Source organism: Episyrphus balteatus, chromosome 1 (assembly GCF_945859705.1).
Source record: "Episyrphus balteatus chromosome 1, idEpiBalt1.1, whole genome shotgun sequence".
NCBI lineage: Eukaryota > Metazoa > Arthropoda > Insecta > Diptera > Syrphidae > Episyrphus > Episyrphus balteatus.
Genome location: NC_079134.1, coordinates 51456866 through 51722567, shown reverse-complemented (window position 1 = coordinate 51722567; position 265702 = coordinate 51456866). Strand labels below are relative to the sequence as shown.

The following is a 265702-nucleotide window of genomic DNA, read 5'->3' as shown; positions in this document are numbered from 1 at the left end:
TTTCGAAATGCGTCTTTGGTGTTTCCACCTTGGAATTTTTAAGTCACTCAATCAGCGCTGAAGGAATTTCTCCTTCAAAGGATCGCGTTGAAGCAATCTTAAACTTCCAAACTCCCAACTCAGTCAAGCAAATTCAACGTTTCGTAGGGATGATTAACTATTATCATCGCTTCATTCCTAAACTTGCTCAAACAATCGCTCCTCTTCACGAATATTTAGCTTTGCTTACAAAAAACAAAAAGTCAAAAAAAGTTTTTTCTTGGCCCGAAAACCTCAACTCCGTTTTCAACAACGCAAAAGATGCACTTGCAAAAGTCACACTTTTAGCGCACCCCATCCACGACGGAATTTTTAGCATCACCACTGATGCATCCGACATAGCCGTTGGCGCAGTTCTTCAACAACAGATTTCACAATCATGGCAACCTTTATCGTTTTTCTCTAAAAAACTTAAGGATTCAGAAAAAAAATATTCAGCTTTCGATCGAGAATTATTAGCTGTGTATTTAGCAATCAAGCATTTTCGATTTTTCGTCGAAGGACGAGATTTCACGGTTTTCACAGACCATAAACCACTTTCATACGCACTCACAAGCAAAACGGAACGAAGTCCGAGACAAACACGTCATCTTGACTTCATTTCTCAATTTACTTCTGATATCCAACACATAAAGGGCAAAGAAAATGTCGTCGCCGATGCCCTTTCTCGCATTGAAGAAATCGCCGCCAAGAAAAGTCACGAAATCGATTTAGAAACGATCGCAAAACTTCAATCCACAGATAAAGAACTAAAAGAACTTCTTAATAATGAGAACTCAAAGAAAACTTCAAAATTTTCGTTGAAAGAGTTCAAATTTCCCAACGTAAATATTTACTGCGAAACTTCAACCAACAAAAATCGTCCATTCATTCCATCTGATTTACGCTTTAATGTTTTCAACATCCTTCATGGAATTTCCCATCCAAGTATTCGCGCAACTCGAAAACTAATTTCCGAACGATATTTCTGGCCAAGTATGAACAAAAATATCAACACTTGGGCCAAATCGTGCATAGGATGCCAAAAGTCAAAAGTTCAGCGACACACTAAATCAGAATATGGTAGATTTGAAGTTCCAACTGGTCGATTCGATCACATTCACTTAGACTTGGTAGGACCTCTTCCTCAATCTAACGGTTTTTCATATATTCTGACGGCCGTTGACAGATTTACGCGTTGGCCAGAAGCCTATCCTCTCGTGGATATAACAGCTAACAGTGTAGCAAAAGCATTTGTAGAAAACTTCATCTCCCGTTTTGGTACTCCTTTAAAAATCACTACGGACCAGGGAAGCCAATTCGAATCAAAGCTTTTCAGTGAACTTTCTAGACTTTTAGGCATACACAAGATCCACACAACGCCATATCACCCGCAAGCTAATGGAATGGTTGAGCGTTTTCATCGGCAACTCAAGTGTTCATTAAAGGCTAGGTGCAATACCATCAATTGGAGTTCAGAACTTCCAATAATCCTGTTAGGAATTCGATGTGCAGTCAAAGAAGACTTAAATTCTTCTGCAGCAGAAATGGTCTATGGACAAAATCTAAGATTACCTGGAGAAATTTTCGTTGGTAACGAAAATAAGCAAACCTCTCCAGACACTTTAATCGAAAAACTTCGCAACACAATGAAAAATCTCATCCCAACAGAAACTCGACAACCAAATCAAGAAATTTTCATACCAAAGCAATTAGACGCGTGTAAACAAGTTTTTGTTAGAATTGACAAAGTTAAAACAGGTCTTATGCCTTCATACGAAGGACCATATAACGTCATTCGACGCCTAAGAAAACATTTTGTAGTTCAAATAAAAAACAAAAATGTATCGATTTCCATCGATCGCCTTAAACCAGCGCATTGCATCTAATTTTACAAACAAAATAAATCAAAGTTTTATTTAATTTAAAAGACTTTTAAATCTCGAAGACGGAGACTCGATTGGAGGAGGGTGATGTGGTGGATATAATATAAAATAAACATTATATAAAATAAAATAAACATTTTATAAAATAAAATAAAACATTTTATAATACTCCAAAATAAAATCGCATCGCGATTTTAAATCGTTTACGCGAACGCAACCGCATACTTCTGTTTCAAACTTAAAGTTTCATTTTCTGAACGCTCACCAAAACAACTTAACGAAAACAAAAAAACAACTGTCAAACTTTTGTCTGTCATTCATTCATTCGCTTTCCATTTCATCACTCATGCAGTTCATACTTCAATTTTCAATTAAATTATAAAAACTATTAAATTGTGTGCTGGTGCAATATTGCTCCCAACCTAACTTAAATTATATTGTTAAAGTATTATTAAGAATAAGTAAAATAAAAATCTTAAAAACTAAAAAGTGTTTCGTCGTCAAAAAAGAAAAAAGAATAGCAATACAAATACGTGCTATAATCTCCGTGCTGGAAATATTTTATAAGTAATACGATTATGAAGATAAACGTTGCGGATTTTTATACATACCATGAAAATTAGCTTCTTGTGAAACACTTCTCCAGAAACGTCTTGTCACTCCTGCCTAACCAACTACACTGGCGTGTTCGAATAAAATTTTTTTAAATCAAAAGAAATTTATTTTATTTTGTTAGTTTATTTTATTTTATTTTATTTTATTTTATTTTATTTTATTTTATTTTATTTTATTTTATTTTATTTTATTTTATTTTATTTTATTTTATTTTATTTTATTTTATTTTATTTTATTTTATTTTATTTTATTTTATTTTATTTTATTTTATTTTATTTTATTTTATTTTATTTTATTTTATTTTATTTTATTTTATTTTATTTTATTTTATTTTATTTTATTTTATTTTATTTTATTTTATTTTATTTTATTTTATTTTATTTTATTTTATTTTATTTTATTTTATTTTATTTTATTTTATTTTATTTTATTTTATTTTATTTTATTTTATTTTATTTTATTTTATTTTATTTTATTTTATTTTATTTTATTTTATTTTATTTTATTTTATTTTATTTTATTTTATTTTATTTTATTTTATTTTATTTTATTTTATTTTATTTTATTTTATTTTATTTTATTTTATTTTATTTTATTTTATTTTATTTTATTTTATTTTATTTTATTTTATTTTATTTTATTTTATTTTATTTTATTTTATTTTATTTTATTTTATTTTATTTTATTTTATTTTATTTTATTTTATTTTATTTTATTTTATTTTATTTTATTTTAATTTATTTTATTTTATTTTATTTTATTTTATTTTATTTTATTTTATTTTATTTTATTTTATTTTATTTTATTTTTTTTTAGTTTACTTTTTCGCGTTGTCCAAACTGGTGCTTTCTACGGCTTTTAACCGGTTGACCACGAAATTTCCTTCGGTTTTTTAACGGTTTTTTTTTTAATAATAAGCGCGCACTAAAGGGATTGATATGGTGAACACAGTAGACATACCGATGAACATTAGTTTTGAAGTTCTGAGTTTTGATATGGGATGGAAAAACAGAGGTTGGTAACGCATTCCACATTCGTGTAGTGCGGCTGAAGAAAGCATCTCTGTATTTGACGGTTGGAATCTAGGATAAACTGATGAGCATTCCTTGAAGCGCAAGTATTACGGTTGAATTGTTTCAGGGGAGGAATGCATCTAGGTATTTCATCGGAGCACTGCTTATAAAAATAACGATAGAACAACGTGAGACATAGTATTGGTAATTGATCTATCACCTATTATTTGTATAGCTCTAATTTATATTCTATCCAAGAAACTCAACGAAGTTATTGGAGCACCTGTCCAGATGTGGGAGTTGTACCTACTCAAGTTAATGTGGAGTTGGCAGCGAACTGCCTCGCAAGTAGGTTAGCTTTCTCAGGAGAGCTTACAAAAGGAGTGTCATTCAAGACAAGCGTAGGGAGTATTTCGTAGGTATGTTTTTTATAAATCGTATTTTATGCCTTAATTCTTGGTAATGTAAACATTTGGTTCTTCAAGGCGTTGCTGGCCTTTCTAGCTTGTTTGAACTTTTGGCTACATCGAAAGCTTACCTCTTTAACCCAAATAACTTCTTTGCAGCTCGAATCAAACCATGGATTCTTTTTCGGTTTGATTGTTTTAATACTGTTCGCGATAAAAATTCTCATTCCAGAGAGAATTAAATTTGTGATCCTAACGTTTTAATATCCTTAAAATTCGTTTCTGAAAAGCTTGAAGAAGCGTGTTCACTAACATAGGGCATAACTACACCTGTCCACAACGGAAATTCCCTACTAATGCGGATAAGATTATTGCCAAACTCCGGAGTGTAAAAAGCATTAATTTCACATCCTTCTGCAACTACTGTCTGAACACTTAAACTGTTTATGAAACAACAAATACCTTCCTCATTTAGATTTGCTAAATCGTCGGAAAGGTATTGAGGTGGCTATCTATATTAATATGCCGAAAGGCTATACATACACAATTGAAGTTTTTGATAAACTTCTCCAACTGTCATGTTTTCGCTTTTATTTTTGGATAATTTTAATTTAACTTTTGAATCAGTGAACGACTGAAAGGCCATGACACATGTCAGTTCGAGAATTTCTTCGAAGTTATCTTCATAGACATCTCAGGAAAAAAATTTATAATCAAGTGTTGTTGAACATATTTCCAACATTTCCATCGATATGCTAGATGCATTAAATGTGCGACATCAATTCGCAAATACGTTTCAATGAATAAGTTTGATCCATTCGAAAAAAAACCTTGTCCTATAATGGATTTGAAACAGAACATACATATTAAGAGACATACTATTGAATGCTATTGCACAAGCTCGCTAGAGCTCACGAGAATAATCAACCGAGATCTCTTTTGGTTTTCTATTATTTGTTCGTTTCAGAAACCTACTTAGGCACAGAGTAATGGTTTGGGTGTCCTGCGCTTCTGTAAGCATTTGGTAAACCGATTGAATGCATTTGTCAAAATTAATAACAATGCAATACAAGAAAATATGGGCTGATTTTGTCCCCTTGGGTCTGGTTAATTTTTGAACTAAGCTTCCTGTTGCATCGATGCTTATTTTTGAAACTTCGGAGACACTTCATGTTAATGGTGGTGATCGAGTTATCATTGGTTTTTATTTATAAAGGGATTTATTTCCCGATTTCCCAGAATTCCTAGAGCCTCCGAAGAGGTTTGATATTGCAGTAAATCTGAATTGTTTCTTGAGGTAATATTCGATTTATTTTACTCATTCCATTTTTTTTGTATACGTCATTCTAAGTATACCTCGGGTATATTCTTGTCCCCTACCCTACCCGCAGGAGTCGTGTGTATTGAACTTTCTCAGAAGACAGGACGGAACACATATCGGAGACTTGAACCCCACCAAGTGCTGACACCAGCTCTTCTTTGCTCCATTTTTGTTGAACTCTAAGCTTTTACAAAAAAATTAATGATTTTGTTTATTAATCTAAATATTGCTAAATTTTACCTGGGAATTAAAATTAAACACGCTGCAATGTGTTTGCCTTTTTCATGTCTGTTATAAAGCCTATAAAACCTGTTTTGTTCCTGGAAGATATTATTATTTCATTTCCAATTTTCAGTCCTTTTAAATATTGTATGGACTCTTAGAAAAATTCCAATATCTCGTATTTGTTTTGGGTACATAACCCTTTTTGGCACCCAAAACCAAATTTGGAATTTTGTTGAGGCAATCGAAAATATTATTGATTTTCTTAATAAACTTAATCGTTGCATCGCAGTCTTCGAATCCTTGTACTTTTGAATGCAAAAGGTATTCAAGAGCATTCATTGCGCTCTCGCTGAGTGTTTCTGCAGCTAATTTCACATTCATAATTATTTTTGAATGCCAATTCATATGCCTTTTGTCAATTTTATTGACAAATTGGAGTTCCTATTCCTCCTGATAGGCAACTAATCTTTCCAAATATTTCCATTTGATTTCTTTGCGTTCTACATCCGTGAAAACTCGTTTTGTACCCCAAGTGTTTCTCACTAGCTTAGGGCAGTTGCACGCATCAAGGAATATTGGTACAAACTTATCATTTTCTGGGTTCTGGAACCAAATGGGGAGTATATATATATGATAATTTCCATATCTGTAGTTTCGACAACAGGATGTGTGTTTAGCAAATACCTGAAGTATTTAGGAACCATTTTCCGGAATCAGGTTTTTCTTTTAAAGTCCAGGACAAGAATTTTGAGCGATTTAATTTAATTTTGGTTTCTATTAACATTTCGCTTCATAACCTTTGACATAAAATAAAACAATCGTTATTGTTCATCATTTAAATAATTTTCTAACCTTTAACATATTTTCTTTTTTTTTATTTAAATCTCTGTAGGTAGCTCATTTTTGTTCCTTGATGTCCTAGGACTGGCATCGTTTATATTGAATCGCTTTCGCTTTTTTCTAGGTTGGGCACTGTAAGAGAAATTTATTAAAATGTGTTTAAACATTTTATTGCACATATTACCCTTCAATGACAATGTTTCTGGTCGGAGTAGCTTCGCGATTAGATGAAACGTTAAGTCCTGAACAGGATGGTTCTTCAAAATCACTAAATAATTAAAACGGATTTAGTTAAGTATTCTGAAATAACATGAACAAAATACAGTATTTAAATCAATATACTGTCCATTTAAAGACATAATTGCCTTAATCCACTCTTCATCAAATTTACCACCATGGAACAATCTATATAGGTATTTTTGTTTACACAAGCCCCCTCCAAATTCTGAAATGGTTGTTTATGTTTGTTTGAGTAAGTGCCTTACATTGTATATGTATTCTTATAGTACTCTCATGGAGTATATTTTATGTTTGAACCTTATGCAGAAAATTGAAGTGCAGATCTACCAAAAGATGTCGCTAAAGTATTTTCATGGATTGATAGTACTATAGAAATATATATACAATGGTTGAAAGTTGGGATCGTTTTTGTTAGGATTTTAGTGCAATTCAGAATTCTTACCGTTAAATTTTGCAAAGCTTCTTATGCAATCAAACCGTATTTTATTGTCTTCGGTACCTATATTTATTTTTTTTTCAAAAATAATATTTTTCTCAAAGATATTGGAAATACAATTTTTTATATCTCAAAATCTTAGTGGTCAACATTAAACATCAATAAAAATTTCATAGAAAATTAGTTTTTAAGGCTTTCACGTCCTGCATTCACTTGCCGGAAGTAAAAACAGGATTTTTCATATAAAAAATAAATAAACACAAATTTTCTCGAACTGTTGTTTGTTTATTTCTCTTTGAACACTTTGAACAATTTTTGTTCGTTTTTTTTTTGCTCTGAAAACCCCTGTTTGGTTGAATTAAAATTGTATTTTTCGATCTAACTTCAACTTTGGAAACTTTTATACTTTTTGGAGAACTACAATTACAGGGCAAGTTTTTAAAAAACTGTTAACAGCCAAGTGTTTTATTTTCACAAAAAAAGCTTTTGTTTGTATTTCTAGAGGTTTAGACAGCTTATTCGCTTGGATTATTTTACTATCATGCGCATGTCGAAGTTTGTCCTAGAATGCTGTGTATGTGTATTGCACAATTTGTGCATCGACGCAGGTGATCCGTGGGAAGATATGAATTCAGAAGAAAACAGTGAAGAACAGATATGAATTCAGAAGAAAACAGTGAAGAACAGGACACCCACGAAGAAAGTATTTTAAACGTTGATGAAAACGTTTTGGATGCTATGACGGCCAAGCGAAAAGGAACAGAATCGCTGAATCAATATAAAAATATAAATCTTGCTGCATTTAGTTCAAATTTAAAATTTGTTAAAAGATAAAAACGATTTTGAATTATTGTTGATTTATTTTAAATTAAATGGACATTCTTTCAGTCTTACAAAAATTAACATTAAATAACATTGAATACATAAAATAAATAAAAATTAACAAACATGATAAAAATAGAAATTGATAAATAAATATTGATTTAATTATATTAAAATAAACAGTTTCAGTCCTTTCATTTGTAATTTCCAGCTTTGCTGCTCGATACCTCTCTTTATTTCTTTCCTGTTCTTCGGCTTTTTTGTCTTTCATTTCAATATATTGATGAAACAACTCGGTTTGGTGGTCTACCACTCTCTGATGTGACAATGCCGCTTTAGGAGGCCTACGTTGACGTGTTTCTGTTTCACAAGGTGATGTTACAGGTGATCTGTGTGCTAGCCTTGAAGTCCCTGAGGCCATTGACAATGGTGTCACAGATCCCTTCAAGCAAAGGAGTCCGACCTCGGTCTGAATCGGCTCCGAAGTGAGTCCGACCTCGACTACGAAATGGGTCCCACGGTGGCTCAAATTAGTATGGAAATTATAATCACCGCGGAGCCGATTGCATATGTATTGGTGTGGTGAAAATCTCCATTCCGAGAAAACGGAGCCGAAGTCGGAATGAATGACGTCCGGCATTTTGACATCGATCGATACTCGAGTATCGAATATATTTGACAATTTCTAACCAAAAAAAAAACTCGGTTAGTTAATTATATTTTGTAAAGCTCTTCCTGCTTATAATACTGGCCAGTATTTGTGCAACATGTTTTTAGACAGCCTGCCGACGTTTCCTGAGGTCGAACCCCACATGCGGAAAAGCCATAATGTCTAACATAGAATGGGAGGGTTGTGATCTCACCCGGGATCATGACTATCATCGGTAATGGAGAAGAAGATTGTCTATTGAAACCGTTTTAATAAAATAACAAGTTTTAAAACGGTTTTAATATGGCCCGATTAAAATTAATTGCATTCTCATGCATTAGAATAAAGTAAAAGAGAAATAAATAAAATTAAAAAAAAAATAAAAATATACTCACAATACTTTTTTTGAGAGATGAGAATGATAATTTTTTTAATTTTGTATATACAACAGGACGACTTAGATTTTGTTTTTGTTTGGGAAACGAATCCTCCATCGTAAAAACTTTCCCCGCTGACAAACCCGTATCAATACAAATTGAATCGTCCTGACTGCATGATGTCGTACACATCGTCATCGTACACAGTTTCTTCCCTAAGAGCCCCACTGGTGTTGTTGTTGTCTACTTCCTTTGTCCTTTTTGTCACACCTTTGTAACGGGTTTCCTTCCACCTGTTTGCCGCAGATTATCACACCGAACTTGAGTTCGGCTATATACAAGAGTTTTTTTTGTTTTAAACTTCTTCAATGGGCCCACTGCGTTCATCAATTTAGCGTAAACGTGCAGCATGAACCTCGTTTGTTCTTCATTCCATTTAAACAGTTGCACATTTGCATAACTTTCCGTTTAAATGTTTTCGTTTGAGGATGGGTCCGTTGCTTTTTTCACAGTATCTGATGCGGGTTCTTGTACGGTATCTTCCACGGTTTCTTGTATAGGACTATCAACCTGGTTTGATGTACCTTATTTGAATTAAAATAATGTAATAACAAATTAGGAAATGAAACTTCAAGTGTATACCTTAATCAACCCCTGTTGGTTCACGAATAGTATTGGGCACAACTTCCGAAAATCCGTAGAAACGGCAACATCAGCAAGTAGGACTTGGAACATCTTCCCTGTTGAAAAATATAATAGTTTTTATTTTATTTTATTGTCAATAAATTTGAATAAAAGGTACCTACCTACTAACATATTTTATTTTTCATTAAAACATAATTGCTTTCTCCCAAAACTCCATATTTGAGGATTTATTAATATTTTAATTCGGTTTAAAATAATATTTAATTTACTTTTTTTTTTTAATTATTTTAGAGCTGAGCCAGAGAGCCGGTTTTTTCCGCCGAAAATATTTGTTTTGATAATTATTTGGCGTCTATCAAGCACACAAAATCAAGGAGCACTTTTTAAAAAATTGTTGTAACTAGGTCTTAAACAGAAATAAACTAAAACTACAAAATTAAATTTTTAATTCTTTCCCATTTTTGACTAAAGCAAAAACCACATTTTTTAGAGGCTTTACCTGGTGCAGGTTTTCCTAAATATCATTAAATATGTATACGAGTTTTCTGGCAACCTTGTTTTCTTCATAAGAATAAATTTATAAAACACTATGTTTATAATACATTTATCGAAGAAAATGGGCGCCAAAGTCAGAAAAAAATAATTCCCTTTAAAATTTAATATCTGAGCAATACAAAAATAGATATAAACATTTTTTAAATGCAGTTACAAAGAATAGCATTTCTTTTAAAAATCAAGACATTCATAAAGTTTCTATCATAAGTATTAACAAAGTTATTAACATTAAGCGTTTTTTTCTAAATCATCGCTAAAGGGTATCAACTTTGGAGTCTCCATACATAAAATAAATAAAAAAATAATTATTTTTAATGTTTCTTATTATTAATATGTAACAAAAGCTGCATTTCGAAATTGTCGTCCTTAAGTTGGCATCTATTTGGGGTCAGGGCAAGCTTAGCAATGCTTAACAATCTCTCAACTGCCGCACTGCTTGGAAGGGCCGCATTGTACCTCATGAAAATATTTTTTATGGCTCCGAATTGTTTGCTCTCGAATATTTTTAGGCTTCTGCTCTGTCGTAGTTGAAGTCGTTGAGAATTTTCATTTTCAAATTTGAAGAAATTTCCACGTCTTTTTCGTCTGAGTCCCAAAATGATGTTCCCGTCGCTGACTCATTTTGAGAACCAGAATTAGTTGTCTCAGAGGAGCGGTGAATGTTGATTTTTGATATAAGCAGATCTTCTACTGCTCAAGCCTTATTTGAGAAGTGTTTCCTTATAAACTCGACCTTAAATTGTGGATGGACTGCTGCTGCCACTAGGAAACCAAAATTGTTCATCACATCCGAAAATCTGAAATGAAAATTAGACAAAATTATAAGAAAAGTCATGAATCGTATACTAAAAGTTTTTAAAGATGATATTTAACTTTTGTCCAACGAATTGCTTAAGAAAGTTGTTAATTCGCCGCAAATACCAGTATGGTTTCGTTGTAATTTTGCGAATTTATCCTTAACTTTGCATAATACGGGTATCAGGGATCCGATGAAAATATTTTCCTCTCCTTGCAAAATATCAACTGCGAATACAATAGGCTGAAATATCTAATTGGGAACATAATTATTAATATATTGTAAAGAAAGAAAAAAAATGTATTTTTTTTAAGTTTGTATACTTACGTCATACAAATTTGCTAGGAAAGCAATCTCTTCTTCGGAAAAGTTATCTACTTCAATATTTTCACACATCACTTTGAATTCGTTGAATTTCGTTTTCAAGCCTAAGTTCATACCCTGGAAGCCTCATTTTTAATGTATATATTTTTCACAAAAACTGATTAACTTGTTTTCAAAGGCACTAACGGCCATATTATTCACTAGTTTAAAAAATACATCTGGATGTAAAGAAATTGAAATGTCAAAAATAAATCCAAATCCATGATATTGACTATCACACAGAGAAAAAAATAGTAATTTTTAATTATTTTCATAGTTAAAATCGGGATAAATATTTTGGATTTGGATTTATTTTTGACATTTGACAATTTTACATGCAGATGTATTTTTTAAACTAGTGAATAATATGGCCGTAAGAGTTGACTGATTGTCATTGTTAAAAAAAAATGTTTATATAGAATTTTTTGAAATTCTTATCTGTAGCTGTAAAAATTAATCAGCTCCCGTCTTTGAAATATTACCGTTAGAAAATCCTGCTACGGACTACTTCGGACCTTATTCTTTTATATAAGGAAAATTGTTAGAAGATATTTAGTAACGGTTTCTATAAGAATTGTTTTCCTTCTTTCAAGAACTGTTTAAATCTTTCCGATACATTTTTTACTGCCCGAGATATCTTCAGTTGTTTGGCATATTATATCTACCATAGAAATTATAACGTCATTATCTCCTTTATGATAATATGAAGCCAAAGCCATTGGGTGCGTTCACGTACCGATCCAAGGGTATCCGGATACCTTTGTGTTGTTGTAATCCCATATAAAATCTCAGCTGATCGATCAGCTGTGTTGACAAGCAAAAAAATCCAAAGGTATCCTAAAAATTTCTGGATTCTCGTGTATCTTATGGGAGATTTGATGAACAGCTGATTCGTGTTCACAAACGTATCGGATACTTAGGTATCTTGGATAGGGTATCTGTGCGTACGTGAACGCACCCATTTACTTCATTTTAAGATATCTCGGGCAATATCAAAGATATCGGAAAGATTTAAAATGTTCTTGAAAGAAGGAAAATAGTTCTTATAGAAACCGTTACTAAATATCTTCTAACAATTTTCCTTATATTAAAGAATAAGGTCCGAAGTAGTAAAAAAAAACGTTTTTTTGCATTTTCTATTGCTTATGTATTGCAATAAAATTTGAAGAGATAGCGTTTTACTTACCTTTGTTTGCTGGAATTTTGCTTTATTTTATAAATTTAATTGAAACGTTTGAATTTTATTTTTTTATTCCTTGAGTGTCAACTGTCTATCAAATTTTAACTCCATACTTCAGTGTTGACACTTCTTGTCAGTCGAAATGAGATAATTTGTAGTGAAAACACTTCTTTGGTCATTTGCTTAATTACCTCATTTGGTTTGTAGTGAAAACAGGCTATTATTACAATTTTGTTGTGCTGATTTTGTATGAACATTTTTTTTTTCGCTTCAGCTGCTGATTGTGAATCTTTTTGTTTTAACTATTGTGAATTTTGTTTGTGCCTGATTCATGAATTGGCTATTTTATCATTTTCACCAACCACTACCGAATTATGTGGCGTTGTAAGCACTACAAAGAAAAAGTGACCACAATCAGCTGGTTGATGACAGATGTCAAAAAATGAATGTGCAATTTTTTCGTAAACAAAATAGAAATAGAAGGCAAACCAACTAAAATACCGGCGATAATTTATATTCCAAATAAATATTATTATTCAATAATTCATTGTATTTCCATTTTTATAATATTATATCGAAATGCCACACGGACATTCTCACAATCATGGAGACGAATGTGGTCACGAAGCAAGCGATATTGACCATGCTCTCGAAATGGGCATTCAATACAGTTTGTATCAAAAGATCGATCTAGACAATCTAGAATGTTTAAATGAGGAGACTGAAGACAGTGGCAAAAAGGTCTTCAAGCCATACGAAAAGAGGCTTGATTTTAGTGAGGTAAAAATGGTCTAATTGGTTTATCAATAGAATAACTTAAGTTGGAACTTTTACAGTTTGTTGTTAGCGATGCCGATGAAGAACTTCTTTTCAATATTCCCTTCACGGGGAATATTAAACTCAAAGGAATTATTATAGTTGGCGCAAATGATAATTCACATCCTAACAAAGTTAGATTGTAAGTATTTAAAGTGAATACCTACAATATTTATATTTTAAATAAATTAATGCATTATTTTTTTATAATAAGATTTAAGAATCGTGAAAAAATGTCATTCAGCGACGCAGAAATGAAAGCTGATCAAGAATTTGATTTGACTCGAGATCCAAGAGGAGAAATTGAGTATTCACCAAAGTATTAAACAAACAAAATTGTTAATTTCTCTATTTGCTAAAAATTTATTTGAAATTATTTCAGAGTTGTTACTTTTTCATCGGTTCATCATTTATCTTTACATTTTCCATCGAATTTTGGAGCTGACAACACTCGCATTTACTACATTGGTAAGAAAACTATAAAGTATTCATACTAAGGGCAAATTTATTGAGATTCCATTAAATTTTGAAATATATCGTTTTAGTTAACGGCGTTGTTAAACTATTTACTTTTACTGGCTGAATACAATGGTGTAGCTGTGGCTGAAGCTTGTAGTACTGTCAAAATTTTACTGAGGGAAATAACAACAAATGTTGGCGGCAGATGAGCAAAAAGTTGAGAATTCTTCAACTTGCGCTACAAGCTATAACCACAGCTACACCATTGTATTCAGGGGGTTAAGTATACATCATTAAAAATTCATTTAGTTCACTATTCTTTAGTTGAAGTCCTTACTTTTAATGGAAACATCAAATTTAAAACTCTGTTAAAAATATCCTAGATATTTTTTATTTTTTTTTAATAATCTGTCAAAAGCTACGATTTTATCAAATCAAATATATTTGAATTTTAAGATTTGAAGGAAAAACATAAAAACTATGGCCCGTAAGTATTTTGCAGCTGAAAATGCCATGCGAAAATCCACGAGAGTAACGATATACCTACCAGTGGTAACCAAATATTGCTACAACTGAACCCATTCTTCTTGGTTCACTGAAATTTTTTATTTTTTTTTATTTTTTCCAGGGGTGTAAAATAACAACATCAATTTAGGAAGGTGTTATCTGCATTCATCAAGCGTCATTATCTTAAAAGTTAGCTTTAGATCTATGTATTTTCGAAATCTCTCTCATTTCCAAACAAAAAGTTGTAAGCCAAAAACTTTAAACAACGATTACTCAAAACTAAAAATTTGGCACTTAACCCCTTCTTCTTTTCATGGCTTCAATTGCAATGTTTTGAGATAGCTACTTATATTATGCAGTATCTCAAACCTGATTAGTTTTGAAGTGGAGAATATAATCTAGTAGATCTAGTACTATAGTAGGGGAGCCCGAGATGCTAAATTTGCAGTTACTCAAGCGCCATGGGGACCTATTGGATTGCGAAGATTAAGTTCTAAAACGAAAAAGAGTATATGGAAGTTTTCCATTTAAGTGGGGATAAGAGCTTATAAACACGTTAAGAAAATGTAAAAAAAAAACTGCCACATTGAAATACTCGAGCGCGTCAGATATTAATAGGGTATACTCGCATTGACTTTGTGATAACCGATAAATATTAATCTGACGATAAGACAGTGGTGGGTGGCTACAAAAAGCGGTAGAAGAAATAAAAAAAAAAAGTTATTCGAGCGTGTCAGTTTTTGAGAGGGTACGTTCAGTGAACTCCTAATAGTGTTCAATTTGAATAACTGACGATTTGGACGATTTTGGAAAAAAAATTGTTAACTTAAGTTACTCGAGCGCGTCAGATTTTTCTACTGTAGGTTCAGCTCGATGTCGGAGTCACCCTAAATGATAATCTGACAATTATGTTAAGGTGTATTGCTAATCTGACAATTTAAAAAAAAATTAGACAGTTTTTGAATAAAACAATATTTTTCGTTTCTTCTGGTTATTACCTACTGGATGTAATACAAAATTTACATTATATACATATTATATACAAAGGTCAATCAATAATAATAATAATTTAATATTCATAATAACTGGATTCGTCTTCCAGGTTGGTTTCCACTTGTTCAAGTTTGTCGTCATCTCGTGTTTCTCTAAGCAAAAATGGTTATGATACTAACTTGATAATCTTTCTTTCGTCTGATATTATATTATTAAAAAGTAAACGTACCTAAAGTCATAAGTTATACTCGTCTGGTCTATAACGAAAAAAAAAAAATACCCCAAATCTAAGAACATTACGTAATGACCATCAGACGATCAGAGCTTCTATATTTATTAAAGATGGGGCTTTTGCTATAAAGTTAAGAATGTCACGTTATACCTCGATACAAAAATTTGAGTGTTGGACCGGACTGGATATTCTCCGATAGTAAATTCCATATAAAACGTCTTTTGGGGCTTATTCCCTTTGACACGTTATTTTTTATCCAATTTAATGAATTCTTTAGATTTTTTAAGTCAATCCGAGTGTAAGACAAAAAAAATTAAGATATTTCGACAAAAACGTTTAAAACTCAGCAACACGAACCAAAAAATTGTATTTTTTTTTTTACTGTACGTTCATGCTTTATCGATAATTTTGGCTATATTGCCCCATGAAAACCGTCAGATTATATGTTTTTCGTGTTCCTGATAAAATTCCCTTCAGAATAAAAAAAAGTTAATCGCGCTCGAGTATTTCGAGGTGACGTTTTTTTTTTACAACTTCGTGCCTCTCCCATTTTCTTATGCCACGCTCAAATTGTCAGATTATTGAAATATACACTTTTCTAGATGTACTTCACCTACCATTTCTTAATCTGACGCGCTCGAGTATTTCCGAGGATCGATATTTTTTTACTAATCTGACGGGCTGCCCACAACGCAGACCACTGTATCAAGCTTTTATATTTGGTAGGAGTACATTACTGAGTACAAGCTTTCTCCCCATATGATTTTCTGACGCGCTCGAGTAACGCGCGAAATCCCTTCCTGGGCTCCCCTACTACTATATGTGCTCTTTGCGCTCTGCGAAGTAAAAGGGAAGTGCATTAATTTCTTTGAATTTTGTGCTTATAAAAATTCTTAATTTAAGTGTTGTCTATTTAACCCTCACCAGCATAGATAACAAATTCTTGCAAGCTGCAGTAATTTTAAATATAACTTATAAACGGAATAAATACATATATATAATACACCTGCACAAATATTTTAGTCTGGACTTTTATTCATAATTGTGTTGTTAATTTTAGATCATTTGACATTTTTCAAATAAAATAATAATTAAACAATAAAGAAATGACGTTTGACAATAATGGAGTCGAATTTGGCTTTTTTGTCTTATAGGACTTTTAAATTTAATGCTCAATTAGTTAATGAAGTCAAACTTCAAAAAATGCTGAAAAATGACTGAATTTATTAAATTTGTTTTTAATTTTAAAATACCCTTTATTAATGACGCTTTTCAATTTAATGGAGAGTCAATAAATTGGCCATAAGTAAATTAAGCGAGGTAACACTTTCGTTTTATATAGTAAGCTTAGTTTAGTTAAGGGTAAAAGCTTGTATAGCGTCTTACGCACTAAGTCAAAAAGGACCAATTGTGCCTTTGTAATACTACGAACTTTAACTGGAAAAGATATTCACCGTAAGAGTTAAACCATTTAGAGTTCTGACAAAGCGAAAGAGGCTTTTTACGATCATGAGCTTTAAAATTTGTTAAAGTAGTCACAAGTATTGCGTTTGTAGGAAATCAAAATTTTTTCTTCTTCTACATCCACACAACTCCTGCATAAACATTTCTTCTATCTACCAATAGCTCCAGTTATGAGATCTGTTAACAGTAACAGTTCGATGTTTCAGTGGTATCTCGGTTTACCATAAGTTTACAAGTAGCGATGTGTACACCAATGTTTGCCTTGTCGGCAAGATATGTAATGTATGTATATGTATTGCGCAAGAGTGACGATCTAAAGTTTAGACTTGCGATAGAATTTGAGGGGCTTGATTTCAGGTATTTAAGGGCAGAGAAAATGGGGAATCGATATTGAACATCACGTTTTTTTATCCAGGATTATACTTCTTTTATAACCAGTATTTCTGCTTTGAATACGCTACAATAGTTTAAGAGGTGGAAGTAAAATGTATTTTTTTTTCGAAAATTGTTCTTATTTTTAAATTTACGATTTCTTAGACCCATTTGCTCGAGCAAAATTTTACATTCGAAGCTCTACTTTATGTAGCGGTTGTTTACCTTTTGTGACAGTTTACATTCAAAAGTTCAATGTTCAACTTAAATGTGTATTATGTGTGTTATCTGTGTATGTATTCTTTGTGTTACAAGAAATTAAACAATTTTTCATAACAAATTTTATGGTTTTTAACCTTAAAGTGGGCACAACGCCAAAACCATTAATTCGCAAAATTGTAGTTTTGAGAACAACGGCTTCAAAGTTTTGGAAACTCATGCAAACTTGTGGAAACTTGTGCAACGGACATTGATAGTTAGGCTTCTAGGAATCAGTTGGAGGATTGGGGTCGATGCAGTGAATAGAGGGACCGATAACAAGGTGAATGACGCATTGAAGTGGAAATGTCCAAAAATGCAGATTCGCGGTTATGACTTTGTGCCGACGATATATCAGAGAAATAAAACACTAATAATTCAATATCTTTTATTTTTTTATTATTAGAAACATTATTCGTTTTCTAGGACATTCACCTGTCGAAAAAAAACTTAACTTTAGATAAAAACTGAGAAATAAAATAAAAAAAAGAACTAAACTTCACTTTGGTTAAAAGTTCTTTTCCATCAAGTCTGAGAAGAATTTTGCGAAGGAATGCTCAAGAAAATACTTTAAATTCAATTTCGTAAGCAAAAATTTAAGCAAATTCTTTGATCCAATGGCCAAAAGCCTGCCCAAATAATCACTTGAGAAAAATCTAAACTTGAGTGATGACTAAGAACTAAATCAAAAAATTTTTTTCGAAATTTTTATATAAAACGTTTAAATTTAATTCAAGAGTACTTCTATTTAGTACATCATGCGTCTCAGTTGTCGATTTTTTTAATTACAAAAAGAAATCATGAATGTACGAGAATATTTAACATTATTTTATTTTTCTTTACAATATATTTTCTTTTTAGCCTAAAGCATTTTTAATAATGATAGAAAAGTGAATAAATACCATGCAAAACATTTTTGTTTGTCAAGCTCTTCAGAATAGGCAGAAATTCCCATTTTCATCAGTTCATCGTGAACTTTGTTCTCTGAAGTTCTTTTTTCTGTTTTGAGAATAAAATACATATAATCAGAAAGATCAAATTTTTGTTCAAAGGTGGGTGATTCAATAAAGGCAGTCGTCGTAAAATGGCATCCCAAAAACTTAAAGCCATGATTTTCCCGGAGATAAATATCTCCAAATGACTCTCTGCTTAATTCAAAAATACAATGCTTATTATACAGTATTGTTATTTGAAGGAAAGAGTCCCCGTCATCAATGGACATCCCTTCAAAATAATCGTCCTGGTTTTCTCCTTGTCTAGTATGAATATCCAAACAATATGAGGTAAAACAAACGTCCATGGCTTCTTTAATCCCTTCGAAGCTCGAATGTAGCTTCATTCACATATAGGAACCGAAAATTTAAACTGAGATAGTATTTGGAAAACATTTTCATATTTTGTGAGTTTTTTTTCCTTATTTTTAATTTTTTTAATTTATGTTTTCAAGTTAAAATATGCTAGAAATGTTGTTAATGTTATTAATTTTTTTCTTTATGTTATCAGTATACATTACGTTTCTATCATTTACACTTTTTTGTTTTCAGGACTACGTGGTGAATTCAGCGAAGCACATTTCCACGGTGTCACCATATGCACCTATGAATCCGCACCAAATGCTGCTGATCATAAAAACAAACTTTATGATTCCGTCAGCAAACAGATTGAGTAAACGAGGAATAAATAATAATAAAATAAAAACGAAACAAAACTTTAAATAGTTCTTAAAACTTTTGTAATATAAATTTATAACTTTATTTCAAATTAAAAAGCAATTAACAAAAAAAAAATCTTTTGTATTTTACAAAAATAAAACTCGAAATATTATTAGTTATTGTAAGTACGTAAGTGTTAATTTCGAAACGTATTTATTCCTAATTTTTTCTTTCAAGGACTGGCGAAGTATAAAAATTTACATCAACAACATCTTACACCTAACTAAATACCATTTGATAAGAATTTCACAAGCAACAGCGTAAACGTTATTTATGACTCACTTCAAATTTGTTTGGTCAGACTCTTAATTTATTTTTAACACCAGGATTTAGTACCTATCAATACAACTAATGTAAGGTTTATTACAAACCTGAAGATAATTTTAAAATTATGCTTTTTTTGTTGAAAAAGTATGTATAGAGTTTATCCAATTATCTTAACCCTGATTGTATTTTTTTTTTCTATTTTGCAGAAAAAAATACAAGTTCTTATAGAAAACAACACTTAAAGTTCATTCCAATTTCGAATGAAGGTTAATCTTTCATAACATCTCTTTCAAAGTATGATGTCTACTTAATTACAAACAACCACATTCGCATTCAAGTCTATCAGAATCACCTATATGAGAACCATACATGAATCCAACACACGTGCAAAGTCGATCGTTATATTTGCATTCGAATCCAAAAGTTATTACGTTAGTAAGAAGAAGGTATTCAATTCGTATTGTGATGATGATGAAGAAGAAGTTGATGGAGTTTGGTTTATTAGCTGCGTTGAAAAATGGAAAAATGTTCAATGCTTGGGTTTTCCTTATAGATCATGATGTGCAAACAGCAAACACTGGGTCGTTACGCTTCAAAAACGTTTCTCCAATACTACAACTCTATTCACTTTTCCTCTTTACAGTTTGTATTGTATTATAGTTTAGTATAAGTATTTTTAAACTGAAACGTTATGGTGATTAAATACCATATACCTATATGGATTTTGAGTAGTTTTTCCTTCTTCATATGATTATATGAGGAAAAGAAGAATATGGTAGAAGGAGGGCTTGCTTCTTTTTTGAGACACGTCTTCATCCACCTGTGAAATCACAGAGACATCGTCTTGGAAAAAACAATTTTTTTTATTTAACAATTCAGTAACTTTCTTATGTGGTTTAAACGTTAAGGTTTTTCAGTCTTTTGCGTAAGTTCTACAAGTACGGATGTTTTTCTGTTAAAAATATTGTTGGTTTCTTTTTTTTTTTGTTGTTTTATGTTGTAATTTCCTTTTATATGTGTTAATATATTGCTTTTATTTTTTCTATGCACAGTGAATGAATATTTTAAAGAAATCGAAAGTGAAGAAAACTGACCTTCAATAAATGAAAAAGAAAAGTTTTTTAATTTAAATAAATAATTTGTGTTAAATTTAGCAAATTAAACTGTGGCGATTAAATTTTAAACAAATAACAAGGTTACACCAAGATTAAAAGAACAACTTTATGAAATAACATTATATTATATTGGATATTCTGCAAACAAATAAGGATAATTCTGATGTACCCTACATGGATTTGTAGTGAAATATAAAAAGACGTTACACAACAAACTCGTAAATATTACTCATTTTACAAAAATTTTTAACTGTAGATAAATAATAGATATACATTTGGTAATTTGTGATTGAAAAAAATAGTATCTATTTTTAAGATGTGTACTTTTATTAAAAAAGAAACAAATACAAAATATTTTGGCCAACACCATTTTGTTTTCGTTAAAAAATGGGTACCCAAAGTTTTTTGAACAAAAAAGCCTTTTTCGCTTAGAAAAACTATTGAAAAATGAGTTTGAAAATTTTCACTTTTTACTTAAAATAAAAACTTATGTTTTTTTTAGTATTATTTTATTTTATCTACGCTTAAAATTTAACTAAATTAAAATTCGGTTGCTTTTTGTAAGTATTTATTAATACATTTATATGTAAATCAGTTTAGAGCATAAATTTACGATTGAGACGGTTCAGGTTCAAATACGTTGCGAACTAAAAAGAAAGTCGTTCCAATTTAGGCAATTTTATTGGAAATTTGAATTTAAACTCAGTGCTTAGCTAAATTTCCGTTCAGGAAATGAAGTTGAATAAATATCTAGTCCCTAACGCATTCAAAATGGCTTTATGAAACATAATCAAAAAGGTGAATTTGAGATAATAATAATTGAAATTGCTTATCTATATAGCAATCCATAAGAATAACTTTAAAATTGAAATTGAAGTTTTGAATTGAAATTTATTTTAATAGAAACAAACGATTGACTGAAAAAAAAAGTATATCGCTTAATGAACACAAGAGAATCAATGATATATTCATGTTAACTACCAATGGACATGGACGTTGTGATGTGTGGATTTGCAATGTATGAAAATGGTTAGATGATGGAATTACGTAATTTTCAGTGGATGTTATTAGATTTCATTGTGTAAAGATAAAATTAACTAAAATTAGATGAACTGAAAGCAAAAGTTCCTCAAATAATCTTGAAGTCTGGTCTAAATCACCGACACAAAGAGTTCCACCTCAATACATTCATCCTTATTGCGATTTACCACTATAAATTAATGATAGTTGATTAATATTAAATGTTCATATCTCACAAAAGTTTTGGAAACAGAGAATGATGCTCCGTTATTAATTGAAGTGTAAATAAAAAATCACATTAAAAATTTTACCAGTTTTTCCATAAATTAGATTTTGAAACACCAAATTTCAGTATCAATCTATTAAGTTTATTGATAGTTCATAATTGCAATACGGGTGGCTATTAGAACTATGGAGGAATACAAAATTGTCCACTTTGGATGATAAAATGTCTGTCTGAGTTGAAATCGTTGAAATTATGTTCTCATACAATTTTCAAACAATTTTCATTGAAAATAATTTTGGATATAAATATTTACTTGCCATCGGCAACTTTTTTTGCGTTATTGGTGATCCTGATCTCACAGACCTGGGTATGACAAAATTCTGTATGTCAAAATACTGTATGAACAAAATACTGGGGTCAAATTACTGCATACGTTCGTTAATCAATGGTTGCTATGTGTCCCTATCGTCTTCTAATAATTAAATAGAGACAGAAATAGTCAAAACGTTAACGTATGATCGTAATCGTGTGCCGTAATTCGACCCCAGACTTGCAAAATTCTGTTGTGTAAAATTCTGTACGGCAAAATTTTGTATTTTCAATACAGTATCTTTCAAGAAATTTCCTTTGATAAAAAAAAACACATATTACTTGTTTTGAATATAATTGTGTTGTTTTTATTGACATTAAAGGTGTAAAAAATTTGGAACCAAGCTTCAAAATGGAAATTTTCTTTATTTTCGGATTGAATTAATTATCTTATTAAAGTTGTTCATATTGTTTTCTTATATATTCTTATAAAGATAGAATTAATAACTTAATTAAGAAATAAAAGATAAATCGATTTTCACCAAATATTTTTTAATGCGGTTCCAAACTTTTGGCGGTGGGTGTAAGTATAATTAATTAATGACATCAAATTGTGTTTTTTATAAAAAAGATAAAAGAAGAAGACAAATTGAAAAGAGAAAATAAGAAAGAATAAACAAAACATTAATAAAATACATTTATAAAAATTAAAATTTACCAAACAAGACGAGAGAATTCAGTAAATAGTTTAAGAGGGAAAATTAAGTGAACGAAAAAGAATTAAATGCGTGTAGTTTTGTTTTCTCTCTCCCCTTTTCCCGGGGCTCCTAATAAGGTACCTATATTAATGAGCATAAGAAGTTTGCCTCTTTATTTAGTTGATCTTTAAGAAAAACATAACAAAACCGATATTAAATAAATCTGTAGGTATTTCAAAACTCTGTAAAAATTCTGTAAAAATATATCGTTTTGATAACCTTTTTACATTATCAAAACGATATTTTTACAGAATTTTGAGTTCCGGAATTTTAAAATACAGTATTTTGACCAACCAGAATTTTGCTATACTGAATTTTGACTTTCAGAATTTTGCTGGTACATCATTTTGCACTTACAAAATTTTGACATTCAGTTTTTTAGCATGCAGTATTTTGAATACAGAATTTTGCAATATACAGAATTTCGACCCCAACCCGTTTTCAACTGAAGATTATTTGAAACGTGTTAATAAAATTTAATTGAGAATAAAATAATGTGATTTAATCAGGATTTCATTTCAATATCAAAATTCATAAATTGCTTAGGGCATTTCAAATAATTATTAGATTAAAAAACTGTTTTCGCAAACAGTATGCCACCATTAACCGGTCAATAAAGTAAAATGGTCAATAAAGGTTATGGCTCTAGAAAAGAGGAAATTATAATTTGTTTGGCCTTACACTAACGGTAATATAAATTTTGCCATAAATCCATTACGATACGAACGAGACGAAGGTCGTAGTTTTCTAATCAATACCACACAATTAGGGTTCGCCAAATCGTTCAACTTTCGCAAGTCATAATAGGGACCCAAAAGTTATATGTTTTTTACCTGCGATATAGGTACTATAGGGCAAGTTTAGGATTCGTAAAAAAATTCGAACTCGAGATAACAATTTTACATGACATTACGATGATGGAGAATGCCAAAAAAGTGGGTCCGGCAATTCTGTCTGTCTGTCTGTATGTCTGTGTGTCTGTCTCTATCTGGAGCTGCAGCCTAAACGAGTGAAGTGATTTTCTTGAAACTTGGTAGTTATCAGTTTTTGGTGATTCTCTAGAGGAGAAATTGAAATTTTTTTTTTATGACCAAAACTAACGGTACCTGCCATGTAACGGAAATAGAAAAGTTAATTTTTTTCAAAAACGGCTCTAACGATTTTGATTAAATTTTTTGTGTGTAGTACTACACATAATAGCCAACTTTTTAAATAAAAAAAATATTTTTTGTACCGTTATTAACGGTACCTGTCATAGAACGGTTTTTTTCGTTTCTGAATATCTCGTACAACATTAACCCGATTTAAATGAAAATTTTTATACAAAAGTGTGTAAGTAAAGATAATATTAAAATTTTAGAAAATTTTCAAAAAACGCATTTTTGGTTTTTTAAAAAATATTTCAAAATTTTTTTTTGAAAAATCAATTTTTTGAAAACGAATCAATGAAAAATTTTGAAATTTAGTTTTTAGGTGTAAATTAATTATTTCTTCAAAATGGCATATCAACTTTTTTTTGAAAAATGCTAAAAAATTTTTATATATAAAAAATTATTTTTTTAAAAAACGGCTCCTACAATTTTCGAAAATTTTTTTCTAAAAATACCTTTTTATACAAGAAATAAAATGGCATATTTGTTATTTTTTTTAAGATAATATAAAAACAGATTTAATTTTTTTATACTACTTATGAAATTTCTTCAAAATATCAAATTTTAAATTTTATGAATGAAAAGCTTTAACATTATAGTTACTTTAAGCATAAGAGCAAGTACGTGCGACCCCAGTCGTGCAATTTATTTTTATTGCATTATGTACCTTAGAGTAAAACTTATTTTCTCTTATTAACGGCCAATTTAATTAGTTACCTATATTGGAACACCGAAGATTATTTATTAATAGGAAAAAACAGTGAGTTCTTCTATATGAATTGATACCAGTTCGTTATTTTATGGGCTTATTTTCCAGTATATCGTTCTATCATTTTTCATAAGCCAATGATAAAGAAGTAAAACGCGTGCACATGAGTACACACATATTGACATAACTTGAATTTGCAGTACTATCTATTACTTGGAATGTTTAATATTGGAGTTTTAGGTCGATGAAGAAAATAATTTTTTTTTTCTATACTTAAAACTCAATAATAAAACAAATTAAGATTTTACTATAAGCCAAATATCCATTCAATATTTTTTTATTTCAATATAAAAACGTAACAGTTTTACATTTTAAAATAAAAAAACAGGGTTATTTTCACCTATTTCAAAACCTACTTCTTAAGCACCCTAACGCTTAAGATACTATGATGATGATATCAAACATAATTTTTTTTATTAATTATCTTTGTGTATAAAATTTTATGTCAGTTTTAAAACGAGAGTTTAACGTCCCATGTATAATATGTTTTGATAAATAATTAAGTATAATCGACCTACTTCTTTAACAAAATCTGATTTTAATCAGATTTTGTTTTAATTTACTCCTATGCACATGTTAAAAATTAATTCCGAAATTAAGTTCCTTATGAAAAATTGTGTGTACCTAGTTTTATATACATAGTACCAACATGAATATGAGCTCAACGATAATAATATAGACAATCTCTTCCGCGACAGTTATCTAGTAAAGTTATGGCTCTACGAACACGCGACTTATATAGAAAGGTTACCACAGTCTATGTGAAAAGTTAATTTTTATATAAAATTAAAAAAAAAAATATTTTTTTTTTTTCACAACAAACTACAAAAACACTTTTGAAGCTCTTTCTTTATTTAAATAAGATAAAATAACTTCAAAGCTTTACCACTTTCACTATTCTATAACGAAATTCTCAGCCAGAATACAAAAAAAGGATAAGCTTTGCCTGTTGCTTTTAAGGAAATGAAGCCAAACTCGGGCCTAGGATTATGTCTATTGATTTGAAGATTTAAAAAAAAAGTGTAAAAATTGTTATTTTAATAATCTTATATCTTGAGTTCTATGGGGTTGTATTTAACGTCCCGTTTCGGTGCAAAAAAAAACAGACAAAAATTTGAATTCAATATTAGGGGGCATGCACCTGTTACCACTGCGTTCTCAAATTTTGATTTCACCTCCAAAGCAAAAAAAAAAAAAACAGCCAGCTGTATACAATAGATCTTAATGCTGCATTTTCAGTACAACACGTAAAAATTGGCAAACAAAAAAAGATGGCTTGTTCTTATATAGCTTCGTATGGTGGTTTAATTTGTTGTAATATAAGTCAATTTATTTTAATAGATTGGAAAGAATGCAACAATTTGGAACTGATGCCACAAATTGAAGTATTTAAAAGTTGTTATAAATCTTAAAATCGAACCCCTTTTATCGATATAATGTATGAATTAGTTTAGAATTATTTTCAATAAAAAACACAGCTTTTTTTTTAATTCAATATTTATTTATGAATATATTAGAATTTTAGAATAATAATAATAAAACAACAAACTTTCTGATAAAGCATTCACCAAATCTATTTTAACGTCGACTACAAGAAATTCACTTACTTGGTTTTGTCAAAGTACTCACTAAATTAAAAAATTCTTCCATTTAAATAAATCAAAGGAAACTAATATTTAAATAAATTCAATATAGTTTTAGTTCAAACATCTTCACTGTTTAAGAGTCTTTTTGGTTTGCTTCAAAGTAAAATCACGTTGGAAAAATTTGTACATCGGTATGTGAACCTATAGTTTGGAAGAAAACAACATCTATCAAACCAATTTGAAACCTATTTGGTTGGAACGAATTGGATGTCACTATGAACATGTCTGTCAAATAGTTAGTGCCAAGTAAGCATGACTTTGGTTCATTTTCAGGGACGCATGTTTAATGAAAATTGATGTTCGTAAGTCTCTTGTAAAAGTACATGTTAATATATCAAAGGGAGAGCGTTAAACGAAGCGTCACTTTTTGGCAAGTTATCTGCATATTTCATTAGTTATTGAGTTTTTGCACGCTACAAAATTGATAAATTTTAAATTTTGTATCTTGCTTTGATTTAATACATATAACATGTTAAAAGTGTTTATGTTTTAACATGTATTCTACCGAATATATTACTTAATATATATTTTATGGAATATACCTACCGTACCTTGTCGTTATGACATCAAAAGTTAATAGTTTTTATGTTTAATGAGCTTAAACTACATAATTTTGTTTCACCATACATTTTTTTGCTCTTATTCCCCGTCAACAAAATATTATTATTATTTTTTTGCATACAATTTGTATTCTATTAATATTTCTACTACAAAGAATTGTTAAGTGTTCACCAAAACGAAAGAGTTGAGGAACAAACCTCAAAAAAACGGTATTTAAGTACCTACTAATAATAACGGTATTTTTCTTATTTTATATCCAAAACAGCAAATAAAATTTTTATTTAATGAAAAAAATTATGCTAATGGGTCATTGTTTTTCAAATAAACTCATTTATGATAAAGATTTCAAGCAAACATATATTCATTATGCACATGGATCCTGTCAGTTTCTTCGATATTTGTATACCAGTTTTACCTATGCTTGTACTACTGAAACATATCTACTATAGATAGTAATTAATACTTGTGTAGCTAATAGTTTTTACAATGTTTAATGTCATTAGCTAAAGCGTTTTCTTATAAACCCACATAATTGTAAAATTTTGAAGTAAGCTTTTATTTAATCGATGCGACTTAACTTGAAATGACTGGTTCTGTTTGACGGAAATCGAAAGAAATCCAAGAAATCTTTCGTCACTGTTTATAGTAAGTCAGAGGCGTAGGTCCAAGGGCAGAACACATTTTTTGTTCTCTTATTCGTGTAAGACATCAGAAGAAAATCTTTTAAACTTCTATTCATAGTTGAAAACCAAAAGCTTCTAAGAGGTTTGGTTGCTGAGTTGTTTGCATCCTTAAATTTTTTTCCTTACATTCGGAGCGAGATTTCTGCGGAAATAAAATCTGAAACAAGTTAGGCAAACAAATCTAAAACAAATATCATAAAAATCGGCCCAATCGTTTTTGAGTTATAAACGTTGTAACTTATGTCGAATTCCTTTGAACCAATCGCAGTCGCTACTAAAGTCGATACTTTTTGGCTGTATAGGATATTAAAAAAGGTAGCGATCTCTTTTTGTGAATGTATTTGTGTCCAAGTGACCGATGAAAAACAACAGAATTTACAAAACTTCATAGTAAGAATAAAACGGCCTAAAAATTTGTTTATTTTGTTCATTAAGAGCCAATTTTTCAATCTTCTAATAAACAGTCAGTTAACTGTTCGACGAATAAAGTTATTAGGCTCATAAACAATCAGATAATAACATTGAATTTTTCAATCAAGAATAATTTATTCCACAGAATAACAAAATAAAATTGTCAAATTCAAAAATATTTAAAATTAAACGTCATTTTTGTTTATGATTGTTTTTGTTTTCTTGTTTTCCACTGTATTTTTTTCAAAATTCTTTCAAAACAGCTTTGACAACTGACACAATATTTTATTTGAGATTATTCCTTAGAATAATTTTTATTCGTCTCTGAAAGAAGCAGATAGTTTTATTCTTAGGAATATGCTATATCTGCTTGTTGAAAAATTGATTTTTTCTCTATCCTTAGGAATAAGTACTAACTGACTGTTTAACTGACCATTGAAAAATTGGCCCTAAAAATAATTTATATTTCACAAATAAACAAAAATTGGCGGTGGTTCTTCATTTCTTTACAAAATTTTATTTGGTTTGACGTTTTGCATTTGACAAAATTGTAGTGTGTGTGAAAATCTGTGTAAATCCGTTTCAAAAAAGAGATTTAAAAAGGATCGATTCCTTGGGAAAAAGTAGCTAATTTTTTTTCATTGGAATTCATTTAAGGATAAAGTAGCGACTGCATGTCGACTGCAGATCGAATTTTCGGTTCATTGGAATTCGACATTAATCAACTATGTATTAGATAATGTTATTAAATGCTTAAATGAAATGAAATTAAGCTTGGTATTCGAATTTAATCGATCTGATTTTCCACTTCGGCCAACCTATTCAACATTTTAAAGAGAAAAGAACAACAAAGCTAGTTTTTTAAACATATCCGTTCACTATGGTGTATGCGTAACATTTTTTAAATACAATTTAGATTTCAGTTTTTGAGTTATGTAAGATTTCGGGAACTCTTTGTTGGGTGTATTAGATTCAAGACTTAACTTCAGTACTTGATACAGCAAATTTAAAAATTGGTGGATTGGTAAAACAAAAAAAAAAACACGGTAACAGTCTTAGGTCATGCAAGAATTAATATTTTTAAGAGTTAGACAAATGTCATTCCTGTACAATACAAAAAATGGGCTTCCTATTGTTTTATGTAGCATTTGTTCTTCAGTTCGAATGAAACATCGTTAATTACCCCCTAAAAAAATATTCATTTTCCTGATCGCTATATAACCGGCCATTTCTGTGAAGACAAATTTTGAATCGTAATCCCTTAAGAGGTTTTGTCTCAAAAAAAATTGCATGTAAAACGCAAACACTTTGTAAATTCGAAAGCACTGGAAGTAAATATCTACTGGAATAAGGTATCTATTGGAAGTTGGTATACTGGAAGTAGATAAAAAAGTTTTTACGATTGAGAAAAATACTATCATGATTTTTCTTTTCCTTTTACTCGTATCTCAATAATTTGCATACATATCTTATCCATTTTTGTAGCTTCGATTCTAAAATGTACATTTTTATTTCTAGAAACTATGTTTCCTCTGAACTGCATCACACCCAATTATGAAAAAACAAAACACCACTGAGCCTTGTATTGGTGACAAGGCAAAAAGTTCCCTCATCAGCACACTACTCATATGTCTATTGATCCAAAATGTTTCTTCAAGCATTTGTCCATCTTCAGAAGAAATTCTTCCATGCCGATGTACCGTTCAAGAAAAAGAAATACATATATGGTAAGTTAACTTATAACCCAGCAATATAAATTATAAAGATATTGATAGTCTTTTCCATTCCTAGGTGTTCACATAGCAGCTTACCACAAATTCTAAGCAGTATCAAAGCAATCGAAACATACATCAAGACTCCAATAGATGAACTTGTTTTGGAAAACAATCAACTCCCAGCACTGCCAGGACGATTTTTTGGCTCATTACAAATAGTTCGTTTAATGCTTCGTCACAATGGTGTAGAACGTGTTTCTAGTGGATGGCTTAATGAGTTAGAAAATAGTCTTGTTGAGGTCTTTATAGTTGAACCACGACTACGTAGCATCCCAGGAGAAAGTCTAAATGGTTTAATAAATCTCATAGCCATAACAATTCAAAGTAATGAGCTTAAATACTTGCCTGATTTTTCAGGACTCCTCAGTCTTATGTACTTAAATGTTCAGACTAAAGTCCTAACCGAGTTACAACCGCAAATATTTCGTCATTTGCCAAAATTACAACACATTCACATAAACGGTGGACCCAATCTTAATCGATTACAGCCGGGACTATTTAAAGACCTTGTTTCTGTGAAGACAATTGATTTGGCAAAGAATGGAATCAATTGGATACATCTTCAAGGGTTATATCGATTGCCGAATCTTATAAGCCTAAAGTTATCTCACAATGACGTAAGTGATGTAACTATGGTAAGTCGGTTGATCAAAGGTCTTGGAAGTCTCAAAAATCTGCGATTAGACCACAACATTGTGAATATTCTTTCAGAAAATTCATTCGTCGATCTACCGAGCTTGACCGAATTATACCTCAATGACAATCAAATTACTGAAATTAAATATGGTGCTTTCTATAGAACACCGAATCTTAAAAGAGTCTACTTGCACAATAATCATATAAAGAAAATCCACCCAGAGTCATTTTTGCAGAAATCCGGAACTGGCATTGAGAACCTTTTTATCTATCATAACGAGATTGAACGCGTTGATGAACTAAGATCTCTTCTAGACTCTTTACCGACTCTGAAATTCCTAGATATAAGCAATAATAACCTGGAAAGTATTCCATTTGGTGAGCTGAGAGGACATGGAACACTAGAACAACTACATTTAAACAACAATAATATTCGATCTATTGGAAGAGATGCTTTTATGGCAATGCCAGCTTTGAGAGAGCTTCGATTAAGGAATAACAGCCTTTCGGAAAATTTACCAAGACCGTTTTGGAATCTTCCCGGACTTATGGGTCTCGATTTATCACAAAATCTTTTAGAGATCATTGATTCATCACTTCTTGATGGTCTTCCATCCTTACGAAGACTAGATTTGAGTGAAAACCGTCTAAGCAAGATTAACCCAGACGCTTTTGAAAATAATCCATTGCTAGAAACACTCAATATTTCGTCCAATGGAATTTCATATGTACATCCTGATACATTTCGCAATCTAAATAGACTTTTTGAAGTCGACGCTAGCATCAATCGAATGACCGAATTCATTGCCGGTCTTCCAAATATTGTAGAAAGAATTTCCATTAGGAATAATATAATCTCCAGTCTCCATCCAACAATTGGGAAATTACCAAATTTACGAATGTTGGATTTGAGTCAGAATAAAATCGAACACATTCCAAGGAGAACATTTCAAATGACCACTGAGTTGCGAGTTCTAAGCCTTGCAGACAATAATCTTCGTAGTCTAGATGGGAGTACCTTCGAAGGCGGGGAACGTATCGAGCTATTGAATTTGCAAAATAATGATTTAACAGAAATCGAGGATTACACATTTTCTCTGATGCATAATTTGAGAAATTTGAATTTGAATGGCAATAAATTAGAGGCAATTTCAGATAATATGTTTGGCAATAATACAAAATTAGAGCAGTTAAATTTGGCATTGAATGTTATTTGGAATGTATCGAACAGTGCATTTGAGCATCAGAATTCATTGGAATATTTGGATTTATCGGGTAATAGATTGAGTGGTATGTCGGTGACGTTGGCCCGACTAAAGAGCATACGTGATGTTGATTTGAGCTACAATAACATTGCCCAACTACGAACTGATGTTTTGTCAGCTTGGAAAAATGTCGAAGAAATACGTCTTTCTAATAATCTTATAACATCAATTCCAAGTGGAACGTTTCAAAATCTGCCAAAGCTGCAATATCTTGATTTATCAAGCAATGAAATAAGTTCTTTTGAAACAGGTGCAGCGAAGAATCTGCGAGAACTTCAAGAACTTGTATTGGCTGATAATAAAATAGTCGATTTGAAACATCGAGTTTTTGAAAATCTACCCAATTTATTGGCATTGCATTTGCAACATAATCTGCTAAGATTTATTGCTCCAGATAGTTTTTTTGAATCGCCTTCGATAGTGTTTTTGAATTTGTCAAATAATAATTTTTATTCAATGGATAATGTAGGATTGCATAATATGAAAAATCTTGAAGTGCTTGATTTGTCTAACAATGCAATAAGGAGTGTTTCTACATTGCCATTGCGATCATTAAGCTGGCTTGTGGAACTCAAAATGGACAATAATCAGATATGTAAAGTACAGGTAAGTTTGAACAAGAGAGAACAAAAATTTACCGTTAAAAAAACTATCTAGTTTTTTTGAAAAAAAAATTGTTTTAAACCGAAAATCTGTTAAAATTTTTCCTAGAAAAAATCTATTTTTTACTGGGCTTTGGGCTATGTTTGGTATAAACATGATAACACCATTCAAAAAAGTCATTAATGGACTACTTCCTTGATAATTTTTGCCTATATTTTACTATTTTTACCATTAAAACTGAATACTGATCGTATATTTTAATGAAAAATTGGTGTTATAATGTCTAAGGAGTAAGGAACTATTATTATTATTCAACAATTTATACAAAAGTCTTTTTGAAGCTTTAAAATACCTACCTAAATCAAGAACAAAATTTTCAAAAATATATTTTCGAAAAATTATTTTTTTTTTGGAATTGTTGGTGGTTTAAGTGAAAAAGTATCGTTAGTTTTTTTAAAGTCTTTTTTAAAAAAAGCAATTTTTAAAAATGATTTCCTATAAAACAAATCAAATTGCATCCTTTTTTTAAGGAGTTCAAACGTTTTTAAGAATTTTGATTTTATGTTTTTTTCTGATTTTAAAAATAGCGCATAAGCTTTTTTTGAAAAAAAGTTATAAGAATTTTATACAAAAAAATTTTTTTTAAATTGCTCCAAAGATTTAATATTTTTTTTCTAAAAATTATTTTGACGTGATAACGTCTTATAAATAGATGAACCAGGGCAGCATCCACGAAAAAGTGACGCCATTTTCTCCCGTTCCACTTGAAATTTTTAGCAGTGCAAACATTTCAATTAAAAATTAAAAATAATTTAGAGATACAAAAATCTTCTATAGTTTATTTAAATGATTTTAACCTAAAGTTGAATAAAACTGAAGGATTTTTAAAAACTCTGTAATTTAATAGGGTAAATAGGAGTTACACAAAATTGAAAAAGTAGCTATTTTCTAAACGCGACGTTGTAGAAAGTTGAATTTTTTTTAATCGATAGATAAATTTATTGTAATAGTATTGGCTGGAAAAAGTATTAAAAAAAATTTAAAAAAAAATCAAAACCAAGTTATAATTGTTTTTTAAAACTAAAACATGAGGCAGACCTTCGAAAAAGTAGAGATTATAGGTAGGGGAAATTTTTTGTGACAATTTTAAAAACGTCGTTCGAAAGATAATAAAAAAAAATTCAGGGCTCGAACTACGGCATACGTTCGTTAACGTTTTGAATATTGCTCTCTCTATTTCATCAGAAGAAAATGATAGAGACATAAAGCGTCCATACGTTAACGAACGTATGCCGTAGTTCGACCCCATTTTTTTTTAAGACTGAATTTTTAAAAAACACCTACTTTTTTTTGTAGTCTATAACCGTGCGCATGCATGCGCAAGAAATTGATATTTTAAAATTATTTTTGACCGAATAACGAATAGAATAACGTTTTCTTATTTTTATCAGTATAAATGAAATTTATACTTGGATAGATAATAGACAGGAATATATCTGTGCAAAATTTCAATCATAATTTTGAGATAACGGTAAAATAATATTGTATATTTTAACACATTCTTTCTTTTGATCTAGAGCAGGTACAAATTTAATTTAATGAGCATGCTGATAATATTTTCACTTTCACTTGGTATATCACACATAACGGTACATTTACTACAAGCTACACAGTGTTAAATTAAAAATCTTCAGAAATACCTCAAACACCTGTGGAGATCTGTTGCCCATGAAAAAAATTTAATAATGGTTTATTCTTTAGAAGAAATATTTGGCTTTTTAATGGTATATTTTTATTTGTAAGTTTTTCAAAAAAAAAATTAATATAATGAGAAAAGAAAAAAAAGTAATTTTTGTTTTAGCTTTTTCTTGTAAATTTTGATTGTTTGAAATAAATAAACGCTTCAATTGACTCATTTTAAACAAAAGCACATAACTCTGTTTTCTTACGACGTTATCACGTAAATTCATCGTCCGTAAACCGTCTTTACAGACAACCACTTTTTTTTATATTTTTATTTCATATTTCTGCGTTCTCATAATTTTAATGATGTACTCTTAAAAAATCCTAAAAACCCTTTTCATTTATTCTCACCATGATTTATATTTTTAAATCTCAAATGTATGCCTAAACAATTTCTTTTTATATACTTTTTTTTCAGGGATATCCGTTTGAAGTAATGCCAAGGCTAAGAGTTTTGTCGCTTCGAAATAATAATTTCAGGACATTATATGAGAAAACATTTTCAACTCTTCGTGGGAACATAGCAATACTTGACCTTGATGGTAATTTTAAAATATTTAATCACTTTCAACTTCTTAATCTATTTCTGGATATTTAGGAAACCCAATGGTATGTTCCTGTACAGTACAATGGCTAAGTGCATGGTTAGAAGAGACAGGTTTTCCATATCCCGGTCCAACATGTCAAGATGGCCAACTTTTACGAAACTTACGAACTGAGAAAATGAATTGCACCGATGATCAAAGATCTTCAAACTATCTGCCTCTATACAACGAACATGGTGATGTATTCATGGGAGAAGGTCGAAATGAGTTTAGGGATGAATGTGATGCCCTGGGAGTTGAAGTTGAAAATTACACTAGACCACTGCACACTGATAGTGACTATTTTTATGATCAATTTGTTGATTATCCAGCATTTAATAATACACTTTATAGTGGTACTAATAATACCTCTTCTAATCCGAAACCCTTATCGGTGAATCTTAATAACGTTGCTCCAGCTTTAACTCACAATAATCCGAATATTCATGGAAATATTGATTTGACTAAAACTTTGTTGAATACCAGTATTCTAAACAGATATCCACTGATACAACAACCACAGTCGCCGTTTACCTTCTTTGGCTATCCGATTCCTGCATTAGGGATGGGTGGATTTTTGGGATCTAATTCACGCCGAGATCATGGCTACACAAAACTAGAATCAACCAGAGGCAAGGTTCGAATGCTTAAAGATCCCTCTAGCAGTGAACTTGAGAAATATCTTGCACAAAAGACACAATACCATGGGATCACATCTCGCAGTCGGGGGGCTGCCGAGCCTGGATCTGAAGAATCGGGAAGCAATGAAAATCCTAACGTTTTTAAGACGTCACTCACTGAACCGCATGTTCAAAAAGGTGGTTTTAAACCCATTATGCCAGAGCATTTCGGTGGGTTCATTCCCATGACACCAACTTCAACCAAACAAAGTACCAAAATTTACTTTGAACCAGATGAAACGGATGTAATGCCAGTAAATAACACAAGTGACACAAGTTCAGAATCGTTTATTTCCCTAGAAGAACCAACAACAACATTAAAACCTTTGCCATCCTACACGTATTATGTTACTGAAGAAGAGGCTCCAACGACAACTTCTAAGCCGGAATTACATTCATTTGAAAGGAAATTTGTAACCACATCAGAAGCACCAATAAGAGTAAGACCAGCGAAAGATTCATTTGAAAGGAAGTCATTTATCACAGAGAGTTCAATACAAATAAACTCGGAGTCAGAAGAAATTCTCCTTGAAACAACCACTACCAAGACAATTCTTTTGATACCTCCTGAAGAAGAATTGCAAATTCCATCATACAAGGGTCTCTCATCAAGGGAATCATCATCTGCTTCTATTAGTACAGAAAGGCATGATTCAAATTCAATAGAACACATAACTCCGAGAATTTTAAGCGGAAGACCATCGATTACAAAAGTTTTCACAGCTCAAACTCTTCAACAATACTTGCCTTCAACTGAAGAATATTCAAATTTAGATTTAATCGATAAAAAATCAAAGTATGAAGCTGATGTTCCTGTAACAGCTCCATATAATAGAGAGTCAAATATTGCAAGGAAAGACGGAATGGATTGGTATTATAAAACCTATAAAAATCGAAATCGTCTTGAACGACATGAGAGATTAGAAAACTCTTTTTATAATAAAAGTTCTATAGTTTGTACATCAAGTCTTTTAATGATTATATTAAATTATTTGTTATATTTAAATTAAAATTGAAAATAAATCTACGGCGAATATTTATGATAAGCTGATTAAAAAACTTTAAAATAATTTTTATGGACTTTATAATTTTGTTCTTTCTTTTATGGTCTAGGCTATGGCGTGTTGGGTTGGTTTTGTGTTTTCTGTGTTTATGACATAATATATCTAACATTTATAGCTTAAACTTGATTTTTTTTTAAGAAGTTGAATCAAAATCATAAGATGCGTTGTTAAAATACGTAATAATTGTAGTAATAGCATTACTTGGAATTTTGCAATAGTCATTGTCAGACATTCGAAAATAGTACGCATATCTATAAAATTGCAAACTTAAATCCACTCCCAAAATTTGCTGTTGGCTCTTTGACCATAGCATGGATCTTTGTAGTTTTTTTTACTGAAAGTTACATATAGCATTTAAAGAAACCGAGAAAGATAAATTTAGTAGATGGAAGTGTACTAAATACATATTTTATTTGATAAAACTATATATAGATAATGTACACAAGAAGCCTTAATTACAATGACCTAAAACGTGAAAAAGTGGGAAATTTACAAACGTACAAATTTTGTATTTTTTTCTAGTGCTATTTGTTTTTGTAGACACAGAAAACTATCTTGTATACACAGAGAAAAATATAGGTAGTCATTTTTAACTAATTTTTAACTATTTTCATAGTTAGAATCGGGATAACTATTTAAAATAGTTAAAATCGAAGTTTTTTCCAAATTAACTATTAAATAGTCAAATTTAACTATTAAAATATGTAGTTATTTGTGACTATCAGCCCTATTCTGGTATTCACGTGAATCTCAGATCCGATTCACTTTAACTCTACCTTGCCATTCTACTATCCATCGGGTAAACCGCATTATCATACCTCTATTTGACGTCCACGTGAACGTCAACTTAAAAAACAGGCGACGAAGTAAATTGAGAAAAAAAAGTGGCATTTTGCTTAAATTTAACGATGGTGAATTAATTTTTACAACCAAAATTGACAGATCCGCAACATTTTTTATGGGGATTGCAAATTTATGGAGAAAGTTCATTCACGTGAATAGTGGAATACCGAACAACATTACCGATATTACCGACGTGAATTTGGATTCCCCCCTATGAAAAACAGAATGGCAATTGGTGAATATTTAGAGATTATTCCTCCCGATGGATAGCAGAATAAGGCTGTATTTAAGTAGTCAGATGAAGGGAGGAGCTATGGGGCTATATACTGTTCATTACTGTAGTTCAAATCACTTTAAAATAATATGCAAATATTATCAGGGGAAATTATATAGAAAAAACACTAAAAATCAAAAAATGTTTATTAAATAGTTTTTTTTTATTGAAAATCGTTTTTTATATAATGGCCCAAAAGTAATAATGGTTCAAACGAAATATGCTGATAGGCCAAAGAGCTCGCAGAATATGGCAGCTTGGATACACTTCCTGTTCATAATTATTGATTTTTGTTTCACTGAAAAATTAGTTAATAAATTTGAACAATTAATAAATTATTTAATTATTTAATTTCTTACCTTTATTTGGAGCAATATCCTGATAAAATTGTATTATTTGACACTGGTTTTCATCGAAAATAGAGACTTTTGTATAAAAAATAAATAAACGAACAACAGGTTTAATTCTTTTTAAAGAAAAGTCTCCATTTTTGTACCCAGACGACTTGAAACTTGTACTCGCACTGGCACGGTAAAAGAAAGATTAAAATGAAAAAAAAATTATGTGTGCAATTCACACGTGGTAGAAGTTAAAAAATCATTTTTCTTGCAAAAAAAAAAAAAATAGAAAAAATCTACCTTTTTTATTCTATCACCTTTAAATCTATATTTTTTATTTGACAACCTATATATATTTTATATCATCTGAATGCTTTTTGTTTCAGCTCAAAATATTTATATCGACCATGTCTATACTATCTATCTATCTACAAAAAGAGCTAAATTTTTTTGAGCCAAATCACTTTTCATCTAAAAAGCAAAAAAAATCAATTTTTTTTCTCTTCTAAGACCATTAAATATATTTTTTTGAATTACAACCAATGAAAAATTTTATATCATCTGAAAGCTTATTTCACCTTTTATATGACGTATCAATCATATTTCTACCATGCCTACAAAAAAAGTAAGAATTTTTTAAAGCCAACTATGCCGAAATTTCAAACTGAGTATACGGTTCTTCCTACACTGACTAAATGGCTGGTCATTGGCAACAGATCTCCACAGGTGTTTTTATTTTTTGTTTGAGGTATTTTTCAAGTTTTTCAATTTTAAATTGTGTAACTTGTAACTGTTATGTGTGATACATCAAATGCAAGGTAATATTAATAACATGCGTATTAAAGTCAAATAAAATGTTTTTGTGCTCTAGATCAAAATATAGGTATAACGTGTTTTGAAATGAAATTAATTGAAATTTTGCACAGTTATAGTTTGTTTAATTACAGTATAAATTTCATTTGTATACCTTTTAAAACAAGAAAGTTATAAAATAATCAATTTATTTTTCCTGTCGCTTTTTCGTTTCATCTTGTTTCAAATCACTACGATACTAAAGAAGTTTTCACTTAAAAAAAAGTACTACTGGCAATGCTCTTGCTCTTAAAGCTTACAGCTAAAAGCTCACATCAGCTGGGTTTTGTGTTGCAACTGCAGCTGTCATCGATGGAATACGTCAACGAACATATTATGCAGTTTGTTTTGGTTTTTGTTTTTGATTAAAAAATAAAGTTAAAGTTATTTCAAAACAAAATTGAGTTTAAAAATTCCATTTTAATCAATTTTAAAACAAAGCACAATTTAACGTAGCATTAAAATGGATGCTAGAACAGTTATGGTCGTTGGATCCATGATAGTTACCGCTGTCTTAACTATGGCCTATTTTTTAAATTCATCGAGTCGTAGATATATTACCAACAATCCAAATGCAGCAAAAGATGATTTCAATGTTTATCAGTAAGAGGACAAAGTTTAATTTCAACAAACAAAACATAATAAATGCACATGTTCACTCATGAATTTTATTCAGAGATTCAACCTGTCCGATCTGCCTTGAACCGATGAATGTGGATAATGCATTATCCTGTGCTCTATTAAATTGTGGCCATTGTCTTCATCGGAGTTGCTTGCGAGACATGGACAACTCAAGAAATGCCAATATAACAAATAAGTGCCCAATTTGCCGAACGCCCATTCGCTCAACCTAAAATGCCTACAAAAAAAATGTTATTAAAATTTTGTTGACCTTCAGATGTATCTCATTAGTATAGAATAGATCAATAGAGTATATTTTTTGATTATAATATTTATTTAGTTTTATTTATATCGTCAGTAATGTTTCGTCATTTTTATTTTTATTTATTATTACATATTTTGCGATATCTAAAGGACAATGGTAATTTTTGTATGGGAGCTGGCCCTGGGACCAATAACGATGAGTCATATGTCATTGGAAAGGTATTTTTGCGTAGATCAATTGTTTTTATGGCGCCAAGACTCAATTCGCTGTGGGAAAAAAGTTATAGCCATAAATGTAGAACAGGGTTAAAATAGCTTAATAGACGGAGAGACGACCGTCGAGCGACTTAGCTCATACGGATAGAGGGTAAAATTGGTGTCAAATGAAAGATAAGTTGATAGAGAAAATGAAAAAATAGGGTTACCGTTTTTAAAATGGGAACTTCCCATTTAAAAAGAAAAAATGGTATATTACATATCTTTGTAGTATAATCAAATAAGAACATTTTTGAAATGCCAAATGAAAGCTAAAATAGTGAAAAAATTAATAAAATAATATAAGGAATGTTGGCCTACAAATATGGCAACCCTATTAAAATTAGCGAAAAAAAAAACACATCAAAAGAGCTTTTTTATTTAAAATATTATGTACAAACCTTTGGGATATTCTCTTCTATCTTAAACCTGTCGGGTGCGACCTCTAAAATATGAGCAAGTACTCGGCAACCCTACATGAATGCTAAGAAACACAGAAAAACAATTTTTTTTTTACAAAAATGTATGGAATTTGATAGAGTTAAAGTTCAAAACATTACATATGATATTACACATTTTGGCCAGTAAAAATAATATTTTTAGTATTTCTAAGCATTTGCGTAGGGTTGCCGAGTACTTGCCCGTATTTTTGACAGCAAAAGATGAGAGCAGAGTTTAGCTTTTTAGTCCATATAAAAATTGTACTCTGTTGTTCCAAAAAGATTATTTTATTTGTTTTTTTTTTTTTTTTTTCTTTTAAAATAGGGTTGCCACATAGAACTTCCCATTTTAAAAGTTTTAACCCTATTTTTGTCATTTTCTCCATCAACTTATCTTCCATTTGACACCTGTTTTGCCCTCTATCCGTATAAGCTAAGTCGTTCGACGGTCGCCTATACGTCTTTTAAACTATTTTTACCCTGTTCTACATTTATAGCTATAACTTTTTTCCCACAGCGAATTGAGTCTTGGCGCCATATAAACAATTTCCGATGACATATAACACATCGTTATTGGTCTCAGGGCCAAAATTACCATTGTCCTTTGTAGTAAACAAATTTCTTTGACTCACTTTGGTCAATTCCTCATCTGCAGTTTTTATACAGACATAAGAGTTGTCCAACGAAGGAGTGTTCCCACCAAGGCACTTCCAACAAATGACGGTAGCGGAAGAATTCTTTTTTAGAATCAACGGTAGCGTCACCAGTTCCAGTAAGGCCGAACTACTTGGTGAACACCTTATACGAGCTACTCAGACATATTCAGAGCACAGGTCTATAAGGAGCGGCTTAGCCAACCTCTCGTCCGCAAACGGACGGATTTACTGATGACGACCCTAGCAAACGAAAAGATTGGAGAAGGAGATACAACAACGAGCTTAACGGGTTGTACAAGGACGCTAACCTAGCCAAGAGAGTGAAGGTGCAGCGCCTGAGATGGCTAGGTCACGTGGAGCGCATGGACAACAATGCTCCGGCCCCGAAAGTTTTCGACTCCAACCCAGAGGGACGGCGCAGTAGAGGAAGACCTCGTCTGAGGTGGCGCAACCAAGTGGAAGGGGACCTCAATCCAATTGGCGTGCGCAACTGGAAGCAGCGAGCTAAGGATAGAGCTGGCTGGCGAAGCTTGTGGGTTGAGGCCCAAATCCACAGAGGATTGTAGCCGCCTTACGGCGCTGGTCACCCTAAGTAAGTAAGTAAGAGTTGTCCAAAAACACCTGAGATTTATTTGACTATAGAACATATTTATTAGATCTTCTTGGTTTAAAGCAAATGTACAGAATATAATTCAATACAACGTGGAACGTTATGCTCCTCACGAGTCACGAATGCTTAGTTATCCTAATAAATACACTGCGATTCACTTGAATAAAGGCAGACATTTTAGAAAAGAAAAAAGCGATTGGAGGTTTGGTAAAGTAACTTACCAGATTCAAGGTTTTGGTATTTCTAAAAGAAATTTATGAGAAACAATATTGCAAAAACAAAAACCCAAAACAGTAACCGTGTGGCTACAAGTTGCGTTTTTTGCAACTCTTCACAAAACACAGTGATTCACTAGAATAAAGGCAGGTTATCAAATCGAGTAAAAATGATGAAAAACCGTGTATCAAACTGGTTTTAGTTTTAGAAAAGTGAAGCGTTATGGACCAATATGGACCAAGAGCTGTTATTATTAACCACGAAAAAGGAGAAAATCGAAGTTTGCACTGGAAATCCATTTTCACAGTGCAAAATCACGGACGAAAGTGGAGAAATTACATAAAATGCTTGGTAACATCTTAAAAAGAAAGAAATCATAGTTTTCCATAACATTTAAATTCGATGAGTATGAAGGCTAGTCCAATGAACTTTCATCTTGATCCAATATGCATCAGTTTTATTTCTATTGCGATGTGATTTCGGGCATTTTAGTTGATTGTTGCACATTATAAAAAGTATTGTTTCCTATTACACTTTTTAGCGACCTTTGTTGGTGATGCAAAAATGTACCTCCTTTCGAAATCTAAGAAATAGGACTAATATCGTTCTGAAACATTTTATATGGTTTGTTTTCCATCCAAAAACCACTCACCACCCCATTTTTATTTTTTTTTCAAATGCAACCGTAAATAATGAACTTTTTATTTTACCCTATTTGACCATAATAGTGTTCGTATTCTGCATTCTGAGGCTTTTTAAATATTGTACACATTTATAACTTCAGTGAAGGTACAAATCATCACACTAACATCAAATAAAGACCACTTTTCGTTTGATTTTAGCGCCAACGTTTATGGAACGTGGAGCTAGTTTTTGAATTATTTTTCTCTTGGCTCTTTGTCTAGGTGCCCTATGCTTTACTTTTACATTAAACTAGTGATTTAGGTTAGTTTCAAAATATTCTCATACAAATTTAGTGTATTTGCCAACACCATTCACGACTGTGCATAGTAGAAGTGCATTTTTAATTTAGCTTCTATTTTTGCATTTTCTATGGTACCTAATGGTAGGTCCTAGCGCAGATTTTGTTAAAATACACAAATTATTACAAAGTTTCACTTTTCTATACTAAAACTAATTTTGTCCATGTTTTTTTTATCATTTTTACAAAATTTAAAAGCCTGTCTTTATTCTAGTGACGCAAAAAAAAAAAAAAAACACAGTGTTTTGTGACGACATGCGAAAAAATGGGAAGAGATACAAAATAATTGTTAGTTTTTGGCATATGAAACTCACATTAAAAATAAAAAAAATTTAGTTATGTGGATTTCCATTTGAAACTTAGATTTTTGTAGCAAATCCAATGATCTCTTTCTCTTGTGGCAAATAGATATTGCCAAATGATTTATTTGTTTTTGTAACTGTGTGCGAGCAATTGTTCCATATAAAGCCTAGTACGCTGCTGAAGCGAAACGAAATTTTCCATACAAAATTTCGTTAACGAAATCTTGAACGGAAAATTTCGATTTGCTTTTCGTTTTCACTACGCAGCTCTAGCGAAAAATTCGAGAGTTTTCACTCCTTTGTCACTTACTTTTTATTTTTCTGTGCATTTTTCTTGAGTCTAAAAGAGCAGTGTTGACGATTTTTTCACTTATAATTCATTCATTTCTTGCTTTAAAAATTATTATCTTTTGATTTTTCTCGATTTTAAATTAATTTTGAGTTTTATTATTTTGACTTTGACAGAATACTCGATGATATTTTTTCGTTGGCATTTTCGTTGTCGACTTTGAAGACTTGAAAATTTTTCGTTTCGTATCAGCAGTGTACTAGGCTTTATTGAAATCGTGGTACTTTTTTTTCAGGATTCGTAGTACGAATTATTATTATTAAAGAGATCAGTGATGGAAATCGACATGACATACTAGCATCTCCCAGTATTTTCGACAAGAGATACAAAATAATTGCTAGTTTATCTTTTTGGCAAATAAAACTCATATTAAAAATAAAATTAAATAAAATTATTTTGTGTACAAATAATTCTTTTATTCTCAACAGAACGCACTCATTTTTAAATATCGAAATAGAAGCAGTTTCCCAATTTAATTTAAATTTTCATTTCCCACAAAAGTTTTGTTTCTGATCTTTTGTCAAAAAATACAGGGAAATACTGGTATTTCAAATTCTTTTTGCCAAAACAGAACAATTTTATTTTTGTGATCCGAGAACCGAGATCTCAGAAAATTTTTGGAATCTGGGGTGACATTCGGGGTGAGATTCTGTATGGCGAAAACGAACAAATGTTTTCGTGTGTGCAAAAGGTTTGATTCATACAACTTGAAAAACGAAAGAATTTGTTCTGAATCTGTCGAAAATTTTCTTTCGTTTTTCAAAAACGAACGATCGTTTTTTATAGAATGTACCCCCTGTATCGCAAAAGCGAACAAACGTTTTCGCGTGTGCGAAAGATTTACTTCATGGCCTGGGGCCACATTCTGTAAAAAACGAAAGCAATCTTTCGTTTTTCAAAAACGAAAGAAATTGTGCGATAGCTGCAGTTCACATTCTGTATCACTTTTCGTTTTTTTTATTCTCTTCGCAAATGTGTCAAAAAAAGTATTATTTGATTGTGTATGTAAGTCTTCCTAGGTATGAGAACTTTGTTGAAATCGATAAGAAATCGATAACAAAACTAAAATATTGTAATATTTTATTCCGGGTTCACAATAAAACTTATTTCGTTTATTTTAACTTCCACTTATCTTTCCGTTCAAATAAGAACACACTTTATTTCAAATCAATTTACTTTTATTATTCGCTCAAACAAACACACTTTTCAATCACTTTATTTACTACTAACAATTTCCAACACTTTATTTCACTTTGTACTGTACTCTTTCACATTCAAGATTAAACTGTATCCGGTCGGTGTCCACGCTGCCCTTTTATACCTGAAATTCGGAATTCGAGAATGTCTTCGAAGGTTCTCGTCTTTGCTTCTCGAAGCTTCCTTTCCAAGAGGGGGCGCTTCATACTTCCAGTCCAGTGGGATATTTTGGGATATTCAGCAGTCGAGGGAATTTCTTTGGATGCGTTCAGAGGGTAGTTTCTTAATTACTAAAGGTCCGTTCACATTTCTACCTTTACTGTAGCAGGTAGTGTGTTCAGACTTTTATCTTAAAAGTAGTTCGGTAATTCATCGTTACATTGCCCCCCTCTTAGGATTGTTCGTCCCGAACAACTCCATTGCTACTTTCACCATTATAACGATGTAAACGGTCACAATGAACTACCTTTAATTTGCCTCTTACCCCTCTCTGTATACGGTAAACCACGTCGTTGATTCTGGTTATTACTGTGTAAGGGCCTTCCCAGTTTTGTTGTAGCTTTGGTGATAGTCCCTTTTGTCGGTGGGGATTGTAAAACCACACAAGTTCTCCTTCTTGAAACCCTGTTGCTGTCGCTCGCGCGTCATATCTTGTTTTCATCCTGTCACTAGACGCTTTTATATTTGTCCTTGTCCGTTGGTGAATGTCAGCCAGTGTTTCTTTCAGGTTATCAACATACTCATCTATTTCCTGTGGCTCATTTGGAACACATCCGAATTTTATCTCACTTGGCAGCCGTATTGTAGAACCAAAAAGGACTTCCGATGGTGTATGTCCAGTGGAACTATGTGTTGCACTTCTATAAGCCATCAAGAATAATGGAATATGTCGATCCCAGTCTCGTTGATTATCGTTGACTACTTTTGACAGGTGTTCTTTAAGTGTCCTGTTAAATCGCTCAACCATCCCATCAGATTGTGGATGAAGCGGTGTTGTTCGCGTCTTCTTGATGCCAAGGAGTGAGCAAACCTCTTGAAAAATCTTAGATTCGAAGTTCCTTCCTTGGTCGGAATGAAGTTCCATGGGTACTCCGAACCTGCTCACCCAATGAAAGACAATCTTATCCACAACTGTTTTGGTTTCCTGGTTTGGGATGGCAAATGCCTCAGGCCACTTGCTGAAGTAATCCATCACTACGAGGATATACCGGTTTCCTTTGTTGGTTTCGGGAAAAGGACCTGCCACGTCTATTGCAATCCTCTCAAAAGGTGTGCCCACATTGTACTGATGCATCTTGCTTTGCATTTTTCTAGCTGGTCCTTTGCTAGCTGCACAAGTATCACATTTTCGGCACCACTTTTCAACGTCTTCTCTCATACGTAACCAGTAGAATTGCTGGCGTACCTTTTCCAGCGTCTTGTTGATGCCTAAATGGCCTCCAGAAGTTCCCTCGTGCATCTCTCGGAGAACATCATTAACCTTTGACTGAGGTACGATTAGTTGCATTACATAAGATTTACCATCTGCGGATTCCCACTTACGCCTGAGTAACCCTTCTTGCACATGAAGTGAGTCCCATTGTGCCCAATATGCTTTGAGATTGGGGCTTCGGTCGGAGATGTCGGCCCATTCTGGTTTCTCTTCATGTTCCTTCCATGCAAGGATGGGTTCGATGTCCGAATCTTCCTGTTGGGCCATCCTGAGTTCTTCATTACTCCAGCCGCAAATGGGATCAGCTCTCGTTCTTCTTACAGCGACAACTTCCTTTTCCTCTAGCCGTGTGCAATGCTTGCAGTCTTGCTTGCACGGGCGCCGAGATAATGCGTCTGCATTTGAATGTAGCTTTCCTCTTCGATGTTGAATCTGACATTGATACGTCTGGAGTATCTCGATCCATCTTGCTACTTGACCCTCTGGATTTTTGAAGTTCAAAAGCCAATTTAGTGCACCATGATCTGTGCGAAGAAGGAACTTCTGTCCATAGATGTACTTATGGAAGTGCTTTGTTGCCAATACCAGAGCTAGAAGTTCCCTTCTGGTCACGCAATAGTTTCTTTCTTGTTTCGAGAGTACCTTGCTGAAATAGGCAACGACCTTTTCTTCTCCGTCATGAACTTGCGATAAAACAGCACCAACTCCAACATTACTTGCATCTGCGTCAATGATGAATTGTTTGCCTGGAGTCGGATAGGCCAACACAGGAGCTTCACATAACCGTAGCTTCAGTTCCTGAAAGCTTTTCTCACACTCACCTGACCATTTAAAGGGTTTACCCTTCTCCGTAAGCTGGTGCAAGCTTTTGGCGATTCTCGCAAAATCCTTCACGAACCGTCGATAGTACGTTGCCAGACCGAGGAAACTCCGAAGTTGATGCTTGTCCTGAGGGGTTGGCCAATTCTTCACAGTGTCAACTTTTTCTGGATCAGTCATTACTCCTTGGGATGAGATGATATGCCCCAAATATTTAACCTCGGTCTTGAAAAGTGCACATTTCTTTGGATTTAACTTAAGATGTGCTTCTCGTAGCCTCTGGAATACAGCCTTTAGGTTTTCACAATGGTCATCAAATGTTTTCCCGTAAACGATGACATCATCCAAATAGACTAGGCAAGATTTCCAGGTTAATCCATTTAAAACGCACTCCATTAAGCGCTCAAAAGTAGCTGGGGCATTACATAGCCCAAACGGCATGACATTGAACTGCCACAGACCATTTCCTGTGGAGAAAGCCGTCTTTTCTCGATCTTCTGGATGGATTTCTACCTGCCAGTAGCCACTCTTCAAATCCAAAGTCGAAAACCATTGTGCTCCTTCCATTGCATCTAGAGTATCGCTGATTCTTGGCAGTGGGTAGCTGTCTTTCTTCGTCACATCATTCAGCCTGCGGTAGTCGACACAAAATCGAGTGCTTCCATCCTTCTTTTTGACGAGAACTACCGGTGATGCCCAAGGGCTTTTGGAATTTTCGATCAGCCCGTCTTTCTTCATTGTCGATATCATTTCTTCAACTTCACTTTGTTTGGCCAAGGGGAGACGTCTTGCTGGTTGACGAATCGGCCTAGCGTCTCCTGTATCGATTCGATGCTGCACCAGTTGTGTTCGGCCGTATTGCCCGCTGGGTGAAGAGAAGATATCAGCATATTCATGAAGAAGCCTTCCAGCAACATTAAGCTGATGTTGACTCAAGTTGTCTGATTTGAGAATTTGAGTCTTTAGTTTCTCAGAGTTCATAGTCATCTGGGTGTCCATCTCGTTGATCTTAGTTATTGCGGACACAGATTCACATTGCCCAACAACTTCTCCTTTCTTAAGCTTGATTGGGTACGGTTTGATGTTAAGTATCCGTACAGGTACCATGTTGTTCTTTGGTGCCACAAGAGTCTTCCCGATGATGATGTTTTCGGAACTTTGCTCAACTTCTGGTTCGACCATGAGGTATCGATGGTTTCCACAGTTCCCCTTTAACTTCGTCCACACAAAAACTTCTGAAGAAGGAGGCAGGCACATGTCTTCTTTGATGACAGTTCTAATTGTTGTTGAGTTTTCGCTGCCATAGACCATTGGAATCTCTACATTTCTGTATTTCAGGACTTGATTACCGATATCCAAAATGATTCCATGCTCCTTCATAAAGTCGATTCCAATGATGCACTCGTCACATATATCTGCCACCAAAAACACATGTAAAAACTTTAGTTCTGCTATACGGATCTCAAGACGAACTTCTCCGTACACTCTTGCTGCTTCTCCTGTGGCGGTCTTCAGACGATAGCTGTTGATGTTATGTAGCCACGTCATCTTTACCAAGTCTCTTCGTACAATAGAGGCGGTGGCACCGGTGTCAATTGTAGCCACGTGTTGGTTATTGTTTATGGTTGCCTCTACTGTCAGACTTTTGTTGTCTCGTTTAGTTTGTGAGACTTGAATTGTGGTTCTGGGGCCATCGATACCAGAAACCAGCTTCTGCCCCTCGAAGTTGGTTCTTACAAGTTGAGGATGAGTGTTGGTTGTATCGCTTACCTGTTGTTGGGCAATATTCCTGTTTCCACAGTGCTGGCAAGCACTTCTTCTTGGTGGCAATCTGCACTGCCGCTGGAGATGTCCTGTCTTGTTACAGTTCCAGCATCGAGCAGCTCCGTCTCGCTGGTTTCTTTGGAATGCGAGTTTTTGACAAGAGCATTCCTCCACTGTAACTTCTCTTACCCGATGAACGCCTTGAGAAGCCTGTTCTGCTGCTTCCATAGTGAGTGCAAACGCTAATGCTTCAGGAAGGGAACGTTTTCCAGCTGTTCGAATTGCTCGCTGAAGATTTATATCAGATACAGCACGTACAAAGGCTTCTGTCGCAAACTGATTGATAATGTCGTCTCCTGCTGTCGGATATGCCAGATGAGCTAACCTTTCAATATCTGCTTGGAGTTGTTGCAGAGTTTCTCCTCTTTTCTGGACTCTTGTATTGAGTTGGACGCGGAAGACTTCCTGCATATGGCCATCTCCAAAGCGTTTTTCAATGACCTGGACAAGAGCGTTAAAGTTACCATTCTTTTCTGGTGGTAAAGTTTGTAACAACTCAGCAGCAGGACCTCTAAGAGCAAGAGTCAGCGCTATACATTTGTCTTCGTCATCCCAGCCATTTGTTGTGGCAGCTGCCTCAAACTGTTTCTTGTAGATCGACCAAGAACTTTGTCCATCAAAGGTTGGTGGATGCATTTCCTTCTTCTTTGAATACTCACCAGAACTTTCTCGGGCCTTAATTTTTCGAACCTTGTCCAACTCTTTAGTAATGTCTTGGAATTTCTCTTCGAACTTTGTGTGCATTGCCAACAGCTTTTCTTTGTTTTCTTCAACACGCTCGTCAAGAGCAGTGAACTTCTTCTCGAAATCACCAAGCTTTCCCTCTAAAAGATTTTTCTGTTCTTCTAGAAGATTCTTTTGCTCATCGCGATGTTCTTCTAGATGTTTCTCCATTTTTTCGAGAAGATTCTGTTGTTCACTCTTTTGCTCGGTACGTTGTTTCTCAATTTTTTCGAGAAGATTCTGTTGTTCACTCTTTTGCTCTGTTCGTTGTTGTTCCATTTGTTCTCTTTGTTCATTGCGTTGTGTCTCAATTTGTTCAAGAAGATTTTTCTGTTCATCCTTTTGTTCTTTACGTTGCTGTTCCATTTGATCTTTCTGTTCTTCAAATTTTGCAAGGAGAACAGCCATCATGGATGACATATCGGAACTAGTACTTACTCGTTCTTCTACCATTTCAACTTCGAATTGAAATGTATCCAAATCTTCGTTTTTCTGGGTTAAATAATCCTGCAGGCGAATAATGAGGTCATTTTTCGATCCAGCAGTAGGAAGACCTCGTTTAGTTAATTCCGCCTTCAGCTCAGTCAAACTTAACTGATTCAATGTCTTACCCATTTTAACTTTTCAAAACGCGAGCACTTTTACTTATTTCAAAATGTTTTACACTTTGTTTATTGTTAAAACACACGCGCACTTTTTATTTTATTCGCGAAATTATCTGATTCGCACAAATAAATAAGTTTTATTCCACTTTTCTGACACCAATGTAATATTTTATTCCGGGTTCACAATAAAACTTATTTCGTTTATTTTAACTTCCACTTATCTTTCCGTTCAAATAAGAACACACTTTATTTCAAATCAATTTACTTTTATTATTCGCTCAAACAAACACACTTTTCAATCACTTTATTTACTACTAACAATTTCCAACACTTTATTTCACTTTGTACTGTACTCTTTCACATTCAAGATTAAACTGTATCCGGTCGGTGTCCACGCTGCCCTTTTATACCTGAAATTCGGAATTCGAGAATGTCTTCGAAGGTTCTCGTCTTTGCTTCTCGAAGCTTCCTTTCCAAGAGGGGGCGCTTCATACTTCCAGTCCAGTGGGATATTTTGGGATATTCAGCAGTCGAGGGAATTTCTTTGGATGCGTTCAGAGGGTAGTTTCTTAATTACTAAAGGTCCGTTCACATTTCTACCTTTACTGTAGCAGGTAGTGTGTTCAGACTTTTATCTTAAAAGTAGTTCGGTAATTCATCGTTACAATATTTTGTAGAAAATCGAAAAGATGTACACGATTTAAGGCCAATAATAAAGATCTACGTAGCTAAAAAGTTCATTATAAAAATATTGTTGACTGATTACTAAGTAAATAAATCTTGCAATTATGAATTTTTGAATTATGTCAATAAAATAAATTCAAAAGTCCCATGCCTATCCCATCAAACTTTCAAATTTCATTTTGACTTTTAAAAATTTTACATTTGTGTTTATATTTTTGATGAATTAGTTGTCATTTTTTTGTATGTAATTTCGTCCAAATGTAAGTATTTATACCAATTTATCTCTGGAAAATGTAATTTGTCTATAATTTGTCTTTTGAACTAAAGGACTTCATTCACAACAACAAGAAACAAAAAATTGCATGCAATGATACATATACATTATACATACATATGTAAATGCCGGAGCTGTTGCGGAGGTCGACACAATTTAAACCGCAGTAATATCTGCCGTGAAGTCTCGGGAACAACTGCAACATATTTACATTATTAACAAAATGAAGAGACGTTATACAATTTACACTGCAACCAAAAATAGGATTAAGGACGCGCTCGAATAAAGCGGAGACCCCCAAAAATTCAAAAAGTGTTTACATTTATGTATACAATTTTTATCCGGATGTTTGGACAGTCTGCAATAAAAGTTAAAAATTTGTGATATAAAATATTTTTGCTTTATTTGGAATATTTTTAAAGCAATTTTGAATAATAAACCTCAGAAACGATGAGAAACGTCAGCCAATACCCTTTCGTTTATTTTCTTTCGCACGCGCGAACGATTTTTTTTCGTTTTTCAAGTTACATGAAGCAAATCGTTCGCACAAACGAAAACGTTTGTTCGTTTTCGTCATACAGAATGTCCCCCCTGAAGTAAATCTTTCGCACACGCGAAAACGTTTGTTCAATTATGCGATACAGAATGTCACCCCTGGATACTTTTGGACACCAAATCGATAATGACATCATTTTAAGCCTAGTACGCTGATGATGCGAAAAGAAAAATTCCATACAAAAATGACGCAACGAAATCTTAAACGAAAAATTTCGTTTTCGAATCATTCAGGCCATGTCCATCCGATAAGTTGTATAGTGTGAATCCATCTACTATCACAATGCTGGCAGTGCCTCTTTCCGCTGCTTTCAGATAAATGACATCTCTGTAGCTGTACCTAACCTACCTGTACCTTTGCAGCTGTGCCACTGCAACAAACCTATTATTTTGTAAAAGAATAAACAACTAAGAAGTTGAGATTCGAAAGTGCGTTAAATTAAATTTATAAGAAAAAAAAACTAAACACTAATAAAATGTCTGGAAAAACGATGATTGTTGTGATCGCTTCAATAATTGGTGGAGCTTTAGCTGTCGCTAATTATATATTCGAACAACGAAGATATTTAACAAACAATCCTAATGCAACTGGAAATGATTTCCATGTGTATCAGTAAGAACATAAATTTATTTATGCTATAAAACATGATTAAAATTTATTAATTTTATTTAGAGACCTTAGAACCTGCCCTGTTTGCATTGAAGACATGGATGTAGAAAATGCATCATCTTGTACTGTACTAAATTGTGGACATTATCTTCATCGAAGTTGCTTGCTAGAAATGGACCAATCAAGAGGATTGTTTGAAACAAATAAGTGTCCTGTTTGTCGAACACCAATTAAATTTAGTTAATTATTATTTATATCTAATGTTCAAAATGTACCTACTTAACTACTTTTTTGTATAAATAAGTAACTAGCAAGGGCTAGTTCTAAGAATGTGTTTCGCCATTCGGCGGATTAAGTCTGAGATTCTTGACTCAAATTATTTCACCGATTTGGGTTGGATTGGCGGAGCCAACTGGCTCTTGCAGTTTAATGATTGTCGTTATTTATCTTTTTTTATAAAATGTAGATTAATTTTTAAGAATAAAAATGTTAAGAATTTTTGAAATTATGCATTTTTAATTGCAGCTTATAGTTGGTTATCAATTTGAAAGTTGAATATTTTTAGTAATTTTGTTAAAAATTGCAATAAATACCAATATACCTATATTTTTGTATCATGAACAAAATGTGACATTTTGGAAATGGGGGAATTCCCGAAAACAGATGTGTACAGCAAATCTTTATACGGGTATTCCCTGAATCAAAGAGGGTGGTTCACAAATAACATCCCTAAAATTTACTTGTGAGGTTATGATGTGTTTACACGTAAAATGAGTTGGACATGATTGAAGGAAAATTACACTCCGTGTCACTTGAATAGAATCTGTAAGATTATTCCTCTCGACAAAGGAAATTTAGGAAATTTTAATTTTTTGCTAGATTAGTTTATATTCGCTATTTTCGTTTCGCTTCAGCTCCGTTAAACCCCAAAATCTCAATACTTCAAATTATAGCTTAAAAAAATAGCTTAAAATTATTGCATAAGGAGTACAGCTATCGAGTCGGTTTAAGATTTATTTCGTTGAAAAATATCTACATATATTTAATATTTGGCAAGTATAAGCCTCCTACATATAATAGCCAAGGTTCTGGAGCCAGTCTAAAACCATGAAAAATAAGTAAAATTACCAATTTTTTGTTTTGTTTTTTTTTTTTTTTGAAGAGAATTTTTTTATTTGGGAAATTTTCAAAAATTGTTTTTAATTCAGGGATAATTATTACGTAATTTTCAATATTTATTGAAAAATGACTATTCTTAAGCTTTAAAATGCCGTTAAACAAAAAGATATCTTCAATAGATGCAAAACTATAGCAACATGAAAATGACGTTTTCCTAAAGTTCGAATGCGGGTAGTGGGGAAACCACGCAACTCGACTAATCTTCATATGGCGTTTTTTTTTAAGCTCTGAGGAAATCTCTGAGCGATCAGAAAAGAGCTCCGAGCAGATTATATTCGGGCTCTCAGATTTTTAATGTGAATTTCCATTTGCCTTAAAAAATCAATTATTTTTAATCATTTTTGATCTTCTGTCAAAAATACTGGGAAATACTGGTATCTTAAATTCTATTTGCAAAAAAATCATTTTTTATTGATCTGAGATCAAATTTTCTAGATCTCGATTTCTAAAGAAATTTACACCTATTTGCACACGCACTTTCACTTGAGTTCTATCAATCGCATCGTCAAGATTGATGTCTTCAGGCTAAGGGAAAATGACATAGCATCAGTCCTTATATTCAGAATTTGATTTTGTGTTAATTTAGCCTACTCACATAAATTGCAAAACTCGCGATATTTGGCCCTCGGAAAACATATAAAGCCGCGACATAAAGCTGCCAGACTTTTGTATTCGTTATTAAAACGCATAAGGCTATAAAACTGCATACTCACATTTTGGTTATACCTCCACTCCAAAAATTTGCTGTGGGCTCTTAAGGATAAAAACTACACTCAGGAGCAAAAAAACGGAATCAAATAAATTATTATTATTAAAAACAAAAACTGCAATGGATAAAACAAAATTTCTTCAAGTCTCATGGTATCATTTAAAAGCTTTAATTTTTTACTTTGAATTGTTGGTAAAAACATAAGTTTAAATGTTAAATTTTCTTGATACTTTCTGCTTCAATTTCATTCTTTTTTTCCTTACGTTACTATTGAAGTTATCTGCCAATAAATTGCACTTTTTTTAAATGTTTAATTTTCCAGATACTCTCTTGGCATTTTTAATTGGCAATCCGGAATTGTTCTTCGATTCGGAATCCCAATTGAACAGGGGTGAGATTCTGTATGGCGAAAACGAACAAACGTTTTCGTGTGTGCGAAAGGTTTGATTCATACAACTTGAAAAACGAAAGAATTTGTTCTGTATCTGTCGCAAATTTTCTTTCGTTTTTCAAAAACGAACGATCGTTTTCGTTTCGTTTTTTATAGAATGTACCCCCAGTTTTTGTTTATTCCGAAGAATCTGAAGTTTGGTGTAAATGTATTGGTTATATAAATTATAACGGTTTCTATAAGAACTATTTTCCTTCTTTCAAGATCTTTTTAAATCTTTTCGATATCTTCTTTATTGTTCGAGATATCGTCAGTTTTTTGGCTTATTGTAATGCATCAAACAGATATTACATTTTCATCTACATTTTGATAAAAACACACTTAATTCATTTTAAGATATCTCGGGCAGTAAAAAAGATATTGCAAAGATTTAAACAGTTCCTGAAAAAAGAAAAATAGTTCTTATAGAAACCATAACATCAAAAGTGGTAAAAAAAAACGGTTTTTTGCATTTTCTAACGGTAATATAAATATTTGAGTTCACCACACAAAAAACCTTCAGAAAAGTATATTTTGGTTCATGTGGGGAAATCTTGTTAACTTCAAAATAAGTCAAAAAACTAATAACGTTAAATTTTGAAAATTAGTGAACGTTAAATTTTGAAATTAGCGAATGCAAGTGGTTGAAAGGAATTCGACATCAGAAACTTTTGAACTTCATAAAGAATGGACAATTTAAATTTAGAGCTGCAATTTATTTTCTCTACATCTTTTGTAAGCTCGTGTTCAAAATTCTATGGATTAAAAAAAAAAAAAAAAGAAAAAATGCACACATTAATTTTATTGTTATGTTTAACGCATATTGTTTTTTTTTTTTAATTACTTTTCATAAAAGGTTCTTGGTACATAATTCTTCGATAATATTTAATTTTATATATTTGATCATTCTATGTAATACAATTAAAACATTTTATTTTATTTTATTTTTTTAATTTATTTACAAAATATTATTTTCACATTTATAAATTTAATTTTATTTTTATTTGTTAATTCAAATTATAATAATTAATAAAAATACCTTCATATATATATATATAATAGAAAAGAAAATTTAACACAAATATATAAATACTGATAAAGACCTCCGCGATCCATAAATAATTTGTATTTTGAATGTGAAACACATTTTTGAAAAATGATTTAAAAAAAAAGAAATAACTAAATTATTTACATATAAAATCGAAATAAAAACATAAAAAAAAATATAATCATAATAAAAAAAAAAAAACAAAGCCACTTTTCCTTATTAATATATATGTATGTAGTATATATATATTTCTATAAAGGTATGTATGTATATATTTAATATAATGTATTTATCGTTGATGTATTTATTATTCAATATTTTCACGGAGGTTTATTTTGTTTTCTTATATATAACTCGGTTTTTATTTAATGTTTTTTTTTTAATTTTATTTTTTTCTTCAGAGTAACATTATACAAACAATTCGATAACCTATAATAGACTATATATTATTATTTGATGTACATACAAACAAGATTATTAACATAACAAATATAGAATAAAAAGGCTTTAACAGTAATTTTGGTTTATTTTGTTTTTTCTTTTTTTTTTCAATGTAATTTATAATTGTTTCTTTTTTTTTTTAAATAATAAAAAATAAAACTATTCAAATATATATATAAACATTAATTTATTTGTGAGATATTTATTGAAGCCTTTTATATCGACCACTCTGTTTGGATGTGAGATTAGGGCTTCCAAGACACAATGCCAATACACAAACTCTATCTTAAGCTTGATATATCCAATGTATTCTGCCTTAAAATCCGTGTGGTATTATATGACAGATAACCTAAAGGTTTTTATTTTGTGGCGAAATCAATTTTCTGATAAAATAGCCGCCCCCACACTAAAAAAACACTAAATTCTCAGAAGTAAAGAGTTCTTGAAAACAGAAAAAAAACAAGAGCTTTGTTTTGTGGTGTGTGCCAAATCCTGTTTGTGCTTTGTCATCAATTCGCTAGGAATGCAGCAAGTACCTAAGTAACTCCTCACTTAAGACTTTTAGATAGATACATTTATGTGTAAAAAGAAAAACTTCTTTCACAATAATTTGGTATAAAGGTTTAGACAACTATTACGACTTGCGAATCGCAAGAAAAATTTGGCGAATCAAAGTAATTGGGTCTATACAAGCGATTCGACGTTTTAAAAATGATATTGGCTCATCGTTTTACTTTATTTTGACTGCATTACGAGCCGAACGTCAAAGTTTTCTAATCCGCCACATGAGTGCTTGCAAAATCATTCGACTTGATTAGAACGTATGAATATTGAGTCTAAAGGGGCCTTTAAAAACAAATAAATTTTGCTTATATCCAAAACGTATCTCGTTTTAGTTTCTCAGTTACAAGCTTTGCTTTTCCATAAGCGAATTTGTTTTTTTTTTTTTTAAGATATTTGATTCTGTCATATTTCATAACATCTTTGAAAAGTCTAATTTTCCTTGACCTTTATTATTGAATGTTTTAAAAGCAAAAGCTTAACAATATTTATGGACGGCCGATAAATCCCACAATAATAACTATGACCAGCTTATAAAGTTGATCCTATCGCAGAAGTGCAAAACATACAAATACATAATATATTAGTATAATTTTTTTTAATAATTAATTATATTAAAAAAAAAAAAACTATTCATAAAATTTAGAAAGCAACAACAATTACTGAAGAAAAATAGATATTTTATAATACAGAAAACAATTATCATCTGGAAAATAAAGCTCCACAAAATTGGGCCAATATTAAAGTTTTCACTCTTGCGTTTTTTATTTTTTTTAAATAAACAAATATATTATTATTGTTTCTTTTGTAATAAGAGGTATAAAGTATGAAATAACTTAACAACGCAAGATTTACATTTAAAAATATAATTCGTTTTGTTTTTATCTTATTATTTTTCTTTTCATTTCTTTAAATTTATTTCGATAACAACAACAAATAAAAGTTATAAACAAAAAAAATTTCAACAAGATTTATATTAAATAAACAAGAAAAAAAAAATTAAAATTAATTAATTAGGAATTAAAAAAAAAAAATAATAATCAGTCCATTGTTGGTTTGTTGTTTTTTTTTTTCTTATATACTCCAAACACTTATTCTGTTTTTGTATGCATATAAATATATATAGCATGTGTTACACAACATTATACATTAAAAATTAACATTTTTGTATATATAGCAAAAACAAATTTGAAACAAAAATATACATTTATGCGCGCAAACATTATTTTATATTGATTTTTTCACATTTAGATACTAGAGTAAATGTTTTTGTTTTTTTTTTTATATTTTTTTTGTGTTTGTTTGTGTATAGTAATTTGTATATTTTATGTTATGTGACAAATATTATTTATATATTAACTTCCAATTTAATGAAATAATAATTTTTTTTAAATTTTATTTTATGTGTTTTGTTAAAAGATAATTCGTTATTCCCACAAAAACAAAAAAAAACGTTTAAAAAAAAAATAAAAAACAATAAAAATGCTGGGAATTTTTTGCATAGTTGATTTTGTTTTTTTTTTTTTTTTTTTTCAAAGCATTCACCTCTCATTGTTTCAGAGGAGTGCCATTTTGATTTGCTCTTTTGCTTATTTCATAAATATGTTCTGAAGTTTCTTTCGTTTTTATTAATTTCATTTTATTTTTAAGCACCGACAAAGCCATAGACTTCTAGAACTCGTATTTCAAAATCACCTGTGGGACACAATGGTGGATTGTTGAAAGTTTTACAACTGTCTGTTTTGCCAAAGCGAATATTTTCATCCATCCAAATAGCTTGACCTTCACTGTAATATAAAAATGAGAAAAAAATATTAATAAAAATATACACATGTTATGGATTTTCAATATTCACAATTAAACTAAGTGAGCTAAGTTTTATGAAATCTATTGAAATCTGTGGGCATTAGGGTTTGATACGAATATCTTCTTAACGGTTAAAGCAATCAATTTAATGCCAGGGACTTTTTTTTAGAACGTTTAAGCCTTTACAAGAATACATCTTGCTAATTTGATAATAATGAATTTTCAGTGAATTAGAAAATTTTGAAAAGTAAAAAATGTTTTTATAATTTTTTTAAACTTTGACCTCGAATATCTTTCAAATGGTTAGATTAATAAAAAAAGTTAATAAGACCTTTTTTGTACAGCGTTCAATTTCCTACAGGAATATGTAAAGAAATTTGCTAAAAAACCGATTTATAAAAAAACAATATTTTTTTTAGTAGAAGATTGATGAAAAAATGGAAAATTCCGAAGCAGAGGACCTTCCCATTAATATAAAGAGCTCATATTCGGAGCATATATATTTCGAAGCATAAAATCAAAAAAAAAATCGATTTTTTGACCCACCCTAATACATATATTAGTTTTTTCGGTAACGTCTGTAAAGATTTCGATTATATTTTCAGGGTTTGTTCTTCTAGGCGAGTAAGCAAATTTGGGAGTACTTTTATAATAATCCCCCTAGTGTCACGCCCATTTTACTTTGTTGCAGTAAGTTATTAATGATACATTACGACGCACATAGGAGACGCTTGTGAGAAGAAAAACTAAAAAAAATAGTATGAAATTTAATACACCCAAAATGTGAAAAAATTAAGTATCTAAAATATTAGACCTTCTAGAATGGAACCATTGTAATTTTAAGGCTTAGTGAATCCAAATGCATTAATATCAATAACAAAATTTCTGGAAAATGTTAACAACCAGTTAAAATTAAACGTAGGACGTATGAGTGATTTTTCTAAAAGTGAAAATTTCACTCGCAAATTATTTTGTTAATCGCAAAAAATCGCACCCAATTTTTTGATATTAAATTTAAAGAATAGTCAAAGTTATCATAAATCTATGTATCAAAGCAGAATAGGAGGGAATACTATAACAAAACACTTAGACTTAAAAAAAAAAGTAATACAAATATCTATATGTGGCCGACTCTTTTCCCACTGTCATTTACTCTAACGAAAAAAATTTAATATTTCCATAACTACTCTTTAATTATTATTCAATACCTGCAATTGTATTTTTCATATGAAAATTTAATGTTTAAAAACACACTTGCTCACAATCAATCTCTAAATATACTCACCAAATCAGCAAAAATTACAAAAAAAAATCCAGAAAATAAACAGCTGACTTTGAACTTGTTTTGACACACCAAACACTTTACCACAAAAAAAAAGAAGTGCATCATATGATCCCATGTATATTTAGCATCCGCTTTGTAAAAACTTTGATTCAAAATTTTGATTTTTAGAAAATCGACTTTTGTCCAGCTTTTCCACCAGAATACTCCTATGTGCGACGGTGCTCAACGGTTGGGATTGTATCAGTAATGGACCTGTATCCTATCATTTTAAAAGCTCTATTTTGAATTCTGTCCAAATAACTCAAGTGAGTCTTAGGAGCACCTGCCCAGATACGGGAGTTATACTCGAGCTTTGGACGAATATAATATGCTTTATAAATTGTAGCCCCATGAGAAGGGGTGAAATATTTCTTACATCTCCGGAGGAAATCTAAGCATTTCGCAGAGTTTTTGGCCACATCTAATATGTGCTCATTCCACAGGAGGTGGTTTGTAATGGACATACCTAGAATCGAAAGCTGATCAGTTTCCTCGATGTAAGTACCACTCACGGATAGTGGCAAAGGGGGAAGGTTTCGTTTTAACGATAGTTAGCAGCATTGTGTTTTAGAAGCATTAAATTCTACGCGGTGGAATAAGACCCCATTGGACAATGCATTCGAGATCAGAATTTAATGTGCCTATCATATTTTGCCGCTGATGTTCCACACACGAAGGACAGGGGTGTGAATCCTCAAACGAATATGAGAAGCTGAGGGTACTATCGTCAGCGAAACAATTAAGTGGATTAGAAGTTTCAGAAAGCAGATCATTAATGAAAATGAGGAAGAGAGTCGGAGACAACGGAGCCCTGGGGCACACCAGCGGTTATATTATGGGTTTCAGACTTGAATCCATCCAATACAACTTGAATTGAACGGTTCGAAAGGTAATTTCTAATCCAATGAAGAAGAGATTTATCAATGCAAGCATTTTCGATAAGAGAGCTTGATGCCAAACTTTATCAAATGCCAAACTTTATCCAGCGCAATAATCTTACTTTCTCCAAAACGATGTAAAGATCACTGATAAAGACCATCAAATCACCAGTGGACCTATTGCTACGAAAGCCATACTGCCATACTGGTCATTAAGAAGCTTCCGTAATGGAAGTAATTTTAAAAAATCCGCTCACTTTTCTTGCATATTGATCTTTTTTTACACACATTAAACACCCAACTGGTACCATCAATAAAAATACGTTTGTAGTTCATTGAAGTTGTTCCAGTCATTGAAGCATCCATCTGGTAATATGAATACACCATTACAATAGTTACACTTAATGTCACGGCTTGATACTTTATAACATGATTTGAAAGAAGTGAGGACTCGAATTCACAACTGAATTTCTTAACAACATTTCGTGTGAGGCCTGAATTTTCCGTGACTGTGCACAAATCTCAAAGACCAAATTTTGAAATCGTTCAAGTCTACTTGATTTCTTTTTATGTATGTGATGTTGTATATTGTATTGTATGTGGCATTTTCAAGTGTAAAATTGGGATTAAAAAACAATCCGTAAGTGGAAGAGTTGCAATTAGATGAAAAGAAAGTATGTATGGTAGTCTGAAATAGAACCCATAACAACTTCGATTTAGTTAATATACCATGAAGGATATTGGAACCCACTATTACCCATAATCCACTTAAACGTTTAAAGGCTAAACAACAATTCTGTACTTACCCTCCACCAATTGTGATCATTTTTGCATCAGCCGCCATAAACAGTTCCGATGAATGTCCCAATCCTTTATCACCTTCGATGCCAACCCAAGGATATTTTGCCCTCTCTGGATAAAGGGAAAATAAAAAGGTTTCACCTGTGCCAAAGTAGGCCTGTCTTTGGCCTTTGTCGTCTTTGACATTACGCTCAAACCATCTTGAAGAGCAATAGGCTCCAAAAACCTTAGCAGAAAATAAATTTTGTTGTTATTTCATTAAAATAAAAAAAAAAATAGTAAAAAACTTACCTCATTATTGCACGTTTTGATCATCATTAAAGTCGGTTCATGTTGCTCCACCCGAACATAGAATGTTGTCAATGAGCAACCATGCTCTTCGGTTGTATACAGCAGTACGGGTTGGTACATTGTTATCCTAACTGGCAGCCATGACCAGAGTGTAAAGAGCTGTGCACAAATTATAATATCGCATATTAGTCACAAAATATTATTAATTATAAAAAAAAAAAATCAAATCAAAAACAATAATTCTTAGTAGAAAAAAATACAACATTTAAAAATTATTTTAAATCGAAAAATATTTTTAGAAATTAAAAAACTTATTAATGAATAACATAAAAAATAAAATTGGAAAAAAGATATCGAAGCAGAACACAAAAAAGGTTCAACTGAATAAAATAGAAAATTATAAAATATGAAAATACTACATTATGATTCACATAATAACTACACAGATTGTGGAATGATAAGCTTTAAAAAACATGGATATATTGAGGAATACAAAATTTTAAAGGAAATATTGGGTGTACAGTGGATAGATATAAATAAAAGAATCTATAAATTATTAAAAATGTTTTTTTTTTTCTGTTTTGTTTTTACGTGGTTTGTTGTATAGATTAAAGTATAATGCGTACGACTTCTGTGCTTGCTTAAACGTGGCGTATTTGTAGCGAAGATCAGTTTTTTTTTGTTGTTGCTGGAATCATATTTCTAATATTAAATATTTTTAATAAGTAATAACCTTGAATTGCTTTTTTAACTTTTCTATGACTACTTAAACATTAACAGAGTCTTATATAGAATCTGGGGAACTATCAGAGCTGGGGATGTTCGTCATAAACGGTAGTAGCGAATGCAAAAGTGAAATATTACTTTAAAGACACTAACAAGACAGAGTTCTGGATAATAAATTATGTTAGAAAACACAACAGGCTATATGGGCGAAATCGACTTAGTTAGAAAACTGAGAATACAGCGGATAAGATGGCTGGGACATGTGGAGCGAATGAACACCGACACAGCAGCCCGTCAAATTTTCGTATCCAACCCCAATGGACAACGTGGAAGAGAAAAACCTCACCTTAGGTGGCGTGGTCAATTGGAGAACAACCTCAAACAACTTAATATGCGCAACTAGGGACAGCTATCTATGGACTGAATTGGCTGAAGAGGTTTGTCCGTTAATGACGATATCTATCCTGGACAGTGAGCGCCAGGAAATCAGGATTTCGAGTAAAATGTTTGTCTAAGAATCACAGAGTGGAATGGAAACCTAAAAAAAAGTAGAAATTAGACTGAACTATAAGAAAGTGTTGGCGAAGAGCACACTTGATCGCTAGTTTTAAAGAAAATAGTTTGAAATTTACTTCAGCATATCAAAGGTCAATTATGAATATTTTATATAATACATATCGGGATATCATTAAGAATGTAGTAGGAACCACTGAAGGTAACCAAAATAATAACTGGAAAAGGTGAAAAGATGTACAAAGTACATATATAAAGATAAATGATTAGCAAAACAAGGAAAGTAAAGAAACGATATACATTAATAAATGATGTAGAAGGAAAAGAAGATGCGCAGAGAAAAACAAACGTTAGCGATCAAGAGATCCCAATTGGGTTTTAAAAGGAGGATATCAAATATGGTTCTTAAAACAGGAACCTAGAACAAAACACTAATAAGAATTTATGAAATTAGCAGGTGACCAGAAGTTTATATATGAATTTAACAAGTGATAAATGGCATAGATTCAATAAAGATTCATCTAACGAAAACGGTTAAAAATTCCTTACGGGGAAGAAGATGCGTTCACTTTAAAACAATTCTTATCCCGCTTTAAAGTTGTGTGTTAGAAGATGAGCAGAAAAGGTGAGTTCATAGTTTTTTCTTTGTAATAGAAAATTTCTTTAGCAGTTATAAATTTTTATGTGCGGATAGTACGACCAAATACAATAACCATTTCTATAAGCTGTACAAAAATCTTACATTGAGCGAATGGACAAAAATGTTTCTGACTGAATCTTTTAATTTCAACCCCCAGATTCAAGGCGAAATAATAGACAAAGTCATGGAAAAAGCCAGAGCGCTTGGTTAAGACGACCTCAACCAACACTCTAGAGATTGTTTCTCAGAAAGATACCTTTCATTAATCTGGAACTCAATAAATAAATAGAGACTATAGTGTCTCTTCCTTCAAATGCATTTTTTGAGGAATTACATTTTTGAACTATTGTCTTATGACAAAAGAAGTAAATTTAATAACTAAATATTCCGTCTTAGTGAGGTTCCCGTCGGAGCGGACATTTGTCCGATTTCGCACGAATCGGAGAGTTTTTAGCTGTCCTCGAAGTATTATTCGTACGAAATCGGAAAGATACCTCGCTATGGCCGATTACTATTTCAATGTTCCAGTTATTGAAATCTACATTTTTAGAGGTTTCACAAGGTTAGAAGAGGTGATGCCACTCAATATCATCTCACTTGTAGTCTAACACATATCTTCATTACTAAATTAAGTTAATTAAGCATTCATTATATTGGAATAATTCAAAATTAGTAACAAAAGCTTTATCAAGTAGTATTCGTGTATTGACTGCTTTTCTAACATTATTTTTATTCTAAATTACTTAAATTTTATTTTTCAATAATTAATTTCACTTATTCTTATCATCTATGTAAATGCAATCCTACTTTAATTTATTATTATTGACAACGTCTTTGCTTAGATTTAAAAATTTTGATTTCTATTCGTTACCATTAAATGTGAATCATTCGTTAATCGTTTCCATTGTAGCGTCTGAAGATCATCTCTAGTCAAAATATTCTTTTGGTTTTTTTGAAATAAAGTTTGAAAGTTTTGTTTTTTTATTTAATAATAATAAATTTACTGAGAAAAAAGTTTTCTTTTTTTTTAATAAAATATATTGAGTTAAGATAAATCAAAACACTTCAAAGTTCAAATATTAAGCTGGGGTTATTTTTTTAAAGCAAAAACTGTTAAGTCTAAACAGTGGCAAAGTTTATTTTAAAAAATCTCATTTGGAATGCAAGCGAAGTCAATAAATTTTTTTTTTTGTTTAGGAGTATTTTGTTTGTGTTGAAAGCATGTTATAAAGTGTTTTTCTTTCGATTCTCTACATACTTAGAAGACATTTATTTTAAACTAAGAACATTAAAAAAAATTTAAAACATATAGAATTAAAGTTCAAATAAATAAGTTCAAATAATAATAAATCTAATGATTTTAACCGAGCTATATAGAACAGATTTCTCGGAAACCGCTCTGGCGATTTCCATAAAATGTTCAGGGTTTGTTCCTGTAGGCGAGTAAAAAATTTGGAAAGTACCTACTTTAAGAAAAATCCGCCTCCTGTCATAACTAATTTTCTCATAAATTAGTTTTTTTTCGGAAAGGGCTATAAAGATTTAAAGGAAATTGTCAGAGTTTGTTCTTTTAAAGAATAAAAAGATGGAAGTAATTTTAGAAAAATCCACCCACTTTGCCTACATATTCTACTTTTTATATTTTTCGTCATCAGCACCAGTTCTTATGTTAAGAATGTTAATTTTAGTGAATTATCCTATAGCTGATGATACCCGGGTAACCGGTTACCCGGGTAGTACCCGGGTACTCGAGATAATCGGGTAATGCCCGGGTACCCGGGTACTACGCGATTACCCGACTACCCGATTAACCGGGTATAATTTGTCACTGAATTTATCGGAATTGCTTCCTACTTTTACCAAATATTTTTCCACGACTAGTAAAATGGTTTTGAAAAAGTGATAAAGATAGTAATATAATTATTTTTACTTGTATTTTCGGTTACCCGGTTACCCGGGCACCCGGGTAATTTCGCTTACCCGGGTACCCGGTTACCCGGGTAATAGCCATTTTACCCGCGTACCCGGGTACTCGGGTAATTTACTACCCGGGTACAAGCTACCCGGGTAACCGAGTACCCGGGAAGCATAATGCCCGGGTCGAATCATCAGCCCTAAATTATCCTCCAAATTTGACTTTTAGTCTATTAATTAGACTGCTAAGTTTCGATAATGAACAAAAAATGGAAATCTAGGAAAACTGTTAATTTTCTAAAAATTCATCCTCTAAACATACATTAATAGGTACACTGTTTTCATTGATATTTGAACCCATATTCAAATCAATGGCAACATTGATGAGATTCAAATGATATTACTCTATTCGCTTTAGCGCTCTGATGTGATTCAATTTTAAAATATGCATGTAAATTGTAATGAAGAATTACAAAAGCAATTCTTCTGACATACACCACTGTTATTTGCCAATAACATTTCCATTTCCTCCCAAACAAAAAAAGACACAGTTCAAACCTGTACCTCACGTGAACTTTTCTTATAGAATAAGAACTGGATACTCATTCCGTAATTTTCAAAACGATCGATGATCAAGAAAACTCCGTAACTCCATTAATATCGTCTCGTCTGTTATAGTGAAATTGCATACTTTTAAGTACTAATTGGGCTATTATTTAAGTTACGGAAATTAACGCCATTGTCGAAACTATATCGTTTGTCGATAATCGAGTAACAAAATAACCCCCTGGTAAAAAAACAATCATTTTATCGGTTTAACTTATAAACCAGCTAAGACATCGTGGTACTTTTAGTCTTAAAAGACAAAGTTGGAGTAAAAATTAAAACTCCTGAGCTACCAACATAAAACTTAATTAACTCCCTCAAACTTTTCTGGCACTTGTCTAGACTGATGTCAGCGAAAGTCGTTTGGTTGATTATGTGTCGATGAAAAAACGAGAACCATTGTAGAATATCGTTCTAGAAACCATAAAATCTAATTATTTGTTGTTAACTTATTGATCTTCATTAAGAGAATTTACCTCATCTCAGCCTTTGTTTTTCATTTTAAAACTATTTGGCTTTGGTATCTCCTTTTAAGTTATTTCCTTTGCTACTGACGCTAATATGAAAGGTAACCAATACCCCTTGCGGTCGAATTATCAAAAAACACCTTCATTTGATTCAATCTTTAGATATAACTGGTTCGAAGACTGATTTGATTTGATGTTCATATTCATTCATCTAACAAATTAATCGTTTCTAGTAAAAGTTATTTCTTCAAGTTAGAACAAAAAAAAAATCAAATTGTCTAGTTCTTGAACTCAAGAAACTTTATAGTAATTCAACTAAAAATAAAGAAAATAAAGCTTAAAAAGACATTTAACAATTATAAAAATACACACATCGCGTACTTAAAGGTTTGGCGAAACATTTTAAGCAAAACTTGTTTGTAAAAAAAAATTAAAATTATAAAAATGCTTTTTAAAAGATATTTGTTCACATTAATATTGATAACAAAATTAATAGATATCATAAAAAATGTGTGTAGAGGGTTTTGTTTTGTTGTGTGTTGTAAAAGATTAAAAAATCTATATGACTCAACTACTATTACAAACACAATATCTTATTATTATTTGAAGGATATCAAATTAGTTTATTAAAAAAATGAAAAAAAAAACGAGAAAAAAATTAATATAGTAGGTATTTTCCTTTAGACATACTTTTTTTTCAAAAATAATACAAAAAAAATCTGGTGCGAGAGATAGATAGGTATAAAATCACATAACTATCGATTTACGGAACATTCTCTAAAAACAGTACACTTACATCTTCACCACTGGCTATTCGACTTTTTAATGACTGAACCGGATAAACGCCCATAGCGAGCACCCTATGACCAGGAGATTGTTCGCCCTTATTTTTTTTTTATTGTTTTTTTTTTTATATTTTATATTATTTTGATTGATTTCATATTCAAATTATAATTGTATTATATATTTTTGTTTTGTTTATGAAAGGAAACAAAGGGTGATGGGAAGGATTGGTAAATACAAAATAAAAAGAAAAACATCGATACAAATGCATTAATAAACACATTGAAAACGTGATGGGTTGTGGTTAACAAATTAACAATTCAGTATTTTTTTTTTGGGATTGATGTTGAAGTTGAATTTCATATATTTAACAACAAAGTGTCAAACAAATAACGTAAATAATTTATTTTGCAATTTTTTTGTTTTTTGTTTATATTTTTAGTTAAGTTAGTGTTCAACGAAGTCAACATATATTTATAATTCAATACGAGCAATCAGCGGCAGTAGTAGCAGTAGTAGTAGTAGTAGTAGTAGTAGTAGAAGTAGTAGTAACAGAATGCAGCAAGATGAGAAAAAAAGAAAAAAAAAATTAAAAAAACAAGACAAAAATGTCTTTACTTTCATTTTCCAAATAAAATTATTTTTTTTTGTTTTTTTTCATTCTCTCAATTTTGTGACAAATGATTCGAAATTTATTTATGACGATTCGAAGTCAACTGTCGGTCTATTAAAGAGAATGTTATAATAACACAATTAGATAATTGGAATATTAAAATTTTTGTATTTTTTTTTTTGTATTTTGTAAACATTCTACCTAAACCATAATAATAAATATAATTAATAATCAATGAAAATTCGCTAAAATTTGCCAATTATAAAATAAAAAAAGCCCTTAATTTTGCATAACACACATTTGTTATTTCTCAGCATAATAATTAATATTATTTTTTTTTTGCATTGCGGTATATAAAAATAACGAAACAACATTTTTGCCGCTTGCATGAGACATTCTCATAAAAAAATTAAACAAACATTTCAACAAAAAAAAAAGTAAATATTCAAAAATTATTATTGAAAAAAAAAATATAAACAAAATGACAAACAATTATAAAGAAAAAAGTTTAACTTATAACGATAATTCAAAACCAAACAGCAAAAAGAGAAAAAAAAAAACTAGAAAATTTAAAATGTATTAAGCCCCATACCAGATTGCGACAGGTCTCGGAATGCACCCTCTGGAATGTTATTGACACATTTCAAAATATGAATGAGTTTTTGTTTTTTTAAGTGAATTATTTTTTTTAACTTAAAACTAATTATTTGTTGAGATAAAAGTTTAATTATGAAAGATAGATAAGAAAAAAGTCTTTAAGAGCTTCTATTACCTTTAAGCCATAGCCATTTAAATTAAATTTTTTTATTAAGTTCTTAATTTTTAATTAATTTGTACTCATTTATTAATGAATTTTAGATTTAATAAGTAAGAATTAAAGTATTTGATGTCGAATGTTTATTTTAATTAAAACAAAAAAATAAAAATAAATTTAAGATAAAATCAAAGAAATAAAAGTTGAGCTTTAATTATATTTTTAATCAAATGAAAACTGTTGAAATTTACTTGTTATAAATTACTTTGTTAAAATTAATATAGCTTTCATTTCGTTTTAAGTTTTTAGATTTTATAAAAATAAATGTTCATTCCTAATTCTGATTTCAAATGAAATACTATTCTTTTTAATTCTCCGAAGAGATCTAAAATAACTTCCATTATTTCAATAGGTTATGGGCCCAGGCCACCTAATTGCATTTTGGATAAGAATTAAAAAAGATTTTTGTTTTATTTGAAAATTCTGAATTTGAAAAATTTTTCAACGGTTATTAAGAAATGGCCGCCGGAGTACCGATTCCATTGGTAGAAAAATTGAGAGGAAGAGAGAATTATGATAACTGGAGCTTTGCAGTGAAAACTTTTCTGGAGCATGAAGAGCTTTGGAATTGCGTTCTTGGTACTGAAACCGACGCCAAGAAACTAAACAAGGCGAAATCAAAAATTATTTTATTGGTGGATCCAGTAAATTATGTGCACATCAGGAGTGCAAAAACTGCAAAAGAAGTCTGGGATGCTTTGGAAAAAGCATTTTTGGACTCTGGTCTAAGTCGAAAGGTTGGACTGTTAAGAACGTTAATTACAACAACGTTAGAGAAATCTGCATCTGTGGAGGAGTATGTCGACAAAATAGTCTCTACAGCTCACAAACTTCGGGGAATTGGAATGGATATTTCCGAACTTTGGGTTGGAACTCTTTTACTGGCAGGCTTACCAGAAAAGTTTACTCCAATGATAATGGGATTAGAAAGTTCTGGTTTGGAAATAACTGGAGATTCTGTGAAGACGAAATTACTTCAAGACGTTGAATATGACAAAATTTCGAATGACGCCAATTCAGCTTTGTTTGGTGGGACGAAAAACAAGAACTCAAAATTGAAGCGTAGTACCAAATCCGTTCGTTGTTTTTCTTGCAACAAATTTGGTCACTACTCAAGAGATTGTCCTAAAGGAAAATGCCATTCAAATTCGGTTTTGTGCACTTCATTTGCTGCCAAAAGCTTTAATCGAAATGAGTGGTACATCGATTCTGGTGCGTCGTCACATATGACTTCAAATGACGAAGATCTTGAAAACGTTAGGGCTCCGTCAAGAAATCAAGTTATAATTGCCAATAACACTCATCTTGAAGTCAAAGCAATGGGCGATTTATCAATGAACCTGGTCATTGGAAAGCAAATTCGAACAGTTGTTGTCAAAGACGTGTTGTTTGTTCCAGAACTTTGTACTAACTTGTTGTCTGTAAGTCAGATGATATCAAACGGCAACACAGTAAAGTTTAGTTCCGATGGTTGTGATATCTTTAACAACAGAGGTGATGTCATAGGAAGAGCAAACCGAGAAGGTAATATGTACCGGCTTAACCTTCAACCTGAAGAAGCCAGCTTTATGTCATCAACCGAAAATAGTTTTGACTTGTGGCATCGTCGTATGGGACACATAAACGAAGACAGTCTGAAAAGATTACGAGACCTGGCGAGCGGAATAGAGTTTTCTGATAAGGTGGAACAAAAATGCATTGTGTGTATCAAGGGCAAACAATCAAGACTTCCATTTAAAACTTCTACAAACCGTTCAACAACTGTCCTGAATATCATCCATTCAGATTTATGTGGGCCTATGTCAACAAACTCTCTCGGAGGTGCAAGATATTTCCTCACGTTCGTAGATGACCTGTCCAAGTATGTCTTTGTTTATTTCCTCAAGTCAAAAGATGAAGTTTTCGAAAAATTTAAGAACTTCATGGCTTTTGTGGAGAATCAAACAGGAAAGACAATAAAAATTCTGCGAACAGACAATGGCCGTGAATTTTGCAACAAAGAAATGAGAAAATGTTTGGAAGGCAAAGGGATAAGACATCAAACGACAACCCCTTACACACCGGAACAGAATGGCGTCGCTGAACGGATGAATCGAACAATTGTAGAGCGTGCTAGGTGCTTATTGTTCGATGCGTCATTGCCAAAAGCATTGTGGGCCGAAGCCGTTTCAACATCTGTTTATCTGATAAATAGATCTCCCAATCGAAGCCTTCCAAACAAGACTCCTTTTGAATTGTGGTCAGGTGCTAAACCAGATATGAGCCATATTAGAGTATTTGGTTCTCAAGCAATGACACATATTCCAAAAGAAAAAAGAAAGAAGTTTGATTCGAAGAGTGAAGAACTAGTTTTTGTGGGATATTGTGAAGATACGAAGGGTTACAGGTTACTTCGAATGGGCACCAAAACGATCGTTAAGTCTCGAGATGTCATCTTTATTGAAAATAGAAAAGAACGTCAAGGTAAATATCTAACTAACCAACATATTGTTTTGCTCCCAGATCCGGAAGTTTTAACAACAGAAGAAGGTAATGAATCAGAAAAAAACATTGAAGAGTTATCTTCAGGGAGTGAAATGTTTTTTGGTTTTCCCGAATTTCCCCTGGAAAGTACTAATGAAGATATGAACTTGAATACCTCCGATTCTACTAACGAAGATCAAGAAATGAACTTAAATACCTCCGATTCTTTCGAAGATTGCTCCGATTCTTTTGAAGGTCCGTTAGATGAAGTTCGAAGATCTACACGTGTTAGAAAAGAAACTGTTTTCTATCCGAACCCCGTTACCTACATGTCAGCAGATGCACAATCTTTCGATGATCCGAATAGTGTTCGTGAACTTGAAGAAAGATCTGATGCTGAGGTTTGGAAACAAGCAATGAAAGAAGAGTATAATGCCCTAATCAACAACAAAACTTGGATCTTATGCGATCTCCCAGATAATAAAAAGGCATTGAATTGCAAGTGGGTGTTTAAGTCGAAGAGAAATGTCAAAGGTGATATTGAACGTTACAAGGCTCGACTTGTCATAAAAGGCTGTTCTCAGAAACTGGGAATAGATTATGAAGAAACTTTTTCTCCAGTAGTGCGGTATGGCACGATACGATATCTTCTCAGTTTGGCAGCAAAATATGACCTGGAAATAACACAGATGGATGCAGTTACAGCTTTTTTGCAAGGCGATTTAAAAGATGAAATTTATATGATCCAACCAGAAGGTTTTGCAAAGGGAAATAAAGTTTGTAAATTGAAAAAATCTTTATACGGACTAAAACAAGCTAGCCGTATATGGAATCAAAAGCTTGACAAGGGACTTAAAGAAATTGGGCTAAAGAGATCTGAAGTGGATCAATGTGTATACTACAAGATTGATGAATCAAGAAGAATATACGTTGCAATCTATGTGGATGACTTGATCATTTTTAGTAATGATAAGAAATTGGAAACTGCTTTAAGAACAGCTCTTTTAGAAAAATTTCATATGAAAGATATTGGTAAGGCAAAGTTTGTCTTAGGTATGCGTATAACACAAGAAAAAGGAAAAGTCACACTTGACCAAGAACAGCACATCCATGATATGCTTACAAAATTCAACATGGTGGATTGCAATGCCGTCTCTACTCCTATGGATCCTGGTCAGAAGCTTGTTAAATGTGATACAAACGATGAGCAGTTGACAAACGTTCCTTATCGAGAAGCCGTAGGCAGTTTGTTATATATATCACAAGTCTCAAGACCCGATATATCCTTTGCAATCAACAATGTTAGTCGATTTTGCAATAACCCGACGAAATCACATTGGGAAGCAGTTAAACGGATATTTCGATATCTGAAAGGCACAATGGATTTCAAACTGATTTACAAGCAAGATTTAAAATCTACTATTCAAGGGTTTTGCGATGCAGATTGGGCTTCAGATGTGAATGACAGACGTTCAGTAAGTGGAAATCTGTTTTTAGACCAAAGTGGTGCTATAACTTGGGCCACAAGAAGACAACCTACCGTTGCTCTTTCTACGACCGAAGCCGAATATATGTCGCTTAGTAATGGAACTCAAGAAGCTCTGTGGTTCAAACAACTGAAGGAGGAACTTGACGAAAAAGTGCTATCCCCTATAATTTTATATTGCGATAACAAAAGTGCTCTCAGTCTAGCATCTGCAAACACTTTTCATGCTAGAACCAAGCACATAGATGTTCGACATCATTTCATTCGTCAACATATTGAAGACCAATCAATTAAATTACTTCATGTTTCATCACAAGAAATGAAAGCAGATGCTCTCACAAAAGCCGTCACTAAAGACAGTATAAACAAATTTTTAGAAGCTGTAGGTCTTGGCAAGCATTAATTTTAGTGGGAGTGTTGAAATTTACTTGTTATAAATTACTTTGTTAAAATTAATATAGCTTTCATTTCGTTTTAAGTTTTTAGATTTTATAAAAATAAATGTTCATTCCTAATTCTGATTTCAAATGAAATACTATTCTTTTTAATTCTCCGAAGAGATCTAAAATAACTTCCATTATTTCAATAAAAACAAAAGTATTATACTCTTGAATTTAATTACAAAAATAAAAAAAAAAAGATAAATAAAATGAAACTAAAACCAATTTCGAAATAAATTGAAGCTGTGTTCAAGCATATTTGAAGCTCGTATAAGTTTTATTAGTTTATTCAACGTTATTTTTATGTTTAAAGTTGAAGCTGTAGCAAATAATAAATTGATTTTTTTTCATTATCAGGATCTGAGAAGTAATTGAAATATGTGTAATTGGGATTACTTTAGTACTTTTAACTAGTTGTTATTCTTTTGGTTGGGAATTGTAGCAATGGATAGGAATAGATTGGGATCATTTTGGAGTCCCACTTCTAAGACTCGAGTGTTAAATGAAAAGAAAAAGTAACACTGTTATCTTAAATTATGGACAACATTTGACGGGAATACTTAAAAGAAAAGGATGATTTTTCGTTTTTCAATTTGATCACAAATTTATCAAGAAAACATACAAATCAACAAAAACCTCCAATAAGTTCAAGAACAAGAAGTAAAAGAAGTTTTTTTTTCTGGAAAGTCAGTTGTCGCTTACGATAATATCGCGGAAAGATATCGTTATAACCTATTTCGACGTTTCTTAGCTTTCTAGAAAGGTTTAAGGAGTTCTGCCTTTCCCATTGATGAAACTTATCCTTCTGAGTTTCGCCTCATGTAGCAGATCACATGCTGACGAATTTAATATCAAATTAAGAATGAGAGGTCACTTCTTGACTCCGATGCTACTTCAGCTTTCTCCAACTATGAAGAATATTTTCTATAAAAGTTAAACATCCTGAGGATTAATGAAAAGCGACGGATGGGGAAGGAATTTTATTATTATACTCGTAATTCTAGTACTAATCTGGGAAGGTACATCGAAGCATATGGTGCTAAAAACCAGAATTCGAATGCCTCGTTATCATTATCTCGTATCAATAGACTACTTATAAAACAAAAAATCATAATTTTTATCCTTCTATACATATCGATGAAAAGGGGCAATTAAAAAGACAAGAAGAAGAAAATCTTATTCTATTTGTGGTGATTTCACTCAAAATTACTAATTTCAATTCCTTTGTCTAAAGATGGTACTGAATTGAAGAAAAGTGATATAATAATTGAAAAGCTTCAACAACAAAAATAATAGTTTTTAAAAATAAATAAATACTTATTGAATTAATACTAAAAATAAATAAAAAAATACAAATTTAGATTGCATCTCTTTACATTAGAGATTTTTGATACAAATTCAAAGCTCAAATAAATTGAAATAAAAAATATATAATTATATTTTTGCACACATGTAAATGGCACTTAAAAGTAATCGTAACTCTTAATTTATAGTATTGTTTATATATATATAAAAAAAATAGTAAAAACCTACTTATTATAAAACATTTAAAGCAAAACAAATTTACATATTTGATTTGTTAAAAAAAAAGTGATTTCTCTCATATCTCTGTTCCTAAAGATTGATTTAATCTATAACTTGTCTGCTTTTTAAAGATTTTATTTTTTTCTTGTCATACTTTACTTATTAAATTATTATAAATTTTAATAACAAACAAAAATATGGTATATTTATAGCTTACCTCTCGTATGGTCAATGTATGTGACATCATTTGAATGTTGACTTGCGATTGACTCGTTGGTAAATTATCACTGGAACGCGATCGAACTAATTGCTTTGAACCGCTTAGAACTGATCTACTTTTTAGTAACATTTCAGTCTTAATAAATATCCTAGATATATATGTGGAACTAGAAGGAGATAATATAAAGATTGTTATTGTAAATGATTTAAAAGGAATAAAAAAAGAAAAAGAACTAAAGAATATACGTACAGTTTTAGTCGAAAATATGAGTTGTTAATATGTTAGATACAGTTAATTCTGGTAAACTGGTAGAGCAAGGGAATCAGGAATTGTTTATTAGATTCATAAGCAGTAAATAAAAAACATTAACAGAGATTTTATTGAATGACAGTTCCGATTATATAGTTTTTTACTTGTGATAGGAGTGTTGCTTAACATTTTTGCAGGAAATTCCAAATTCATTTTTCTTAAATAATGCAGGACAAGACGATTATCGAGAAGACCAACAATATGAACATCTATTTCTTTAGTATCAAAATCACAGGAGCTGATTTGAGTAAAACATATAAGTGAATACATATGTTTACTATTGCTTGAAGTGCTCCGCTAGTGTATTTCAACGGAAGGTAGTTGCAATCAGAGCGGCATGTAGCTGGGTCCACACTAGGTTGATTAACACGTTCAACATACGTTCCAAATCGACATACTGAACAGTTAAACATTTCAAAATTATTCTAACTGATGCATATAGGACTTATCAGAGCCTACACATCAATTGACCAATTTTTAAAAGCTTTAACTATTCATTATATTGATTTGGAACGCATGTTGAACGTGTTGATCAACCTAGTGTCGATCCAACTTTAAAGTAAATGCAGAGCTTATAAACATAGCTATTTTAAATGATAGCCAGGCGACTATTTAGACCATAAAGTCGGCAACGACGCGACGTTCTCTAAATTGTTCCAAGAATTTTGAGATGAAATCGTCGCGTCAGTTTTAATTCCACTCACAATAATCACTCTCATATGGGTTCCACAGTGGTGTTGAAGGTAATAAAGGAACTGATGAATTGCTCAAATAAGGATCGACACTAATTCAAATCGATGGTGTCGATTGCCTACAAAACTCTCAACATTATTCTGTTTTGCAGGACATAGCTAGGATTTTAGCAAGTTGTACCTACAAACTTCCCGTCGAATTTGTAAAAACCAATAAGAAAAAGAAACAAGTGTTCACTTTCATTGTCACAGATTCTGATCCCGACGAAATTATAATAAATTGTTATACGAGCTATGGTGTCAAAACGGGGCTATCAAATTCAATGAGTCGGCTTATTAATAGCTCTAAAAGTGTAGCTGAAATAAAGGTTGACTCTACTTCTGCTTTATAATACTGACTTTAGTTTTGACAGTACCACAAGATGTAGTTATAGCTACATACGTCATTCTATTCCTCTAGCGTTATCCAGAATTAAATGCATCTTTGAAATACAATTGCGATTAAAAAAGGAAAATGTCTGTAAATGAAAATTTATGTATGTACGTATTATACTTGTTCTTAAATTCAAAATAAAAAATTAAATTAAAAAAATAAACTAACCTTAGCCCCCTAATACTAAACGCTGATTGTAACAGCTTCGCTGGTGAGACTGGTAATTTTTTGCAAAATTTGATAAGCGCATTACCAATGTCATTTTTAATATTATCTGGACTCCATTCATTGTTCGAAGTGCATTCCTTTTGGAATAAATTGAGTATGACCAGAGAGATGCGATAGAACACCTTAATGCCCTCATGAAAGAAACAGTCCATAACACGTACTAAATGCTGAAATGGTAAACCAGCTAATATCCACCAGCACCAGTCCATGAAAACTCTTTCTAATTTTTGACCGGGACACATTCGTTGCAAATACGAGACGGAGGTTTTCTAACAAAAAAATAATTATTATTACTTAATTTCTTTATTTAATTGTATATTTGAAAAAAAAAGCTTACTGCATGTTTTTTGGCAATTTGCATCACTGTTTTCCAAGTGACTTCGTGTAGTAATTTTGTCTGATTGATGAACACCTTTTCTTTGCATGCAACTAAACTTGCAAGACAGTGATAGGCTTCTTCCTCTGAAAAAAATAATAAAAAAATAAAATAGATGAAAATAAAATAAGCTAATGAATAAACATTAAGTTGCTTATGTTAGGAATTTTATTTAGGGAAATTGAAAAGTTTAATTTATAAATAGTATTGTGTCTATTGTCTTCATAAAAAATTATTTTTGTGACTTTGTATTATTTAAATAAATAACAATTTTTGTCGTGGGCTTTGTGATATATTTTGAGCTATGCGATTGCGGAATTAGTTCTGGCTAAAAAAGGTCAAAAATGATAAGGTTGTCACTTTTTTTTGTCAATTATTCGCAGAAAGCCTTGAAAAATTGTATATTTTTTTTATTTAAGGCGGTGGAGGCTGGGAATCGAGACCAGACCAGATGTGACCTGTAAGGATTCCAACCAAAAGGCACATTTATTGTAGCTTAAGTATAATATCATTTTCGGTTTTAGAAAAAGTCGGCAAAAAATTCCTTGAAACCCTATAGATTGCAAGTGCTGACCATGTGTCAGCAGTTTTCAACAAACTTTTTACTGTCTACATTTTTCATGTTTCAGTGGCATAATTACTCAAGATACAGTTTGGCTCAATTCAAGTGTTGATCCGTATGTAAGCCAGTTCACTCCCTCTTTCATTTCCCTGTCTATTACGGTATCCAAGGATCAAAAGTGATATACAGAGCTCCCTTTCTGGTAAATCTGTTAGTGCTACTAGGTTAAAATCAATGTATGGGAGAATGTTGTCTGTTTGAATGTTATTCTAAGTGAAGTTCTATCGTTTTGTGACCGTTATGGCCCTCCTCCCAATTTTTACACCCTTTTAATCGATTAGCACTTTTGGCTGCCAGCTCCTTTGTGAAAAGGTCGGCCTGAGCAAGCGAAAGTAACTAGTTGTGTCTAAAGTGGGTTCATATCAAGTCCGTAGCTAAAAGATCTCGAAGGTGGGAACAATTTTTGACTTAGTTTTATCTAGGATCTGGTTAACGACCAGAAGCCACAGAAAGGGTGACAGAACCCTAGCACTGCTCTCGCCCATTTTTGCATTTTTGAATTTCATTTGTAGCATCGTATCGACACCACCAGAGTCTAGGAATGCTCCCAGAGTGCATTCTTTATAATGGATCGGCTGCTCAATCGTACGTAGCACTTCCACAACGCTGTCTCAACTGAGTAATTTGTAGACTCAATGTCTACACAAAAGTTGCCGTTTGACTGCTCTTTTGGCGTACATAGGTAGTTCGGTCGAGTCTATCTTTAAAACTAAATGACAAATAAGGACTTAAATTGACATCTTCAGAAAGTATTAGGTTTATCACCTAATGAAAAATTAGCCTATAAGACACTATTTTCAAATTTCTAAACCGGTACACATATACAAAAACACAACTTTAAGTCAAATATTAAAGACGTTGAACTACGTTTGAGTACAACAGGATATAGAAAATGATCAAACATAATAACTATAAAACATAACCCTCAATCAAGGTGCACTGATTGAAAAACAGTGTTAAATTTTTGTTGTTGATTGCATCAATTGCTGCTAGTAAAATTTCAATTTAATAATAATAAAAATAATAACAATTTAATATTTCGCAACTATCGCTGTAATTGTGCACATCAAAAATGTCGTAGATATCATTTTGTCACATCATCATCATCATCATCCAACTAGATCGTGATTGTGTGGTTTGTCAGATGATCCAAGTCTCAGCTTAATTTTATTAAATTTTAATAGGACTTATATAATATATCTAACTCTCTTGCTTTGCATTGCTTATGATGTGAAGCATATATAAGGTTATTATTATTTATCGTGTTAATTAATTTATTATTATTTAATAGTGAAAAATGAACTGTCTAGATTCATTTTAAGCAAGGTTGTGTAAAAAAAAAGCAATTTAAAGATATATTATAAATCTTGTGAGTTTAATAAATTAGCAAAATACGAGTATGTATACAAGTTTTTTAATCACTGTGAGCAATCTATGTGACTTCACTTTATGAATGTATTCTAACTGAAATGAAGAAGATCCGAAGAATTCAGGGGAAGGTTTCTTTGTAATAAAAAGAATCAAAAGAGTATTTTAAAAAAATGTGGGGAAGGGCGTTTTTTTGCTGAAAAGAATGAGAATGAGTTATTTTTTGATGCTGAATCTAACGACATCAAAAACAGATCAATACGATTACTCTAAGAAAATGTATTGCCAATTTAATGTAAGGGTCCTTGTTTTTTTAAATGAAACAGGTAAATTACAACCGTCAAAAACAAGATACACTGATGAAATTCGGAGTGAGGGTAAAGTCCTCAAAAATATTATGTTTGACTTAAATTTTGTTTAAACTTGGTGGAAAAGTTTCTTTTGTTATAAGAATTAAAAATTTAATCAGTCTACAAAACTATCTTCAGTGGAAGAGATTTTTTTTTTTAAAGAAAAGATGAAATTCAGAATTAGTACCAAAAAAACTATTACAAAAATAATAGGTACCCCAGTGAAAATTGGTAAAAATGTTTCAATAACCACAGGCACCAAAAATCTAAGCCAGTGTTTCCCAACGTGGAGCTTACGCCCCCCAGGGGAGCAATTTGATTTTATAGGGTGGCAGTTTCAGACTATCGTGGATTACACTTCTCTTCGAGAAATATATAATTCATGTTTTTTCACACTTGAAGACACTTATAAATGTAATGAATATTTTTTTCTAAACGCACCTATACTAAAACTTCAGAATAGAATTTTCTACACTTGCTTTGGAGTCAAATATGTTTGTTGTTGTTTTCTTTTCTGATGTTTCTAGTGAAACTATACTGTTCTCCCATATTCTGTTCTAAATTTTGTTTTTCATAAAACAAAGCTAATGAGACTACTTCTCATTAAAAAACAATTATTGTTTTTATTTAGCTTTTTTATTTTTTGCAATTTTTCTAAATCTCAGACATTCTCTTTTGTTGTTCATTTAGTATTTCTGGTGTTAAAGTTTTCTAAACACATGATTTAGGGGGACATGAGGCTTTTGGAAGGTTTCTGGTGGACATGTCACAAGAAAGGTGGGGAAACACTGATCTAAGCAGTCTATAGATTTTTTTTTTTAAATGAAATTAAGTTAATAATGGTTCATTAGAATAGGAGATAAGTATTAACGGAGATGAAAGTGTGTTTTTTTCTGAGTAAGAGAAAAGTAGAAATTTTGAACGGAAATTCTATTCGGAAGTATTTTTGTTTTCTTCACCAAAAAAAAAACCACCCTTTCACTCAAAGACTTATTTTATTTTTGTTTCTCATTACATATAGAATGTCTATTTACTTAAGCGCTTAACGAGTCATTGGCATTTTGGGACTTGTTACAGAAGAGTGTTTCTAATGCACTTCTCCTTGGATTCAGTCGACAGCGGAAGAATTTGCTGACTGACTGATGTGACGGTGCACGTCAGGATGAACCACTTAGTGAACACCTTATATAGGCTACTTCGACATGTTCAGAGCAATGGCCAATAAGAAGCTGCTTGACCGTCCTCCTGTTCTTGGAGATACACAAATAAAGTGTTGGGTTTCTTAACAGACCACATGGAGCCAACCAATTCGCGGAGGCTCTCGACTGCTATAAGGTAAATATAACCGTCTTTCAAGATATACGATGGGAAGCGACGATTGAAGACCCATGACATCTACTACAAAAGAGCTGTGAGTCCTTATAAAACGTTAAGGTGATAAAAAATTGGAATACAAATTTCGTTTGCCATGGAAATCTAAAATTTAAACAGTTCTCAAAAAATGTTTCGATTGGAAATGGACTTTATAAGTTCTCTGGTTTAAAAAACTTAAATTAATGAATTTGACGCTTGAATTACTTGTGGTTCTCAAGACACATAAAACATGAAAATTCAACCTTGAGCTATTTTTAATAGGTTCCTCCGGTCTTTAGAAAACAAATTTCAAGTCAATTCATATTAGAAGATGCATACGTGCTTGCCAGCTCATAATTTTAATTTAATATTATAATCTATACCTTGATAAATATAAAAGTCTAGCCAGCATTAAGGCCTACAACTGATTCGCAAACAAAAACACAATGCATCTGTTTTATTATTTTTATTGACAAATTAAAAAAAATATATATATGAACTATATTTGTAAACACATTGATAAGAGAGATTCATAATATATATCATCTTGAGAATAAACTCGACTATAAATTTAAATATTTAATTAAACGATAGTCACAATGTCAACTGCTTGGTTGAAAAAAAAAAATGAAATAAGTCCGCAAAAAAAAAAAATAAATAATAATAAAAATTTTATGTAAATAAATTAATAAAACAAGTATAAATTGATAAGAGGCTCAGCTCAACGACATTGTTTGTTTTGTTTGTATTATATTTAGTTGTATGTGTGTGTGGTTTTGTAGTATGTTGACTTTATTGACAATACGAGATATGAGAAATCTTATTATTGTCAGAGACCGAGAGTTGAGCTCATTATTCTGGATGATTGGAACAATAATAAATAATATGTGCACTCTGTACAATCACAATAAGTGAGTTAACAATAATAATGTAGTCTACTTGATTTATTAGGTTAGTCAATTTAAAAAAAAGAAAAGAAAATTAACGTAATTGAATCTTATTTACTATACCCTGGAAATAACACAGGCGATAAACTTCATTTGAGTTCAGTCTCGGACTAAGTTAAAGTAGAGATTATCGGCTTAGTGCTAAATAAAACCAGACAAATCCAAATCGATGCAGAAAAAATCAGAACGATGGGACACAGGAACAACAATAATAATAATAAAGTTGTGATAAGAAGTTTTAAGATTGCAGATGGTGGTACACCAAACAAAGGATTGTAACTGATTACAAGAGAGCATGAACTTTAACAGTTTTATTGATCAGGTAATATGAAATTCCCCCATAAAAACATGATGAGTTTCAATTTTATTTTGTTTCAAGAAAAATCTTAACCGAAATTAAATACCTACAACTTTTCGAATCTGTTTCTTTTTTATTTTTAAGATAACATTTAGAAGTATTCTGCGTTACTTTGATAGATTATCACGCCATAAATTCTTGATACGATGGGTCAAAAAGTTCGCGTAATGAAGGGGTTGGACAAGCCATGGTGGAAATTTGTTAACCTTATATTGGGGAAATAATAATAAAGAATAGAGTATCAATTTAACTGGTGGATATACCACAAATATTGCTGCATAAATAGAAAAGGGGGCATAAAATAAAAAAAAAGAAGAAGAAAGTGGATAAAAAAGAATCTGCTTTTGCAAGACAAGGTTCAAGTCTCAAAAGTCCTTTGCAACGATTGGCCTACAGAAATGTTGGCCTTTCTGATTATAATTCATTTCCAAAACTGAAAAAAAGAATTTTTGCTTATTTTGAAGAGCTAGATAAAACAAAAAAATTGCACGGTAATTATAAACTTTTTTACCAATGTTCATAAAGTATAAGGATTAAGAGGGAATACAGTGTAAAGGAAAAATAAAAAATATGTTTAATTTCCTCCCTGTTCCTTGAAATTCCGCGAATTTGTATTGAAAAGGAAATTTTGAATGAAACTAAGTATTTTTTATTCCTAAAATTGTTTTAAGGCAAATTAATTTGTCATGCCAACTTATTGACATTTCGTTAATCGTTTCTCTGATAAGTTTTAATCCCCGCGTTCAACGCAGGCCACCTGAACTTAAGATCTGAATTTTCAGAGGCTCTGATTGGTCAGATGTCATAAAAAGTTACAATTTTGAGGTGGAAATTTTTATCTCAAATTTCAGATGGGTGTGTTTGTGTTGGTGAAGTTGGTAAACCTACCAAAAGTGCTACACACCAAAATTGAATTTTGTGATTTTAGTACAAGTTATAAATGGATTTTTTTATATTTCTTTTGTGTTTGGACATTTGTTGCGGTGTTATTGTTATTTGTTGATATGATATTACAATGCATATGTAATTAATATAATTTTGTGTTTTTCGTCCGCATGTTTATGTGCAGAAATGGAATAATGTAAATAAATGAGAAAATAAAAAAACTTAATGAAGTTGGGGACCAAAGCAAAATTAAACATACATAAGTTAGTTGTTAGAAAGGATTTTATGAATCCAAAAAAATATTTTTTTCAAATACTGAAGTGATCTCACTGAAAATATTAAAAAATAACTCTTTTTTTACAATCACTTGAACTATTTTTATTATCCCAGAAAAAAAATGTTCTTTTTTAAAGTTAATCCAAGTAAAGAAAAAAAGTAAATTCTTTGTTAATGTCATCTGAAATTTAGATGATTTTTTGCGTTCAACGTCAAACAAATCTGAACTTAAGTTCAGATGGTGCGGTGAACCCGGCCAATAGGTACTAAAAATTAAATTGAATGAAACTTTTCAAATTTGTTTCTCTTTTAATTTTAAGGTAACATTTAGAAGTATTATGTTTTAGTATGATAGACTATTACGCCAGAAATTCTATACAAAAATCCAACTTATAGCAACTGAACTTTATTTTAAGAGTTAATTATACTACCTTTGGCGAGTATTTGGTAAGCCTCCAAGAGGGTCATAGTCAACATTATCGTAAAAAAAGTAAATTATAAGAAGAATAATTGCTAACTTTTTATACGCTCACAGAAATATTTGAGTTAAAAGTCAATTCTTATCAGTTTTTTCATAGCTCTTGGCATCGCAAATGGCAGTTAGAGGGCAATAGACTAATGATTCGTTCCCACAATGGTGATACCTTAATTAAGACTTTGGCAATAAGGTATTCCCCAACTTCTGAGATGGAAGAATTCCTCGCGTCATGTGGGCTTGTTATGAGAATGGCAGAACTCTGGTTGGAAATTTTAAAGCAGATGTTCTAACCGAAGCGTGAGATGTGGTTACCATTCCTGTCACAGAAAACTACACAATCAGATCCTAGCCAAAGAGCGCTTAGCACAGTCTTGCGAACATTTGCCAAAAAAAAACTGTGTTACCCGGCTCATGACTTAGTGCAGTCAGTAAGCAAATATTTACTACAAAAAACGTACACTAAGAAAAAAAACATTGAGAATTGATTCTATTTGTCAGCATTCAAGAAACAGAACAGAAAAGACTTCAATTCGTACCCATTTTGGATGAAAGACGATTAACAAGCTGCTGATCATGAAGAGGAAGCTTTTATAATCAAAAATTCCCGACGACGTTTTCGGAACATTGTGAATGAAGCAATTTTAAAACTCAATATGTACTTGTACAATATAACAATATAAACTTGTCTTGTAGTTATATCTCCGTTTTGGACAAGGTTCTGTACTAAAGTCTTCTAGTGTTTCTGCAATTTGATAATTACAAACTTAATATACGGGGATGGGGATTAAGTTTACAAGTCACAAGAACCCTTGAAAGAGACACAATGCTATAAATCTAGATATAGAAGCACACAAGTCCAAAAAACCTTGTCAGTTGAATACTGGGAATTGTTTAGCAAACACCGCAAACGATCTTAAGATCAGAATTTCTGTAATACTTTGATCTTTTCATTGATTTCTAAAAGAAAAGAAAACTGATTGACTGAAAAACAACATTTTAAACATCTGGCTTATGATTGTGGTCTATTGAAGAAACTGAATATTTTTAAGGTGGAACGTATTACAGAAATTACCAGACGAATGATATTTTTAACAAATTCTGATATTTTTTTTACAGGGTTAATAAACTCGCTTATGAATACCATCAAATACACCCGGAACACCCAATTAATGTTATAATAAACTTATTTCTTATTTATTTGTTTAAATTATGGAACCTTTGTTTTTTTTGTTGAATAATTTATAGATCCCTTCTACAAAAAAAAAAAATCATATGATCTTGCCATGTAATAAAGCAAAACATTTTTTACACTTGAATAACATCATATGAAAGCAATGAAATAAAAATCAGGTTAATGATAACACGAAGATGTTAAAATGAGTCAATATTTTTAACATTGACATATTTACAAACTGAGAAAATGTTTTGTCACTTTGTTAGAACTAACATTATTCAAATCTTAAACAAATTGACAATAAATTCATAAGTTCTCACTTATCACGACGACCAATTTTATTTATAAATCCATTTTAGTTAAATTTATACCTCAAATGCAAACACAAAAATGATGAGTCAAATAAACACATCTCATTTTGTTTCTGTTTAAGTTATAATTTTGATAATTTATTTTTAGGAGTTTTTCTATGCGAAAGAATAAAAATAAACTGTCACAGTTTATTTATTTAATTTATTATTTGATTTTTGAGTAAATTTCCAAAATAAAATTTTATTTTAAAAAACAAAGTCATATGGGTAGCGTAATTAGCTTAAATAAATATTTACGCATACGGGGAAAAAGTTTAAAAATATTTTTTTTTGTTAGATTGCTTTTTTTTATTTTTTGTTGTTATTTTGTTTACTTACCAGACATGAAATGCAATAGAATTGATGTAATAGGATACAATACAGGACTGAAGGTAATATCAGGACAATCATATCCTAAAACATTTACGATCCGATCTGCCACTGCACGTCCGGTTCGAGTGAGATGGTATGGCAAACAGTGGGCGGAATCGACAAACGCTGGGAGCATAATTGGTTTCTCTGAGAGTTCTGTTGTACCAAATACCTGAAAATAAAAAACCAAAGTAAGATTAGGTTAAAAAAATTATTTTTGATTTAAAAAATTAAATTCTTTTAAAAATATTACCAGTTTTAACTTTAAAATAGGCATGAGTTTTAAATATTTTTAGGGAATGTTTTTTTTCATCTAGCAAATTTTGAAACACCCTATTAAACGATTTTATCATTATCATAAAGGTATTGCGAAATTTTATTTAACTAGACATACAAATATTTATTGATGTCTCTATTTGCTAAAAATTTATGATTTTCGCAACAAAAAAAATGTTGTTGTGGTCGAACTATAGTGCGCCGGCATAAATTTAACAGCTAAACATACACTCTATTGGACATTAAAAAATCCTATACCTGTATTACTTTTGATAAGTTAAAACAACCGACGCGACGTCAATTTTGTTTATTTACCTATTAAAATTATAAAAAAATACTTCAAATAATATGAATAGGAGAGTTTTATCAACAATAATAAAATTTTGTTGAGTATAATTATTTAACTATGCCACACTCGTACATTTGCCGATTAAATTATCTGAAGTACTCTTATGTTCATTGAGACATAATAAATACTCGGAAGTGAGTTTATAACTTGTAAAATTATTTATCAGATTTCTTTTGCATACATAATTTTATTTACTTGATTTCTTTTGAGGAATCAAATATTAAAGTTGTCTTTTATATTTTCTTATCTTAATACTTTTTGAAAATAACATGCGCGACTGAATGGTAGCAAATGCTCTTATGGTGAAAGTTGCTTAGAATATTGCATCTTTTAAAGTCAAAAAGCGTTATAAAATATTTTTATAATATAATTAAATTACAAAATTAATAAACCTTATAATATGAAATTTGTTTTTAACAACAAAAAAAAAATCTATTTTAGCTAACAAAGTATCTCAATTAACTTGTATAACAAAGAATTTTTGGAAAAAAAAAAAATAAATCGTTAGAGAATTAAATAAAAACCCCAATGTTTTATATGTACCTACACCCAGCGGCATAAAAACCCTCACAGTAGACCAACTTAACCCTCTGTCGGCACACGGGTTCAAATTTGGCAGGAGAAAAAAAAAATTACGTGATTTTTCATAATAGTACTTGTTAGTAAAATAAGCGCAGGGGCATAAGTCCCGATTTTTTTTTCGGAATTTATGTCCCACTTTAGTAGAATCCAATTCGGGACTTAGGTATGCCCCAAAAAACAATTTCGGGACTCATATCCCACATGTATTTTTTTTTTTTCGTATACCTAAAGAGACAAGTTAATATGACTAATGCCGTTGAAATAGTAGGTCTTGTTATCTTAAATTTGATTGTGACAAAAAAAATGGAAATCTTTTAAAAGAAAAACCAATGATTGTATAAAGTAAATATACACTTGCAGGAATAGCTCCCCATTATTTTTATCGATCTCATTAGGTATGTTTGCGCCGATCAGCGGGGCGTCGGAAATCAATCTTCACTCGCATTCTAGTTATCAATTTTCAGTTCTCACATTTCTAAATTTAATTTCATATAAGCTTTTTAACTTTCGTCATATTTTTTGGCCATTTTCAAATAAAAAAATCATGACTTTTTATTTTAAAAGCTATTTAGTAATATTTTCGGTCTCGTTCCGGTCATGATTTTTTTATTTACTCAATATTATATATATTAAGCGTTATTTTAAATGTCGGGGGAACATGTAATATAATTTGGGTTTTTCAGTTGAACGGGCAAGATAAGCGGGTTTTACTGTAGAATAAGACTATTTTCTATGTATATATGTATGCTTTAAAGACAAAATATATCGTAAAATAATAATTTAAGCCGCCTAAATTTGTCAAATCGACCTATGTGCACTGAACACGCGGAGAAAAATAATGGACCTACCGAGAAGTGTGTTAAAATAAATGTGTTTAAAATAACGAAGTCTACTTAGTTCTTGTTGCTAAAATCAACGTAGTCGTCTCGGTTAAGTTAAATTATTTAAAATTACCATTTAACAAGGTTATTTTAAGCGATCAATTTGTTTATATTGATCAAGAAACTCGGTTAAAATTTGAGATTTTAGTAAAATTTAACCGAGAAAGTGGGTAAGATTAAACAATTTTGAATAACCTAGTCGACTTGTGTAATTTTAACCGGGGTTAGTTTGCAGGTGCTATATTAACAATCTTCTCCATTAATTTTACACGAGTTTTACGTTGTTTTTAACCGACAATTTTTCTGCGTGCATTGTGCAGTGTTGGTGTATTGACTATTTGTTGTGTTCGATGAAAATGAAAGAAGCTCTAATATGCAGCAATGTGACAAGGATCATACATAAACTATTTCTTTGGTTAGAATTGCATCAAATAAACTCGATTTTGAAAGCTCAATATGATAGAAACGGTGACGATAGTAACACTGTACAGAATAAGGCTGAACTTTAGATTTTCTTTTTTAAAAGTAAAAAAGAATGAAATACATTCCACAGGGTTATATTATTTCGTAGTTGAAATGGAAATGTAACTAGTTTTCATTACAAATGTAAGTAATTTAGTTAGTAATTTCTCGGGTTTCTACGGTACTGAACCTTAAATATTTTATGGTATTTATATATGAAAAGTAGTTCATAACTTGCTGAACACACCCTTTTTCTTCGATTTCAAAGCTAGAGGTGTTTATATATTAAGAAGTCATAAATTGTGTTGCGTAGTTTCAAAAATACAACACAATTTTAGTGCCTACCCTATTTAGTACCTTATTTTAAGATACGAAATATGAACTTTGATTTCAATTTAATATACCAAAGTTGTGGGTCAAATTTGATAAAGTTAATCAATCATTTAAATCATATGATGAGTATCTACATTTGCTATACATTATGTTAGTACTTTTAAGAAGTGAAATCATTCATAAATTTTACAATTCAATGGCGTTGTTTCTATGGCGGACATATATATTATAAAGTAAATAATTCATCAATGTAATCAATTGGCAGTTCATATCATTTGTTATTAAAAATTTAAGTATCTTTGGTTCCACCTAGGTTTTGAGAATTAAACTTTAAAATTTGATAATTTTTGGAAAATATACGGCAGATCTACTTTTGGGGATGTATCGCATGAGTAAAATGGTTTTCTCAATGTTTAAATAAATAAAAAAAAAACTATCTTAAAAATCTTACCTGATGCACCATTTCCCAATAGAAACCATCGAGCATATTTTGTTTCGTTTGGTGCTGTGCACATAACGCCGGCCATAGCTGAGAACGTATCGGTGAATTGATGGGCCAGGCATTTTCTCGAAGTATACTCTTAACTTCACGTTTCTTCCCTTGTAATATGAGTGGTTGAATCTCAGAGAAACATTTAAGCAATGGTTCTTTTCCTATAAAGAAAAAAAAAAGACGAAAACAATTATTATTATACTTTCTTCACCTTAAAATTTAATTTCATCAAGATACAAAAAAATTTACTTTTAAACTTTACTTAAAAATAAAAGATAAAAAAGCGTAAATTCAATTTCAAGTCTAATTTTTTTTACTACAATAAAAAGCTTTGAATATGTATAAAGAAGTGTCTAACATATCTAATTAAATCTCAGAATAAGCACAAATTAACAAAACAAAAAGAAAAAAAAAAAAAACGTTTTGTTTATCAGTTTTGATAAACAATAATCTTAACCTCACTTACATTTGAATAATAAATTAAACCTTTGTTTTTAATAGTAAGACAGTTTTACAGTCGCAATCAAGTGAAAGTGAAAGGAATGACAATGAGTAAACATCAAGCCGGTAAAATGTTGTAAAATATACAAAACAATAACAAAAAATATATACATTTATAAATTGCTGATTAATTCAGCGTAATAGTGAGTGATACATATAAACATAATATCAGTTCATGTAGACACAGTTGACACTGGCATTTTTTATTTACTTTTGCTGATGAACAAAATTTGATTTATTGTTATTTATTATGTTGACATTTTCGATCAATTGCTTAATGACAGAAATCTATAAAATAAATGTGTGTAAGAAAGTATTTGTATACGATGATAAGAAATAATAATAAAATGTTATATTTGTTTTTCCTGTACAGTTTTTTTTCAAGTACTTTTGTTAAATTCCATAAGAAGAAATAACTTTTTGTTGGTGTTGTCTTGAGGGTTTTTTTTTTAAATTTAAGGCAAACTAAAAAAAACTTTGAAATCAATCTTAATTTGTTACCTACACGGAGAAAAAAGTGTCACCTTAAAATAAGATGATGCGCACATTAAATTTCACCACATTTAAATAAGGTGATATCCTCTTAAAATAAGGTGATTCCAATTAAACTCAGTTAAATTTAATGTGAACTTCATCTTATTTTAATGTGAATGTTCATCTTAAAAAAACTGTAAAAAAAAAAAAAAAAATTAAATTATAGTGACACTTCAGTTTTACTTGCAGTTTATCATACTCATTTCCAACAGTGAGATAGCACAGTGGTAAGGCACTGGCCTCTCCATCTCAAATGGAAAAGTTTCGGGTGTTTGAGAGGCAGTGTCTGCACAGAACACCCGAATCTGATTACACGCATTATTATTCCAATGAGGTTTTATACAAAAGGGCCAAATAGAATTGATAACTTTACGCTGAAGCTTGTTCGTGGCCACGTTTCAAGAGCGATGGCCTCTTCAAATAGCTACATTTTTGGGGCTTACTACCCTTACGACGAATACTTCAAGAGTGTGTGTTTAAGCGCCTATATTCCGCCTGAGGCATTCCTCCATTTAGATAGTGGGGGGCTTGTACAGGATAGATTGGCAGTTCCGTTAATCTACCAGGTCGGGCGAAGAGCCGTGGACAGGCGACTGCTGTATGACAGGGACATCCTCGCACTAGGCGGAGAAGGGCGTCTTGGGTTCAGTAGGACTGTGTCCGATCGGGACCGAAGAGATAGGCTAAAGCAGGAGAACCATTTTTGGTGGCTTAGTAATAGTATTCATGTATAGGTAAAAGTGGTCTTCGTTTTTTATGCTTTGGCCGGCTTACATAGTTTTAGGTGTTTAGTTTTAAGTAGGGACAGCCGGGGTGGCACAAAAAAAATACAAAAAAAAAAAAAAAAAAATACAGAAAAAAAAAAAAAACAAAACAAAAAAAAATTAAATAAAATAAAAATTGCTTGCTGTTCTAGTTTTTTAAGTTGTTTTAAGTAGTTTATAAGTTTTAAAAATAAGTAAAAAAAAAATGATCAGAATCCAAGTTTTGTTTTTAAATTATTTCTTGAAAAAATAAAACCATATGAAATAAATATTTGAATTAAATTGGTTTTAAGAGAAATGAAGTATAACTTAGAGTGCCCTTATAGGGCCACTAAGTTAGTTGTAAGTAATTGATAAGTAGGCTAGTTTTTATGAATTTTTGTCTAGCTTTAAGATAGTTTTAAGATGATGAAAAATTAATTTAAAATTGAAAAAAAAGGCACTGGCCTAGTAATCCAACAGTCGTAGGTTTGATCCTCGGTGGGTGCCAGTTTTTTTTTTATTTGCGCATTAAAGAAATTAATGTGACTTGGCACCTTAATTGAAAGTGATGTCACCTTAATTTAAGATGAAAGCCATCTTAGCAAAAAAAACCATACAGAAATCCGCTTAAATTAAGGTGCGATCCGCTTAATTCTATGTGGTCTGTTTTCTCCGTACGGGTTGTTATATCCTAAGTAATATATGACTAATCTGAACAAAAAAAACAGCATCTGAAGGTTGAATAAATAAGCAGGAAACACTAGAATAACTTTTCTGTGTAGCTTCAGATGTTTAAGTGCAATGTATAAAAACTTAAAGTTATAGAGATATGATCATTTTCTTCCGAGTTTTTGTCTATAACTTGAAAAGCAAGTAAAATTTAAAATTTTTTACTAAATAACTTTTTGTAGATATGGATTTTTTTTTAAACATTTTTTTGTTGAAGTTATGTATGTAAAAAACTTGAGAAAAACTATTCAAAAAATGAGAAAAAACGACATTTTTAATGTTTTTACCAAATAGTTTATTTTTACGCTTTGAGCATTTGTAGATATTCAACATGTGATTGGGAAAATAAGATACTTTATATTATTGTTGTTTGGGCTTGAATGATCAACCTCATAGATGCAATTAATTAAATATGAAATTATTTCATATTTTACCCAACGTTTCGCTAGTCTTTTCCAGCTTCTTCAGGGGTTAATATTTATTATCTTTAATTGTTTAACAATTTGATGAGAAAAAAAATGTTTTTATTATTTTAATTATATTTATACAGTTGTGTTCAAAATAATAGTAGTGCCTGCAACAAAATAACATTTGTTATATTTACGGTGCTTCTATGGTTAAAAATTTAATTTCTTTGATGTCAAAGTTTGTAACGGTCAATTGCTAATAAATGTATTTTAATTTTAAAATGAAAAAGAAGGTGCCAAATAATTTTTCATTGATTTTTGGTTGTTCTTTCGAATTTGACCTGTTCAAAATAATAGTAGTTAAAGTTATTTTTTCAGAATTTAAAAGCGGTTTATAACTTAGAATATTTATTTTTGGTTTAAAAGTAAGTACTCATATAATTTGAATAATTTTTCAACAAAAAACGATTTGTTTCGGTTTTAATCTATTTAAAGTTCGAAGAGCAAAACACTGCAGTTCGGATAACGGAAACTTATACGAAAGCTGCTTGAAGAAGGGAAAACCTACTTAGAAATTCAAGTTTATATTAGGATGCTCCCCTACAATGTTAGCCAATGCAATAAAGTCAACGAAAGACCCGAAACGCGCGGTAGAAAAAGAAAAAAGACCGCCGTAGATGACAGGCGTATTGTCCAGACGAGCAAAGTTGAGCCTTCTGCATCGTTGTTTCACATCCAGAAGGCTTTAAGCCTGGATTGCAGTGCAGTGAACATTCGGAGGCGAATGTTAGACACTAATTTGTACGCTTGAAGTCCACGAAAATTTGGCACCTTCTTTTTCATTTTAAAATTACGATACATTTATTAGTAATTGACCGTTACAAACTTTGACATCAAAGAAATTAAATTTTTAACCATAGAAGCACCGTAAATATAACAAATGTTATTTTGTTGCAGGCACTACTATTATTTTTAACCATAGAAGCACCGTAAATATAACAAATGTTATTTTGTTGCAGGCACTACTATTATTTTGAACACAGCTGTAAATCTATTGCACTTAAGTACTTTTTTTGAATTTTGAAATTTACATGTTTGAAAATAAATTAACATTTAATAAACTCCAAGAACAAGATACTTTATAAAAATATGGAGGTTTGGAAAAAAGTTATTTGTATAAACAAGAAAATTTTTTAAATGACAAACATATCATTGAAATGCAACAATTCGGCTTGATGAAAATGCATAATTCGGCTTCATGAAAATGCATAACATCAAATTCTAAGGGTTTTTAAAAAAGCGAAGGAAAATTTCAAGGACAAACATTCGACGGCATTAGTTCTCATAGACGTTGAAAAGGCATTTGATACAATGAGCTAGTTCATAAACTGATTTTAAAAGAGTGTCCAGGTTTTTTGTTTAAATAAGAATTAACAAAAAGTCAGCGCATTGATAATTTTAACTTTGAATCGACATAGTCGTAAAAATAAGATTTTTTGTATAATCTGAAAAAAAAAAAAAAAATAAATAAATAAATTATAAAAGTGTCACTTATTTTGTTTTTACAATCACCTATCCATTAAGTATACCTATGACCCTACTATTTGAATTTTTAAACTTGTTTTACGTGCGTTAATTAGAGCTCCAAATAGTCCAAAACAATTAACAAAAATATTAACAGCTTTTTGTTTATAGTATGAAATTAAAGCTTTTAATCAACTTTAATGTATGCTTTTAGCTGAATGATTAAATCTAGTTTTTGTTTTTTTTTTTTTTGTTTTTTTTTTTTTTTTTGTTAAAGCAAGACAAGTACATACAAATTACAAAATACTTTTACTTTTTATTTAAGCTACTTTTTGATGAATGTGTAATTACGAAAAGTTATAATTTAAAAATAGAAAGTACCTTAAACAACGAATACAAAAAAAATTTTTGTTTTGGATTGTAAAATATAAACAAACAAACCAAGTAGGTACCTAAAATGTAAGCTTAAACACTCAGTAATTAAATACTTAGTATGTCCAATTTGATACTTTAGTCTTTGAATCATTAAATAGTGTGAAAAGTTTGTAGAAATCAGGTGCTATTAACTGACAATTCTGGGTCACAAGCAATATTAAATTCAATCGCACATATACACACTTTGAAAAGAAAAAAATTAACTTTTTTCACACTTTGTCATAAAAAAAGATTAGCAAGTGCAAAGTGATGTTTTATTTATTGACTCAAATAATATATAAATATAATAAAAAAAATATACAAATTGAAAATTAATTACCAATCGATAACATAAGTTATCATGATGATAAATAAATTAAATTGTTCAACATGTGACATTCGAAAAATGTTTCTGATTTATTTTAAGTTCTATTTTTTTTTTCATTTTTAGTCAATCGGTTTATTTGATTTACGTCAAATTAGACTTTTTTTTCGAGATAAGATTAGATTAAAAAGCAGAAGATATTTTTTGTTGCAATAAAACGTAAAAGAAGTTTAACTATGCTTTAAATGAAACAACTCTTAAAAGAACCGGATGGACAATTTTAGAATTTTTTTAACAAACCACCTGATTTTTTAATCACTCTCTTTTACCACAAGAATATAATTAATATTAAACAACATTTTATTTCAGTGGTTTGTTATAAATATCACTAAAGTCAAATTAACAAAGTTAACATCGACTTTGTTTAATGTTTTCCGGTTAAAATAACAAAAAAAATGACAAACAAGCAAAAATTATCTCACTTCTCTCTGTCATCAAAAAAAAGTTTTGAATTATAATTTGTTCTTTTCATTTTTTAAGATAAAAAGATGCATTCAATCGAGACAAGGGTCAAATGGATTTAAGATATCCCCTAACTCCCCGCTTTCAAGCTTGTTGTAAGCAAACAATAAAAGCTGATCAAATTCTTAAGAGTGCTGCGAGGAGGAGATGACATAAAGTCTGTATAGTATGGGAAAATAAATTCAGCCCAATTATTTGCAATTTAATTTTATTTATATTTTGCAACGTTTATTTTGTTTGTTTGTTTGTGTGTATTTTATTCATACCGCAGTTTGTTTAAATTTGACAACAAATATATTTATTGCTCCTGAGAAACACTTAATATCTTGTTTTTTTTGGTTTTGTTTTGTGATGGGTTTATAAATCGATTTTTAAGGTGAGTCAATTCATTGTCAATCGAATAATTAAACAAATAATTTTATTTGGTACTAATAAAAATACTTTTAAGAAATTTTAGTCTAATTAAGAAAATTACGGTCATTATTTAGCATTTATGTATCTTTGTATCCCTTCTCCACTTTTTATCCTTTTTTTGGTGCTATGAATTTCTTAGAGTTGAAAAAATTTATTATTTTTGCCATTATTTCATCCAGTTGCAGTTGATAATTGCTAGTTCAAGTCAGTCTGTTTTGAAAAACGGAAATAAAGCTTTTATCATGGCTTGTCTTGTGTAAATTATTTTAACATAAACTTGCAGCACTGCAGGCATTCTTAGTTAAAAATAATTTGATAATTATTTATTGTTCAGTTTTTTGTAAAGCCTTTGTAAAGGTTAAAAAAAAGATTTAAACATTTGTAGCAATTACAGCTTACAAATCACTGTTCTAAAATAGCAATTTTACCGATTGGCAAAGCTTCGATACGATATCTCTTGAAAAATAATTATTTAATATAGATAATACTAAAAATATTCAAAACTCAAGTTCAGGTGGTCTGCGTTGAACCCGGGTTATGTATTCCAAGAAGTTACTTGCCATAAGTGACTGCTCTCAAAAGTTGGGCATAAATGTGAACCCTTGAAGTTCGAAAGTATTGTGGAGAAATAATCTAAATACTTAAATCGAACACTTCAGATCTAATCTTCACAGTACAGTACGATCAAGAAGAACTAGAAAAAAATTTAGCCCCGGTGTTCCACAAGGAAGTGCAATAACCGAGGAGTTGATACTGGCCAAATTTTAGAATTTAGGACAAGTATAGTTTAAAGAAATTTCGTACCAAAGCAACAAGTTTTTCGCAAACTATATTATTTAAGAAACTTTAACTAATAGAACGCTTACTTTACATAAATAAAACGAAAAATCGCCAGTAATTAACATTTAATTAGAATTATGCAAATACAATTTGTATTTACAACTGAACTACATCTTCAGATCTATACCCTCTTGAGACCTGAGTTTGAAATAAAAACAAAAAAAACTGTGTTTTAAAAGATTTTTTTATAGTTATTAGGGTGAAAATAGAACAAAATTAATCAAAAGTTTGTTTCATTATTAGAACATTGAAAAAAAAACATTGTACAATAACCAATGATACCCGTGCGTTTACCTATAAAACAATTTAATTTTCAACTTTTAAAAACAAGACATACTAGAAAATATTGTTTCAAATAAGAATCCATTGATTTAACAACAAAAACCCAGAGTCTGAAGAGAATACCATGTTCTTTACTCTTTTAAAGTTAAAACACATTTTTAGAATATAAAAATCGCAGCAAATAACATTTGCCAAAAAACTTGTACATCTGCTGGAACTTCATCCTTTTGTATATGAAAAGCTTTTGTATAAACAAATTGATGATAATGACAAAGAATAATAAACATCACATGCTCTCTCTGTACGAAAGACAAATGTTTATGAATATTTTAAAAGAAATGACGCAAGTTTATGTTTTGAAGGTCTTTGAATGGTATTTTTTTTTTTTCAGTTTCGATTATAAACAGTACAAACTCAAATAATAAAACTTCCTCCGAGATTTATATATTTTTAGCACGAAAATGGTAAGCAAATAGATTGATATGATGCAAAAATGTTTGATTTATTTATATTATTGAACTGTTTATTCCATTTTATAATAACTCAAATTAAACAAAATGGCCAAATAAGTTTAAAACTCTTCGAAAGGGGGCAACTTCGGAGGGTTTAACTGGATGATAATTTTAAGGTTCCAGGATTATGACCTTCAAACAATGTGTCTATAATAATCTGGAGCCGATCTGATACTTAAAGATAAATGTTTAATGTGGCCCAGAAACGGGCGTAAAGCTGTTATGACAATCTCTTCAGAAAAGAAGCTTTACAAGAACTTTTCATCCGGGTATATCCGTATCACGAAGAAAGGGATTAATAAGTGGCAACCTGTTGAAAATTTAGAATAGCTGATTCATGTTAAGCCAATGACTTGAGAAAGAACCCAATAGCCCTAAGGAGACATTAAAAATTTCTAGTGATATCAACCAAGTCTCGTTGCTTAATGGTACAAATCAGCCAAGCCCTTTTTCTTTTGTGAGTCAAGGAAAGCTTTTTTGATGAATAAAAATTAATTTAATTTCAATTTTTCATTGAAAACTTTGGGCGCCAATAAGTGAGTTTTTTTTTATTGATATTTCTTGGAAGGGAGGTGAGTTTTAATGGTAATGACAAGCCCCTTATGATTCAAAAAAAACAATTTAATTTTTGAGAGGAGGACAATCTTTTCATAAGTTGCTTCATTAAATTATCATCCATCAAATTCTATAACAAATTCACTTTCATCAAAAATCCATTTGACTGATGACTGATGGGTGTAGAAAGAGATGACGTGCATGCATACCACACACATAAAAGTTCATATTTATTATCAAACGCACCGGTAAAAAAATCTTATGACTGAATGGAAATTAAACTTTATTAACTAAAAAGTGCACGAAGTGGTATGATGAACTTGCTCATTTCATTAAAAATTCATATAGTAACGTAGGTAGTTATACCTACATTTAAAACTTTAAAAATGATGAAAAGCCAACATTTGCATAAATAATTAAAAATTGTGGCACGACAACCCATGGAGCAAGAGAATAGTAACTTATAAGTTATAACTCTCAATTGTTCTTGAGTGCGTGTGATTAATTTGCAAGAATGAAAAGGGACCTACAAATAACCATTGTGATATGGGGTACTACAACCTAAGCCCTGTTTCAGAGCTTCTACATCAATGACATCAGCTACATTTACTACATCATCAACCGCAAAAGCCAATAGTTGAGTCCGATTGAACGTCGGGAAAGACTTGTTATGGTTTAAATTTTGCAAATGATAAAAAAAAGTGTTTCGGGAAACTGATGTAAACAATGTAGTAAGCTCTGAAATAGGCCCCTGGATATAAAGTAACATTTTAAATTTTTAAATACGCACATTAAAACTACCCAACTGATCATTTAATCTTTATACGTTAATACCACTTCTTCATACCTTTATTGGTCAAAAAATTCGGAATATTTAAAGGGGTTTTAACGGATTTTATTTTGTGTAGTATACTTTTTATAACACTATAAATTTACATTTTCAATAATGTATTGGATTTCTTAGAAAAATCACGTATTTCAATGCATGGCCTCGACTTGAAGCTGAAACGAAACCAATGCGAACAGCGATAGTCAATTTTGGGAAATAATTCTGAAAGATCATTAATAAACATTTTGTTTACAACGCGAAAACCTGTTTAGATTTGCCCTAAATAGGTAAGGTGCAAAATACCACTAAAAACTATTTTTTTGCAGTTTTTTGCACTTCACTTAACACCTGAATCCTGAACGTTTATAAAACAAACGGACCTAGGATTCAGATTCGGATTCTGCGCATCGAAATGCACAAAGCTATTTGAGTCTATCCTCACACGCGACTTTTTCTTTTTTTATTCGCTTTTTTTTGACAAATTCTGTTTTTCATCTATTTTAAAAAATACCAATTTACAAAATGTAAGATGATTTAAATTTCTTTTTAAATCCAAAACTTGCACTTAAAGCTCTTATATACATATGTATACCATATCACAAGTAACAAGGAGGAATAAAAATGAAGGCAATAAAGATATGTTTGCATTATATTTTATCTTATCTGACTGATTATGGTACAGTAAGTAAAACAAATTGAAAAAGAAGAACAAAATTGAAAAAAAATTATATGTACGACTACCTATACCTACTTCAAAAATGTATGTTTACAAAATTTATCGAAGGTGCAAACAATTTTTTTTATGATGAACAATAAAAAAAAATAAAATACTACACTCACTTGAATATATGTATTGTACGAGTAGCGCTTAATTTCAGTGGGATGGTCTCTATACAATACGAATAAGAGTATAGTATAATATATTTTTTTTTTTATTTATTTACAAGGTATTATTTGTATACGAAGATGATTTTGTGATGGCCGAAAGAATTATCATCTACCGGTGATATAAATAAACCGCACCGGTACGAATATAAATATGAGCAAAAAAAAAAAGAATCTTACTCTTCGCCGCCATTAAAAATGTGTCATTACGTAGTTTAAACAACAAAACAAAAATAAAATATTAGGTCGACTATATTGATTTAAACTGAAATTGGAATGGTTTATCCGAAAAAAAAAAAATTCTATGGCGTAGCAAAAGGATATAAAAATTTTCTTTAGTTCTTTTTCGAACAAACCCATAACTCCTCAGTTAAAACAAAGAAGAAAAAAACAAGAAACATATTTTTAAAATTAAACAAAATTTAAAAATTTGGCACAAATTTCTAAGGTGTTTCTTTCTATTTTTTAATTCGCCAATCAACAAAATTCATTTTTATTTTTAAAGGAAATATAAATCATGAACAGTCTACGTATAAACATGGGCGGAGTTGTTTATTTGCATAATTTAACAATTTAAGGATTAAAAAAAAAATATAATCATTATTATAAAGTAACAACAATATTTTTAACCGGTTAATTGCTTTTTTTTATTATTAATTATTGTTATAAAAGATAAATTAGTTTAAACAGTTTACATCAAATAGACGGTAATTATAAGGTCGTATTAGCCAAACAAAACACGGTACTAAATCTCTATCCAACGTTAAATTGTATACAATCTACAATATCTAACTTTAAAAGTCAATTAATTAAAAATACAAAATTCACACCATTGCGATCTTGAATTAGAAAAAAAAAAAAATCCAACCAATTAAATCGTAAATATTCATAAACTAATCTGAGTAAAGCAAACGCTCAGGGTGTAATTTATTTAAGACCTTGTTTTATGAACAAAATACATGTAAAATAAATCTACTATAACGCGCTACACAAGTCAGCAAGCAGTAAGCACCACAAAATAAATGTTTATGACCGGATCCAACCAAATAACCTGAAACATTTTTAAAAATACAATTTCGCTCATTTTTTTTTTTTTTTCATTTCAAATATATAAATTTTTCTTCGTTGAACAAATTAACACCTGACCGACTCGGTTCACATCGTACAAAAAAAATTAACATTTTAAAATAAAATGTATTTTTGTATTTTTTCTTATTTTTTTTTTTAAATTATTTACCTGGACTCAATTGCCAACATTGACACTTTGTCGTCAAGTCATTTGTACTGGCGGCAATATACGGTGGCAGTTCGAAAAATTTCTCACAATCTGGATTGACATAGACACTGCTCCGCCGACTAAAACTATCCAAGTCTGTACGCACTGCGAGAATTTTTCCCACCATGTTTGTTCGGTATTTTGGTTATAATCTTTGCACTAAATTTAAATTTTTCTTTTATCGCACTTTTTTTCTTTATTTTTTTCTTTATCTTTATCTTTCTCTCTTTATATTAGATTTATATATTTAATTTTTTATTTAAATAAATAAATTTGCACTTCATATATGTTGTGCCAAGATGCAGTTTTTTTAATACGCAATAACACTCCATCAAGAAAGGCACCTTTTAAAAAATCATATTTACCACCATTTTCATCTCACAACCATAATAATCACTAATAAATTATCAACAACATAAGTTAATAATTTAATTTAGCGCAAATTGATTTAAAATTATTATAATAACTTCATTCAGAAAAAAAAATACATAACAATAATAATTATTTTATTTTTTTTTTAAGAGAGCAGCACACAAAAAAAAAAAAAGAACTAGTTTCGGCGACCACAAAATAAATTTCTTAACAAAAAAAAAATTTGCTACTAAAAAATTTTGTATTTTTTTTTTTTTTTATAAATTGTTATTTATAAACAGCACTAAACGTTGCCATTTATTACACTCTGCGCATTCTTTCTGCTGTGAAATACATTTTTGCTTTTTGGGTGATAGGAGAGGTACCTTGATGATCAGTTAGAACAAGACTACAAGCCAGCCACATCGAGATAAACCTATAACGAGGCCCCAAGTAAACATCCGAGGAAAAAGTTTATAATACAAAAAAAAAAAAAAAAATAAATAAAAAAAAAACAACAATGTTCTGATTATTTTTTCATGAGATACGAAGTGTATCAGTGATGTCAATTTATTATAATATGTTTGAAAAAAAAGTAGGTACTACTACTTTTAAAAGTGATTATTTTGCTTTTCATTTTGTTCGATGAACAGGAAAAAAAATACCAAAAAATGCCCGGTTTGTGGTGGTTTTGGCTAACATTTTGAGAAAGATGCACCTGTGTTATATCTAGGAAAATAACTGTCTTAGAAGTATCACTCTACTTTTTTTTTGTATCGTGTTTCGAGTACTGAATCTTATGTACCAAAACGAAGACAAAATGACGTTTGGAATGAACTTTCTAGGATAATAACACTGTGCTAGTTCAAAAAACCGACAGATGGCGCTCCTATCTTCTAAAGATAATTCGATTATGCTGAGCACGATTTGAAATTGAAATTTTGATGATTTTGAAATTGAAATTTCGGGTGTACAGTGTAATTATTATGCCTGTTAAATCTTGGTCAAAACATAAATGAACAGAACTGAATCATTTCAATAGATTAAAGAGGAAATTTGCAGAGAAAATTAACTGATATCATTTGGTGAAATGACTTGTGGGGGGATAAAAATCCGTTTGTGTTTTTTTCTTCGTCACACCCGATACATTTTTGTAACACCTGTTACAGTGTAAAATTTGTGGCTAATTTTTAAATTCATGAAAATTTGAATACTTATTTGAAAATCAGATGTTTTGTATTGTCACGCACGTAACGCAAAAAATGCCCTTGTAAAAAATATCAGAAAACTATATAAATTTACAAGGAAACTAAAACACGAATGAAAGTTTTTAGAATGCAACATTACTTAAACATTGTCTATTAACGTGTTGACGAAGTTTGAGAAAAATAGCTTGAGCCGTTTTTGAGAAATCTTAATAAATCTAATACAAGTTATAGGTACGAAAAAAATCGATTTCCTTTTCGATTTTTTTGTGGTTCATGAAAATGTTTTCAAAAATATCTTGGAATGCAATCGAACAAAATCGATCAAGGCGTAAACGAGATTTATGGAAATAATCCAAAAATCAGACGCAAAGTCCAAGTACTAGAATTTCACCGTGTTACAGGGCGAGTAAGGAAAGGAGTATAGATAAAAATCTGAAAAAAATAGAGGATTTTTTGTATTTATTTGGAGACGATTGAGCGGATGTCTTCATCAACTTTGTGTTAAGGACCACCCTAATGTACATATTACTACTTAAAAGAAACAAATTCAGAGCTCTTTAAGTGTCACACCCGTTACTATGGAAACGCCTATATCGACCAAAATACTATTTGATGCTTAAAAACTTGTTTCTTTGATTGAATTTCACCTCTCAGAAGGAAAAAGTACAAATTAATGTAAAAACTTTAGAGAGTTATAAATAGAACACTATTAACGTGTACAACAAAAAAAATAATTTGAATTGTAAGCAAATCCCGGTAACAATTTGGTCTATTTTAGTAACGCAGTTGTTTTTCATTCAAAATATGGTGTTGTACTTGAAGATTGTAATCCAAATAATAGGTTTCCCAAACCCAGTAGATATTTATTTGACATTATATTAAAATAAATTGAAAAATATTAACATTGTGTTTTACCGGACAGAGACAAAATTTAACTATCCTGCGTTACCATGTGAAAAAAACCTAAAAATTACTGTGGTTAAAATTAATGTTACTCATAATTTCGACTTCTTGTAACTCTCTAAATAAATAATAGCCATTGGTCAGGGGTAATGAGCTTGATGAATTGGTAGAAATCGGTATTTATTGCGTGACCAATGAGTAACCGCATTTGAACGAAAAGTTACATTTATTGTTATTCTTATAGAATTATTATTTTATTTTATAATTATATCCTAGGTTTGTTTATTTGAAGATATTTTAAATTCTTTTTTGTTCCAAACTGAAATTAACGTAGTGACGTAGTTGTTTAGTTTTTAGATCGCTTTGTCTTTAAAATGTCATTAATTAAAAAATATTATACTACACTTTTCATTTAAAAAATCGTAAGAATAATAGACGGAATAAATATTATTCTCTTAACAATCCTTTTTTATAAATAAAAGTGGCAACACTCTTATCAACCCGCTGAACCACCCAATCAAAAAAAAAAAGCTTAAGAGCGAGCTTTTTTTCTTCTTCTTCTGCAGCCAGCTGATTGAGAATACCAGATATGTATTTGTATAGCACGCAATACTCTTGGTTATCTATCTGTCAGATGCAGTTTTGGTCAAAATGAAAAAAAAAAAAATAATAAAAACACATTCAACTGCGCATCTAATAGATACAAACATATATTTTTATGTAAATATACAATGAAAATTGCACTAGCAGGTGTTTTCAAAAAATAGAGTTTAGGGGTGTGACACGAAACACGTTTCTAATATTGTGAAACGTTTCTTATGCTCAACATATAAAATGTAATTGTGTGTGTGTGTGTGAATATTTATTTGTTTTTTTTTTGTAATAGTTTTATTTATCTAAAAATAAAAATGCCCGCTCATTTCATAGAGTTTACGGACATCAACAACATCAACAAGATGTTTAAGCTTTTTTGTTGATATATGTACATATGTTGGTATTTAGTGTATTAGGTAGGTATGTTAACTTAAGGTGTAAGGAATGTAATTTAAAAACAAATTAAAAATAAAACATAATGAGATATTTCCTAACGGGAGAAGTATACCTAATCTGGTTGAAGATAGGAGAGGTTATCTGTCTAAAAAAAAAGTACTTAATAGCGAAACCGTTTTAATTTAGAGAACATTTTATAAAATTTTACCTTTCACAGTAATATCTGTTTTCTTCTATAAAACGTAGTTTTTAATATCTCAGGTATTAACCCTCTGTTGAGACACGGGTGCGAATTGGGCAGGACAAAAATAAAACAAAATAACGATTTTTCAAAAAAGTGGTCACAAAAAAGTCTCTTTATAGGAGTGAAAATATTTTTTGGAACTTTGAATACAATATTCGAATTCCTCGGAAAATTCTACATCAATTTCATATATGATTCTCTATAAAATATTGACACCGAAAAAAGTTCCAGCGACATGAAAAAGTATGTGTGCCTATCACGTCACAAAAAAGAGCTGTGCCTACAGAGGAATTGTATGAGCTAACTTTTTTTTTTTATTTTTGCAAGCAACATTTCTCAAGTTTGAGTTGTTTCGTAATCCGAAGTAAAAATTTCTCTGACACGTCAAGTTTTTGAAAAACATGAATATTAACAGGCCAAAAACGCAATTTTTTTTTGTGTTTTGGACCTCGAATTTTCACGCATTATCGTTTTATTTATTTTTTGAATTACTTAAGAAATTTAAAAGAGTCATATTTCATAATCTAAAATCAAATCAATAATTTTTCAAAATTTTAGTGGTTTAGTTACAGAGAAAAGTTCGTTAAAGATTGTACTATCTAGATCAGCAATTCTAAGTTCTCGATTGAATAAGTACATTAATGCAAATTTGCTCAATGTTAGGTTTCTAAGTTAAAACACTGCCCAACACACAAAAATTTTCCAGACAGTTGCTCATCATTTCTTACTAAATAGAGGGTGCTGATTCCGAAAACAACATTAGTTTTTTTCTAGCAGCTCTAGTTCTTGAGTTATTCATACATGAAAAGGCATAGAAATTCATACAAATTTTTTTTTGATAGATTTTTTTACTTACTGAACCAATATACAATACATTCAAAATACATTTTTCCAGGAAAACTATAAAAACGCTTGTAATAATAAAATCTAAAAAAAAAAAAATAGTATGAAATCACCACAAAATGTGAAAAATGAAAAATATCTAAAAAATTAGAGCTCCTGGAAAGGAACAAGTATGATTTTTAGGCTTAGTGAACCCAAATGAATTAGGTTCGATAAAAAAATTACAATTTGATATAAATCTTTCTGGAAAAATTTAAAAAGTTGAACATTTTTGGCGAGTGTAATAAAACCAATAAAGATTGATAGATGCAGTTGCTCACTTAAATTTACTAGTGCTTTTTTTTTTTTTTTTTTTTATAATTTACGCGCACTCAAGGGGTTATGACTACCCTTTATATGTTAGCTATTAACACAGTGCGAGCGTTTAGGAAACAGAAATAGGATTAAGTAGGAGATAACGATGTACATTTGTCTTAAATGTTTGCACATTGAAATGGGAAGGAAAAATAGAGTTGGGTAAGGAATTCCAAATTCGTGTTGTTCGACTAAAAAAAGAATCCCTATACTTAACGGTTCGTCCGAAGTTTGGCTCAAGGGTATAACGATGGGCATAATTTGCGGTGCGGGTATTACGGGAAAATTGTTTTAAGGGAGGCATGCAACTGGCTATTTCACTAGAGCACAACCCAAAAAAATAGCGGTAAAACAATGAAAGGCAAGAGACATTTCTACGATGTTCTAAGGAAACAAACGTTTCCGAGATTGATCTATCACCAATCAGTTTTTTTGCTCTGTTCTGGACCCTATCTAAAAGAGCTAATGATGTTTTTGGTGCTCCAGCCCAGATATGGGAGTTGTACTCTAGCTTCGGTCGTATATACGCCTTATAAATTGTAGCCAGGTCAGAAGGGGAAAAGAATTTTTTACATCTCCTGAGGAAACCCAAACATTTCGCTGCATTTTTAGCAATATCTAATAAATGCTCGTTCCACAATAGGTGATTTGTTATCGTCATACCAAGGATCGAGAGTTTTTGAGCTTCCTCGATTGATGTACAATTCATGGATATTGGTATGGGAGGAATATTTCTCTTTAGCGACAACAGACAGCTTTGGGTCTTAGATGCATTGAAATCCACACGATTTTTCATACCCCATGTTACAATGATGTTTAAGTCTGAATTTAACGAGTTTATCATACTCTCTCGTTGCAATTCAATACTTAAAGAAGATGGGTGTGAATTTGTAAACAAGTATGAAAAGCTTAGGGTGCTGTCGTCAGCAAAACAATGGAGAGGATTAGCAGTTTGGGACAATAGATCGTTAATGAACATGAGAAACAAAGTTGGAGACAGAACAGAGCCTTGGGGAACACCAGCATTTATTTTTTGAACATCGGATTTGAAACCGTCCAAGACAACTTGAATTGATCGGTCAGAAAGATAATCGCTAATCCACTGAATGAGTAAATCATCGATGCCAAAAGCACACAACTTTGATAAAAGAGCTTGATGCCAAACTCTATCGAAGGCTTTTGAAATATCGAGCGCAACAACTTTACTTTCGCCAAAACGATGAAGTGATTCATTCCATTTTTCGGTAAGGTATGCCATCAAATCACCAGTGGACCTGTTGCAACGAAAGCCGTATTGACGGTCATTGATAAGCTTTCGTTCTTCTAGATATTTTTTAAGCTGGCGATTAATTAATATTTCCATGACCTTAGATAGAATGGAGGTGAGTGCGATTGGCCGGTAATTAGATGGTGATGAAGATTTGCCTTTCTTGGGAATTGGTTGAACAAATGCTTTTTTCCATCCACTTGGAAAACGACCTGAAGAATATGAAAGATAAAAAAGGTTACGAAGGGGTTTCGCCAATGTGGAAAAGCATTTCTTCAAAACAATGGGTGAAATACCATCGGGCCCTGCAGATTTATGAATGACGAGATCTTTGAGTACTCTAGCGACTGTACGAGTGCGAAAATGAATTTGTCCCATAGAAAATCTTACGTTCTCAAGTACAGGTGGACTCATGTTGCTTCTAGGTAGGGTGGAGTTTGCTGCAAATTGTTTAACAAACAAATTGGCTTTGTCAATTGACCTTACAACAGGGTTATCATTGAAGATGAGTGTGGGAACCGATGATGATGTTGAATTCTTGATATTCTTAACGAATGACCAAAAGTTTTTACTGCCTTTGGGGCACTCCAAAATTTTTCTTCTAATTTTTTGGTCGTGTAAGAATTTGGTTCTTTTAATCAGAGCATTACAGACATTTCTTGCTTCTTTGAATTTTAATCTGTTTTCTTCAGAACGGTTTGCTTTATATAAGCGAAAAAACGATTCTCTAACCTTAATAGCATCCTTACAACTGGAGTCAAACCAAGAGTTTACTTTGGGTCTGATGCTCTTTGTTCTGTGAGGCACAAAACTGTTTAACCCAATATTAATGATGTTGGTTACCATATCAGCACAAGCGTCAACGTCCCTGTCAAGAAAACAAATAGACCAGTTGAATGTACTAAAAAACTTGTTGAGGCCTTCCCAGTTGGCTTTTTCGTATTGCCATACAGTTCTTTTGGGATTTTTTTCTTTGACAGCGAGGTTAGAGCAAGTAAAAACCGCTGATATGAGGGAATGGTCTGACGTGCCTAAGGGTGCGAGCACGTTCAAGGTATACTTCTCGGGATGAGAAGTTAAAAACAAGTCCAGGGTATTCGCAGTCTGACCTGTAACATCTGGTATTCTTGTTGGCTCATCTACAAGCTGAGTCAGATGATTGAATTCAGAAAAGATCTCGGCATACATACCTTCAGATGATGTGTGGCTTGAATGCTGAAGCCAGTTGGTATTATGCACATTGAAATCACCCGTAATTACGATTTCGGTGTGTTGGTTATTTGAAAGATTTCTTTGTATACAATCTGACAGCACATCGAACTGGTTTAGGGTTGAGTTACTGTCAAGATTGGGACTTCTGTAAACAAAACAGTAGTGGATGACTTGCCTATGCACATTTAATTTAAGCCACATTACATTAAAGTCCGTTCGGGAGTAATGATTGTATTGTGGAATAGTTTGATATCCTACATCTTTCCTTATATAAATGGCGATACCGTGATGTAAGACAAACAGAGGCACTAAACTATAACCAGGAAGGTAAAACTCTGACGGATCAGTGTTTTCACCTACCTGGGTTTCATTTAGTGCGAAAATAGCTGGTTTAAATTTTTCGGCATGGACGTAAACCGCAAAGAAATTTTTTCTTAGTCCACGAATATTACAAACATCAACTCTAAAATGACTTACCATTACAATAGGAAAACACAAAACACAAAACTTCAACGAGAAAACTAAGCAACACTATGATAAGGATTTGCAATGCTGTCCTCTATGAACACATATCCATAGGTGTTAGGCCCTTATGGAATGTGCTCCAGAAAACAACACACAAATAAAAATCACAGAAATACCATACGCCTTAATAATACTGCATAGCAAATCCAGCCGTTGCAACACTTTGTGAAAACATCACAACAGTAGTTACAGCGACCAGACTACACAGCAACACACAATAGGATGAAAGAAAAGAACCGCTCGTCACTGATAAGTTTGCACTTGCACTACACTGATTTGGTTGTGTTGTTATTGTTTCTATTTCTTGGCTTATGATGTGACTGATTTTTGTTTTTTTTTTTAACAGGTTTGTATGGACGAATTTTTTTTTTCTTTTTTTTTTTTTATTTGGAGATTAGGTATTCTATTGCGGGTTTTTTTTTATCTTATTTGATTATTTGCTGGGTATTAGGGATTTTATTTTTATTAAATTTTATTTTTTTAGGTAGGTATAAGGGGTTTGATGCACTTTATTTTAAATTGATCGATGTTTTATATTTGGGGTACGAGAGCAATTTTGGCAACGCAGAGACGACAGGAGCTATGTGGGTGGCGCGTGCGCTCGCGAAGAGATGTACAACGAAACTGCTAAAGTACTGCAAAAATACCATCCAGTTTTTTTCACAAAAGCCTTGTCGAAAAGTCAATATGACCACTTCTTGAGAAAAAAAAACTGGCATTTAACCGTGTTCGACTAGACAACAGTTTCACTTAGACGTCACGTACAGCCAAATCTGCCTTTAAAATACTAACACATTTGCTTTTTAATGTTAACATTTTAAAATAATTCTTATGTACATATGTATTGTATTTTTGAAGACGTTATTCAACTTCGCCGAATGCGAACGAATTTAACTCCTTACTTTATTTATTCTTATAGAAAAAAGAAAACCGAGGAATGTCACGGACAGACAGGCAGAAGTTAACTAATAAGTTTTACGAAGGTCGTTGTTCTACAGACTACTTTAAGACTTTTGGCCAACTCTCCTATGATATTATTTAATTTAAATTAAAAACTATGGGTATTGATATGGGATTATGTATTGTGTATTTGATTTCTTCATACCTTGAGGATCGATCATATCAAATTAAGCTCAGAGACTTTCTATTAAGATCTAAGGTTTTCCGCAAGGAAGTCATTCAAGGCCTTTCCTTTTTATTTTAGTTAAATTCGTTTCGCCTTTTAAGGTCAATCATGGTCTAAACCTAAAAATTTTTCTTCAAGCAAACATTTTAGAGCCAACAATAATCTAGAAGAGACACAAAAAAAAACAGACTTCTGCTTTTGATCATATCCACATGTTAACACCTTCCGAATCATTGAGCACTGCGATTTAGTGGAATTCAATTAGGGAACGGGTCGTTATTCTGTATACCAAAATTCTGTTTGACCAAAATTCTGTATCTGAATAAATAATTCTGTATGAACATAATTCTGTATTCCATTATTCTGCTTTTCTATTATTCTGTATTTCAAAATTCTGTAAATCCAAAATTCTGTTTTCAAAAATCTGAAAATCCATTATTCTGCTTTTTGGAATTCTGTATATTCCAAACATTTTTATATTGCCTGTTGAACAATTTGTATTTAATTAACAAATTAAGAATTTATGTTCTAAACATAAAACATTATTTGACAGTTTACGCTAACATAACAAAAAACAAAATGAAGAAATACATACTTATGTATATGAAGATTCTTGGCTAAATATAATTAGTATTTTGGTATTCAAAATATGTCATTCAAATTCAATATAAAAGCTGTAATGCATAGCAAATTCATTGGGGAGGTATTCTACTTCAAAGCATTTTCTGCAAAGAAAATACCAAAAATCTGTATTCCAAAATTCTGTAAATGATAAATGAAAAAATTGTTTTGATAATGAAAGAAGTGCGTACTTTTTCTCATTATCAAAACAATATTTTTATTTATCATTTACAGAATTTCGGAATACAGAATTTTGAAATCCAGAATTTTGTATTTACAGAATTTTAGAATACAGAATATTGAATTTACAGAATTTTAAAATACAGAATTTTGAATTTACAGAATTTTAAAATACAGAATTTTGGAATACAGAATTTTGGAATCCGAATTTTGGCCCATACAGAATTTCGACCCCGGTTGGGGTCAAAATTCTGCCGGGGTCAAAATTCTTTTGTCAAAATTCTGCTTTCAAAATTCTGCTTTTTAGAATTCTGATTTTCAAAATTCTGCTGTTCAAAATTGTGCTTTTCATAATTCTGTTTTACAAAATTCTGAAAAAATTAACACCAAACCCTTTTTTAATTTTTTTCAGAATTTTGTAAAATAATCATTTCGCAAAATTTGCTGCTTTTTTGAGATAACTTACTTACGAGAAGGTAGGATCTATGTCAATATTTGTTATAGGTATTAATTTTTTTTTTGATAAATCAATAAATTTAAAAATATTGGGAAAAGGTCTTTAATGATAAATATCTTTGAAAAATGATAATTGAAAATTTTTTAACTGATCAAATAAAAATTAAAATTCAAAAAATTGAATAAGCAAAGAAATATTCTGCCGTACTAAGCAAAAAGGGCGCATGAGCCAAAAATCCAAAACTGAGTTAAAGGCATATTTGACATCCTGAAACAATGCCTCATTTATATGTTAACTAAAAACTATATTACTCCGCAATTCCTCAATAGAAAAATGCATTTATTACTACAACTCTACCAATAAAAAAAAAAAAAAAAATAGATACACATTTGGGAAGCTTGAACAATATTCAATTATTGTGTTAACTAAAAATTATAATTCTCCTACTAAAAGTTGCTTGAAATCATTTTCGAAATTGAGCACATTTACAATTCTCAACCTTTTCCCTTTTCAGTAAAATGCATTTATCTCAAAACTACAAAAATGGATATGCGCCCTTTTTGCTTAGCACGGCAGTATTGTTTATCATTTCTAATTAGTTTTCAACGGTATATAAATGTGAGTTATAAAAAAGTCTTCTAGGCAGTAAGGAAAGTACCAAACTTAAATTACATTAATGAGGTGTATTTTCGTATGCTTTGAAAAAAAAAAAAAATTGCAGAATTTTTTCTTAAAAAAAATGCTGGCAGAATTTTGAAAAGCAGAATTTTAAAAAGCAGAATTTTGAAAGACAGAATATAAAAAAGCAGAATTTTGAAAACCAGAATTTTGAAGCCAGAATAAATAATTTTAAAGAAACCGATTTTTTTTAATTTCTTGAAGATCTATATTGCAAATAAGTTTTAAGTTTAATAAGGTGGCTTTTTAAACCGAAATTGAGTAACTTTTCTATTTGTTTCTTTTTGCAACCTATTAGTCAATAAATAAATAGAAAACCAATTGATCTTCATATTATTTCAAATAAAAATTTTGCTGACTAAACCATCAACTAAATTATCAACAAACGGGATTCACCCCCTTACTGTTACAAAAGTCAATTACCTCGTCAATAATTTATGACACATAATTATTATTACATGACGAGGCACAATAATCTACCGGTTCTTCATATAAGTATTTTTCAATTCATGGTAAATGATTCTTAGAAAAATACAATTTTATTCAAAACAAAATTGTTGTAAACAATTCATTTTTAAAATTGTGTAATTCTTGATGCAAACAAAATAAAAGGCCAATGGTGTGATTACCAATTACAAAAAAAAAAAAAAAAAAACATCCAATAATTTATTAAAGAATGCTTTTTCTATATAGCTACTATTTTATAGAATTGAAAAATTCGGGAAAACACATGAAACACAACAGTGAAATGCATTCGCCACTAATTGGGATGTTTGTTTTTGATTTTCAAATTCGCTTGAAATCTATAAAAAGACCACCCAACAAGGTTTTTTTATTTTTATTTTTTTTTTTTCTTGACCAAAAACCTCTCGAGTTTGAACTCAATTGTCTCTGTCAAGTAAAAAATTTGTTTATATTTTTCAAGAAGAAAATGGAATTGACGACTAAAAGAGTAAAATAACAAAAAAAAAAAAAGAAAATAACTCAGAACATAAATAATGTTGATCGAGTTTGGGCGAATGCCAAAGTACGACTTAACTGCACAATTTGATTGACGTTTTTCGCTACTGTAACGTGTTTTAAAACCAAAAAAATGACAGAGCAGCTAAATATAAACAAAAAATAAATAAAATAAAATACGTATACGCCATACAGTTGGTTGGTTGGATGGATGGATGGTTGGTTGGTTAATTTGTTTATTTAATATTAGTTTTTTTTTCTTTGCTCTCTCTCAACTATCCATCGGCATCGAACCGAACGAACAACGTTGGCAATTCACGTGATGACGGAATTTGATCAAAAAACGAATTTGATTTTGCCCCAAACACAACAAATTCAGTGCCGGATTGAGTGTAGTACAAAATGGGCTCCGGTTTTTGAAAACTTTAAAAGATTATTTTTGTTGTTACTATCAAAACTATGTTCAATGAATCTCAAACCTAAACTTGTAAATGCAAAAAAAAAAATAAGTTCTTGGATAACCCTTATACTTGGCAAGCGTTTAGCTAATCTGGAAAAATAAAATCATATTAAAAGTTTTCAAGGACCTTTTATCCTTCAATAAAAAAAAAGTTGTATCTCAATTTAATTTGATAGGTACTATCGATAAGGCCCGACTTGAGACCCAATATTGAATTCATCTTGATCCAATCCGGCCCCTATGTGTATGGCGCTGACACTTCCTAATTGCAGATTCGATAACGAGCTGACACTGCCAAACGATTTGTTTTGCTTAAACGGTAAAAGTTAGAGATACCTTTTTTTTCTTTCGAAACAAAAACATGCTTCATTTACAAATATAAATTTAGAATATCGATTTTGATGAAAAATAAGAACAAAATAAAAACACGAATTACCAGAGTGAAACGATTAAATGTTTAGTTTAAGGTTGAATGATACCTTAACACGACATTTTTACAAAATAAAGAAAAATATAAATAAATAAAATAAACAAAATAGGAATGGTTTTTCTTGTTTCTCTAAATTTTATTTATCAAACGAATGAGTAGAGTATAGAGAAGAAGATGACGTTTGTTTGGTGGTTGGTAATATTTTTGGCAAGATTTGTGCGTCATGTTTGTGGAATTTCTTCGGGGGGAGAATGCTTAATTTTAGACTCGGAATTACGTTAATTGTAACATTTCCAATTCACAATCGAATGTAATTGGAATCGCTAAATCATCTTTGTCTTTAGAATTTTAGGGTGATTCTTTCTTTTTGAGGGAGGAAAAAAAATAAAACAAATAGCAATTTCAATGGAATGTATGCATGCAACAAGCATGCATTGGATACTTTTTAAGAATCGTATGATGTAGCTATCTGTTTTTGCACTTTTTTTTTACCTATTTACATAGTGGATTATAGATTTCTGTAGTTGTTTACAAATGCGTAGTACAAAATAATTCCGCATACTATTTATCGTGCCAATTGAATACAATTACAGACTTCCCGTCTTACACTGTAAATGGTGTAAATGTAAAAAAAACTTCACTTTTATTTCAGTCAGTGATCAAATATCTTTAAGATATTGAAGATCTTAACCTAGGTATGTTCCTTTATCTATATTTTCAATGAAAGTATAATTTTTACTTCTGACAACACTTTTACTGCAAAAAAATATAACCTTACTGCTTTTATAATTATGATTAATATCGTAGTAATAATGTTTAATAATATAACAAATTATTGCCGATTTCAAAAAGAAAAAAAAATTTGTTCAATATTTTTTGAAACCGAATTCTAAAACACCTTTTTAATTTCATATAATATAAAAATTACCGAATTACCATTTTTGCAAAATGTAGAGAGAAAAGATTTTAAAACAAATATCTGCTTCATAATAAAATAACATAAATTATATTTCAAAATTAATTTATTTTTATTATTTCAATACGTATGGTATCTATTTTTGGGTAAAGGGGGCGTATGAGTAATATTTTTTTTTCTTATAAAAATAACTTGAGGGAAAATTAATGACACTCGCTTTTATTTGTTCGTTGGAAAATATATATTTCTTTGTTAAAATTTCGCAAAAATAAAAGCAAAAAAAAAAAACAATGAGCAATATATTAAAAATTAAAATATTTGAGAATTAAGAATTTAGCTCTGGCTTTACTTAAAACAAAAGTAGAAAAAGAAAATTTGATAAATAATACAGTCAAATAAGGAGAAAAAAGGGGTTAATCTCGGAATGAATGTTAGTAGAAATTTTTTTTGCTCAATATCTTCCTTTTGCCATTCTATAACATATCTCAAAAGTCTAGAAAAATCTCATGTCCGCTTGTCGCGATTTCAAGGTCAAATCGCGAAATGGAGATTTTCAAAATTAGCAAAAATAGGCTATGGTATTATATACACATATGATACATGATTTCAAGGTATTTTTTAATGCTGATTCCAAAAAATCTAAAATCAAGACAATCTGACGTCTCTGAAAAAAGTTATACCTGTTTTTTATCTGTCAACTCATATTATTATAACAGTTGCAAACTTACTGCCGAAAAACCCTTAAAAGTTATGGTAGATGAACCAAATTTTGCATGAAGATTTGAGAATCCATCATTATTAAAAATAAAAACAATCCATTAAAAAAAATATATATACCTACGAAATAATGGTATTTTTTGATGGAGGGGCAAATTTTAGGATATGCACTAAAGAAGATTCTTGTTCATCTTAGGAATAAGTGCTAATAGGCTAATTTTTTCATTTTAATCTTTGTTTGGATATTCTTTAACTACCCTCAAAAATCTAAAAAAATCTCATGTCCGCAAGTCCTAATTTTTTTGGTTTGAAAATAAGGTGCAGATTTTAAAAAATTAATAAGAAAAGTTTAAATTTTTATATGTATACCAACATAAGCGACATGATTTAAAGGTATTTTTCAACACTTATTCCAACAAAACTCACAAACAAGTCAACCTGACCATCCATGAAAAGTAATGCACCTTATTCATGTTGATCTGACACAAATATCTGAAGTGTAGTTTTTCAATTTTTTAAAATCTGCACCTTATCTTCAAACCAAGAAAATTAGGACTTGCGGACATGAGATTTTTTTTAGATTTTTGAGGGTAGTTAAAGAATATCCAAACAAAGATTAAAATGAAAAAATTAGCCTATTTGCACTTATTCCTAAGATGAACAAGAATCTTCTTTAGTGCATATCCTAAAATTTGCCCCTCCATCAAAAAATACCATTATTTCGTAGGTATATATATTTTTTTTAATGGATTTTTTGATTTTTAATAATGATGGATTCTAAAATCTTCATGCAAAATTTGGTTCATCTACCATAACTTTTAAGGGTTTTTCGGCAGTAAGTTTGCAACTGTTATAATAATATGAGTTGACAGATGAAAAACAGGTATAACTTTTTCCAGAGATGTCAGATTGTCTTGATTTTAGATTTTTTGGAATCAGCATTAAAAAATACCTTGAAATCATGTATCATATGTGTATATAATACCATAGCCTATTTTTGCTAATTTTGAAAATCTCCATTTCGCGATTTGACCTTGAAATCGCGACAAGCGGACATGAGATTTTTCTAGACTTTTGAGATATGTTATAGAATGGCAAAAGGAAGATATTGAGCAAAAAAAATTTCTACTAACATTCATTCCGAGGTTAAACCCTTATTTGACTGGATTAAAACGAAGTTCTGAAAATTACAGTTCAAACACCTTTTTCATTTTGTTTAATAAATAAAAAATATAAAAAAAAACATTAAAAGGCTAAAAAATATTAAGCTTTGAAAAATTGCCAAACAACTTTATGTTGTAATTTCTCGGACAAAGGGTAAAATTACAGAAAATAAATTCAAGATTTTGAAATTTAGAATGTAGCCAAAACTCTCTATAATAGCATCAATTTTTATAATAAAAAACTCTTATAATCTGTCAAAATATGGTTATAAGTCATTAAGCGTGAAAACAAGTTTAGACATATTTGCAGTCAGTAATGTCTGCGAGGGCTTGAAGCTCGAGCTTATTTCTGCTAAGGAGTTTCCTTAACAACCGCTGGCACGCATTTGGTTGCCGTTATGAGCACTTAGGCAAACTGACAGTAGCTGATTCGTTGTCTTCAGGAATTTTACATTTCGATGCATCTGACGCTTATTCTATAAGCTTTTTCACGGTAGGATTTATAATCAGTCCATTTTCACTTTCGGAATTAATTTTTGGAAAGTACTCGTATAGTTTTATCTTCATATTAAATAAACTCTGTATCATGCTTAGAAATATTAGTGAGGCGGCTTAGCATCTAAATCGTGCACTTTGTGATAAAAGCATGAAATTTATATCTCAATATAAGAGTTATTTTCAGATATTGGGCCACCTTGTATTCCATCCGGAAGGGTAGATACAAGACTTTTTCTGTGTTGCACTCGATTTGTTGCATATCATAGTATAGGCAATGAAACATTTGTATTAATATGATACATGATTTCGAGGTATTTTCTAACGTCCGATCGAATAAAATCAAAACCAAAATGTCTCGACCATCATGTAAAAAGTTATTGGACACTTTATGAGTTGTCTTTTACTCAAAGAGCAAGAGTCAGAATATTACTCAGTACTCTTTGAAAAAAAGTGGTAGGTTGATAAAATTTCGTGTGGGCGTTTCATATACCATAGAAAAAAATAATAAAATATGTCCATCAAAAAATTTCAGGCCAAAGGGTGTTTTTTTTTTACCGAGAAAGAACACTTTTGAAATGGTACCATTGCACCACATGGAAAATTTTTGCATTTTTTTGAACCGTATATATATTTTATACATCGTATGAGAATCAAAAATAATCAAAAAATGAATTATACTTACCATGGAATATTGAATTTTCATGCAAAACTTAAATTGCTTGCTTTTATTTTTTATTAAATTTTCATACAAATTAATGTTTTGAAGGAGTGAGGTGCAAAAGTAAAAGTATGAAAAAAAATTGTGCAGTTTGTGATAAAAGGATCAAATTAATAGGATTGTTAGTACAATACGTAACCCTCATTTTAAGATATTGGGCCACTTAATATTTCACCTATGAGGATGTACATGAGCCATCTAATAATAACCAATTTCACGAAGTTTCATTTAAATTGCTTTCTGTGCATCGTTATAAACATCCTCATAGGTGAATAATTAAGTGGCCCAATGTCTTAAAATGAGGGTTACGTATTGTACTAACAATCCTATTAATTTGATCCTTTTATCACAAACTGCACAATTTTTTTTCATACTTTTACTTTTGCACTTCACTCCTTCAAAACATTAATTTGTATGAAAATTTAATAAAAAATAAAAGCAAGCAATTTAAGTTTTGCATGAAAATTCAATATTCCATGGTAAGTATAATTCATTTTTTGATTATTTTTGATTCTCATACGATGTATAAAATATATATACGGTTCAAAAAAATGCAAAAATTTTCCATGTGGTGCAATGGTACCATTTCAAAAGTGTTCTTTCTCGGTAAAAAAAAAACACCCTTTGGCCTGAAATTTTTTGATGGACATATTTTATTATTTTTTTCTATGGTATATGAAACGCCCACACGAAATTTTATCAACCTACCACTTTTTTTCAAAGAGTATTGAGTAATATTCTGACTCTTGCTCTTTGAGTAAAAGACAACTCATAAAGTGTCCAATAACTTTTTACATGATGGTCGAGACATTTTGGTTTTGATTTTATTCGATCGGACGTTAGAAAATACCTCGAAATCATGTATCATATTAATACAAATGTTTCATTGCCTATACTATGATATGCAACAAATCGAGTGCAACACAGAAAAAGTCTTGTATCTACCCTTCCGGATGGAATACAAGGTGGCCCAATATCTGAAAATAACTCTTATATTGAGTACTACCAACGATGTTAATTTCATGCTTTTATCACAAAGTGCACGATTGAACTCTTTTTAATACTAAGCCGCCTCACTATATCGACTTCTCCGATAAAAGTTCTTCTAGAATCTTTTGAAAATAGGGAAAAGAATCAAAATTATTTGCTTGTAGAAACACTGATCTTAATCGAAATTTTCCTACGAATCTTTAGATTTTGTGTTTTGTAGTTAAAATGGTTTCTTCTTTCTTGGACACTCTTAATCAAGAAAAGAATACCTTTCATGCTTATTTTAAGTGAATTATTTCTCAAACATGGAATTTCACGGTTTTGACTTTTAAACGTCTATATCTCTGGTTGCAGATTTTTTTAAATTTTAAGCTTGTATGTGTGATTCTCAAATATTTACAATATCTATCGATTCCAATATCAATCTTGTTTCTATCCCTTTTTGTTAAGGAAATAGCTTTTTGCACTTTTTCTATATTTACCTCTGTTTACCCTAATTTAAAATTTCTAAAAATTCTGATTATTCTAGTTTTTAAATTAAATTTTCTATGACAACATTTTTGTTTTATACCTCAAAGATTTACCATACAAGTAGTGTCGAAAAAACCCAAAAAATTTACTTTAAAGCATTGTAACCCTATGTCTTGACAGGATGTCGCTAGACAACCCATGTGCAAACTGTTTCGGAATATTTTACTACGAGCTATATGAAATTCTATCTTTATTACGCGTGTCAATATATAACGAGGAATAACATTGCTACAATAAGAGTTTTTGATTTTCCACTAATAGCTCAATTTCTCATTGTGTACAATTATTTTCATGTCTTAATTCTGGATTTAAATAGAAAAAATTTAAATGTTCTTGTAACGGAACAGTTACTTTTTATGACGGAACGCTAAATTAAAATTAAAATCTTACCAACCAAAATTCTTAAGTAAAGGATATTTATGTAAGGCAGCAAAAAACTAAAGTTTAAACCTCTAACATTACAAAATAAAATGCACGACTGGGTCGCACGAACTTGCTCTTATGTTAAAAGTACAAAAAAATAGCTAAAACTAGGAAATTCATCGATTTGATTAGATATCAGACAAAATTATGTTAAAAAAAAATATTTTTTTATTATTTTTTGCAATTTTGTTTTTGTTTATTTTTGTTTGAACATTTTAATCTGTATCTGTAAAGCTTAAAAAAATCCGTCTAGCATTAAACGAAATATACGTAAATAACAAAAATGTCCGTTTTTTCAAAAAGTGGTAACGCCATGTTTCCACTATCCGAATTTTTTGATAAAAACTAAAAATACAGTTTTGTTAGAATATCTTAGATCATGACTGACGCCAATTTTAATCGAAATCGTTAGAGCCGTTTTCAAGAAAATTGAAACAACTCATAAATTTTGTATGGAAAAAAAAAAAACAAAAATTCAAACATTTTCAAAAATACTTTAATTTTATATAATCGCGTTTGTTATTTGTATATAGCTTAAAATGACTAAGATAATACCTCGCAATTTAAATAATTTTCATCTTAAACAAAATGGTTCTATTCTTTAATGTTGATGAAATTAGTCAGCAGTTTGTTTTTAATCACCTTCTTGTTGACTTTAAGATATAAACAAAAAAAAAGCGAATACTTTTCTTACTATAATGTACTATACTGATTTACGAAAAAACATATGTTAAGCTAAAGCAGAATACGTTACTCATATATAAATAAAAAAATTCGTCTGTCAATAGTAACTCGTCAAACATGACAGACTTCATATGGAGACAAGGTCAAACACAAAGTAACAATTCACTATAAAAAAAAATAAACATCACTGAAGGAATTCCCTAAAGATATAAACAACATTCAGAAGATTCTTTTTGATTTTGAAATTGAAATGAATGAATGTTTAGTAAATCTTTCTGTCCTTGAACTGTAAACAAAAAATTTAAGAAAAAAAACTCATTGTATTTTCCAATATTTGTGTTTTTTCGAATTAAAAAAAAAAACAAAATAAATGGCCTTGTCATTTCGTCGAAATGTATATAATTTAAAATTTTTAATTTTCACATACAGAAAATTCAAAATATAACTTTTTTTGTTCTTTTATTGTGTTGTTGTTTATCAAATAATTTGTAATAAAATTTATAGAATATTTTTTTGTATTAAAAATGTATTTTGACTTACGTGATGATCTACACACATTTTCAAAATGAATTCTTTTATTTTGATTTTTTTTTAATTTCAATTCGATTCCACTTGAAGAAAAATCAAAGTTCAATCAAAATTCTTCAGAATAAAAAGCTTTATTTTTTTTTTTGCTGTGTGACGCATGAATTTTTCCCTCTTTAATAAAATGTAAATAAAAACAAAGCTTCTGTTATATTTTTAAATTTGCATTTGTAAATACTCAATATCAAAAGACTTATAGTACATTTTTTTGCTACTACAAGACATAAAATTTAAACAAATCAAGTGTCAACAGGGAAATATAAATTAAACAGTGAAATCCTTTGCAGTTAATTGGGTCAATAAACGAAAGTCAGAATTTTGATATTCGTAGTTGTAAACTTTATAAACCAAACAAAATAAATGGATAGAATGTTTTTGAAGTATATTTTGGCGAATAAAACTTAGCTGACGATAAAGATAAAAAAGACGTCAATTTTTATTCCATTTTAATGCAAACAAAAATGGATTAGAAAAAAACTTAGATGCACGTGTGTCGCTTGAAATATAACAAGTTTGAGGCTTTACAGCATTGTCCATTGCTAAAAGTTCTTTAAGAAAATGTTTATAGAAGAAGAGTGATTTAGAGGAAGGCAGTCTTTAAAGACGTTTTCAAGCCAAAAAACTGATATCTATTGCTGATTTTCCTGCATGATGGGCAAATTGCCATAATGTGAAGAGCTCAGGATATATTTTCTCTTGTTATGAATAAATTTACAAGCTCTGCTGTGAGATTTATATGAGCTCCGTGAAGGCAGAACTGCGACCTCAAAATTTTTGAACCAAATTTGTCTAATTCATTTGTCGATGTTTGTCCACCCACAATTTTCGTTTGTCCACCCTTCAACGAAAAAATGAAAACGAAAAAATGAAAAATCGTCTCAAACGGTCAAATTTTGAGATAGACGTATAAAACCAACTGCAAACGTTTGTCCACCTCGAGTTCTATATACATACCAAATATTATCGTTTTTCACCACCCGTTTAGGAGCAATTAAAAAAACAAATTTTGCACTGGAAAATTGAAACTACCCTTAAATCCTCAAAAATCAATTTTTACCAAAAATTTAAACTGCTGTTGTTTGTCCACCTCGAGTTCTATACGTATACCAAAAATCATCGTTTGTCCACCCTCTGTTTAGGAGATATTCCAAAAAAAATTTTATAGCAACTCTAAAAAAAGTACGCATACACCACAGTGTACCTCTACTGAAAATTAAAAAGACCCCAAAAATTACTTTTTTTCAAAAATTCAAACGGCAATCGTTTGTCCACCTCGAGAAATGGATACAAACAAAAAATCATCGTTTGTTGACCCTACGTTTAGGAGATATTTAAAAAACAAAATTTGTACTGAAAAATTCAAAGTCCCATAAAATCCCCAAAAATTACTTTTTTCAAAAATTCAAATTTCTATCGTTTGTCCACCTCGAGTTGTTTATATATACCAAAAATCGTCTTTTGACCACCCTACGTTAAGGAGATATTCAAAAAAACAAAATTTGTACTGAAAAATTCAGAGTCCCCTGGAATCCCCAAAAATTACTTTTTTCTGTCGTTTGTCCACCTCGAGTTGTTTACATATACAAAAAATCGTCGTTTGGCCACCGTACGTTTAGGAGATATTCAAAAAACAAAATGTGTACTGAAAAATTCAAAGTCCCCTAAAATCCCCAAAAATTATTTTTTTTTTCAAAAGCTCAAATTGCTGTCGTTAGTTCACCTCGAGTTCTATACTTTTCTTAACCTGCCAGTATTATTTAAATCTTTAATAAAATGGCAGTATTCCTCCTAGCTTTCTCTTTTGGACGATGCTTTATAAGTTATTTGAGGGAAAAAATCTAATGCGGGTAAGAGACAGTTTTCCATTTTTTGAGCGGTAGGTCTTGAAAAACTTTGAACCCCAAAATAATAAATTAATTAATGCAGGAACCTGTCTTTTGTTCAATATTGTTGGTAATAAAATATTGATTTATCATTCAAAATTGTTTAGGCTTCTCTTTTGTTTAGTTCTTTTAAGTCCAACTTGCACCACTGTAGTTTTAAAGAATACTCTTTTCCAGATTTTTAAATTTAAAAAAATCAAAAAAAAGACTTCTTTCTTATAAATAATATTTCTTTTTGACACACGTGTATAACCAGTTAAATCATAAAAATATTAAATTATGATTTTATAATAAATACAACAGAAAAAAGAAAGAAAACAAAACAAATTGAGTGTTCAATGAACATGCAGCTGATCTATCAAATTAAATCAACTTTATATCTTGTGTATTTATAAAACACATTAGATAAAGTTTCAATTTCCATCATGGGGGTAAATTTCCATATTTGCGCTGTTTTAGTAATTAAATCCAGAAAAAGCAAACAACGTATGAGTTCAAGCTCATAATCGAACGTAGAAAGAAAAAGAAAAATTAAAAAAAAATGAAACCAGTCACCTCTCGTTTACACTGAGAAGCTCTTGCAGAAACACCAATGAAACGGCTATAACCGTCCTATATATTTAATATTATTAAAAAAAAGGCAGATTTTTTTTTTAATTATTCAATTCGAAAAAAATAATTAATTCAAAATAAATATTCAACTCACACCCCAAGAGCCCGCTCATTCTGTGCTTTAGTATCCGTCATAAAACTAAATGTACCTCCGAGCTTAAACCCTATAACCGATGAAGCACCTATTATAATTTGCGTACGACTTTGACGCTATTTTTATTATTTCTGATATAGAAATTTTAAAGGTTCAGTACTGATTTCGCAAAAAAAAATCTTAAGCTTAAAATTACAAAACTAGTTTTCATTAAATGTGTAGCTAGTTTATTTTGTAGGCATAATTTAAGGAAAAAATCTTGACTTATAACTTGTATTGACTCTAACAATTTGCATAAAAATAACATTCAAGTACCTACTTTAGCTACAAACTTTGATGTGCATATTAGCATCTTATAGAAATCGCTTTCTATATAATATTATAGGTAGGGAGTATAATTTTTTTTCAATTTAAAAACGGTTAAAACTAAAGAGTCACTAAGGCGTATGTGTAACATTTTATTCTGTTGAAAGACAGTTAATTATCCTATTGCTATCGCTGATCAAATAATGAAACCTTTATTATAAACGTAAAAAAAATAATGTGTTCAAGTGAATGAATTTTTGTTAATCTAGATGTGGGTCAACATTATTACAGGAAATACAAGAACCAAAGGGTGAAAACTACTTCAGAAAATTTTGCGGCAAATTCTACCATCTGTTGATGGCACTGGTCTACAAATTTTAATTTTTTTTGGTGCCGAGACTATGATATACTTTTCTATAAGTTTTTGATGTGCTGAACTGTCAGGAATATCCTATCAGCTCCCGTTTTGGAAATATTACCGTTAGAAAATGAAAAAAAAAAACGTTTTTTTAACACTTTTGATATTATGCCTTAATTTGAAGAATTTTTTTTTAAATATAAATCATAACGGTTTCTATAAGAACTATTTTCCTTCTTTCAAGACCTGTTTAAATCTTTGCAATATCTTTTTTACTGCCGGAGATATCTTAAAATTAAGTAAGTGTGTTTTTATCAAGAATGAGATGAAAACGTGATATCTGTTTGATACATTACAATAAGCCAAAAAACTGACGATATCTCGAACAATAAAAAAAATATCGAAAAGATTTAAAAATATCTTGAAAGAAGGAATATAGTTCTTTTAGAAACCGTTATAATTTATATTTAAAAAAAAAATGTCTTCACATAAAAGCATAACCCCAAAATTAGTTTTTTTTTACATCTTCTAACGGTAATATTTCAAAAACGGGAGCTGTGAGGATATTTCTGACTTCAGATTCGAATTCAGCACACCGAAAACCTATAGAAAAGTATATCATAGTCTCGGCACCAAAAACCTTGTAGACCTGTGTGGTTAACACGTAAGAAAGTAAGTTAACCGTTGTTTAATTGATAATTTTCGTTCATTCAAAACCCAAAATCGTTTTTGAAAGGCTGTTATTCCTTAATTTCTCAATTTAAATTGCTTAAGTAGAACATAAAATCATTAGGTTCTAATATTTTGAAGTTATGTAAAACTAAGTGATATTTAGAAGTCCTTTAAGTTGAACTTAAATATTTAAGTTTCGTTTCAGCAAATGGGCCTAAATTACTAAACTATATAGATACCAAGCTTTATTTTTGTTCATTGAATTTTTGTCAAAATTAAATTTAAAATTTATTCAACCAAATAGGAAATTTTCTGTGAAAAATGTTTTTAAACCATTTAAAGTACGGCTTGGTTTTCGAGTACCTAAAATAAAAAAAAAAGACAAACTGAGAACTGATAAATTTATGGCATAAAAAAAAAACCTGGAATGATTTCGTTTTATTTTTACTCCGAGGCTCAGGTCTTTTAAATAACCTACTTTATTGTATAGAAAAATTATAAGAACAAGTCCATGCAACACATAAGAACACTTAATGTTTGTATTGAATTGAAGTAGTTTTCTTAAAGCACGAGACCAGTATTATGAGAGAGGTAAGTCAGGAACGACAGATGAAAACAAAAAAATAAAACAAAAAAAGGAATTAATTACACTTGCAATCGTAATAAAATTTTAAATTTGCATTTATCTGTCAAATATTTGCATTCGTAATTTGTTTATCAAAACACATTGTCGTCGTATCGAATCATCATCATCATCGGATCGGATGAATAAAACGGGAAAGAAATCGCAAACAAGGTCGATAGGTAAGTAAGAAGGGATGTTGGTGGGGGTAATAAAGGAGGAGAGCAAAAAAAAAACAGTTCGTAAACAGTGTGCGATAGATTGTGGTTAGGCAATAATTTCAGAATTCGACATCCATTTTATATATCCTCTCAACTGTAAGCGATGGATGTTATAGAAGCTATTTGTTGCACCCCGCGTCGGTTGATTTGTTTATATCTTTTAACAATCAGAGATACACATTATATAGTATAATTTTGTTTTTTTTTTTTTTTAGTGAGTGGGTGGGATGATATAAATTATTATTAGAATTTCAAAACACGTATACATACTTTCAAGTGGTTTCATGTGAGCTGTGAAGAGGGTTGTGCTATAAGTTTAAGAAAACTGTTTCAGAGGTTTGAGTAGGTTGGCAAAAAAAAAGAAAAACAATTGGGAATTTCCAATTTATTTATTCGACGATGTATTTCTTAAAGAAATTTATTACGTATTTGAATAAGGATACAACAAATGTTTGGCTTTCTTCTATTTGAATATTGCTTATTGCGGAAATGATGCTTGACTATTTTAAAAGATCTTAAAAACGTAGGATCAACTTAATTGATATTAAAAGTTTTGCAATGGGATAAGATGTTACACATACGCCGTAGTGACTGTTAAAATCATAAAAATTTACCGTATTTTTATAAGTAGTCAAATCATGAAACCAGATCACATTTTTAGACAGTTTATTGGAGTTTAAGTTCAATATTTTGTTGTTCTGATGGATTTCAATGCGCGGTAATGAATCGTCGTCACCCAGTCGATTGAGGGACCAATTTATCTTTTTCGAGGGTAACTTCACAACGAACCTTTACGCAGACTCAGTCTTCTTAGAGGAAGTTTCACCATTCATCCAAAGCACCCTACTACCTAACACGGCTTCAGCAGGTGGCCATGACACAGAGGTAGTTGACTGCAGTGGTAATAGTAGGTATTCTTTCGAAAAAAAAAAAATGCCAACTTCTTTGAACAGGACTTTGGTTATTATACTGAGGGAAAAAACAACTTATAATCTACGAAAACCACTTTGATTTAACTATTTTTTGGATTTTTTTTTTCGTTGAGGAGGATGGTTTTAAAATCAAAGTAGAATGACTTTAATTTAAAGTAGTTTTGAATCATAAAATATGCATAAATCGAAGTTGCTTTATCTTTGAAAAAAAAAGCACGTAAGTATTCAAAAAGAAGAAATTGGCAGCCACTGGGGATCTATCCTGAAACACTTTGGTTACTAGGCGAATGCTTAACCATCAGCGCAGGCTATCTAACATTATTGTGATAAACTGCTATACTAATAAACTCTAGCAAGATGCTTGGCGGGCGGAGACCTACCACCTTTTGTAGAGCTTATTGCAAAACGGTATGCGAAAATTTTGTGACACTCCCATAATCTGGACTTAAGTCCAAAAACGGTATTTTTAAGGTTTCAACCATTGCAAAAAATCTAGCTTCGGTAAATTTTTTTTTAAATTTTACTGTTTTCAAGGGAAGACATTTTTAAAATTTTAAAAATTCTATTTTTTGACACTACCCATACTTTGGCATCAATTTAAAGTATATATGAAGGTTTAATACAAATTGCTGTTTTCATTCGTTACAAAATAATATTTATTTTTTTTTTTTTTTTAACTGGCTGAGAAAAACAATTTTAACGCTTTCAATCTAAATACAGACATTCAAACTTTTAGGTACTGAACGAAAATTGTTAGTTTCAATTACCTCTCCTATTGGAAGGGAATTAGTTAAAATTTAAGGAAGCTAAAATGTTGTGCAATAAATAAAGGTCCAAAAACCGTTCAGATTTTGGAGGTGTTACGGAATTTCTGCATCCCCACCGTTTTGTAATCAGTACCACAAGCTCTACAAAACGTGATAAGTCTCCAACCGCGTATATTTTGAATGCCGCAAAGTGCAATGTGGGTTTAATTCATAAACGCATCACCATATTTTGTATGGCATGAAAGCACTGCCTTACCTGCAAAGCATTAGCTTTGCACCAGCATAATTTTTGATGCAAAAGCATCACTGCATTAATGTATTCGGTCACACACTCAAACAAAAATCTTTGCCAGAGTAATAGGCAACCTAAAGTTCAGTTCAAAATACAGGAAAAGTTCAACTTGTTAGTAGAACACATGTCCACCCTAATGCTTAATTTAATTACATTTAGTCATAAATTGTATTTGAGAAAGAAAGATAAATTTACAATAACCGAAAAGCTTAAAAAACTGATTTATGCCAAGAATGGTCAAAATATTTTTAGATTTCAAGGTTTTTTTATTTAAATTTTGTCCTTAAAAGCTTTCTTTATAACAATACTCAAAGTGTTAAGAGTTTGAGTAAAAATACTCTTAATAGATTTTCACTTAAAAATTTTGCTAAAATACTAATGTGGCAGGTTAACATACGCCATTTTTCTTTTTTCAGTTTTTGAAAAATTATTGAGATTGGTCAATGTTGTAAAATATTTTTTATAAAAAAATTATATTGTATTTATGTACTTTTTTCTCAGATTGTTTTTAAAAATATTAAACATCGTTTTTGTAAAAAGTTCAAACAATCCTATAAATTACACTTCGTTTTTTTTTTATTGTAACTTCTTCAAAGAAAGATCTTGAAAGGAACGAATTTCTTCATATTTTTATTTCTATAATAGCTGTTAACAAGCATCACATAAATGGCCTAGTCATTGAATTGCATTCTTATGGAATTTTCCTAACCATTCAATGCAAATTGATACTTCTACTTGTAATTCTACAAAAAAAAAAAAAAAAAACTCTACGAATTGTGTCTTCTATCACGTAGCTGATTAAATTTCTATATTAAATTAAGACCGTTTGTAAGTTTATTTTCACCCTTTGCAAAAAATAAAAAAAAATTTACAAATACACGAGTTTATATTAGAATGGAAATAAAGTTGTCAATCTACAATATCTATTCGTGTAATCAAATAGCTAAATTATCATAAAATTTTTCAATTTACAACACACGATCATCAATCAAATGCAATAGCAGCAACAGTAGTAGCAATAGCAGCAGTAGTGTAATAAATAGTAATGTTCGGGGGAGACAAGTGCAACAACAACACAATATAAACTATCATCAATTAAAAAACATTTGTATACTCGTTCAAAAGATACAATCTATCTTAAACGAAATGTTAAACAAAAAAAAAAGTTCTAACATGACTTCGATTAACAAAAAAAAAAAAAGTATAAAAAAAAATTAAAAACAATTATTTTTATACCACGTATTAATTATCCAACTTATTGGGCATGATTTTTTGATTTTATTTCACACACATTAATCTCACGATATAATCCGTTTAATGATGTCAATACACTTTTTTTTCTGTTTATATCGGTTTTGATTGAAACGGGTGATATAATTCAACCGACGAATAACAAAAAAAAAGTTTCACGCTATACAAATAAGAGATCTTCAAGAGATTTGATTTGATGAAGATACAAATTAAACGCGCACTGCGCTGCGTTTAATGTATCGCACGAGATCAATTTCACTCTCAAAGGCGAGAAATCACGACGCACTCTTCTCTGCTGACAACAACGACGAGGACGACAACGGGTGTGATGGTGATCTTCAATGACGGCCGTTAAAATCGATACTGATTCTAATTTTCTTCAAACTAATGTCTCCATTCAGTTTTTAGAAAATAAAAAAAAAAAAAAAACAATTAAAGAAATATATGCATATTTCAAAGACAGGCAGCATAAAGTACTATACAAGTTCTTTGATACAGGGACGGTCTTGAGACAAGGGTAGATTTATCGAAGGCGTAACTTAACTTAGTTTCAATTTTATTTACTGAACAAGTCCACCAAAAGCACTTTTATGGAAATTTCGGTATACCGCAGGGCAGCCATTTGGGTCCTATATTATTTATTTTATTCAACAATGATTTACCTACTGTTTCAAAGCTTTCAAACTAATTTTATTAGACTTTTGAACTAACGTTATGTTGGTTTTGTTCACACGAAACCAATAACATCCCATAGAGCAATCAAAAATATACTAATAACAATAAGAAACAATGAAGTTCTAGAACAAAAACTTCTATCCAGCGATTTCAAACTTCACTTTCAACAGTTTCAATAAATCCAGCCCTGTTTAATTATAAAAGCTTTTGAATTCTCAGAATTTTTATTCTCTTGGGGCTGTGCTCTGACGTCTCTTATCAGTCAAGAGGTTGATAGAAAAAGTGTTAGTTTAGTTTCAACTACCAAGGTTGCCAGCTTAATTGATCTACTTATTTAAATGGTTAAGTATAAGTTTATTTCCATACTTGTCATTTTCAATAACAAATTGAACAAAAAAAACTCATTTATAATCTCTTACAGTGACGTGCATACGATTGTAATTTATACTATCACACATCTAAGCTTTAAAAAAGATTAAGAAGTCTGAAAAAGACTTTTCATTATTAAATTCTTTTTGAAAATGATATTATTGACTTTTATTTATTTTTTGATTGTTTTAACTTCCGACCACTTTCAAGAAATAGAACTAAAAATCTTTATTTTTGTGTGTTTCAAAAGTGGCAACATTGGTTTCATACAAACAACCAACAACTATCAAATAAATTAATACAAATACAGTATTAGTATAAGAGAAATAATAAATAGATTTTTATCATTTTGTGTACATTTACCGAGTATATACCTGACCTGACCGAATTTCGAAATATAATGAAAAACCGATGAGGCCAACGACATTATTTTATTTTTTTTTTTTATTTTGAGATAAAATTATGTTCAAATCAAATGTCAACAAAAATGAAGATAGTTTTTTTTTTAACTTGAAGTGGAAAAAAGAGATAAAATTAATGAGAGAATAAATAAGAGAGAGAATTAATTAAACAATCTTTACCCCTTTTTAGTTGTATGTGTGTATTTAAGAAACTTTTTCATACATAGAAAGAAACTTTCAAAGAAGGTCAAGAAATATTTAAGCTTTGAAAATATTTTTTTTTTTTTTTTTGTATAGGAACATTAAATAAACATAGTTGATGAGCTTTAGGAAAACAAAAATAAAATTATATAAATTCTTTGTTTGGCTACTTGTGAATATGCATAAGTTTTAAAAGTGGTTTTTATTAGATATGGGTGTTTTCATATAAATTGACCCCTCAAAAAGCGAATCAAAAACATGACTTTTTAGGGGCTCCGTGAAGCCAGAACTGCGACCCCAAAATTTTTGAACCAAATTTGTCTAACTCGTTTGTCCACCGTTTGTCCATGTTTGTCCACCCAAAATTTTCGTTTGTCCACCCTTCAAAAAAATTTTAGAGCAAATTCTTTTTTTTTTATAGGAAGTCTGAAAAATGAAAAATTGTCTAAAACGCTCAAATTTTGAGATAGACGTATAAAACCAACTGCAATCGTTTGTCCACCTCGAGTTCTATGTACACACCAAATATTATCGATTTTCCACCCCCCGTTTAGGAGCAATTCCAAAAACAAATTTTGCACTGAAAAATTGAAATTCCCCTAAAATCCCCAAAAATCAATTTTCATCAAAAATTCAAACTGCTGTCGTTTGTCCACCTCGAGTTCTTTACGTATACCAAAAATCATCGTTTGTCCACCCTCCGTTTAGGAGATATTCCAAAAAGAATTTTTTTATAGCAACTCAAAAAAAAGTACGCATACACCACAGTGTACCTGTACTGAAAATTAAAAAGTCCTCAAAAATTATTATTTTTTGAAAATTCAAACGGCAATCGTTTGTCCACCTCGAGAAATGGATACAAACAAAAAATCATCGTTTGTCCACCCCCCGTTTAGGTGATATTAGAAAAACAAAATTTGTACTGAAAATTTCAAAGTCCCAAAAAATCTCCAAAAATTGACTTTTTTCAAAATTTCAAATTTCTGTCGTTTGTCCACCTCAAGTTCTACACGTATACTAAAAATCGTCGTTTGTCCACCCTACGTTTAACAGATATTCAAAAAACAAAATTTGTACTGAAAATTTCAAAGTCCCAAAAAATCTCCAAATTTTGACTTTTTTCAAAATTTCAAAATTCTGTCGTTTGTCCACCTTGAGTTCTACACGTATACTAAAAATCGTCGTTTGTCCACCCTACGTTTAAAAGATATTCAAAAAACAAATTTTGTACTGAAAATTTCAAAGTCCCATAAAATCTCCAAATTTTGACTTTTTTCAAAATTTGAAATTTCTGTCGTTTGTCCAAATCGAGTTCTAAACGTATGCCAAAAATCGTCGTTTGTCCACCCTACGCTTAGAAGATATTCAAAAAACAAATTTTGTACTGAGAAATGGAAAAAAAATATTACGCATACACCAGAGTGAAAATTTCAAAATCCTCAAAAATTACTTTTTTTTTTTAAATTCAAACGGCAATCGTTTGTCCACCTCGAGAAATGGATACAAACAAAAAATCGTCGTTTGTCCACCCTACGTTTAGGAGATATTCAAAAAACAAAATTTGCACTGAAAATTTCAAAGTCCCATAAAATCTCCAAATTTTGACTTTTTTCAAAATTTCAAAATTCTGTCGTTTGTCCACCTCGAGTTCTACACGTATACTAAAAATCGTCGTTTGTCCACCCTACGTTTAAAAGATATTCAAAAAACAAATTTTGTACTGAAAATTTCAAAGTCCCATAACATCTCCAAATTTTGACTTTTTTCAAAATTTCAAATTTCTGTCGTTTGTCCACCTCGAGTTCTAAACGTATGCCAAAAATCGTCGTTTGTCCACCCTACGCTTAGAAGATATTCAAAAAACAAATTTTGTACTGAGAAATGGAAAAAAAAATATTACGCATACACCAGAGTGAAAATTTCAAAATCCTCAAAAATTACTTTTTTTTTTTAAATTCAAACGGCAATCGTTTGTCCACCTCGAGAAATGGATACAAACAAAAAATCGTCGTTTGTCCACCCTACGTTTAGGAGATATTCAAAAAACAAAATTTGCACTGAAAATTTCAAAGTCCCATAAAATCTCCAAATTTTGACTTTTTTCAAAATTTCAAAATTCTGTCGTTTGTCCACCTCGAGTTCTACACGTATACTAAAAATCGTCGTTTGTCCACCCTACGTTTAAAAGATATTCAAAAAACAAATTTTGTACTGAAAATTTCAAAGTCCCATAAATCTCCAAAATTTGACTTTTTTCAAAATTTCAAATTTCTGTCGTTTGTCCACCTCGAGTTCTACATGTATGCCAAAAATCGTCGTTTGTCCACCCTACGTTTAGGAGATATTCAAAAAACAAATTTTGTACTGAAAATTTCAAAGTCCCATAAAATCTCCAAATTTTGACTTTTTTCAAAATTTCAAATTTCTGTCGTTTGTCCACCTCGAGTTCTACACGTATACTAAAAATCGTCGTTTTTCCACCCTACGTTTAAAAGATATTCAAAAAACAAATTTTGTACTGAAAATTTCAAAGTCCCAAAAAATCTCCAAAAACTGACTTTTTTCAAAATTTCAAATTTCTGTCGTTTGTCCACCTCGAGTTCTATACGTATACCAAAAATCGTCGTTTGTCCACCCTACGTTTAAAAGATATTCAAAAAACAAATTTTGTACTCTGGTGTATGCGTAATATTTTTTTTCCATTTCTCAGTACAAATTTTTATTTTTGAATATCATTTAAACGTAGGGTGGACAAACGACGATTTTTGGCATACGTGTAGAACTCGAGGTGGACAAACGACAGAAATTTGAAATTTTGAAAAAAGTCAGTTTTTGGAGATTTTTTGGGACTTTGAAATTTTCAGTACAAAATTTGTTTTTTGAATATCTTTTAAACGTAGGGTGGAAAAACGACGATTTTTAGTATACGTGTAGAACTCGAGGTGGACAAACGACAGAAATTTGAAATTTTGAAAAAAGTCAAAATTTGGAGATGTTATGGGACTTTGAAATTTTCAGTACAAAATTTGTTTTTTGAATATCTTTTAAACGTAGGGTGGACAAACGACGATTTTTAGTATACGTGTAGAACTCGAGGTGGACAAACGACAGAATTTTGAAATTTTGAAAAAAGTCAAAATTTGGAGATTTTATGGGACTTTGAAATTTTCAGTGCAAATTTTGGTTTTTGAATATCTCCTAAACGTAGGGTGGACAAACGACGATTTTTTGTTTGTATCCATTTCTCGAGGTGGACAAACGATTGCCGTTTGAATTTAAAAAAAAAAAGTAATTTTTGAGGATTTTGAAATTTTCACTCTGGTGTATGCGTAATATTTTTTTTCCATTTCTCAGTACAAAATTTGTTTTTTGAATATCTTCTAAGCGTAGGGTGGACAAACGACGATTTTTGGCATACGTTTAGAACTCGAGGTGGACAAACGACAGAAATTTCAAATTTTGAAAAAAGTCAAAATTTGGAGATTTTATGGGACTTTGAAATTTTCAGTACAAAATTTGTTTTTTGAATATCTTTTAAACGTAGGGTGGACAAACGACGATTTTTAGTATACGTGTAGAACTCAAGGTGGACAAACGACAGAATTTTGAAATTTTGAAAAAAGTCAAAATTTGGAGATTTTTTGGGACTTTGAAATTTTCAGTACAAATTTTGTTTTTTGAATATCTGTTAAACGTAGGGTGGACAAACGACGATTTTTAGTATACGTGTAGAACTTGAGGTGGACAAACGACAGAAATTTGAAATTTTGAAAAAAGTCAATTTTTGGAGATTTTTTGGGACTTTGAAATTTTCAGTACAAATTTTGTTTTTCTAATATCACCTAAACGGGGGGTGGACAAACGATGATTTTTTGTTTGTATCCATTTCTCGAGGTGGACAAACGATTGCCGTTTGAATTTTCAAAAAATAATAATTTTTGAGGACTTTTTAATTTTCAGTACAGGTACACTGTGGTGTATGCGTACTTTTTTTTGAGTTGCTATAAAAAAATTCTTTTTGGAATATCTCCTAAACGGAGGGTGGACAAACGATGATTTTTGGTATACGTAAAGAACTCGAGGTGGACAAACGACAGCAGTTTGAATTTTTGATGAAAATTGATTTTTGGGGATTTTAGGGGAATTTCAATTTTTCAGTGCAAAATTTGTTTTTGGAATTGCTCCTAAACGGGGGGTGGAAAATCGATAATATTTGGTGTGTACATAGAACTCGAGGTGGACAAACGATTGCAGTTGGTTTTATACGTCTATCTCAAAATTTGAGCGTTTTAGACGATTTTTCATTTTTCAGACTTCCTATAAAAAAAAAGAATTTGCTCTAAAATTTTTTTGAAGGGTGGACAAACGAAAATTTTGGGTGGACAAACATGGACAAACGGTGGACAAACGAATTAGACAAATTTGGTTCAAAAATTTTGAGGTCGCAGTTCTGGCTTCACGGAGCCCTTTTTAGGGAGGTAGGTATTTTGCTGTATGTATCATTTTTTAATAGTTTTATGAGAAAATGTGTAAAGGGTAAATAAATAGGATGCATAATTGGAAATAAAATATATACACTCAAGTAAATGAAGCATAAACCAAAAATAATTTTTAATTTTTGTTCAAGTGTCACACCCGTGATGTTTTTGTCACACCCGTAACCGCGTAAAGTAGAATATTTTGCTTAGTTTACATAATTTTTCAATTCATGAAAATCAAGTTTCCTATTCTACTTAGTTTCCAAGTACATAATTGTATTGATATTGATTCATAACTCTGTCACACCCGTTACTATGGTTTTTTTTTTCTTTAAATAGGTAAATTGTTGTTAACATTTTTGACTTTTCGAGGGAGTTCCTTTAGACTCCATGAATACAGTTTTATTATAATTACTTTTGACCAAGCTAAATAAAAATCAATAGTCGTTTCCTTAAAAAATAAAATGTATGGGTCACTGTGACGTATGCGTAACATGTTTTTTATGGAAGAGCTTAAAATGTAAATACAGTACATTCTCGATTAACGCAACTAATTAAAACAAGTGTGGTTGCAATGACCGAGGTTGTTGCAATGACCGAGTAAATAATTTTTAGGTTCAATATGAGATGAAAAGCGAAAATATCAGAAACGCAACACTAACAAATATATTTTATGCAACAAATTTCTGTCCAATAAAATATAATTGATATGAAACGAAACAAATGGAAGTTAATTCATTACGAATGTTTAGTTCTTTATCCAAATTTAATTATTTTATTTCGAAAAAATGGGATATTTTTGTTTAGATTTCTTAGTTTGTTAGATTTTAAAAATTGACATATCTACCAATTTTTGAACAATCAACATTTTTTCAATAAGGGTTAAATTTTGGTCAGTTCATCGTATTTTTGTATTGAAAGTTGCACTTATCGAGTCAATTTTTGTACAAAAGTTGCGATTACTGCGTCAACAATGATAAAAATTGGGGTGTTGCGAAAATCGAGGAGTTGCGTGAATCGAGAGTTGCGTTAATCGAGAACGTACTGTATTATATTTCTAAATTAAATAATTTTATGAAATTTTTTTTTATCTTTATCAAATGATTTTTAATTTATTTTACATAGAGGCCACAAAATCACAGACCCACAGTTGAATGCTTTGTTTCAAATTAGTTTATTTTTTCGTATTAATAGTTGTCTTGTGATAATTTTTTGAGTCTACCTATTAGGGTGGGTCAAAAAAATCGAAATTATTTTTTTTGATTTGGTACTCCGAAAAATCGATTGCTAGACACCTCTAGAATATACACACCAAATATGAGCTCTTTATATTAAGGGGAAGGTCCTCCGCTTTGCAATTTTCCATTTTTACATCAAGCTTCTACTAAAAAAAAATAATTTTTTTATTAATTGACTTTTTAGCAAATTTCTTTTCAGAATCTTGTAGGAAATTGAACGCTCTACAAAAAAGGCCTTATACACTTTTTTCGTTTATCTAACCGTTGAATAGATATTTGAGGTCCAAAAATCGAAAAAATCTTTAAAAATTCGTTTTTTGTTCTTAATTTTGTAACAAATTGAAAAATTATAAAAATCAAACGCGCAAGACATATTCTTGTTGGAAATTGATTGCTCCACAAAAAAGATCTTGTTAACTTTTTTCATTAATCTAACCAATCTAAAGATATTCGAGGTCAAAGTTAAAAAAAAATATAAAAACATTTTATATTTTAAAAAAATTTCCAGTTCACTGAAACTTCATTATTTTCAAATTAGCACGATATATTCTTGTAGGGGCTTAAACGTTCTACAAAAAATTTTTTGGAATCAAATTGATTGCTTTAACGGTTTAGAAGATATTCGTATCCAAACCAATGCCCACTGATTTCAATAGTTTTCTTATGACCCGTATGCATTGCGATTTGGATACGAATATCTTCTAAACGGTTAAAGCAATCAATTTGATGCTAAGAAATTGTTTGTAGAACGTTTAAACCCCTACAAGAATCCGTGTTGCTAAATTGAATATAATGAATTTTCAGTGAACTGGAAAATTTTTAAAAATATAAAATGTTTTTATATTTTTTTTTAACTTTGACCTTGAATATCTTTAGAATGGTTAGATTAATAAAAAAAGTTAACAAGACCTTTATTGTGGAGCAATCAATTTCCAACAAGAATATGTCTTGCGCGTTTGATTTTTATAATTTTTCAATTTGTTTCAAAATTAAGAACAAAAAACGAATATTTAAAGATTTTTTCGATTTTTGGACCTCAAATATCTATTCAACGGTTAGATAAACGAAAAAAGTGTATAAGGCCTTTTTTGTCGAGCGTTCAATTTCCTACAAGAATCTGAAAAGAAATTTGCTAAAAAGTCAATTAATAAAAAAATTATTTTTTTTTTAGTAGAAGCTTGATGTAAAAATGGAAAATTGCAAAGCGGAGGACCTTCCCCTTAATATAAAGAGCTCATATTTGGTGTGTATATTCTAGAGGTGTCTAGCAATCGATTTTTCGGAGTACCAAATCAAAAAAAAGAATTTCGATTTTTTTGACCCACCCTACTACCTATACAATTAAATCAATTCTTTTCTTTTTTTTCAATTTGATTAATTACACACAAAAATGTACAGACTACAAAGTACATTTTATGAAGACAATTGAGTCGTTATAAATGAAAGCGGAATAAGTAACAATTGGCAAAAGAAAACATATTTAAAAACACAAAAACAACAATTAAATGGTACAAAAATAAAAAAGGATTAATCAGCTCTCATGTTGGTTAGAATATTTTGGTTAATAATGTGATAGCGTTTAATTGTGGGTAATTTAAAATATTTTTTTATGGAATTATTATTTAACATTCATTAATAACATTAAATTCAAAGAAAAAATGTATTTCTTAAAACAATTTAATCTCAAACAATTTTTGATTTTTTGTATTAAGGGCAGTTTTATAAAAAATTCGAAACTGATGAAAGAAATTTTCAAAAAGTTTATTTTCAAAAACATAAATTCAAATTTTTTTTAAATCCAAAAATGCATTTTTTAAATTTTATTTTTGGTTTATATTTGTATTAGAGCTATGTAAATGCTTTTTTACAGAAAAAAAAAAAAACACTAAAAGAAAAAAATTTATGGTGGTTTTTTTGCATTTTACTAAAAAAAAAACTGGACTTGTACGGTTAAAACGGACTTCGAACTCAACGCACGGAATTACATTACCCTGGTCTTTAAATACTTTGTTTTTGTGTGCTGGTGTAATCACCTGAATATTAAAGTAAGTATTCCCAAAGTGAAAAAAAATTAAAAATTCCTCAGAAAAAATTTCGGGGGGGGGGAGGGTAGCGAAAAATTAACTAACCATTTATTTGAATTATTATTCAGCCCTGTTGGGAGTTTCACGTGGACAGATATTTTTGTTCGTTAGCAATTTAAAAAGCTTCATTGCAAGTTTCATCGGAAGGAAATTAGCATGTTCCGCTAAACTGGCTTTTTGTTTTTCACCAAAATTTAAGTGAGCTGTTCCGAACTCACAAAAGAGGAAGAGTGAAATTTAATTTTTCCGGGTGGAATCTTGTTCACGTGAAACTCACAAGAGGACTGAATATGTTTTTCGGGAAACATATCGTCGCTTGAAAAGCAAAGTTTCGGAACATAGACCGACCGACGAAAATACTCTTCATAATTGCCTCGGTTCCTCTGTTTTGCGATTATGTGTGTATAAATCTCAATATCTCGAGAACGACTTGTCTCATACATCTACGCTACGCAATAGCTAAGATCGCATTTTTTTTGTAAAAAATCACTTAGATTCAACATAGTTTTCATATTTGTTTTCATCCAGGACCCACCAATCAACCTACATTCATATAGCGAAATTATAACATAATGTCTACTTTAAAAGTCCTAAAGTTTGGGAATTTCAGCAGCAATTAAATGTTTTCTTCTTTTAAACAAAAAATTTCGGGGGTTTCAACCCCCAAACCATCCCCCCCCTGCGTTCGCCCTTGACTGACGTTAAGAATGCATGAAAAAGTTAAATACTGATACCTACTTAAATTAAAATTTAGTATCCTGCCTATTGAAGCACCCTTCACACGTCTCCATTAATTTAATTCCAAACTTAAGTTGTGGCTTAAGAATTAAACATTCTTCTTTATTTCTTTGTCTCTAAAACTATTAAGTATATTTTATTTTATAAACCTATAAACCTAAGAGCTTATAATAAAGCTCTTGAATTTGTATTACTCTTTACCATACCAAAAAATGTTGGTAATACCAACATTTTTCAATCATCTCAAATCATAAATATATGAACAGAATCCTCATGCTATAATCATATGCAATAGGCATCAAAACATTCTTTTTTGTAAAAACAACTTATTGTGATAAGTAAAAAAATAAATAAATAAACAGAAACCCTATGAATGTTTAGATAGATACTCGTATTATAGCCTTCGAGAGAGTTAACAAAATATTAAAAAAAAAAAAAAAAACATGCACATTCGAGAAACACAAAAACAAACACTTCAATATCACTAATTCGGTCAACTCAACAAATTCTCTTAGAAAAAAATGTTATCAAGCAACTAACTTTTGATATCACACCTGAAGTGTGCATTCATAAAGATAATGTCAGCCAAGTGCCTTAAGTCTCAAAAATCCTCCAATTCAATTAAATAGAATCTTTATACACACCAACGTCAAAAAACATACAAACAACTACCCATTTTATGCCAAATATTGCATTTAAATAGAGAAACAAAAACAAAACAACATATTGTGTCATAGATAGAAAATCGTAACGTTTAGATAAAGAAAAAAAAATATAAACATTTGAAAAGATATTCATGATTTGGCGCTCTTATCAAGTTTTACGTAGATTTTCTATATATTTTTGCTGTCTCTTAATATCTAGAAAGATCTGTACATATTTTTATTTTTATAAAAAGCTCTTTAAATTGAGGGGAAAAGCTATATTGGGATGGCGATTAAAGATATTACAAATTTGTAGCATACATTTAGGTAAAATAAATCGTTTCCTGTAAGTATGCTAACAAAAATTTAACTTGCCAACAACTGCTTTAATAATTTCAAAATTATTTTGAACAAGGAAATATTAAGCTTTTGAAATAAAACATTTTTAAAAGTAATTATTTTGTTAGGTTTTATTATTTTAACTTTTGTTTTACTTCTTTAAAACTAAAGGTAAAATAATAATCATAAAAATAATCCAGCAGCAATACAAAAAACAAAATGTTGATGGTAATAATTTCGTCGTTTTTATGTTTTTTCGTGCACTCTTTTTAGTGCTTAAGATATTTACAAACTTTGAGAATTTTCTATCAACGTTTACAGTTTTGTCGAATTTTTAAGTAAAGCACTTCAAAACTTATTGTAAATTACACTGGTCTGCAAAATGTATCTTTTTTTTTCTCCTTCAAATAAATTTTTGAAATTATGAAAGATTTGACTTTCCTTAATGTAAATCTGGTTTCAGAAAAATTCTAGCACGTACCATTTTTTTAAATGATTTTTTAAAAATATGAGTAGATTGTAGAAAATAACCCTTTTAGATTCGGTTGACAAAAATAAAACTATTATTCATATTAAGCTCAAATTTGGAGAACTTATTTCTCATGACATGATCTGTCATATGACACATTAATTAAGAAAAGTTTAAACACATTTTAAGATACTAATTGACAAAAACAGTAAAAATATCGAAATCCTGCAGTTTTTAGTAAATCCCGCATGAAAAAAAAATCTTAATTAAGGATAATGTATAATGAGTTCGGATTCAAAATCATCACACTAAAATCCATTAGAAAAATATACTTTTGTTCTAGGGAGAAAGATATATGAATTTTTAGAGATCAGTTTCTTTATGGTAAGATATGCCAAACCTACTAAACTAACTTAAATTAAGATATCTCGGAGAAGAAAATAGATATTGAGAAGATTGAAACTGAATTTGAAAGAAAAAATAAGTTATTTCACAAAACGCATCACATAATCAGCATTATTAGGGTAAACTACACTGTACTCAAAATATTCTTTAGCTTACCTTTGCAATCTTTTTTTTTTCTGATTTTTTTTTTTTGATTTTGTAAACAAAAAAAAAACAGCTGTTAGCAGAGATTATGTATTCCAATCAAATGCCTTTATAAAAAAAAAAACACACGCTCTAAGTATGTATTTTATGTTTATTTTTTTTTTAATGTATACGAGAGGTATATAATTGAATCTTTTTTAATTCATTTTTGTACATCAACACTCTCTGTTGTTATTTTAAAAGAAATTTGGCGTACGAATGTCTCTGATAACGTGTGCTTTTTGTTTTTTTTTTTTTTATTATTTAAAAGCTCACCATGTGATACTTTCGAATGGATGAGTTCCATAAAAAATATATTATAAGTGGTTGAAATATTTTTCAAAACTTAATTAGTTAAAAAATGATAAATAAAAATTCCAACCAAATAAAAAATGCAAATAAAAACATAAATACTCACGCGGCAAGATGAGCCTTGATATTATTTGAAGATTACCTAAAAATAAATAAAAATAAAGTTTATTACTTATAAAGAAGACATTTGTTTATTTATTTGTTTTAATGTATAAGTTTCAAATTACATCTTATTATTATTTTACAAATACACTCTTTTTCAACAGAATAGGTACATAATTTTTCATTTGTTTATTAAGCGTTTTTCCCCAATAGTGGTGGGTAACCTAATAATTTTAAATTGTTTTCTGTTAGCTTAAGATGTGAGGAAATATGAAAATTAAAATTATTTCCAAAAGGACCACAACTTTTCTTTTCGTTCTCTCGTTTATTACTTTTTAGGGAAATTTTCATTTATTTTTAATTGAACGAAAAGATACGTACACCTTTGTTTTGCATAAAATGCGGATTGCGGGGAAGTTTACCATTAAAACCAATAACTGGAGTTTCTATTAAGTAATTTAATGATGTATTAAGTTAAAATTTTGAAAAGTTTTTAGTGGATTAATTTTGGGTTGGGTTCAAAATTTTATCCGCGATCAAAATTCTTTTTACAAAATTCTGCTTTCTAAGGTCAGTTTTATAAAATTCTGCAAACAATTCAAAAATGTTGGGAAATTTTTAAAAAGTGCGCGGTTGATAACATTTTCCAAATTTTTTTTTTTATTTTGTGCAGCGAAAAATTTACATTTTCATTTGATAAATTAAAAACAAAATTAAAAATAAACTTCTCAAAACAAAATAGGACCCACCCAAGATTAATTTTGAAATTGGCTCAAAAATTGCTTTATTTACATGTGTATGGACGGTAAATCGTTATTCAAAGCAGTGCGAAGTGCTCATAACATGTACCTAATCTTTACAATGCACCAAAGTGGAACAAAATTACTGAGGTGTATTGGGATATGCTATGAAAAATAGAGCAGAATTTTTCTCCAATATAATGCTAGAAGAATTTTGAAAAGCAGGGGTCGAATTCCTATCTTTTTCTACTGATTAAATAGAGACAGCAATATTAAAAAATTTAACGTATGATCGTAATCGTGTGCCGTGACTCAACCCCTGAATTATTAAAGACAGAATAGAAAAAAACAACAGTTTTGAAAAAAAACCGAATTTTAATTTAAAAGACAAAATTTTTAAAAACCAGAATTCTGAAGTCAGAATTTCAATCCGCTCCGGCTATCGAAGAAAAAAAAATAAGAAATAATAACGGGTTAAAATAATAATTCAGTAAATGCCGGAGTTCAGTTTCCAAAATTTTGTATTCTAAAATTTAAAAAATGTAAAATTCTGTATATTAAAATTTTGGAAACGCAAAATTCTGTATAATTCCATAATTCTATATTTCTGTTTTTAGAACTCTGTAAATGGAAAAAGAAAAATTGTTTTGATAAGAGTTATTGGAAAACAGAATTTTGAAAAGCAGAATTATGTATTTACAGAATTTTGAAATACCGAGTAACAGAAAACTAGAATAATGTAATAAAGAATAACTAACCCTCTGAGTATGAACCAAAGTAAAATTGTGTTTTAAAAGATTTTTTATTGTTATTTTTATAGCAAATTGAACATAATTAAAAACAAAACATTAATTGGTTATATTATTGAAACTATTGAAAAAATAGGTTGCTTTTAATAACAAATCTCGAAAAGTTCTTTTCCAATCGCTTTCAAATTTTTACACACCGTTTCATTTACATTCCTGTAAGTTCTTTTATTGTTTTTAACAAGAAAAAAATTATATTTTTTTCACTAGTAATTATTTAGTATAACTACCTGACACGGTCACGCTTTGATGTATCTCACCGCGATTCACCACCTTCGCAAAAATAAAAACTTGCGAGATTTTAGATGGAACGTTGTGTAAAAATTTGAAAGCGATTGGCAAAGAACTTTTCGAGATTTGTTATTAAAAACAAATAAACATGAGATATACCAAACACGTTGATTACAACTTAAGATTTCTCGAAGAAGAACAGAGATATTTAAGAGATTTAAACGGATTAAAGACAAGATTTAGTTCTTTTAGAAACCGTTACAAATTTATTTAACCCCTTGCTCCCTATTGGTTTCACCATGAAACCACCTATTTATTATTTTTTATTACTTGCTCAATAGGGCAAGTATTGGTTTCGTGTCGAAAAAAAAAATTGAGGTTTTAATCAAAACCAACATTACGATGATGGAGAATTCCGAAAAAGTGGGTCTCGCAATTCCGTCCGTGCGTCTGTGCGTCCATCTGTACACATTTCCACAGCCTAAACGCGTGGACGGATTTTCTTTAAATTTGGTACAGGTGATTTTTATAGATAGGGAAGGGTATAGCCCGACTCAGGACAACACGACTTTGTACACCCCAACCCACGACAGCCCGATTCAACCCATAGCCCGACTCAAGATAACCCGACTCATCGCAACTCGACTCAGGTCGAGTTCTTACCTGAGTCGAGTTGCGATGAGTCGGGCTATGGGTTGAATCGGGCTGTCGTGAGTCGGGGTGTACAAAGTCCTGTTGTTCTGAAAGTTGGTTTTATTTTGTTTTTTTATATCTCACTTAAAAAGTGTACCCCCATACAAATTTTTCAAGTTATACCAAATAACTCAAAAATGGCTCTAACCATTTTGATAAAAAAAATTTTATATAATTTTACAAACAAGACCCAACTTTTGATTAAAAAAAAATATTTTTTGGAAGGTTACTAACGGTATCTGCCATAGAACCGTTTTTTTTGTTTTAAAATATCTCTTACAAGCCTAACCCGATTTCAACGAAAATTTTTATACAAAAGCGTTTAGTTAACCATAATATTAAAATGTTATAAATTTTCAAAAAACACATTTTTGGATTTTTAAAAAATATTTCAAATTTTTTTTTGAAAAATCAATTTTTTGAAAACGGATTTTTGAAATGTTTCGAAATTTTGTTTTTAAGCGTAAAATAATTATTTATTCAAAATGGCATACCAACTTTTTTTTTTTAATGTTAGAAAATTTTTATATACAAAAAATTATTTAAAAAAAACGGGTCTAACGATTTTAAATTTTTTTTTTTCTCAAAATTCCTTTTCATACAAGAAATCAGATGTCATACTTCATTTTGTGATCAAAACCTTTAAAAACGGTGTTTTATTAATTATAAAAACAGATTTTATGTACTTTCTTACACTATGGGAAATGGTTTAACTAAATCGAATTATAATTTTGCCTCATTTTTGGATAAAAAGCTTTAAGATAAGATCTACTTTTACCATAAAAGCAAGTACGTGCGACCCAGTCGTGCATTTTATTTTTTATTGCAATAACCAAAATTTGAAAATTATTGCATGAGCTATTGCATTTTGAGTAGAACGACCAACAAAAACTTTAATATCTGTAAAAAAGTTAATATTTAGTTAAAAAAATGCAGGATTTGTGAGGGTTTTCTCAATTTTTCAAGTAGCCTTAAGCTTAGAGCTATAAAATTAAATAACGGTAACACTGAAAGATAATGATTATAATGGTTCTTCAATCTATGGAATTTGTAAACATATTTTTCATCAGAAAAATTGCTTTTCCAATCTAAATACTAGTTTAATAAGACTTTTTGGTAAAACACATTGGTTTGCACGCATTTTTATCTTTTAGTTTTTTTTACTAAAAACTCAACTTTTGTACTCTCAGCACAAACCATTCCTTATACAATGTAATTACTAGTTCAATCATTATTTTTTCGTTTTGGTGTTTAATTAGAAATTTTGTAATTTTTCGTGAAAAAAATAAAAAAAAAAAGTTACTCCGGGAACAAAGGGTTGAAACAAATAACCAAAAGCTAAGGAATAATCTCGAAAACTGGTAAAATGCGGCATTTTCGATTTTCTAACGGGATTATCTCAAAAACGTGATGTGATAGAATTGTTCTGACTCCGGATTCGAGCTCAGCACCCAAAAAACCTATAGAAAAGTATATCTTGGTGTCTGTAACAAAAACCTTTTTGACCAGTGTTATCTTTTGATGAGATATGAAGCTTTATATTTCATAGAGCCAGCTAATATGAATAAAATAGCTCCAATAAGAAAAAAGCGAAGGTGCACAAACGTGTACTAAGAAGGGTCTGAATAGGATAAGTACATACAGAATTTTGGTTAAATTGAATTTTAGAATGCAGAATAACGAATCTTTATCAAAAATAACGCTTAAAAATGATTAAAATTCAGGTCGATAGTAAATTCCGGCAAAACCGTAAGCTGGAAAGGATAAACTTATGAACCAAACTTGTACGATGAGCTAAACTTTTTTTTAAATAAAATTAAAATCTAGTTACGCATTGGCAAAGTAAGAGCTATAGAGAACTGTACCCAAAAATATTAAACCGTGACAACTTCATACCGACGCGAAACCGAGAATATTGCCTAATAAGTTTTGCGACATAGAAGTTAGAAACATCTCAGTGGCGATGACTGTGGGGTAACATTTGTATAATATACTAAACAAATATATCATCAAGTAATAATTTGTAAGGTATGGGAAAGTTTCAACGGTAATTTAAAATTCTTTTGAATGTAAAGCACACTTATTTGTGTTTTGGATATTATTGTAGATATACGCTTTAATTGTTTGGGTGCTTTGGCAATTCACCGTGGTATTCGAATTACGGTCTGTGAAGTCATGCATTTTTCGATTCGAAATTACATATATAAAAAAAATTTATGAAAACCTTGACATTGAATAAGGCGCCAAAAAATGAAACCTTATACAAGTTCAAAAACACTCATATTATACACGTACATAAAAACAACATTTGAATACCATTTTCATACTTTTTTAATGCACCAATAAAAAATTTTATTCACAAAACAACGTAGCATTGCGCCCCTGATGTCTTCATAAAAACAAAATACTCACTTTCAATTTTATTTCGAAAAATATACATACCGCAATTTCGAGTTTGCGTCTCAGAATTGCCACCATCAAGCGATTGAATTGTGATGAAAAAGGAAAACAAAATGTTAAACTCATAAATTAAAATTGAAAGTATCCCCATAAAATCAAAATCCGATAACGACGAAAAGAGCTAAAGCTTCTTGGTTTGATTGAATCAATAAACTTCCCAGTTTCCATTCTATAAGCAGGAAATGACAAAGAACAGCAAAAAATAAAATGCACGACTGGGTCGCACGAACTTGCTCTTAGAGTTAAAGTTGCTTAAATTTTTAAGACTTTTTATATAGAAATTTGAAAAAAAAAAAAAAATAAAATTCGTTTTTTTAAAAAAATGAAATAAAATCTGAAATTAAATTGCCCTCCAAAACAAGTATGCAGTTTTGATTGATATATTAACATGCATTTTTAGAAAAAAAAATTTCAAAATCGTTAGAGCCGTTTTTTAAAAAACTAATTTTTTATAAATAATTTTTTGGAAAAAAAGTTTAAAAATAAAATTGGTATGCCATTTTGTAGAAATCACTAATCAACATCTAAAAACAAAATTTCAAAAAAATTCAATGTCCCGTTTTCGAAAATTTGATTTTTCAAAAAAAAATTTTCAAATTTTTTTTAAAAATCCAAAAATATTTTTTTTTTTAAATTTTATTTTTGGCTTATATTTAGATTATATAAATGCTTCTTCACAAAAAGTTTCGTTGAAATCGAATAAGCAGTTTCGGAGATAATCGGATTTGAAAAAAACGGTTCTATGGCAGGTACCGTTAATAATGAAAAAAAATTTTTTCATTGAAAGATAGACCTTAGCTTAAAACTAACATTTGAATTTTTTAAACAAAATCGTTGGAGCCGTTTTCGAGATATTTCAATTTTACTAAAATCGGTATATGACAAGTACCGTTATTTTTGGTCCAAAAAAATTAATTCCGAAAACCCCTCTGGAGAGTCGCCAAATAACGCTACATACCAAGTTTGACATTAATCGGTCCATCCGTTTAGGCTGTAGCTCCTTATACAGACAGACAGACAGACTGACAGACAGACAGACAGACAGACGGACTTCCGGGACCCACTTTTTTGGCATTGTCTACCATCGTAATGTCATGGAAAAATGTTATCTCAACTTTTTTTTTTTGTACGAATACATAACTTGATATATAGTACCTATATCGCAAGTAAAAATCATTCATATTCTTTAAAAAGCTTCTCATCTGCTGACTAAACGACGACCTATCCTTTAAGATAAAATTTAAAAGCAAGAGGATAAAGAACTCAAATTAGATTAAATCATAAACTTAATTCAATTTAACTTCTACGCTTTCATTATTACAGCCCACCACGGCCCACCATCTTCCTTTTTGAAACTGCGTGTATTCATTCACTTAATGCCCAGAGATCCAGTTTATACAATTTAATAAAATAATCACAAATACATACACACACACATAGAACTTTTTCTGTAGAGGGAATGATGACAAGAAATCCATGTCACGCATCCGAAAAAGGCGCTGAAGTTTCTATAGTGTTGGAGTGGAACGAAATAAGTGGGCAATTAACACTCTGCCGCACAATCTTTACACGCTAATTTGACTATGCTGACGATGACGACGATCGACGAGACCAGGCAATTTCTGAATTAATCTCTGAATAATTCGATGAAATAAGTATCTGACATATTTATGTCGAAAAGACAGACAATCCGAAGGATTAAGCTTGTTAATTGCTTAACAAGTGATTGTCCACAATTGACAGTCTCTTTTGAGACCTATCAACAACTTTATATATATATATATATTTTTTTCTACTGAAGAGTGATGATAGGTAAAAACTTTAAGTGTCGGTATTGTATTCAATAAAGTCTTATAAATAAGTCGTACATATTTATGTTGTATTTGGTATAAGCTGACATATTAAAGAAAGATTCGATAAGTTGATTTTATCTCAGCTTAAAGCATAAAAGCCTGATTTTTTTTACGTTAAACCGTAAATTATTTTATAAGTTTTTTGTTTAGTTTTGAATCAACCGATTCAAACTTAAGTTTTAGTAGTAGTAAAAATCTTCCGTAATTGGTGGGGTCACCTACGGCTCTCTGTGGCAAAAACATGATTTATGGTCTTGGATACTAAACTTAAGCGAAAAAAATTGCGACGGACAACTTTACCACCGATTACTGCTTTGGGCCCTGAAGATGATCAGAACGACCAGTGACAAAGTCGTGACTTATGAGTCCAACTCTTCTCAGAGCAAAGCTTCTTTGAGGAGAACTTTAAATGTTCTTATTTCCGTTAATGGTGGTGGTGTGACATATCGATCTACTTCAACCACAAAGCTTAGCAAAATGCCAACCGTTGATAAGAGGAGGAATGATTTATTGGTTGATCGGTTGATGAGAAATAATTGTAATCCAACAAACTTGCTCTGCCAAAGTTTTCTTGATAGAACCAGTGTAGTGGCGACCAAAGCAATGAAGGCCTATAAAAGAAACCAAACCAGAATCCAAAACCAGCATTCCCACAAGGAAAGGACCAATGTAGTTTGAATGGTCTCTTTTGAACAATGTATGGCAAGGAAGAAAATTTAAATGAATTTCTAAATTTTAAGGAAATCTTTCAGATTAAAGAGCTACTATCTGCAACTTCAGTAGCCTACATTAATTTCTTTTTATGACAATCGGAACGGATAGATAGAGCTATATGTGACACTGATTGGTTAAAAACATGAACCTTGTTTGCTTAAGTATTTTATTTATGCACTTCTACTAAATTTAATGAACAAAAAAAGTTTAACAAACGGCGGCGAGTGTTATTGGTAACAAAATAAAGTACAATTTTTTTTCATGAAGTATAACTCGATTCCTTTTATACTTATCAAAAAAAAGAGAAGGAATTTACAAAAACCAATAAAAAAAATCAAGAAGTTTAGTGGCTCCCGGAAATTACGCCATAGAAAATTACGCCAGAATTTTTTTTTTTTTCGAAAAAAAAAAAAACGGCAGAATGTTTCTTTTGGTCAAAATTGGAAAAAACACCAGAAAATAATTTGGAAAAAAAGGCAGAAATATTGGAAATTGTGCCAGACAGCTTTGGAAAAAGAGTCGGAAAATGAAATGGAAATCAAGCCAGAAAATAGTACGTTCTGGCTTAATTTCCACATTTCATTTTGGAAAAGAGCCTGAAAACTAATAAATTCTGGTTCATTTACCATTTTAATTTATTGTCTGAATATTAAATCAAAATTTAGTATACGAATATAATAATAAGCGATGTAACAAAAACTTTATTTAATTATTTTATTATGTTTTAAAAAACAATATACTCGTCATAACTCTTATTTGCTTACCAATATTATCTAAAAACAGTTTTCAGGCTCTTTTTCCAAAACAGAGATGGAAAAAAACGCTAGATGTATTCTGGCGCTTCTTACAATTTATTTTTTGCGGGCTTTTTTTTCCATTTTATAAAATGGAAATAGCACCAGAATTTTTTTTGGAAAAAATGCCAGAAATTCTGGAAATATTCCCAGAAAAGTTTTGCACTTTTTGCCTAGGAAAAAAGCCAGATTTATAAATATTTTAGTTCCGAAAAAAAACTGAAGTGAAGAAATACATATCACATTACAAAATATTCCAACTCGGTACTGGTACTAGTATTTTATCACCCTGTTTCTGTTTCTTTATAAAAGCAAGTAGGGACCAGTATCTTTTATTTTTTTTTGAAGTAGGTACCAAAACAAGGAGACTTGAACAGAACTTTTAAGTACTTGACCACTTCCTCAACTATTGGACCTGTAACTTTAAGTTACTTTCATTTAATAAAGAACAGAACCGACTAATCTATTCGATATTTTTGAAAAAGTAAGAAATTTGAAGCTTACCGAATGTTTGATTCGTAACATAATTACATGTAGATTTTAATTCAATTTAGTTCAAAAACAAATTTGCAGTTCTTGCAGATCATTGAGGAGGCATTTGAAAATTATTTAAAAGTTAAAGTGCAATACCTCTTCAGGTTTCGGTGCTTAGAGCCGTTGTGTTCAGCGTTTTTTTCTGCGATTAACAGGGTTTTTTCGTTTTGTTTCCGTGATACTGTACGGCATTTTCTTTGGTCTTTGACTTTTTTCGCAATATTTAATAAATCTAAAGCTCAAAAGTCTAGATTTTCAAGGTCAAACCGCGAAATTAAGATTGTCGAAATAAGCCTTCACGTGTAGACAAATCCTTATTCTAAAAAAAATTTGTACAAAGACTACCAGTAAATTGCGTCATGTCGTAGAATCAATATTTCTGCAGATTAAGCTACAATTTATTTTATCAGTATTTCAAAAGCATTGTTTTGGGATCGGTTTTATGATTAAAAATGCAACTGCACTGAATGTAAAAAAAAGCACAGCAGTTCAAAGCACTGCAAAAAATAAACCAATTATGTATTGAATGATTTATTTTGACATTCACGATTTTACAAATTTCTGTATACAAAAGTAAAGAATATGTATTTAGAAAAATAAGCATTTTTTATTCATTCAATACACTAAAAAAAAAAAAAACAAATCCTAAACATATGTCGCACACAACAAGAAAAACAAAAACAGAAAAAGATGTACATTGAAATAAAATAAATTTAACAAAAACTACAAATATATATAACCTGAAACATTTTTCTCTGATGACATGACATTCAAACTAATACAGCACGACACTAAATCTTTCTGCACTTTGGCACCCTGCACATCCACCAGCTACGTAAAAGTTATATTTAGTTTTTGTTTTTATTATTTTTTTTTTTTTTTTTATTTTACGACTAAATCATTTTTCAAAAATTCTAAAGAAACCTGTGCGAAAGAAGAAAGAAAAAAAAGTCATAAATTTTTGTTTAAAAAAGCTTGATGAAATGGTCCGCTCAAAGATCATCGGCAGAAATAATCTCCTTTGGATGTCCATTTTTAATGACACGCGCTGGTCTATTTACGATTTTTTTTCTTTGATTTTTTGTTGATAAGCTTTTAACAAATATTTCAACAACAACAACAAATGAGATATTAAAAAAGAAAAAGAAAGAAAAAAAAACGCATTTATAGAACACGAAAATCCAAGCAAAATACATGAATTAACGACCAAAAGCCAACACTTGAAAGAGTCCACTTCAGTTTTTGATTTATAAAGAGCTTTTCTTTGCCAATCTTATGGAATTCAATAAAATACGCGACGACGACGACGCCGACTGGTCGCAAGATATGGCTTGAAAGTAAAATCAAGTAGAAAGTAGGTACGAAAAAAAAACAAGAAAATTTGCTACAAGTATTTATTGGTTTATCTACTCGCTACTCGTATATTAAATTGTTTGAAATAAACTTTGTAATGTAAATAGAAAAATCACTCAAGGAAGGCACAACGGGCCTGTTCTGTTTTTCGTTTTCCAGAAGGCAGTTTTTCGCAAAAAACTGAAAATTCTACAAAATTTGTTTTTTTTTATGATTTCATTGTTTTTGACGGTTTCGTTTCATTTGTATTTTTTGAAAAGATGAAGATTACACAAGGAATCTATAAAGTTCTCAAAAATATCTTTGGTCAAAGGGTGTTTTTTTAATGGCTTGCGTGACATACATTTTTTTTTGATTTTTCAAACTCGGTGAAAAAATCTCGTTTGTTGGAAGAATTAAGAATTTAAACAGCTTAAAAAATTATCTTGAATTAAAGGGTGTTTTTTTATTAATGCTAAAATTAAGAATTAGTTCCAAAAAACCTATGACAAAAATGGTACTTTAGAAAAAATTGGTAAAAATAGTTTTAAATGAACAGAGGCTAAGAATCTATGAACATATTTTAAGAGAAAGGGTGTTTTTTTTTGGGAATTAGGAAAGAAAAAATTCGAGATAAGTCAAATAAAATCGATTGTATTAATGGAATCCCTGCGAACTTCGAACTTTATTAAAAATATTGTCATAGGAATGATAAAATTATTTAAATTTTTTTATGTAAAAGGGTGTTTTTTTGATGTGCAGATAAAAGCAAAAACTATGTAACAATAGTGGTATTCTATTCAGCATTTATGTTACTTTTGATATAAGAAGCAAAATTTTAAAGTGTTTATGAGATTATCATTGTTAAAAGGGTTTTTTTTATCGAAGACAAATTTTTGAGCCCCTCTAATGAAATTTGGAAACAACATTTGCATTTGGGATAAAAAGCAAAAATAAAGAAAGGTGTTTTTTTTCGAGGAGGGATCATCATTAAGAACTTAAGTAATGGGAACCAAAGATAAAATGAGACATTGGGTGAAAGGATGTTTTTTGAGTGAATGAAAAAAAAAATATGTGTGCAATTCACACGTGGTACATGTGAAACCTTAAAAAATCATTTTTCTTGCAAAAAAAAATAAAAAAAAACTACTTTTTTTTATTCAATCACCTTAAAATCCATTTTTTATATGACAACCTACAATAAATTGTATATCATCTGAAAGCTTATTGTCATATTTCTACCATGCCCAGAAAAAAGTAAGAAATTTTTCAAGCCAACCATGTCGAAATTTTAAACTGAGATTAAGGTACTTCGCCCAAAAAAACACCCTTTTACCAAAGTTCTTAGACGTTATACACGAATCAACTGTCCACAAATAGCCAACTGTCCGAATAGCCAACTTAGACTATTGGACATTAATGACACTTTATCACGTTATCTACTAAACATCGCTTCGGAAACAATTGTGTATAACGCAGGGTGATTACCAGAGGCATAGTTCTTTTTAAGTCTGTTCAATTTCTTGGTTACTTTATACTTTACACTATACCACTAAGCAAGATCTGTATCATCCCAGTACTGCTTATTTGGTAGTAAATTTTTTTGAAATCTCTTTGGTTATATGTTTAACGATGAAAAGTGAAAGATAATATTCAGGGGGCTTTAGAACAAAATCGACCTGATAAAAAAAAATCTGGTATAGTTTCTATTAATTGTCAGGAATAATTCCGGAATGTCCTCAAATCAAAACATAAAGCTCCTAACTAACGTACATATTATAGTATCTATATGTAGCTATTGTTTAAAATGTTTGGTTGACATCTCCTTCAAATTTAACGCGGACAAACAAATTATTTATGGAATCATAAATTGTGAGTATTCGAAAAAATTAAAATGCTTCAAAAAATGTTTTTATCATTCAAAAAAAAAAACAACAGAAAAAAAATAAGATAAAATATTATGATAAATATGACATATTAAATTACTTCTAAACATATTTATCAGATGAAGTTAAAAGAAAAAATAATAACACTTCTCAAAGTAGGGGAGAGTGGGGCCAAATGTAACACTTTTTTCTAAAATCGATGGTTCTCCTACAAATTTGAAAGTGGGTCAACCAGACCTTTTGTAAATTAAAGACCCATGTTTTAGCTCCAAGATCCATCATAAAAATTTAGCAAAACATAACGGTAATGTTGAAAAATAAAGCTTCCAAAAAAAAAATCGTGTTGTTTCAACTTACCCCACATACGGGGCAAAGTGTAACACATACCGGGGTAGGTTGTACCAAGAACTAAAAATAAGAGAAAAATACCTTTATTTGTTTATATTTATTTATTTTTAATTAATAACAATAAAAACAAACCTCAGTCATGAAATTTTGGTGCAAATTTTTAAAAACTGGAGCAAATCCAAGATTTCCAGAGAAAATTTGACAGTAGTCTTGAATAAAAGTTATCCGAATTCATAAATTGTTTTATAAGCTTTATGAATTCAAGTGGTGGCTCAAAAATGTTTTTCCAATTTCAAAATAAATACAAATTCAATTACAAGCATTCATATTCAGGGTTGTTAATTATATTAGGTAAACAATTTTTCAGTATAGGTAGGTTTTTACATGGTACAACTTGCCCCGGAAAAATGTTACAACTAGCCCCAGCATGAAATTTGGCACATAAAATCAATTTAAAAAAAAAGCGAAACTGATATAGACATACCATATACACGCAATTTGAGCCAAAACACAGTTGCATATAACAAAAAAACACTTAGCACTCTATCTTTTTCGGGTAAAGAGGTAGACCGAAAATAAAATTTAAAAAAAAAGTTACAAACATGCATTTTTTGGGCACCACTAGTGTAACTTCTCACCCTGTCGTCTAATCTTCATCTGAAGAAAATGTGACGGTAGATATGCAAAAATTGAGCATTTTTCTCCTTTACGCGTTTCTTAATATTGAAAGGAACATCGCTTTTTTTAGCTGTTAATTCTTACCCCTGTTACATTTAGCCCCACTCTCCCCTACACAGGAACCGCTATTATATCTTCTATTTGTAGTTTTTGTTGTTGTTTGTTTAATCGTTTATTTTATCACTTATCAGTAGAACACAGTGTTGGTATATAAACGCGAATTGGTAAACAAAAGCTAAGTGCCTTTTAAAGTATTTAAACATATGTGAAGTAACAGTTTCTTTTTAAAAGAAAAAAAAAAAAGCAGCGAATCGGAAAAAGAGAAACAAAAATTGATTAACATTAATTTAATTTTTGTATCGATTTCTTTCACAGTTAGCGGCTTTCCTGTGGTCGTGCAAAAAGAAATATTTTTCGAGAGAAAACCAAAAAAGTCTAAAAATTTGTAGAAGCTTTTATTAAGTTGAAATCTGTATACGAAAAAAGACCTTGGAGGAGTATTTGACATATGTACAATAAAAAAAAGTCTGATAAAACAATCCTGTCAGCACATAATAAAAACCTACAGACATTTATGTATATTGATTTGGTACCAAAAGGAAATCATTTGTCTGGACAAAAATTTGGTGCAGATCCAAATATTAAATGAAAGATTCATATCATTTTACAGCTTGTAAACTTTTTCGGAAAATTAAATAATAAAAAAAATAGACTTCCGATTTCCAACTGACCACAAAGAAAAATGATAACAATAACAAATCAATTCAATCTTGTAAAAAAAAAGAAAAAAAGAACAATCCACATATTAAAAAAAAATACGTGGCAGAAAAAATAAAACAAATCGATTTCAATAATTTCATACAATTCCCAAAACATTGAAAGCAGCGGCATCAACAAAAGAAAAAAAAAATCTATACAAAGATTGAGTTATTTCGACAGAAATTGGCAACTATAAAATAAAAACGACTCCACAGTAGCCAGAACAGAATGTAATTTGTTTGGAACTCGTGTTTTCTTCTCATAATTCATAGTTAATGGAAAAAAGAGAAAAAAAAACACTGACGGACAATTTATTTATTTATTTTATTTTTTTTTTTGTTTTTGCTTTTTATCCTGAACAAAACCAATAACACTTGTTCAGGTGTGAATTCCATATGTTCGTGGAAGGTGATTTCTTCAGATTAATTTTTTTTTTTTTAAATCGGAAGTTTCCGTTTATTTAAATGAAGTGAAAGAATGGGTGTTCTTGAGTTGCGAATTGATTTATTGCCAAATATATATTTTCCAAAGTATTTTTTTTTTGTTGTGTTAAACATGACTGAGTGATAGGTTTTTCATTAATTTTAAATCTTTTTAAAGAAGATAGAAAAAAGTTTTATTTTAAGTCCTATTGAAATTTACTCGTGTTATGATTATTGTTTTTAACTTCATTTTTTTAATTACAATTAGACTATTTTGTTTTGTCACAAACTTTTCCATGCTTAAAAAGCTTGGTGGCTTAATTCTTTTCGTGGCGAGTTCGTCTGTTACACAGTTTTCTAGAATTACTGAATCCTTACAACCAAAAAAATATGAATTGAATTTCAACTCGAGAGTAAATCAACTTGAGATTGATTTCCAAAAAAAAAGGAAAAATGTCCCAAAAATGGTATGGAATGTTTTATTTTTTTCAAAAATTTAACTTTTTTAAAAAACTTATAACTTTTCTTTGGTTTATCTAAACTTGAAGTCATATTTAGTAATAAAATGCTTAAATAAACTCAAGAGAAGTTGATTTTGATCATGTATTAGTAATTTAATTATTAAATTATAAATCTGCAAGTTTGCAGGTTTATCTAAACTTACAAAACTAAGCCTCATTTAAATCTTATCGTCCATAGTTACAGCTATGGACAAAGAAATAGCACACTTTTGATTTTTCTTACAAAAAATGGATTTATTTGGGACCTTTTAACGTATAAATTATAATTTTTATAACAGGGCATGCATTAGCTTATGGGGATTCATAAAATTAATAATTATAATTTATTTCATTTCAATTCAATTTTTAAAAATTATAATGTGTAGAGAGTACCCCATTTCTTGTGGACAAGGAAATAGCACACATTCAGAAAATCATAAAAATAATCATTTCTAAGCAAAAATTCTTACAATTTCCAATAAATTCAATACTTCAAGTTAGTAACTTGTTAGTAGACCACGGTTTTTCAAAGTTCCTTGGTACCTCTTTGGTAAACTTTCAACTAACGTCTGGTATCCACTTTGTGGAGTACGGTACAACGCTCCCTTGATTCTGGCCCAAAGATCGTTTTGGATTTTCGAATTTTGTTTCCCCAAGCTTAACCTTGACATCAATTTATAAATTTTCTATGGGGTTAAGATCGTGAATTTGAGATGGATAGGTGCAAACATCGATTTTTTCGTCCGAAAACCTATCTTGTACTATTTTTGATGCATGTTTGGGCCATCGCATGTGTGAATATCTAATTAACTGGCGAGAAATATGGTTCTTTGGTATTCTCATGTAATATTAAGACAAAAGAATTTATCAATTCTGCCATCCACCTAACCAATGGGTCCTTACCATGCCAGGAAAATGCGCCCCAGACCATCAAATCCGAGAAAAATTTTGTATGAGAAATAAAATTTTTCCCGATCTGCGTACTTTGAGCTTTTAATAATGCAACCCAACACTCGTTATACAAAATCATTAACTTTCCCTGAATTTCGAGATTTTACAAATTTTATGCTTTACGGCACTCCACTATTTGTAGAACAGTCAAACAAAAAGAAACCTGAAGCTTAATAAAAAGCCTTTTGAAAAAAATAATTATTAATTACATTAATTAATAATTATAATTATTTTATAAGAAAACAAATTATCTGCACCATTTTCCAAAAAGTGCGTCAAATTTTAGTTTCTTAATTTTCAAAATTGAAAAAATTGAGTAATATTTGCAATACTATTGTCAATATTTCTCGAGTACTATACATACAAAAATTTGTTTTAAGACGATTTCAAGAAATAGATGTCTAACTTATCAATAAATTAAGATATCAACTAAAAAACAAATAACTTTTGACGAACATATCGGTCTAAAGATTTATAACTGATAACATATCAACGGATATTGACAAATATCTAATAATAAATACCAAGTCAGCCAAAATACGTTCTCTGACTAAAGGTCGCAAAATATAAAAAATTATTTTCAATTCACAATTTATATTTGGCAACATATTTATTTTAAAACATTTTCCAATGTACGCTAATATCAGAAATAAATAAAGTGTACAAAAAATCACTCACCTGATTGCTTCGAATTGGTTTGATAGTCAAGATTTTTAATTTCCGATGTATCGACGTGGGGTGCAAAACCCTCATACAGATCACTTTCCTCCTCGATTCCGCTTAGTTTATCGGCATTCACCGATGCATCCCGACTATATGGCATTTTTGGATCAATTTTAAAATTCCTTCCTTCTTTCCCGGGGATAAATTAATAGTAATATATAAAATTATATTCTTTGGTAATTGCGTTTCGAGATTTCCTTTCTGTTAGCTGATTTTTTTTACACAGAGCGCGATATATTTAGAGAGATAGAGATTGATTTATTAAAATTTTAATTTCAATAATTCGATTTATTTGTATCTATCTTTTTTTTTTATTTTTTTTTTGTTTGTGTGTAATTTTGCTCTTCTTTTGCCTCGTGTTATAATTTTTGTGACTAGATATTTGGGTGTTGATTGCAGTTTTTATTTAAATTTATTGTTGTTTTTGATTTTTTTCTATAAATTGTACAAAATTTTATACGAAGACGGATATTCGTGTTGTTATTCTTCTTCGATTTTTCCTTTTTGTGTTATTGTTTGTTCTAAAAATGAATTTCAGTTTTTGTATTTTTCTTTTTGGCTTTGTACTGTTTATGGAGATAGAAATACTCCAATGCGATGGTGTCGTGCTGAATTCATCATTGAATTTCGTAAAAATATTTACTTATGTGAGATCTTCGAATAACATTTTCCAATGTTGTAAAACTTCTTTGATCCTGAAAATGGAAGAAAAACAGGAAAATATTAAGTTTTTTGTTATGTTTGCAAAAACTAAGCTTTGTTATTGTTATTTTAAGTCGGTGGGTGGTTTTCTGATATTTTAAAATTGATTTTTTTTTTTTATTTAAATTATTCATACAGATATTGGGCCCTACTAATAATTAAATTTAAAGCTCACGTTAATATTAATTTTAATTCTGCATATTTCACTGTACAAAAACCAATTTAGTAGTCACTTTCAAGGGAAACTCAACAATAAAATTTAACCGAGCGTTAGCCTTTAAACAAAAAAAAATTATGCACTACTTGTCATAATGTCATGGACATGTCGTAAGAGAAACGGTTTTAATACAGGCATTGGGGATTTGAATATTTCGTGGAAATTTTGCGAAATTTTCATGACTCATCCTCATTACCAGCAAGAACACTACGGACAGCTGGCTTCTTCTGTTATATAAATGTTATCAGTATAAGCCAGAGTTCGGTATTTTGAAAAACTGTGCCATTGGTGTTAACTTCTGAATCGTGCACGATTGGTCGGTGTTAAAGAGGTTGCATGATAAGAACACATCGCCTTGTCGTAAGCCTGACCGGTAATCCATTCGCACCAGCAGCTTTATACGATTTGAGTTTTGAGATACCTGGGGTCGAATTACGGTATACGTTCGTTAACGTATGGTCTCTATGTGTCTCTATCTTTTTCTACTAATTAAATAGAGACAGAAATAGTCAAAACGTTAACGTATGATCGCAATCGTAAATAAATCTTGTTGGGCGGATATTTTGGCCGTCATCGCATACATTCTTCGTCGAAACAAGGATTTCTTTTAAGTTAAACCCAGCATTTAAAACGAACATTACAGTCCGTCAATTTGTAAGTGTCTTTGCGTTTGTGAGGGCATCTGTACACATTTCGACTGTCCAACGAATTGACGGATTTTAGCTTTACTTTTTTATTCTGCTTTCTGCAGGTTAAAGATACGTTGGCGATAAGCCAGAAACGTATATCTAGGAATTCTCACTTTTCATCAACTGGCTTAAGACCTTGAAACTAAATATTTTTTAATCTGTTGTCAAAAACTATTAAAAAAGAAAATATTTCAAGAATTCAACAAATATTCAAAGTTTCTTGGACCAAAGGATTTTCTTTTGAAATTTGTGAATATTCTCCGTTGGTACAAAATTGAAAAAAAAAAATCGGCCTTATATGGCACATTTTTAGGAGGTTTCTAATACTTTTGAGCAAAACTCTAAACTTTGTCGTGTCCATATGCCAAAACTATCGATTTTACAAAAAAAAAAAGGCTATGACATAATTTTTATAGTGGTCGAAAAGTAGACATCGCATAAAAAAGCCATTTTTCGAATTCGATGCGTGCCGCGAACGGATAGGCAAGATATGGGATGGCAAAGTTAAATCTCGGAAAGAGTGAAGTGGAAGCTATTTTCAACCATTTATTTATGTGTTCATGTCTTGTTGCATTGTTTTGGTACAAAAAATATTAAAGTTTTTCTCAAACTAAATTTATTTCAACAAAATCAGATACAATTTTTCATAATTTAAGTTGCTCAATCTATAGTTTCATGAAGTTTGCAAAAAGTCAAAAGATAAAAGTGATGATGTATCAACAAAGGATAAACAATTGAGATTGTTCTCCTTAAATGCAAATTGTTATTATATGTATTTATGTTCCGTTGGAACAAAATTGAAAAAAAAAGAAATCGGTTTTATGGCACATTTTTAGGAGGTTCCTTATACTTTTGAGCAAAACTCTAAATTTTGTCGTGTCCATATGCCAAAACTATCGATTTTACAAAAAAAGTCTATGACATAATTTTTATAGTGGTCGAAAAGTAGACATCGCATAAAAAAGCCATTTTTGGCGAAAGGATAAGATACGGGATGGCAAAGTTAAAACTCGGAAAGAGTGATGTGGAAACTATTAAATCACTTGTTTTCAAAACTTCCGGAAGGCTTTGCAAGTAACTCTCTTTTTTTAACCATTTATTTATGTGTTCATGTCTTTTTGCTTTGTTTTGGTACAAAAACTATTAAAGTTTTTCTCAAACTTAATTTATTTCAACAAAATCAGATAAAATTTTCCATAATTTAAATTGCTCATTCTATAGTTTCATGAAGTTTGCAAAAAATTTAAAAGATAAAAGTGATGATCTATCAAACAAAGGATAAACAATTGAGATTGTTCTCCTTAAATGCAATTGTTATTATTTCCAGATCATGTAACAAAGGAACTTATTGTTATCTCTATTTATTTGTTCCAAAATAACTTCCGCAATTTTACCCTTAAAAACAAAACTTTTGTCAGCAATTAAAGGTTACAGTAATATCATTGTCAAGTATTTAACCGCACATATCTACATAATATTTAGTAGATTCATCCACTGTAAATTATTGCAACAGTTTAAGTAAACAAAATTAACAACAACAACAACAAAAACAGAACAAAGCGGAAATGTCCATTTTGAGTAGGTAATTCAATGTCATGCTTATTGTATGTTTGTTACGAGAATACCCCTACCCTATTCTGATATTAAGTTCACAATCTCACAAAGAGATTTTTTTATTTTTGTTGTTGTTCATTGTCTCTGAAGGGAGAGATGTTCGCACAGTGAATGGGACAATTTTTGCTGAATAAATAAATATTGTTGCCGCCAAAATCTGACATCGTCGCCAGTACGACGAAAGAGAAAATTTTATTGCCACATTAACGTCTTCATGGTATTCAAAGCTTCCAAAGAGCAATAAGAAACTTTTATAGCTTCAAAAATTAAACTGCTAACTTTGTGCCGACAGTAAAATTCTTAATATACATTCTGATATAGATACATAACATAGTTTTGATGTTTTAGAGATGAAGATTGGAGGCAAAGGAAAGATGGGCCAAAACTTAAAAAGTCGTCCGACAAATTGACGAGCCCACTCTTTGTAGATGCGCTCTATAGCCTCTGTGTGTGATAAATTATGTAAACAATTTATTAGTACATACATGAATGCATGTTGTATGTATATTGAAATAATTATAAAACTCAGTTTTGACATTAATTGCATTTGACTCTTATGTCGTGCTCTATCAATTAATTGGAAAAACAGAAAACTGTGATTGTAATATGTGTGAACCTGTGCCGTGTACCTGGGTACATAATTATTTTATGGTGAATACCACACTCGTACACTAACAAATTTTATTTAATTTTCTTATGAAAGTTGTAATTGTGACCTTGCCAAGGTGTTCTCTCTCGTCACGAGATTTTATATTTATAGTTTTTTCATTAGTTTTGGGTTTTTGTGTTTATGCATTATTGGTTGAAATATGAAAAACAGTTGTTCCCCAATAATTAGGTACACAAAATGATAATGAAGTATTAATCTTATTTGTTTTTATGTGTCTGAAAAGGGACATGAGTAAAAATATAAACAAGTAGTCACAATTGTTTTGACAGAAGCATTTTTCCAAATTAGTTTTGGCGATCTACAGTGTTTTCTTTTCTTATTCGGTTTTTTAGGATATGATTGTTTTCAGCATATCTAAAAATGTATCTTCTACCGTTTGCGTTGATCTGTATATTTTTTTAACTTAAAGCGAAACAAAATATACTCAGTTATTGGCCGTAAATCTTCTCTAATACGATAAGTATTGGCGCTTAAAATTCATTGTTATGTATACAGTCGTCGGCATAATTATTTTGACTAATTTACAATTCTCGATCTGATAAGAATAATTTCTAACGGTTAAACTTTATATAGGTAAAGTTAGTGGTTATTTATTAAGTATTTTATGGTGAATCTCATGGTGGTCAAAGTAAGTTATATGAGTGAAATTTGGCTTTCAGGCAGCTTTTTTTTGTATTAGAAGTGTTTTTTTTTTTTAGCGGCATAAGTATTTTGACCAGCATTCTTTTTCAATTTTTGTAAGGTAAAGTAATACCTTTTGCTTATTTTAAGCATGTATCAAACTGTTGAACATGTTAAGGCTCAGATTCATAAAAAAAAAAATGGAAACATTTCGCAAATAAATAATGAAATTAGGGCATTTATTGTTACAAGTTAAAATTCCCGTTACCTGTTAAACAAATCAATGGCGAACTGATTTGTTTGCGTCGAATTATGTCTTAGCTAATGAGGAAACACAAGAGTACGAGTACTGAGTAGAATCAGCCATGAATCTGTACAAAACAAAAAATTACACAAAAAAAGACAATTTTTTTTTTGCGTAGCTCACTTTGAATCCCAGATTGAACCCTTATATCATGGAACTGGAAATGAAATCCCTAGGGAAGAATTCCTCATCAGAAAGCAAAGATTCCCAGGAGACTTAGGAATTACAATTTTGGGACTTATTAAGCAAGAAAAGCACTAGTTAACCTCTTGAAAGCATGTTGAAAACTATGAAATTCGCAAAAAAGCACGTTGGTAAGCCTAATTTTTTCTGGATCACGGTTTAATGGACCGATGAAAGTTTTTTGGCACTTCATAAATCACCAAGAGTGAATTTTGTTCGGATGCGATCTAGAAAACTTTGTTCAAGAAAAAAAAAAAAAAATCACCATAACATGTTCAACAGTTTGATACATGTTTAAAATAAGCAAAAGGTATTACTTTACCTTACAAAAATTGAAAAAGAATGCTGGTCAAAATACTTATGCCGCTCAAAAAATAGCACTTCTAATACAAAAAAAAGCTGCCTGAAAGCCAAATTTCACTCATATAACTTACTTTGACCACCATGAGATTCACCATAAAATACTTAATAAATAACCACTAACTTTACCTATATAAAGTTTAACCGTTAGAAATTATTCTTATCAGATCGAGAATTGTAAATTAGTCAAAATAATTATGTCGACGACTGTATGTTTAACCCTTTACTTCCTAGTATTATAAACTAGCTGTTTTTTATTCCAACTTTAAGAATTAAAAAAAAAAAAAATTAGATAGCATTTGGGAAGCTTGAGCACTGGAAAATATTCGGAAAAAAAATTCTTTACCTAAATGCAGGGATACACGCTGAGTAATTTTTTTTTTTAGAAAAATTAATTAACGAAAAAACAAAGTAAAACTAAAAACTGTCTCTAATTTTATGTTAAAAAAAAAAAAAAACAAAATGTTCACAGGTTATAACAAAATAAAATTGATCATTACAGTGGGTGCTTAAAGTGAAGAATCCGATTTCTAAAATATAATTTTTTTTTTTTAATATTAACTTTTATTTTTATTTGAGTATATCTCTTGCTTTTTTTTTTGATAAATATATTCCAGCTTTCATTTGTATTGGCTCAAGCCTAGGAATGGGTTTTGGAAATATTATCCTGACAGGGCCATTTTTTGTATGTTTTGTCTAGCCCTTCTAGTAAGCCATAGATATCAAAGTCTGGCAGATTTTTTTTCAGTACAAAATTACAATATACATAATATATACAAAAACTACAAAAACTTAACAGCTTTTTATGCCCGTTAAAAAAAAATATTATTTCTAAGCTGTTCTAGTTGAATTCATTTGAAAATACAAATTATACAATATTATATTGTACATAGTACAACTATTATCAATTAAGTATTCTGATTGTAGGTGAAATATATCAAAGCAGCTGCTTCTCAGTTTTGAAGTGTTGCGCCTTATTTTATTTACAAAGGGTTTTGCCAAGATTTTTTTTCACTTGTTTTGATGTCATGTTAAAATATTTATTTTACTTAAAAATTCTACAGTACCTACCTTATCATTGTCAGTCGTGTGTTAATTTTATATGAAAATTTGTAGGTGGAATATGTTGTTATTATTTTCAGCCCTATTCTGAATGAAAACTACCGGAAAATAAACTTTACATAAAAAAACTTGAAGAAATTTGAAGTCACAGTACTAATCTCAAGATCTAAGATCTCAACTAATTAGGGGTCAAATGCTTGTTGTTTAACTAATTTATTAAATCTGAGTAACAAATTGATTTCAGTGGCTTATGAGCAAAAACATCTTATACTTTTGTTTTTGTATATTAAACATTCAACAGAATCATTACATTTTATCTCCTCATATCTATCAGACTTGGCAATGAGTAATAAAATCATTACTTCCACATTTATAATATTCAGTAAACATTTAAAAAATAATCACCTTAATTATTAGTAAAAACCAACTACACACAATAATTATTATCACCTCACAACCACACAACAACCCCACAACTCTATATAACAATTATATTAAATAATTCAATGAAATTATGCAGCGACTTTAATAGAGGCAATAATAAACACCCCAAAACGTGGAACGTCATCATCGTCATCGTCGTCGTTGTGTCGTCGAATCGCCTCCATCGACATTCTGCATACAATTATCATTCAATAATTTATGATTTCAGAAAGAAAAAAAAAAAACTTAACTCTGCACTGTTCCGGTCAATATGCAGCCGGCCGCCACAATGGTTCATTGCACTTGTTATAGCCATATCTAGAGACAGACGGGCGTATATAGTAGATTTAAATTTAAACAAAAAGAAATCTATACAGAAATTGCTCGCAACACGAACGGACAATCGAAAGTGGTCACCATAGTGTATTCGTTCGTATATATGCAATTATATTCCCAGCAGAGCTACGTGCCTTTTGTCGAATTATTATTGCATATCGTTACTACCAGCTGATGGAGCTGTATGATGTACGTGACCTGCCACGATAATGTAATGTCTCAATGGGTCTTTACTCCCCAAGAGAATTCTATATACACTTCAGAGTAATCATCTGTTATGAGACGTTTGAGAGAAAAACAAAAAGTTTGTAAGTTAATACTTGCTTAGCATTATAATCAATAAATCAACTTGTATGATGTTTCATTAAATTTTTTTGTACGAAAAAGTTGAATTAAAAAAATACACTTATGAGAAGAGCATTAGATGTTTTTTTTTCAAGTAAATACAATTGAAGAATTTCAAGAACAATGGTTGCTTTAGAACAACATACATAGAGACACATGTTTGACACGATGACAACATCAGTTTCATCAAAACCAGGATATGAAATTAGTCTTTAGTCAACAATGATTCGAACAACTCAATTTGGATGCTGAAAAATTGTCAATTGATGTTTCATCGGGCTTAAAAAGCATTTAACCAGGAAGCTGTCTTTAAAAGAACCAAGGAAACCCTAAACAAAGGCCTTAATCATCCCAGTCCTGCTGTATGGGACGGAGTTGAAATTCTTCCCGTAATATTCGGTCCAGTGTGCTATTATACGACATTTATTTGGGCATAAGGCTTAAGCCTAGCGGTTAAGTTGGCAGGGACTTGTGGAACGCATATGAACACCGACGCACCAGCCAGCTGGGCGAGTTTTCGTATCCAATCCCGAAGGGCAACGGAAGAGCAAGACCGTATCCTAGGTGGTATTGGTTTGTTCAGTTGCAGAACAACTTTTACGAACTTGATGTGCGTAACTGGAGACACCTAGCTTGTTGATTGAGGCCGAGATCCATCCTTAACTGTGAGCCTAAGTTTAAGTAAGTAAAGCTGTTAACAGATAAAATCGATTGAACAGAAAATGTTTTGGAGGAAACTGTCTCAAATTTACTGAAGCTTAAAGTGGGTTCTAAAGCGTATCGTCGCACATAGTGGTATTTGCATGATCTACGCGGCCAAAAGTCAAAATATCAAAATAAACAATATCCATTATTATTGCAGACCACAAGTAGGGGACACTCCAACAAACAACAGGCTAAAACCCCACTCTTCTCCAATTGCGAGAAACCAAAAAAAAATTAGTCGGAACTTAATCATTGCAAATTTGTGAGACAGGACTGATTTGCGCGGTCTTGGGACAGTTTTAGCTATTTATTAAAATTGCAGTGTTAAATTTTTTTCTGGTGAAAATAGCGATGGATACGGAAACTAAAGGTATTAGACATTTCAAATATTTTTTATGAAATTTGTTTTACCTGAATATTTTTTTAGTGGTGGGCAAAAAGGGGCCAAAATAAAGATAATTTTTTTAAGAATTTTATCTATGAAAAGAAATTTCTTTGTGTATCCTGCTAGATCCCGCAGTTATTGTTATTTGTATGAAAACTTGAAAGCTTTACTTAACAAGTTCTTAACAATTCAGCGGCAGAATACCGCAGTCGCGAGAATTTTCAGCACATAGAAAATTTTAATATAGTTGCATAATTAGTAGCCGTGTTTTATTGGTACTCAGTATTTTACTGAGTAAACATTTTATGCTCTAAATATCAAAAAACGATTAATTTTATTTGTTTTTTATAATCCTTAACTGTTGAAGGGTAAAAAATGTATAAGTTAAGAAAAAAATTTTCTCTGTAAACCAACAAATAAAAAACTTTTGTTTAGCCTTAGCAATCATTTGTTGTTGGTAACCATGTAAAATTTTACTGAGCTAAGTACTGAGTTACCAATAAACACGGCTAGTATTAAAAAAATTATAATCTGAATTTTTTCTCCCGTTATCAAATAATTTTGTATATTGGGCATTTAAAAATATTAAAAAAAATTTTTTTTTTCAAAAAAAAAAAATTGAAGAAAAAAAATTTTTTTACAAAAAAAAAATTCATTTTGTAAAAAGATTTTTTTTTCCTACAAATTTTTTTTTTTTTTTTGAACAAAAACAACTGATTTAAGTAATTTGGGTGTTATAAAATAAAAAAAAAAATAAAAAATAATTTTGGCCGCTTAGATTGTTGAAATACCTCTATGTGCGTCGCGTCGTCGGTGCTGGCCAAAGTCATCTAAGTGCATTCGGTTTCTTTAGCACTTAGGTTACTAGGGCGCAATAAATTTGATTAACTTCACTAGCTAAAAGTCGTAAGCCTCCCTTATAACAGTCGACTATTTGATGAACACCTTAGAAGACCTTTGCAGACATATGCAGAGTAAAATAATCACCTACAAACTTTGAAGATTTTATGTCAATACCTATTTTATCCCTATAGAGCCTTTCAATTTCTGTTGGTCATAGAATGAAGATATCTAGGCCATCCAGATCTATAATACTGCTTCGATTTGGTTATAACATACACAGTAGACTGGGCCAAAAAAATAAAATATTTTTTTTTTTTTTTTTAAGTTACTTCGAAAATCTTGTTCAGGATGATGAAAAAAAAATTTGTTGAAAATCGAGAAAAAAATTAAAAAATCAATTTTTAAATCGTGAATAACTTCTTCAGAACTCAATTTAGGGAAAATTACTATGAGACCTTTTTTGTAGAGAATTAAATTTCCTATAAGAATCTGTCGTGGTTTTATTTTTCTATTCACTTATTTGCTCATCACAAAATTCCAAAGTGGAACAGTCAAATTGAAAAAAACACTTCGATTTAAAAAGCTTAATTACTCGAATACGGCTCGTCTGACGAAAATTTTCAATCAGATCTTTTTTGAAGGAAATTTAATTTTATATAAGAAAAAATGAACAGAAATTTGTTTTACTTTAATCGTCTAGCAGTTCTGATGTAACACATCATATCATGTATAAAAATAAAAAACACCGATGATAGACCTCTTAAAATTATTTTTAACGGCTCAAATTTTCACCAAATTTTTTTTTCATCATCCTGAACAAGATTTTCGAAGTAACTTTCAAAAAAAAAAATATTTTATTTTTTTGGCCCAGTCTAATACACAGAGACAAAGACATTTAAAAAGAATAATTCATGCTGTTTTAAGTAGGAGTTTGCATTGTGGGTGATTTAGATCATAAGAATAATTTGATCAACTCTACCTTTCTCCCGGACTTTGTTGTCAAACATTTTAAAAGAATATGACAAGTGAATTTATATCAACTGCCGTACTCCAATAAACATGTTTTGTTCTCAAGCAAACTTGTTTCAATTATTTCACTTTTATTCCCTATTAACATGAAACCACTCGCAAAAATGAATTCACTATCTAGAGGCGGTTCTTTAAAAGTTATTTTTGTTTTCAACTTTTTTTAATCACATGATCAAATCATAGGTTCAACAAATTGGATTTTTTTTTATCTCCATCTTAAAATTTTTAACTTCTTTCTGGAGTTTGAGTTGCAAACTTCAAACCACACTTCAAACATGCTGTTTAAACAACAAGCAGTGGCCGGCAGCAGTGCGGTGGTGTATATCTTAAATGGCGTGGGAAACACGATATCAAATTTATTGATCGCCTCTAGGTTAATACAGTTTATGGCTCGACGAATACTGATACCATTTGTCGCGTGGTAACGAATGTCACGTGGTTCGTCTTTTATGACTTTTCGTTTGATTTTATCGCATTCTAATTGCATAAAGACTTGAAAGCAGCGATCGTAATATTAAATTTATGTATTTTGAAAGTATTGTTCGATTTTTTTTTTGTAGACCAAACCTTGAACTTTAAAGATAACTATCTGTTAGAACGTTTAAGATTTGCTGAGGTCATCATGTGGTTAAATATTTTGCAGTCATAAGTTTGATTATTTAAGATTTCTCTGAATTTTAGTTTAGTTTTTTAACAGTAAGAAATGAAAGAATTTTTATTTTTCAAAGTTTCGAAAATGGGACATTAATTTTTTTTGAAATTTTCATTTTCGAAATTTTTTTTTAAGAATTTGGGGTCCCTAGGTTATCCTTGCGTATTTGCTTGATTTTTGTCTTTCCTATTTCTATCAGATGTAGGCGTTTTCATCCGAAATGTGCTAAGTCAATAAATAAGATAAAAAAGATGAGAACTCACAACTATTGTTTAAACGAACAGTTTTTGAAAACGCAGAGTAATCAGCTTTTCGCTATCGATTTCTTTTACATTTGGAAAAAATCTTAATTTTACTGGGCCATTTTCATAGACGCTGTCTAAGTTGCTACTAAGAATAAATTGCACGACTGGGGTCGCACGTACTTGCTCTTATGCTTAAAGTAACTATAATGTTAAAGCTTTTTATTCAAGAAATTTAAAATTTGATATTTTGAAGAAATTTCATAAGCAGTATAAAAAAATTAAATCTGTTTTTATAATTAATTAAACTCCTTTTTAAATTATCTTAAAAAAAAAAACAAATATGCCATTTTATTTCTCGTATAAAAAGGTATTTTTATTTTTTGTTTTAAAAATAATTTTTTATATAGGTATAAAAATTTTTTAACATTTTTCAAAAAAAAAGTTGGTATGCCATTTTGAAGAAATAATTAATTTACACATAAAAACTAAATTTCAAAATTTTTCATTGATCCGTTTTCAAAAAATTGATTTTTCAAAAAAAAATTTTGAAATATTTTTTAAAAAACCAAAAATGCGTTTTTTGAAAATTTTCTAAAATTTTAATACTATCTTTACTTACACAGTTTTGTATAAAAATTTTCATTTAAATCGGGTTAATGTTGTACGAGATATTCAGAAACGAAAAAAACCGTTCTATGACAGGTACCGTTAATAACGGTACAAAAAATATTTTTTTTATTTAAAAAGTTGGCCCTTATGTGTAGTACTACACACAAAAATTTTAATCAAAATCGTTAGAGCCGTTTTTGAAAAAAATTACCTTTTCTATTTCCGTTATATGGCAGGTACCGTTAGTTTTGGTCATAAAAAAAATTTCAATTTCCCCTCTAGGGAATCACCAAAAACTGCTTACTACCAAGTTTGAAGAAAATCACTTCACTCGTTTAGGCTGCAGCTCCAGATAGAGACAGACACACAGACAGACAGACAGAATTGCCGGACCCACTTTTTTGGCATTCTCCATCATCGTAATGTCATGTAAAATTGTTATCTCGAGTTCGATTTTTTTACGAATCCTAAACTTGCCCTATAGTACCTATATCGCAAGTAAAAACTGGAGTTTATCCTATTCAAATTACATTGGATAAACCCCAGTCTAAGATAAGCCGGGGTTCTAAAAACGACAATGAATATGTTCCAGTATCGTTATTGTCTTAAATTAAATAACACTGGTAATGAAAAAAGAGCTTGAAGCAAACCATACTTTTCTAAAGGATTTTTGTGTGCTGATTCCGAATCCGAAGTCAAAATTTCTCTGGGACGTCACGTTTTGAAATATTTTAATATTAGCTGCTTTGAACTAAGTTCAAAGTAGTTTTAAGTACTAAAAAGTAGATAAATATTTCCAAAGGAACGCAGCTATTAACAGGCCAAACGTGATTTTTGGTACTTTAGGGCGTTGAATTTAATCACCTTTATATTTTATCCATTTAAATGTGTTAATTTTTTTTATTATTTTTTTTTTCTAAAAGAAATTTGATATAGAAGTGTGTGATGTCTCTAAATCCTTGTGGTTAAGGTAACATATGGTTTTTTGAAGTAAATTACAGTTTTCGACTCTTGATTTGAATAAAAAAAAGCAAAATATTACGGAAAAATATATAGTTTAGATCAAACGTCAAAAAACATTTCATTCAAAATTAGTTTTTGAGAGTTTATAGCGAAAAATAGTGATGAGCATAGCTCAAAAACTAGACGTGTTGGAATAAATCATTAAACAGTTTTAAATTCGGCACGCTCAAATTAATTAAAATCACCTTACAGTGTTCTTGCTCCCGACTTTTTTTTGTTTTTTGCCGACCAGTGTAATTAACTAATATAAAATATTTTTTACATACTTTATTATTCACCACATTAAAATTTGTTTAATAGGCCTTACAAACAGTTATCATCAAAATATTAAAAAACACACAAACAAATCAAGTAAAAATTAGAAACTTTTTAAATGTTCAAACAAATTAATTATTTTTTGTATTCTAAATAAATGAAAAAAAAAAAAAACTTTGCACAAACAATGCAGCATTAAAACACGATTTCATTATGCGGTCAATGTTCTCCGTCACCCCATTCACACACAACCATGGTGATCTCATAAACGATAAAAGCGATAAAGCCAAGCAACACAAAACTAAAACTAAAACAAAATAAAAAAACATCTATGTTGCTCAGTTCGAAAGCTCATGTAATACAGGGTATTTAAAATCTACTACACATAACACCTTACAAAGACTAGGGAGAAAGCTTCCTTTAAAAAAAGGGCCAATCTGCCAAATTTTATTTCTAAAGACTTACGGAAAATCTGAAACCTTCCGTCGTAAATTAGAGACAAATATGCCGTCACGTACAGACAAATCTGATTTCTCATTTTTCAGACTCTCTCGTTTGAAGTAGTTTCTTTAGGCAGTATTTGGTACAGGCACAAAAAAATGAGCTCTACTTACTATTTTAAGGGTTAAAATAAACAAAGAACAAAGAAGGAAACGTCACGTACAGACAAGCAAAGTTAACAAACAAAATTTCGTGGAGGTTGAAGAATTACTGTTTCAAAAATCCATACAATTTGGTGTTTTGATGTGTAAAGAACTAGCTATTGTAGGTGAAATAAACAAACATAAAACTTGTAAAATATATGTAAGCATAAGAAAATATTAATTGTCACGTACAGAAAAAAACTATCATGTTTTCGTGGAATGCAACATTTGAAAAATATAAATTTTAACTTTTTTCCCAGTTTCAATTCAACAATAATTTTTCTTTTTTTTTAAAGCGTTCGAGGTGAAAAAGTTTAAAATTAATGTATTTGAAACAAATTTTAAAATAAAACTAACAAAAATTCATTACAATTTGTAGACCAAAACACCCTGTGTTTTAATATATGGTACGGCACGCTACTATTAGTCGTTTAGTTATTATGAAATCTTTACGCTCCGTCGCTATATACCCCGTTTTTATTCTGTCTCTATCTCTGTCGCAAAGTATAATGAATTTAATAGAAATATGACTTAGTAGGTACTTCATTCGAGTGCATTCAGCCTTGGAAGTTGCAGTGCAGCTCGGCGGGCTTGTTCCGCTGCTTTAAACACTTCATGTACATTGCATGGAGAATTACATTTATGGTATAAATATGTACCTTAATATCTCTCGCTTCTCTTCTGATGTAAACCACGTGTAAATGTGTTCCATAGAGCACAGAAAGAGTTTTTTTTTCTTTCTTTTTTATAATGAACAAACTTATATGCGCAGTGATATGAATATAATTACAAGCTAATTGATTTCAGATATTTACCGCTGCATTTATGAGTTCATAGGAGTAAAAATTTAAATTCAATTTGATTTAATGCATTGAAAAATTTTCAAGTGGGTTGTACATTTTACATATATAATTTGTTTAACTTGAAAATAATGATATACGAATAAAAGTATTATATTTACCACAGAGGTCAAGTTGAATTAAATTACCTGATGGCCTACCTGCAAAAAAAAGAAAAATATTGTTTATTAGAAATGAAAACAAGTTTATATAATATTTATGTAAAATAGTTTTATGTGTGACAAAACAATTGTTTGCTCATTCAAATATTTGGACATTTTGACGACATCGACATTTTGACGTCGATTTTCTACACATCGAATCCATTATTTTTGTGCGAAAAGTTCAATTATCTTGGATCTATGATCAACAACAAAGCATCTTATGGGAAAAAAAAAAAAAAACAATCATGTCTGCAGTTTACACGTGTTAGAAGTGAAACCTTAAAAAATCATTGTTTATGTATAAAAAAAAAATGAAATTAAAGGTGATGGAGTCAAGTTAGATTTTTTCGTTTATTTTTTGAAGAAAAATGATTTTTTAAGGTTAAACTTCTACCACGTTTTAGATTTTTTTTTAATTCAATCATCTAAACAAAAAATATCTTTTTTCTCTTCTTACAACATTAAATCCATTTTTTTAAATGACAACATAAAATAAATTCTTTATCATCTGAAAGCTTATTACTTCACCTTTTATATGACGCTTCAATCATATTTCTACTATGCCTACAAACAAAGTAAGAATTTTTTTAGGCCAACCATATCGAAATCTCAAACGGAGATTACGGTACTTCCTACACTGGTGACTGGTCATCGGCAACAGATCTCAACAGGTGTTTGAGTGTTTTTTAAGTTTTTTCAATTTAAGATGGCTTTACTTGTAGAGCACGTACCGTTATGTGTACGGTGACCATCCGTTTCGGTTTACCCGGGACTGTCCCGTATTTCTACAGCTTGTCCCGGGTTTTTATTTTAGAAACCCGGGACGTATAAGTGTGCCGTATTTTGTTATTTGTCCTGTGATTGTCCCGTGTTTGCACACTCTGATTTTTTTTTGATCAAAATAAAAAAATTGTACGGAAAACAAGAACAAGAAAAATGTGATTGGAAATTAATAGTTTTTCCAATTTTTCGGATCAAAGCCCTAAGCCAAGTACGCTACTGAAGCAAAACGAAAATTTTTCCAAGTAAAAAATCGTTGAAGGATGAAAAATTACCTGGACAGGTAAATGTGAGTGACAAACGACAGAAAACTCCAAATATTCTAGCAATGGTAAAAATTTCGTTGTTTAAGTTCGTAATGTGCAACGAAAAGCTAAATTTTGGTTTACGATTTCGTTGTGCTGGTTTTATATAAAAATTTTCGTTTCGCCTCCAAAAAATTGAATTTTTTTTTGAAAATCATTATTTTCAAAACGATCCAACAAATTTTGTATCCGTCTCGGGCTTCGCTTCTAGAAATATGGTCACTGTAGTTATGTGTGATATTTCAAATGAAAGGTAATATTATCAGCATGCGTACCAAAGTTAAATCAATTTTTTATGTGCTCTAGATCAAAAGATATAACGTGTTTAGAAAAAGACATCTTTTCACCGTTATCTCAGGATTTTTTATATAAAATCAATAGACATTTGGTACAGTTATAGTTTATTCTATTACCTTTCTACAGTTTAAATTTCATTCATCTATCTATTGAAACAAAAAAGTTATAATCAATTGATTTTCCTGTCGCTTTTTCGTTTCATCGTGTTTCAAATCACTACGATACTAAAGAAGTTTTCACTTCAAAAAAAAAAATGTGGCAGAAAGTTGTCGCGCATGTGGTCAATAAGATTACTTCTTATGCATTCGGAAACATGACGAAGCCCTTCGTTAACTCATGTTAATTTTACAACTTGGAATTACAACGGGCGTCACAGAAGAATCAATTAAGATTTTACCGTACACAAACGTTTCTTAAAGAAAACTAACAAACATATTGCGGGAACGCACCAAGAACAGAAGTTTAGAAGTTTTGCCCAATTTCAGCGTTGTTTGAACCAAAAAAAAAATGTACAATGCAAAAGTGAAGACTTATGTATGTATGTACCTTAGAGTGGACCAAAAAAATCATTTTTTCATTATTTTGATTTGCTCTACCGAAAACTTGTTTTCTCGACACAAAATAATGCTACCCTAATTTTTTCAGAATTTTTCGATGATGTTTAGGGGTTGCGCGCACCCCTTTTATAAAAAAAATAAGCTCTTTTAGTTTTTAATTTTTTTAAAGCTTAAATAATTTTTTAATCGAAAAGCTGTTTGAGGGAAAAGTATTGAGTATCAATAGATCTACTTACATCAATTTTTCTTTTTTCAAAAAAAAATATTTTTGACTGATTCCCAGGCGTTAGAAGTCGAAATTACTGGTAAATGCTGGGAAAAAAGCCTAAAAACTATGTTTTACTGTTGTTTATAACGGTTAAAATTATTTTTATCGTATTCCTCATCAAATTTACTTTAAAAACCGTGCTTTTATATTGCTAAATTCTTCTTAGATTGATAAAAGAAAAATAATTTTTAAAAAAGATCGTACCAAAACAAGTGAAGGAAAAATGGGGGAGGGTACTATATCTTGCGCGACGAGATTTGATAACAGTATTTTGTAGAGGAGTTAAATACGATCCTTTTTCATTATGGGAGGGGTGGTCTATCTGGCTCCGTTTAGGCGGGAATGGCAATTTCCTAAAAAATGACTTAAAATGATAAAAAATATATTAAAATACAATGGCAACACTTACAGTTATGAATGATAGCTTTTTCAAAAGCTGGAACTGTACACTTTATTCTAATTTTGAAGTAAAGTTATTTCAATCAATTGTTTTTGAAATAATCGATTAAAAAGTAAAAAATTGGGAAAAAAAAGTTTAAAAAACACATTAAATACTGTTTTTTGTCAATTGTGGATTACAATACAAAAAATGGCTGATAAAATAAAGTGTCACAATTGATTCCTTATCAAATACTGAAGTCCATATGTTTTAATGCTTTCTAGTTTTTGAGAAAATTGAAAAATAAAACAAATTCTTTTTATCAGATTATAATTTTTATGGCTGTTTTTAATATTTTTGCCACCATCAAAAAACATATCCGATATTCAATATTATAAGGCGCTGCATCAACAACAACATCATTAAAAAATATGGATAGTTATCAAAATAAAATTTCGTGGAACCAGAAGGACGATCTCGAGTAGGTCTGATAAAAAAGAAGTTTTTTTTATTTTTCAACTTTATCAAAAACTAGCAAGTATTAAAACTTATGGACTTCAGTATTTGATAAGGAATCAATTGTGACACTTTATTTTATCAGCCATTTTTTGTATTGTAATCCACAATTGACAAAAAACAGTATTTAATGTGTTTTTTAAACTTTTTTTTCCCAATTTTTTACTTTTTAATCGATTATTTCAAAAACAATTGATTGAAATAACTTTACTTCAAAATTAGAATAAAGTGTACAGTTCCAGCTTTTGAAAAAGCTATCATTCATAACTGTAAGTGTTGCCATTGTATTTTAATATATTTTTTATCATTTTAAGTCATTTTTTAGGAAATTGCCATTCCCGCCTAAACGGAGCCAGATAGACCACCCCTCCCATAATGAAAAAGGATCGTATTTAACTCCTCTACAAAATACTGTTATCAAATCTCGTCGCGCAAGATATAGTACCCTCCCCCATTTTTCCTTCACTTGTTTTGGTACGATCTTTTTTAAAAATTATTTTTCTTTTATCAATCTAAGAAGAATTTAGCAATATAAAAGCACGGTTTTTAAAGTAAATTTGATGAGGAATACGATAAAAATAATTTTAACCGTTATAAACAACAGTAAAACATAGTTTTTAGGCTTTTTTCCCAGCATTTACCAGTAATTTCGACTTCTAACGCCTGGGAATCAGTCAAAAATATTTTTTTTTGAAAAAAGAAAAATTGATGTAAGTAGATCTATTGATACTCAATACTTTTCCCTCAAACAGCTTTTCGATTAAAAAATTATTTAAGCTTTAAAAAAATTAAAAACTAAAAGAGCTTATTTTTTTTATAAAAGGGGTGCGCGCAACCCCTAAACATCATCGAAAAATTCTGAAAAAATTAGGGTAGCATTATTTTGTGTCGAGAAAACCAGTTTTCGGTAGAGCAAATCAAAATAATGAAATATAATTTTTTTGGTCCACCCTAATGTACCTTAAAAAAAAAGACTAAGTGAACACATTCCAAAACTTTTTTTCAATGTCATCTGCAACTTTTTGTTTTCATTTGCAATGAGACATAATAGCTGGGTTCAATCCAAGTTACATGAACGTAAGTTCTGAATCTTTGAGGGTTGTGATTGGCCGGTTGTCATCAAAAGCTAGGTGACATTTGGGTTTTGATCAATCAGAGCCTCTAAAAATACTTGCTTTAAATGAAGCTAGTAATTTGGAACCCTTCTTTTTTAACTTTTGTATGGAATATTCATATTCACTCAATGACTAGGACTTTAACAAACAGAACACCAAAATTATGTTTGTGGGTAATTATTTCTAAAAACACACCTTAAATTGTCGATTAGACACATGATTTGGCCCAATTAATCTACTTTCAAACAAATTATACCTACAACTAACTCATCAAGGAAAAGCTGTGACTACCAGTTTTCTAAAGTATCTTTACTCCTTCTTTAAGCTTTATACCGTGGAACATGAGAATTTTCTTATTTCATTAATATTTCATGAGTCTATTTGTGTAAGGAAACGAGTTCAACTAAACGATGCGAAGTGTAAGTACCAATTCATAAATTAACTTAAATTTTTTCAGTCACGTAAATGTATTTTTTAATGTGAATTTTATTACCTATTTTTTCTTGTTAAAATTGATTATTTTTCTCAAAAAAAAAAAAAAGAATCAGTAAAAAAAAATAATAAATATGAATTATTGTTGGTCTTAAAGCTCATTGTCGTTTCGATAACCCCCCTCATAACCTCATGCAGCCGGTCACGTTCAGCTTCTTTTTATTTTGAATTACGTGCCAAATTATGTGAATTTCAATTTGAATAAACCTCCAAAACAAGTATGCAGTTTTGATTGATATATTAAGATGAATTTTAAGAAAAAAAATTTTCAAAATCGTTAGAGCCGTTTTTTTTAAACTAATTTTTTACAAATAATTTTTTGGAAAAAAGTTTTAAATTATATTTGGTTTGCCTTTTTGTAGAAATCTCTAATCAACATCTAGAAACAAAATTTCAAGAAAATTCAATATCACGTTTTCGAAAATTTGATTTTTCAAAAAACAATTTTCAATTTTTTTTTTTAAATCCAAATTTTTTTTTTTTTTTGAATTATATAAATGCTTCTTCAGAAAAAGTTTCGTTGAAATCGAACAAGCAGCTTCGGAGATAATCGGATTTGAAAAAAAAACGGTTCTATGGCAGGTACCGTTAATAATAATTTTCAAAAAAAAAATTTTTTCATTAGAAGATAAACCTTAGCTTAAAACTAATATTTGAATTTTTTAAACAAAATCGTTGGAGCCGTTTTCGAGATATTTGAATTTTACTAAAATCGGTATATGACAAGTACCGTTATTTTTGATCCAAAAAAATTAATTCCAAAAACCCCTCTGGAGAGTCGCCAAATAAGGCTACATACCAAGTTTGACATTAATCGGCCCATCCGTTTAGGCTGTAGCTCCTTATACAGACAGACTGACAGACTGACAGACTGACAGACTGACAGACTGACAGACTGACAGACTGACAGACTGACAGACTGACAGACAGACGGACTTCCGGGGCCCACTTTTTTGGCATTCTCTACCATCGTAATGTCATGGAAAAATGTTATCTCAACTTTTTTTTTTTGTACGAATACATATCTTGATATATAGTCCCTATATCGCAAGTAAAAAGTGTCATGACACTTTTTATAGATAATAATCTGGTCTAGAATTTTTGCATTGAAAATTTTTTGATTAGACACCGTTTTGCTGAAAATCGTGAAAAACTAGTTTTTGTGACCTTTGACCCCAAGTAAAATATTTTCCAGGTCTCGGATCGATGAGGACTTTTTAGATTTAATTTATGATGGTGTTTCCAACAATCCTACCAATTTCCAGCTTGTTGGGAATTAATGTAACCTCGGATGTCTAAATTGACCGGACTACAACCAACGTTTTAAAAATGACAAATGAAAAAAATTACAAAAATTCGCTTGCATATATTGCAAGTCAGAACAGCAGCTGGGATTTTCTGACAAATCTTCAAAATCATCTCTATTGGGTGCTGACTAAGCTATCTGACAATCTCTTATATTTACGTGTTGCACTGTCTTGCGTGTTATAATAAACAATACAAAAAAAAAATAATACTACAAAAACAAACAAACAAACATTTCTCTCTCTGTCTCTTATCCATAAGTAATCATTTTCATTAGAATTTAATTAATAATAAATATATTGTACACGTCCATACAATATCGGTATTCCCTCTAGACAAGTGTTTTCCCTACACGATATTTTATGAGAAATAAAACATCCAATTTCACCACTCTTTCGATTGCTAACACAGAATGTTGTTTGTGGTGTGTTTGTGTTACATGTCTGTCTACCACAGTAGCTATTATCTACATGAAAGTTATTAATAAAAGTGTCAACTCAGCATTGATGAATCATCATCATCTAAACCGAACAGCACAATATTATACTTACATATAGACGTCATGAGTGTCTGAATTGGTATACCTATCGATTGAAATTCTATAGGAAAAAAGTTAAGAGGAAAAGTGAATTGTTGTATTCAATGCCATTATTACATCGGTATCTATTGATTGTCGTCACTTTCTGATTCGAACTTTAGACTTTTTTTTATTTATTCCACAATAGATGTCATTTTACTTTGTCGTAAATAGATTATAATAGTGAAGGGAACCTATTTTATGATATTTATTGGGTTAAAAATAAACTGATTTTTCCATGAAAAAGTTCATTCGAATGTGATTTGTGTTACAACAGTTAATACATTCCGTTACTTTTGAAAAGTTTAAGGAAAAGGCAAAAAGTTTTGTGTAAACAAACACGTGTTTTTTCCGCATCAATCAATAATTTACATACAAAAAAAAGAAAAGTATCTACTCAGGATGGAATTAGGCAAATGAAGTTTGGTTCGAATGGCAACAAAGAAGTAGTGTCGAATGTCATTGCCCTTTACGATATTAGAATGTAATGAAAAGTAAATTGATTCGTCATGTTATCTGTTTATGACAATTAATAGAATTAAATAAAACAGTGTGGTCTAAATAGTTTTTAGAAAATGTCATTTTGTACCTCAGTTAATAATATCATATGCCAAAGATACGCAGGCGGCCAGCAGGGCTTAGGTATAATTAAAAACACTCATTTTTAATTTTCCTTCATCGATCGTGATATTACAACAGAACAAATGTTGTTCCTTACTGACCGCATCTTCTCAATAAAGAATGCACACGTAAAAATAAAAAAAAAAAAATTATTAATTTATGATAGATTATAAATAAATAAATACTTAAGTCTTTAGTTTTTTTGTAATGTTGCATGTCTTTATTTTTTATCGAGAAGATGCAATCAATAAGGAACAGATTGTTTCTATTGCAATATTAATGAACTAGATCACAAAAAAGCACGTTTTATAGTTAAATTTTTTCAAAAGTGACTCCTAGGGTTTTGATTAAAAAGTTCTTACTTTAAATTATTACACCGGCACACAAAAAAAATAAAATGCACGACTTGGTCGCACAAACTTGCTCTTAGAGTTCAAGTTGCTTAAATTTTTATATAGAATTTTGGGAAATGTAGGTAGGTAAAATTCGTTTTTTTTTTTTTACTAAAACAATTTAAATTGCCCTCCAAAACAAGTATTCAGTTTTGATTGATATATTAAGATGCATTTTTAGAAAAAAAATTTCAAAATCGTTAGAGCCGCTTTTTAAAAAAAAACTAATTTTGTATAAATAATTTTTTTTGGAAAAAAGTTTTAAAATAAAATTGGTATGCCATTTTGTAGAAATCACTAAATAACGTCTAAAAACAAAATTTCAAAAAAATTCAATGTCCCGTTTTCAAAAATTTGATTTTTCAAAAAAAAAAAATTCCAAATTTGTGGCTTATATTAAAATTATATAAATGCTTTTTCACAAAAAGATAAATTTTACTTTTTCCGTGGGCTATAGGTCTTTCTTCAATATACTTAGTTAGTATTAGTCGACGTTTCGGGTATATTGAAGAAAGACCTATAGCCCACGGAAAAAGTAAAATTTATTTTACTAAAAAGGTCACAAAAGGAGAAACTAATTTTCACAAAAAGTTTCGTTGAAATCGAATACGCAGTTTCGGAGCAAATCGGATTTAAAAACTGTTCTATGGCCGTTAATATTGATTTTCAAAAATATATTTTTTCATTAGAAGATAGACCTTGTCTTAAAACTTCCAATTTGATTTTTTAAACAAAATCGTTTTTGAGAAATTTTAACTTTTTACTAAAATCGGTATATGACAAGTACCGTTATTTTTGGTCCAAAAAAAAATTAATTTCAAAAACCCCTCTGAAGAGTCGCCAAATAACGCTACATACCCAGTTTGACATCAAGCAGACCATTCGTTTAGGCTGTAGCTTTTTTTACAGACTGACAGACGGACTTCCGGGACCCACTTTTTTGGCATTCTCTATCATCGTAATGTCATAGAAAAATGTTATCTCAACTTTTTTTTAGTACGAATGCATACCTTGATATATGTATATAGTACCTATACCGCAAGTAAAAATTAGTGAAAGTCATCATAAATATAATAATGCTGGTTCTATTGTCTCTATTTAATGTTTCACAAATTGTGTGAAGTTAAATTTTATTGTTGATCAAATTTTGTCATTTTACTTCGAAAAAAGCGCTAACAAACTAGTATACAAATTCACAATTTCTGTTTTTAATGTTTTTAGCAGAAAGTGGGTTACCAAATGCATTTTCTTTTGGACAAAATGTTTTTATATGTACTTTTTCAGGTTACGGTGATCCTGAAACCATTAAGAAGATATTTTTTTTTTGTTTTTTTTTTTTTTTAATGGCTGTTGCTGTCCTTCAAGCTTTTAATACAATTAGATTTAAATTTAATATTCTTGTATTAAAAAAAATAAGACGAGTGTTTAATTTCAAATTTTTAACAAGATAAAGTTATATGTATTTACAATTAAATTTTTTATATACACTCCTGCTCAAATTTAACGCACATCATATTTATTTTACAAAAAAGTCCTATTATTACTTTATCTCACAGTATCGTGGTTGTTTTCTCAAATAAGACAGGAGTTAGCTTAAATTGAAGGTATGGAATAAAATGTTTGTGGGGAAGATTTGGAGAGGTATGCTGAAGTCTATCTGTCAACCCGCGAACCTTTTAGAGATGAGTCATAAATTTTCATGGAGTAAACTCTGCCTCACAACACCTACGGAGTTAGTGAGATCTTATAGACCTAATTTAAGTACCCAAAGATACTTGGCTGATATTCTCGAACAGCATGCGGTTCCAATCACCCCTAGATTTGGTCCACAAATCAGTCTGATGCACGATAATGCATGCTAGAGTGGTTTGAGAATATCTTCATGATTAAAATGTGCCACCTTTGAATTGACCACACAGATATCCGGATGTAAATTCAATAGAACATGTCTAGGAAATGTTGAAAAAAATGCATTTGCGGCCGAAATCCACCTCCAAGCATTCTTGATTAACAGAAAACTGCAGTGAAAGAAAAGTTACAACAAAACCTTCAAAACTTAATTCGTGGAATGAATAGACGACTCCAAATTACCATATGCGCTAGAGGAGACAATGCCAAGTATTGAAAAAAATTATTGGAAACAACTGTCACGCGTTTCCATTTTTTAAAATTTTTTTTCTTAAAAAACAAAAATTATTTTAATATCAGTTTTCAGACCTTGAATTGCTAAATTTGGTTTATCTTTTTTTTGGTTAATAATACTGTTGCAATTTAGCATTTTTCTGACTTGCTAAGCAATAAGCAAACACAAAAAAATACAACAAATAATTTTAAAGCCATTTCAAACAAGATGCAGGGGTATAACTAAAGAAAAAAAAAAGTGTGCGTTAATTTTGAGCAGGAGTGTATTTTATATATTTTAAAACTTTTGAATACCTACATTTCAAGTATTTTTGTGTTAAAAAAAAAGTTTTCAATATAAAAAAAAATTTAACACTAATAAAACAAATTATTTAAAAATTTGTAATTATATCGAAATATTAAAAACTAATTTGTTTTGTATTGAAAAAGGCCTAATTTCAAAAATTGTCTTTAAAACTACGACAGAGTTTTTAACCGTGCAATACTTGACTCATAAAAGCAAGTAAGAACTATACCCTACCGAAATAATTTTTGCAAACTTTTATTTTCATTTGTCACAAAAGTGTCTTTAAACATGACAAAATCCAATCTACCAGCTACATATTTGCAATGCTGCACCAACCAAATCTTTGTGTGTAATTTTCCATAACAAATCTGATAAACTTGGTTTGAATGAGATCAAAACACTTGCATTATACCCAAACCTGTTACTCACCAGTAACGACTTCACTTAATCCACTTAGTGCCATAAAAAAAAAACCTTTACATTTTGTATACGAAAGAGTATGAAGAATTGATTGTGAGACAGTTTTAATTGATAAAAATTTGAGTTTATCGACTCTTGTGCTAACCAGTTGTTGTCAGTGTATGGTTGATTTCAAATTCAAATGGTGTGCGTCATTGGTTTTTAGGTTAACTCTATCTACCGGCTTTCATTAGCACCAACCATCATAATTTGTGATGAGTGATTTATGCAAATTCGCAAGGTGTATGAATTTTTGCTTTGATTTTTCTTCCAAAATTTGTGATAAATATTTAGTAGGTAGGTACTTTTAAAAGGCCACATACGAAGCATGTGATTTTAAACTATCAGTATGCTAATACATAAAACGAGGATCTTATCAGTTTTCAATTTTTTGTCAATTAATTCATTTCAATATTTAGATGTTTTTAGTTAAGATTCAATAACAAAACAAAGCCAAAAATAAAAAAAAAGTAAAAACTCACTTCTTAATTATATCTAGTCTTCGAAACACTGTAGATAATATAGTCAGAAAAAATTAGAAATGTTTAAACAGCATTTGTTCAGTGAAAATCATAATGACAAGAAAGTCAGGACAGGAAGAGAACCTGCTGCCAGCCAATGAAGAAAGAAAAATAGACACCAAAGACCAAATCATCACACTTATGCAAATCTTCGAAAAGAACAACTATTTTTAAATTGACACCCACCCTATTTTCATGGACTTGAAAGCAGCTTATGGTAGCATACATCGTCAGGAGCTTTTTACAGAGGTTGCTAAACTCGGCATCTCAGAAAAATCACGTAATTTGGTACAATCAACTTGACTCTATGCAAACTAACCATATAAAACATATAAACGTTTTTATTTGAACAATGAAGAAAATATTACAACTATAAATATACATATAAAACATATTCAATGCTGTTCTGGAACAGATAGTCAACAGAGTTTCTTGGTATAGGAGCAAATGAGTTCAATACAAAGTACAAATTGATCATTTTCAAGTTAGAAGCTATGGGATTTCCTACATTCTTCATCCTTTGGCTGAATTCATATTTAAATAATAGAAAATATACATAAACCATTTTAGATCTTCATTTTTTGTCCCTTTCAAGGCACCGTCGCACAGTGGTTCCCTTCTTTGGAGGAAGTGGAAAAAACCTATAAAAACTGAACGGGTGGACCGATTTGATTGAAATTTGGTATATAAATTAAATAAAACGAATTCTCATCGTGATCTAAAAATTGTGCGTCGTACTTTAAAATTACTCATTTTTTTCAAAAGTTGTATTGATTAATACGAGTATATTTATTATTTTTGTTTCCTTTTTTTTTTGTGATGTGAATTTCTCTTATACTTTTAAAACTTAATTAAAACTGAATACAAAGAAGGTTTTGAGAAAGCAAATAACTAAAAAGTTTCAGAATTATTATAGCACCTTACTACTTACTTACTAGCCCAAAAAATTGTGATTTTTTTTAGTGATTTTCGATAGGCTGTATCTCAGTAAAAAATGATCGTATCATGAGAAAACAAAAAGCATGTGAAAGCTACATTCGTCTTGTTTTAGGATTTAATAACTAAATATTTTATTTCTAATGGTAAAATAACTAGATCTGGAACTATTCAAATATCAAAATTTTCCAAATTTGTTTTGTTTTTACTTTTCTCTAAAAAAAAGTGGGAACATTTTTTGCGAAAAAATGATTATCATTTTTAGAAAGGCTATTTATTTGGCTTTAAAGTTCTTTTTGTTTCAAACTTTTATGATTTTTTTTAGACTGCAAAACAAAAACCATAGTTTTGACTTTGACTATCAATATCTCAACAACGGATCACCTTACAGAGAATTTAAGAATACATTTGAAAACTTCATTTAATTCTCTACAAATAAATTAAGTTTACTTTGTTAAAAAAAATGTTTTCTTACATTTGAGAACATTTTAGAAAAGCTATCAAAATAGGCCTTTTTACGGTTTCTTAGAAAATGTGCCGCTATTTTATAACTATGGTTGATTATGAGCAAAATTAAATTCGTTTGAGTTTATTTCAACATTTTATTAAAACATACCGTTTAAATTTTAGATAAGCCAAAGAAAATTAAAAGTTTTCAAAAAAAAAAGTTAAATTTATACCGTTTTTTGATATTTTCCCTTTTTTTGAAAATTTTTGATTTTTCTTTATTTTTTGGTTTATCAGTGATGACTACATATACCTCTTATAATGTAAACCACTTTATTTTACAAAAAAAAAGCCGTTAAATTAGAAACGGTAATACCAGAAGCCAATTTCAAGTGCTGTTTGAGTGAAACGCATTGCTACACTCAAGAAGCTCTTACAGGAGAATGGGTCAATATGGGTCATTTGTTTTAACACCATAAATAGTATATATCATAAGCTTTAAATTAATACTAAAATGAACGTGGAGCATCGTGGAGCTTTTTTTTTATAGGCCGACAAAGAGTAAAAACTATTCGCTCTAGAGGTTTCTTCATATAATATTCTGGTTTTTCTGATTCAAAAGCAAATTCAACAAACGGTAAATGTAGACTTAAGGACAAATATACCATTAACAACACTACATACTTTTTTTTTTTTAAAAAAAGCTCTATTCTTTAAAAAAAAATCGTCAAAAGTTGCAGAAAAAAAGAACGAAATTTCCAAAATTTTAAAGAATCTAGTTTGAGCTAAGTATACTCGGAAACCAGGCTATGCAAAAAATTAAAATTGATTGCATTCTGTATTTAAATATATTTTTAATCAAAAAACCAAATCAAAAAAATTGAAAAAATTGTTTCACTTTTTTGGGTTTTTTCCATCTGGGAACCACTGTGCGTCGGGTGTACCACAAGGCAGTCATTTAGGCCCATTGTTATTCATTCTAGCAATTAATGATGTTACTCGGGTTCTTAACTGTGGACTTTCCATATATACCGACGATATAAAAATATTTAAGAGTATCTCGTCGATGGAAGATTCAAATGACTTACAATGCAATTTGAATATATTTTACTACTGGTGCTAAAAAAACAAACTTGAGCTTAACATCAGTAAATGTCACACCATCACTTTCTCACGTAAGCGCATCATCTCTTCAATCTTCCTCCATACGAAAATCGCCTTAAACTCATAAACTTACAAACCTTGTACACTCGCCGGAATAATGCATTTTCTTCATACATCAGTAACTTACTGGTAACATTGACTGCCCCTATTTGCTGGAAAAGATCTCATTTAATACAAATCCTCTTCGCTTGAGAAATGTACTCTTTTTTTGATGGGAGCAATTTCGAAGAAGTTAAGAAATTAATCTATCCTATCCTGTAACAACTATCAACTCCACGAATGAAACATTATAGAGATTCGACACAATGAAACTGCTGCTAATTCAGTTTGACATTCGGATCTCAATCAACAAGCTATCCTTAGCCTAGCTGCTTGCAGTTTCGCAGGCCAAGTTGATTTAGGTCTCCTTCCACTTGCACCACCTTACACAAGGTCTTTCTCTACTACGCCACCGTCCATCAAGTTTAAAGTAGAAAACATTCCGGGCCTCAGCATTTTTGTCCATTCGCTTCACGTGACCTAGCCACCTCACTCATTAGGGTAGATTAGTGTCTTTTGTAGCACCAATGTAAAATATTCTTCTCAAATCACTACTTAAATAAGTTCCAACCTCCGAAACCGATGAACATTATCGTCGACAGTATTGAAATAATCTAGACGTTTTCATCAGATTTTAGCCAGTCTAAAAGCTGCTGTTAGCCCGGAAAATCAAATAAATAAAAAAAAAATAATATTACGAAAGGGGTAGTGCTTGTCGACTATACTGCCGTACTAAGCAAAAAGGGCGCATGAGCCAAAAATCCAAAACTGAGTTAAAGGCATATTTGACATCCTGAAACAATTCCTCATATATATGTTAACTAAGAACAGCGCATTTTCAATTCCAAGTGGCTCAAAATAGCCAATGTAGATGAACACAATGATATTACTCCGCTGTATTCCTCAGTATAAAAATGCATTTATTACTAACTCTATAAATTAAAAAAAAAATTAGATACGCATTTGGGAAGTTTGAACAATATATAATTATTGTGTAAACTAAAAATTATAATTTTCCTACTACAAGTTGCTTAAAATCATTTTTGAAATTGAGCACATTTACAATTCTCAACCTTTTCCCTTTTCAGTAAAATGCATTTATCTCAAAACTACAAAAATGGATATGCGCCCTTTTTGCCTAGCACGGCAGTATAGAATTCTAAGATTTAATTCTATTTAGATTTATTTCCTTTTATATAATAAAAAAAACCTGAAAGGTATCAACCCGGAGACCGTGCTGTAAGAAGTAATTTGCAGCTTAATTGGGGGCACAATAGACCTTTAAGGTTGCAGTGCAACTTCCCCACATTAATTCATTCATTCATTTATTTAAGCTTAAGGTTATCTTATGAGATGACGATTTAATTGTTCAAAATAAGAATAAACTACAAAGACAAAGAAATGCAGGAATGGAAATTAAAAAAAAAAAAAACTAATATAATCAAATGACACCGAGTGTACAATGTTCATGTACATAAATATAATTGACAATGACTCATCAAGAAAACGAGTACCTCTAACAAAATATCTTATTATATTCATAACAATAACTCTTCCACCTGATATAATAAGATACACACTTTAACTGCCCCCAAGATATAAGAAACAACAAGATTGTCATTAAATTTATCCCTTAAGCGCAACTCATTTTTATTAACATCCATTTAAAACAAAAATAAAAACTGCAGTAGTAGCATCCTTTCACAAATGATAAATTTCCCACCACTCACTGGTTGAATAGAGTCCACAAGTGTTTTCTTGGTAAACAATATAAAAAAAATGGAATTGAAAAACAAAAAATTCTTTAGAATATTCACATATTATCTGCAGAGTTCAGAAATAGCTGTCAAGATGTGTGCAATAAAAAACGAGCCCCAAGAGCTCTTCTGCGCATTTAGTTATATACGACCTTCATGTTGGCATGGCGTTAAAATTCTGGAATTATTAATAAAATAAAATTTTCTCTTTTATTTTGCATATATGCTGCAGTTTATTGTTTATTAAAAAACACAAAGTTTATGTGCCCCAAGGAATATGAATATAAATATGTAGCTATGTTTATTATTCAGCGGTGGAACACTGTTCCATAGAAATGATTTTTTACTTTGTTTTTATATTTTTTTTATTTTACAGATGAAGAATTATTTTTTTAATTAAATTGATTTATGGGGTTTCTTAATTATTGCAGAATGCAGTGATCGTCTGAAAGATCACATTTAAACGATAATATTTAAATTATTTTCAGTGATTATATCGGTAATTAAGAAAATTAAGTGATTAAAAACTCGCCATATTTGACAAACGCAATTGAAATATTGTGTATGGCGGGATAACCATACCTTCCTTCTTGCCTTTCTTCAGACTCATAAACTGAGCTCTTATACATGCAGCCGATGATTACACTGTGCAAGTCGAAATTCTTGACAGGCTCGCGAATAACTGTTTCGCCCTATTTCGGACCCGAGAAATCCATTGGCATCATTAGTTTTTCGATTTATCGGTACGACTTCGAACAAAATTTTTTTTGAAAGTTTTTTCAATTATTTTGAGAGTTTCCCACTGTTTTTAGTCATTTTTCAACCAAAAACAATATTTATATTGCTAATAATTCTGCTTAAACGTTATTTGCTACCAGTAGAAAGACATTATAAACAATTTTGAACATTTTATTTGAAAATTTAGTGATTTTTTTTGAAAAAATTTAAAAATCGAAATTTTTTACATTGTTTATCGTTTTTTCGCTGGTTTGCTCTGTTTTGCACAAATACATTGCATGTTTTTCATTATAAATTAATTAAACTGTTAATTTAGTGTTGGTTAAACTTCGACAGTCTATCGATAGCATCGATAACAAAAAAATATCGATTATATCGATACTTCACAAAACTATCGATAGTTTAAATACTTCCAAATAATTTTATCACATGGCTACCGATATTATCGATAGTTTTTTTTCTCAAAACTATCGATACAATTCATAATGGAAACTATCGATATCTACCAAACACTAAGTTAATTCGTTTTTTATATCCAATGTCAAACGAAAACTTAACTTCTAGTTCAAATTATGTTTAATTAATTTCAAAGCTATCGACAATATCGGTAGCTTTGTGGTAAAATAATTTGGGAGTATTGAAACTATCGATAGTTTTGTGAAGTATCGATATAATCGATATTTTTTTGTTATCGATGCTATCGATAGACTGTCGAAGTTTAACCAACACTAAATTAACAGTTAAATTAATTTATAATGAAAAACATGCAATGTATTTGCACAAAAGAGAACAAACCAGCGAAAAAACGATAAAAAATGAAAAAAATTTCGATTTTTTTTTATTTTTTCAAAAAAAATCACTAAATTTTCAAATGAATTGCTCAAAATTGTTTATAATGTCTTTCTACTGGTAGCAAATAACGTTTGAGTAGAATTATTAGCAATATAAATATTGTTTTTGGTTGAAAAATGACTAAAAACAGTGGGAAACTCTCAAAATAATTGAAAAAACTTTCAAAAAAAATTTTGTTCGAAGTCGTACCGATAAATCGAAAAACTAATGACGCCAATAAATTTCTCGGGTCCAAAATAGGACGAAACAGTTAATCGCGCACCTGTCTCAAAAATTTTTTTCAAAAAACTTGCACAGTGTTATTTATCAGCTACTGGCACAATTAAAGATGGTAAACTTTTGATAGTAGACAGCGGCTACTATCTGTTGAAGTTCAGACATACCTAACCAACGCAACGGTCGGTGGCGTCAACAAGATCTTCAATATTGCGATCGATGCTAGAAATTCCTCTAATATTATGGACGTGTAAACCGTCCGAGGAGCCAACATTTACTCTAATCAATGCCTCGTTGTAGTTAGTACGGATGCACCTCCGCGAGGTTTGACGTCGTCGGATGACTACAATCGCAGTAGATCACCATAGCCCTTTACGATCGATAGTAACCTCTTAAGAAGTCGGCCAGCAGCAAGTATAAAAATGAGGTAACAGCACCAAGGAGCCATCAGAGATGCCTCCTCTAAAGTACTAGGTTTCACTAGACCACCACAACGAAATCCCTATTTTGAGAGATGCTATTGCAGGATTGATGTTTAAGAGTTTTAATATGACAGGCCGACGTGACGTAGGTACTAAAGCCTGCAAAGACAAACAAGGGAAAATCGTAGTCGATGTGCAATCAATGTTGAGAATTTGGCGATGAATACCCTAATATCGGCCAAATGCAGATTCCGTTTCCCCGACCTGGACGAAGTGAAGGATGTCATATTAAAACTAAAGTCCAATAAAACTGTACTGACGACCTTACTGCCGAGCTGTCTAAAGCACAGGCAATGACCTGGTTGCGAGTGTGAACCAACTCGATCGCCGAAAACTTTTGAAAGAAAGCATGCCCCCAGAATAGAACTAAGTAAAAAGTCATCAGCCACCTCAACATTGAATACAGGTTAGGTTAGGTTAACGTGGCTATCAGCTAGAGAGCTGATACACTTAGACCATAATTGGTCCGTTGTGATACCACAATGAATCTTTGAGATTTTTGTTTTCTTCCTATTCGTTGAACCATTTAGAGCTTCTAATAAAGCGAGCGAGATTACCTATGTCTATATTTGCCAGCTCACTAGGATTTTTATAATAGAGTTCTCCCAAATGGAGTCTACGTCTTTGAGATAACGCAGGACATTCACAGAGAAGGTGTGGAATCTATTTCACCTCCTCCTCATCCATGCAGCTTCTTCAGAAATCATTGGAATAGATTCCGAGGCGTGTTGCGTGCTTGCTATTATGCAGTGTCCTGTTATTTCAACTATTACGGAGCTGATTTAAGATCTGCTTAGAGATATTAAACAATTAGAGTGATGAGATGGGAATACTTATTTGGTAATAATGGTATCAGTGTTCCACTTTTGGCAAGTTCATCAGCTCTGCAATATCCTGAAATGTCTCTATCACCCGGCACCCAGCAAAGGTGAATGTTAAACTGCTGTGCCATCACCATCAGAGATGATCGATAGTTAAAGGCAGTTCAAGGCAGCAACATTGAATATGAGTTCCTCTATCATATTATGTGAACATCTGCAGACCTTCGTCAAAAGTGGCAGACCTTGGAAAAAAACCCAGGAACATCAAATCGATACCCATCAAATATTCACAGATTTATGCGTACGGAAACGGGCTTAACAGAAAATTAAATCTTTTAAAAAATATACTTACGAAGTTCAAGCAGAAACGGTATTATTTGATGGGAAGGGTATAGCCCGACTCAGGACAACACGACTTTGTACACCCCGACTCACGACAGCCCGATTCAACCCATAGCCCGACTCAAGATAACCCGACTCATCACGACTCGACTCAGATCGAGTTCTTACCTGAGTCGAGTTGCGATGAGTCGGGCTATCTTGAGTCGGGCTATGGGTTGAATCGGGCTGTCGTGAGTCGGGGTGTACAAAGTCGTGTTGTCCTGAGTCGGGCTCTGCTTCTACTGATTTGATGAATTCAGTTACATATCTTTTAAAATTTTTGAAGTTTGTTTCATTTTTAGTTTCATAAGGAATTGAATTGAATAAACGACAACGAGAAACACTAATGCTCCAATGAAATAGATATCAGGGATAACACCAGGTGTCTATTTCAGAGCTTACTACATTGATGTAGTTGATGTAGAAGCTCTGAAAAATGTTAAGAACTACTATCTTTTAGAATACTCCAAAGAATCAAATATGTACCTCATGTTTGAGGCAGTACGGTAACTCTACATCGAGGCTCAAAGTTCGCCCTACAAATTTTAATAACAGACAATTGTTACATGATCTCGGTGAATGGGAATCACTTTGCCGAATTTAACCATAGTTTGCCTTATAAATCTGTAATGTGCCTTAAGGCTTGCGGTGATGTCGACAACATCAATTATAGCCACACCGAATCTTTTAAATACCCCTTGAATGGATGTAATGATGATGGTTTCCAAATTCCCAACTATGGTCTATTGCCGCCAAAGAGGTTTGTGCAGTGGCAAATGCCTTCGAGTGATACTACTGCAACACTCATTCAATGTTAGTCTTCAAGGCGGACAAGATATATGGCCGCATCAAATGATTGCATTCCACTTTAATCCACCCTTTGCCAAACACTGGTGCGGTATTGGCAAACATGTATGATATTTACTGTATTCAAATACTTTTACAAAAATATTTTTTGATTCCAGACTGATGAAATACATGCAGGTATTAAAAAAATTCCAATGCTATACTTACATATTTCTACCTACTCTCAGAAACTTTTGAAAAATGAAGTAAAACAAAAATAAAATGTTGGTATTCTATTCCAAAAATCAATAAAATATTCTCCAAAGTGTTTCTGACATCGACCATCACATGTTGAAAGTTCATCGAAATCATGATAATCCAATATTTGTAATGGAAATAATTTTAATTTAGTTAAACCACCCATCTTTTTTTTTGAAATTTTCAAATTTATTACCTAAATGATGTAACCCGACACTTGGAAAAGTGCAAACAGTCCTGAGGTGCGTTCTTTTTCTAACAATAGTCAACGATCGTTGTTATGTCAAAAATTATTGTTGAAGTGTCATTGTTAGAAATCGTTGAATTTTTTACAAATCATTTAGGAACGATTTATTGTTACAGATTGTTAGACTGTCAAACCATGAGCTAATTTTTTTTTTGAGAATACTTTTATTTCCATTATTATAGCAAAAAATTTTGTTTTTTATTCAAAATAAATTATCTATCATCAAAAAATTACAAAACTCTCTTTTTATTTTCATTTTTTCCTCTTATTTCAAAGGAAAAAAAATCTTTGTGTTCGTTTTGTAAACAAAACATCCACTTTGACACATCAACAATCTCATGAATGTTCAACTCATATCATGGAGGTGAGTTGGAAATAGTTACGATTTGTAACTATTTGACACTTCAAAACGAGTTTAGGAACGATGTTCATCTGTCAAATAGTTACAAATCGTAACTATTTTGTAGTTTAGGAACGACAAAAGTTAACGATAGTTAACAATAGTTAACTATTGTTAGAAAAAGAACGCACCTCTGTTTGACATAACTTGTTAATGAATTAATTTGCACATGTCACGCTATGGAATGTTATATAGCTTCTTTTCTCTTTAAGGTGTTTAGTAAAGAGGTGAAAATACTAGAGCTGTAGGTCTACATGCTTACCACTTTTCCAACAAACATCCACAACACTTAAAAGAAGGGTGGTTTATGTGTATCATGCTGTGAATAAAAAAAAAAAAACATATTTCAGTCAAAAATTCACTTAGCCCGTGCTCATGACACCACCACATTTTCACTCGGGTGGCCTAAATTGGTAGGATTTCATTATGTAGCTGTTGCTATCGCCTGTCAAATTCAACTACCCAACGGTAATTAAACCCCCATGACGTCAACAGAGGAGTCTATAGCCATAACCCACACAACCATGGGAATGGGAAGTCCTTTAATCTCATTTTTATTGGAGTGAAGGGTGGTTTTTTTTTGTATTTTAGCCTTACACCCATCATGAGGTAGAAATGGTCGGAATCATGTTTAATACATTGTGCTGGTGCCTCAATGGAGGGCGTTGGCATCGAAATGTCTATACCAGGATTTTTTGTTTGATGATTGTAGATAAAATAAAAATGCGCAGAATATAGGCACTTCAAAGTTAAGAGGCGAAGATTTTTGTTTGTGATTGTGGTTGTTCGTGGTGAGAGCCTTTGTTAGTCCTGAGAAAGTGTTTGGGGTTTTTTTTTAGAACTTACATACACGCGTACTGCTTGAGGCATTTATAAATACAACGTATACACAAAATAAATCATGTTATCCATGCTCTGGAATTGAAAATGGTGTTGTTGTAAATTCTTGGTAATTGAAGAATTTCGTTCTTGAATGGAAAAGAATCGGATATTGTGTACAGAGGGTTGGCAAGGTGTAAATTTTATTATGACCCTATAAAGTGAAGGTTTATGAGTTAAATTCTTCTATATATCCAGAGCATAAAGAAAGAGTTGATGTTTTTTTTTAATGGACTTATTTTTTAATTATTAAAAAGGGTCCTTGTCAAATATGAACATGAAATTTTAATAACCACTGGCGTACCTGCTCCAAAAGTGAAAGTTATTGCCAATAAAAAGTGTAGCGTATTAGTATATGCAATAAGATATCTTTAAACAAAGTTTGAAAAAAGGAATTTTAGCTTTTGACTTTTTCTTTATACAAGAGTATTAATATAAATTGTTCATGTTCATTTAGACAAAAAGAAAATTTTTACATAATTAAATTATAGTTTCTTTAGTCTGCCTGATCCTTAAGAATGGAGACCCTCCGAACTGCTCCAAACATAAGATGCATCCGTCTCCATAACATTGCCTTTAGGTTCTCTCCACCTATTATTCACATTACGGTAGATCAGGGAAAAAGCGAGGAACATAAAATCGATACCAATCACCTGTTCATTGGTTTCCGGGCCGCGTATAACAGTATCTAAAGAGATAAGCCGTCAAGGTGGGCAAGGACCTAACCGATATTTTTGATGACAAAAAAGATTTTAGATAAGGCAACGCCAGGGACACAGTCTTTCAACAGTTTGTCCATCAGCTTGCCGACAATATTGATATAATCACAAAAAGACAGAGTGCTGTCAGTTTCAATTTCGTGAGCATCAAAGCAAACGGCTGAAATGGATTTAACAGTCGCCATGACCACCCATTACTTTGAGAAGGACTTTGTCTGCCGAGGCTCCGCTATAAACACAAACATCAATGCAGGCGTTGATTTTTACAGAAGAATTAATCTTGCTAACAGCTGTCCCGCTTTTTTGCCTAAGAAAGCAATCATGTAGAAAAGACCTTTCGAACAACCACAGTACAAAACTCTTATCATACCAGTCCTGCTGTAAGGTGCAGACTCATGGACTTTGATAAAAGTGGAAGTTTTGGATTTAAAATAGAGTTCACTAGAAAAGTTTGTTGATTGGTCGGTTCACAATAGATATCAGCGCCGTGAACCTTAGGGCATCAATAAATTCGAAATTGAATATCACATCTAGAAAATATTCATCATAAATCGCACTGCTAGAAACAGCAGAAGCATTACTTTGACACTCTCATGAAGATCAGACTATCAGTTAAACGCAACACCTCTAGAAATCAACTTCAACAAGCTCCCGAGATTCAGTCCACACTCTCGTTCGGTACTCGGAAAAGACAACTATGCCTTTCATTTCCTTCTACCCCTAATAAGTAAAAAAAATTGGATGAGAAAACCAACAAAAATTCTAATTAACATGCATTTTGTTCGATTTGTCTTTTTCTACAGCTTTGCGGTATGCCATTTTCAAGGCAGTCATGAAAGTGCTACAAATGGTGGACAGAGAAATCCTAAAAATCTGCATCGAACTTTTCTTCGACCGATAGCAGCAAAAATAGTTGAGCAACGAGCGACTTTAAAAGGAAATCAAAAATCATGACTTTTGACTATCAGCAAAAGAAATTTTTGGAAGTATTGACAACCAACCTACCTAATCCACAACATCCCAAACATAGGTGTTTTTTGGATATTCTGGATGACCCAGCTATCTTAACCGCTGAATATGGTTCTTTGAGAGAAGGTTTTACTTATTAAGCCCGAAGAAACAGCGATTGGAAAGAGCGTTTCTTCGCTTTATCTCTGAACTGATGTCATTGTGCGATATTATAGTGGAACAATGTCCCTGACTACATCAAAATTATATTTGTCTATTTTTATGTTCCTCATAATACCGCGTCTAAATTCAAACTCTTGCATCCCAACACAATTAAAATCAGTTTTGGACAATCGGGACGGATCACCCGATAAAAACAATGTGTCATAAATGGTGTGGAAAATTCATTGGTAACATATTTGTAGATTGGGCTTTTTTTTAGGCAACAATTTTTGTTGGTTCAAAATTTGTCATTGTCTGTTATATTTTAAATTATTTAAATTTAATAAAACTGCTTACTCTTTAAAAATCCCCCACGGTATTTTTCAAGGGTAATTCACTGCAATGTAAAGTTCCCCTTTCTCCAAAATATCTGTAGCTTTAGTATTATATTCATCACATCTTCATGTTCAACTATATTTTCGACCTACGTATTCCATCCAAATACATTAATCATTCGTATCATCCGTTGAAACATATTAGCTCTATGCAATATCAAAATAAGTTGTTATATCAAAGATAATTAGGTACCCCTATACACACAAACATACAAAATATAAAACGGATTGACCAGCTCTTAAAATAGTAGTTGGTACTTAAATCTCAAAACAAATAATATATAATGTCGTGTCGTTTTGTGAGGAATGAAAGAAAAACAAATTTCACTAACTAAAACCAATTGTTTAAATGGTTATTCTTGTCATTGAGAGACATGAGATAAACAAAAAATAATTTTTTGCAGTACCTACTCATTTTAAAAACACTAGAGTTGATGCAAACACAGCGACATAGATTGACTACAATAATATTCTCTTACTCCTCGAAATGATCATACAATGGCCAATTTATTAATTTGTCTTATTGCAATGCAAATTGTCATCAACAAAAAAATGTAAAAAATAATAATATAACTATCATTATTAACAGAAGTGTATCTGTTTCTTCTATGACCCAACAAGTAGCGGACTTATAGACTTATAGAGCCTAAGGACCACTTAAAAAAGAAATGTAGGTAACAAATAGGTAGACAAAACTTTCTATCTTGAAATTCACCAAAAGGAAAATCCCATTCTAATTCCAACACGGAAATTTAGCAAAGAAAACAGTGTCATTAGCATAAATCACGTTTTGGCGAACTTCCTGTGTGGCGCATTGTGATTCGAATGAGTTCCCTATGGCTTTCGTGGAAAATGAGGCTAATTTGTTGATTCCAGGCAGGTCATAAAAGTTAGAAAGAAACGTTTACCAGAATAAATTAAGTAAAGAATTGAGTTCATTCGATGTTCGAATAATATAGGTTATTCGATTGAGATACCACCGACAGCTCATGGTTTTGGCCAAAAATCGTAACAAACCCTAACGTGGTTCAAGATACTCCCATGCGTCTCTTTATCAAGTCTCCCAGTTCGGTCCCCAGATAAACAGCAAGTTTATTAAGGTCAAAATTGTTGTAAGCTCGTCGTTGAATCATGTTCTTTACTTTTCAACTGAGCACTGGATCGAACAATCAAATCTCCTGGACTAGAAAGTATAATGTCCGGCGAATTACAACACTTCTCAGATATCATCTTGAGAAAGCTTGAAATTATTATGATAAGCTGTATATTTTTCTCAAAGGCCTGGAGGGAAGCTAAGGTGGTTTTTATATTAAAAGCGGGAAAATACTCCCATTTAACTCCAAAAAATGTAAGACTTATTTGTATCATCCTTCTTGCTTCAAAATTTGGAAAGAATGATAGATATCTGATATCTATAGCACAACATGCTTCCACAAAGGGAACGTCGATGAAAACTGCTTTCTAAACCATTTAATATTGCATTCACTTCGACGAGTACACTTTGGCCGCATTTTTAGACCTAGACGGTGTTTTTAATTAATTCAGGAATTCATCAATCAAGAATGTCCTGGACAATCTAAAAATAAAAGACCCGCTGAAGAATATTAGTAGTTAATTATCAGTTTAGAGCTGGGAAATTTCAAAACACGTAGAACAACCAACAGATACATAAGTCTTATCACTCTTCCTATGGAACTTGGTAGTCAACGAAGTGCTACTAAACATAGAGGGAGAATATTTTAAGGCTAAGGAAAGTGCCGTTCCAGTACCATAGTACCTACAGACCCTAGCAGAACTGCTACAAACATGTTTAAAAAAATTTGTTCACTGGGCACACACAGCCCAGTGAATCTTCACGAAGATTCCAAACTTCAAACCTCCGACAGTTAATAATATGTAAAACTTACTCTATCTTATCAAGATAAATATCTAGGACTCATTTTGGATTAAAAAAAACTGATCTGGAGCTCAATATTGACGAAAGACTTAAAAAAGCCAATCTGTCACTCTTTTCATCCAAAAAAGCAATTGGTGGCAAATGGGTTTTTCTCCTAACATTGATCAATGGCTGTACATATCGGTTATAAGACCGATACTCACATACAGGGTGTTTGTAATAGATCGCACTGGTCATAGCGATAAACTCAAATAAACTTATGAACTCCAAAAGTCAGCAAGTATGTGCATAAGCGCCGCGATTACACCAAACACCAATTTCAAACTCGTTAGTCTTTTGTGGTATCTCAATGAACAAATGAGGTCTTAGTGAGTCGAGTCTTCGCCTGACAGAAATATTAACCTAACTTAACTGGATCGAACATGAGTCGGAACAACTTTACATGGCTTCTTTAATTCTTTAAAAGAGAGCTTAGTTAACAGGTTAACAAAGTTCATTGTGATGTGATGTAAAAAGTCGATAGAAATGTAGATCTGTCGAAGTCGATGCATGAATACAGAGATATTCTAAGAAGCTTGGACATATCTCCCAAGGAATATTAAGCCCATCGCACCAACCATCACCCCTCGATTCATGGGGTATATTGAAAATTAAATTTCAATCAAATAAATTTCTTTCCCAGCGACATGAGCCCGAAAAGTAAACAATTTATAAATCCAATCCTGTACTCTGAGAGCATATGTGGTGCGCAATTGAAATAAACGAAGATTTGATAAAATATTTGCACTCTCGACGCGCATAGAGCGCATCCGCCTGTCGTCGTACGTCCGTCGAAAAAGATTACTCAATTAGTTCGCACTTCGCCTTGGTATTCTTTTATATTTTTCATATTTTTCATATCACAAAAAATATAGCGAAAGTAAATATAACCGAAAGGGATGGACTGAAAAGAATGGAGGCGTTGTTCCAGGTCATCATCATCATCAAACATCAACATCATCCTCATCATATCACATCAAGAATAATACTCAACAAGATAATTTGTTTTGCATTTCAAGTGAAAAGAAGGCGGACATTTGCCACTTCGCAGAGGATTTTCTTAAATGGAATTAAGTGAACGACACAACTTGGACAACGAGAAACGACATCGACAACGATGAACGACAAACAATGTCCAACAACAAAAACAAACGTCGCGTCGTTGCACGGTTTCAATGACTGAGAATGTACTACAATCTGCATTCATGTGCGTCTGTGTTTGGACAACCATTATTAATAATTTTCTATCAGTACTGGTCAAGGTTATCTGTACTGGTGCTGTACTGAATATTGTGCTCATACTGCCAGTCGCAGCAGCAGCAATCGGAGAAGTCCATTAATTTAGCTTGGAAAGTAGCTTTTGAAAAAAAAAAAATACCTACTTTAATATATAAGTGGATCTGTAAATTTATGTGGGAGAATTGATTTTATTAACATTGATAGGATTTATTTGAGAATATAATATAAACCCAGGATAGTAAAGAATTTATAGGTACAAGGTAAAAAAAAGGTTGTATTAAACATATTGTATGCATACCTTTTTTATTATAAATCCTTCCAAGATATCCTCTTGAAAAGTCTTATTTTATTGCGTATTTTCAAAAAGAATTCGACCCACTTAAATGTGGTTTTAGTGTAATGAAAGTCAATCAAATGTTCTACCCTAATCCTTGGATACACAATTCACTTGAAAAATAACATTGAAGAAAGTGAAAGGGTCCTTTCATAAAATTAAGTGATGGATATAATCCAGTATCCGTGAATAGAAAGCTTTTGTGCAGCTAAAGGATTTACTTTAGATTTTATGGGAAGAAAAGGCTTGTTGACTTTAATAGTGAATTCTTATTGCTCAAATGTAAGGACATGCTTTAGTAATTCCAAATTTCCATATTTTAAGAGTTAGACCACGCTTCGGTGGATTTTTAAAAATGCCCATTGACCTATATAATTCACACAATTTAATATAAAAAAAAAAAAACATTTCCAGAGATTTTGTTTACACTTGAGGATTTGTCAATTCCTCGCAAGAGGTGGAACCTTTGAACAAAATCCTAGGAAGTAGAGGCTGGATTTGAACCCAGAGATCTAGGTTGATAGTCTATCGCACATACAGTTGCGCCATTGCGAAATACAGTGATTTACTATGCCCCTTAACCGAAGAGAAAGGCTCTACAATATACAATATAGGTATAAGGAGTAAGAAGAAAGGTAGGCCTAAAAACTTCTGGGACAATCAAATGCAAAAACACCAGCATTCAGTTGGCATCAGAAATGGAAAAACACAAAACCGTGAGGCTTGCCTGCCGATTTATGAGGTCAACCCGGTGAACCCTACAGCAGATACGTGGGAGATTTATGATCTCGACATCGAGATCATAACAGCGCCGAATTGAAGGAAGAAAAGATACAATAGGTATAAGATAAATATACTTTGTGTGAAAGCAAAAGTAACAGAGCTTAATTGAATTCAAAAAGCCTTAATTGTGAAAATACCATCTCCAAAAAAAAAAATAGAGCACGACTGATTCAGTTGGTGTTAGAAGGATAAACCCTGAGAAAGAAATATCATACAACCTATGATGTGCAGTATTGCTGCAGGTTTGGTTTTATGAACTCGAGAAAAAGCACGCTAGATGTCTTCCTAAGCACTTGTCCATTTCAGTTTCAGCCCGGCTCATATAATTTGCTGTATTTGGGAACTTCGTTTCTAGGCGAATTTTGCCCTCTCTTAAACTAGGTATAGAATCGAATATTTTTTTTTAACTTTTTAACTTTTTTTGATAGCAATGAAATTTTTCACTAGAAAAATTCCCGCTTTCGACCAAAGGAAAGGATCTTCTGCTTGAAGAACTCGTTTAAGCATCTTTAAATCATAAATGCGAGTCAGCGATTCGACTGCAAACTTTTTCACGTAGACGATTGCTAAAATAGGTGCTTCTTTAAATTAAGCATTTTTACAAATCAATGCAAATCGCCTGGGGAAGGCGGCCTACTTTACACAACATACTGTCAAGACGACACACAAAACGACGATTATCCTGTCCAAATAGTCCAAGGGTAAGGAATTTTTCCTACTCAATAATCTACATGGAGAACAATCACTACGCTGCTCAGAGAAGTATTTGATACAAACGCCAATCAAGGTTAGAGTGAATCATAAACAATCGCACCAAAAGATTTTAAATTGAACAAATAGCGGTGAAAGATCATCTTATATTTTGGTGGGACCTAAACTTTATTAAGTGAGGCTCAAGACAAGCCAATACTGTAACAGTCAAATTTCAATACCCTCATTTCAGATTTTCAATTCTCTCTCGTTGAAGTCCACTACGGGCATTTATGTTTTATTTTTCAAGCAAGACGAAGACGAATCACATCCATAAATAAGGCGTTCAGAATAATAATGGGTCAAGTCCACTTATCTATAGGTTGGATGGTTTAAGGTCTTAAAAACTAAGGCATTATCTAATATTATGAAAGAAAGAAATTCTGGAGAATAAAGCTATTGATCTGTGAAGCATTTATTTCAAAAGTGCATTTAGTTTTTTTTTTTTTTTTATAATTAACGCGCACTAAAGGGAGTTTAATACCCTTAATATGTTAAACACAGTGCGAGCTTCAGGAAAATTTAAAAGGAGAAACCGATGCACATTAGTTTTAACGCTCTGGACATTCCTGAGAAAAAGCTTCTCAAAGTTCAAAATAATGCTCAAATTTCAAATGAACTTGGCCCATTATTATTCTGAACGCCTCAAATAAAATTGATACGAAATAATTTACATAGAAATCGACACCTTTATTTTCTTAACAAACAATCACCAATGTATTTTGTTTTCTGTTTTTTTTTTAAGTCTTCATAAGTTCCCTAAAAGCTAAAACATACATTGTTTATCCAACTTTCACTTAGGAACTTCACTTACTAGTGTAAATTTGAGTTAATATCTTATATAAAATTTCAAATATTATTGACAATGTTTAATATTTTTTGTTAAACAACCTCTTATTTTTTTAAGTGCATTAAAATTTTATCTTTACTCGTATTATTAGGAACTCTATCTACATTTTTCGATCGTTATCTCAAGAAGATATTATAAACAGCATTCAATTTGTTTTGTTTTTGTTAACTTGTTTGGTAATTATCAAACATAATAATATTATTTTATTTTTATAACACTATCAGCTTACTTAATACTTAGGTGCGAAAACCCTGAAAGTGTTGAGTCTCATATTTTTGTTAGTCACGATCAAAATGAAAAATTTAAAGGAAAACAGGCTTTTGCTGGCATGGTTTTTAATATTTCTTTTTTACTACTGACAAATTTTGGGTACCAAAGAAAAACTCTGTACGTCAATGAGTCAATAACCGAAAGATCAACTAAAAGTTGGATCCATCGGATTAAGAAATTCAAAAAGGTGAGACCTTTCCAAGCCTTAGGGGTTAGGCATAAGCGAAAACAATATCGTTCTAAAAACCTAGTTCCCAAAAAAAAAAATTTTAATTTTTCTGCAGAATTCCATACGAGTCGGACATAATTTTCATTTTCAATGCCATTCAAATCTTATTAAAGTGTATTATATATTTTTTAGAACAAATTATTTCTATTTTAGTGCAATTTGTTTTGATGTTCAATATTTTTATTTTATTAACTACACAAAACACCCTATTTGAATAAATCATATAGCCTTGATAAGAGTCAATAATTAAAATAAACAAATAAGAACAGCTTATCTTTTGAATAATTCTTTGCACTTCAACTACAGAGATGAAAGTACATACTTAGTTATACTACAATTATTATTAAATATTTTTAATGATTTCAGACTCTTCAGATAATAATGTTTACAAAAAAAAATAAAAAAAAACTATTATCGCTGAGAACAGAAAAAAAATCAAACAAATGATTATACATTCTTATATACTACTATATAGATTTTTATTTTTTTGTGGGTATTCTTTAGCAGACAAAAAAGGAAAGGAAATTGGAAGTAAATTTAAGAACAGTTTACCTCTATAATAATGAATAATAAAGAGGTTTTCATAAGGTTCTTTTCATTATAATTTTAATAACAGTGTAGAAAACAATTTACAATAAAATATTTATTTTGTGGCTTCGGGCTCTTGCAAGTAGCCCTTCATAGCCTTCTTAGATAGTATCTTATCATGATAAAGTACCTCTCATCAGATCAGTTAATCAGATTCGGCAGATATTATATTAAGTACCCTCCATTGTACTAACAACACATACACAGGGTGATTGAGAGTATAAGTCAGTAGGCGCAAGTTCACAACGACTTGTTGCGCTAATAACTTATTTATTTCTAAGCAAAGCTAGAATTTGTTGTAAATTGAATACCAGCAATTATTTTAGAAGAGCTGAAAACTGATAGATGTGTAGTTGGGAGTTTTAGTTGGCAAATCCAAGTTGATTGGGTCTGCAATTACTTGGAATTCATTGCCGGTACCCAAAACTTGAACGTATTTTGCTATGATAGTCGCTTTTACTTGCCGCTTTCCACTTTGTTCGAGAAGGCAATTATTCAGCAAAGCTCTTGTATAGGATTTTAAGTCCCTTTAAATAAGCGGGACATTTTCTTTAAGATTTTTTTTCACAATTTCCAATGGATTTAATTTTTACTTGGAAGATGATAAGAGATTGACTAATTGGCTTGAGACTTGAGAACTTCGAAAATTTGGCACAACACTTCATGAAGGAGCAAAGTGTAGTGCCTAACAACTCTCAACCATTGTTGTGGGCGTGTTTGCAAGAATTGAAGGGACCTATAATTTACCACCGAGAGAACGGCAAAGCAGAGATGCCCTTTTTTAATACAATGATACTCATGGGGAACCCATGAAATAATAATAATAACAGGTTTTGGAGGCTGGGAATCGTGCTACGGGGAACTCCAACCAACAAACGTATATATGCCTTATAAATTAAAGGTACATAGTTCAGAAGAGGTGCAAAACTACTTATACTTTCGGACCATTTCACAGCTTTTTTGCCGACATTTAATACGCTCAATCCATAGAAGGTTGTTTTGGAACCGAAGATGATGTCGAGTTTAAAATGATTTTTGCAAATGACCAAACACTTTTACTATCTTTGGGAAATTCTAGTATATTTTTCCTTAATTGTTGATTCGTTCGTGGAATATAGGCCTTGTTGACTTTACCGATTTTCCTCAATTGTGTTGCCTTTGTAACATCGGATTAAACCATGCATTCTCTTTCAGCTTGATAGTTTTAACCTGATTCGAGATGAAAAATCTCATTCCTAAAAGATTTAAGTTTTGTGATTACTACATCAGTGTTGGAATATGCGTCACTATCGAAGAAATATACCTAGTGACCAGATAAAATTTAAAAAGAAATCATTGAGGAAGTCCCAGTTGGCTTTTTCGTATTGGCAAACAGTTCTCAGCGATGCTCTTTCTTGAACTGGATTTGTTTTGGCACGAGAAATTATTAAATATGTATGTCACAATGATCCACATATACAGTGTATGTGTAAGTGTTTTCAGCTCGATTATTAGTACTATCCGAAATTCGGGTTTTCAGATCGATCATTACTATCCGAAATTCGATTTGGCTCGTAAACAAGCTGTGTTAGGTGTTTCAACTCATCGAAGATCTCAATATGTATACCTTAGGTGTTGTCTGACATGAATAGCGAAACCACGATTTACGATCTCAGTGCGATTATAAAATGAAGCAATCCTTTGAATTTAATCGGTCAGAGCATGAAATTCTTTAGAAGTTGATTTACTGTCCAATTTGGGGCTTCAATAAATTGTGGTAACAAAAGAACATGCTAATTGCGTTATTGAAACGGGGTTAATGATCCATATTTCTAACTACATAGCACGCATTTTCGAAAGAACTTGATGCCAAACTCTATCTAATGTCTTTGAAATATCAAGAGCAACAATTTTACTTTCTCCAAAATAATGTAAAGATAAACTATCAGATCACCAGTGGACCCGTTGCTACGAAAACCGTCCTGCCGGTGATTAAGAAGCTTTCGTTTCTCGAGATATTTTTCAAGATGAAAATTAATCATGACCTTGGAAAGAAGGGACGTAAGTGTGATCGGTCTGTAGTTTGGGGGTGAGGAAGATTCGCCCTGGACAAATGATGTTTTCCATTCACTCGGGAAGAGACCAGAAGAATAGGACAGATGAAAAATTGTTCTAAATCCGAAAATGAGATAAGGATGCAATTTTACTAATTTAAAGGTGCTCTTTCCGAATTTGAAAATCGTTTTTGTCTAAAAAATTGGGACATCGAACAATGAAAACAAGCAAGTAGCCTTCTGAAAATGAGACCCGAATATTCTTGATTGTCCCATCATATTTTGTTCTTTTTTATTTAAGGAAAGTGGGTACTTTCATAGGAATTGTTCTATGTCCAATTTTGGGTTTTTAGATTTTAAAAATATTAAAAAATAGTATGTTTTTACTTATGAAGAAAGTTTGTATGGTTTCTTCAAAAGGAAATAACAAATATAAATTGAATTACCGAAGAGCAAAAAAATATCACTTTCAATCAATTTGAAAGTTAAAAATCGTCCCCTGTTAAATTTTCTTTTTGTGACTTAGAACAATTTTGCCTTCCGCCGACGAAATGACCAACATTTTTTACTACCTTTGGGACATTGTAGCATTTTTTGCCTTAATTCTAGGTCATGCAAAAATTTGGTTCGTCGAATATGTGCGTTACTGACCTTTTTTGCTTGTTTGAACTTTTTTCGGTTTTCATCAGTAGGTTTGGCTTTGTAACAACGAAAGCTGACCTCTTTAACCCTGATAACCTCTTTGCAGCTCGAAAGAATTCTCTTTCGGTTTAATTGTTTTAAACCTCCACTTACAACGAAGTCCGTCGATATTCAACATTATTATAATTTGCGCTCATTTACCCTAAAAACTAATCTAGTCCCTTCTGTGCAAATGCTCACAAAAGCGCTACTGACATCATGTTGTAAACTCATCCTTTTCCCTACAACCCAATCTTTAAAAATGCTAGGCAACATTCGAAAAACATTTACTTATAAGAAACCAACATTTGGCAACCCTTTTACCCAACATCAACACTGTTGCACATGCAATTTTTGCACATCTGCAATCTGAAACCCAAATGACAAGAAAAGAAAGAGCTTTCGCAAACAATAAGAGAGAAGGAGAAATAAGATGCAGTGTATGCTCTAAAACTGGAAATCAAAACGGATTTTTTCCAAATTTACATCAAATATAAATAATTTTATCACAAATTGGAATAACAAAAAAAAAAGAAAACAAATTTTTAATGGAAATGCAACTGCTACTAATGCTTATTGGAAAAATATAAAAATCTAGATAAAATAATGGATTAAAGATGACATCAAGTACAGCAAATACGAAAGGAAATTAAAAGAAAAAAAAATACCCATCAAAGAAACCTGTCAGGGAAGTTATTTATTTATAATAGTCATCTCTTTCATTCATATTGGAAATGTATTTTTTTACTCATAATTTGGCCCCCAAAAATTGACAGCTGGGAATTCCATAGAATTTTCAAAAAAATTAAGGGCAATCAACATAAACATGCGAGGAAAGAATCAACGAAATAAACAAAAAAGCAGAAATTATCAAAAGAATTAATTTTATTTTTTATTAAAACTTACTTTTTATGAGAGTTTATTCAAATTATTAACTGCAATAAACTAATATATTCTAATCCAGAGAAATTATCGATTGCTTGGAAAAAAGTTACACAAATTTACAATTTTTTTTCTTTTTATTTCAATATTCGCACAATTTTTTATTTTATTTCTCAGCTCTTTTAACAACTCTCCGAGTAAATTCGCGTATTTCGTTTAGAATAAAATTAATACAATTAAATTGAATTTATACACTTTTAATAATAATTTTCATATTTTTCACTGGAACAAATGAAAAATCGATATTTTGTTGGTTGCCCCTGGCCTGCTTCAACTTGGTAAAGGAAAGCGAGGACGAGATTCTTCTTGGATTCCTTTACTCTTGGTGATTCCGTAATTTTATGGAACAGAGAAAACTTACTACTTTTTTTATTTATTCTTTTATTTTAACACTAGAATTTCGCAAAAATAAAAAACTTTAATAGATTTTTTTCAAAAAAAGACGGGGAATTATTTCTTTTAAATAAAATTAAAATTTTTTTAATGATTTCACACTTTTTCCGTTCCGATTGATTGAAGAAAAAAATTCACTCACTTGCGGATACTGTGACGGCGCGCATTCCAATAATCATACGTTCTCGGTAGCTCAACTTTTTAGGTATGTATTTTTTTTTACTTTTCTTGTATGATTTGCTGGAAGTCATACTCATGCGCATGATGGTGTAGGTGAAAATGGGAAATTTATGATTTTATGCATCTTTCCAGGAATAGTGTTCATGAAGAGGGAAATTATTGATGGTTTTTTGTAAATTTATAGTTGAGATAATGTTAGGAGTTGGGACTGTTTGATTTAAGCAATGACTTCACTCATCATGTTTGGCATTTCACACATAATCTGTTTGGCAACTCCCAAAGGATAAAGGTTTGGCCACACCGGAGGGTACGCGGTAGAGGTACAGGTAACGGTACGGGTATTTGTATGGAAAAAATTCCAAACTGACACATCAACGTTCGGGTGTGGAATTTTTGTAATACAAATATCGTTGCCGCTACCCGTACCCTCCGGTGTGGCCAAGCCTTAAAAGGTCAGCTATTACATAAAGCCTCAAGAGGCGCGTCTCTTTTCAAACGTAATGAGTGCAAAAGATGAAACAAAAAATTATCCGACCAGAGAGTCGTGGGTCGGAATTCTGATACTCTTTTTTGACGTTTCTTTTTCCACTTTTTCTTTTTTCAAAATTCCCTTTCATTTCTTTTTGCTTCTTGGTGCAATACAACAACAACACATTTTAAATCAAAAGAGAAATGTCAAATTTGAGACCTGGACTCAAGAGGCATCATGTAATAGTACGCGCCTCACAGAATGAAAAAAGAGTCAAGCTTCGTGTAATAGCTGACTATTACACGAAGCCTGAAGAGGCTTGACTCTTTTTTCTAATTTTCTTTTGATAATCATTCTGTGAGGCGCGTACTATTACATTAGGGGTATTCACGATCTGGTGCAACAGGTCTAGTAAAAGTGTAAAATTTTATTTTTTTACAATAGATCGTGAACGTACCTCTTCTTATCTATAGTAAATATTGAATGGAATCCATGATATGAATTATATCAGCTTCACTCTTTTTTTTACGGAGTTGTCTTTCCACCGATGCTTCTTCTTTTTTTTTCAATTTTTTTATAATTTCATTCTTTGTTGTGTTCGGGTTAATTTATTTTCACAAATTACATCAAAAGAAACAAAATAAAAAAGAATAAGAATAAAAAAGATAAACTGTTCATCATGGGCGACACGCGACGGCGAGCTGCCATCTGTCAAAAAAATTTTACACCATTGTATTTTTATTTTGCAATAAGGTTAGGGTATAGCAAAAGTGCAAGACCATTGTAAAATTTCAATCCATATATGAGGCTATGAGAGCAATAGTGGCGTAATCGGTTTTTTTTCAAAAATGAGTTTTTCATAAAAACTTGGTCTCTTAATAGGTGTGTTTTTTTGTTTGTCTATATAGATTTTGTGCAAAAAAACGACATCGAGATTTTTGAAATGAAAACAATTTACGTGTTAATTACAACAAAAACTTTATCTGTATAGATTTTTGAAAAATCCAGATAATTATCCAGATTTTACTTTCTCTCGATAGAAAACAGTACTGCCAAGGTACATTACACTTATTAAATGTCAGATTCCAATAAACGACAGCTGCAGTTGACAGATATATGACAAAAAAAAATTTAATATTTAAAATTGAATTCAATTAGGAATAACAAACAACACAAATCAATGTAAGTATTAGCATATTTTTTGGAAAAAGATGAAAATTGTACGATAAACTTTGGTTTTTTTTTAATTTAATAATTTTAGGATTCACGTGTTTGCAAGAGTGCGATATCTTCCCCAAAATTAAAGAGAAAAACCTGAAAAGGAGATGGAAAGTAAATCAATTTATTCTTACAATGAGCTAGCGTATTTATCTTTTTTTCTAGGAATTATTTCACAAAAGAAGAATTCTGTGTACTGTGCGCTTGGGTCTTAATCGTGTCGGTACCTTCAACCCTCACAGCCAAAATGTAATGTAAAATGCTCTTGGAATGCCCGCTCGTTTGCGAAAACGTCTATTCTTAGACGATCAACATGAATAAATGATAACAAAGCTCTTGTTGTTAATAAATTGCCTCATTAGAATGCCCACCACAAAAACAGTCTCTTACATTTTTAAAATGATACACGTCATGTATGTGCGCTGCAAAGAAAAGCAAATACAAACATACCTCCCGAAAAATATTCCCCCAGGAAACACTTTTCAGCCCAAACAGCAGACAGCAACAAGCAAGACAATCCTAACATTGCATTATGCAGCTCATTCAACACCCAAAAATCCTTCAGCTCCCGTTGATGAAAAACCATTTTATAAGAGATCGCTTCACTGCGTTCAAACTTGGACGACATGTGCATGATAAGTGAAGTGTGGAAACAAATGGCATGTTGAAAGTGGTAATTGTTTCAGAGCATCATTTAGCTCCCCAATTGGTTGCAGGTAATATTTTTATTGATTCTCCTTTTTTGGTTCGATATATTCCTTATGTACTCTGCCTACATTGATGTCGTTTTGTTTCTTCAGGACATGCCTTTAACAAATGGGTCTAAAGCCCCCATCGAGATCCCGAGAAAATCTGCATGAATCTTCTTCGCAATTGCTTTCCCCTCCTAAACAGTTATGCAGAGGGAGGAATTGAGGCAAAACACATGGATTCCCAACCCAACTTAACCAACCCTACAACTGGACATCCGGGTCTGAACAACTCGAGTACAGCAGACTTTTCAAACTAAGTTTATCCATGTATTATATTTGTTTATATTTTATAACTTTGTCATTATTATTTAACGTTAGACCCCCTTTGTGCCATCAAAATTTTTAATGTATCTTAGAAATAAGTTATTTTATTATTAAATTGCAAATTGCAAAATTAAAACGTAATCCGTTTTGCTTTTTCTCATTAAGATTTATCTAACAAGTTTCCAATCCGATATGAAAATTAAATGAACAAATTTGTGCGCGCCTCACTGCATAATCTCGGAACTGCACTTTTACATCAGACTTACAAAATGTTTCCATAAAAAATTCAACACATAACATTGTATTAGTTTTTAGAAATAAATAACATACTCAAAGAAAGAATTACTCAGCTTTTGACAAAATTTACCTATATATTTATTTTACATTTAACATTTTTGTTTCATGTTTTTTTTTTTTTTTCATAAGTAGGTACCTACTCAGTAAATACTCTTTTACTAATTTTCATTATCATACTGTAACGATGAATTACTGAACTACTTTTAAGATAAAAGTCTGAACACACTATCTACTACTGCAAAGGTAGAAATGTGAACGGACCTTTAGTAATTAAGAAAAATATCTCACTGAACACATCTAAAAATATCCCACTGAACATATCTCACTGAACACATCTCAAAATATCCCACACTGAACACATCTCAAAATATCCCACTAGACTGGAAGCCTTCCTGGAAAGGAAGTTTCGAGAGACAGGGACGAGAGCCTTCGAGGACGTTCTCGAGTCTCGAGATTCCGGTATAAAAGGCAGCGTAGACACCGACCGGAGACAGTTTAATCTTGAAAGTGAAAGAGTACAGTACAAAGTGAAATAAAGTGTTGCGAATTGTTAGTAGTAAATAAAGTGATTTAAAAGTGTGTTTGTTTGAGCGAATAATAAAAGTAAATTGAGTTGAAATAAAGTGTGTTCTTATTTGAACGGAAATATAAGTGGAAATTAAATAAGTTTTATTGTGAACCCGGAATAAAACATTACATTGGTGTCAGAAAAGTGGAATAAAACTTATTTATTTGTACGAATCAGATAATTTCGCGAATAAAGTAAAAAGTGCGCGTGTGTTTTAAAAATAAACAAAGTTTAAAACATTTTGAAATAAGTAAAAGTGCTCGCGTTTTAAAAAGTTAAAATGGGTAAGACATTAAATCAGTTAAGTTTGACTGAGCTGAAGGCGGAATTAACTAAGCGAGGTCTTCCTACTGCTGGATCGAAAAATGACCTCATTATTCGTCTGCAGGATCACTTAACCCAGATAAACGAAAATTTGGACACATTTCAATTCGAAATTGAAATGCCAGAAGAACAAGTAAGTACTGGTTCCGCTTCCGATATGTCGTCCGTGATGTCTGTTCTCCTTGCTAAGTTCGAGAAAAATCTTCTTGAACAAATTGAAGCACAACGTAATGAACAGAAGGATGAACAGAAAAATCTTCTTGAACAAATTGAGACACAACGCAAGGAACAGAGAGAACAATTAGAAAAACAACAGAGTAGTGTTCTCGAAAAAATTGAGGCACAACGTACCGAGCAAAAGAGTGAACAACAGAATCTTCTCGAAAAATTGGAAACCCAGAAGAACCTTCTAGATGAACAGAAAAACCTCATCGAAGGTAAGCTTGATGCTATCGAGAACAAGTTCGTTGCTCTTGATGCTTCCATCAAAGGTGTTGAAAAACAATCTCAAGAAAAGTTCGAGAAAGTTGAAGAAAAACTCGAAAAAGTAGAAATAAAATTCGATGACAAATTGAAAGGAATGGAAGTGAAAATGCAAAGTTTTACCGAAGAACTTGACAAGGTTCGAAAAATTAAGGTGCGAGAAAGTTCTGGTGAGTATTTAAAGAAGAAGGAAATGCATCCACCAACCTTTGATGGACAAAGTTCTTGGTCGATCTACAAGAAACAGTTTGAGGCAGCTGCCACAACAAATGGCTGGGATGACGAAGACAAATGTATAGCGCTGACTCTTGCTCTTAGAGGTCCTGCTGCTGAGTTGTTACAAACGTTACCACCAGAAAAGAATGGTAACTTTAACGCTCTTGTCCAGGTCATTGAAAAACGCTTTGGAGATGGCCATATGCAGGAAGTCTTCCGCGTCCAACTCAATACAAGAGTCCAGAAAAGAGGAGAAACTCTACAACAACTTCAAGCAGATATTGAAAGGTTGGCTCATCTGGCATATCCGACAGCAGGAGACGACATTATCAATCAGTTTGCGACAGAAGCCTTTGTACGTGCTGTATCTGATATAAATCTTCAGCGAGCAATTCGAACAGCTGGAAAACGTTCCCTTCCTGAAGCATTAGCGTTTGCACTGACTATGGAAGCAGCAGAACAGGCTTCTCAAGGCGTTCATCGAGTAAGAGAAGTTGCAGTGGAGGAATGCTCTTGTCAAAAACTCGCGTTCCAAAGAAACCAGCGAGACGGAGCTGCTCGATGCTGGAACTGTAACAAGACAGGACATCTCCAGCGGCAGTGCAGATTGCCACCAAGAAGAACTGCTTGCGAACACTGTGGAAACAGGAATATTGCCCAACAACAGGTAAGCGATACAACCAACGCTCATCCTCAACTTGATTCCCATTCGGGAAACGAGAGAACCAACTTCGAGGGGCAGAAGCTGGTTTCTGGTATCGATGGCCCCAGAACCACAATTCAAGTCTCACAGACTAAACGAGACAACAAAAGTCTGACAGTGGAGGCGACCATAAACAACAAACAACACGTGGCTACAATTGACACCGGTGCCACCGCCTCTATTGTACGAAGAGACTTGGTGAAGATGACATGGCTACATAACACCAACAGCTACCGTCTGAAGACAGCCACAGGAGAAGCAGCAAGGGTGTACGGTGAAGTTCGTCTTACGATCCGTATGGCAGAACTAGAGTTTTCACATGTGTTTTTGGTGGCAGATATATGTGACGAGTGCATCATTGGAATCGACTTCATGAAGGAGCATGGAATCATTTTGGATATAGGTAATCAAGTCCTGAAATACAGAAATGTAGAGATTCCAATGGTCTATGGCAACGAAAACTCGACAACAATTAGAACTGTCATCAAAGAAGACATGTGCCTGCCTCCTTCTTCAGAAGTTTTTGTGTGGACCAAGTTAAAGGGGAACTTTGGAAGCCATCGATACCTCATGGTTGAACCAGAAGTTGAGCAAAGTTCCCAAAACATCATCATCGGGAAGACTCTTGTGGCACCAAAGAACAACATGGTACCTGTACGGATACTTAACATCAAACCGTACCCAATCAAGCTTAAGAAAGGAGAAGTTGTTGGGCAATGTGAATCTGTGGCCGCAATAACTAAGATCAACGAGGTGGATACACAGATGACTATGAACTCGGAGAAACTAAAGAAACAAATTCTCAATTCAGACAACCTGAGTCAACATCAGCTTAATGTTGCGGGAAGGCTTCTTCATGAGTATGCTGATATCTTCTCTTCACCCAGCGGGCAATACGGCCGAACACAACTGGTGCAGCATCGAATCGATACAGGAGATGCTAGGCCGATTCGTCAACCAGCAAGACGTCTCCCCTTGGCCAAACAAGGTGAAGTTGAAGAAATGATAACAACAATGAAGAAAGACGGGCTAATCGAAAATTCCAAAAGCCCTTGGGCATCACCGGTAGTTCTCGTCAAAAAGAAGGATGGAAGCACTCGATTTTGTGTCGACTACCGCAGGCTGAATGATGTGACGAAGAAAGACAGCTACCCACTGCCAAGAATCAGCGATACTCTAGATGCAATGGAAGGAGCACAATGGTTTTCGACTTTGGATTTGAAGAGTGGCTACTGGCAGGTAGAAATCCATCCAGAAGATCGGGAGAAGACGGCTTTCTCCACAGGAAATGGTCTGTGGCAGTTTAATGTCATGCCGTTTGGACTATGCAATGCCCCAGCTACTTTTGAGCGCTTAATGGAGTGCGTTTTAAATGGATTAACCTGGAAATCTTGCCTAGTGTATTTGGATGATGTCATCGTTTACGGGAAAACATTTGATGACCATTGTGAAAACCTAAAGGCTGTATTCCAAAGGCTACGAGAAGCACATCTTAAGTTGAATCCAAAGAAATGTGCACTTTTCAAGACCGAGGTTAAATATTTGGGGCATATCATCTCATCCCAAGGAGTGAAGACTGATCCTGAAAAGGTTGACACTGTGAAGAACTGGCCAACCCCTCAGGACAAGCATCAACTTCGGAGTTTCCTCGGTCTGGCAACGTACTATCGACGATTTGTGAAGGATTTTGCGAGAATCGCCAAAAGCTTGCACCAACTTACGGAGAAGGGTAAACCCTTTAAATGGTCAGGTGAGTGTGAGAAAAGCTTTCAGGAACTGAAGCTGCGGTTATGTGAAGCTCCTGTGCTGGCCTATCCGACTCCAGGCAAACAATTCATCATTGACGCAGATGCAAGTAATGTTGGAGTTGGTGCTGTTTTATCGCAAGTTCATGACGGAGAAGAAAAGGTCGTTGCCTATTTCAGCAAGGTACTCTCGAAACAAGAAAGAAACTATTGCGTGACCAGAAGGGAACTTCTAGCTCTAGTATTGGCAACAAAGCACTTCCATAAGTACATCTATGGACAGAAGTTCCTTCTTCGCACAGATCATGGTGCACTTAATTGGCTTTTGAACTTCAAAAATCCAGAGGGTCAAGTAGCAAGATGGATCGAGATACTTCAGACGTATCAATGTCAGATTCAACATCGAAGAGGAAAACTGCATTCAAATGCAGACGCATTATCTCGACGCCCGTGCAAGCAAGACTGCAAACATTGCACACGACTAGAAGAAAAGGAAGTTGTCGCTGTTAGAAGAACGAGAGCTGATCCCATTTGCGGCTGGAGTAATGAAGAACTCAGAATGGCCCAACAGGAAGATTCGGACCTCGAACCCATCCTTGCATGGAAGGAACATCAAGAGAAACCAGAATGGGCCGACATCTCCGACCGAAGCCCCACTCTAAAAGCATATTTGGCACAATGGGACTCACTTCATGTGCAAGAAGGGCTACTCAGGCGTAAGTGGGAATCCGCAGATGGTAAATCCTATGTAATGCAGCTAGTCGTACCTCAGTCAAAGGTAAATGATGTTCTCCGAGAGATGCACGGTGGAACTTCTGGAGGCCATTTAGGCATCAACAAGACGCTGGAAAAGCTACGACAGCAATTCTACTGGTTACGTATGAGAGAAGACGTTGAAAAGTGGTGCCGAAAATGTGATACTTGTGCCGCTAGCAAAGGACCAGCTAGAAAAATCCAAAGCAAGATGCAGCAGTACAATGTGGGTGCACCTTTTGAGAGAATTGCAATAGACGTAGCAGGTCCTTTTCCCGAAACCAACAACGGAAATCGATACATCCTTGTAGTGATGGACTACTTCAGCAAATGGCCTGAGGCATTTGCCATTCCAAACCAGGAAACCAAAACAGTTGTGGATAAGATTGTCTTTCATTGGGTGAGCAGGTTCGGAGTACCCATGGAACTTCATTCCGACCAAGGAAGGAACTTCGAATCTAAGATTTTTCAAGAGGTTTGCTCACTCCTTGGCATCAAGAAGACGCGAACAACACCGCTTCATCCACAATCTGATGGGATGGTTGAGCGATTTAACAGGACACTTAAGGAACACCTGTCAAAAGTAGTCAATGATAATCAACGAGACTGGGACCGACATATTCCATTATTCTTGATGGCTTATAGAAGTGCAACACATAGTTCTACTGGACATACACCATCGGAAGTCCTATTTGGCTCAACAATACGTCTGCCAAGTGAGATAAAATTTGGAAGTGTTCCAAACGAGCCACATGAAATGGATGAGTACGTAGATAAACTGAAAGGAACACTGGCTGACATTCACCAACGGACAAGGACAAATATAAAAGCGTCTAGTGACAGGATGAAAACAAGATATGACGCACGAGCGACAGCAACAGGGTTTCAAGAAGGAGAACTTGTGTGGTTTTACAATCCCCACCGACAAAAGGGACTATCACCGAAGCTACAACAAAACTGGGAAGGCCCTTACACAGTAATAACCAGAATTAACGACGTGGTTTACCGTATACAAAGAGGGGTAAGAGGCAAACTAAAGGTAGTTCATTGTGACCGTTTACATCGTTATAATGGTGATAGAAGCAATGGAGTTGTTCGGGACGAACAATCCTAAGAGGGGGGCAATGTAACGATGAATTACTGAACTACTTTTAAGATAAAAGTCTGAACACACTATCTACTACTGCAAAGGTAGAAATGTGAACGGACCTTTAGTAATTAAGAAAAATATCTCACTGAACACATCTAAAAATATCCCACTGAACATATCTCACTGAACACATCTCAAAATATCCCACACTGAACACATCTCAAAATATCCCACTAGACTGGAAGCCTTCCTGGAAAGGAAGTTTCGAGAGACAGGGACGAGAGCCTTCGAGGACGTTCTCGAGTCTCGAGATTCCGGTATAAAAGGCAGCGTAGACACCGACCGGAGACAGTTTAATCTTGAAAGTGAAAGAGTACAGTACAAAGTGAAATAAAGTGTTGCGAATTGTTAGTAGTAAATAAAGTGATTTAAAAGTGTGTTTGTTTGAGCGAATAATAAAAGTAAATTGAGTTGAAATAAAGTGTGTTCTTATTTGAACGGAAATATAAGTGGAAATTAAATAAGTTTTATTGTGAACCCGGAATAAAACATTACAATACATACACAAAACAAAAAAAAAAAAACAATCACCGATGCCGAGGGCACTTCGGTATTCCATAAATCAAGGCGACCACTGCCGTCGACAGAAGCGAACAAGGCGGGATGAATTGGAGACCATAATATAATTTGAATTTTCTTCAAATGAATATAATGGTTTATTGTCCTACAAGTAAATACAAAAAATGTAATACATATTGGTCGTTATAGTAGATATTAAATTTCACCTTAAGACTCCATAACTTAATTGTCCAATCAATGGACGATGTAAGAAACAAATCACCAAAATCTGTTGTAGATTGATTTGGATGAGTTGATATTCCCGTCACTGGACCCAAATGTTTCTCATAGACTTCAGACACACCCGAACGTATTCCATGTCGATAAGCTTGAGTAGAAACAACAATTTATTTATAAGCAAATGGAAAATCACAACAAACTTTTACCATAAAAACATTGCCATCTTCACATGCAACTGATAGCAATTGGGTTCGATTGCCGTGGCTGCAATTCCAGTGTATCTTGCGGCATCGACAACATATCCAAACTCCATGAGCAAAGCTTGCCATCGGATGAGATCGATAACACATTGTCTGCATTCTGTGTGCCAACCATTTGGAAACAATACACTGGATGCGTATGTGCAGTTGCACTTAGAGGTGTCCTCTGGTCCTCTGGATGGGTGTGCGCTTTTCCACTCGATTATTCCATAATACAATATGACCGGAATACGTTCCACAGAGTATAAGGTTTTGATTGAATTTAGCAAAGCATGTTGACATAACGGCACTTTGACAATGGAATACATCTTCGGGTGCTTGTTTTTTATATTTTGTGTTCCAGACCATTACAACACCATCTGGTTCATTGTGACTCTCCTTAAAAAAGTTAGTGGGTTTTAGATAGAATCGTAGAAAAAATACAAATGCAAACCTCATTATTGTGATATGAAACAACAACCAGTTCAGGAAAATGTGTTGACCAATCCATTGAAGTGATGCATCGATTCTTAGACCATCGGTCTTCGTGGAAATATCGATTCAATGACAACCTAGCATGTGTCCTCTCATCGTTTGACTCCTATCACCACCTCCAATGTATTCGGTGTAGATGTCGACATTCTCAGAACCATTGTCGATGTGTGGCAGCGATCTCTGTTCGTCATCTCCTTGGGCATCATAAGTAAGCATAGGTAAAACAGGAACAATTCTACTTTTTTTTTTGTTTGTTTTTTTTTCTCTCATTTTGTTTAGAGCTTTGTTTTATTAAATTTTAATTTTTTAAATAAAAAAGCAAAAGCAAACTTTTTGACAGACAGTTGTCAAAGTTAATGTCCAGTGCTGCCAAACTTTAACACGGATTCCAAAAATCTCGATGTCGTTTTTTTGCACAAAATCTATATAGATAAACAAAAAAACACACCTAATATATCTACTTTATTACAAAAATAGATTTATGGAGCTAGATACACTTAGAACTAGATGGCACTCAAAAAAGTGTTGTTTTGAAAAACCTTGTATCTTAAATCACTCGTAGCTCAAAACTTCCTCTTTGTGGCTTACGCCACTATTGTTCTCATAGCCTCATATTTTGTTGTTGTAGTGTTGCAAGATTTTACACTTTTGCACTTTTGCAATGATACAAGACCAGTTGCATCGGATCGTGAATACCCCTATAATCTGTTTGGCAACTCCCAAAGGATAAAAAGTCAGCTATTACATAAAGCCTCAAGAGACGCGCCTCTTTTCAAACGTAATGAGTGCAAAAGATAAAAAAGATGAAACAAAAAATTATCCGACCAGAGAGTCGTGGGTCGGAATTCTGATACTCTTTTTTGACGTTTCTTTTTCCACTTTTTCTTTTTTCAAAATTCCCTTTCATTTCTTTTTGCTTCTTGGTGCAATACAACAACAACACATTTTAAATCAAAAGAGAAATGTCAAATTTGAGACCTGGACTCAAGATGCATCATGTAATAGTACGCGCCTCACAGAATGAAAAAAGAGTCAAGCTTCGTGTAATGGGTTGGGTGTAAGTGATCATGGCAGAAGATATCATGGGACAAGATATCGCACGCAACTTATCATGAGACACCTGATCATGAGGTTCGATTGCAACAAAATATTCATTTTGAGTTCATTCTAAAAAAAGAGGAGGTGACTTTCAAGAAAAGACTCTTGTTGGTGGTTGTTTTTATTTATTTTTATTTTTGAGGTTTAGGTTTAGTTTTTTTTAGACGGAATTTTGCGTTGATTGATATGTGCGAAAGGTGTTTGGTTTTTTGCAATTTTTGTGTGTGTTTTCTTTTATGAAGGGAATGAGAAGTAGGTAGGGACATAGTTTTTTTTATCTTCTATATAGGATGTGATTATGTACCTTACGGCTTTTTTATGAATTTAGGGTGTGTGGTCTAGGTGGTTTTCGTGGGAAGGAAAGACGTATGGTGTATTAAGTATAACTATATAGAGCGAGGGAGAAAAAAATGTGTCAAGATCTTTATTCTTGCTTTTTTTTGCATGAACAAAATGAGAGGTAACATATGTATATAAGTAGGGATATACTGATTTTTTTGCATTGTTTTCCTTCCTATGTGGGTTATTGCAAATATTTTTTTATGATTTTGGGGTGTGTGGTTTAGAAAAAAATCATTCGAGACGTATGGTTTGGTGTCTATTGTGTATAGGTATAGGTATAGAGCGAGGGAGAGAAAAATGTGCCAAGATCTTTATTCTTGCTTTTTTTTTGGCATGCAGAAAATTATATGGGTACATAAAACATTATATACAAAGGGATATACCTACTTACCTGTTGTTGATTGGATTATTGCAATTATTCTTTTTATGAATATGGGGTTTGTTTGTTTATGGTTTAGGTTTTTTTTTAATTCGGTGACGTATGGTGGCAAGTGTGTGGGTATATTAGGATAATGAGAAGAGAGGCAGAGAGGGAAAGATAGGTACCTATGTGCAAAGATTTTGATTCAATTGGTTTGGTTGATTGTAGGTAGGTAGGTACATAGCATAGGTAGGTAGGTAATTCTTTTCTGTCAACGCGAAAGGGATTTTGTGATTTGATTTTTTTATGCTGAACAGAATGAGATGTAGCATGAAGGTACCTAGTTAGGTGTGTAGGTACTTATATAGTTAATGCTCTTGTTTAATGATTCAAGTGATAAATAAATTGATAAAAGTTCAAATTAAATATTAAAAAATTAATCATTTTATAAAAGTTTTAGTGAATCGAAACTTAAGCATTTAAGTTCAACATAAATCTTTCTGTGACAGTTTAGGCAGAGGAAAAAGTAGAGAATAAGAGTTTATGTTCAACATAAATTATTAAAGTTACCATTCAGCAAATGACCCTTAATCGTTAAGAATGATGATAGGTAGTTGGCATCCGTAATAGGGTTAGGGTTGTCTGGTAGGTACCTATACTAGGTTGATGAGAGAGAGGAATAAAAAACTATCGTAGATATAGATAGGTACCTACTGTTAAGACTAAGAATAGGCACCAATCGGCAAAAATATTTTTAATGGTTTAACCCTTTCGAACCCAAGCTATGAAAATCAATATTAAAAAATGTTTTTTCGGTATTATCGGGTCAAAAACATCACAACTACGAGATATGAATAGCAAAAAGTTATTTTCCAAAATAATAAATAGCAAAACTAATGTGTTATTCTCATGTTACATGTAAGTAACATGCACTGCCTATGACCACCAAAAAACGTCGGAGAACTGAGAAAATAACTTTTTATGAATCTATAATGTATGCTACTTCTTCTTAGCAAAAAAGTAAAACACTTTCTGCATTAACATTTTTTATAGGTTTCTTTTTTTCAAAATTATGACCATGTATAAAAAAGTTTTTTTTTGCAAAAAAATATGAATTTCAGTCCCTTTTTCGATTAAAAAAATTTAAAGGTAGGTATGATATTTGACTAACTTTTTGTAATAATCCAATAACTAGGCATTATTATCTTTCAATTAGGCCATCGAAACCTAAAAAATTGTTTAATTTAATATTTTTGTAAGAATTTTTAAAAAAATGTTACATGAGAGTAACGCTGGGTCCGAAAGGGTTAAAAGAAGGTATAACAAGAAAAATGTAAAATAGGTTGGCAATAAGAATAACGGACAAAAAATGAAAATGGCTTTTTGTGTAGCCATATCCCTTCGTAATATAGACATTATAGGTACCTAGGTAGGTATTGTACAATGAAAACTAGTTGGCCTTGGATTTCTGTCTTTCAAACATTAATACAAAATCTGTCGTGTGTCCAATAGAATATAAATTTTAAATTAAACTTCTTTAAAATATTTTTTAAAAAGAAATAAATTTATTAGTTTGAATCTCAAAGGTTTTCTAAAGATACGAAGTATCTTGTTCGATGGTCGACTTAAGATTTGATGAATGTTCTGCGACTGCCAACTTAAGATTAAATTATAATTTTGATATTTGGAATGATCCAACTGGGAATCCTTACAATGTTCTTTGTTTAAAAATGATGACACAGCATCTTACAGTTGCTCTAGCGGATGCTTGGGTGTCGAAGTTTATTACTACTTAAAATGATGACACAGCATCTAACAGTGGATGCTTGGATGTCGCAGTTTATTATTACAAGATAAATATTAGAATACACCAGAAGGGTATATGCTATGATCCAACATTGTAGATCGATACAATGTTGTATTGTTTATTTGTTTATGTCTCGCTATTTTGTTTTAATTTATTGTGGAGGCGCACAAGTGATATCGGATAAAACTTATATATAATAGAATATATATAGTCGTGTGTCCTATGGAAAAAAAAGAAACATGTAGCTAGGTAAGTGTGTTCCACTTTACAAGGCAAAACAAAAAAAATTAACCATATAAATCATTAGTTCCCCACCTATTATTTTCGCAGACACATCAATACCTACCAACATATGTGCTGAAAGTCTTAAGGGGTCTTTTTTTTTTTTTTATTTAGCTTAAATTAACCCCCTAACTATAACGAACATTTTAATACCTTTTGCGTATCGAAACACTCAAAATTGACGAAGTAAAAGGCATTTTTCGACAGGAATATTGAGCCAATTAGAGCGGTGGACTCCATTTATTTTACAATTATCTCGAAACTACATTTTTGACCGGATGCCATCGAGATCTCGGAAACTATCCGTCCGATTGCTTTCAAATTTTTACTGAATATTTTTGAAAGCGAAGTATTTTTTTGATAACATAATAAGGTAGCTTTTTTTAAATAATTTTTTGCTTCAAAAATCTTGGTAAAAAAAATGAAAAAAATTGTTTTTCTGCTCGCCATAATTTTTCTAATGGTCCAAATAAAAAAATATTCCGGCTCACAGTTTCGGATTTATTAATTCAAAAACAAAAAAATGAATATTTCGGTCCACCAGGGTGGTCAGACCCCTTAAGTTTTGGGAAAGAGGGCGCTCATCGGCTTTGAAGTATCAGATTTTGTAACACCTATTATCTGATGGTATCGTAATTAGACATGTCTTGGAGTTGGAAAAAACGATTAGTTTACAAGGGCCCCATAACCCAGTTAACAAATTTCATCTTTTTTTCGTGCCGAGTTACACATTTTGAATTCATAAATTCTTTTTTTAATTTTGAAAAAAAAAAAAAAATTAACTAACGGTTTTTATAAAAACGAAAGGCATATCATGAAAAACTATACCTACCTACTAAATCAAAACTAACTTCACCAAAAGTTCATTTTTTTTTTAAGTATGGGCACCTGCCTAGAACAACATTCAAGTAAAAACTTTGAGATAAAAACCTGATATTTTACGTATTTAATACATAAATAACAAGATTTTAAATCGGGAACAACGAAAATTTGAAATCCAAAAAATTGGACCACCCTAATGTAGGTAGTTATCTACCGACCTTATAAAATATAGTAGGTGCAGGTAAAATAGTATCTATATAAAATCAAATAAAAAAAAATTGTTACACTCTTGAAACTTGCCAAAAAGTTTGCTTTTGGGATAAGAACCAAGGATAAAAAAGTCTATAAAAAAAATTTAATTAAAGGGTGTTTTTTTCGCGGACAAGAGGGAGGCAGTGGCGTATCCAGAAAAAAATTTGGAGGGGACTGGAAATTTTTTTCAAATTCGTCTGTTTTTTTTTTGTTACCTCATAACTTTGGATTGAGTGAACCAATTTTGATAATTCTTTTTGTATTGGAAAGCTGGGGGCTGCAATTTGGTCCCATTTCAACTTCGTTCAGTTCTGGCCATAGAAACTTATAGAAAAACAATAAAACCCAGTTTTGATGCATGGAACTCAGTTTTGTTTTTTGATAAAAATGATTATTTTTATTCATCTTTTATCGACAAAACAATTAAAATAGGTATAAGTTTTGATAATATTTTGTCAAAAAATTGCAGATTCATTGAAAAAGGCACTAAATTCACGAACAGAAACAAAGTGAATTGAATTCGATAAAAAAAATTTAAATGAGTGAGAAAATACAGAACACCTTATTTCACTTTCGGCAAATGAATGCATTACCTACGTAAAAGTCTCAAAAACTAATTTTCATTGAAATTCTTATTGATGTTTAATGTTGACCACTAAGATTTTGAGATATAAAAAAAATTTTGTTTCCAATATCTTTGAGAAAAAGATTATTTTTGAAAAAAAAGTAAATATAAGGTACTCAAGACAATAAAATACGGCTTGATTCCATAAAAAGCTTCGCAAAATTTAACGGTAATGTAATTCGACGTCAAAATACCAAAAAAAAAAATTTGAAGCATTCTGAATTGGACTAAAATTCTAAAAAAAATGATCCCAACCCTCAACGGCAACTAAGGCACTTACGCACACAAACAGAAACAACCATTTCAGAATTTGGAGGAGGCTCGATCATTCAAGATTCAATTAATCATGTAGATTATGACGAATTCAGCTAAATAATAACATGATTTTGGAGGCTTGGGGGGGGCTTGAACCCCCTGAGCCCCCCCTCAATACGCCATTGGAGGGAGGGGTTGAAGGTCAGAAATAGTGAAAACCGTATTTAACGACTCCACTAACAAAATTTAAAATTCTAACAAAACTAACACTAGCAAAATTCTAACAAAATTTATAAATAACCTACCTAAAACTAAAAGTGGACCCGGTGGTTCGTCACTCCCATAGCCGTATTTAGGGGGGGGGGTTTTAGGTGTTTAACCCCCCCCGAAATTTTTTTTCAGAAAATCAAAAGATACCTATATTATAAACATATACAAGTCTAATATATGCAGCACTAAATAATTTGTTTTTGTATTTTAGTGATTTGATTACCTATACGAAAATCTCCCTTAAAATCACTACCAATTTTGCATCGTTGCAGAAGCTGTCGATGAAGTTTGTATAAAGGAAAACAAAAATTGTTTGGTCCATTACAAAGAGTTTTTATCTCTTTGACCATTTCCTTAAGTACTATGTTAACACCTTAAAATGCTCTTTTAAGAACCCTTTAAATACCAAGTACTTATGCAGGGTTTTTGGTGCCGAGACTAAACTATGCTTTTTCAAAGGGTTTCGGTGGCCGAACTCGAAATATTACCCTTAAATCTATTTAAATTTTTCAGACATCTTTTCTACTGTCCGAGATATCTTCAGTTGCTTATTACCCACTTTTGTTCTATGTTAACCTTAAATCCAGTATGTAAGCGAAAATAAATGTATCGATTTTTTCAGAGACTGTAGTACCTACCAACGCCAGGAAATAACCTCGAAAACTGGTAAAAAGCGGGATTTTCGATTTTCTAACGGGAATATCTCAAAAACGCGATGTGATAGAATTTTTCTGAGTTCGGATTCGAGCTCAGCATATAAAAAACCTTTAGAAAAGTATATCTTGTCTTTCTGTAACAAAAACCTTGTTGGCCATACTCAAAATAAAAAAAATGCAATTATACTTTTGCAATGGAAGAAAAACTTGTTTTTATTTCTAAAAATTATAAGAGAAAGTAACGGGACATTTTGTTCTTCTCAATATTCTTGTTTTTTGATCCCCTTTAATAAAAAAATAGTAGGGTGTCGCTGCAATACGTAAATAGCATTTTTATAAATAGCATTTTTATATATGGTGCGATTATACTTTTGCAAAGCATTGTATTTACAACATTTCGTTATTCTTTTGTTTCAAATTATAAAATTAAACAATTTCAGTTTATTGTTAAATATCAAAGTGAAGTATAACACTGGTCAACAAAATTAAACTTCTTTTTTGTTACAGAAACCAGGGTATACTCTTCTATAGGTTTTTTGTGTGCTGAGCTCGAAACCGAAGTCAGAAAAATTCGATCACATCAAGTTTTTGAGATATTCCCGTTAGAAAATCGAAAATGCCGCTTTTTACCAGTTTTCAGGGTTATTTTTTAGCGTTTACTTATTCTTTTTTAAATTGAATTTGTAACAGTTTCTAAAAGTTTTGTCTCTCTAAATCCGTTTAAATCTTTTAAATATCTATTTTCTTCCTCGAGAAATCATAACTTGAAATCAAAGTGCTTGGGGCTTCGCTTTCAAATTTTGACACAATTCTGTTAGAAACTGTTACAAATTTAATTTAAAAAAAAATAAGTAAACGCTGAAAAATAACTTTGAAAACTGGTAAAAATCGGCATTTTCAATTTTCTATCGGGAATATCTCCAAAACGTGATGTGATAGAATTTTTCTGACTTCGGATTCGAGCTCAGCCTGTAGAAAAGTATACCCTGGTTTCTGTAACAAAAACCTTGTTGACCAGTGTAATTAGCTCATGTCAAACAACTTGGATTATTTAAAATTTTGGTTTTTAAGTATTGCTAATTTCATTTAGAACTCAATAGATAGAATGTACCTGTCAATTTTCTGCTACAAAATTTCAGTGCAAGAAAAAGTCCATTTTTCAATGTTTTATATATTAAATTGTTCCAAATAATTTTTTTTATAAAGCCTTAGATTGGTTAAAATTTCTTTCTTAAAAAAAATTTTCTTGCTCGCTAACACTCGCAATTTATATCAACCAACTTATCACTCTTTGTACCTACAAAACTAGAGATGCCGCTGAATATTCGGCCATTTTTAAATTACGTTTACCGTAAGCAGGGCTTTTTTAAACTTTTAACTACGAATTCCTCTCCTAAAAATACTTAAAAAGGATATTGGCAAATTTTCGCTTCTACACAGTTCAAATGACTATTTGATTTAGCGGGATTTAGAATCGACTGCAGTTACATATAGTTGATACAAAGTATTGTGATTTCTAAAAAAAAATTTGTTTGGTCTGAGCTAACCCCCCCTGAAATGAAATCCTAGCTACGGCTATGGTCACTCCCACCGTATTTAACGACTCCAAACCACTAGATAATTTAAAATTCTAACAAAATTTAAAATTCTAACACAACTAACACTAACAAAATTCTAACAAAATTTATAAATAACCTACCTAAAACTAAAAGTGGACCCAGTGGTTCGTTACTCTCTCTCATCAACCTAGTATAGGTACCTACCAGACAACCCTAACCCTATTACGGATGCCAACTACCTATCATCATTCTTAACGATTAAGGGTCATTTGCTGAATGGTAACTTTAATAATTTATGTTGAACATAAACTCTTATTCTCTACTTTTTCCTCTGCCTAAACTGTCACAGAAAGATTTATGTTGAACTTAAATGCTTAAGTTTCGATTCACTAAAACTTTTATAAAATGATTAATTTTTTAATATTTAATTTGAACTTTTATCAATTTATTTATCACTTGAATCATTAAACAAGAGCATTAACTATATAAGTACCTACACACCTAACTAGGTACCTTCATGCTACATCTCATTCTGTTCAGCATAAAAAAATCAAATCACAAAATCCCTTTCGCGTTGACAGAAAAGAATTACCTACCTACCTATGCTATGTACCTACCTACCTACAATCAACCAAACCAATTGAATCAAAATCTTTGCACATAGGTACCTATCTTTCCCTCTCTGCCTCTCTTCTCATTATCCTAATATACCCACACACTTGCCACCATACGTCACCGAATTAAAAAAAAACCTAAACCATAAACAAACAAACCCCATATTCATAAAAAGAATAATTGCAATAATCCAATCAACAACAGGTAAGTAGGTATATCCCTTTGTATATAATGTTTTATGTACCCATATAATTTTCTGCATGCCAAAAAAAAAGCAAGAATAAAGATCTTGGCACATTTTTCTCTCCCTCGCTCTATACCTATATACACAATAGACACCAAACCATACGTCTCGAATGATTTTTTTCTAAACCACACACCCCAAAATCATAAAAAAATATTTGCAATAACCCACATAGGAAGGAAAACAATGCAAAAAAATCAGTATATCCCTACTTATATACATATGTTACCTCTCATTTTGTTCATGCAAAAAAAAGCAAGAATAAAGATCTTGACACATTTTTTTCTCCCTCGCTCTATATAGTTATACTTAATACACCATACGTCTTTCCTTCCCACGAAAACCACCTAGACCACACACCCTAAATTCATAAAAAAGCCGTAAGGTACATAATCACATCCTATATAGAAGATAAAAAAAACTATGTCCCTACCTACTTCTCATTCCCTTCATAAAAAAACACACAAAAAAATTGCAAAAAACCAAACACCCTTCGCACATATCAATCAACGCAAAATTCCGTCTAAAAAAAAATAAACCTAAACCTCAAAAATAAAAAATAAATAAAGAAAAACAACCACCAAATAGAAGTCCTTCCAAAAAAGGAGGAGTCAAATAGAATGAACTAAAAATGAATTTGTTCGAATCAAACCGTATGATCATGATCAGTTGCGTCATGATAGGTTGCTCATGATAACTTGTCGTATGATGTCTCATGATAGCTTGTCCCATGATAACCTGGGGTGACCCCCGTGTAATAGCTGACTATTACACGAAGCCTGAAGAGTAGGCTTGACTCTTTTTTCTAATTTTCTTTTGATAATCATTCTGTGAGGCGCGTACTATTACATTATGCCTCTTGAAGCACCATGAAGCGACCGAAAAAACAAATCTAGTCAAAATTGTAGAGGCATCAAAATTTGAATGCAGCAATGCAGGATAATTAAAAGAGGCTTGCCCTATTAACAATTTTGCTTCTATAATGCGTTACAGAAGCAACAATTGCATCTGTAAAGCTTTATAGAACCATAATTGTTTGTCGGGTGACTATGTGTTTTGTCTTGTATAGCTTTCCACACGCCAGCAGTTTTGAAAAATACGTTTTGATCAATACCTCGAAAACACTCATCTTACAGAAAATTTGCAAGGACGTTTTTGACACTAATTTATATTATTTTTCTTTTTTAAATTCACAATTTTCCTATAGAATGAATACTTTTTTAATTAAAGAGCCAAACAATTAATACGTGCTTTTAATTTTTATTTTTTACTCCCCAAGTGCCTGGCTACACAGTGATTTTTCAATCGATTGAAAAATCACATGCGGTGGCTACACAGTGTTGTGCCCAATCACGTTCCACTTTTACATTTTCTAGGAACAAAAGTCAAAAAGGAGGAACAATTTAGCAATGGAACTGTACTACCCTCAGAAAATTCAGTTCCCTTCGTGAGCATCTTCCCCCTTCACTCCTCATCCCTCTTGCCAACAAAGTCAGCTATTACATGAAGCCTCAAGAGGCGCGCCTCTTTTCAAAACCAATGAGTGCAAAAGAGAAAGAAGATAAACAAAAAATTATCCGACCGGAGAGTCGTGGGCCAAAATTTCGAGACTCTTTTTGACGTTTCTTTTTCCACTCTTTCTTTTTTCAACATTCCCTTTCATTTCTTTTTGCTTCTTATTGGAATACAACAACAACAATACTGAAATCAAAAAAGAAATGTCAAATTTGAGTCTTTGACTCAAGAGGCATCGTGTAATAGTACGCGCCTCACAGAATGATTATCAAAAGAAAAATCAAAAAAAGAGTCAAGCCTCTTGAGGCTTCATGTAATAGCGGACAAACTCACTGCTTAGGCTATTGAAAAATCACCGTGTAGCCAGGCACTTTAGAATGGTGGTAAATGAACAGATCTTTCCAATGGAATAAAATCTCACGTTATTGGGTGCGTTCACGTACCGATCCAAGGGTATCCGGATACCTTTGTGTTGTTGTAATCCCATATAAAATCTCAGCTGATTGTTCAGCTGTGTTGACAAGCAAAAACATCCAAAGGTATCCTAAAAATTTCTGGATTCTCGTGTATCTTATGGGAGATTTGATGAACAGCTGATTCGTGTTCACAAACGTATCGGATATTTAGGTATCTTGGATAGGGTATCTGTCCGTATGTGAACGCACCCATTTACAACAACAACAAAATTTTCACTGAATATACCGACGAAATCGAATCCGGATACTCAACTATCATTAGTGTGCATATTCTGTGGCAATTATTGACAACACAAATTTTTATAAAAATCAAAAGCAAAAACGAAAACATTACATAGATTATTATTATTTTTAATTATAATTAAAATGTCCGATGTCAAATCCTCATCTACAACAAACAAAACACAAAAATGTATTCTTAATTGTAAGAATGTCACTAAACTATATAGTTTCCCCGAAAACTGGGAAGCCGCCAAAGAATGGTTAAAAATCTTACAACTCGATATACCATCGAATCGCTCCAAGACAAATTCCATGTATCTTTGTGCCAATCATTTCTCATCACGCCAATTAACAAATAGTAGAAATATTGCACCATCTTTTCCCGATAGAAATATACCTGGAAAAGAAGATGCAACCGAAAGTGATACCGAACCAAACAACATTACAAAGAATCCTACCAAATCTAGCCAATGTACAATGATTACTTCAAAATCAAGTAAATGTTATCTCAAATGTAAAACCTATAAGATGCTTCATAAATTCCCCCAAGATTTGCCATCATACAAAATATGGATCAAAAAATTAGGCTTGCCAGAAACAAGCAGATTGTCTCGCAGAGCGACACTTTGTGACAATCACTTTTCGCCAGCAATGAGAGGCTTGAAAACCATTACCAAATGTGCAGTTCCAGACATGAATTTACCCTCGCAATGTACTTTTATTGATGAGCTTGAAAATGCATCAGTAAAACCTGTATCTTTAAATGGTGATGGACCTACAACATCGGAAAACATTGTAAGTCCGCCTAATAATTCAAATAGCGTTGTCAACTCTTTAGGTCATAAGAATCATTCATTCACATCGAGTGTAGCATCAAGGGCAGAAGTTATCTTCCCAGAAAACTATAAAAACGGTTTATTTGAGTGTGTTCTCAAATGTAAAGACAGTAAAACTTTATATCGATTTCCAAACGTTGAATCCCGCCGTCAATTGTGGCTAAGTCAAATAGGACTTACCCATTGTCTGTGTAGCACGAGAATCTGCAATCGACATTTTTCCGAGAAAATGATATCAAATAAAAGACTTACAAACACATCGTTTCCTGATATAAATCTTCCTTTAACAGAGCCCCTAATTAAAGTTGCATCTTTACCCTTACAAAATCAACCTCCTCCTAAAGTACAAGAACTGCCACAATACGTTTGTGTTCTGACTGTATTCACCCACAATAAAAAAATTAAACAATTGTTAGCAAATGAGACCAAGTATCTGGAATATACGACTGATAAGAAAGTTCCAAAACGAGAACGTGGTATTCAAGTAGATTTCAGCGAATCAGTCCAAAAAGTTGATGTAGGAGTTTTAGCAGATGATGACTTTAGTGATGAAGAGGACGATATTGTTGAAAATATCAACTTCAATGAACAGCAACCGAAATTAATCAAAAATAAGCCTCAAGTTTATATATCAAAAAGCAAAGATATGTTTGAGTGTCTCAAATGTGGAGAAATATCACTCGGCGAAGAATCGAATATAAAACATTTGAATTTACACAACGAATTGAATGTTTTGTGTTTTTATTGTGGGCGATTGTTTTCAAATTCGTTCAAGTTAAAAAAACACGAAAAAAAGATGCATAGTATAGAAGTTAAACAATTGTTGAGATGTCCTAGAGAACATTGCCATAAGGCATTCCATTCGAGAAAGTATCTTGATCAGCATTTAGATGACCATACTCTACCGACGAAACATTATTGTATTCATTGTGGGAGGTTGTTTTTTTCATCGTTAAAATTGCATTGTCATCTTTTGGCATGTAAAATGAGATCGAGGAGATCTAGAATTAAGTGAAAATGATTGATGGTTAAAGGTTTTAATAAATATTTTGTAAAAAAATAACAAACAAATTTTCTTTTTTTGATCCATTAGACTACGAATGAGGGATACACTTTGCGTCAACTGAATAAGCACACATTTTTTTAGAGTTTTCCAACTGCTGGTAAAATAATATTTCCTTGCAGTCAAGTTATTGTCTAAGATGTTAGAAGAAGCAACCGAAAAGTTATATTCAAAAAGCGTGGTAAGTTTTTCTCTGAATCCCTTTTAAAATCATTCCATATCAAAAAATAGAGTTTAACTTTGGGTCAATTGAATAAACATAAAAAGGTATAAAAGTTGTCCGTTAAACGAATTGAAATTTATTTTTTCTTGTATTTAATAATATATCTAATGACCGATTTCATTAACATTTAAAAGGATTTGAAAAAAAAAACGCCAATTGAGGACGTAAAACTTTATGAAATTTGCCATTAGTATTTTTAATCTTTAAAACACATAACAATATTAATTAAATTAATCTTAAATTGTTAATCATTTAATCGTTAAATAATTACATTTAATGACTTTTATTCAAGAAGGCTGATAATAACTTTTATACATAGATACAAAAATTACAATTTATAGAAAAATATATGAAGATGTGGTAACAATCATTTAAATATCTTATTATGTCGAAAGCAAGCTTTTTTGGATAAGCATTATCACATTGGTGATGTGTACGTCAGTAAAATAGAACCGTATGTTAGGTATCGCATTGTATGCAATTAATCAAAATGTCTCTACAGTTGTTAAATAATTGGTATTTAGTCCTACCCTGCATCAATTTAAAATACCACTTTGTAGAAAATATTAATCTAAAATAAAAATTTGATTGTTCAATTTTTGTATATCAATTTTTTTCAGAATTTTATTTTGTTGAAATTGAATCAGTGGTTTGAAAGAAATTTAAACAAAACGTTCCGTACCATTTCTAATGATTTTCGAAGCAACAACTTACTATCAAAAAATAGACCTTGTAAACATTTGAATTTTTTCATCAAAATCCTTTGAATCGTTTTGAGAAAATTAAACTTTTGCTCAAAAGTTCTTACGAGGCCCTTTCATAGCCATCGATATTTAATTTTTAAATGAATGTTTTTAATAAATAGGTTTTGAAAAAAAAAGTCTCAAACATAAATAAAAAAATTTAAAAAAAAGTTAAAAAATAGTTTTTTTTTTTTCAAAATCTTACATAATTAAGTGCATACATTTTTTTAATTCTCTTATAAATTTTGAGTTGAACACCGAAAACTAAAAGCTAAAATCTTTCTATCTTTCTAGTTTTTTCATCGACCATAACGGTTTTCGTTTTTTTGTTTTGTCAAATAAAAGTGAACATTTTAATATCAAAGTTAAGTGATACAAAATTGTCTCCACATGTAAAATTTGAATTGAACTTGACCTTTATTTCAACATTTAAACGTAATTGTGAGCTTTTTATTGGATTTTAACGTGAGATTACATATATAAAATAATTAAAACATGTTTTACCCAGCCTTTCTCCAAATCGTTTTTGAGGGAGGGGGGTATTTAAAAAAATTTTATGAGTTTGCTAAAAAGTTAACTGCAACGTTACTTTTTTCCATCGCCTAAGTTATTGTACTTTTGTCGAAAAAAATACACAGAAATGTATGATTTGAAGACTATACAGTGGTATGGTATAGTAAACATTTTATATTTGTTATCAACGATTGATAACTTTTCAAGCCATGTAGGTCTATTTTAATCGATGTTTTTTTTCATGTTTTTTTTAGCAATCTCCTTTAGAAAGTACTTAAAAATAAGCAAATTTTGATACCTCTTTCGATAAAATAGAAGCAAAAATAAAAACAAACTAATAAACGATAGCGATATAATAATATACATTAGGCTGTGTCACTATTGTATGGCGGAAAAAAAGTACTCTAATTTTTAAATCTAACAGTGGTCAAAAGTTGTATAAGGGTTTGAGGTTTATGAATATGTTAAAAAAAAATCGTCTTTGTCTCGCTCAAATCGGTTGAAGTTGAAAAAAAAACTTAATTATTCTAAAAAAATGTACCTAATTTTTTTACCGATATCTCCGAATTTTGAATGTAAAAATAGTCCTGCCTTTTATCTATATACCGTATAAATTTTATTTATCTATCTATATTAAAATAAAAAAGATATTAATAAAAAACTATTGAAAACGGTCAAAATGTTGTGCAAAAATAATTCTTTTTCCGGTTTTTCTGTCAAATATTATTTTTTAAATCTAAGTTTTTGCTCATGCAAATCCTGTAAGTTTGAGATTTTTTGAATTCTTTGAAAAGTTCTCAAAAATAAGAAACTAACTGAAAAAAAATACTAAAAAAATAGGTGTTTTTCATAAAATTATATTTCGAATGTCTCTTTTATTTGTTTTAAAAAACCGTTCATAACTTGGTTTGGAATTTTCATTGTTTACATATGAATTTCTTGTATTTAAATTCTTAATCGAGTAAAACAACTTTACTTTTCGGCCTTTCTAAAGTAACGGAGAAGACATATTGACCTTGTTTCCAGTCTATCTCGTTGAAGAAGCAATCTTTTTTCTTGATACTTGGTAGGTCTTAAGGGCTCATGATAAGGATGATGTTCTAGAATTTCCACGAAAAAACTACTTAAATGTAGCCAAATTATTCACAGATAAAGTTACCGCGTACAAGTCTTCTCCGTTACCGCCTTTGTTTGTTAATAATTTAGCTATTTTGAATTAGTTTTTCTTAAAACTTCAACTTTATCATAAGCCCTTAAGACCCACCAAGTTGTATAGCTTTTTCAACGAGATAAACTGGGTAATAAGAGTGAAATGTCCTAAAAATGCAAATGGAATGGCCGTTTTCTCATTTGACAAGTGGAGTGGCTGATACAAAAAAAAAACATAATAGGTCTGTTCTAAACTTTTTCTGCACTAAATTAGGAAGTCTGTAGAACTTAATTTTGATAAGCAATGCAAATCTTAAAAGCTATTTCATTTGAAAATTCCATAGTTAAGCACTTTGACATACCCTAATAAACATACCGTTTTCCTTCCAAATGCGCCACGAGGTTCACCAACGTTACAATGATATATACATACAATTCCTAAGAACACCAAAAAATGTATGCTATCACTCAAATGTCAAAACTGCTATGGGTGGGGCTCTTCCTGTAAATAAAACTTTTCCAAATAGAAAAAATAATTTCATCTTTTTTTGTTTTGTTTTTTTTTTTTTTATTGGTGAACTTAAACGCTTATGTCTAACAGCAACAACAATTAACGATATCTAATTTGAAAAAAGCAAAAAAATGTCTTTACATTAGAGTGCCTCCTTCATTATGAATATAAATTTGTTTCACATTAAATGTTGCACCATCATCGATGGAATTACAATACAAATATTTCTTTTTTTTTTAAATAAAATAATAAAACTTAAATTTTGTGAGATGCTCGACCATATTTAAATCAATCTCCCCCACTTTACTGTGGCTTACGGAAAGATTTGCCAGCATATTTGGCAGCAGCTCCCAATTCCTCCTCAATGCGGAGAATTTGGTTATACTTGGCCAAACGTTCCGATCGGCATGGAGCTCCAGTCTTAATCTGGCCAGTGCTCAAACCAACAACCAAATCAGCGATAAAGGTATCCTCAGTCTCACCAGACCTATGAGAAACCATAGTACCCCAGCCATTGCTCTTGGCCAACAAATGAGCCTTAATAGATTCGGTAACAGTACCGATTTGGTTAACCTTCAACAACAAACAGTTGCAGGCCTTCTTCTCAACGGCAGTAGCAATACGCTTAGGATTGGTCACAGTCAAATCATCACCGACAATTTGAATTGGAGTTGTGGCAGTAATTTTGCTCCATGCATCCCAATGGTCCTGGTCAAAGGGATCCTCAATACTAACAATTGGGAACTCCTTAACGAAACCAAGATACAAGTCGGTAAGTTTCTCTGGCGACAACCACAATGCCTTGTCACTGGCTGGATTCTTAAAGTCCAAATCGTAGACTCCATCTTTGTGGAATTCAGAAGCAGCAACATCCATGCCGATTTCGACCTTGCCAGTGTATCCGCCCTTGGCGATGGCATCTTGAATCAAAATCAAAGCTTCCTTGTTCTCTTGAATGTTGGGTGCGAAACCACCCTCATCACCGACAGCGGTAGCATCCAAACCGAATTTGTCCTTGATGACCTTCTTCAAGTGATGGTACACCTCGGAGCCAATTTTCATGGCTTCGGTGAAGGATGATGCTCCAGTTGGCAAGATCATGAACTCTTGCATGGCCAATTTGTTGCCAGCGTGGGAGCCACCGTTGATGACATTGAAAGCGGGAACAGGCAAAATGATGTCCTTGTTTCCGGCCAAGTCGGCAATGTGTTTGTACAATGGAATGCCTTTCTTGGCTGCTCCAGCTTTGCACACGGCAAGGGAGATACCCAAAATGGCGTTGGCACCGAATTTGGACTTGTTTTCGGTTCCGTCCAACTTGAGCATGAAGTTGTCGATGTCTTCTTGCTGAGTGACTTCTAAGCCAGCTTTAATGACTTCGGGGGCAAGAGATTTGTTGATGTGATCGACGGCCTTCTTGACACCTTTGCCATGGTAGTTGTTCTTCTCTTCATCACGGAGTTCGAGGGCCTCATGGACACCAGTGGAAGCACCGGATGGAACAGCGGCACGGAAAAGTCCCAATTCAGTGGTAAGATCAACTTCCACTGTTGGGTTGCCACGTGAGTCAAAGATTTGACGAGCTAAGATTGACTTGATTGGCATTTTCCTGAAATGGGGAAGGAAAACAAAAAAAATGTGTTAATTTTCTCCATAAGTCATCAGCAGACTCCATTTGACCTCTATTTGATAAGTAAAGGTCATACAAATTCGCCGGTGCATTTGCAAAATTTTGTAACAAATAAAAAAGAACAATGAAAATGAAATTTATAATCTTTACTGATTTGGTATGTTGCCAAGATAAAAAAAAAAGAAAATAAACAAAATTTATTATTGCACAACAGCATAAAATTGAAATTTAATCAAATGAGTATTTAGCAGGAAAAGAAAAAAAATGGATTCCAAGTTATAAGAAAAATTGCAAATAATTACCGGAAACACTAAAAAATTTTTAATTTTTTTTTTAAACTTACGTTAACAAATTAATTGTATTGGTTTAATTAAAAACAATTTAAATAGTTTTTTGTATCTTTTTTGAACTTTTCCACAGAGATTTTATCCCAACCGGATTTTTTCTCTTGAGTAGACCAACGGGAACGGCGAACGACTGTCTCAGATTTTTCGTTATCTCCATTTTGCATAGCAAAAATTATTCAATTCGCCGCACTTATACATTGATGTGGGATGACCTTCCACAAGGTGAAAAAATGACAATTTATTTAAGCTTTTCTATCCACAAAAGCTTTTTTTTTGTGAAAATTGGAACTTGAGACTGAATTCTTTTATAGAGCTTTTTAATGAATACATTCAGTGGTGAACCAATAAATAAAATGGAAATCAATGAATTTTTTTTTATTCATTTTATAATAACCTCTATAACGGCCATATTATTCACTAGTTTAAAAAATACATCTGGATGTAAAATTGTCAAATGTCAAAAATAAATCCAAATCCAAAATAGTTATCCCAATTTTAACTATGAAAATAGTTAAAAATTATCATTTTTTTCTCTGTGAGATAATGAATATTATGGATTTGGATTTATTTTTGACCTTTCAATTTCTTTACATCCGATGTATTTTTTAAACTAGTGAATAATATGGCCGTAAGGCATTATACATCCAACGCAAGTGATAGTTTCCTTGAGCTTCGCTCAAATGTTTCTTCTTTTTATAAAACAACTTTTTTTAATTTTGATCAATTTTCTTGATTAAATTTAATGGCTCCATTATTCCAGAGTTTTTCCAGATTTGATTTTCTTCACTTTCAGTTAAATTTAATGTGCCGGCCTACACGGTGATTTTTCAATCGCCTAATAGGTCAGGTTGTGGACAAGAGGGGTGAGGATTTCCCTCTTTTTGACGTTTGTTTCTAGAAAATGTGAATTGGAACGTGATCACAACACTGATGTGTAGCCAAGGCCCAATAGTCTTAGTGCCAGTTGTACAAACGTGGATTAGCCTTGGTTCAGGAATTTAACCCACCGATTTTGGCGGATTAGCTGCGGGTCAACTTCGGTTCAAGCATGAATGTGACTGTTTCTACATATATGTCAGCTATTACATGAAGCCTCAAGAGGCTTGACTCTTTTTTCGAATTTTCTTTTGATAATCATTCTGTGAGGCGCGTACTATTACACGATGCCTCTTGAATCAAAGACTCAAATTTGACATTTCTTTTTTGATTTCAGTATTGTTGTTGTTGTATTCCACCAAGAAGCAAAAAGAAATGAAAGGGAATGTTGAAAAAAGAAAGAGTGGAAAAAGAAACGTCAAAAAAGAGTCTCGGAATTTTGGCCCACGACTCTCCGGTCGGATAATTTTTTGTTTTATCTTCTTTCTCTTTTGCACTCATTGGTTTTGAAAAGAGGCGCGCCTCTTGAGGCTTCATGTAATAGCTGACTATGAACCTTGAACCAGTGCTAAACTTCAGCCTTGCTACCGATTTCAGAAGATAAAAGTTGCAGATCCACGGATTAAATATTTGTACAACTGGCCCTTATTGTTAGAGAAACTACAATTAACGATAACTGCGGTATTAGTTAAAATTGCACTCGAAAGTTCCATTAACGCTTCAAAAAAATATCTAGGGACAAAGGATTTTCCAATTGTTTGAATGGGAAAATTGGAAGTTTGAATGGAAAAGGGGAAGTGCATTTTTTAATGGGACTTTAAATCTAACTGGGTTCCAATAATCGTGAAGAAACCCAAATTATAACTGCAAATTTAAAAGGTTCTGTTAAATTTAATGGCTACTTAAGTAAATGGTAATTAAAACAAACAAGAAAATGGTCCTTAACAAGCTGGTTGTGTTAGTTGGAAAATAGTTAAAGGAAACTTGAAACTTCACATGCATGCAATCAAGTTTCAAAAAAAAGATCATCCTTTTACCGTTATATCTGTACGCAGCTGAAGCGAAACGAAAAATTTTGAAGTCTCCAAGTCAACAGCGGACATGTTAACGAAAAAATACCATCGGGTCCTGTGCATTTTTCTTTACTCCAAGAGCAGAGTGGTGACGGTTTTTTCACTATTCATTCATTTATTTCTTTCTTTAAAATTTATTTTCTGTTGATTTTAAATTAATTTTGATTTTTTTTTATTATGACTTTTGACAGAATACTCGACGTTTTTTTTCGTTAAAGCCTGGTACGTATGCTGATGTGAAACGAAAGTTTCCATACAAAATTTCGTTAGCGAAATCTTGAACTATTTTTTTTTTCTGGCTATCGCAATTGTTTTGTGATAAAGAGTATACAAATTATATTTTAGACCAAAAAATAAGCTTTCTGCATCATTTGTTTTAATTGTTCATCCCAAAAAACTATACAAAAATGCGTTTGAAAATTTTCACTTTTGTACTTTTTCACTTTTTGAGCCAATGTAGTTAAGCCTTTACAAAATTATTTTCTATTGATTTTTCTTGATTTTAAATTAATTTTGAATTTTTTTATTTTGACTTTGACAGAATACTTGATGATATTTTTTCGTTAACGAAATCTTAAACGAAATTAAATTTGTTTTTGGTTTAAACTTATTTTCTGGTGTTTTTTCTTGAATTTTTTTATTTGTATTTTTATTATTTTTACTTTTCTATAATATCCGATGGTATTTTTTTTGTTAACATGTTCGCTGTTGAAGCCTGGTACGCAGCTCGCGCTAAATTTTAGCTCCCATACAAATTATCGATAACTTTTAGCCGAGCTAAAATGGATCCCATACAAATTATCGATAACTTGTATGGGAATTTTATCTCGGCTAAAATTTAGCGCGAACAGCGTACCAGGCTTGACTTTCAAAATTTCGTTCAAGATTTCGTTTCGCTTCAGCTGAGTACTAGGCTTTAAAGCCCAGCTGAAGCGAAACGAACAATTTTGAAGACTCCCAAGTCCAAAGTCAACAGCGGACATGTTTACAAAAAAATACCATCGGATATTATATCAAAGTAAAAATAGGTAATAAAAATACAAATTTAAAAAATTCAAGAAAAAACACCAGAAAATAAGTTTAAAGCAAATGTTACACTTTTGCAACGATACAAGACCATTTCCAGGAATTACCCAATCAGAAATACATTTTTGTGCATTCTCCTTTGAGAGATTTTAACCATTTTAGTCTGGTACGCAGATCGAACTAAATTTTAGCCGAGATAAAATTCGCATACAAGTTATCGATAATTTGTATGGAATGCATTTTAGCTCAGCTAAAATTTGTCGATAAATTTGTATGGGAGCTAAAATTTATCTCGAACTGCGTGACAGGCTTTTGCTTCAAAAAGTTTTTAAACCAGTGTTAACACAGTCTCAATACAAATCAAAATTACTGCAGCCTGGAACGCACTCTTTGTGGAATTATTATTTTCATAAACGTCAGATTCCGTTAAAAGTTTTGACATAACAAAATACAAAAAGTTGTTTTGGTTTTCTTCACATGTGCGAACATTTCTACTATTTTTAAAACAAAAATCCTTTAAATTATTAATAAATATTAAAGACTTTTTAAATAAAAATCACAACATAATGGCTCTCATTGTAATGCCCGGTGAACGGATAACCGAAGCTGAAGAACTGGCAAAAACAAAGAAAGTAGTCCTAGGACCGGGACTTCGTCGTCTGGATGACAAAGTTGTTGCCTGCAAAGCAGGAACTCTTTGTAAAAAAGATACAAATATGTTTTGGGTAGATAGCTACCAGAAACGATATGTTCCAGTTCGAGGAGAAGCTGTCATAGGTGTTGTCACCGCAAAAGCTGGTGATATTTTCAGAGTTGATATTGGCGCTCACGAAAATGCAGCTCTATCATATTTGGCTTTTGAAGCAGCCACTAAAAAGAATCGACCAGATGTGAATGTAGGAGATTTGCTTTATGCCCGCCTTATTGTTGCCAGTCGAGACTTGGAACCCGAACTGGTGTGTGTCAATTCAGTTGGTAAAAAGGGTAAATTGGGAGTATTGTCGGATGGATTTGTCTTCAATTGTAGCCTCAATTTGGCCAGAACAATTTTAAGAGAAGACTGCCTATTGCTGCGAGCGCTAACTAAAGAAATGCCATTCGAAATTGCTGTTGGCTTAAATGGACGCATTTGGATTAAGGCAAAGACGATAAAGGAAACAATTGCATTGGGAAATGCAATTCTGGCTGCAGAGTATTCATCAAACGAAGACATTGCAAAAATTTGTGAAAATATAGGAAATATTCTATTTACGTAGTTTAAATTTTTCAATAAAAAATACTGTTTAATTTTTTTAATGTTACGATTTTTGTTCATTTCTATCCCACACAATTGTCATTGCTCTAAAATGTACAAACCATAGGAATTATAAATTTCGCCCCAAAAGATTATGGCCGAGAAAAAAACTTTATATACTCGTTTTCAAATTTTAGTACAAGGTCGTCTGATTCGAAGCGAGTTCCTTATCTTTTACCAAAATGTCTGGGGCCCTACTTTATATCTCGTTCCCAAAGCAAACAAATTCTAAAACGAATATTTGATACTCTATTTCTAAAGCGGATTGAAATCTACTAGTTTCGAAATAAGAATTCCGAAAGTGGAATTTTCGTACCCCGTACCTCGTTTTCGAAAAGCAAAGCATTCGAATACGGAAGTTTGGTTTCTACAACAAATGTGATGGCAGAATGCACAAGAAATATCTCAAAATGTTACTTTTTTGAATGTAAATCTTAGTGATAGTAACAAATTTAGCAGATAAAATGTATTTATAGGGAATCTTGAAGCTAAAATTTACAAAAAAAAAATGTATAATAGGTATGTTGATAGAATTCGCATGTTTGTATACCGAATTGATACATAAAAATATGAGAGTCCATGACCGAAAATCCAGCAATTTATGGAAGAGATTTGTATCAGAAATAAATGTGAAAAAAACGCAGGCCGACGCAAATCCTGCAAAAATTTAATAATTGTCCGTTCAATCCGTTATTAATTTATTTCTGCATTTTAGTGTAATTAAATCTATTTGTCTTGGCTTTATATTAAACTAATTCTATAACTATTATAATAATATCTTACTCAACTCGATTTTTATTTGTTTGGTCACTTGATTTGACAAATCCCATAAGAGTGTGTGAGTTCCAAAAACTAGTTCGTAAGTTGAAATAGTCACTGCTATTATGATTGCAAACTATCAATTGATAGTTGATCAAAATAAATTTCTATATCTTATTATCTAATTTGCAAAAAATGTGAAAACAAAGAAGATGCTAACCGTTACTATTTGAAATGTAATTGAAAAATTTAAAAAAATCACCAGTTTTCCCCCAAATCAAATTTTAAAACACCAAGTTTCAGTACTTATCAGCTATCAGTTGACAATCGTTATATGGGTGAGTATTAAGTACTATTTTTTATTTTCATTTCGAAAGTCTTACAGGGACCAAATCAAAAGCGGAACGAAAGCATTCCCCGCGTTCAACCCAGGCCACCTGAACTTAAGATCTGAATTTTCAAAGGCTCTGATTGGTCAGATTTCATAAAAAGTTAGGTGAAGTTGGCAAACGTGCCAAATGTACTATACACCAAAATTGAACTTTGTGATTTTAATACAAAATATAAATGGATTTGTTTGTATTTCTTTTGTGTTTGGACATTTGTTGCGGTGTTATTGTTATTTGTTATATGATATTACAATGCATATGTAATTAATTATAATTTGTGTTCTTCCTCCACATGTTTATGTGCAGAAATGGAATAATGAAAATAAATGAGGAAATAAAAAAACTTAAGAAGAAGTTGGGGAACAAAGCAAAATTAAACTTACATAAGTGGATAGCAGAAAAGGATTTTATGAATCCAACAAAATGTTTACAAATACTGAAGTGATCTCACAAAAAATATTGATAAATAACTCTTTTATGACAATCACTTGAACTATTTTTATTATCCTAGAAAAATAAATGCTCTTTTTTTTAAAGTCAATCCAAGTAAAGAAAAAAAGTAGATCCTTCGTTAATGTCACCTGAAATTCAGGCGTTCAACGTCACAAAAAATCTGAACTTAAGTTCAGATGGTGCGTTAAAACTGGCCATTTTCGAATAGAATTGACATTTGCAATGAAGTACAGAATAGTGTTTTATCGAAAGTGTTTTAATGAAAGGGACACGTGTCGCAACAGGTGCGAAAGGGTTAAAAGTGAAAACGTTTCAAATAAAAGTCTATTGATTTAGCAAGAAAAAACCACAATAAAAAATCAAATTTTTCTTAAAGTCCTTGTACACTACAGACTTTCAAGGTTAGGAAATAAGTAGGAATTACTTTAGGCAATTGTGTAGCAAAACAAACTTTTTTTCGATCATTCAAACGTTTTGATTGGCCTATACTTAGGGCCAGTTTGTTCACAGTCGATAAACTTTTAATCAAGTATTATTCCATAGAAAAATCCTTGATTAAAAGATAATCGAGTGTGAATAAACCGGCCCTTAATCGTTGTAATGTGCGCACTTTTATACTGATAAAGAGACTGACTAAACAGTCGCGATAGTCGATAATTAATTATTTTTTGACTATAAGCTATCGCGTTAGCCGATTCCACCCCAGAAATACTTTGTTATATTCTAATATTTGATAATAGTTCAGCGAAAACGGGTGATTACCACATCCCCTGAACGGAAAATCCAATTTTTTTTGTTTTTATCTTTTGTATGCACCATAAGACTGTTTAAAATTGCAAGTGCTCCATAATTTTGATGATCTGTCAGTAAGCCAGTTACGATTTTGTGAAACCCTATCGCCCATGTTCCACAATTCGATCGAAAGTGAATTGAAATCACTTTAAAATTTCACGTGAAATGAAGTGGTATGTTCTCCATTTCGATCGATTACGAAAACTTCGAAATTATTTCGAACTGAAGGATCTTCCATTTTTATTTTATTTCTTAAGTGAATTTACTGCATTAAACCAAATATTTGCATTATAATAGCAAATTTTTAAAGAAAAAAATGAAACAAAGTGAATTTAATTCGCTCAGAAAACGTAAATTATTGAAATGCAGAACACCTAATTTCACTTTCGACAAGAGAATTTGCAAAAAGTGAAATGCAGAACGTTTATCTCAGAAATTACTCATCCTAAGTAACTAAAATTGTGTGAGAAGTTTCTAAACTAATGATGTGACATGCGACTAATTTAAGAGATGAACAAAATATACCGGTAAATAGATAAGTCGATGTTTTCCGTTTTATATATATGATTCATATGACGCTGAAAACATCGCATGATTTTTATTCATTGGACAGGGAAGTTTTTTTATTTTTTGTTTATTTACTGTTCATTTTATAAGAAAATTATTCATCCACCCTTTGAGTCTGCAAAATAACGAAATTCTTTGAAGAATCAATTTCAGATTTCTGAAGTCCTTATTGGAAATGCTACTTAAATTGAATTGGTACATATACAAAAATCTTATTTGGAGATCATTGTCATTAAAAACAAAAAACATAAAGCAACCAAACAATAAACTAGTATTTTATTAATTTATATTTAGGTATCGCAACTTATTAGTTTTTTTTTTCTTTTTCATTTCGTTCAAATTTCTTTCATTTCATTTATAAAATATCACACATAACATTCTTTCCAAAGTTATCCAATTTACTTCCTTCGCGAACCACCTCCAGCCAAAATAGATGCAATTCGAATAAATATATTTATGGTATCCATATAAATCGATAGGGATCTATAAATAAAAATTATTATGAAAATAGCTATACAAAATTAAAGCAAATAACAAACTTACGCATTAACTGGATCATATGGCCTTTGGGTAAATAATGCTGGATAGGTCTCGGCTTTGCGAACAATGCGCTGTGTGTCGTAGAGTAAAAATCCACTGAATAATACTAATCCACCGTAGAGAGAAACGGAAGCCAAACCAGCTCCAAGCATGGTTGTGGGTGGAAGCCACATACCAGCCATCGACGAGGCAAACACGAATCCCAAGCCAATAGCCAAAGGACCACCCATGTATAAGAACTGATCACTTGGAGCGCATACTGCCACTGTAGAGAGGCCACCTACAATACCAGCGGTGTATAGAGCAGCCCTAGTTAGAATCGGACCTCCCAAAAAGCACATCGGAGCAATAACACCACCAATAATAGCACAATGTGCTGCCCAAGCAAGCTGTTTTGCACCAATACCAGGTGAGTATGGAATTGCCTGGGTTGCCACACCGGAACCAATCATTAAAGCAAAGGTACCGAGCATAGACTTGAATTGGTAAATGAAAGAAATTAGAATTTAAAGAAAAAAGTGAATTTAAAAAAAAAAGTTATTACCATCCATCCGTTACGGGTAGCCAAGTTCAAGAGCCTTGGTGATCTAAAGACTGCAACAGCACTTGCAGCTGTCAATGCCACAGAGGCCCCAAAGTATCCGTAGGTAGTGTGGATCCTTTCTCTCACGTACTGTGGCCACAACCTTTAGAAAATTTCCGATTTAGAATTTATACTTAAATATATGGCCTTTAGTAATAAACCCGAGTATAGCGAAAGCTCGATTTAAACAAAAAAATAAAACACTTTCCTCACTTCCAAATTAAAAAAGTGCTATGATTTTAAAATCGACTTAATTATAAGTGAGTGAACTGCTTCTAAGTCAATTCTAAGTTTAGAAGTAAGATGTACATTATGTTGTATTACCACTAATTTTGTTTGTTCAAATCGATTTTTGCCAAATTCAAGTCTATTACTAAGGGCCTATTAGATTGGACGGCCACTGCAGAAACGCTCATTTCATCAAGCTAAAGAAAATTTCAAATTGGAAATGAAAGAGGGCTGACAGTTCTTCCCGTCCGCATCCTGGCATGTTTTGCGTTGTAAAGAGCATTGCGCATCTCATAGAGCTAAAATACGATATTGGTGTCAAATTAAAGATGATATTGTCAGCTAACAAAATTCAGAGATCTTTCAGTTGAAAACCTGGCAGTTTTGTCATGCAGCTCGTTTTAACATGAGCTTTTGGCTAAAGTCTTGTTTTTGGTCATGTTTTGTTGGTATCCAATCAAAGGTAAAACAAAGAACCTTTCTGGCATAAAAGTTTTTTAAACCATTTGTTGATAATTTTTTTTTATTCTTACATTATAATCGATTGATATATCATTTGTGTTTTTATCGAATAGAAACATCACAAAATATGCAGGGCCGGTTTTAGGGTGGGGCAGCTGTGTATTTACGATACTAATTCTATATGAAGAACGAAGGCATCCCAATTGGTGGTCTATTTATTTTTTACTCCAATTCTTTTGAAATGCGCCCCTAACCTACATTCAATCTTTTTTTACTTTTTCAAAAGCCCTACATTTTTTGAAAGACGAAGGCGCTTCCAATCTTCGTTTGATATTTCGGCAAAGGTGCACTTTTTTAATCCTACTGTTTTTAGGGACGAAGGTGCCTATACAATTTTCGTTCAATTTATCTGACTTCCGAAAATGTGTCTCTAAGTCCTTATCTTTTTGAGGAGGCGGAGGCACTTCTTGTTCTATTTGTGTTGACTTTCACAAAGGCGCCTTTTTTTAAACCTCTTCCATATTTGAAGAAAGAGGCGCCCAATTTTTTCTTTTTTTTTGACCAAAGGTGCAAGTATTTTTAGCCCTATTTCATTTGAAGGATATTAGCGCCCCTAATCTTTCGTTCAATTTATTTAACTTTATTTTCCCTGTTACCAAAATGGCTTTCCTCTTTGATTGTTAGATGTTAGAGCCCGGATAATTTATATTATTTGTGATATTAAAATTTTTTTTAAGAGCGAAAATTTTTTGAGGGCGCCGCGTAAAATCTCGCCCAGGGGCGCCGGTAGTGCTTAAACCGGCACTGAAAATATGTATTTGAAATTTTTTCCTGATTCATTTTCCTGATCGCTATAACCGGCCCCATTCCTTAAAAAACAAGACTTTCAGTCCTATTCTGCTATTCGATTCACGTGAATTAAAATATTTCATGGCTATAATACGTCAAACTGGCTTTGAAAAGCATCTAACTTTTGAAATCAAAGCTTTGTTTCCGTCTGTCTAAGCAATTCTTAACAAAAAAAATTGGTTAAATTTAATTGTATCCCCCATTTAAAATCTTCTTATTTAAGACTTTCACGGGAATCGAATACCAGAATAGGGTTATTTATGAAAAAACTCACTTCCATCGCTTCTAACTTTTAAACAGGCTGCGTTACGAAACTGACAACCTTTGACCCGGAAAACGTCTGAATTTGAGAAAGGGATGGTATTAACTTTAATTTGACAACAATGTCCTCTTTTAGCTCTATGAGATGCACAATGCACTTTACTACGCCAAACGTGCCAGGATGCGGAGGTTTTCGTAACTACTAATAGGCCTCTTAGCTCTCGATGAGTTGAGCGTTTCTATAGTAGCCGCCCTGCCTATATTTGAAATGTAATTGTATTTACATTGAATTGTGTTGAATAGTTGATGGACTTCCAAGTCCTAGCCCGTAATAGCAAAGAGCACCCATGCCAACAGCTGCAGCGCCTGCAGCAGCTCCTTTTCCAATTGAATAAGCTACACCCAGACCCATTATCAATTTAAATACTTTTTTATTAGATTGTCAATTTACTCACCATTTGGTCCAGCAGGTCCCATCAACTTCTCTTTCAATGACGGTGGTGTTTGAACCCGACTTCGGCTAACGCCAGGACGTGCATCGCGAGAGTATTCTCGGACAAATTGTTTCTTAACAAAGCCAGCATTATTCTGGAGTGCAGATTTAATTTGAAGTGATGGCCTTAAAGGCACAGTTAATGCCAGTCTCAACATTTTATTTTATTTTGGATTCTTTAAAAGTGAACAAAAAAAAAAATATTATGCAGGTGATGAAATAATCATTGCGTAGTTGAAATAATAATAATAAATATATATTGTTTTTAATAAATATTTTGATAATTTATATAAAACTAGAGTTTGTACTAACCTGTGTATTTAGAATAAATATAAATATTTATTTTAATAATTTATTTCGAGTTTTTTTTTAGAGAATGAAAATTTGATGCAAGTAATTTTAATAGAAGTTCGCCGAATATGCTAGAAAACGAAATCGAAATGTGTCAAAAAATTAAGAAATCTTTCATAACTGGCGATAAGTGCTGCCAACTAAAAAATATATTTGTTCAGTGAGATGGAATAGTATGATATCAACTCGTATCAAAATAGAAGCACTTTTTAACCTGTTTTCACTACAGCCCAAATGAGATATTTTTTTCGCAAATTATAATTAGGTCAGTTCAAATCTAGTGAAAACAGGCTATTAGACTCACCTGCATTACTGGAGCCTAGTACTCCACCCAACTAACATTTTAACTTCGGTAAAGGTATTAAGCCCATTGCGCAGCTGAAGTGAAAGGAAATTTTCCATACAAAAATAGCACAACAAGATCACGATTCGTGATCCAGATGAAAAGCAAGATCTCACATGTAGTTGTTGTAATACGTGTTAATTAATATGATCTATATGGATCAAGTGGGATAATAAAAACGGCTTATGTCCTTCTGAGGTCTATAAGAAGCTTAAACGAAGCTTTACTGAGCTGAGAGATTTGACAGATAGTTTCGGAGTAGCTTGTATAGCTCTTTAATACAAGTTTTATAGAAATTATAGAAACAAAAATGAAAAAATTACAAGAATTTTCTTTTTCTATTGGTTTTGATTTGGTTTTATATTAGGTGAGTTTTTTTAGTACGACCACCTTGCGACACTTAAGCCTCAACTAACATTTCAGCTTCGGTTAAGGTATTACAAAAGCTACATTTAAGCTTCTTTTAAACTTTAGTAAGGTTGTTGGGCATGGAAAAAGGAGAACGTTATACAAGTTTCACCCTGTATAAGGATCTTAAACGAAGCTTTACTGAAGCTCTACCGATGCTTTGAGATTTGACAAATAGCTTCGGAAGAGCTTGTATAGCTCTTTAATGCATGTCGTATCGAAATTAAAAAAAAACAACTACAAAAACAAAAAAGAATTCATTTTTAACTAAAACAAAAAAAGGATAATAACATTGCATACTTAAAAGAACCTATTGAAACAGTTTTTAGGGGGCTTCAGCTTTCAGCTTCGGTTAAGGTATTACAAAAGCTACATTTAAGCTTCTTTTAAACTTTAGTAAGGTTGTTGGGCATGGAAAAAGGAGAACGTTATACAAGTTTCACCCTCTATAAGGATCTTAAACGAAGCTTTACTGAAGCTCTACCGATGCTTTGAGATTTGACAAATAGCTTCGGAAGAGCTTGTATAGCTCTTTAATGCATGTCGTATCGAAATTAAAAAAAAAAACAACTACAAAAACAAAAAAGAATTCATTTTTAACTAAAACAAAAAAAGGATAATAACATTGCATACTTAAAAGAACCTATTGAAAGGTTCAAAAAGGTCTTAAAAAGGCCTTCTTTAACTAAAATTTACAAGACTTCCTTTAAATACTTCTAAGGAGTCTTTAGGAGACCTTCTTTCTTTCCAGAATGATTGACTTGCGTAATCAAGCCTTAAACTAGATCCAAACAAACTATAGCTTGTGAAATCGAAAAAATTGGAATTTATGTACCTAAGCCAAATTGTTACTTGGGTAAAGATTTCGCCACGAAGTCCTTCTTTTCAGACTACTCGTAATTCAAATATTGACTATCCGTGCTCTTAAAATTTTCCAATCCCCAATCATAACTTTTCATCTCCCTCAAACCATGTTCCCAATTAGAAAAACCATCACAACAACAAAATTCGAGCAATAAATTAGCAACGTTTTAAATGTGCTTTTAAAAATGTTCCTTGGTCTGTTTTGTTTCAATCATTGAACACCTCCAAATTTTCATTTGTCATCTTCCACTTATCGCATGTACTACGAAAAGTCATCAAAAAGAAACGTCAAATTGAAATTACTCAACTAATCGCAACATCAGTTTCCCATGTCGTTTCGTACTGACTGAAAATGTTTTCTTAAAATTTGACCTTCGCATTTGCGAATTTGTTGTAATTCGATTGTTTTCCTATTTGAAAATTACTATTATTTCGGGTAATGGTGTTCGATTAGCTTAAGCATAATCCATCCACTTAAATTAAAAGACAACAAGTACCTTCTCATTACTGGATAATATAGTATTTGTTTCATTTATCTTGTCCAAGGAACCTCGAATAGAAAATGTCTAGCGAAAGTTACAAAGAAGGTAGTTTCGAACAAAGTAAGTAGTGTAAACATTGCAAAAGGTTCCAATAGAAAATTGAAAAATCTGATGAAATTTCAGTCTTGTTGGAACATAATTTAATTTATTCATATTAATTTGGAGTTTTTTCCTTTAGATGGTCACGCTCAACGTAACGAATACAGTTGGGAAGAAGTTAGCATTGAAGTTCCATGGGGAACTGTCCAAGGTAAGTAGGAGAAAGTTTTTTTTTTTTTTTTAATTATGCGCAAGCTATCAGCATGAATAAATAGTATAGGTCAGAAGTCAATTCAATACTTATATGTATTTTCACCAAAATACCAAAAAAAAAAACTATTTCTAATTAATTAGAAAACAATATTCAGGAATGACGAAATTGACAACACTTGCTTACAATATTATCTAATCTGTTTAGGGCTTGATAGAATGACGAAGCAATGATAAAATCAATTTTATTTTTATTAAGGTTTTATTTAAAGAAACAACTACAACATTTGTATCATCCAGGAAATCAAATAGTCAAGCACGAGTAAGAGATAATCCTAAACTATTTTTACTATTATTTATTTTCACATTCAAGGTTTTTTGAGTTATTTCAAAAATTTTTCCATTTTTTAAATAGGTTGATAACTGCATTTGAATGTCTGAAACAATGTTAACTTAAGTAACGAAATTACCTCAGCAAATGATTAGTAATGTCAATTCATAGAAACTTTTCTTCTTTGTTGTTCATAAATAAATAAAAACTGAAAAAATGAATCAGTTCATATTATATAGGGTGTATGGTAAAGAATATATTAGTCCACAATGGTTGATATCTACACTTATGACTTCCAAAAACGAAATTAGAAAAAAAAAAATCTATCCCAACCAGTTTATAAAATATAAGCATTTTTTTGTTCAGTGTATTTTTTTTTTTATTTCATAGTCTTACGTTTTGTTACACCACAACCACGTATTAATGAATTTGATTAATTTCTTTTTTTTAAATAATTTTATGCAATAAATGAAGCAACGCATTATCAGTTCATAATTAGCTGTTACAGCTCTTGATTGGGTTAAAGTTGATGACGATAACTTCTAGGTTCCCGTAAAATGACGAAGATCGACATCATCCCGCATTAGATATTGTGGTTATATGTGGTTATATGACTTATCTTCTCCTCAAAAAAAACTCTATAAATGAACTTGAATTTAATTTTAGTAAACGTAATTATATAGAGCTTTTTAATTTATTATGTACCATTGACTGGAATCAATTATTTCCTAATTGCAATATTAATGATATGTGTAACCTTTTTTATAATACACTTTTTGATTGTTTTTGTAAGACAATTCCACTTAAAAGAGGACGTGGCAAATCTAATGTTCCACTATGGTTTGATTTACATCTTAAATACCTAAAAAATAAAAGAAAGAAAGACTCGGTAAAATATAATAGTACAAGAACCGATGAAGATCTTAAAACATTCTTAATTATAAAACAATTATTTGCAGAACACTCAAATTCTTTATACGAAAACTAATTGCGACTAGCCAAACTCTATGAAAAATTCATCGTCAACTAGTCATGAACCCGATGTTATCTCTCTAAAGAAGCTTTCGAAGATTCAAATTCAGAGAACCCTTCTTACTTTTCATAATATTGAATCCTAAGCGGGCTTTAGATCTAGGATTCAATATTATAAGAAAAGGGTCACGAAGATAGAAATTATTCTTCTTACTTTTCTTCTGTTGAGCTGAATTTCCCTCACTTAAATTCTATTAATTTTGAAATAAACGAAGATACCGTTGCGGAAAGTATAATAAAACTGGATGAGTGTTTCAGTCCAGGCGCTGATGGTGTGCCATCCTGTATTTAAAAAAAAAAATGTGTTTCTTATTATTTGTCATATCCGTTATGTGTTCTCTTTAATAAGCCTTTAGAAAGTTCTCTTTTTCCTAATATCTGGAAAAGTGCATTTATTATTCCTGTGCACAAGAAAGGTCCTAAAAACGAAATAATGAACTACCGACCTATAGCTAAATTATCTGTGATACCAAAACTGTTTGAGTCAATTGTATGTAATGTACTTACCTTTCACTGTACGTCAATTATTTGTGATCAACAAAATGGATTCGTCAAAAAAAGTCTACTGTTACTAATTTATTTAACTTCACGTTCTTTTTCTGTAGATGTTTTTGAAAAACGTGAGCAAGTCGATTTTGTATTCACTGACTTTAGTAAAGCCTTTGACAAGCTGTGTCATAAAACATTAATCTTAAAATTAAGCAATCTTGGATTTAATAATAGTTTTTTAAATTAGATATCCTCATATCTAAAAAATAGGCTTTATAGTGTAATATTTCGAAATATGTGTTCGAACCAATTTATTGTTAATTCAGGTGTACCTCAGGGCAGCCATTTAGGTCCAATTTTATTTATAAATGACTTGGTTTCGATCATTAAAAAGTCGTCTGTCCTTATTTATTCGTAATTCGAATTCGTTGCATACTTTTTCTTCGTTTTTGAAAAACGATCAATTTTTTACGTTTCGTTATTTATAAAATCTGCACCCAGTCCTAGTTAGTTATCTCCAGTAGCGCTGGAGGTCTTCCTTTGCAACATTGCTCATTGAGGGTGTAACCGAAAACTCATCGATTTGGGACGTCGGTGTTCAGATCATCTCCATCTATCTATTTCCTTGATGTAATTTGTCTGCTATAGCAGCCCTCAACACGAACGTTTGTTTTTTATGTTGTCTTTTGTTCATTCTTAAAATTCGGTGCTGGTCTCTTCTTTTCTCCGCTGCTTTCTAAGGGCCAGTTGTACAAATATTTAATCCGTGGTTCAGCAACTTTTATCTTCTGAATTCGCTGGTAGTTTTGAGTTTTAGCACAGGTTCTAGGTCAATATAGGTTGAAATAGCTAAATCCATCCTTGAACCAAAGTTGATCCACTGCTAATCCGCCGAAATCGGCGAGTTAAATTCCTGATCCGAGGCTGAACCACGTTGGTACAACTGGTCCTAAGAAGATTAGGTTTTGGTTCATGCAGAATTTTAATTGTAAGGACAAACAAAACAAAATTTATCAATAACTCGTCTACATTCATCGTAATTTCTCTACGAAAAAAAAAGTTAATTAGTGTAACGAATGCTTTGAAACTCGAAACGATAGTAGTTCTCTATCTTGGAGTGCGTTTTTGAAGGCATATTTTTCATATCCATTAATTTTCCATGCACAGCGCAAGATTTATGAAAACTAATAAAAAAAACTCTATAAATTTATTTTCTAGGTAAATGGTGGGGAGACCGAGAAAAACAACCAATTTTGGCACTTCATGGGTGGCAAGATAATGCCGGAACCTTTGACAAGCTGTGTCCCCTGCTCGATCCAGCTTATCCAGTTTTTTGTATTGATTTGCCTGGTCATGGAAAGTCAACGCCTTTTCCCCCAGGAATGCAGTATTATCTCTTTTGGGATGGAATTACTTTAATTCGAAGGATTGTCAAGAAATTTGGCTGGAGTAAAATGATCCTGATGGGTCATTCTCTGGGAGGTGCTCTTACATTTATGTATGCTTCAGCTTTTCCCGATGATGTTAGCAAACTGATTAATATTGATATTGCTGGCCCAACTGTTCGTGATCTTAAAAGGCAAGCTGATATCACCGGATCCGGCATTGATAAATTTCTTGAATACGAAAATCTGCCCGAGTCCAAAGTTCCCTGCTACAATTACAATGATATGGTTGAACTAGTGCTAGATGCATACGGTGGCTCAGTAGATGAAGAAGGTGTGAAAATTCTTTTAAAACGAGGCATGCGTCCAGCTCCAAAGCATTTGCATTCAAGTGGCTACCACTTTGCCAGAGATGTGCGACTAAAAGTCAGTTCGTTAGCTATGTTCAACGCCGACCAAGTGTTAGCATATGCATCGCGCATCAAGTGTAAGGTGTTGAATCTTCGTGCTGATCCTGGAATGAAATTTGAAAATTCGGATATGTACGAACGTGTTATAGAGGCTATCCGTGAAAGTGCGGAGTTGGTTATCTATCGAAAAGTACCTGGAACTCATCATGTTCACCTAGTAACACCGCTGGCGGTTTCTGGTGAAATAAATAATTTTTTAAAAATGTAAAATAATGAACAAAATTCCAAGCATGGAAATTAGGATGTAGTCGGAGGTTAACATTTCAGATTTGAGGGGTAGTTTTTTTTTTTGAAAAGCTTGTAAATACAAAATTGGTGATAAAACGAAATAAAATTAAAGAAAACAAGACACTAGTGTGTGTTGTGTTTGTCAGTTTATCGTTTCCTAGCAACGATTTTTGTTTTGTTTTCATTGTTTTGTTAAATCTGCTTTACGATAGATTATGATTGAAAGAGTACTTAAATTAATTTTAAAACGATGGAGCAAATTGACGAAATCAAAGAAATTCTAATAAAATATTCAACAGCTGAAGAACTCTTGGATAAAAAATTACAAGAAATGTAAGTATTTTTCTTTTACATACATAATTATGTACATTGTACATGTAGTTGGTATGTTGAATAATGAAGAAGTGATATTTCTTTTAATTACTTGGGGTGACCAGTGCCTTAAGGCGGATCTAAAATCCATTGTGGATTCGGCCTCAACCAACAAACTTTTCCAGTCAGCTTCAGCTATCTGCTTCCAGTTTCGCACGCCAAGTTGATTGTGATTCCCCTTGGATGCGCCTCCTTATTCGAGGTCTTCCTATTCTTAATCTGGCAGGTCCCGATTGCGGTTGTTATGGATAGTTTAAAAACGAGATTTTTTCAACTTTTTTGTAAGGAACAAATTGAAAAGGAATTATAATTACATCAAATATAATTACAGTGAGCAAAATAATAGGTGTGAAAATGAAAACGAAATTTTGAAATGGTTTTGATTTCCTTGGAACTAACATCGGTCTGTCGCCGTTTCAAGTTCGAGCAGTTGTTTTTGTTTATCGACCCATTAAGGGTTACCGCCAGGTTTTACTATGCAAAAAAATAAGTGCATAGATTAAAGTTATTTGTATTAATTTTGTTTCAATTAGTAAAACAAATAAAAATAAGCCACAGTGCGTTTCATAATTATAACCCACTTCAAAAATCGTAAAATTTTAGTTTTGTTTATGCACAATTAAAAAAAATTATATGAAATAGTAATGGTCAAGGCAGCTTATTAAAACAAAAAATCAATTTCAAAAACTGTACAAGAGTACTTTAATTTAAATAAGAGCATGCTTTATTCACACAAAAAAATTATATGAACCATTTTATCTTTTGTTTTGCATTACCAATTAAATAATTATATACCACTACATTTGATTGGTTTTTGTTGATAATTTAACTTTAATGCTGATAAAATATGACTTAACATTGAAAAGGGCCATAACGTTCGTTATGATTTTCAAAATAATATTCTTCAATTATATGAATCTGATCCAGTTGAATCTTGAGAATAGCAAATAACAAATACTTGTGTAATTTTTGTTTTGTTTTGCTAATAAAATGAAAAATGAGTAGCTACTAATAGAATTTAAAAACGAAGATTTGAAAAACTTTTAGGTCCATTTTCTTCACTCGGAGTTGAACATAACTTGAGAATTTTTAATATAAAAATTCTCAAGTTTTGTTCAACTCCGAGTGAAGAAAATGGACCTTAGTCTGATAGAATTTATTCTGATGTGAGCATATGAATAATTATCTACTTATTTAAATTATTTTCAGAAAACAAGAAGAGCTGAAATCGAAAATAAACGATGATTGCAGTGATAAATCTTCCCAAGAGCCTTGTAAGCTTCTTAATTTGGAAGAGGCAAAGCTCAGAAATTCAAATCTCATCAAGGTAAATTTAACTGTTTTTACATAATAGATATGTATGTAGGTATACATGTTATACATACATGTACTAGGAACTAGGCCATTCATTTAAAAACTCCTTGATTGCAAATAATTTCACTGTAATGATTTTGTCGATTGTTTTTAGTGTAAAAACGTGAAACGAATATTTTCAGTTCTTCACTTTTTACTTCTTGTTGCTTTAATTTAAAAGGTCTTCAAATATGTCTGATCATTATGATCTTTGATCAGAGCTTGCTGGATCTTTGTCCACTTCAGTTTTTGGGTTTCAATTGGTTTGAGAGCTAACGCAAAATTTTTGTCTTATCTGACTGGACTATATTTACATACATACTCGAATATTTTTTAACTCTAATTATTTTTTGTGCAGTCATTGGAAATTTCCAAAGCCCGCTTGAGATCCAGATCGACGTTCTCACCCGTTGAACAAATTCTACAACAGGCAATTCATAATTACCGGAAGAAACCTGCATTATCTCAACTTCCAAGCTCATAACTGTTACTCCTATTAAACCATTAATAGAGACACGTCATACCTACATTCCTTTTTTTTAACTTAATGTTTTAAATCGATATTGAAATATAATCATGATTTAATAAAAAAGTATGTTTTATATTTGTTAAAAGCTAATAAATTACCACATGCGAAAAGCTTGCTTTGTCTCAATTTTTAGGTCACAATGTATTTGTTATGGTACCTTATGCAACCACTCTACACTAACTGTTTTTATAGGGTGCAATGACATTTTAGACCAGTGCGAAAAATTTTTAATAAATGAGTGGTGAGGAATTTAAGGTTTAACGGTATAGATAAGGGGAAAAATAAATTTGATCAGCAAATGGCCGGAAGTACGTAGGGGAGGGCAAACAGCAAAAGTGCCACTCTTATAAAAAAAAATTACCTATATGGGAGTTGTAGATAATTTAAAGATCTACAACTTTACCCCCTGAATACAATGGTGTAGCTGTGGCTGTAGCTTGTAGCGCAAGTTGAAGAATTCTCAACTTTTAGCTCAGCTGCCGCCAACTTTTGTTGTTGTTTCACTAAGTAAAATTTTGACAGTACTACGAGCTACAGCCACAGCTAAACCATTGTATTCAGCCAGTTATTTGGATCATTTTTGTATACATCCACAAAAAAGTTGAGAAAAATGTGAAAAACAATTTTTGTTTTTACTCCTATCTTTAACAAAAATAGTTGGATTTTGATAAAAATTTGTGAAAATATTTTTATTTTTCAAATAGGTAAGCTTAAATTTTGATTAAAGAAAGAAATATATTAATTTTCCAATTTTTAATGATTTTTTATGAAAAAATTAGGTACCTAATTTTCGAAAAAAAAATAAATTACAAATTTTGGCGCAAAATTTAGTAAAATGCCTTTTTAGTAATTTACTAAGTCAAAAGCAGACTGAATTTTATCTAAGTAAATTACTAAAATGACTTTAGCAATTTACTAAATTATTTAAAAATTTTCGCCTTTATTTTTAATCTTTGTATCGCCTTCCTTAGTTCAATAAAATGCCTTTTTATATAATTTTAAACCAATATATTTATTTAGACTCTGAGAATGTGGAATTACTTTGAAATATATTGGTTTAAATTATATTAAATTATATTATATTAAGGAAGGCGATACAAAGATTAAAAATAAATAACCTAAAAGTTCAGCAAGACAATTATTCAATATATAAAAAAAATCTCTTTTTGAAACTTCCAATACAGAATTTCTTTGGTTAAATCTTTTGCTATTACTACACTGGTCAACCAAATTGAACTTTTTTTTGGCATAAAAACCATACTTTTTGGAGTGTTGAACTCGAATCTGAAGTCAGAAATATTTGATTGGGCTCCGTTTTTGAGATATTACCGTTATAAAATGACAAAAAAACGTAATTCTGGCCGTTTTCGAAGTTATATTATTACAATAAAATTTGCAACGGTTCTTATGAGAAATTATTTTCTTCTTCCAAGAACTGTTTAAATCTTTCCAATATCTATTTTATTGCCCAAAGCTCCGAGATAACCTAAGTTTATCTAAATTTTAAGTCATTGGTCAACAAGATTTTTGTCACAAGAACCAAAATATATTTTCTAAAGGTTTGAGGGCTAGGGAACTCGAATTCGTGATCAGATATATTCTATTAGCCTCCGTTTTTTAAATATTATCGTTACAAATAAACCTCTATTTTGCATTTTATAACGGAGGCTTATAGAATTTTTCTGATTTCGGATTCGAGTTCAGCACCCTAAAAACCTTCAGAAAAGTATATTTTGGTTCTTGTGGCAAAAAAAGTTAATTTTTTTGGAAGATAAAAACCAGTTCTTACTACGTCTTATACGTCACAAATTTCTTTGAAACAAATTACCCCACATAAAAACATAACCTCGAAAAAAGCCAAAATGACGTTCTTCCATTTTATAACGGTAATATCTCAAGAACAGAGGCCAATCATACTTTTCTGACCGTGGATTCGAGCTTGGTACCCCAACAACCTTCAGAAAAGTATATTTTGGTTCTTGTGGCAAAAACCTTGTTGACCAATCACCAGTGCTATTAATACAACCTAATAGTAATCTTTTACTTTTAGATTATGTAGAAAAAAATACCTGCTTCTCTCTCTAAAACGTAAATAGTAAAAAAACACAATTTTGAGGTATTTTAGCATTTTTTAACTTTTTATTTTCACATTCTATCAAGTTCTTAGAGCAACAAAACTTATGGTAAAAAAAAATTAGATGGGATATTAAATATTTTGTAAAACTAGTCAGATGTCTGATTTTTTCACCTTTACCAATATTTGAAAAATTCTAGTTAATTTTAATGTATTAAAACGGACTTCAGGTCATTTGACAATTTTCAAACGAATTTTCTTTCGTTACTTATTTAAACGATTGTAAAGCAGGTTTTCTCGACGAAAAAATGGTTACAGCTTTTTTGTTTCCCTATTTATAAACTGTTGTGTGTAAAATATTTATTTTGGTTTTAAACATGTTGCTCTTGAATTCTACATACTTATTTTTGTTCAACAAACTTTTTTTCTTGTATTTATTTATTTTCTTTTTTTCTAAAAAAGGGAGTGTACTCAAACTTTTGACCTGTAGTGTAAATGCACTTCGGACACAGAATATGATTAACTACTGTAGGTCACCCTGTATACAAAATCATTGATATGATATCAATAATACAGTTTATTCAGTTTTTATGTTTAACCTTTTTTTGACAGAAAATAAGTTCTTCCTTCTCAAAATATTTTAAGTTTGCCGCTTAATTTATAAACATTATATTTTCTGTATGTTTTTTTCCTAAATTACTATCGCAAATTGAAACATTTCTAAGATTAAGAGACGCATGTTGAATTTTTTTGTCGAAGCGTTCGATCGCATTGGTTAAAGGCTAAGATACATTAATGTCTTGTGTTTAACATTTTGATAAATATTTTTTTTTTTTTGTTTTCTTACTTTACGGTTCTAGAACATGAAAAATGAAAAGTAACAAAATATTGAAACAAATGTTTTTTTTCCAAGATTGACATAACTAAAACTGAAGTTGAGTAAATGTTGTTTGTTGACTCTTTTGAATTTAGGTCGAAATGCCATAGGTACTTACACTTGCTATAGTATATTAATACAAATGATATTATTTGAAATTGATAGACATGTATTTCGGTATTTTGTATATAATTGTTAAACATTAATTTTCCCCTTGGCAACTCAAAGTTAGGAACTGTAAGTAAACAAGATCAAAAAAGTTAACAAATTGCCAGCAATAGAAAACTAATTTTAGGTTAGCAAAGCTTACGTAACATTGTTAAACTTGCAATAAAAATTTGATTGAAATTTAATCTCCAATTGATTTTTAAGAAAATTGTAGAATTGTGCAACGCGGCAGTATTTTTTAATAAATTTGCGCGCCCTTAATAGGTTTTTGGCTAATAGTACTTACATCCTACAGTGCTACATACGGTGACTTTTACTGGTATGTGTATATATTCCAAAAGAGATTAGTATTTAAAAAATTAGTTTTTTGCATATATGTATGTAGGTTAGAGTGACCGCAAGAAATCGATTTTCGAAATTTGGTCGGGGAACCCCATAAAATGTTCAGTCTTTGCAGATTTTCAGATAGCCTGAATTTCAGCTCGATTGGATAAGTCTAAATGGTATGCCGACATTCGCTGAAAGTATCAAAAATCTCTCTATAACATAGAAAGTTTCATTGTTAACAGAGTTTGCACCTCAGCTCTTTTTTCAGGTCAGTACTGAAAATTTAAATTGAACACAATATAGTTTTTTTTTTTTTAAGTAAGGCTAAACAAATTAAGCATCTGAATTATGTTTAAAAACACTACCTTTAATTTAATATATAAAAAGTAAAAATGACTCCATCTGTTTGGAAGCTAGAGCCAATTTTCTTCGCAAAACAGTGAGATTTTTGATACTTTGAGCGAGTGTCGGCACCATTTAGACTTATCCAATCGAGCTGAAATTTAGGCTATCTAAAAATCTGCAAAGGCTTAACATTTTATGGGGTTCCCCCGAAAAAAATTCGACAAAAAAATTTTTCTATGGGAGTTGCGGTCACTCTAATGTAGGTACACAAAATCAGGCATCAAATCGTTGCATACGTTAACGAGTAACTCGTGAACGAAATCTGTTCATTTGGCATGGTGTCATACGTACAGCAAACGACTTCGTATTCAACTTATGAATGGAATAATAAATAAATAAATAAAACTCTTAAAATGTATAAAAAAAATAAAATGCACGACTGGGGCCGCGCGTACTTGCTCTTGCAGTTCAAAGCATTTTTAATGTTAGCTTACTTGTAGATTATAAGAGCTGAATGTACATAAATTTTTAAGAAATTCGGTTGAGGTCAAATGTTAGTTAAATACATTTTTTTTTATTTGCCTTGACTTTTTTGAGAAAAACTAAAAATTCAGTTTTACTATAGTTACTTTGAGTATTACGTATGCAAAATTTTATCAAAATCATTGGAGCGATTTTTGAGAAAATTGTAATAACTCCATAATGATGTACGGGAAGAGCCGACATCCGCGATTTAAAAAATTGTAAAGACCATATTTTCACTATCCGTATTTTTTGAGAAAAACTAAAAACGCAGTTATGTTAGAACTATGCACAGTATTACGTGTGTTAAATTTTATCAAAATCGTTAGAGCCGTTTTCGAGAAAATTGCAATAACTCGAAAATTTTGTATGGGAGATATACGTTCTAAGCGAGATATTAAAAAACAAAAAAAAACAACCTTGGAAATTACGAAAAAAACATCCATACCAAATTTCAAGAAAATCCATCTACCCGTTTAGACTGTAGCGACTTGTACAGATGGACGCACGGACGCATCGACGCACAGATCGACGGACGTCATGACGAAACCCACTTTTTTGGACTCCTCCATCATCGTAATGTAAGTTTTGATTAAAACCTCGAATTTTTTTTTTGACACGAAACCAATACTTGCTATAGACCAAGTAATAAAAAAAAAAATGTTGTCAAAAATGGGATTCGTAAACACGTCATCTACACTCCCATATCTTCAGAAGGCAACATTGCTTCTTGAGTCAGGCGCTTTAGACCGCTCGGCCATCCTCACATAGCGGTCATCGAAGTCAAATTTGTCACACAATTATATTTTAGCATATGCAGTTGTAGATTCTTCCAGAAATTACGTTCTGTTTTTTAACGTATGCCGTCATCCCAATCGCTGTGCTCGTTTAATGTATCACGCAATTGTCTTTCGTACACTTGAGGTTTCGTCAACGGATGCGATGATTTGGCCCCAGATATAAATAGATACATAATCGCAGCAAAACGAAAAACATTGAGAAAAACCCAAAGTCCTTTAACATCTCATTGATGTCCTTAGATTTAATAATGACTATTGTACGAGTAACATACAAATTTGCAGCCTATTAAAGCAGTTTTGGTTAAAAATAAATAAAAAATCACTTATGTTTTTTTAACAATCATCGATTCATATACAAAAAAAAACACGTATACGCCACAGTGTACGTGGAAAACTATAAGGCCCATTTGCTCATACGGATCATAAATTTAAATCTTAGCTAGGTCGAACATAGCACTTATGTTTTACTTAGTTTATTTCGAGTTGCTAAAAAATATTTATTTTCAACCTAGCAATGATTTACTTTCATGCGAGAAATCGCTGAGAGCTTCAAATCAAATTGTCAAATCGACACAAACGTCAATTAATTTAAATTTTTTTTGAACAATTCACGGAAAATAATTAAAGAAGTTTTGTTAATCTGTCTATTTTTATTGAAGAAATAATGAATAATAGTGGAAGCGGTAAAATAAATGGTGTTTAATTCAATAAAAGCAAATTATTAATTTGAAAGATTATTTTTGTGTATGTATTTGTGTGTCCTTGTGTTTGTTTGTATTGTGTGTGAAAATTTTGACAACAAAATGATAAAATTTATATACGAATTTGTGCGGCGAATTGTACCATCTGCTAATGGTTAACACGTATAAAGTAAGTTAACCGTTCTTAAACTTATAATTATTGTTCACTTTACACCCAAAATCATTTTTAAAGGGTGTTTTTTTTTCTTTTTTTCGCAGTTAAAATTGCTTAAGTAGAACATAAAACCCTTATGATCTACTATTTCCTCATCCTAAATTATGTTAAACTTAGTCAGATTTAGGGGTTCCTTTTAAGTTCGTGCAAACCGGTATGTGAAACTTAGGCCTTTATGATTTACTTAAATATTTAAGACTCGTTTCAGCAAATGGGCCTAAATAATGAAAAGGAGAATGGGCAAGTTTGTATGAAACGTGGACGTTACGCGGCCAGGAATGAATTTGTTATTTTTTGATGTAATTAAGGTTTAAATATATTGTGCAGAAGTTTTATCCCTGTGACGTATTTCAATAACGCATAAAATGCATTTTTGCATTTAACACTTTATATACACTTAGCGTCACTTGAATAGAAACAACATTTTTTCTTTAGAAAAAAGCGATTGGCGCTTTGGTGAGGTAACTTAGTAGATTTTTTGGTTTTGCATTTTCAAAGAGGAACTTTTAACAAACAATGTTGTAAAAACAAAAAACCCAAAACAGAAACCGTATGGCTTCTAGTTGCGTTTTTTCGCATTACCTGACAAAAAACAGTGTTTTTTTTGCGTCACTTGAATAGAAACAAGCTCTTAAATTAGATAAAAATGATGAAAAATCATGGAAAACACTAATTATAGTAAAGCAATATTAAGCTTTGACATTATTTGCACATTATAACCAATTATGGGCTACGAGCTACCAATAGGCACCACAGAAAATGCATAAATAGCAGCTAACATTGGAAATGCACCTGCACTATGCAAAATCGAGAAAGATATTGGAAAATTTGCCAAATTTGGATGAGATAATTTTTAAAATATCGTAAACTAGTGATCAAATCAAAAAATAAGACAGGTGAGACCCAAGTCACGAGCAGAGAAAAAAATAACTTAAAAACTAGCAGCAATTTTCTTCACTTTGCCGTTAAAATCGGTCAAAAACGTGGTGTTAGTGCGATGGAAACGTGTTGGTTTGTTCCATCCTGGAAGTTATAAAAGTTGCACAACATTAAAAAAGCCTCAAAATGCAAAATAACAACATTTTAAGTTCTACTAAGATTACAAAAAAGTTAACTATTTTATAGTTGCATTCGAACTGAAAAGTGGTGAGGTAAAGAGTGGTTTTTCAAAGGAAAACATACCAACTCAGATGGACCACGTTAATATTAGCCCTATTTCATTGGTTTATAAAAGAATAACCTTTATCGCATCGTCAATAAAGGGCACTAAAATGTGTTATAGTAATACGATTTGTTTTTATGATGTGCAATAGCAAAATTGAAGCTTCACGCTTCAAAAACAGATGCTTACTTTTACAAAGAAATAATGGTAGAAGCTCTTGGCAAGTTTAGGAACGTGGAAGAACAACCGTCTTAGAGATTGCACAAGGATAGTTCAAGAAAAAACAACGCAATAAAAACAAAACAGATGCATTCCGTATAAAAACGAAAGTTTATTTCACTTATTCAATCCTTAAATTGTAGAAAATGTCATTTTCTTAGTTTGTAAGAAGTTACCAAACACTTTTATCACTTTCTCCAATTAGGTCCACGATTGTGTACAGTAGAAGTGCATTTTCAATGTTAAATTCTATTTATGCATTTTCTGTGGTGCCTATTGGTAGCTCGTAGCCCATAATTGGTTATAATGTGCAAATAATGTCAAAGCATAATATTGCTTTACTATAATTGGTGTTTTTCATGATTTTTCTTCATTTTTATCTAATTTAAGAGCTTGTTTCTATTCAAGTGACGCAAAAAAAAACACTGTTTTTTGTGAGGTATTGCGAAAAAACGCAACTAGAAGCTATACGGTTTCTGTTTTGGGTTTTTTGTTTTTACAACATTGTTTGTTAAAAGTTCCTCTTTGAAAATGCAAAACCAAAAATCTACTTAGTTACCTCACCAAAGCGCCAATCGCTATTTTCTAAAGAAAAAATGTTGTTTCTATTCAAGTGACGCGAAGTGTATGTCTCAATGTTATAACTCAATTGTGTATTTTAAGTGCAAAATATTATTTTCTGTCATTTTCCCTGAGTCTGAAGACCTTTATCTTGAATATCCAACCACTAGAACCCAAACTATAAGCATTTTAAAACAACAAATTCAAGCCTATTTTTAGAGTTTTGTTGTTCAATTTTTTGTTACTTTGAATTGTTTGAAAACTTTCGAAACTGAAATGGTTGTCTTAAAAATCTTATATTATGAGTTCTATTGGTCGGATTTTCAAGATTAATGTCTTCATGCTCAGGGAAAATGACAGAGCATCATATTTTATATTCCATATAAAAATATAAATCAGTTTTTCCTTCATACATTGAACAATGCATTAACCGTACTTATACTGCATTATCTTGCATTCTTAACACAATACAGCGAAACGTTCATAGTAAAAGTTTTTCCTGGGCTATAATTCTTTCATTTGATACCAATTTTATTGATGGCCGCTCAACGTCCAAAATGCCCATTCTCCTTTTAGCTTTGTCGTAGGTGCCAACACAGCCAAATCGATATAAAAAACATTTGCACTAAAGAATTGAACAACAACTGCATCTTTTTTGTCATCAGTGTTAATAAATAAACAGAAAAATAAAATACGTTCAAATAAGAATCAACAATTTAAAACTTTTCAGATTTTTTAATTCTTTTTATTTTTTTAATATTAAAAAAACAAAAAATTAACAAATACAAATTTAATATAAAGCAAAACAAATACACAAACAAATTAATTACCAAAAATTCTTTTTTGGCTATCTAATAGGTACACAATCCTGTAAGTCGACTGTTACAATTTTCATTCGTAGCGGATTTATTCCGTGTTATCATATCAGTAGCAAACTAGCTATTGTATACTTACCTACCCAATTTTGAATGAAAAAACAAAAACCTTGTTGACCGGTGTAATTAACAACGCACATAAACTTTCACTTTATGAAAAAATTTTTAAAAATAAATCTTGAGGAAACTCAAAACGTTTAAAATAAAAAGTAGGGGGTAATTTGGACCACCTAGGTATTTTCTCAAAGAAGGTGGGAAAAATAACTTAAAGTTATCTAAACTACCAGTACATATAAGTGTTTTCAAATTTGCATTATCTTATGAACGTAATTTTTGCTTTAATAAAGCCACAGCATTAGCACCTTACCGAAAAAAATAAAAACACTACAAAAAAAAATAATCACCACAATTGATTTTACTTTTTCTCGGCTTTTTCGTCCTTTTTGGCTGTTGAGATTACACAGATGTAAGCTGAGAGCGTTGCGCATAAATGCAAAAGATTCTCACCTCGTTTGCATTTGTGTGTGCGGAGTAGGTACCTATATATGATTGTCCATATTAGACGCATGGTCAAGATCTCTTGTTAAAATCTAAGGATTCTTGAATCTCCCATTTTCTCTGCACTTTTTGAAGCGGTTGCGCAAACATTTAGTTTTTCGCGTCGCGTACAGATTTTTTCAACACTAAGGCAGAAGTTTTGTGGAAAAACACTGTTTTCAGACAAGTTATTGCATTTTTAATAATTTTCTTGTATTGTTAAGCATGCATGCTTTTGACTAAATGATTTCTGTGGATATTGGAACTGCGCATAGTAATAATTGGTCAAATGGTATAAATTGGATTAGATTATAACACGGAGAAAAAAGACCACCTAAATATAAGCCGATTCTGTATTGAATTAGCGAATTTAATAATGGAAGCATAAGAAAACTGGCAGCCACTGGGGTCGACCCCACATCAAGTGTGGGCTCTCACTGTTGAAAATAATTTTATTTTATTTATAAAATTAGCAATAAATTAAAATATAAGAAAACGCTTGAATCATAGTATTTAATAGAATTTTAGGGGATTCCACTTATTTTAAGCGGAAATCGTATTGTTTAAAGAGGGTGGGTATCATCTTATTTTTAGGTGCCTTTTTTTTCTCCGTAATCCAGAAAAAATAAGTAATGGACAGAATTTCCTAACCTTTTTATATAGTAAAAATAAATTAATTATTATTTACGAATAAGAAATAAATTTGTGTTTTTTCAAGATTCGAGTATAAGATAAAAGATGCAGAGAAGCATGAAAGCCCGAATAATAATTAAAATTTACCTATAGGCACGTAAAAACAGAACTGTGAAAATATTATCTGCTAAGAAAAAGTACCATGATAAAAAGATCTAATAAAAACTAATAGTTTTTTTTTCTACAGATACTCTTCTTTCCTCAATTTTTGTTATAAGAGAGA

General features: G+C 31.4%; 10 protein-coding genes, 1 long non-coding RNA gene and 1 pseudogene across 23 annotated transcripts; 8 read left to right on the top strand and 4 right to left on the bottom strand.

The window, feature by feature from the left end:
* The first annotated feature begins 12836 nt into the window (after window positions 1–12836).
* On the top strand, window positions 12837–19191 carry LOC129905163 (PITH domain-containing protein GA19395). The gene is made up of 5 exons (XM_055980570.1): window positions 12837–13168; window positions 13225–13346; window positions 13419–13523; window positions 13587–13672; window positions 19034–19191. Exons 1-5 carry the CDS (start codon window positions 12968–12970, stop codon window positions 19156–19158), a joined length of 639 nt encoding a protein of 212 aa, XP_055836545.1. The 5' UTR covers window positions 12837–12967; the 3' UTR covers window positions 19159–19191.
* Window positions 19192–20514: 1323 nt separating this feature from the next.
* LOC129906142 (protein artichoke) lies at window positions 20515–36445 on the top strand. Of its 2 annotated transcripts, none has more exons than XM_055981793.1 (5): window positions 20515–20801; window positions 29636–29844; window positions 29909–32399; window positions 34558–34681; window positions 34738–36445. In XM_055981793.1, exons 2-5 carry the CDS (start codon window positions 29672–29674, stop codon window positions 36411–36413), a joined length of 4464 nt encoding a protein of 1487 aa, XP_055837768.1. In that variant the 5' UTR covers window positions 20515–20801; window positions 29636–29671; the 3' UTR covers window positions 36414–36445. The 2 variants fall into 2 exon arrangements, with proteins under 2 accessions (XP_055837768.1, XP_055837767.1); XM_055981792.1 differs by lacking the exon at window positions 20515–20801 and adding an exon at window positions 26523–26708.
* A 2627-nt stretch (window positions 36446–39072) lies between these two features.
* On the top strand, window positions 39073–39726 carry LOC129905704 (uncharacterized). Its single transcript, XM_055981244.1, has 2 exons — window positions 39073–39377; window positions 39451–39726. The coding sequence occupies exons 1-2, from the start codon at window positions 39238–39240 to the stop codon at window positions 39626–39628; spliced, it is 318 nt and encodes a 105-aa protein (XP_055837219.1). The 5' UTR covers window positions 39073–39237; the 3' UTR covers window positions 39629–39726.
* A 12196-nt stretch (window positions 39727–51922) lies between these two features.
* LOC129905926 (uncharacterized) lies at window positions 51923–52697 on the top strand. Its single transcript, XM_055981553.1, has 2 exons — window positions 51923–52195; window positions 52256–52697. The coding sequence occupies exons 1-2, from the start codon at window positions 52059–52061 to the stop codon at window positions 52434–52436; spliced, it is 318 nt and encodes a 105-aa protein (XP_055837528.1). The 5' UTR covers window positions 51923–52058; the 3' UTR covers window positions 52437–52697.
* Window positions 52698–56374: 3677 nt separating this feature from the next.
* On the bottom strand, window positions 56375–206839 carry LOC129907091 (GTPase-activating protein skywalker). 11 transcript variants are annotated; one of them, XM_055983147.1, is made up of 14 exons: window positions 206375–206839; window positions 172122–172133; window positions 157173–157912; window positions 140798–140833; window positions 88775–88977; window positions 85408–85612; window positions 76869–76993; window positions 76472–76800; window positions 74867–75035; window positions 68515–68544; window positions 67323–67409; window positions 61661–61819; window positions 61375–61595; window positions 56375–58347 (listed from the first exon to the last, which is right to left on the bottom strand). In XM_055983147.1, exons 3-14 carry the CDS (start codon window positions 157315–157317, stop codon window positions 58206–58208), a joined length of 1851 nt encoding a protein of 616 aa, XP_055839122.1. In that variant the 5' UTR covers window positions 157318–157912; window positions 172122–172133; window positions 206375–206839; the 3' UTR covers window positions 56375–58205. The 11 variants fall into 11 exon arrangements, with proteins under 11 accessions (XP_055839122.1, XP_055839125.1, XP_055839129.1 ...); XM_055983150.1 differs by lacking the exon at window positions 67323–67409 and adding an exon at window positions 64411–64479; XM_055983154.1 differs by lacking the exon at window positions 67323–67409.
* Window positions 206840–208363: 1524 nt separating this feature from the next.
* On the top strand, window positions 208364–209438 carry LOC129905762 (uncharacterized). The gene is made up of 3 exons (XR_008770652.1): window positions 208364–208634; window positions 208714–208784; window positions 208836–209438. It is a non-coding gene; the product is annotated as an uncharacterized LOC129905762 (long non-coding RNA).
* A 7147-nt stretch (window positions 209439–216585) lies between these two features.
* LOC129920933 (cytoplasmic dynein 1 intermediate chain-like) lies at window positions 216586–221527 on the bottom strand (annotated as a pseudogene).
* A 12457-nt stretch (window positions 221528–233984) lies between these two features.
* LOC129906047 (enolase) lies at window positions 233985–235963 on the bottom strand. Its single transcript, XM_055981669.1, has 2 exons — window positions 235810–235963; window positions 233985–235445 (listed from the first exon to the last, which is right to left on the bottom strand). The coding sequence occupies exon 2, from the start codon at window positions 235439–235441 to the stop codon at window positions 234140–234142; it is 1302 nt and encodes a 433-aa protein (XP_055837644.1). The 5' UTR covers window positions 235442–235445; window positions 235810–235963; the 3' UTR covers window positions 233985–234139.
* A 3263-nt stretch (window positions 235964–239226) lies between these two features.
* LOC129906051 (exosome complex component RRP40) lies at window positions 239227–240084 on the top strand. Its single transcript, XM_055981681.1, has one exon. The coding sequence runs from the start codon at window positions 239355–239357 to the stop codon at window positions 240042–240044; it is 690 nt and encodes a 229-aa protein (XP_055837656.1). The 5' UTR covers window positions 239227–239354; the 3' UTR covers window positions 240045–240084.
* Window positions 240085–243290: 3206 nt separating this feature from the next.
* On the bottom strand, window positions 243291–246897 carry LOC129906048 (growth hormone-inducible transmembrane protein-like). Its single transcript, XM_055981670.1, has 6 exons — window positions 246771–246897; window positions 246421–246634; window positions 246250–246361; window positions 244127–244268; window positions 243586–244058; window positions 243291–243525 (listed from the first exon to the last, which is right to left on the bottom strand). Exons 2-6 carry the CDS (start codon window positions 246614–246616, stop codon window positions 243441–243443), a joined length of 1008 nt encoding a protein of 335 aa, XP_055837645.1. The 5' UTR covers window positions 246617–246634; window positions 246771–246897; the 3' UTR covers window positions 243291–243440.
* A 1832-nt stretch (window positions 246898–248729) lies between these two features.
* Window positions 248730–253483, top strand: LOC129906049 (probable serine hydrolase). Of its 2 annotated transcripts, none has more exons than XM_055981672.1 (3): window positions 248730–249011; window positions 249145–249216; window positions 252286–253483. In XM_055981672.1, exons 1-3 carry the CDS (start codon window positions 248987–248989, stop codon window positions 253128–253130), a joined length of 942 nt encoding a protein of 313 aa, XP_055837647.1. In that variant the 5' UTR covers window positions 248730–248986; the 3' UTR covers window positions 253131–253483. The 2 variants fall into 2 exon arrangements, with proteins under 2 accessions (XP_055837647.1, XP_055837646.1); XM_055981671.1 differs by having other exon boundaries at window positions 248730–249026.
* LOC129906053 (uncharacterized) lies at window positions 253370–255527 on the top strand. Its single transcript, XM_055981683.1, has 3 exons — window positions 253370–253483; window positions 254732–254849; window positions 255234–255527. Exons 1-3 carry the CDS (start codon window positions 253401–253403, stop codon window positions 255357–255359), a joined length of 327 nt encoding a protein of 108 aa, XP_055837658.1. The 5' UTR covers window positions 253370–253400; the 3' UTR covers window positions 255360–255527.
* The last annotated feature ends 10175 nt before the right edge of the window (window positions 255528–265702 follow it).

Bases quoted from the DNA above. Each gene is read 5' to 3' on its own strand.
- LOC129905163 (XM_055980570.1), top strand. From the start codon at position 12,968: ATGCCACACGGACATTCTCACAATCATGGAGACGAATGTGGTCACGAA. The intron at 13,524-13,586 runs GTATTAAACAAA...AAATTATTTCAG, and splicing joins GAAATTGAGTATTCACCAAA to AGTTGTTACTTTTTCATCGG. The intron at 13,673-19,033 runs GTAAGAAAACTA...TTTTGTTTTCAG, and splicing joins CACTCGCATTTACTACATTG to GACTACGTGGTGAATTCAGC.
- LOC129906142 (XM_055981793.1), top strand. From the start codon at position 29,672: ATGAAAAAACAAAACACCACTGAGCCTTGTATTGGTGACAAGGCAAAA. The intron at 29,845-29,908 runs GTAAGTTAACTT...TTCCATTCCTAG, and splicing joins GAAAAAGAAATACATATATG to GTGTTCACATAGCAGCTTAC. The intron at 34,682-34,737 runs GTAATTTTAAAA...CTGGATATTTAG, and splicing joins AGCAATACTTGACCTTGATG to GAAACCCAATGGTATGTTCC.
- LOC129905704 (XM_055981244.1), top strand. From the start codon at position 39,238: ATGGATGCTAGAACAGTTATGGTCGTTGGATCCATGATAGTTACCGCT. The intron at 39,378-39,450 runs GTAAGAGGACAA...AATTTTATTCAG, and splicing joins GATGATTTCAATGTTTATCA to AGATTCAACCTGTCCGATCT.
- LOC129905926 (XM_055981553.1), top strand. From the start codon at position 52,059: ATGTCTGGAAAAACGATGATTGTTGTGATCGCTTCAATAATTGGTGGA. The intron at 52,196-52,255 runs GTAAGAACATAA...AATTTTATTTAG, and splicing joins AATGATTTCCATGTGTATCA to AGACCTTAGAACCTGCCCTG.
- LOC129907091 (XM_055983147.1), bottom strand. From the start codon at position 157,317: ATGCCATATAGTCGGGATGCATCGGTGAATGCCGATAAACTAAGCGGA. The intron at 75,036-76,471 runs GTTAGTTTATTT...ATCTCCTTCTAG, and splicing joins TTTAGTATTAGGGGGCTAAG to TTCCACATATATATCTAGGA. The intron at 68,545-74,866 runs GTAAGCTATAAA...ATAACATTCCAG, and splicing joins ATACATTGACCATACGAGAG to AGGGTGCATTCCGAGACCTG.
- LOC129906047 (XM_055981669.1), bottom strand. From the start codon at position 235,441: ATGCCAATCAAGTCAATCTTAGCTCGTCAAATCTTTGACTCACGTGGC.
- LOC129906051 (XM_055981681.1), top strand. From the start codon at position 239,355: ATGGCTCTCATTGTAATGCCCGGTGAACGGATAACCGAAGCTGAAGAA.
- LOC129906048 (XM_055981670.1), bottom strand. From the start codon at position 246,616: ATGTTGAGACTGGCATTAACTGTGCCTTTAAGGCCATCACTTCAAATT. The intron at 244,269-246,249 runs GTAAATACAATT...AATTTTCTAAAG, and splicing joins ACTATTCAACACAATTCAAT to GTTGTGGCCACAGTACGTGA. The intron at 244,059-244,126 runs GTAATAACTTTT...TACCAATTCAAG, and splicing joins CTACCCGTAACGGATGGATG to TCTATGCTCGGTACCTTTGC.
- LOC129906049 (XM_055981671.1), top strand. From the start codon at position 248,987: ATGTCTAGCGAAAGTTACAAAGAAGGTAGTTTCGAACAAA. The intron at 249,027-249,144 runs GTAAGTAGTGTA...TTTTTCCTTTAG, and splicing joins AGAAGGTAGTTTCGAACAAA to ATGGTCACGCTCAACGTAAC. The intron at 249,217-252,285 runs GTAAGTAGGAGA...TTTATTTTCTAG, and splicing joins TCCATGGGGAACTGTCCAAG to GTAAATGGTGGGGAGACCGA.
- LOC129906053 (XM_055981683.1), top strand. From the start codon at position 253,401: ATGGAGCAAATTGACGAAATCAAAGAAATTCTAATAAAATATTCAACA. The intron at 253,484-254,731 runs GTAAGTATTTTT...AATTATTTTCAG, and splicing joins GATAAAAAATTACAAGAAAT to AAAACAAGAAGAGCTGAAAT. The intron at 254,850-255,233 runs GTAAATTTAACT...TTTTTTGTGCAG, and splicing joins GAAATTCAAATCTCATCAAG to TCATTGGAAATTTCCAAAGC.